The following is a 215,705-nucleotide window of genomic DNA, read 5'->3' as shown; positions in this document are numbered from 1 at the left end:
AATTTAATTTTCAAAAATCATAGGATTCGTCAGTGAAGTTAGGGGGTGAAGTTTAGGGGGCAGAAAATTTAAATATCACAAAGGAAACTTGTAGGATTCGTCAGTGAAGCTTGGAGACCGAACAAATGGAGAAAATATCACAAAGGAAACTTGTTGGATTCGTCAGTGAAGCTAGGGCAGAAATATAGTGTAAACATCGTATAATAAACTTCTAAGATCCTCAGTGAAGCTGGGGACAGAATGATAGTAAATATCGTTAAATGAGCCAGTGAACCTATGGGCAGTCGGTGGAAATCCATAAAGGAACTTACAAAATTCAAAATTGGTCTCATCAGATGTCTTATACCGTAGAGGTGTATTAACCCCCTGATTTTATCATCCTGAACAGCTGAGATTTTGGGTGCTTTTTTAGTATGAATTACGCCTGTATATTCGGAACAGGTATCGCTATTCATGTTCTGGATTCATGTCTGAAACCTTTTGTTTGTGGAATTTGATGTCTTCATTATAATATGTCTTGGTCTGTGTTTTTCCTCTAATCGTCATTGGTATTTGACACATGTCACCAAGACAAAAGTTTCGTCTAGTAAAGTGCTAAAAGTTGTGAAGTAAAAGAGCAAACAACTTCAAAAAAGATACACAACAGAAAATGATACCAAAGCTCGGACATTCGAAAAGACGTGAGCTGAGACCGCGGAATAAAAAATGAAAAGAATACTAACCCGATAACGAAACCGATACATCTATGGCAGAATATTAACAAAAAACCTACCCTAACAAGCAGGACAAGACCAGGTGTTCCGAAACCTAAACGTCTTTTGCTTCATCGACGACACCTGCCATACAAGTCTACTCTAAATCGGGGTTAAGTCACACTCCCAAACTGAGAACTGGAGTGGTGACAATTGTCACAGAACCACTAGGAATATCAGTAATAAAAGAATGATGTCATGACCTCCCGTAATTAATCAAGTTCCCGAAAAATTCCCATCTTCCACATAACTCGCTCATTTTCATGCGTAAAAAGATCAGCTTGTTTCCTTTGCCTGATATAAAATAAAATCATCTTCGTCCCAAAACGATGTTTCCTTCTCAGAGTTCATTTTAAAACGTTTAAAACATTCAGCCAGTCAGACTGCATCTTATCAACAATTAAGATTGAAACTCATCGTGGCACATTGAGTATATTTTCAGCGCTTTTCACAAGCCACGGTTCACAATATCAATCATTAAGATGTTTAGATTATTGCATGACTTTCGAGTAATAAGTCCCGAGTGACAAGAAATCATGCAATAACTGACGTAATGCATACTTCTCACCTCGAACAAACAAAAAGAGTGAATGAAAACAACTTTGTCGGTCCCCATACCTCACCTTTTCATTGTTTTCTGTTAAATTTACCTGTACAAGCATTTTACTGTCCAGGAAATCTTTGATCAATACTAACAATAGTCAGTCATTAGGCATCCTAATGGACACCTGGATATTGTCATATTGCTTGTTACTTGTCATCGAGCTCTACTGATAGGCTTGGGAGCCTCTCTGAGTCATTTGGTTGTCTTCTCTATTACTTTCCAGTTCCGTATAGCAGAGAAGCAGTATGGAGTGATTTTCTGGCTTTAGTTATATTTCAAAATAAAATATAACGAGAAGTTTGGGGAAAATCTACAGTTTTACTATTCAGATACGTTGCCAGGGAAAGTAAGAAGTGTCTGTTGAACAATGTATACATAACGAATTATCAGCCCCTAAGGAATTCTAGTAATTTCCATCTGTATCTTTTAAGAAATGGTATATTTGAATGTGTATTTTTGTATAAGGAAACGGCGCCTGAAGATTTTAAACCTTTCCAGGATTTTTCGAAATCAAAGAATTATAATTTCAAATTTCATTTTGTTATTTTTCTAAACTTTGAATGTATCATTGAAGTTAATCCTTTCATCATCATTGACTTCACCAGTGCCTAACGTGTGTGCAGTCACCTCGTAGGTGTTTCAAAATATCTATAGTGTATTAACTGTATTTGATGCCAATCAGTGGGAGCCTATAGGATAACTAACACTTACAGAAATCTGAATTCATAAAAACTAGTATTCATAACGAATTTTACCTGTTTGTTTTCTGGCTTAATATAGACCTAGAAATATATGCATTCATTGTTAGTTTTAACAACTGTATGTAGGTCTGTTAGTCTTTGGGAATTCCAAGTAACATCTATAAGATATATTTAAGGAAAGTTATTTTTTCAACATTCATGAGGATATTTGCCATAAATCGCATTAGTAGCGAATCATGGAATATGTACAGAAAGCAATGTTGTTATGACCTCATGAATGTTGAAAAAATGAATTTCATTCTTTATTTTTACATTATAAGTACAAAATAATAAAAGGGGGCATTTTTAAATGTTTTTACCTGGGAGTGACGTCGGAGAGGACAGCCGTTTTTCACGAGAAAGTGTCAGGACAGTTCCTGGTACAGTCTTAGCAACCGTCATAACAACAACACAAACAAAATGTAGTTTCATCTACATTTATTCAGAGATTTTTGGAGTGATTTTCATCTTTCGAACATTAAGGAGACACTAACATCATTCGATTTTTTTTACATATTACATTGATTGTGCTTATTTAAAAGAACTCGTGAAAATAAAATCCGACGGCTTGACGGCGGAGAGTACTACCCGTGGTAACGCAGTGCCCAACATTACTAAACACTGTGATGAATCTAATGTTAAATTGTTATGAAAAATTCATTCATTTTTTTGCCCATGCTTTCAAGCATACTGAATGTATATATATAACGATATAATCATATATTGGCAATTATCATTTCATGAAAGAAATAAGAATATATTAATCGTTTGTGACGTTTTATACCGTAACTAGTGATTGGTTATCTATTTCGAGACAAGGTCAGAAGAGACCCCTGGAAAGGTGGCAAATATTCTGGAAGTCATTGACCACTGACCAAGAAGATAAGATAACTGCCCGCGATATATACCTATTTACTATACTGTATGTAGGTCGTTTGGGAACTTGCGACATGTACATGTATTTGTACGTGGTTGTCGTCTGTTTGGTTGTGGGAAGAGGTGTGGCCAACATCACCGGCCAACACCCCGTTTCTGGAACCTGCTTCTGTCTAACCACCTCCAATGTCAACGCTCACTCGGGCCGTAAGTAGTAGTCCTGTCATATGTTCCACGTTTCCTTCATTTTTGTAATCTCACTTTTATAAGCATGTTGTATTCTATTCACTTTCAGGGTGAATTTAATCCATTACCTCGATCTTCTTAAAATGAAAACAAACTCTACATATGTTTTATCCCGACGCCAAAACCACACGCAATCTTGATTGTGTCTGCAGATAAGCCATCTAACCCCATTGGTCCTTGTATCTGTTTAATATCAGTTATATGATAAAATTTCAGTGTGGCAAATAATTACAATTCCAGTATAACTATGCATTTAAGTTTATACAGTTATTTGGTAATAATTCCCAATAAAACTGCATTATTTGGATGAATTGGAATTTACAGCTGAACACATTGTATTTTCTTTCCACAGTTGCAATTTCGTTGTTTTTGTCAAAGACTCTGGATTGTTCTGCATTTCCTTCCCTTGACTTGCCTTGATCTCGCCCCCTCTAATTCACTGTAGTATTATATGGCAAGCCAAGTTGTTATTCATTCACGGAGCAACGTTGATACAGGATTTGTTCAAATTATATAAGATCTTATATAATTAAATATATCTTATTAACTTCATAAGATATCTTATATATTATGTAAGATATAATACTTAATACATTTTATATCATATCTTTTATGTGATATCTTATATATTACATAAGATATCTCGTTAATTTTAGATAAGATAATCTTATATAATCTATATCTTATATAATTTGGTAAAATACTGAATCAGCATTGCTCCACGAATAAATGACAACTTGACTTTACATGGTATTACCTATTTCTTTTCCCCACCCCGAAAAGACACGCATACCCACTCTCAAACGAAATCGTAATTATAAACCAAAATTGATTAAATGATTGAATATACGAACAAATAAAAAAGATTTTCATGATGACCTTCGAAATATTTCAGGGAAACACTAAAACAAAGAGGTCCCAAAAGTTGTCTTCATTGACGACACCCGGCATAAAAAAATTAAAAACTAGGTCAAATCCGGTAAAGTAACATTCTCAAAATAAGAGCTAGGATTGTAACAACGGAATCACTAGGAATCTCAACAAACATCAAACATGTCGGACATCATATCACACAAGGAAGTAGAACATTTCGTAATGATATATCAATATGTCGGCAATTAAATTCTTCCATGAGTTTTATCTTCAGTTTATCCGTCAATCATGATGATACGAAGTCCTTGAATATCATGTATAAACGATACACGTTTCCGTTCCACAGCTTACACATTTCTTAAGTCATCTAACATTTACTGGTATATTATTTCCTTCCCCAGCATTGCCCTCCTCATCTACCTTCACTGTTGTAGGCCTATGTTTTCTTTCCCGGATAACATTATCCTCGTCATCTACCTTCACTGTTGTAGGCCTATGTTTTCTTTCCCGGATAACATTATCCTCCTCATCTACCTTCACTGTTGTAGGCCTATGTTTTCTTTCCCGGGTAACATTGCCCTCCTCATCTACCTTCACTGTTGTATAATTCCTTTCCCCAACAACATTGTTTTCCTCATCTATCCACCATGGTTGAATAATTCCATTACCCACCAACATTGTCCTCGTTATCTATACCCTCACTATTGCAAAATTCTGTTTTCCTGCTAACAATTGCATTGTTGTATGTTTCATTTCCCCAGCTGGCCTCCACGAGCCGGTGCACGCGTCATTGTCTGTTAACCAGTGCTACAAGTTCCACGGTGGGATCCTTACCAAAGATGGCTACACATGGTACCAGCTTCAAAACGTCAACGGAGAGGTGAACTGTTCATGTTAAAGCGGCACGTAGGCATGTGTCAACAAGATTTATTTATTGTTTTACAACTATTCTAGTTATGAGTTATTAAAAAAAAACATTCAATCAATGAAAGCATATTAATGGCATTTTTCAACCATGATATGTCTTGTTTGGGTATATTTGTTGTGTAACAACTACAATCATATTTCATACTGGCATAATGTTTAATACAGTATATTAAACTACAATACATGTCGATGGAATTAATAATAATTATTTATGACATAACGTCTTTAAACATTGATCATGTACTAGTTTTTTACTTCCGTATTGCTAGACCATATATGCTGTATACTATGAAATGTTCATCGCTAAAGAGCTACGGAGGTATATATATATATGATTTGAAATGTAGGAGTACTACTATTAAGTTTTATACAAATCATCAAAAAAAGCATCGTCGGTATACCGCGGTCCTGACGCTCACGGACAGAGACGGTAATCCACGGTCATGCCGCTCACGGACATAGTCCGACGCTCACGGACATAGTCCGACGCTCACGGACAGAGGCGGTATCTGTCCGTGAGCGTTAAGACCATGGCCATGGGTTACCGGCGATGCAGAGAAACGGGTCCACGAATATGTTATACAGTGTTATGTGGCAGAAGCTTTTAGAATTAAAACCTTAGTCACCTAGCACAATCACAAACGTCGTTGCCTAAAGCTCTTCATTCATCCCATAGCATTTTCTCAACTGATTAAGTTTTGCGATTTTCGGTTCTCTTGTTGTTGAAAAAAACCACTAATGTTAATTTTCTAACGTTTCTTTGCAGAACCTTTGGGTAGCAGGGAATTTCTTGAACATAGCCTCTGATGTAGCCCTATGTACTGGTGAGTTTCTGTTACGGTTTTGTCCGACATTTATTGTTTGTTTTTATTAGAGTGTTAAACGACTTTAGAAGATGTGCCCTTTTTTTTTTTTTTTTGTCAGGTTTTGAAGTACCTGTATGTGTAGTGACTTTATAGAACTACCTCCATTTAGTGAAAATATTTAGTTGCATAGTGTAATGCAAAAGGTTTAAAGCTTAAGAAACATAAAGATAAGAAACTGTATTAAAGAGCAAACCTCTGGAAATCTGGTATATCTAACGTTAACAACTTGAAATTATATTGCCATAGAGAAAATATTAAGTAGCAACATTATATAATGTTTAAAATATGTTTTTGCAGCCGGAGTTTCAGCATGTACAGACACCACAGCTAAAAATCTAGGCTTGCGAAATTCTACAGTTACATAACTCGGGTCGGATCACTTTATGGGATCGTCATCCTTCTGGTAACCATGACAACGCCTATGCCTATAACAACATCCGGGATACCTGTAGGGGACTAGGGGCCTCCAGATCAAGGTATTCCATCGAAAGATCGTATATCCAATCATGCATATATGTAATGTATTTCACGTTTTAAAAGTATGTGGCTATACTTAAAGAAATACGCCATACTTTACTATAAGGCTGCTGTTTTCACGTGCTTCTATGCTATTTCGAGTGTATGTTAAAATTTAAACAAGACAGATGCATTCCAAAAAATAATATTAATAGAGAAAATAAAAACAATTTTCATAATTTCCGCAAAGACAAATTCCTCTTTGCCTAAAACAAAATAAAACAGCGGATTTGTGCCTATAGATTGTGACGTTTACACTCAATTGTTGATAGGACATGTCTGATTAGTTTGATTGACATTTGCGTGTCTATTATTATCACTATGTTCGTTGTTTGGATATGTATGCTATTTTCAGTTATTACTGCGACCTATGTGGTAACAACACGCCCGGAGGTCACGTTTGTCTCAGCAGGACGCTGTTACAATTCATATACGACTTGGGTAAAGCAGGTAACATGCATGTAAGTGCTAACCTCTATAATTATATTAACTTTTAATAAGGAAACGACCATACACTATCTGTTTTTTTACCTTTTTAAACGATTTAATGATGTACCACATCAAAAACATTTAAAAGCATGCGACTGTTATGGATTTTAAAGCAAATCTTGTCTGTAGTGAATTCGTTTTAAATATTCAGTTATTCAAAGACATAAGTAACAATAGTGGTATTGGTAATATCCAATATTAAAATACAAGAATAATATTGCAAGACACAGAATGAGGTAATGGAAACATATCACAAACATAGCCCACCGCATTACCAATATGGCTTCCATTGCTGTCGTTTTTTCTCAATAATTATATTGGTTCATGAATACTTATGTACACTATAATTTCACAATGGCATAATTAAATAGCTTACATATAAGATAATTAAATCAAAGATTTGTTACTACACAAGGGATTTTCATATTTTCCCTATTGATCAGACATGGTTCTCTATAAAAGTTTCGATGCCCTTATCAAATCTTCGACTTATTTTCAAAATACTAAACTATGCTTGTATAATGTTGGCACTTGTAGTCACATGATCTAATACCTGTTTATCTATCTCGTACGATGTTCCAGTTACGATCACAAACTTACTGTGTTTTATTATGGTACAGGTAAATGAGATAGCGGGGGCCTGCCACCACTGTCACTCATCTCACTACAAAGGGACGGCTGTAGACATTCAGGCCAGCTCTAGGAACACCGAGATCATGACCAAGTGCAGGTCCATGGGTGGATTCGCCCTCGATGAGACTAGCCATATCCATTGTAACTTCTGATGAAGTAGAATAACATTATTGTCTTATATATTGTCGCGATATCCGTATTTCATAGAAAGAAATCTGAATAAAGTCCTGATTTGTACTGACAATACATTGTAGAAACCAGGTCAAATTTATTTATATGCATGACAAAGCACATGTCAATTAAAACGTATATTTTAGAAAACCAAGCGTCCCCAGCCTCATTAATGACACTAGCTATATACAAAAGGTCAAATAGAAGACAGTTACCGGCATATTAGCACTCTAAGCCATTCCTGACTTAACGATCCAATTAAATTGGATATGTTAAACTAATTTTTTCCTATTCAATCAGTCAATTACAAAACTGGTTGGTTGATAACTGTATGTTTAGTAGACAGTATTGATATTGACGTTATTCACAATAATACCGTAGATTAACATAAAATTTCGTGGTGTATAACAAACAAATTAAGAATCATCTATCGTGAATTATTTATATCACAATGTAAGTTGGTGTCATTCAAAACTAGCATACTCGTGTCAACTGTCGGTACTAGAATAGCTCGTCACGGTATTGGCCTACATTGACTAACCGTCGAGATATTCCAGGTCAAATCCAAGTACGATTAGGAAATTTCGTAGACAGAAACTAGGCCATGATGATCTATTTGAGATTTGGTCGCTCATCAATTATACTCGCTAGTTTTCTATCATGTAGCATTACGTGTCTGCTAATCACTTTATTTATTGAACGCGCATACAGCGAAATTAAATACCGCGCGAAAAATTACAAACTATACAGTATGCAGAATATTTGAACATTGTAATTTAAGGTGCAGATTTGTTTCTTTTGAAAATAAAGTTATTTCACTATATACGATGTCGAAAAGGTGAATATTGCAGGTGAATGTAATACTATTTAATGTCGGTAAATATACAATATTTTGGTAATTCATCAAAATGTGAAGTTTAATATCATATCACCAATCTATCTATACCTATATATATAATCATCAGAATGAGAATCCGTACTTGTGTTGAACTTACTGTCAAAAGTCCCAAAATGCATTGTTCCGATCTGACAGGAGAACATAATAAAGACAAGCAGGGCTTAGTTAGAATTGATAATATCCCACACAATGTATCATAATGTATTACATTGTGCAAACCTAATTGCAACAACATTCATGGCACTGTGTCGTTATCCCGCCCGCTCCATTTCAGTAAATTGGAGTGTCAGTAGAAAGATTTTCGGCTGTTACCTATGACCTTGCCGCAGTCATCCAGTACATTGTGTCCTCGAGCTCCGACAGATAGTGATGGACGATGATTGAAAGTAGCTATACAGAATTGGACGGTGTATGGTTCGTAGCGTTCTTCTTTTAGGTGTTTTGTTACTGTCAGCACTCGCATACTTACTGGTGTGCTATTTAGTAGGTAAATGAAAAATTATTCCTCATCATAGTTTTATGTATTGAACTGATGAAAAAAATCAACAATTCAAGAAGTTATCAATGCTCTAGATAAAACATGAACAATGCGCTTAATGTATTGAGATTTAATCAACATACATAATATTATACGTGTAACAAATAAATTATCCATTATAAAAATATCATAAATACAAAAAAATGTAATCACAATTCAGAAATCAATTCATAAAGAGTTATACTCAACATAATTATACCTAACCCATGCATTTTAAAATATTTAAAAAATTCAAAATATATTTATATATATATATATACATTTTTTTATATATATTTTATGTACATCATACATTTATATACAATAACAATGCGTTATTAAAGATCCAATCACCATGCGGATACGTAAATAAAATAACGAATGCATGTTGGACATAAATACAAGCAAACATACCGGACAACATACGTCGGTGATAATAATCTTCCTATTGACGTATACGCCAACTATACAGGCTATAGATAACACGTCAAAATTGTACTGAACTTCACCAAATTATACAAATAAACAGTCAGCACCAAATATCCAAGAAAATAGCACAGATTTAGATATATACAAAATCTGTGATTATAGTTAGAATACAAAAGCACATGTTATGACATTAAAACCGGTTGATTCGATAATTATTATACAAGCAATATTATATTATCATTATTATCCATGTATCTAACTTCTGATAGGGATACTAAATGTTTATATAGCTTTATCATTTACATCTCGAATGTTTCAGTTAACATCTTGTTTCTCTTTCGAAGGCTGTGGATTCTGTGGGAGAAAATAAACAAAAAACAAAATAGCTTCACATACAACTTTCTAAAGAAACAAATGTTTTGATGTAATATACTTTTTGAAAAAAGAGCTTGTATTAATGTGTATTTTACCTGCATTAAAGTGCATAATTCAAAATAGAACTGGACAGAAGTTAGCTCTCTGTATCCAATGTTTATTACAATTGAAAAAAACAGGTCTTTTCTTCACTTCCTTTCTTCATTTTTCCTATATTAATTACCAATAGAACTAACAGATTCTGTGTGCCTTTTCTAATATTGATATTTACCACACATAAAATGATATTAATGCATTTTCTTTCATCTTTATACTTTCCATTTTTACATTTCAGACATATTAAAGCTTCCAGTTATGAAATAATTGCCACTAAAAGTGGTCTTTTTGTATTGTTGGATCTTTATATTTACCTTCTATAAAGTTTAAGATTTTGTATAATTTTCGTTTTTTTTTTTTTTTTTTTTTTTTTAATATTGCCACTGACATTGACAGGTTCCGTATAGTGGGAATTTCTATCTTTTTTAGTATTTACCATATATAAAATAGCCCTTATGAGCCAAAAGTTCTACAGCCATTTACACGGATTCTCTTCCTGTGGTTGTCACCAGTTGGTCTACCGGAAGTTTCACGGCTGGAGGGATCCGCCCCGTTGCTGTTACTAGTTGGTCTTCCGGAAGTTTCACGGCGGGAGAAATGCGCCTTGTGGTAATCACCAGTTGGTCTTCCGGAAGTTTCACTGCTTGACGGATCCTCCGTCGATCTTAGAGCATTCTGGTTTGTTGTACCAACGTTAAGGTCACCTGAAGAATGGTACAGATGATGCTTTATTTTATTTACAACCGGGTGGTCATTTTAAAATCGCTTTCAGCAGCTATCTAATTCTTATTTCTTTTAAGTATTTTTCACGCCATAAGAACCTATTTAATTCCTTAATCCTGCAGCAATAACGGATGTCCTCCTGTTATTTAATTACAATGTCATCATTTAAATGACCAACATAATTATGCCTTTACTAGCATATAAATCCTAGCTTCATGTTTCTATATATAATCATGAGACATCAATTCAAAAGACATTGAAAACTAGAAACCGAACATTAATCACCTTTGTCTTGACGCGTTGTCAAATACTTTGCTGTAAAATATCTGTTTCTAGCATTAATACTACGCTTAGGCTGTTCTTCGATGTGGTGTGAAATGTGATCATTGTTGTTTGGTTGCATCAAGTTTTCCTCCTGTAGGTATTCGGATTGATCTGAGTGTTCTATATAAGGGAAGAAGTCATAAGTATATCAGTTGTATAGATATATTATTATATTCACATTTAAATGTGCTATTAGTTAATGTAACATTTGAACATACATACTCTGATCTCGCTGTTTGGAGAGGTATTTGGCGGTGAACTGGCGACTCCTGTATCCCTTTGATTTGGAATCTTCAGGAGCTGTTTCTCTTCCAGTCCCAACTTTTACTATACCATTGGAGCTCGATAAACACGGACCACCAAGGGAAACTGTGGGTGACACGTAGATATACCGTAAGCTTAAATAATATTAACTGTGATGTGATGAATATTGCACACTCTTGTATCATCTTAAAGGCTGTATCATAACTATCTCTCCACTGTCGATACCAACATGTACTGTTCACCATTTACATGTTTTTGTTACCGAAGTGAATTTCGGTTGAAAAGATGAATTCACATTAGAATTTTAAAATTCTTACAACATAATTAAATCGTCTACGTTACATTGTCATCAGCGATTTGGATGTTAATTCGGATTATCACTATAATATAATTGGTAAATAATCAACAACACAAAAACAATTGTAAATATTTTTGAAAACATGTTAGAAAAAACAAAAAAGATGTGTAAATTGCACAAAATAGATGTTAAGTCGATTTCAAATTGGACTTGGTCACATGTGAGATTTTTAGATTAATTTTCGCTAAATTCATAAAAAGCACCCTCTAATTATATTACAAAAATTGGTACCCGGTACACTTGTATACATAAATTATACACTTAAACCTCATACCTGTGGTTTGGCGTCCGTTAAGGTAATTTGCTCTACATTGTCTCTCCCTCCTCAGTGGTCCTTCTTCGCATCTCTGAATTTTCTTCATATCACGGCTAGACTGGGGTTCTTCTTTTATCCTCTGAATTATCTTAACATCACCGTTAGAGGTCATATCTTCAGCTGTTCGGACATTTGAACCAGCTACATCTGAAAATATGAAACGGTTTGTAATTAACACATTCATGTAATCTCTCTTTACAAAAAAAAAATGTTTAAATCATATGAACACATATCTACAATATATATAATTAATGATTGATAATCCTTCCACATATATGGCGTTACAAATACATTTACACAGTTACCATCACCTTGATCACTGAAGTAATTCAGGAGACCTGGAAGCAATATCAGACAATTTATTTGGAAAATGAATTACGATATATCACTGAAAATGTATATATTTTAGCGGTAATCATAAAATAGCGATTTTTGTGCTGAAATCATTCCACTAAATCGCCATTGAAGTTATTTATTGTAGTTTCTCTACATTGTTGTCAATTGTAGACGCGCTAACTTATCATTCCGCAAATCTGGTCCAATTCGGTTTTGCGCTAAGATTTGAGTACGCAAAAATATGTATATTTACAGTTTGCTATGATATGTACACGTGGCGTTACAGTGATAAACGGTTACTTACTTTTACCTTCCTTTTTTGATTGGTACTTGGCTGTAAAATGTTTATTTGTTGTATTTCGTTGCTTGTTTTCAACACAGATTTTTTTCTTTATGTCTGCAGGAGTATTACAATCTTTTTTCTTGTCTCCATATGGCTGCTGAAAACCTGATATATTAAAACAAAACCAAAACGAAATGATTCACAAAACACAACTAATACAAAACTCAAAGTTTACAGATATCGGCCATTTATTGAATAAGACTAAGTGAAAGTTACTGAACTAACCGGATGTCCCGAGATGCTCATTCAGTTCGGTGACCGCTGGGAACGAATTCAACAGGTCTTATGAAATGATCGAAAGTATACCTTAACATACGATCTGGACAGGTAGAAACACTTAATAGATTGGTGAACTTCAAAGACTTAAGATGTCTGTGCATTAATGCGGCGAAAGCAGACTTAAATATTTCTAATATGGCTGTACTCTAATATTGCACTAACCGATTCCCACCAACTATATGTATCACATGTTACATTCATTATGGTGTATCATTAGGATTTATTTCGTAAACTTTAATTTAAGAGTACTAACTATTTTCATATACATAATAAGACAATTAGTAACTAGAATATTCAGTTAAAGAGAAAAAATACCTTTTGTGTACACTTTTTGTACGAGTTGCACACCACTAAGACTGCAACAGTGACATCCTTGTTCAGGCGGTGGGATAATCTGGGCATTGTCAATCACATCCCCTCCCTTCGTACAATGGGATTCTGTAATGTTTATCGGTAAACGAGAAGAATCGTGCGAACTGCCACTTGGTGGATAGTTATCCTGTTCTACGCTATCCTGGCTCGGGGATCTCTCACAGCCTCTGCTGTTATTACTTTCGTTGAGATGAGTGTATAAATCATGACGGTTCTCTTCTTTTTCCATTAAAATATTCATAAAGTTTGACATCATTGCTGTTCTCATACTAGTTTCTGGAGATTTTGGACATTCCGCTTCTCCGTGATCAGACATCAGAGTGGGCTGGCAGAGAACATCTAAAACGAAATAGCATTATGCGAGACATTATGTTTGACTAGTTAGTTTTCATACTTGGTTTGTACGATATAAACTACCCGTCTGTGATCACATGGCAGTTGAAATTTTGTGAAATAGAAGATTGTTTTTTGTTTTTTTTTAATTTCAATTTAGTTTTCATCAGTACTATTTATGCAACCATTTTTGTTTCCGTGGGATGGCCTATAAATCAGAACTAAAATGAATAGATTTTGCTATAAATTAGAACTAAAATGAATAGATTTTAGGGTATATTGTTCACACATATCATTCAGATCGACTTCACTATTTATTTGCTACATTACGTAAATCAGGACAGTGGGATATGATTATGTTTAAATTTCCTTTGCTTACGATTGTCTGTTTTTACACGAATATATTAAATTTAGAATATAAACAAAAAACAATCTCACCTTTAATGCTCCTGTATGTACTGTTACAATGGGTTGGCCCTGTATAAAATTCGGGATCCAAACGTAAATCTTGGTCCATTTTTGGATCTGTGCTCGAGTATTCCTCACTCAATAACTCTCCAATAGAAGCCATTTCCATTTTATTTTGGACATTTGGTATATCTTCATCTTCAGAAATCTCATAACTGTAATCCTGAACATCTGTAAATAAAAAGTAAATGATGCTATGACGTCGAAGCGGTTAAGACTTATACGGTACAATCTAATCCGTTTGCTCAGATTTTGTGAGTGCGCATGTGTTTCAACTAATAAAGACTATTCTCGCCTTCTCAAATTTTGGTACCTGCATTAGAGGAAATGCAGTTGTCATTCCTTAATCCAGAAATATCGTCACTTAGATTGATACAGCGGATACTGAAATCCTCCTAGTGTGATAACTCTTTAATATGTTCAGCTTATGTTGATTTACTGTTATCTTACCGGTTCGTTTCATTTCCGCTTTTAGTTGACTGTGTGCATTTTCATCATCGTCGGATGACGTCTCGTACGTGTAACCATGGGAATCTGAATAAAAAAGAAACATTATTAGAAGATTGAAACGCAAGATTTGCTGGAGAAATATTTTTACTTCCTGTTGTAAAACCGGGGGACTATATGTTTCCTCCCCGTCCGTCCGTCCGTCCGTCCGTCCGTCTGACGCTTTCAACTTTACCAATGACCACCGTAGAATGATCAGGTAGATATAGAAGTTGATTTTATCATACTATGCCATCTATTGTGGAAATATGAACAAAGTGTATTGAGGGGTCTCGAAATATGCAATTGATTCCGTACTGGACGGGACGGGGCGGACACTGGTAATACAAAGATGATTAAATTTAACTTAAAACATAAAACCCATGTCTACATGGATCGCATTCTTTCTTTATGGTATTTAAATTAGTAATTAGATTATTATATTACATTTCATACTTTCGGAAAGGTTGTTGGAGTCAACTGGCCCTTTATACATTTGGGTATCCGAAGCTATTTGAAGGTCCGTTTTCGAAAGGCATTTGTTCGCTTTTGATGGCCTTCTTCTGGACATTACGCCAATGTCTATCTTGGAATTCTGTATATCTTCGTCTGTAGAACTTTCATAACTGTAATCCTGGAAGTCTATGGATTAAAAGCATATAAACGCAGTGGTATAGCAGACAATTATTTAATATATGCTTATGTCAATGACAGTATCTTATAACTTAATTTGGGTCAATATACATATGTATGTAACAGTTTTTGCGTTTAACCGTAAATATCCTCTTATTATTTTACCTCCATTTGATGAAATGCTGTTGTCATTCCGTAATCTACAAGCATCCTCACTCAGATGGATACAAGGTATTGTGAAATCCTCTTCATCTGATCCTCTATTCTTTTCATGTGATTCCAACGTAGTTGATTTCGAATCCAAGGCTGGAGCTGCATTACTGGTGATTCCTGTTTGGACGTCTTTGCTAGTGGCACAGATGTTAGAAGACATAACTTCGGCAATACTATCCGATTCTTCATCACCATACGTGACTTTGTGGTACCCAGCACTTGGAACATAGTCGGATATTGAATCCTTAGTCATCCCAACGAGGCCAGATACCTTGTTGTCGTGAACACCAGTTTTGCTATCAAATTCCTCTTTTTTCACTTTATGTTTACTGAGTGCATGTTCATCTTCATCTGATGACGTTTCGTATGTGTAACCACGGCATTCTGTCGAATCTGAAGGTAATATGTTAATTAAATTCAAAAATATTTATTTTGTCAAAAATTATGTGTTCGATATACCAGGTAGCTTTTCTTTTAAAATGTGATGATGATTAGCGAAGGCCACATCAGTAATAGTGAAAAAAGAAATGCTAAAAAATACCTATGTGGATATTTCATTTTGAAAACGGTAACGATCAATGTGTTATTTGGGGGAAAAAAACTCCATAGAAAATTAAATGGTTATATAACATATCATGGAGGGGTGTCAATCCGCTAGTGAAAATTACACTACATGGGGATCATGATATATATTTGGCAAATTTGGGGGGATTCTATATTCTTGCCTGTCTGTTGACTAAGCCCAATAGGGGCTTTTGAACAAATATGGTGGGGATATTATTATCAATTATATGCATACGTGTATAATGATATAGTAGAAACCTTTTCAACATATCGTTTGCTATATGAAACAATCCAGTAATTCAATATCGTGTCCATATATATTTCAAGTTTTATGTCTAAGTGGACAATCACATTCTATCATTATTTTTACCTCCGTCGGATGACATGCCGTTGTCATTCCTTATTCTACGAGCAGCCTCACTCAGATGAATATGGGGGATGGTAAAGTCCTTTTCATCTGATGCTCTAACTTCTTCATGGCGTCCAACCTTCGTTGACTCCAAATCCAATGAAGATACTTCTCTTACTGGGGTTAGATCATGCTTGGTTCTCGTTTGGGAGCCTGCACCACAGCCGTTTGAGGATATTACATCAGCAATAATATCCAACTCATCGTTGTCATACACCACCCCGCTGTTGCAATCATCAAGTATAATATCTGAGACTGTAATCTTCTTTACCTCACTGCAACCAGAAAAGTCGCGAAGCGTCTTGTTGACGTGGACATCCGTTTTACTAGAGAATTCTTCTTTTTCCACTTCATGTTTACTGTAAGCATGGTTCTCTTCGTCGGATGACGTCTCATACGTGTAACCATGGAAATCTGTAAAATATGAAGAAAATTATTTTGATAAGATTGCAAAAACATCTATTTTGTCAGAAAATATTGGTTGTAGAGAGTTTTTTCTTTTAAAATGTTATTATTATCAGCAAAATCATCAAATACCACATCACCAACCAACGCTACAATGATCATTGATAAGTTCAGTATCAGTACCATACCTACGTAGATATTCCTTCACCAAAATATTCAACATGGAAGTGTGATCTGAGATAAAAATTATCCTCAAATAAAATGAAAATGATAATACAATCGAGGGGTGTTATTTTTGTCATTCCGCAAGTCCTCAGTCATCAACATGTGTTTGCTGAGTATCATCTTGAGGTAACGGGCCCCAAAAGGGAACATGGTGTATTTTCAGATTTCATAAACTACTAACAAGAAACATCAATCTTGTTTCGATCAAACTCGGGAGCAATCTATCCAGCTGGCGGGAATATATTAATAATCATCAAATGTCGGAAGAATGTTAGAGAAGGAGGATTTGGTTGTTTTTGTTTAACGTCCTATTAACAGCCATGGTCATTTAAGGACGTGCCAGGTTTTGGAGGTGGAGGAAAGCCGGAGTACCCGGAGAAAAACCACCGGCCTACGGTCAGTACCTGGCAACTGCCCCACGAAGGTTTCGAACTCGCAACCCAGTGGTGGAGGGCTAGTGATAAAGTGTCGGTACACCTTAACCACTCGGCCACCGCGGCCCCGTTCAGAGAAGGAGGAACGATGTTGTTAATTAATTTGGGTCAATATCTATGTTACTCTTCGTGTCTAAGTGGACAATCATATTATCTCGTTATTGTTACCTTCGTCGGATGACATGCCGTTGTCATTCCTTATTCTACGAGCAGCCTCACTCAGACGAATACAGGGGATGGTAAAGTCCTCTTCATCTGATGTTCTGACTTCTTCATGTCGTCCAACCTTTGTTGACTCCAAATCCAATGAAGAGATTTCTCTTACTGGAGCTAGATCATGCTTGGTTCTCGTTTCGGATTCTGCAACACAGCCGTTTGAGGATATTACATCAGCAATAATATCCAACTCATCGTTGTCATACACCACACCGCTGTTGCAATCATCAAGTACAATATCTGAGACAGTAATGTTCTTTAATTCACTACAACCAGAAAAGTCGCCAAGCGTCTTGTTGACGTGGACATCCATTATATCAGGCAATATCTCTTTTGCCATTTCATGTTTACTGTAGTACATGGTTCTCTTCGTCGGATGACGTCTCATACGTGTAACCGTGGAAATCTGTAAAATTTTAAGGAAACTGTTTTGATGAGATTGAGAAAACATTGTTTTTGTCAGAAAGTATGGTATGCAGAGAGTTTTCTTTTAAAATGTTATGTTGATAAGCAAAATCATCAAATACCATATCACCAACCAACGCTACAATGACCATTGATAAGTTCAGGATCAGTACCATACCTGTGCAGATATCCCTTCACCAAAATATTCAACATCTACATGTTATCTGAGAGAAACATATTCTCTTCAAATAAATGGGAAAAGATTAAACAAATTGGCGTGTGCTATTTTTGTGATTAGTGGTTCCTCGGTGATGAACATATTTTTGCTGAGAAATACCTTCAGGTGTTGGGGCCCAGAAGGACACATTGTGCATTTTCATATTTCATAAACTACTACAAGGAAACAACAATCTGGATTTCGATCAAACCATGGTAGTAATCAGTCCAACTGGTCGGGATATATTACTAATCACACAAAAACTGTATGGTAGAAAAAGATCTAATAATTTAAAAATTCGCTATATGGTAGAGAAGGACAAACGATCTTGTTAATTAATTCGGGTAAATATCTATTATACTCGATCTCGTTTTTCTTACCTCCGTCGGATGACATGCCGTTGTCATTCCTTATTCTACGAGCAGCCTCACTCAGACGAATACAGGGGATGGTAAAGTCCTCTTCATCTGATGTTCTGACTTCTTCATGTCGTCCAACCTTTGTTGACTCCAAATCCAATGAAGAGATTTCTCTTACTGGAGCTAGATCATGCTTGGTTCTCGTTTCGGGGTCTGTACCACAGCCGTCGGATGACATGCCGTTGTCATTCCTTATTTTACGAGCAGCCTCACTCAGACGAATACAGGGGATGGTAAAGTCCTTTTCATCTGATGCTCTAACTTCTTCATGGCGTCCAACCTTTGTTGACTCCAAATCCAATGAAGATACTTCTCTTACGGGTGTTAGATCATGCTTGGTTCTCGTTTGGGAGCCTGCACCACAGCCGTTTGAGGATATTACATCAGCAATAATATCCAACTCATCGTTGTCATACACCACACCGCTGTTGCAATCATCAAGTATAATATCTGAGACTGTAATCTTCTTTACCTCACTGCAACCAGAAAAGTCGAGAAGCGTCTTGTTGACGTGCACATCCGTTTTACTAGAGAATTCCTCTTTTTCCACTTCACGTTTACTGTGTGCATGGTTCTCTTCGTCGGATGACGTCTCGTACGTGTAACCATGGAAATCTGTAAAATTATGAAGGAAATTATTTTGATAAGATTGAGAAAACATCTATTTTGTCAGAAAATATTGGTTGTAGAGAGTTTTTTTCTTTAAAGATGTTATGATTATCAGCAAAATCATCAAATACCACACCACCAACCAACGCTACAATGATCATTAATTTGTTCAGTATCAGTATCATACCTACGTATATATTCCTTCACCAAAATATTCAATATCGAAGTGTCATCTGAGATAAAAATTACCCTCAAATAAAATGAAGATGATAATACAATCGAGGGGTGTTATTTTTGTCATTCCGCAGTTCCTCAGTCATCAACATATGTTTGCTGAGTATCATCTTGAGGTAACGGGCCCCAAAAGGGAACATGGTGTATTTTCAGATTTCATAAGCTACTAACAAGAAACATCAATCTTGATTTCGATCAAACTCGGTAGCAATCTATCCAGCTGGCGGGAATATATTAATTATCATCAAATGTCGGAAGAATGTTAAAGAAGGAGGATTTGGTTTGTTTTTGTTTAATGTCCTATTAACAGCCATGGTCATTTAAGGACGTGCCAGGTTTTGGAAGTGGCGGAAAGCCGGAGTACCCGGAGAAACACCACCGGCCTACGGTCAGTACCTGGCAACTGCCCCACGAAGGTTTCGAACTCGCATCCCAGTGGTGGAGGGCTAGTGATAAAGTGTCGGTACACCTTAACCACTCGGCCACCGCGGCCCCGTTTAGAGAAGGAGGAACGATGTTGTTAATTAATTTGGGTCAATATCTATGTTACTCTTTGTGTCTAAGTGGACAATCATATTATCTCGTTATTGTTACCTTCGTCGGATGACATGCCGTTGTCATTCCTTATTCTACGAGCAGCCTCACTCAGATGAATATGGGGGATGTTAAAGTCCTCTTCGTCTGATGTTCTGACTTCTTCATGTCGTCCGACCTTTGTTGACTCCAAATCCAATGAAGAGATTTCTCTTACTGGAACTAGATCATGCTTGGTTCTCGTTTCGGATTCTGCAACACAGCCGTTTGAGGATATTACATCAGCAATAATATCCAACTCATCGTTGTCATACACCACACCGCTGTTGCAATCATCAAGTACAATATCTGAGACAGTAATGTTCTTTAATTCACTACAACCAGAAAAGTCACCAAGCGTCTTGTTGACGTGGACATCCATTATATCAGGCAATATCTCTTTTGCCATTTCATGTTTACTTAGTGCATGGTTCTCTTCGTCGGATGAAGTTTCGTACGTGTAACCGTGGAAACCTGTAAAATCTGAAGGAAACTATCTTGATAAGATTGAGAAAACATTTCTTTTTTCAGAAAGTATGGATTATAGAATATAGACTTTTCTTTTTAAATGTTATGTTTATCAGCAAAATCATCAAATACCATATCACCAACCAACGATACAATGATCATTGATAAGTTCATTATCAGTACCATACCTATTTAGATATTCCTTCACCAACTTATTCAACATCTACGTGTTATCTGAGAGAGGAAAACATATTCCTCTTCAAATAGATTGAAAAAGATCAAAAAAATTGACGTCTGCTATTTTTGTGATTTTGTGGTTCCTCGGTGATGAACATATGTTTGCTGAGAAATACCTTAAGGTGTTAGGGCCCAGAAGGACACATTGTGCATTTTCATATTTCATAAGCTACGACAAGGAAACAACAATCTGAATTTCGATCAAACCATGGTAGTAATCAGTCCAACTGGTCGGGATATATTACTAAGCATACAAAAAATGTATGGTAGAAAAAGATCTAATAATTTCAAAATTCGCTATATGGTAGAGATGGACAAACGATCTCGTTAATTAATTCGGGTAAATATCTATTATACTCGATCTCGTTTTTCTTACCTCCGTCGGATGACATACCGTTGTCATTCCTTATTCTACGAGCAGCGTCACTCAGATGAATACAGGGGATGGTAAAGTCCTCCTCATCTGATGTGCTGACTTCTTCATGTCGTCCGACCTTTGTTGACTCCAAATCCAATGAAGAGATTTCTCTTACTGGAGCTAGATCATGCTTGGCTTTCGTTTCGGAGCCTGTACCACAGCCGTTTGAGGATATTACATCAGCAATAATATCCAACTCATCTTTGTCATACACCACACCGCTGTTGCAATCATCAAGTTCAATATCTGAGACAGTATCTTCTTTACTTTACTGCAACCAGAAAAGTCGCGAAGCGTCTTGTTGACGTGGACATCCGTTTTACTAGAGAATTCCTCTTTATCCACTTCATCTTTGCTGTGTGCATGGTTCTCTTCGTCGGATGAAGTTTCGTACGTGTAACCATGGAAATCTGTAAAATCTGAAGGAAATTGTTTTGATAAGATTGAGAAAACATCTATTTTGTCAGAAAATATTGGTTGTAGAGAGTTTTTTCTTTTAAAATGTTATGATTATCAGCAAAATCATCAAATACCACATCACCAACCAACGCTACAATGATTATTGATTAGCTCAGTATCAGTACTATACCTACGTAGATATTCCTTCACCAAAATATTCAATATCGAAGTGTCATCTGAGATAAAAAATTACCCTCAAATAAAATGAAGATGATAAATCGAGGTGTGTTATTTTTGTCATTCCGCAGTTCCTTAGTCAACATATGTTTGCTGAGTATCCTCTTAAGGTGACGGTCCCCAAAAGGGAACATAGTGTATTTTCAGATTTCATAAACTACTAACAAGAAACATCAATCTTGTTTCGATCAAATTCGGTAGCAATCTATCCAGCTGGCGGGAATATATTAATAATCATCAAATGTCGGAAGGATGTTAGAGAAGGAGGAACGATGTTGTTAATTAATTTGGGTCAATATCTATGTTACTCTTCGTGTCTAAGTGGACAATCATATTATCTCGTTATTGTTACCTTCTTCAGATGACATGGCGTTGTCATTCCTTATCCTACGAGCAGCCTCACTCAGATGAATATGGGGGATGGTAAAGTCCTTTTCATCTGATGCTCTAACTTCTTCATGGCGTCCAACCTTTGTTGACTCCAAATCCAATGAAGAGATTTCTCTTACTGGAGCTAGATCATGCTTGGTTCTCGTTTGGGCGTCTGCACCACAGCCGTTTGAGGATATTACATCAGCAATAATATCCAACTCTTCGTTGTCATACACCACACCGCTGTTGCAATCATCAAGTACAATATCTGAGACAGTAATGTTCTTTACTTCACTACAACCAGAAATGTCGCGAAGCGTCTTGTTGACGTGCACATCCGTTTTACTAGATAATTCCTTTGTTTCCACTTCATGTTTACTGTATGCATGGTTCTCTTCGTCGGATGACGTCTCATACGTATAACCATGGAAATCTGTAAAATTTTAAGGAAACCGTTTTGATGAGATTGAGAAAACATTGTTTTTGTCAGAAAATATTGGTTGTAGAGAGTTTTTTTCTTTTAAAATGTTATGTTTATCAGCAAAATCATCAAATACCACATCACCAACCAACGCTACAATGAACATTGATAAGTTCAATATCAGTACTATACCTACGTAGATATTCCTTCACCAAGATATTCAATATCGAAGTGTCATCTGAGATAAAAATTATCCTCAAATAAAATGAAGATGATCAATCGACGGGTGTTATTTTTGTCATTCCGCAGTTCCTCAGTCAACATATGTTTGCTGAGTATCATCTTAAGGTGACGGGCCCCAAAAGGGAACATGGTGTATTTTCAGATTTCATAAACTACTAACAAGAAACATCAATCTTGTTTCGATCAAACTCGGTAGCAATCTATCCAGCTGGCGGGAATATATTAATAATCATCAAATGTCGGAAGAATGTTAGAGAAGGAGGAACGATGTTGTTAATTAATTTGGGTCAATATCTATGTTACTCTTCGTGTCTAAGTGGACAATCATATTATCTCGTTATTGTTACCTTCTTCAGATGACATGGCGTTGTCATTCCTTATTCTACGAGCAGCCTCACTCAGATGAATATGGGGGATGGTAAAGTCCTTTTCATCTGATGTTCTAACTTCCTCATGGCGTCCAACCTTTGTTGACTCCAAATCCAATGAAGATACTTCTCTTAATGGAGTTAGATCATGCTTGGTTCTCGTTTGGGAGCCTGCACCACAGCCGTTTGAGGATATTACATCAGCAATAATATCCAACTCTTCGTTGTCATACACCACACCGCTGTTGCAATCATCAAGTACAATATCTGAGACTGTAATCTTCTTTACTTCACTGCAACCAGAAAAGTCGCGAAGCGTCTTGTTGACGTGGACATCCGTTTTACTAGAGAATTCTTCTTTTTCCACTTCATGTTTACTGTGTGCATGGTTCTCTTCGTCGGATGACGTCTCATACGTGTAACCATGGAAATCTGTAAAATATGAAGAAAATTGTTTTGATAACATTGCAAAAACATCTATTTTGTCAGAAAATATTGGTTGTAGAGAGTTTTTTCTTTTAAAATGTTATTATTATCAGCAAAATCATCAAATACCACATCACCAACCAACGCCACAATGATCATTGATAAGTTCATTATCAACCATACCTACGTAGATATTCCTTCACCAAAATATTCAACATGGAAGTGTCATCTGAGATAAAAATTATCCTCAAGTAAAATGAAGATGATAATACAATCGAGGGGTGTTATTTTTGTCATTCCGCAGTTCCTCAGTCATCAACATGTGTTTGCTGAGTATCATCTTGAGGTAACGGGCCTCAAAACGGAACATGGTGTATTTTCAGATTTCATAAACTACTAACAAGAAATTATCAATCTTGTTTCGATAAAACTCGGGAGCAATCTATCCAGATGGCGGGAATATATTAATAATCATCAAATGTCGGAAGAATGTTAGAGAAGGAGGATTTGGTTTGTTTTTGTTTAACGTCCTATTAACAGCCAGGGTCATTTAAGGACGTGCCAGGTTTTGGAGGTGGAGGAAAGCCGGAGTACCCGGAGAAAAACCACCGGCCTACGGTCAGTACCTGGCAACTGCCCCACGAAGGTTTCGAGCTCGCAACCCAGTGGTGGAGGGCTAGTGATAAAGTGTCGGTACACCTTAACCACTCGGCCACCGCGGCCCCGTTTAGAGAAGGAGGAACGATGTTGTTAATTAATTTGGGTCAATATCTATGTTACTCTTTGTGTCTAAGTGGACAATCATATTATCTCGTTATTGTTACCTTCGTCGGATGGCATGCCGTTGTCATTCCTTATTCTACGAGCAGCCTCATTCAGATGAATATGGGGGATGGTAAAGTCCTCTTCATCTGATGTTCTGACTTCTTCATGTCGTCCAACCTTTGTTGACTCCAAATCCAATGAAGAGATTTCTCTTACTGGAGCTAGATCATGCTTGGTTTTCGCTTCGGAGCCTGTACCACAGCCGTTTGAGGATATTACATCAGCAATAATATCCAACTCATCTTTGTCATACACCACACCGCTGTTGCAATCATCAAGTTCAATATCTGAGACAGTTATCTTCTTTACTTCACTGCAACCAGAAAAGTCGCGAAGCGTCTTGTTGACGTGGACAACCGTTTTACTAGATAATTCCTCTGTTTCCACTTCATGTTTACTGTGTGCATGGTTCTCTTCGTCGGATGACGTCTCATACGTATAACCGTGGAAATCTGTAAAATTTTAAGGAAACTATATTGATAAGATTGAGAAAACATTTCTTTTGTCAGAAAGTATTGGTTGTAGAGAGTTTTCTTTTAAAATGTTATGTTTATCAGCATAATCATCAAATACCACATCGACAACCAATGATGCAATGATCATTGATAAGATCAGTATCAGTACCATACCTACGTAGATATTCCTTCACCAAAATATTCAACATCGAAGTGTCATCTGATATAAAAATTACACTCAAATCGATTGAAAATGATAATACAATTGAGGGATGTTATTTTTGTCATTCAGTGGTTCCTCTGATCAACATATTTTTGAGTATTATCTTAAGGTAACAGGCCCCAAAAGGAAACATGGTGTATTTCTGGATTTCATAAACTACTAAGAAGAAGCATCAATCCTGATTTCGATCAAACTCGATAGTAATCAATCCAGCTGGCGGGAATATATTACTGATCATCAAATGTCGGAAGTATGGTAGAGAAGGAGGAACGATCTTGTTGATTAATTCGGGTAACTATCTTTGTTATTCTTTGTGTCTAAGTGGACAATCATTATTGTTACCTCCGTCGGATGACATGCCGTTGTCATTCCTTAATCTACTAGCAGCCTCACTAAGTTGAATACAAGGGATGGTTAAATCCTCCTCAGCTGATGATCCAACTTTCTTATTGTGTTCAACCTTTGCTGACTCCAAATTCAGAGAAGAAATTTCTGTTCCTGCATCTGGATCATTAATGCGTCTTGTTTTGGCCTCTTTGTCAGTGCTACAGATATCGGAGGACATGACATCGGCAATTATATCCAAATATTCATCATCATACGCAATATCGTCGCATCCAGCATTTGGTACAAAGTCTGAAACGGAATTTTTACTGATCTCACAGAGACCGGATCGCTCTTTTTCTGTTTTGTGTGGACTGCACATAACTTCCTTATCATCTGTTGACGTCTCGTATGTGTAACCACGGGAATCTGCAAAATGTATCAAAATATTGCTTAAGATACAGGACACCACTTTTGTTAAAATAACAATTATTTCTCACTAACATTTTACTTTTTTGATTCGAAGTTCATGAAGCGGATATCCCCATATCTGACTTAGATACACGCAATATTTGTAGAATGCAGATTGAAAAACCTTTCAAGATATGAGTTCCTGCAAAAAGTTCTTCCTTAAACAAGGATCGTTTATCATATTCCATTAGCAATTCTAGTACATTTTGTTTCTCACCATCAAAGGTATTTGGCCTTGTATCAAATGGGACATCCAAAACAGGATATTCGTCTATATTTGTGGGATCTTTGTTTGCATTAGATACATTTCTCCTTGGTGTCATTTCCACATCATTTGCGAAATTAGATATACTTTCATCTGAAGAACTTCCGTAGCTGTCATTCTGGAAATCTGAATAAACACGAATGCAATGATATGACAGAAAACTTGATACATCACAGTTTCTTAATCAATTATTCTATACACTTGATTTTGGTCAATATATATAAATGATAGAAAAATACTGTTATACAATTATGAGAGATTGTTACCTCCGCTGGACGAAATTCTGTTGTCATTCCTTAATCGAGGAACATTATTACTGAGATTGATGTAAGGGATGCTGAAATCCTCTTCGTCCGATACTTTTTCAACATACTTGTCCTTTGTTAGTTTGCCGTTATCTTCTTTCAGATCAGAAACATGAATCTCTGTTGGAGCTGGATTATGCTTGATTCTTGTTTGGGCGTCTTCATCAGTAAGGGAGGTGTTTGCTGACGTTACATAAGCAATTATATCCAGTTCTTTATCATCATTCACCACATCACTGCATCCAACATCGAGTACAGCATCAGAAACGGAGTCTTTATTCATTCCCGACAGGATCACAAGATCCAATAGCCAACACATTGTTTCTTTCAACATCTCTCCCGCCAACCAATTGCTGTTTATCAGAATAGATGATGGTTGTTCCCCTCTTCATCTGATGACGTGTCGTATGTGTAACCTCGAAAATCTGCAATTAATTTCGGTAGGTAAGATACATCAATAATGCAAGAGTTTCCTCCATATTCTAATATTCGAAATTGCGATTGCTACAAATGAAATGTACAAATCTTAGCATAATAAGATATCAACAATGCTCTTCTGATAAAAAATTGATGTTCTTATCACTATTAATATCACTATCGGTTGAACTGACTCGCTATCTTATAATAAATAATAATAAATTATGTGACAAAGGCAAGATTACCGTCTATTGATGGAGTTTTTTGGTCCGATCGCAGCATCATATTGGTGACAGTTGTTATATCTTCTTTAGAAGAATTATCAAAGTGAGCATCTTCAATGTCTGCAGAATAAAATGAAATCATGTATATATTTGGTTATATCGATTGATCATTCATTGCAACAAGACATTTTATATACTAAATTAAACAAAAGGAAAGCTAAATCTAATTGAAGTTTAGAATTCCTTTAATAATGACACTGATTAAGAACATACACGCGTAAAATTGATGTTGACACTAAAGTTTCAAATATCCAAATTCTATTAAATTGAATAAATGACTAAAGAATCTCGCTAAGACAGAACAACTCTGAAAGATAGTTTTATATTAGCTATGTTGCATTTATCATAATTCATTTTAAAGTGTCCATTCAGTTAAATGTGATATTAACTCGTGTGTAAATGTTTACCATATCATTAGATAGTGTTACCTTCTATTGGTGACACACTCCCAGACTCCAATCCACATACATTGTCGCTAAGTTCTATGCAAGTTATATCTTCGACATCCGACATTTCACTTCCACTGTTGCAACGGATTTTTGTAGGTATTCCCCTTTGATCCCCACCTGACGTCTTCCTTGTCTCAGGATTCGGATAGTTTACATCAGTAATGTGTTCCTCCTGTTCTGGCATCAAACTGATAACTTCAACCATATCCGCCATATGATCGTTATCAGTGTGTTTGTCAGAATTCTGGTGGTTTTCCATTATATTAGTTTCTTCGATACCGACTACATTAGTAATTTCTTTGCTTTCCTCCAACAGATCTTCATTGTTGGAAGATTTATTATAATCGACAAAGCCTTTGAGTGCAGATGTAATCAGACCGGTTTCGTTTCCCGCTTCAATTAAATCGCTATCTGCACTGTCACTGTCCCATTCTGAGCCATCAGGCTCGGAACACAGATAACGCGTTTCGTTCGTTTCTTTGGAAGATCCATCAACTACATCTTGTACACCTGCATCTGACTTATCATCAACCCCAAGAAGGGATACGTGTTTCAAAGCTGTTATCTCATGTTTGATTTCTGCTCGTACGAGATTTGATTCTGGTGAATTGTTTGCTCGGTTTTCAAGACTTCTTTCTGAGATTTCTGTGATAATTTCTACAAAACACATTGCAGTATCAGTGGCATATTTGCAAGTAGAAATGCTTCAATACAGTGATAAAGTTTTGCTCAGTGGACCAAATGTGAACTGCAATGAACTTTTCCTTACATTTGTCGAAGTGTATTTTGCAATCCTGCGTTGCAGCTTTCTAGATATTGGGAAAAGCACGAGCCTAACATGAAATGTTTATGTTCATACAATATAGAATTATTTTGTTTGCATCATGTTAACTCATATATAGATATATACATATAATAGTACATTCATGTTTCAATATACCGTATAGCGGGAAATTTTAGCGGGGCTTTAATTTGGCGATTTGGCGGGTCCGTTTATAGATCGCCAAAATTTAACCCGTCAAATTTTAACACCGCCAATTAAAAAGACGCGAAAATTTCAATTTTGCCATTTGTTTCCGTTCCGATCGCCATTTACCTTTGATAACTCCCGAGAGTAACGACTGGTGCGTAACGTTGGTTGTTGCCTTGCACCTGTCGGCCAAAATGCCGATAGGTATGAATAGCTATAGCTAGTGAACAACTACTCACGATACATGTATAGCAATACAAGTATGACATATATAGCATCATAATTATTTTTTGTGAAAACAAAGCCATCTACCCTTACCATTCAATGGACTGATGTTAACACTTTACCTGTATACTCATTGTTTAACATACCTGTACGTATACACATCATACAATAGATGACCACGTCGATAGCATACGGTTGATTAAATTCTCTTTGTCTGTTGCTTGTACACATACTCATATAAACACTAATTTTACAACACACTTCATCAGCATGGATAGAATGTATGGGCATAACATAATTATCTATGTATACCGGTAGGTAATATATATGCTCAACGCCAAATTAAAACCCTAGATTTAATGGAAATCGCTAAATTTTAACTCGCCAAAATTTAACTTTCAGTTTTCATGACCAAATCGCCAAATTTTATGACCGCTAAAATTTCCCGCTATACGGTATTTAAGGATTGAATCTTGCTTTTGTCGATTTCATAGGGTGATGAGTGACGAATTGGGTTCCTGCGATGAAGCAAGATTCAATTAGTATATCTAAGTTGATACCCCAATATCAGTTTTGTATATACAATAATAAGTTCAATATTATGTTTTGATGTAAACTTTCACCAATGTAGATATAAATGAAATAAGTCTTTAGATTATCAAGACACATTTTCTTTATGATAGAATATTACCAATATCAAAAGTTAACATACTTTATTGTCGCTTCCTTACCATTTGGCAGAGGTCTGTTTCCTTTTCCTTCATTTGAATCACCATTGTCAATCCCTAAGGCTGATCGTGATGCGGGGTTCTGACGTTCTACAGCTACTGTTGGTCCTGTTTCAGGTACCCTTACCTGCCCCGGTGAGCGTCGATCAGATTTGTATTTATTCAATGCTGAACTCTGCTTCTTACCATATATCTCGTGATCGTCTACAGATGGTTCACGTGTTTCCTTGAGCGATGTTTCTCCATTGCCATCACCAGGAGATATCTGATCAGCTACCAAAAGCAAAACATCTGAAAATATAAGTTTAAGCAATGAATATTATCTTAGATCAAATTAATACATCATATAATTTAAGATAGGATCCCCATACATTGTTTTTGAAAAGTTCTATTAATATCCATATCTATATTTGAGAAGAAATTGCTTAAGAATCTCATTAAAATGTTTTTAGCATTAATGAATTTCTCCCTAAAAACAGGTAAGTGAATTCCCAGTATCGCAATATTTTAATCATAAGATATGATTATAGGTACATGCTTATTGCTATTCGAAGATGAGGTATAAGGAGGACTTACCGTGGTTTAACGGTGAATCTTTTTCATCGAAAATACTGCATTTCTTTCCTTCTTCAGAATCAGTTTCTCCCTCGCTGTCCCATTCAGAATCAGAATCCATATTTTGTATCATATCTAGTAAATCATCTTTTGCAGTGGCGTTGTCCTTACCAGGCTGACGACCCGTACGCATTCCACCAGTATTATAAACAGATGATCCGTTTTCAAGAACCGTAATAGCCAGCGGAACATCGCGAGATGTTTTCTCCACAATATCTGACACAACAATGTCTGCTAACTGTTTTCTCTGATCACCGAGATACGTCGAAGTCACTACAAGATATATAAAACAAAAAATTATATCATTAATACATCTGTTCCTAATTGGTCCTGATGAAGGCACCCTTGTATCGGTTATTATCAGAAAGCAGATCAATCAACGACAATGAACCGAATGTACAGGTTTAATCGATTAATTAGTTAACACTATTGTCAAAGTCTTGTTAAGACATCATCCATGTGCTCTTTTCGATTTAAATTGAGGGAATGTAACATTGGTAAAGCGCTGTCCAGTTGTATTTTTTTCCATTCCTATTGAGATGATTCATATGCAATACTTCCGCACAAAAAAAAGGAAAGAAAAAAAAACTTAAACCATTCGCAATAGTAACAAAGTTAATGTCATATTTGATCTTGTCCTTGTCAATAAGCCATGTTGGAATAAGTTATCGTTAGTTCAACGGCAAGAAAAATATATGTTCTTAGTTGAGTAAGTGATAATATGTTGATGAGTGACTGATCGCTTACCTTCATCCTCCTTTTTCTTTGACAACTCGCATTCAATTGATATATCAGAAAGGGATCCTGTGATGTTTCCGTGGTCGAGTGTATTGTGTGTCAGAGCAGTGGTTTTGTCCTCGACGATGTCTAAGGTATCAGCTGACTCCTTCATTTTGGGATCTGGTGAAAGACATTTTTCCATATCGATCTTAACTTATAATAATACGAATTTTTAAAATCCAATTAAAACAAATCCGGTTTACTCAGCTTCAAATTATTATCCGTAATATACAAAAAATTGCTTTACTACAAACTAATATGAAATCAGTACATGTACATCATAATCGCCTCTTAAATTCTAGCCCATGTGAAAGAATTACTTTGTAATGCTACCATGTAAACAAAACCGTAACATTTATTCAAAATCAATCAACAAAAGGTGACAAAAGGTTTACATAAATCTTCAACAATAAGATTACAGTTTTTTTTGTAAGGATAAGCGGCCTTTGTTCCATCGATGACGATACTCAACATGTAAATTTATGTCATATTCAAGTAATGTAACATTGTTAAAACGAGATCTGACCAAGTAAGACGACAAAATTACCTGGTATCGTACACGATGGCACTTTATCTTTTAATGCACACTGTTATATGTAGCTACACAAAGATTTGTTGTATTAACATTGATTTACAATCTAGTATTGCAAATGAATGTTTTGTTCATGCTTTTTAAATATGTTGTATAAAGTGACTTACCCTGTGGCGGTGGACTACTGTGCTTCTTTTTTGCTCCTGTTCCACTTTCTCCATCACTATCCCAGTCAGAATCAGAAGTAATATTTTGTACCATATCCAGTAGTTCATCGTTTTTAGTTGAGTTTCCCTCAGCAGATCCACGAACGTCATGTATACAACCAGTATTCTTGACAGCTAACCCACTGCCAGAAATCGTATTATTCGGCAGGAATGTTTTCTCCTTGATATCGGCCTTCTCTCTGGCGAATGGTCTTTTGTCATTTTCCAGTGACATTGGGATATCTAAAAAGGGACAAAACAAACGGAATAATTATAGTCTCACTAACATGGAAGCATCGTGAGTAAGTTATTAGACATAATAAATGGAAAAGTAAAGAGAACAGCAATAGTTAATTTAGTTAGTTTCTCCAGGAGTTCACTCTGGATGTGTTGTTAACTTTAAATATCCTCCTTATATATAGAATATGATCACTTAAATAAGTTAATATGGGTTACCATCTTATTTAGCTCCTTGTTGATGTAAGCGTATCTAACATATCTATTCGTCCAAAGGTGTTGCTTAAACGATATTTCTCAACTAACATTGAAAGACCTATTACCTGATTTTAAGTTTAAATCATCTGCAAATGGAAATTAGTCTTTTGATTTGATCTTTTCCGTCATCATTTTATATTTAACTACAATTTAATCAGTAATCTTAATTCATTTAAGACTAATCTCAGCCAATTGAATTGCTTTGATTATTATGTATCATGAGCAAATTTAATATCCTATGTCATATGTGTTAACGTTACGACCTATAAAGTGCACACTAATCGATTATGATACACTGGTAAAGAGGACTTACTGTGTGGTGGTGAACTACTGCACTTCTTTGTTTCTTCTGTTTTACTTTCTCCATCACTATCCCAGTCAGAATCAGAATTGACATTTTGTAAAATGTCTTGCAATTCATTGTTTCTAGTAGGGTTTTCGTCGGCAACAGGACGGACCGCATCTGTACAGTCAATATCCTTGAGAGTAGACCCATTGTCAGAAATCGCAAGATCAAGCATAAATGTTTTTTCCTCGATATCGGTATCAGCGACACTTACCAACTGACTTTTCTGATTTTCGTTTGGTGTCGGTATATCTAAAATAATAATAATAATAATGAATCATTACATAAAGAAGGGGTCAGTGAATTATTAGTTTAACAATTTACATAAAAAGAAAATCATCAATGTCACTATTACAGTCTACCCCATGTGCGGATTTCGGCTATTCTACCGGTAGAGCCACATGTTTATCATCACGACCCAAAGTTCTCTGATCAGACTTGTATGCATTTGATGCTGCCGTCAACTAACATACGGTTGAGGTAGGACTTACTGTGAAGCGTTGAACTACTGTGCTTCTTTTTTTCTTCTGTTTCACTTTCTCCATCACTTTCCCAGTCACAATCAGAGTTAATACTTTGTACCATATCCAGTAATTCACCATTTGTCGTCGGAATTTCCTCAATAGCCTGACCGACCGATTGTATACAGTAAGTATTATTGACAGCTGACCACTTGTCAGAAATCGCAATATCCGGTTCCGGCGGAAATCTTCCCTCTTCGATATTGGTCTCAATCACCGTTTCGAACTGCATTTTCTGATTTTCCTGTGGTATCGGCATATCTAAAAAGGAAGACAAAAATAATGGAATAATGTTGATATCCCTAACATGAAACTGTGCTCAATATGTTATAAATTATGTATTTATTATTGGATTTTTTTAAAGAGAAAAAATCAGTAATATTCACGAAGATCTTCACTTCCGAGATGTTGTTGACCTCGAGAGCAGTCTCTTTTAAACCTACCTTGTGTTGGCAAATATTTTCCTACAGTACTATCAGTTCTCTGTTTTTCCGATTCGTCGCTATCCCAGTCGGAATCAGAACTCAAATTCTGTACAATATCTGATCCATCTTCTTTTTCGGATGGGTTGTCTTTTGAAGATGTGATATTGAGTACAAGTCCAGGCTCTCCATGATCAGAATTCTCGGTCACCATAGGAACGATAGTGATTGGCTTTCCTTTAGTGATATCATGGCTGAGAGTTAGTCCCGATTTTGTGTGGTTTTCACTTGCTAATGATAGATCCAATTTAAATGGTGTCTTACTCTCTTCATCAAGTAGAGATCCGATGTCACTATCCCAATCCGAATCAGACCCTTGAATTCGTCCCTCTCCTAAACTTTTATCGGGAACGGCGGGCGACTCTTGTTCATTACCAACGTTATCTGCAGTCAACGTTAACTGTGGATTTCCTTCGTGTAAAGCAAGCTCCAATACAATATCTTTTTGGGCATTCCGAAAGCTTTCCTGATCCCCAACAAAACCATTTGGTGTCTTTTTTAAAGTACACATCTCCACACTTGGTCGATCATTTTCGGAAACCATGCCAGCATCAGTTTTATTTCTTCCCGAAGACAACTTTGAAGAGTTTCCTTCTTTCATCTCCAATTTACAAACCTTGTTTTCTGGATGGTTTCCCTGTTCATCTTAAATAAATGTGATTAAAAACATAAAACTCATAAACAGGAACTCTAAAGTCGATATAAATGCAGGAACAACAAAGATTAAGGCTTCACTGGAACATGAATTACTATTATCGCCTCTATTTCAAACTTATATTCATGTACACATTCAATTTACTGCATTGGTGGATATGATATTTGTCCCGCAACAACATGATCTGCGTGTATTTTTTTCATTTTTTTTTTTTTTTTTTAACGTTTGGTATATTACCATCGTTGCTAAAAGTGTCGGTATATATCATAGCAAAATTGGCAAAGTAATATAGTATAGTTATTGAATTGCAATAAGATACCGGAATTATAAACCTGTAGCTTCAAACATGTATACCTACCTTGCACGGGCGAACAGTTTACTTCGGGAACATCAGTTTTCTGTCTTTCCGATTCGTCGCTATCCCATTCGGAATCAGGACTCAGATTGTGTACAATATCTAACTCATCTTTTTTCTTGGCTGGGTTGTCTTGTGAAGATGTGGTGTTTTGTACGTGCCTAGACTCTCCAGTGACAGAATTCTCGGTTACCATAGGAACGATAGATGTTTGTATTCCTTTTGTGATATCTGGGCAGGCGATTGGTCCCGATTTTGTGTGGTTTTCACTTGCTACTGATAGATCCAGTTTAAATGGTGTCTTACTCTTTTCATCATGTAGAGATTCGCTTGTCACTATCCCAATCCGAATCAGATCCTTGAATATGTCCCTTTTCTAAACTTTCATCGGGAACAGCAGGCGACTCTTGATAATTACCGAGGTTATCTGCAGTCAACGTTAACTGTGGATTTCCTTCGTCTACAGCGAGTTCCGATACAATGTCTTTTTGGGGATTCTGATAGCTTTTCTGATCCTCATCAAAACCACATGATGCTTTTTTTGAAGTAGACATCTCCTCAATTGGTCGATCATATTTGCAAACCGTGCCATAGTTCATATTATTTCTTCGCGAAGACACCTCTGAAGAGTTTCTTTCTTCCATCTTCGATTTGAAAACCGTTGTTTTCTGGATGGTTTATTTTGTCATCTTAAATAAATTTGATTAAATACGTAATACTCATAAACAGGAACTCTAAAGTCGATATAAATGCACGAAACAACACAGGTTAAGCCTTCACTGGGTCATGCATTACTATTATCGCCTCTATCATAAACTTATAAAATATTCATGTATACATTCAACTTAATGTATTGGTGGAAATGATATTTGTCCCGCAACACCATTATCTGGGATTATATTTTTTCATTTTGTAATATTGAAATGTCCCGGAATTGTTATTGTATATCATAGCAAAAATAACAAAATAACATGACGTAGTTAATAGTTATTGTATTGCATTAATGAGTTAATGGTATTTTGATCCTGCAGCTTCAAACATTTATACCTACCTTGTATTGGAGAATATCTCACTTCGGAAACATCAATTTTCTGTTTTTCCGACACGTCGCTATCCCAGTCGGAATCAGAACTGAGATTGTGTACAATATCTAACTCATCTTCTTTCTTGGCTGGGTTGTCTTGTGAAGATGTGATATTTTGAACATCCCCAGACTCTCCAGGGACAGAATTCTCGGTCAGCATAGGAACGAGAGAGGTTTGTTTTCCTTTTGTGATATCGGGGCTTGCAATTGGCCCTGATTCTTTGTGGTTTTCACTTGCTACTGATAGATCCAGTTTAAATGGTGTCTTACTCTTTTCATCAAGTAGAGATTCGCTGTCACTATCCCAATCTGAATCAGATCCTTGAATATGTCCCTTTCCTAAACTTTTATCGGGAACGGCGGGCGACTCTTGATCATTACCGATGTTATCTGAAGTCAACGGTAACTGTGGATTTCCTTCGTGTAAAGCAAGCTCCAATACAATATCTTTTTGGGCATTCCGAAAGCTTTCCTGATCCCCAACAAAACCATTTGGTGTCTTTTTTAAAGTACACATCTCCACACTTGGTCGATCATTTTCGGAAACCATGCCAGCATCAGTTTTATTTCTTCCCGAAGACAACTTTGAAGAGTTTCCTTCTTTCATCTCCAATTTGAAAACGTTGTTTTCTGGATGGTTTCCCTGTTCATCTTAAATAAATGTGATTAAAAACGTTATACTCATAAACAGGAACTCTAAAGTCGATATAAATGCACGAAACAACAAAGATTAAGGCTTCACTGGGTAATGCATTACTATTTTCGCCTTTATTATAAACGTATAAAACATTCATGTATATGTTCAACTTAATGTATTGGTGGAAATGATATTTGTCCCGCAACACAATTATCTGGGACTCTGTTTTTCTATTTTGGAATATTGAAATGTCCCGGAATTGTTATTGTATGTCATAGCGAAATTAACAAAATAATATAACGTAGTTAATAGTTATTGTATTGCATTAATGAGTTAATGGTATTTTGATCCCGAAGCTTCAAATATTTATACCTACCTTGCACAGGCGAACATTTTACTTCGGAAACATCAGTTTTCTGTCTTTCCGATTCGTCGCTATCCCAGTTGGAATCAGAACTCAGATTCTGTACAACATTTAACTCATCTTCTTTCTTGGCTGGGTTGTCTTGTGAAGATGTGATATTTTGTACGTGTCCAGACACTCCAGGGACAGAATTCTCGGTTAGCATAGGAACCAGAGAGGTTTGTCTTCCTTTTGCGATATCTGGGCAGGCGATTGGTCCTGATTGTGTGTGCTTTTCAGTTACCAATGATGTATCAAATTCAAATGTTTTCTTACTCTTTTCATCAAGTAATGATCCGCATTCACATTCACTATCCCAATCTGACTCAGGACCTGAAATATGTGCCTTTTCTAAACTCTCATCGGGGATGACACGTGTCGCCTCTTCTCTTTTGCCGAGGTTATCCTCAGTCAATGCTAACTGCGGATTTCCTTCCTTTTCCAAGAGTTCCGACGCAAAGTTCATTTTGAGATTCCGAGGGCTGTGCTGTTTTCCTATAAAACCAGGTATATCGACTAAATATACATATTAATCATGGATTGACATGAAACAATAATATATCTGAGAGATATATATAATGATAAAAAGGTGGGTGTTTATCATAAACCATCTAATACAGCGAGATTTACTTTCTTACTTTCACTCTCACCCTGCACTGCCATTGACAGGACATTTGTTCTGTACCTGATTGGGTTTGTATATATGCAGATTTCACAACACCAAGCTCGAAATGTGAAAACATTTTTTTTTTTTTTTTTTTTAGACTTTCTTAGATTTTTATGACATTCATAGATTTTCACATTCATGAGTCATTGTAGTTATGAATTGTTCAGAATTTACATCATTGGGATAATCGAATCTGTATCATCATAATGATTAGGTATTGTTATTTAAATATCAAAACGTATCCATGTGGCTCTATATGAATAATGTACCATCATAGGTCGTAAAATGCGATACCTTGTGTTTTGGAAACTTCATTTTTCAGTTTCTCAGAGTCATCACTATCCCAGTCAGAACCAGATGTCAGACTTCGTACTATATCTAACACATCGTCATCATCATCAGTTGGTTTCTGTTTTGATAGTGTGATATAATGTTCTTTGTCAAGTCGTCCACGATCGGAGATCTCCGTGACCGACGGAACTACTGATGTTGGTATTTCTTTGGTGACGTCAGGGTTTGAGACTGACGCCCATTTTTTATGATTTTCATGTAGCTGTAGGATATCTTTAAAAATATAGAAAAAATTAAACATGTTTTATAGTTTCTGCTAGAAAATTAATATTTTAATAAGCTTCCAATGAAGACACCTTTACTGTAATAAGAAGGAAGTTAACGTTCAAATTATAACGATATATAATCCAAGCAGTTTGGTTTGTTTTGTCTATTAACAGCCAGGGTCATTTAAGGACGTGACAGGTTTTGGAGTTGGAGGAAAGCCGGAGTACCCGAATAAAAACCACCGGACTACTGTCAGTACCTGGCAACTGCCCCACGTAGGTTTCGAACTCGCAACGAAGAGGTTGAGGGCTAGTGATAAAGTGTCGGGACACCTTAACCACTCGGCCACCGCGGCCCAAGCAGAGCGATGCAAACATACTCATGACGTCATGAATATACATATCAAATTTTACCTTGCACATCCTTCGGAAGAGTAATCTTCCCCTCTGGGTCTACATAGCCATCACTGTCTTTATCCCAGTCTGAATAGAGTCTCAAATTCTCTACTTCTGCTTTACTCTTTGTGGCAGGCCCGCTTTGCCGCTGATGAAGGCTGTTTGCCTTCACGACTTGATGATTTCCCTTGGGATCTGGTTCCTCAGTCACTCTTGTCTTGGTACAAGATTTCTCTTTGTGATCAAAATGTATCTTCGGATTATCTACAAAATTCAAAACGTTAACCTTGATAGATTTGATGTCGTCTTTTGATGATTTGAATAATATCGGGGTTTTTTTTAATTTAAAGCTGTTGAAAAAATAAGACTCACAAATCAATTTTTTAATGATCTCATGTGAATAATGGAAATACCGACATTCTCACAACGTATACACCTTCTGACACTATCGGGATTTGGTTTGTTTTTGTTTAACGTCCTTTTAACAGCCAATGTCATTTAAGGACGTACCAGGTGTTGGAGGTGGAGGAAACCCGGAGTACCCGGAGAAAAAAACCACCGGCCTACAGTCAGTACCCTGCAACTGCCCCAAGTAGGTTTCGAACTCGCAACCAAGAGGTGGAGGGCTAGTGATAAACTGTCGAGACACCTTAACCACTCGGCCACCGCGACCCCAACACTATCGGGAACTACGTTATTTTCATATATTCGGATATTGCAGTAAATAGTTAATTTCATACGCTGAAATTGTATCCTCAAGATAGTCTTTTCCTTATTCAAAACTAGATAAACCCTCGCTCGTACCAAATATTTGTGATGCATTTCGTTTGCATTATTTACATATATTATGTTCTAAAGAGTATTACATAAAACCCTTTTCATTTCCAAATTAAACTGACTAGATATGATAACTGACTGGATATTGTTGATTCTGAGTTACATACCCGGGAAGAGGCGTTTTTCAGTGGTGGAAGGGCGTTTCTCGCCATCACTCCAATCAATACATGAACTGTCAGAATCCGAGACATAAAATTTGGACACTGGAGTGATCTCGACTGGATTGGCTGGGAAACTGTCACCGTTGTCTGTCTCCGGGAACCCAAAGTTAGCTCCATTGCCTTGATCAGTAGATGAAAGTACGATTGGTCCTGAATTATGAATGTCATATTAGTTTGCGAGTTCTACAATAAATGCTACTGTAAATTTGAATATAGTCTTCATTTATTGTGGAAGAAGCTCTTATTCAAATAAAAGTCCTTGCAAAATACTAGTACTCATTTTCGTGAGAGATGAACTATAGAGTAATGGGACTAAAATATTATATTTTATATATTAATATATGTCTGTGTCTGAAATGTCTTATGCTGTTCGCAAGTCAGTGTTCGGCGTTAATTAAAATGTGAGCTTAAAGTCATGGGCATAAATCTGTAACAAGCTTTTATTTTCAAGAGATAGTTATACCTTTCATAGAGAATTCCCTTTTCGCAATGATTAAACCTTTATCGTTGGCCTTTTCCTCTTCATAATTTCCCCAGCATACAGACTTGCCTTTTGCTGTAGTAATAGAAATCATGATATTATACTTTACAATTTAATTAGTAAGACTTTTAGGTTTTGTTGTTTTGTGCGATTTCTGGCAGTATTCTGTTTCCTCGTTTCAAAAAATTTGACCATTTTATAGCCTGGTGTATAGTAATGTTACGGTTTCGAATATGATATCAGGAGAAGTGACATCAAGTTCGTCTTCGTTAATTTGTATTTTGTATAAAAAAAAAAAATTGCATACAATAAAAACAAAAATTAAACGATTATTCGACAAAACGACTAATCCGTAAAATAACGTACCTTCAACAGAGATGTCAGTATCGCATACTTTTGTGGTTTGTACATGGCAATCTGTCTCCTCGTCTGTCATAGAAAAGATGGCCAACTCACATACGGGAGTGCCTGATGGACGGTCCTCCGACTCTTCGTCTGTTACAGAAACGATGGCCAAATCACAAACTGGAGTCACTGTTGGACGGCCGTCTCTCTCTTCGTCTGTTACAGAAACGATGGCCAAATCACATACGGGAGTGACTGACGGACGATCCTCCGACTCCTCGTCTGTTACAGAAACGATGGCCAAATCACAAACTGGAGTGACTGACGGACGGTCCTCCGACTCCTCGTCTGTTACAGAAACGATGGCCAAATCACATACGGGAGTGACTGACGGACGGTCCTCCGATTCCTCGTCTGTTACAGAAACGTTGGCCAAATCGCGAACTGGGGTGACTGACGGACGGTCCTCCGACTCCTCGTCTGTTACAGAAACGATGGCTAAATCACAAACTGGAGTGACTGACGGACGGTCCTCCGACTCCTCGTCTGTTACAGAAACGATGGCCAAATCACAAACTGGAGTGACTGACGGACGGTCCTCCGACTCCTCGTCTGTTACAGAAACGATGGCCAAATCACATACGGGAGTGACTGACGGACGGTCCTCCGATTCCTCGTCTGTTACAGAAACGTTGGCCAAATCACGAACTGGGGTGACTGACGGACGGTCCTCCGACTCCTCGTCTGTTACAGAAACGATGGCTAAATCACAAACTGGAGTGACTGACGGACGGTCCTCCGACTCCTCGTCTGTTACAGAAACGATGGCCAAATCACAAACTGGAGTGACTGACGGACGGTCGTCTGTCTCTTCGTCTGTTACAGAAACGATGGCCAAATCACATACAGGAGTGACTGGTGGACGGTCCTCTGACTCTTCGTCTGTTTCAGAAACGATGGCCAAATCACAAACTGGGGTGACTGGTGGACGGTCGTCTGTATCCTTGTCTCCTACAGAATTGATACCAGCTTTACGAACTTGAATAGATGGTGCATTGTCATCTCTTTTCTCGTCTGATACACTTTCGATGTTCCCGTTTCGTACCCGAGTACATATCGTGTAATCGGCCTTATCTTCGTCTTTTAGATTTGCCATGTTTCCACTACCTACTTGAACACACTTAGCTTCAGGTTTGAGTACAGTGACGACGTTGACGGTGCTTTCGTCGGTGAACAGTGTATGGCATTCTTGTCCATCATCCGTCACGTGCTTGGTGTCCTCATCGCATATACTGGTGTGCTGCGCTAAACGTTCCCGATTTACCTCTGGGAAAGATGTGGACAAAGCGTGGCTGTCTGATTTAGCATATGCCACAGAGACAGTGTCACTCTCATATACATGTGGGTATGGTACACGGTAGGATGGGCTTCCCTCGTCGGTGTCAGGTACGTCCACTTCAGCTGCCGGTTTTCGTTCAGACGTTGGTAACATACATTTGAAAGATGCGCCTATCTTCAATGTGATTTCTTGTTTTGTTTGTTGCTGGGTATCGTCCAATCCATGTTGTACATCTGGAAAAAAATACAGGAAATGTTTTGTATACTCTACATTGATGTATGTATTTGCAGATTATGTATTGGTCATTCTGTTTCCATATAGATGTAATCTAAGTTGATTTGAAATCAGCATAATTTCTTAAGATATTTCTCGTTAGCTATGATTATAATTAATATGACGGATCGAAAAGGATATAGCGTACTCATGAGAATCATTAGCCTCATCTTGTCCTTTTTACTAAAAATAATCCTTTTCGATGTCTCTTTGAAATTATTTGCAATCCTTGTTTACTCGATACCCCTTAACATTCACGTGCTGCTATGGTAAACTCATTCAATCACTGTGCGTTATATCTGAATAAATACCATTGGTTGGATTAATTGTCTTTTATGTACAATGTATAAGATACATGGGTATTCTAGCTGATATTATACACATGTATTTAAGTAATGCCAAAACCATACCTCTCATTAGGAAATCTTTTGCTGGAACGGTACTTGTGTCAGCAGGCGAGTTTGACGTAGGGTTTAACGCCTTCACGTGTCGAGGTTCATAGTACATCACATCTACAGGGTTCCACCTTGGCTGATGGTCTGTGTTAAATTCATGGGAGACAGCGTTTTCCATCGCTTGTCGTGTTTGTAATTCATCTTCAGTCGCCTTTGTTTTTGTTGGCACATCTTCAGCGACATCATAGCCAACAACGGTACCTGACAGACTGTGTGTTGGGCGGACTATGAGCAGCAAACAGTTGCGATCAGCTGAATCCCGGGAAGAGTTCGTGTTGGTGTCCTCAGAATCTGTTCGCCGTGACCTTTCTTCGTGTAACCGTACTTGGGGGCTTCTGATTGGCTCATCAATGTGTTGAAAGTTCCTAGATGCGTAATTTCCCAATTGTCCATTCTCCATAGTATGCTGGTCTGTATAATCCGAGCGATAAGTGCTGGTTGAGCTGATCTTACTATGGTGATGTTTTGACTCACTTTCTAGACGTCTTGGCACAGTATCCATCAATCCCTTTGTGGAGTCCTGCTGATTTGGTAGGTTGGTATGTGGTTGTTGTGTATCCCTGGCCATGGTGGTGGTACCGCCGATCTCTGACCTCTGACCTTCTGGGTGACCCAGTGGCAATTGTCGTTCCGCTTTATGTCGGATAGAGACATGATTGTCAACAGAGGAATGTCTGTGACTTCCCTTTGTGCTTTCATTTCTGAGTCGTTGTTTAGATTTGTGATATTCAGCAATGATCCTCTTCGCTTCTGCCTCAAAATTATTCATGTGTCCCCTACTGGCTGTAGTTTTTCTACTATGTCTGATGGCAGTTTTGTCAGCAGAGAGTTTGTGGCTTGTTTTCCCGGTTTCTTTGATAGCATTGTAGAAATCTGTACTCACAGCATCTCTACCGGAAGTGTGTGAAAGGCCGTCATGGTGAAATTGTGCCCCATTGTCTTTATACTGATGATGTGTGGGTTGACAGTATTTCCTTATGACTTTCTTTACTTCCGATTCCAGTTTGTCTACTCGATCAAATATGTCCTGAGTTGATATCGAGTCTTTCCAGTCTTCACGTTTCCCACGATGACGAGATTCTGAATATCTCTGCTGTGGTCGTGTTCTGTTATATTCTCTAGCAGTGGTGTTGGCTGGAATGGTACATGTGTTCTCGTGTGCTGGATTCGTTTTCACTGCAACAGCAGTATTTTTCCAGTTTTGTTTGGTCTGGGAAAGTTTGAGTCTGATGTTCATCAATCGAAGTCTATTCACTTCCTCGAGAATATCAGCGTGGCCGGTAAAATCTTCCTTTACATCGAGTGTCAAGGCAAGATCGGCATTTTCTTCTCTCAATTGGTAGATCTCGTGAATGATATCATCCACTTTGTTATATTCAAATCCCTGCGAACATAAATTATATCGTGCATGTTCAATAATCAATGTATAGACATAACTGTTTTACACTGTGTACGAGAAAACACTATCATATCTGTTTGCAAATGGAACATTGGAAAAAAATATGAATGTACTGAAAATTAATGAATTAATAGCCATATAATATATAGCTATTGATTCCTTTGGGTACAGATACCTTTACTTTATACTTTTGTAAATGGGCGGGAAGGTGAAAAAGGTGTGGCGCGAGTGTCTGTGTGAGTGGTAGTAGTGGAGTTGGGATGTATTCTATAAATGTCGGTTAATATATAGTTTGTAAACTACGCCATTACCAACTTTGTGAAATGCGGAACTCTTTATTTCAGGTTTCTATTTCATCAAATAGTGCATAAATTGAATGATGGAACATTCTTATTTAGTATTCCAACACTTGTATTTGGTATACTGGAACATTCTTTTTTAGTATTCTAACACTTGTATTTGGTATACTGGAACATTCTTTTATAGTATTCTAACACTTGTATTTGGTATACTGGAACATTCTTATTTAGTATTCTAATACTTGTATTTGGTATACTGGAACATTCTTATTTAGTATTCTAATACTGACAATTTGCATGCTGTAACATTCTTATCTGGTATTCCATTAATGACATTTGGTATACAGGAACATTCTTATTTGGTATTCCTATACTGACAATTGGCATGCTGTAACATTCTTATTTAGTATGCTAACACTTGTATTTGGTATACTGGAACATTCTTATTTGGTATTCTAATACTGACATTTGGTATACTGGGACATTCTTATTTAGTATTCCAACACTTGTATTTGGTATACTGGAACATTCTTATTTAGTATTCCAACACTTGTATTTGGTATACTGGAACATTCTTATTTGGTATTCCTATACTGACATTTGGTATGCTGTAACATTCTTATTTGGTATTCCATTAATGACATTTGGTATGCTGGTCAATTTAAAAAGTCTCGGACACCAATTTAAACTGTTGCATACACATATGCATGTGGACTTTTCTGCCAATGAAAGGTCAACACGACAGGTCCCTCTTGTGGGATTATAGGTCTTATAAACAATCGTTATTAGGACACTATCGTCTTTTTTTTCGCTTGATGGAGTTGATTACAGAGCTTTAAACAGTGAGTGAAATTTTATGTTGTTTTATTTTATTTCATTTTTTTTTTTTTTTGTGACGGCAGCGTATTGTCAGTCAGTTTAGTAGCACACCTTTAAAATGACAATATGTGAAAAAACATATCATTAAAAACCCGTAATTTTGAATTCATTGTGAGCGACGGCGAAAGTATTGTTAGCATATATAAGCACACAACAAATAGATAGAAAATATCTCGCCTGGTTTACCTCCGTATAGGTTACCGGCTCTGTATCTCGGTATCCTCCTGGTCCTGACCGGTACACCCAAGGAGACGCATAGTCACTTGAGTAGTAACCTGCATGGACATCTTAAAAAAAAACGTAACAATACACTTAAATATAATACCACTCTAAATGGAGTGTGAAAAAAAAATGATTCCCACCTTATTTTGCTTTGTTATCTTTAAAAAAAAAAACCAACAAAATAGTTCAACCTTCAATGGTGTCAGATTAAATTGCAAGCCCGAGGAGGGAATTATTATAAGGTCTAAACTTTTTTAATCCCAATGAAAATGTCCTTTTTACGCAAAACTATTGAACAAAATACAAATCATTTCAAAAGTGAAACTGCATGAGTAGCAGGCTCAAACATTTCCGTATGGTATGTTCTGTTGAAAATCTAACCAATGCACGCATATTTGCTCTGAATGTCAATTCATTAAAGAAATATGACCGTATATATATGTAAAGAACACCTACCCATGCCGCTTGATTGTGTAGTTTAAGAAAATATGAAAACTGTTGTTGTCTTTTACGTGAAAAGCTCTCGTTGAAAACTCCCGCTCGATAAAGTCGCCAGAAGTTATCGTCATGACGTTGTCATGTGATCACGTGGTAAACTATTGTTCCATTATTACCCAGATCACGTGACTCGTGCTTAAAAAGAATGCTGGGAATCACATACACTGATGTCCGAAATGGTCTCAAACTAAAAATTTAAAGATAGCGATCTATATGCGTTTCGTTGGATAGCCATGGACGATGGGCCCTCTTCCTGCTAGAAATCCCAAAATGAACACTTTTAAAAGAAGCATTGATTTTATTAATAACATCGTCTAAAATCATATGATGTTTTAAGGCAAATTAATCATATTTAACATGTTAAAACATCTATCATATCTGGTTAGAAAAAAAACTGTCTTTGGACATTTGGACTATACAGGTGTGCGTGGGGAGGGGGCAGTCAGGTAATTCTTTGGGAAAACGGTAAACATGATATATAGATTGATATCATAAATGGGTGTGTCGGATACATTAAGATAAGAAGTTCAATATGGCGCGGGAAGGATGTCATAATTAAATATTTTTGCCTAGGCAAAATTCGATTTTTGCCTAGGCAGAAATAATTTTGCCTAAGCATAAATCGAATATTGCCTAGGCAAAATTATTTCTGCCTAGGCAAAAATCGAATATTGCTTAGGCAAAAATATTTCAGCCTAGGCAATACTGAAGTTCGATTTATGCTTAGGCAAAATTATTTCTGCCTAGGCAGAAATCGAATTTTGCCTAGGCAAAAATAGAATATTGCCTAGGCAGAAATCGAATTTTGCCTAGGCAAAATTATTTAAGTGGATTCGCAATATATCAAATCTTTGTCTTTCATATTGAAAGAATTAATTTTTCTTACTGGTGTAAAAATTGCGCATATCCATAGTTCATAAGTTTTTTGGTACTTTAATTGGAAATAAACTTCAATTTCTGGAAGTATTTAAACCGAGATCAATATTGGTATGTAACAACCCATGCCCTGTAAAATAAAGGCTACTCATTGGGTAATCTCATTACCATGTTTGATGTCGTTTCTTCATTTTCGTAACGAAGAATTCAATATGATGAATGCAGATGTCGATATGGATCGTACAAAAACACACTATATAAACAGTAATATATTATGTTAACCTTCAGTTCAAGATATCAATCAAGATGATATTATGATATAGTGTAATGTAAAACGCGATTTTACATCCTTTGATATGAATAATGACTCTGTTCTACATAAACTTTAGGTTATACATAATGATAGGCTCTGTGTTCTACATAAACTTTAGGTTTAGATAATGATAGGCTGTGTGTTCTACATGAACTTTAGGTTTAGATAATGATAGGCTGTGTGTTCTACATAAACTTTAGGTTATACATAATGATAGGCTGTGTGTTCTACATGAACGTTAGGTTATACATAATGATAGGCTGTGTGTTCTACATGAACTTTAGGTTATACATAATGATAGGCTCTGTGTTCTACATGAACTTTAGGTTTAGATAATGATAGGCTCTGTGTTCTACATAAACTTTAGGTTATACATAATGATAGGCTGTGTGTTCTACATAAACTTTAGGTTATACATAATGATAGGCTCTGTGTTCTACATAAACTTTAGGTTTAGATAATGATAGGCTGTGTGTTCTACATAAACTTTAGGTTATACATAATGATAGGCTGTGTGTTCTACATAAACTTTAGGTTTAGATAATGATAGGCTGTGTGTTCTACATAAACTTTAGGTTTAGATAATGATAGGCTGTGTGTTCTACATAAAGTTTAGGTTTAGATAATGATAGGCTGTGTGTTCTACATAAACTTTAGGTTTAGATAATGATAGGCTGTGTGTTCTACATAAACTTTAGGTTTAGATAATGATAGGCTGTGTGTTCTACATGAACTTTAGGTTTAGATAATGATAGGCTGTGTGTTCTACATGAACTTTAGGTTATACATAATGATAGGCTCTGTGTTCTACATGAACTTTAGGTTTAGATAATGATAGGCTCTGTGTTCTACATAAACTTTAGGTTATACATAATGATAGGCTGTGTGTTCTACATAAACTTTAGGTTATAAATAATGATAGGCTCTGTGTTCTACATAAACTTTAGGTTTAGATAATGATAGGCTCTGTGTTCTACATAAACTTTAGGTTATACATAATGACAGGCTCTGTGTTCTACATAAACTTTAGGTTTAGATAATGATAGGCTCTGTGTTCTACATAAACTTTAGGTTATACATAATGAACTGGGTTTTTTTAATTACAGGCTGCCGAGCAAGGATTCCAGAAACTTACAGACGTTGCAAAGAGGGAACGATTGTTTTTTACCCAAAATCGTTTGTCAATTACGCCTAATATCCCCCATCAATTGCCGGTAGATTGTGTCTCAAATGCGATGGTTGCACAATTCACAACTGAACCCTCATTCAAGTCAGCAAAATCATCTGCTGACGGTGATTGTTTATTCAACGCTGTGTCAATCTCATTAGTCGGAAACGAACATTTGTCAACACAATTACGGTATAGAACTTGTTTAGAGATGGTCACCAATAGGGAGGTAGTGTTAAACCATCCGCAGCGTAGTAGCTTTGCATTACTGTCGCCTGACTATGAGGAAGCATGCTTGAGTTGTGCCGGTGACGGAAATGCATATTCCAGTATTTGGACAATGGTAGCATTGACTAACATTATACAAGTGCCAATACAGTCAATATACCCGTTTGTTAACGGCGCCAAAGACCTTGCAGCGGTAAAGCTAAATACTACTTTTGAGCCCAACATTTGTAAGCCATCAAAACAGAATCCTTCCACCAGTACTCCCGTAATCAAAGTTATGTGGACCAGTTTACAACCACCCGTAAAAGGGCGTCTTTGGACCCCAAATCATTTTGTCCCGTTAGTCCCCCAAACCATGATTTCGCCCCAAGCACAAGAACAGATTACGCACATTCGAAAACCTACAGAATCAGACAATTTGCCAACACCAACTCCAGGAAAAAAACCAAAACCAGCAAAACCGACAAAACGTCAATCTGACAGTTTTCGAACATCAACTCCAGATCATTCTCCTGAAACTAAACTTAATGACACATTTGACCGTCCCAGAAAGAAAACTAAAATTCAAAGTCCAATAGCTATTAATTCAGACTCTTTTGAATCCACCAACATCTATGGCGTATTGTCTTCCTTGTCAAGTGACAATGACAGTGATGAAAATGACGGACATTTTGATGACGGTGACATATATTTTGCATCAAAACCGAATAGAACATTCTCACTTCCACCAAAAAAGCAACGACTTTCTGACAGCTCTTTATCAGATTTTTTCGAACCTAGGAACGATTTAGAAACCTCTTCTGAAATACACAATCATAGCATATCAGATCAAAATCAAAATAGCAAATTAAAGACGGCCCCACTTTCAGGTAAATTCATGAATAGCGAGGAAACTTTAGATGTGTTAAGGGAAACAACAGATGTAGCTACAAGAATACCGCTAGGGAATAAAAACAATACATACATTGTCATCGACAACTCAAATAATTCAGGGAAGGGTAGATCCGATTACCCGGATGACTGTGGAGCATGGTGTTCAAAAAGTGGAACAACAGCCAATTCATACTATTCTCTGACAGCAGACAACAAACTGTGTACAATATTCAAAAAAGATGAAGTATTCAAAGTTAAAAAACAAATCAAAGGAAAAACAGTCTACGAACCCTGTGCTCCACAGCCAGACCAATATCTATGCTTTCATAGATACTACACAACATTGAAAGACAATGCAAACTTTAGGAAAAGGGTTACAACAATAACGGCAGCCCCAACTTCACTACATCATATTAAAGACCTAGCACTGATTGAATACTCGGGAGAAAGGGAATCGGGGGAATCCAAACCACATGGAAATTCTAAGTCTAAAAGCAATTACATAAGAACTGACCCTCGTATTTTGGAAGATTGTGCTTTCCTAGCTCAAAACAAACCGGCCACAGAAGTGTGCTATCTTTTGGCAAAGGACAACAGTATCGACGGTCCAAAATCAAGCAGACAAATTAGGGATAAAGTATACAGAGACAAAAAAAGAAAAAACGTTGAAAAAGTAACAACAAACAACATAGCAGATGAGGTTTTGGCTGTTATTTCACAAATTCATTCGAATCCGTCAATACAAAAGGTTGAGCTAGGAAAAAACAAACTTCCAAACATCTTAGTTTATACGGAAGAACAATTAATAGACATGAAAGCAAATTGCATTGGGGATGGGGGGAGTGTCATGGGCGTTGATAGGACATTTAATTTAGGCAAATGTTTCGTCACTACCATTACATATAAGAACAAAGGGGTGGTGCACCGATCTTCAAACGAGTATCCAATCATGCTAGGTCCAATTTTTCTACATTGGGACGCAGATTACAAAACGTACCATTCATTCTTTTCACATGTACGCGCCCAGTTAGGAACCAGTAAGGTTACCATAGGTAGCGATGAGGAGCGTGCCATGACAAATGCACTACATGATGCCTTCCCAAATGGGAATTTTTTGTTGTGTACCAGACACATTAAAGAAAACTTGAATAGATTTTTAGAGAAAAAAGGTACATCCATTAAAGATAGACAGACAATTTCCAGTATCCTCTTTGCTGAAGATGGCATTGTCTTCAGCAAAAATGACCTGGAATATGCAAACAGAAAGGACAATTTAGAACCATATCGTAACATTCATTTTGATCAATATTGGCAAAATTTTCTGGAACCAAAATTAAAGTCATTTGTCATTGCACCCCTTCAGAACAAAATCATATCAGAGTTATGGACCAACAACAACTCAGAATCTATGAACAACAGGCTAAAACAGGCGGCAGATTTCAAACAACACAAGCTGCCAGAACTTATAGACAAAATGTCTTTAGTGTCGAGCATACAAATTTTAGACCTCCGTAGGGCCTTACATGGAAGTGGCAACTTCAAGATTGACACACCATTCATATCATTCCGAGTCGATACAGATGTATGGGCTGAAAAAAACAATCGGGAAAAAAACACTCACTTTCGATCCTTTTTAGAGAAAAAGAAAACATCAAGAAAAATAGATCCAAAATTTATCAAATCTTCTTCTACCAACTTTTCTTGTCCACACCCAAAATCTACTAGTGGCAAGAAACCTGGTCAAAGAAGACGTTGCAAGTCCGAGAAAACCAGGAAATAAGCCACTTCCATGATGGGCCACAAAATCAGTTATCAAATCTACAGAATGAATGGTACGTTTTGCAGAAGCCTATCCAGAAAGTTATATTAAACTTATCATGCTACTTTGTAAATATTTTGTCCTTTTCTAATCATTACACCGTGCATATTTCAGTCTCAGTTTCCGCGCGTCGGAGCCATATTTGTTATATGGTGATCTAGACTGTTATGTATACACGTTGTTTTTTTGTATCCCTTAAATGCCCTTTTATCAAAGTGTATATACTAATTAGTTTAATTTTAATTGTCTTGTTTCATAAATGTATGCAGTATATATGTGTAAATATTGCTGTTTCCACAATTTGGAACTAAACTTGATAAAGTTTTTTAGTGTATATATACATAAATTGGAAGATATTTTTATTATCATTTTAAACTTGCGTATAATTATGCATTCATATACTTTTATGTTGCAATTATTAACTACTGTCTTGTTTCATAAATGTATGCAGTAATTTATGTGTAAATATTGCTGTTTCCACAATTTGGAACTAAACTTGATGAACTTGATAAAGTTTTTTAGTGTATATACATAAATTTGAAGATATTTTTATTATCATTTTAACCTTGCGTATGTTGCATTTATTAACTAGTATCTTATTACATAAATGTATGCCGTTATTCATGTGTAAATATTGCTTATTCCACAATTTGGAACGAAACTTATGTTTATCAAAGTTTTTAAGTGTATATACATAAATTTGAAGATATTTTTATTATCGTTTTATCCTTGCGTATATTTATGCATACATATACTTGTATGTTGCATTTATTTGTACATATATTTATGGTCTGTTTCTATGGCTACAACTTGATCGGATATATAGTAGAGATTTTTAATATCAATGTTTGTATAAATTGAAGCCTATAATATATATTCCATAACTAAAACTTGATTCAACAGATTCTTTTAACTAAGTACAAATGTATGTGTATATACGATATTGTATATTATTTTACCCTGGTGTTTACTATCATTTGTATATTTCAGTCTGATACTTTTGATATGGTGATCTAGACTGAAAAACAATTTTGTTAGCATCAGATATTGTAATAATTTGTTTCGTGATAATTCATGTACATACATTTTTCGCATAAACTAAGTTAGCTACATATTATTGGTTTCCACGTGTCTAAGCCATACGTTATCGTCGTCTATAGACCAATTAGATAAATAGAGGTTACACAACGAGTGGTTGTTGGATATGGAATTTATTTCACACGAGTAAGTTATTTTTTAAAAGTTACAAAAAACACGAGCTTTAGCGAGTGTTTTTTGCAACTTTTAAAAAATAACTTACGAGTGTGAAATAAATTCCATATCCAACAATTTCGAGTCGTGTGACCTGTTTCTACCACAATAATATCGGCTTGAATCAAAGGGAAACGTGGCCAAGTATAATTTCGCGTATGCAAATAAAGTGTACCGGTGACGTCCGGAACCCGGTGATGTGACGTCATTAGATTATTGATGACGTCAATAACAATTGCAGCTTGGGTCAAAGTTCACCGTGTTAGCCTATCGAAATGCGTACAGAGTTTATACCACGTGTGGTATAAACAGATTGTTAATCAACAGCTGTAATGATTAACTGATGGTCTGAGAGTTGAATAACACGGGGTATTGTGGTAGAAGTAATATTTCAGACTTTTGTTTGAATACCTTTATATATGTAGAATTTCTATATCAAATATACTGCAGTATAAATGCATAATCTTATGTATAGTTCCAGTGTCAAAATGGTGATCTATGTTATTGTCAATTAGCATTATATTGCCAGTTTTTAATTCATATTATGATAATTGATAATAATTACTCTTTGTAATCACATTTATGTACGTGTATCGTTGTCATATTTCCGATGCAGATATGTGATAATCTTGTATTATTTTAGCTATAAACAGTGTTCTCTTCATAAATTAAATGTATCGGTCCATATGATTTCAATAAGTTCGGATGTAATTCAGACTTTATTGACACATTCTTTATAGGTTGCATATATTATTGTTTAAATGTATATTTGTAAACGCTATATTATCATTATTGTTGTGGTGATATATTTAATTGTATTCTGAATAAATGTCAAGAACTGGATCCTTAGTTTTTCTTTCTTATTCTTCCATGAGGTAATTCGAAGTCTTTGCTAGTTACCTCCCTTCGAATATACTTCGTTTCAATTTCAGAACTGGGAACCGAAATCAGCACTAATCAAGTTGGCTAAGAATCTTTTAAATGTCATAATTAATCTTGCCATGCATTTAGCTCGACATTAAAGGGTGTTTTTGGGTAGGTTTAATGTGTTTTTGGGTGGTTTTGGGGTGTTTTTGGGTAAATCGTCGCGTCAAATATAGTCTTTGCTTGTTGAGTTACCTCCCTTCGAATATACATTTTACAATTTCAGAACGGAGAACGTAAATCAGCACTAATCAGGTTGGCGAAGGACCTTTTAAATGTCATAATTAATGTTGCCATGCATTTATCTCGACATTTAAAGGTGTTTTTGGGTAGATTTAAGGTGTTTTTGGGTGGTTTTGGGGTGTTTTTGGGTGTTTTTGGGTAAATCGTCGCGTTTTTGGGTGTTTTTGGGTAAATCGTCGCGCCCCGTGAGAATGCGAGCGAGCTAATGAGCGGATGTGATGTAACGTGTATGTAAACCTGTTTGTAGTGTACGTATTGTCTATTTATGGAATGCGAGTGTTGAATGTTGGGTAGTTTTACCTGGCGCACTGGTCACTTATGAACAGAGCGGTCAGAGGGACAACATCGTATATTGGTAATCATAGCCAGCATAGAGACGAAAAGATGTAGCGAACACTAGAGTCATTAAACGTAAGTACCTGTGTAAAAATATATATAAGCGTAATGTAATATAGTATCTTTTATATAATATATTTGATTAAAGGTAGTATTTTTGTTAAAAGTAAAGTTGATATTCTGGAAATTAATTCAGATTTCGGGCGTGGTCGTATTACGCGAGTGATTTCAATGAAGCATGGTTTTAATGTGTGCATTATTTTATTCATATAGCTTATTAACTGAACGTTAAGACGAGTACAGAGGACTCGGCGGACATAGTCCGGGAAAACCCTCTTCATACTGAAGAGGTGGGTATTTTAATGTAATTAAGATAAATGAATGATAATTGTATAAATAATGTAAGAGCTGCTATTTCTATATAATGTATAGATTGATTAAAACAGTTTTAATGTAGATATTCGCCAATTGTAATTAATGTAACTGACTACGGTCAGGGAGATACTTTGTCTCATTGTATAATTGCGTGAATTATCATTATGTATAAATATATGGTAATATGATGTATTTCATGTTACAGGGTTATTTGTATAATAATAAATATTGGAAACAAGAACCCGGAGTTGTATTATTGAAGAAATAAGACGACTATTACATAACTCATGTGTGACACAGAATACAAGGTAATGATACATTTTACACGATAGTCATTTGATGTAAATGTCGGTATTTTTAATCTGTGTTTGTAAATTGTTGAACATTGCGTCAGTTACTAAGTAAGAAACAGAAAGCAGTGGCCCTGAACTCTTGACAGTAATACGCTTTATTGTAACTTAGGCTAGGCCTAAATTGTTGATATCTGCTGAATTGCATGGAAGGTTCCAGATAGTTAAACCTGGGTTAATATATAAATTAATATTGCTGGTGTAATCCCGGCATCAGGATTAGCACGGCTAGATGACTGCTGGTCGTACCGATGGAGCTGCAATGGGGATGAGTTTAACATCACCAGACCTATTAGAACATAACGTCGTTATTTTTGTTAATCTTAAGAAGTTGTATTTGCCATCAATAAGATTCAGCTATTTTATTGGTTCTGATAGGCACCTACTTTCACTTTGGCTCAATTTCTTGGTCGACCATTCACATTTCATTTCCATACATAGACCAGTTTGGGTTGTCATATTGCAGTCATTTGTATAAAGCTTGTGACCAGCAGGCCTACTCGGTGATTATTTTATGTTGTTCCACGAAATGTTCTAGTCTATATATACTACAGTATATGTACAGTTTCTTTCAGCCATGGATTTATTTAATGCTTTATTACCTATAAGTGGTATACTGTTGTATTTCAATTAGACTGAAGAGATACATGTATATAGCTGTATATTTTGTAATTTGGGGAATTGTAATGACTGATTGCCATATTTACAATCAGAACTGCTTTTGTATTATTATTATTATTGAAAACATTTTTCATCAGGAAAATGTAATTTACATTTCAGAATGGAAAAAAGAAAGAACAAAAAAAATGACATCTTGTGGATTTGAATGAATATGACATGGCTAATGGAAGGAAACACATTCGACCGCTCATCTTTGGCACTCAGTCAGAATTTAAGTTCCGAGGTGGAAAACCAAAGCCAATCCGTGTCTTTGATGGTAATTATATAATTTCACAGAACAATGCCTTGAAAATACAGATTTTGGTATTCACCAGGTATACGAGTCTATGAAAGAGGTCAGAAATAATGTTACAACAGAGTCCTGAAATATAATAGATTTCAGAGATAAAAAAAATACTCTTACATATCCTTTTTTATTGCATAGCTCATTTTTTTTTTTTTTTTTTTGTCTTTTTTTAATTGATGTACTGATGTACATTGTATTATTTATTAGTGTAAAAGGAATGGGTCAATGTGACTTAATTGTACATATTGTTAAATATGGTCTCTGTCACTCGGCTAACTCAGCATGTTTCTTTGGCTCAGGAGGTAGAGCTATAGCTATCACACTAGAGACCCAGATTCTATTCCTCTTGGGGCACTCAGCAGAAATCCGTTTTTCCCTGTTCTTTCACACAATAAATTAGTAAATTTTGATAGGTACATCTGTCCTTTGTATAGCTAATATAAATCAATGTAAGTGGTCGATGGTTGACAATATGTTTACTGAGGTTAGGGACTGTGAACTCTCCCTTTGAATTATCAGGATTCAGATTTGCCAATTTTGGGAAAATAACATTCTGCCAATTCTACTTTGAAATTGAAGTATTTATAGATAATGTAAACTTGACTTTTAAATTTGATGCTGCATGCGTTATAGCATTATACATTTGACCTACAGATTCTGACCTTGAGGTTGATGGACCACCACAAGAGTCCCCAAGGGCTGAGGGACCTGGTAAGGAGGAGGCGGCCTTGGTGCCACGGTCTGTACCATCACATCTACTCATGATATCCATCCTGGAACAGCTGTGTGTGGCTTATGCCAAGGATGAAGTTAAGGGGAGAGAACTCTTTAAGAGTAAGTACATTGTTAGTTGAGTAATCTAGAGAAGGGAATTTGCCTGGTATGTAATGCCTTATGATTGAATGAGACAGTTCTTTTCTACATTTTCTGCTAAATTAGACAATGAGAAAACTATTGCGCCAATTACATTGTACATTATAATTACCAGGTACCTGTACTGGTAATCCTGATCTTTTCAAACTTTTTTTTCACGTTTTACTTGCTTTTGGAGACCATGTTTTACTTGCTTTTGGAGACCATCTGACTCATTTTGCACTGCAGACCAGGAGATATACTAGTTCTAAGATTAACACGCTGTATTTTGACTTCTTTGTTGTAGTGATCAGTGATAGATTAACATGCTGTATTTTGACTTTTTGTTGTAGTGATCAGTGATCACCTGATTGAGATGAATGTTGTCTCCCCTAAGACTGTGCTGGATGAGATGGGAAGCATCAGAACTCAATACAGATACTTCATGCACAATGTGCTCAAGGCGGCCATGTTGAAACTCACATCGGTAAAATCTTTATATTCTCTGAAATCCTCTCTCTAGTGATCAAAGATTCATCAGAAATCATTACAAGGCAGAGATAGTATCAATAGTAATAGGGAAAATATAAACTATGAATACAAAAGCAATACAGTTAAGTTTATGGTATTTATTTATGTTATTCTATTTTTGTCGTACAATGAACTCAGGCAGCCAGCATGTATTAAACTCTGTCTCAATGTAGCAAGTGTTCAAACTTGTAATGTTAAAAAAAAAATTTGCTCTTAATTGTTTTATTTTTAACCTTTAACAAATAGAGAAACTTATAACTTTTAAAAACACTTTGATTGCAAGTCTAGACACATTTATTTAAAAGCCCAGAGGAAGAAAATTATATGGGTGTTAATTAAATATAAGTATGTCTTAACTAAGGATTTATGATTAGAATTTATTCCGACATTCTTATGGAGATCATATAGTGTCTCAGGTCTGATTCTGTTGGAAATGTACACATTCTCATATCTGACTGTTTATGCATCCAATGGCATTTAAATGCCTTGAGTCTGATCATGTACAGAGGTATTATAAACTTCTGAAGTCCTGCATACCCCACATGTATATCTGACTCTGTGGCCTTTAATTCAGAGGTTTATGATGCTTTCAGCAAAGGACAGTTAAGGCATTACCATCAGCGGGACAAGTGAGCGGTGACATCATTAGGTAGGTTGATACAGCACAGGGTTTATAAGAAGATGGATGATTATAGAATAGTCTGTAATCACAAAAATTCAATAAAATAACAAGAGAAATAATATATAAAGTGATTATCTGGTATTATTTTTTTCACCTTGCAAAACTCTTTTTGAACAGTGTGAATATATCCCCTGTGGAGATCATTCAGTGACTGGTAATGCTGACTTTATTTTTTATTTTTTATTTTTTTGTAAAATTTCACGAGGTCATGTATACATGTTTTGCAAAGCTCAGGAGTTTATTAGAAGTAAAAAATAAACACCTTTCATAGACACTGAAATTGAATAGTTATGCGATGCATTATTTCTTCGTCCTCCCATTAATTCGGATTCAATGTTCTGTGTTGCTTTTCTGTGTTTCAGTTAATTAGAAACAACCTGTAGCTGTGCATTATGTCTCCCTTTCATTATAACATGTGTATGTTAATGCGTTATATTGTTTTTGATAGGTTAGAAACTCAGCAATATTCTTTGCTGTCATCTGATGAACTGACACAGATGCAGACATCCCGGTATAAGTCAGAATTCACAGAGACCTCTCGTATAGGAAAAGGTGGATTCGGGACTGTATATAAGGTAAACAAACTAGTTGAAATGAAAAAAAAATGATTGAAGATGTTGTGAGTGTATTAATACAATGGATGATCAATTTTCAGCATTGAAAGGTTCAATTTTGTATTTTGGAAATGTTAGCTGCATTGATATTTATATATATTCATAATATTGTATTAATTGTTGGCAGATATAAAGTTAAAGGTATGTATGGGTATATAAACTTTGATGTGTGTTTTGTCAGTATTATTTTTGATTGATTAACCAGTAATTCTATCTATTATAGGCCACACACAAATTGGATCGGACTTCCTATGCCATTAAGAAAATACGGTTCAAACATTCAAAACCAGAAATATGGCTGAAGGTTTGTATTGTCAAATATGAAATTAAGTAAAGACACATATATCTAGATTTTTTATCCACATTCTACATTTTGTTTCAACTTCCCAGAAATCCAATTAGGAGCAAATCTGCCTCATAAAGCCATAATCTGTGTATGTTTTAAGTGGATAATGAAAGTTGATAGAACTTCATTTTGTGCATGTATCAATTAATCAATTATGGAATTTGATTGGAATTGATTGTGTAACCAATTATATTTTAATCAACATTAGTCATTGAGACAATTAACACTGGTTCAAATTACCATAAAATCTCTGCAGTGAAAAAATTGATAGAATCTACTGAGCATTACAGTATATCCCCTCTGTACAGCAGGATGCCATTCATATAGAACTCTATTGATATTCTGGAATAGTAGATGCTTTATTTTAGACTCATTATTTTGATCAGGTTTTAAGAGAAGTGAAAGCTCTGGCGACTTTGCGTCACTCCAATATTGTGGGGTACAATGCTGCCTGGCTGGAACAACAAACCAGAGATTCTGATGGTGAGTTTACACAGGGTATGGACAAAGGAGAGAGAAGTAGAGTAAAAAATTGATGCAAGAAGATGAATATGGCGCAGGTTTAATGAAGAATTTATACTGAGTATGGAGAGAGAGCATATATGAAGGGTTCATGTTTTGAAGTTATATGTACTTCTGCTAGAAACCATGAACCAAGAGAGCCTTGTAGCCTTCAGATCCCAAGTCAGATATGGTGTGAATTCAAAGGAGAATTTTGAGGTTCAGATACAAAAATGTACAATTGGTATCAAGAACTCAAAACTTTGCAGGAACACATTCACAATAAGCCAATCAAATCTAGACAGGAAGATACACTAATTACCAAAGTACATGTGAATTTTCAGGGAGAGCTCTATAGGAAGTAACACAATAAGACTAATGTATTGGGTATTGTTTTTTATGTCCTTTTTGTTAAAAGAAACTTATACAATGACATTTTCTTGAAGGAAAATATTAAATGATATATGTATGTAATAGCAATGCTTGTAATAATGGATAAATACCATTCGATTGCAGGTTACACCAATGTAAAAGACCAACAAGGGGGTAACGAAGAAAGGTAAAAAAGTACTTATAATTTAATATGTTATCTATGTAATATGTTATCTATGTGTGACTTTTGTCTATCACGTCTCGGTTTACACCGTGTACTAGCTCAGTCGGTTAAAGTGTTGGCCTGCGTAACTTCAGGTGAAGATCTAAAGTGGATGATATGACACTTAATTCCTACCCCTAGTGGTTTGTGTTTCCCGGGAAGCTGAGAAACAAACCGGTCTGTGCTGTCATGAAAGTGTCCATGGGCAAGACATTTTTAATACCCTAATTACTCTGGATGGCATGCGACAGGTCTCTATTATGTTGTTCATTGAGGTAGCCACCAGCTACTACGGGACCCTCAAAACAACCCTGGCTGTTTGCAGGGAGAGAAGCCCAACAAACAAACACTTACCTGTACATGTACGGGAGAGAATGGTTCCAAACAATAGAGGATATATGCAAAGTTTTCCTATATAAATGTTCCTCAGAAGTATTAGTAATGGCTAATTGTAGATGTCTCTGTTGATTGAGAGGCCACCGGCCATGTAAGTGCAGGTTAGGGGGCCCCGATAGCTCAGTTGGTTAGAGCACCAACCACATAAACGCAGGTGAGGGGGCCACAATAGCTCACTTGGTTAGAGCACCGGCCACGATAGCTCACTTGGTTACAGAGCCAGTCACTTAAACGCAGGTGAAGGTCCTTGATGCATGGTTCGACGCCCCCTGCATGTGTCGGTTTGTGTTTCTCAGGAAGCTGAGAAATGGACCAGTCTGAGTTGTCATGGTTGTGTCCTTGGGCAAGACACTTCACCCTAATTGCTCTGGGTGGCATACGACAGGCCTTATGTATGTTGTTCAGTGAGATAGTCACCAACTACTACTAGGAGACCCTGCCTCAAAATGACCCTGGCTGTTCATGGGGCGATAAACCCAGCAAACAAACTTTTGATGATTCAATTTTTAATGTAATCAATATATATGTACATGTATTAACAAAGACATATCAGTAATTGTACATCATCAAAATCAGAAGAATATTTATATATTTTTCAATTTTCAGTGGCAGTGATTCTGAAGATGGCATAGTGTTCATGTCTCATTCCAAAAAATCAGTTGTGACTTCTAGCAGGATCCAATTTGGTTCCCCTGGGAAAATTACAGAGCTTTCTGACAGCAGTGGTACAGACAATAGCACTACAGAGGATTCTTGTCAATCTTGTGACAGACAATCTAGCAAAGAAGGAGCAGGACACTTTAATTTATTTTCTCTTCAAAGGCAAGAGGCATTTTCTGGAAATTCAATCAAACAGGTTTCCAAGAGAAAGATAGTGGAATCGTACATTGATGGTGTCCCCAATAATATTTCTTTTTCTCAAAAAGAAGTTGCTATAAGAAATAAGTTTTCACTAGATACAAGTGCCAAATTTGACAAGACTGATGTGAGCATGTTCTGGAGTCAAGGTTTTGTGACCAGGAGGAGTCTAAGCTGTGATCCAGTTATCAATGGGGAAAGAGTAACCACACACTCACAAGAAGATAACTGTCAATACTCAGAAGACATCATTAATTCCAAGGTAATACAGACATTTAAATAGTGGACCATAAAGCAGTATTAATCTGTACAGGTGTCAGATGTTTATTAATTTATTCAAAAGTCAATCTAACTCCATGAAAGTTTAACTGTAAGCCATAGAATATAGCCTATTTCCAGGCTGGTATAATTAAACCCTCCCTGTTCCCTTTCATCTTTTGCTTTCTCTGTTCTTTATAAAATCGCTAGCCTCTAATCTATTTTGTGTGAAGCATACTTGTTGAACTTTTCCATTTCTTTCTCCATTTCTGTGCCTGATCCATTCACTCCTTCTGTCGTGGGATATATCCTTCCTCTTTATGGTCTCATGGCTGTCATAATTTGCTGTGGAGTCATTGACCCATTTTTATGTGAATGACAACTTCCCCTTCTCTGTCAATAGAATATATTGTACATGAGCATATTAAGTCTATTACTACAATGATAATACAACTCATATTTTAGATGCATGTCTGCCTGTTCATACAAATGGAGCTGTGTAGCGTGACCCTGGACCAATGGATCAGGAAAAGAAATAACATGTGTAGCTGTTTACGAGGTTAGTGCTCGGCTATCTAGAGATACTCAAATAATAGAATCTTCATACATTAAGTGATGTAAAAGTATACTGTATATGATTGAAGACTATAAATGAATAATACAATTGCACCATACAGCAGTTTTATCATTAAGTGATGCTAGGGGCCAAAGATGGGATATATAGAGGTTAGGTAAAATGAAAATAGTCCTAACCAGGTATTAATATATAGAAGGGGACACTACTGCATACCAATTCAATTAGATATTGCTGGATTTTAAAATCCTTTATCATGTACATTTTAAGGAATTTTAATTGGTTTTATTCACATATTTATATAAATGCAATAAATTAATAGAATTCATGAAATTTTCATTAAAACAATGGGGTTTTGAGGATATTTTAATGGGCATGCAAAAGTGGGAAATGCATTAACCTCTTTATCTTAGCAATGTAGGATATCAGATAATTTTTACAAGAACAGGAAACAAGTGTGTATACCGAACCAGTGTCACTATTCTTACTTCATTACACACAGAATGAATTATCTTTATTACCTCCATATATGAACATGAATTTTACAAAAATGAACATAAGATTTATGCATATGATGGCTATCACTGGTGCCTGTATCATTATTTATAAGAATTTAGATGTGGACTGCAGGGACTAAAATCCACAGCAGAACTTACCATCCAATAGTCTCCAGGGATTTTACAAAAGACATTCATGTTAATATAGTGCCTTCAAGTGTATTGGGTGTTATGTTTTTGGCCCATGAGAAAGTAAATTGATGGATTGTCTTATTTTTCAGATTTCAGAAATGAGTACTCTACACTGAACCTAAAGATATTTAAACAAATTTTGAAAGGTGTGGATTTCATACATTCACAGGGTCTCATCCACAGAGATCTCAAGGTAAATCAAATTGATGTTCTTGTTAATGGAAAAGTGAAGGATAAAATGAAGCATAGTACTTTTACAGCTGATATTATGTCTTCTTTTCAGAACCATGTAACTCTGTAAATTGATATCTTAGTTGCAAAGTTTATATTAATTTGGATAATCATGTCTTTTTTTGTTGTGCTTTAAATACTGTTTGTTTTACTTTTTAGCCAAAAAACATCTTCATTAATGAACCCGAGAACCATGTGAAAATTGGTGATTTTGGTCTGGCAAAGGACGATCTGTTGTCTTCATCAGATGATAGCTTTTTGCTCACTCCAACACCAGACTCTACAGGTAATCTTTGTTCACTCACTTCCAGACTCTACAGGTAATCTTTGTTCACTCACTTCCAGACTCTACAGGTAATCTTTGTTCACTCCAACACCAGACTCTACAGGTAATCTTTGTTCACTCACTACCAGACTCTACAGGTAATCTTTGTTCACTCACTACCCGACTCTACAGGTAATCTTTCTGTTCACTCACTACCCGACTCTACAGGTAATCTTTGTTCACTCACTACCAGACTCTACAGGTAATCTTTGTTCACTCACTACTCGACTCTACAGGTAATCTTTCTGTCACTACCTGACTCTACAGGTAATCTTTGTTCACTCACTACCTGACTCTACAGGTAATCTTTGTTCACTCACTACCCGACTCTACAGGTAATCTTTGTTCACTCACTACCCGACTCTACAGGTAATCTTTGTTCACTCACTACCCGACTCTACAGGTAATCTTTCTGTTCACTCACTACCCGACTCTACAGGTAATCTTTGTTCACTCACTACCAGACTCTACAGGTAATCTTTGTTCACTCACTACTCGACTCTTCAGGTAATCTTTCTGTCACTACCTGACTCTACAGGTAATCTTTGTTCACTCACTACCTGACTCTACAGGTAATCTTTGTTCACTCACTACCCGACTCTACAGGTAATCTTTGTTCACTCACTACCCGACTCTACAGGTAATCTTTGTTCACTCACTACCTGACTCTACAGGTAATCTTTGTTCACTCACTAACCGACTCTACAGGTAATCTTTGTTCACTCACTACCCGACTCTACAGGTAATCTTTGTTCACTCACTACCCAACTCTACAGGTAATCTTTCTGTCACTACCTGACTCTACAGGTAATCTTTCTGTTCACTCACTACCCAACTCTACAGGTAATCTTTCTGTCACTACCTGACTCTACAGGTAATCTTTCTGTTCCTCACTACCTGACACTACAGGTAATCTTTCTGTCAGTGGACATCATTGTGATGTATATTTCCAGATTTTAATTTTGCACTTAAAATACTGACCATTGGGCTCTTTTAGTTTATCGTGGTCCAAAGATTTTACCATTAGATCGGAGTGGTTATTTTTTTTGATAAGGATGGACCTTGTGATGCTGCTTTTTAAGCAAAATCTTTCAAGCCCTATAACATCTGTAAATCCATCAGAATTCATGTCTTTGAAATGTGAATTCAAAATTCAAACGATCAGCTCTTGATAAATGGTGAAAATAATAAAACTTGTGTTTGACAGTTCTTGAAATGGTTATGCATAATGTAAATGTTTGTTTTTTTTCATTGACAGATGATATTTCATGGACTGACCATACGTCCGGTGTTGGTACAAGAACATATGCCTCACCAGAACAGCTAAAAGGCCACACGTATAACAACAAGGTAAGTAATACATAGTCTCCTGTTGTGAAGGACAACATTAGTAAATCTTTATATCAGGTAAGGACAATCTTTGTAACCAGGTAAGGACAATCTTTGTAACCAGGTAAGGACAATCTTTTTAACCAGGTAAGGACAATCTTTGTAACCAGGTAAGGGCGATCTCTGTAACCAGGTAAGTTCCATCTTTGTAACCAGGTAAGGACAATCTTTGTAACCAGGTAAGGGCAATCTTTTTAACCAGATAAGGACGATCGTTGTAACCAGGTAAGGACAATCGTTGTAACCAGGTAAGGACAATCTTTGTAACCAGGTAAGGACAATCTTTGTAACGGTAAGGACAATCTTTGTAACCAGGTAAGGACAATCTTTATAACCAGGTAAGGACGATCTTTGTAACCATGTATGGACAATGGATAACCAGGAACATGTATATATAGAGGTTACACAACGAGTGGTTGTTGGATATGGAATTTATTTTTTTTACTTTCACGCGACCCTCTGTATAGCGACCACCTATCTAATGTGACTATAACAACCACTGATTTTGGAACGGCGGTTGCTCATTTGTTTTCTATAGCAACATGTAAATTTTTGGATATTGTTTTATTCTACTAAACAGTAATCCACCTTACTTTCCAGTGTGATATGTACAGCCTTGGAGTACTGTTGTATGAGATATGTAACAAGTTTGATACAGATATGGAGAAATCTCGGCACCTTGTCAGTTTACGGGATGGCCATTTGGACGAGGATTTTATGGACAACTGTCCTTCTCAGGTAACATTAGATTTGAATTTTTAAAATATCGCTTTTAACAGATAAAAATGAGCTTCCATAGATCTGTGTCCAAATATGATATTTAACTTTTTATATTTTTTTTTATTAGAATTTTGCCAAAATCATGTTCAGATAAGTATTCTTATCTTTATTTTGAGAATTTTATTTTTAAAATGAAAAAGAAAAGTTACTTTAGTTGTTTTTATTTTTGTGAGGCTTTTGAAATACTGTTATGTATGTTCATCAGAACATTTTGAAATATTTAAATCCTGAACCATATTTAGTTTATAGCCTGTAGATATAGTTATTTGTAAGACTTACATTTGCATGGTGACCAGTTTTACACAGTATTATATATACACACCTAATGTTTGTTGATAGGCTAGTGCTGTGAGGAAACTGACATCTGCCATCCCCCACCACCGCCCAACAGCTAAGGAGCTTCTACAGAGCGAACTCTTCCTAACTAAAGACCAGGTAAGATGATCTTTACAAGTGAACCTATAATGTTTTGATGTCTTTAGGTAAAGATGACTATATATATAGACATAAAGTTAAAATACATAACTAACAGTATAAGATAACGTGTAATATTTTACTTTACTCTCATGCTGGTTTCACCATCAACTATCCTGGTGTGATTCAAAACTGCCTCGAGAACATTGCCTTGAAGAGTAGTCTAATTTTAGCACTACGTTGGAAGCATACCGAATTATTAGTTATTTTCCAATGAGTTCTGAATGTTTTGGCAGGTATCTTCATCGCAATACACTGTCAATGTCAGACTGGCTGATTGACTGACCAGAAAACGAAACTGCTGATACATTTGACAGTACAAATGTGCTATTGAAACAACCAAAAAAGTGAAACTAAGTAAACTTTTTTCTGTTGCTCTTGCAATTTTGTTTTTAATAATCTTATAGCACCCATATTTAGATAATTCATTTCTTTTAACAATTTTTCCTGGAAACTTAAGACTTCGGTATACAGCTTAACAATTGGTGGTTTTGCACCAATGTCTATAGTTTTGCCATTCATTTAGTCCATAATATAATTCCTTACCAGCAAGTTTTGTTTCGTGAGGTAGTAATCAACCATGCAAGGTAATACACGATCAGAATCCTCAATGATGAGACCAGCACCAGAGTATTATAATTCATCTACAGAACTGTTCCATTTATTAGTCCCCTACTGGTTAGGTTTTCCTCCTCGTCTATCTGTCTCTCCGTCCGTCTGTCAGTCCATCCACTCAGTTTTCCGTACTTTTCTCAGCCATGCTTCAAGTTATATTGGTGAAAGTTGGTACATGCTTGTTTAACAAAACATTTGTTGTTGAAAAGTTGAGTGTTGGAAATAAATTAGAAGACAGAAATTACAAACGGCAAACATTTTTTTACATACATATCAGGAAATGATGAAATGAAAAAAAATTACCTTGACAAGGGAAGTAACTATATAATGACAATGTCACATCTACAAAATGTTCATACAAAGGATCGAGCCTCATCATGGAAAGTTGCTCTTCTTTGCAGCTAGGACTTATTCAGTGGCTTGATACATTGGACATTGCCTTTACAGGTTCAAAAGACAGTAAATGGAAAGGATAGATAGTTTAATTTTTAGCTCACCTGGACCAAAGGTCCAGTGAGCTTATGTCATGGCGCGGCGTCCATCGTCCGTTCGTCTGTCAACATTTGCTTCAAATCGCTACTTGTCAAAAAGTTCTTATTGGATTTTGACCAAATTTGGTCAGAAACATCCTTGGCAGAAAGGGATCAGATTTTGCATAAATGGTGACTCTGACCCCCAAGGGGCCGGAGAGGCAGGGGCCCTATAGGGGAAATAGAGGTAATGCCTTTAAATCGCGCTACTAGTCATAAAGTTATGAATGGATTTGAACCCAATTTGGTCTGAAGCATCCTTGGGGGAAGGGGAACAGATTTTGCATAGCTGGTAGCTCTGACCCCGAGGTTCCGAAGGGGTGTGGCCCCATAGGGGAAATAGAGGTAATTCCTTTAAATCACTACTTGTCATAAAGTTATGAATGGATTTGAACCCAATTTAGTCAGAAACATCCTTGGGGGAAGGGGAACAGATTTTGCATAAATGGTGACACTGACCCCCAAAGGGACAAAGGGGTGGGCCCCACAGGGGAAATAAACGTAATTCATCTAAATCTCTACTAGTCATAAAGTGATGAATGCATGTTCTAATAACAATTCTTGAGATCTTTCAGACCTTAGAGAGTCTGGACTTCATTATTTCTTTTGTTGGGATCCCCACACTATAACCATATATAGCATTGTTTGAGATTTACAAATAAAAACGAATTGAACTAATCCAACCAGGTGAGCGATACAGGCCCCATGGGCCTCTTTAATTTATCAGTAGATAATATAATGTAATAATATTGGTCTGCAATATTATGAAAAACATGTTCCTCCAAGTGATATCATTATATGTTTTATTAATATTATTTTAGGTTATTGCTCAAATGAAGAAAATAATGGATCAGAAAGATGCAGAAATCCAGCGACTAAAACATCTGCTTGAGCAGAAGGACCGTCAACTAAGCCGACTACAGGACGAGGCAGACAAACCTCTGCCTAACCTCAGCCTCCCTTCTGGACTTACATTCACACCACACAAACCCAAGTTCTGATAGAGGGCTTTGTCCAACCTCACATATGTAACTATCAGATACAAAATTGTGCAATTTCTTAGAATAAAACATCTGTGTGAAACCATTACCATGGATACTTTGTATGCACCATGTGCCTTCAGCTTTTAGATATTCTGTGATTCTATATGTTTGGTGCAAAATAAAAAAATAAATTATTTTTCTTGTACAGTTCTTAGAATCTCGGTTACTGTGTTATATACTCGTGTATGATTGTGTCTTAGATAGTTGGTGATGATGAAATTGTATACATGCCTGGAATGTAAACACCAAATATATACACTATAACCTTATTAAGTGATAGTGAAGGTGACATTAACCTGTTTTCTGCGATTCCCTTGCCAGCAGTTAGAAATGTGTCTCAAGATATTTGTAAAATTCATGTCACTTTCGACTGGTTGAAAGTCTTGTCATTTTAGAATATATGAAAGTTGGTTGTAGGAAATCTGTATCATTGAGAAATCCAGGTCAGTTTGAGTTTTAATTCTTATCACTTTACTTCTATGTAACTTACACCATATCTACCAATTTCCTTACAAACCATGTACAGTAATAGTAAAATGTCTAGCTAACCATATCCATTCCAATTTTGAATGATTCCTCTGTTGATTTAGAGTAAGACATTAGATGTGTGGAAAGTTTGTGTTGCTTTCAAGTGCATGTACGTTTATTGTCATTTTAAGTACATGAAATTTGAACGGATGAAGTCTGCATCATTAAAAAATCTTAGTCATTGGAGTATATAATACCGGAGCCAATTTGAGTTTGAATGGTATCCTCAAAGACTTGCCGTGTGTTCCTTTATTTGGTTGGTACCAGTTGTACCAAATAGGTATGGAACCATTACATTTGTAATGGAACATAATTGAATGAGTGAGTTTCCAAGATGGCGACCGTCTCTACAAAGTTTATGGTTCAAACATAAAAAGCGATTATTTTTCTTTTTACAATGTAACAGAAGAAACAACATGATGCACATATAGCAGTCTCTAGTTATACAGGATGTAGAACTTCTGCTTCAACAGTGATCGTGATCATTTCTTTACCATATAATGGAAAACTTTAATGAAGTGACATTTTCTTTGGGAAGACGTGGTTTGGATTTATTGATGTGAAACCTTGGAAACATTAAGCTGGTAATGATGTATGATTTGTATCAACAGTAACATTATATAACTTTGACGTATACTGCATGTATCCGATTCCACTAGTGGTACACCAAGCTCTACCACTAATAAGCGCAGGTTCCTTTGTCCAGGATTATCAATACATTTAATTTCATATTGATAGCAATGTTTGTAAATGAGAATTATGTTAATCTAGTGTGATGTTGACCAAATTCATTTTCATGATACTGAGTGTATACATATACTGTACATGTATATACAAATTTGTATATCTTTTGTTCTTGTTATAAAAAATTGATAATAAATTTTATATAAAAAACTCACCATTTTCATTGTATTTATCCCCAAGAACTTATATTAGAAATTGAACCTATAGTTATACATTTTTGACAATGTTGAACATTCTTACTCCTCTCTACACTTCCGAATATATACATTTTGTTGTCTTGTCCTCAATATTGACCCCTGTACTACCACTATGTAGGTGGGCTTTCATCCATCAGTATGTGCATTATTTCCTTACATATAGTTGCCTAATTTTATATCTATAAGGGCAGTGTGTCTCATACTCTTATGACCCACTTACACAGTCATATACAGTTATGGCTCTTTGATTCTGTACACAAGGGCAGCGTGTCTCGTACTCTTGTGTTCCACATACACAACGCACAGTTATGACTCTTCGATGCTTTACACAAGGGCAGTCATACACTTATATTTACATTTGCTCCGCATTTCCCCATTGACACAATGCTAAGAGGCAGTCGCCACCATACGCCTATAACATCCAGTGCCTCGGGCTATAACACCCAGTGGGTCATGTGACATTAAAAAAGGCGGGGTTTTCTTACGTTGGTTTAGTTTTATTCAAAGTTGATGGAAATGGTCAGACAATGTAAAGATAAGTATTGAACAGTGGTTTTAATGTTGTTATAGTCGATATGGCAGCAAGATGTATGGTGGGCAAAGGTTCCCATGCCATTTGCCCACCATACATCTTGCAGCCATATCGACTATAACAACATTAAAACCACTGTTCATTGCTTAAGTGTCCCACATATACACAACACACAGTTATGGATCTTTGGTTCTACAAACAACATAAACACCAGAGGTAATTGTTTTCTTATATTTTATTTCATGTGGTGTTGGTATGTATTGATTTCAGATAAAAAAAAAAAAAGAGACCTACAATACACTACCTGTCTACACAATACAGGGTAAAACCAAGGGAGTGGCTGGTCACACACCCAAACAACATTATTTCATTTGCTAATTAGGATCATTTAAGGAGAAAGGAGCATAATATCACTAAGACCCGAGTCGGTCAAATATCTGACATCTTAGGACCTGTATGGGGTCCATCAAACATCAATTCTCTAAGTTTTAAGGTGTAAAGTGAAACGAAGAAAATACAAGTATCAACAGAATTATTTGACATAGATGTGGTAGGTACAGGAACAGGTATTGCTTTGTTTCTGTAACTGGTAACCTAGACAACACAGAAGGTGACAGGTAACAAGTGAGACTCATTATGCAGTCCATTTACCACAGGACATTATCAACTACAACAAACCTCAATATATATAATCAAATAAATAGCTATATCTTATTCACAATTCTAGTATGATTCAAAAATGATGGTGATGAAAGTACATGTATATATAGAGAGAGAGAAAATGAAATTTATGTTCAATTTAATTAGATTATGTTGGGTAAGAAATCTTGTGTTGAACATTCCAAAAAGAAAAAAGAAAAAAAACATTCTAATATGAAAATAAATAAATGACTATTTCTTAAACTTTGCTATGATATTGTGTTATCATCATGAAATGTGACTAAATCATGGTAAGTGAAACATTGACGATGGGACAGGTGGAATACTAATTGTATTTTTAAATTGTAATACCGGTAGTACTTATATCATAGTTTAGTATTTGCGATGGTACTTAAATCACTTCTAAACTTTAAATCATTATAAAATAGAACTTAAGCACCAAGAGTTGAGACTATTATGAAGTTTCAGTCTATAAACTTACAAAAAATTAACCAACCATATGACCAAAAATAACTGTGTATCCTTGCCTTGTTACCAGTTTGAATGACTGTTTCCTGTATTCGGAACAACACTAATACCAGTTATTAAGTGTGTAAAATCTAAAGATCATTTCTAAAAAATATTTGTATAACTTAGGAGAGTTCAGAATACTTTTAAACAGAAAATACTAGCATAAGGGTTGGTCTGAAAACAGAAACAGACTATTTGTTTTACCTTAAAATACTTTGATCTACCAGGCTTATAATTTGTTCATTATTAATTGTGATACAATGCATTTAAACCAAGTTTATACTATGGTATCCATCACTTCTAACGAAAGTTAGAAATATTTGATTTATAAGCTCTATACTGGTGAAAAAATGTACATACTATTTAGGACAAAAACCTTTTTTCTTGATAGCTTGTGAGATTCAAAATCAACTATAGTAACTGTTATAGATGTCAAAATACACAAATGTTATACAAAACAATCATCTTGTTTTAATAGATATCACAATCGACAAAAACACTGTCAACAAACAACTTGCATTACATGCACATTTTGTATTCCTATTGCTTCATCCTTTTGTCTTTATCAGACTGAGAACAACTTGATCTATAAATCTAAACTTGAAAATTGATGCAAAATTTAAAGAATGTGATTGCATTCAATTAAATAACAATGTTATCGCCCACCACTCTTTGAATAAAATCTCAAAATCACATGCAATTAGGTAGGTACAGTTCATTATTTTTAACATGATATAAACATCAATTCACTTTTCAAGATCTTCAATTAATTTGTGACCAAAAAATGAAAAGCACCTTGACTTATTGGATAATTTCAATTGCTGAATCGACATGTCTTTTAAGATAAATAAACTTTAAAACTTTCAACAGCCAGTGTAATGATCAGCACTACATTATATGGATAGTTATCAACAGTACAACAGATGTTTAACAGTAAAATATATCTACAATCAACAGTCTGCCCATCCATTCTCACTTTGTAATCACAGGTAGTCTTAATACACCAATAATATAATCTAGGACCTGTGATTTAGTTCATATAAAATTTGTGTGGATTCAATACAAGGATACTGCCACTGTTTGCGGTGGTTTTTACAATTATATAGTGCCATTTAATAATGTCCTTTCACTTTGCATATATATTACATTATCATTTAACAACTTGTCTAAATCACTGAAAATCAAGAATGCAAAAAGTCTATCTGTACAGGTGTTGGATATTGGGAATGTAAATACAAAAGCTCACAATAAACCCACATTCAACAGCATCTTAACAGTGAAAACAAATCACTGATATGTTGGGTTTTGGTAATACAGTAATATTGTAAAATCCGTGAACGCCTTGTTAAATAGCTGGCTATTAAACATAGCATACCTGCATATCTTAAATGCAACCTGGAGTTTAATCAACACTGGAAACTTGTCAAGGTAATGCTTACAGAAACCATCTACCAACAATTAAGTTATATATAGGTCACGTATAGCTAGGTCCCAAGACTTCACAACCTCAATAGTCCAGCCCTTCTATGTGGAGTTAAATAGTACACTGGGTATGTTGTGGGTAAAGATTGTGAGCCTTCTGTCTCTGAGTTGACACTACAACGTGTCAATCACGGTTCAATTCCTAACTTTTTAGCAAAGCAAGTATAAAACAACTGGGTTGTGGTACAATTTCACATCACGGCATGCGTTGTGTGTTATAATATCACATTGGTATACAAAATGTTCTCAGAAACAAGCTAAACAATGACTGACTACACATCAACTGCATCTCTTTCATCAGATGAACATAGTTTAATGAAATCTACACAAAATAATTACGGAATCACAGAATATCTCATACAGCACCACAATGGTAAAACAAGGGAATAGTTCTGACTATACATATATATATATATATATACATACACAAAGAGAAATTCAAATGAGAAAATCAATGATAAAAACACTTCTACATCTCTTACGTCTAGCATCCTCTTCCAATCCTTTATACTGTACATACATCTATCAAACCCCTACTTCATACCTCTCTTCCGCAGCCCCAATTTTCTATACCAATTCACCTCTTTCAGCTTTACTTCTGTCCTCTACCCAAATTTAAATCCACATACTCCTCCCCCCCACACATTACATATTTTCTGGTATACCTCAATTCTATACACACAAGACTTTCCAGTGAATATTTGAAAACTTTTAGTCAGATATTGTCCCAAATCTCCAAACACTAGAATTGCTAGCTGGACATATTAATGAGCCTTAATCTTCCTAGAACAAACTTTCTTGTGTTATATCACATATATTCCCCCTTGAATTTCTAATCTGATGGACTCACTTCCATTAAGCCTTCAGACACATAGGACTATGCACACGCAACTAAACCTCTTTAAACTTCTAGTTTCACACTCTCCAACCTCTCTACACACAAAATTCAACCATTTCCTCATCCACTAACCCTTCAGAAACATAAATTTCTAGTCCAATAAATTCACACTTCATAAACATTTCAACACATATCTTGATTCCAGGCATAAACATCTCTTTACTTAAATCATTATCAGCTGAACACAATTCATGTTTATACATATAATTATTTCTATAAAAATAAACCCCTTTCTAGTTCACACTGAGCTCGATAACAAAACCATCGAATTTTCTAGTTGGAAATTATCATTTATAATAAACATTTAGAAAGAGGAAAAAAATCTTGCAAATTGTGTTGAAATTTAAATTTGGATATGGCACTCAGTTGTATATCTGAACCTGTATTATCTATTACTCAAATGAATGATATCAACATATTATCAGAAATGTCCAGTGTTGTACAGTTGATCATGGTAAGTTATAAGTGGAAAAACTATTGGACACGTGAGTGATATTCAAGATTGCCCACAAGTTCCAATGATTTTTATTCAAATTTACAAAATTATAAATTAAATAAAAAAGAATTATATCTGTAATATTGAAATTATAGATGTTTCATTACCTGTTGATTATGCATGCAGATGGCTCAATGACTAACTCATTACTTTGTACGCAATTTATTATGCAATCTATGTCATGAATTTTGAGTGAATTTTAATACTTTGGAGTTGATGTTTCTGATTGTATTGTGATAATAATGACAGACATTATCTAAACTTGCCGAGATGTTCAGTACACATTGTTTATTGAAAAAATATTAATAGCGGAGAGCAAAAACACCATATATATATTTACATTACATCATAAAACAAAATGTTTAAAAGTAAAAAAAAAATAGAGAATTCATTTCTCAATTCCTGAAAAATTTAAGTAAAAATCTGAATGTACTAAAATATAAAAAATTAATGTAGAGAAAACCTGGATCTACAGTGATGAAGTCAAATTCAGATCTATGACAACAGGAGATTATGGTGGTCAATAACTACTATCAACGTCATCGGTGGGAACAACACGGACACATCGATACAAACCATACAAGGCGTTACACAGGCCTTTCATATTCATTTGATAATCATCAACATTTTATCAATAATTCAGTTCAAACTTTGTTCTCAAATGAAAATTTATGCAACCATTTTTATAATGTTTTAATCAATAATGTGACACAACATAATAACACTTTTAAATTGCTGTCTCTGTCATCAGAACTAACAGTGTTGGTATTTTTACATTTCAATATAAGACTCGTTTAACTATAACATAGCTAAAACACTAGATAACATGGTGCTGGTATTTTTTGTTCTATGTTACCATGACAACTAATTTCATAAAAAAATCAACAACATTGAGAAATAGTAGTGTAAAAGTGGATAGTGTTTTTCAGCTGTGTCCATTGGTATTGTTTCATCAGAACTCAAGGGAATGTCTGTCCATTTTCTCCATCTAGAATATTGCATCAATGGCGAAAGAGCAAGGCGTTTCAGAAAACATCTTACCCCAGTAACACACAACAGTAAATACAAGATGACCCACATGTCAATCTTTTGTTGGCGTGAAGAAATGTTTTACATTTAGAGACAGTGAGGAGAGATTCATTCCACTTCTTTCATCTTCAGAACTTGAACTCTCCGATTTTTTAGGGAGTTCCTTCCCCTGATTGATAAGTGCAATCGAAGTTCGACTTGTCCTTATGATCTCCATAATCATTCCCTTACAATCACGACATATGTTCATCTGGGGGCCCTTCAGGAGATTCTTGTTGGGTAGCATGGCTGGACCCTGGTTTGCAGTAAATGTGTTGGCACGTTGAAGTGTTTTTGGTTTTACAGATTTCGTCTCCAGCTTTTGCTGCTGTTTGCGTTGCAAAGTTGGAGAGTGAGGAACAGACCCCGTACTGAAAGATAATACAATATTTCATAGACTAAGCAATGGGCACACATCCCTATGAAAAATTTTTCTGATCATTTATGGAAATATAAACTCTTTGGCTTATAGTTTATCATACAAAACAATAACTTCGGTCTTATACAGACAATCCAGGATCCTATTTAGAGAACTGAAATCAGAACAAAACTTAAACTACTGTTCCATCAATGGTAAGCAATGACAATAAAATTGACACTATTGTTACTTTCATTTTCCATATAACTTACCTTTCATATGCCCTGATGATGTCCAGGGTTTCTGGACTGAGAGGTATGGGACTGAGAGTATGTACAGGGATGTTCTCAAAGTGTTCAGTTGGCACATTCATCTGTAAAATAGTGTTTCATGAATTATCAATGACAGTATCACATTATCTATCATTCCAATCAGTTATCATGTTTAGAATTGTAATAGACAATTGCTTAATCTGTTATATCTTATTGAGATTCAATTACCTAAGAATTGCATTAGTCAATATGAATTTTCACTTACATTCACTTCACAGAAAATCAAAACCAATTGCAAACTTAAACCAATCAGATTTGCTCTCTCACCAATAGATAATTAATGCTACTGGTCTCAATTATATAAAACTAAGATGATCTGTGAGGGGGTTATCAGTCTATAGGGATCTAGGAGGGACTGTGAGAGGGTTATCAGTCTATAGGGATCTAGGAGGGACTGTGAGGGGTTGTCAGTCTGTAGGGATCTAGGAGGGACTGTGAGGGGTTGTCAGTCTATAGGGATCTAGGAGGGACTGTGAGGGGTTGTCAGTCTATAGGGACTAAGATTATTTGTGAGGGGTTGTCAGTCGATAGGGATCTAGGAGGGAATATAAGGGGGTTATCACTATAGGGACTAAGATTATTTGTGAGGGGTTATTACTATAGGGACCTAAGAGGGACTGTGAGGGGGTTATCACTATAGGGACCTAGTTGGATCTGTGAGGGGCTGTCACTTTATATATGGACCTGGGGGGATCTGTGAGGGGCTGTCACTATATATATGGACCTGGGGGATCTGTGAGGGGCTGTCACTATATATATGGACCTGGGGGGATCTGTGAGGGGCTGTCACTATATATATGGACCTGGGGGGATCTGTGAGGGGCTGTCACTATATATAGGGACCTGGGGGGATCTGTGAGGGGCTGTCACTATATATAGGGACCTGGGGGGATCTGTGAGGGGGTTATCACTGTAGGGACTTACTTTGCGGAGACAGTTATTGCAGACGTTTCTCTTACATATCTTACACCGAGTTCCCCACTGTCCAAACATGGAGAACTTCACTTCTTTACATGTAAAACAAATCTGAAAGAAGAAACAGTCACAATTAATACATGTATACAGGAAGTTAATATCTGAAAAATATGTATAGGAAAGTAGCTAACTTGGAATAAAGACAACTATGTGATCTGCTGGACATCCATGTAGCAGACATGTACTTAACATCTCCAATCATTTTGACCTTGTTTTAACCTTTACACATGTACTCAATTTGTTGTTGAAACAAAGAGCACTTTGTCTTTGTGTAACTTCACTCATATACAAACTTTGAACATGAACATGATCTTGACCTAGCTGTGTACTTAGTTTTTCCTTGTGTGACCTTTACACATGTACTCAATTTGTTATTGTGTGACTTTAAAAAGAGTACTTTGTCCTTGTGCAAGCTTCACCCATATTCAAACTTTGACCTTGGACATGATCTTGACCTGTATACTTAGTTTGTCCTTTTGTGACCTTGACACATGTACTCACATTTTATGATATGATCTGCAGTCACATTGTACTTTTGTGTGACCTTGGGACTATGCGACCTTATTCAATTCTCTTACTTTGTCCCTGATCAACCTTAGAGAGGACACTGTGGATGCGGGTAACCTTGTTAAAGTACTTACTTTGCCCTTAGCCAGTAATGTATAAAGGTCCTTCTGTGTAATGGCCGACTCCAGTTCAGCCTTCGTCAGGACTGTGCGGATATGAGTGACCTCCTCCAGGGTTAAAGACAGACATTCAATAGGATGTGACCATTTCTGAAAATGCGGACATCTTTGTTTAAAACAATGGTAAGAATTCAGCTTTTGTGTCTTCTGCCATAAACCTTATGACTGACTGTGATCCAGTAATAATGTCAATAAGTCTCCAATAAGGTCAATCAATGTGACATATCACCATACAAAATGTAGGTTTGTAGCTCTACAGGTAAGCTCTACAGGTAAATGCTGTGATAAACTTAATCACTGTCTAATAAAAAAAATCAGCATGTAGTAAATAAATCTAACTTAATACATCATTACTATATCATCATATTTACACTGTATGTTTACACTGTACCAATACATCATTGCTATATTATCATATTTACATGTACAGTACTTCAAAAACCAATCCCTGATAATTTGTCACTAAACTTGTTTAAAGACTATCTTTAAATACATTTCAAGAAAATAAAAATTATTTTTGATAAAATCTTCATTCCATAATATGATACCAAATTTTATCTTTAGTTATTTGATAAATAAAGCATTAAAGAGAAGTATGTCTTTGGTCAAAAATAGAAACCAGTGTTAAATAAAAAGAATGAAAAATTACATTGGCCGTTATCCAAAACTGAATTAAATATTTTGATGAAGTTAAAGAATTATTGATGAAGAAAAAATTCAAGATATAAATGGTTTATAGGTTAACATAATGCAAATTATCTATGTAAATTGTTAAGAAAAATCAGCCATGCCAAGACCAGAAAAGAACCACACATGAAGAAAAGTATAAAATGTTCTATAATATTGATCACTGAAGGTTAGTATAGCATACATCCTTAAATCACTACGGAATGTTTCTCACACCATGCCAGATATCGTAACCAAATCATATGAAAACAGAGGAAAAGATTGAAAACTAAAATAAAACATACAAATGTAGCGGTAATAGTATTATATGTTCAGCACTCTAATAAAAAATAAACTGAACTAATACAACAAAGCATGTTTACACTATTACATAGATGACTACTTACTAAAATGAAATCTGCCTAAAATGTGTACATGTCACTAAACAATAAGTGGGTGTGCCAATCAAATCACTAATTCCACACTTGTTTATACAGGGTTAAAGAGAGTGGCTATGTAATTCAAATCGATGAAGCCCGGAACAAGTACCGTCTAAGATATATAACTTTCTGTGTACAGCTAAATGTGACAATCATTCCAGCATAATCTTTAAAATCAATTATCTTATTCTGAAATAAACGGGCAGTTTTGTTTTCTCAGCACGTACTACAAATATTTTGTATGTTAAGACAAAAACACATGCAAGTTTACTATTATGATAACATTCAAACATGCCAATGAGAAGCTTTATGTTACTGCCATTTTAAAGTATTTTTTATGAAAAAAAAAATGAATTCTGTGATTACATGCTTGTCACACTGAGCAAAACACACCATGAATTTTTAATGAGAAAAGTCCCCAGACTGATGAAGGTTTTATACTTTAAACCATAATACCTTAAGACTGCTAGGGAAACTCCAGTGAACAAAATTAACAGCTAAACTTTAAATCATTCTAATTCTGTAATGGGTAATTTAAACTTATGGCTAACTTTCAGGACTCAAATAATGTAAAAAGACTTCGATATACTTCAATTTGTATGACTTAATTAGAATTGATTAAAATTTGGAAATATAATTCAGTTTATATCATTCAAGACTTGATAGCACTGAACTGTTTTACTAAATGGTTAAACTTCAATGAAGCCTTTGATAAATCAATCATAATTTTTCAAGTAATGTGAAATTGTGTTGACTTTTAGAATAATTCATCTATGAGAACCTGAAGCAGGTCTGGGTTTTGATGCTACAGTTAAATGTTGAGCAGAGGTTAGAGGTCAGTGAACAGCAGTAGAGGCTATGAGTCAAATCAGATGTAGCACTTTGTCCTCCACCGTTCTAACAGTAGCAGACATCCTCTCATGTATCCTGGTATCCTAAGTTATAAGGAGAGCAACATGCTGACTGGTGTATCCTGGTAGCTCAAGGCTATCAGGAGAACAACATGTTAACTTAACAGAAGAGGATGTCACATTAATTCTTGTTAGAATAAAGGAAGACAAGGTGGTATATCTGTCAATTTGTTGTGTCACCTTGATCAAAACTTGGGGCATCTGACAAAGGAAGACATTATACATTCATTTCCAGATCTATGTATCAGCTGATTTCTTTTTATTATATAACAAGAGGCCCAGGGGCCTTAACGGTCATCTGACTCTAAATTAAAACCCTTATATTATTGTAGAATGTATTCTCTGTAGCAAGTATATAGTGGCACTGTTGGCCATGGTGGCCATCTTGGATTTCTGACTGACCCAATAAATAACAACACTTGGTCTGGACCATCTAAGGATAATTTCTGGTAAGTTAGAGCTGAATCCCACTGGTGGAATTTGAGAAGAAGTTTGAAATAGGCATTGTTCAGGAAAACCATGATTGCACAATCATGTAACAAAATGGCCGCCATGGCTGCCAAGTCAATGATTTTACTAGGCCGAAAAATAACAACACTTTGTTGGCCCTCCTTCCTTAACATCCTCACCCATTTCGAGCTCAATGGCACCAATGGAACTGGAGAAGAAGTTTAAAATGTGTTTTTCAAGATGGCGGCCATCTTGGATTTCAGACCAATCAAAAAATAACAACACTTGGTCAGGATCCTCTCAGGAACATGTCAGGCAAGTTTCAGCTCAATAGCACTGGTGGAACTTGAGAAGAAGTTTAAAATGTGTTTTTCAAGATGGCGGCTATGGCGGCCATCTTGGATTTCGGACCGACCTGAAAAATAACAACACTTGGTGGGGATCATCTCAGGATCATTTCTGGCAAGTTTCAGCCCAACATCACTGGTGGAACTTGAGAAGAAGTTTAAAATGTGTTTTTCAAGATGGCGGCTATGGCGGCCATCTTGGATTTCGGACCGACCCGAAAAGTAACAACACTTGGTCGGGATCATACCAGGATCATTTCAGGCAAGTTTCAGCTCAATTCCACTGTTGGAACTTGAGAAGAAGTTTAAAATGTGTTTTTCAAGATGGCGGCTTTGGCAGCCATCTTGGATTTCGGACCGACCCAAAAAATAACAACACTTGGTAGGGGATCATCTCAGGATCATTTCAGGCAAGTTTCAGCTCAATAGCACTGGTGGAACTTGAGAAGAAGTTTAAAATGTGTTTTTCAAGATGGCGGCTATGGCGGCCATCTTGGATTTCGGACCGACCCGAAAAGTAACAACACTTGGTAGGGATCATATCAGGATCATTTCAGGCAAGTTTCAGCTCAATAGCACTGGTGGAACTTGAGAAGAAGTTTAAAATGTTTTTCAAGATGGTGGCTATGGCGGCCATCTTGGATTTCGGACCGACCCGAAAAGTAACAACACTTGGTCGGGATCATGTCAGGATCATTTCAGGCAAGTTTAAGCTCAATAGCACTGGTGGAACTTGAGAAGAAGTTTAAAATGTGTTTTTCAAGATGGCGGCTATGGCGGCCATCTTGGATTTCGGACCGACCCGAAAAATAACAACACTTGGTGGGGATCATCTCAGGATCATTTCTGGCAAGTTTCAGCCCAACAGCACTGGTGGAACTTGAGAAGAAGTTTAAAATGTGTTTTCAAAATGGCGGCTGTGGCGGCCATCTTGGATTTCAGACCGACCCGAAAAATAACAACACTTGGTCAGGACCATCCCAGCATCATTTCAGCTCAATCCCACTGGTGGAACTTGTGAAGAAGTTTGAAATGTGAAAAGTTTACGCACGGCGGACGGCGGACGGCGCACGACGACGGACGAAGCATGATGACTATAGGTCATCCTGACCCTTCGGGTCAGATGACCTAAAAAGGCAAGTAATTTGAACTCGAACAATCTTTTATTTCTGTAAGTTTGGCATCCCTTATCTATAGCTAGAGTTACACTATTGATTATTATGACTATTATATAAAGAGACCAGGCAGCTTTTGGGACTAAGTAGTACTACATGTATTTGTTCATGATTGGAATGGAAAGGATTCACATTACAAAGAAGATTCTTAAAACAAAGAGGATATACACACATGTACCTTACACTATTATAATGATTTTTTGTAAAAAATTTGAAAAATTCTGAAAATAAATGAAACTCACAATTCACAGGAATGAGCGACAATCAAAACAAACTTGGTGGGACAAACAATGTCTGGGTGTGAAAGCAAAATTCTGGGATGTTTGGGGAGGTGATTCTACAAAACAGTTACTGACTAGCCAGGATGTTAGAATACTCACAGAGCCAGCAGCAGCAGGCACAGCAGAAGATGGATGGGAGCTAGGTGCAGGACTACCGTTACAGTTAGTAGTAGTAGAAGCATGGTCCTCACCAGCACCGGAGGACCTCATCCTCAAACTTACATTCAGCAGGTCTCGCACATCAAGAGATGAGAAACTGGATGCACCATTAGTTTGGAGACTTGATTCTCCTGCCTCTTGTATAATAGCCCGGCGGTCATCTGCCTCCATCAGGCTCATCGGTCGTGGGGTACGTGACGAATCTGATCTGCGAGGAACCCTCGGATTCACCTCAGCAGATTCCGTCGTAGATGCAAGTCTTTTATATTCTGAAGAAGATTCCTTCCGAATAGATATCTTTCTACTATCCTTAGTAGAAACACTTGCTTGTGGAATTGCTTGGTCAGTGTCTGCGGTGGGCACTGGACCACCAGATATAGTCATTTGACGTTTAACAACGTGACTGGCAGAGCGCTGGATACGAGGTCGGGGAGTGGGGCTGGGTTTGGGGGAGGGTTCGGGTGAGAGATGAGATGGGGATGACACAGCAGAGGAAGAGGTGGAGGTAGAACTCATTTCCGAGGTCATGTCAACAGGGGTTCGGCGCTCAGATGTACGCTGTTTACGCACTATATATTTAGGATCTGCGATTTGATTCTTTTCTGAAGAACGTTGTCTACGCTCTGAAGAACGTCTACGTTCTGATGAACGCTGTGTCTGTTCTGATGAACGCTGTGTCTGTTCTGATGAACGCTGCCTTCGTTCGGATGACCTATGCCTTTGTTCTGAAGCCTTATCAGAGGTTTGTTCATCCTCAGAGGAATTCAGTCTATGTCTGTGATGCTCTTTCTGAGTTGATGACCTATGTACAGAAGATCTGTGGCGCTTCACAGGTTTGGGGGAAGTGTCTCGTCTAGCTGGAGTTGGAGAAGCGTCTCGTCTAGCTGGAGTTGGGGACGTGTCTCGCCTAGCTGGAGTTGGGGAAGAGTCTCGCTGTGACACTGAAGGGGATAGGGAGTTTTTCACACCATTGGTGAGAACAAGATCAGGAGAGGGTGTCTTCTGAACAGTTTTAGGAGATGAGCTACGGCTTATTCTTGGGGCGGGAACTGGGCGGGGTCGAGGGACAGGTCTTGTAGTCTCGTTGGACACAGCTGATTTTTCACTTGTCTCTGATTCACTTCCAAATTTAGGCATTGTTCTTGACCTTGTCATTGGCTGAGGCCTATTGCCAGATATATCACTCACACTTACAGACCTTTGTACTTTTTGTGGGTATGTCCGTAGTAACGGTTCACTAATTTTTCTCATCCGTGGTGATGACTGAGATGATGATTCAGACAGCAGGTCTTCAGAACTTCCAGAGGACTGTGAAGAAAGAATCGCCCTAGCATGCACCCTGTCATGGGACGACATGCACGTTGCTGGAGTGTTACCATGCAGTTTTAAACTCAGTCTTTGTCGAACGTCATTGGCAGACACATGCGATTTACAAACTGCCGACTGACGCCGAATTTTTTTCACAGCATTATTATCATGCAAATTTGTTGGAGGCTTAATGGAGGTGTCTTTTTGTGAAACTACATTCTCTTCATCAGTTTCTTCCAAGATCGGGGTTTGTGGGGTGCTGGTTGGATATACCTGTACAGGCGACTCACACACCGTTATGGTATTCCTACGCTGCAGTATCACAGGCCTGCTCTGGGTTGTAGCCAGATCTCGAACCACTGTAGTGAGATATAATTTTGTGTAAGTGAAAATACATAGTGAAATATATATGTACTAATATGGATCAGTAGGATAAATGGTGGTTTAGACAGAGTTTAATGACTATTTACTGTGAAATTTAATAAATCTGCACTCTATACTAATAACCACAATTCTACCACAATTGGTTAGGTTAAACTCCAAAGGCATGAAATAATCATTACAGCTTACATCACACGTGGTATAAACTCTATATGCATTCTGATCGGTTGTCATGTTGACCTGGACTAGGATTATTTTTTAGTCATGTTGTTCTATGCAATTTGATTGGCTAACCCTTCAAGGCTGCTTCAGGGGCCGCACAAATGACGACGCACAAAAAATAGTTCGCAATTGTATCTGTGATCTTTCATTTTTATATAGATTTCCATCAATTTATTCCTGTAAAGACAGTAAACTTGCTGATTATTTGTTGTGATTTGTAATGAATTGAGGCCAACCTTAAATGACCTAAGCTGTTAATAGGACATTAAACAAAATAAACCAAACCTAAACCAATTACAATAATTAATTAGTTGGATTTCACTTTATGTCCTATCCTTACAACTCAACTGATATTGTGAAAAGAAAACCTGTGACGCAAAACAGGTCAATTCATCCTTAGAATAGCTTTTCCCTCTAAAGTTTGCTTTTTGTAACTTTTGAAAAATAACTTGAGTGAAGGATATACCAATGGCTGTGTAAGTATTTCCTTTCAGAAATTTTTATGTCATTTTCATTTGCCATATGATAATCAAATTCCAAAGTTAATGAGATCTATCATTAAACAGAAAATGCAGTTATTACAGCCTTGACCTACCAGCTCGTTGCCATGGACGAATTTCTTTTTCTGGTGATGGGGATGCCACACTGGATCGCCGTGACGACTGTAAACTACATTCAGACTCATCTGTGTCATCCTAATAGTGTAGGAATCAAAGAAAAACGGAATTTTAAATGTATATATAGTATATATAGTATTAGTTTTGACAATGTCACCTCATATGTTCTATTTTTTTTTATCTATTCTGTCTTATAGAAAAGAACATACAATGAAAACGGTTTCAGTATACTGTAAAATCTATACTGCCCAATGGCAGACAAAAACCTCAAATCAAGGGGTTCTCTTATTGCACGACAATGAAAAAGTTGATGTTATTAGAGTTTTAATGAACTTTTGTGGGGTCATCACTGGATAAATACAATATTTCAAAGTTACGAAAAAGCGTTTTAACACATTAAACCAATTTCGTATATCCCACCAATGCTTACAAGTGTAATACATTACCTCAAAATTACGTAGAAGATTGAAGTCTGGCTTGATGACCTTTCTGACAGGAAGAGGGCTTTCTGATTCATCATCATTATTGAGTTTTGTTCTTGATGTTTCAACTTAAAATAAAACCACAATTTTCAAATATACTTTAAGTTATAGAATGAATTCAGTAACTAACAATTTCTGTTATATTTGTAAGAATTAAATGTAAGAAATTTTTATCAAACATAAATTCAAGACTAAAAACATTTTCTGCTCCAAGACATAACATCAAATGACCACTCACCTAAAAGCTTGCCATCCTTGACCGGTCGTAATTTGGGCTGTTGACGAATGTCCCGAAGTAAGAGTTCGACAGGATCCAGCTCCCTTTTAGGGGGTGATTTTAATATCCTATCTTTTACCTGTAAAGACAGAAGGAGTTGAGGAAAGGTTATTTATTTGGTATATAAAATATGGTCTATCATGATTAACTCACATTTATTTAAAGTATGAATTCATGTGACCTTCTAATATGCTCTTTTATTGACCTATCCTGTGATCATGCCTGTAAGTTGTAACTGTTGATATCATGACCTTGTACTTGGACTACAGGTGCCTGAATGAAGTAACCTTTGACATCATGACCTTGAACCTGGACTACAAGTGACTGAATGAAGTAACTTTTGACATCATGACCTTGTACCTGGACTATAAGTGCCTGAATTAAGTAACCTTTGACATCATGACCTTGAACCTGGACTACAGGTGCCTGAATGAAGTAACCTTTGACATCATGACCTTGTACCTGGACTACAGGTGCCTGAATGAAGTAACCTTTGACATCATGACCTTGTACCTGGACTACAGGTGCCTGAATGAAGTAACCTTTGACATCATGACCTTGAACCTGGACTACAAGTGCCTGAATGAAGTAACCTTTGACATCATTGCCTTTAAAATGGGAAGATTACAGGTGCATGGAAAATGTAACCTTTGTCATCACAACCTTTGACATGCAAGAACTAGGTGCTTGAACCATGTCAATTTTGACATCATGACCTTTGACACATGAGGATTGCAGGTGCCTGGACCAAGTAACCTTTGAAATCATGACCTTGTACAGGTGCCTGTTTAACATCAGGAATGAGAAAGAGAGTTAGGCTGACAGTGAAGCATTGCTATTGATGTTGAGATAGATATACTGGTCTTATCTTGGTAACACTTACAAAAATTTATCTGTGGAATACAACAGAGATTAGCTGGTGTCTTACAGTGAACAAGAGGATTGAGGGTAATGGAAATATAAAGGCAGCTCTACCTCATCAGCTCCCATTCTACCAAACAACTGATTCTGTCCCACAAATCAGCACCCACTCTTGAACCGGGGCTTTTCTGTTCCACAAATCAGTTTTTATTCACAATTCAACAGTCTCCGTGTTAATCAGATTATGTATACAGCCATCTATATAAATTTCAGCTTGTATGCTGCTACTTTTACATCCTTACATTAATTACAGTGGCTAATTAGGGCCTGACATTCAAACTCAGCACGTTTTATGTATTAACAGTTGCCACATACATTGAAGGTTCTGACTCACACGTAGGTAGTTATGAATGTTAATGATACAGAATTCTGTAGATTACCAGTACATTTTGACATGTGTACTTTGCTACCATGGTACTTAGAGCAAAGGCAGTACAGCATATCCTCTCCTATACCTCTTGTCCCTTATAAACTAACCAAGTATGAATGCCATTCCTTTATAAAGCTACCAAATAAAAACACTGTCTATAAAGAACGTACACCTTTATATTTTAGACATTTTTCTCTGCTTCAACTGGTCTTTACTGAAAGGCTTGTCACAACATGTATATGTATTAATATATAAAAAAAAAACATTCTGAATCTAAATCCATTTTTGATATTCTGTTGTTTTTTGTTTTAACTTTAGAATGAACTTGCCTTTGATTATCTTAAGCAAACTATGTATACATGGCTATAGATTTCTACAGAAATTCAATTCCTAACAGCTATCTGAAATTCTTACTTTTAAAGATTGAAAATCTATATGACTTAAAACAGACACCAAAGAAAGCTAATTACACATTATGACTTCAGGCAGAATCTGCAGTGTACGTAATGGTTTTAGTAAGGCCATCTGGCTTTTGTTACATATTCCACAATTAGAACTGGAATCTTCGACTGTTTCAGGAATATATACCTCCAAAATGATACAACCAAGGAGGAATGTCACTTAAGTTGAAAGTTTAACTCAGAAAAAGTTCATATCTGCCAAAAAATGATTCAGATAGAAACATTTTCCATGATCTTTATAAGACAAGTTGTATACTTTTCCAAGGTACATGACCCTCAGAAGGATCAATGGGACAGCTAGGCTTTGATCATCACTCCCAACATCACAGCAATGTACTGTACGAATAACACATTCTCCATACCGTGGAATAAATTAATTTATTGAATTACATTCACCTAACCTAATTCACCTGAAGATTACTTTGATCATGATGAAATCAGAACAACTGATCAAAAATAGCAGCCATCATCATTCAAGCTCTTCCTCGACCAAACGTTCTCAATGTTACAACACTCATGAGATCCCAGACACTTTGGTTTCATGGTTAAATAGACAGCTGGCTGTTATGAATCTCAACTTCGGACATTTATACCCTAACCTACTATTACAATATAGTACAGGTAATTTACACCCTAACCTACTATCACAACATAGTACAGGTAATGTACAACCTAACCTACTATTACAACATAGTACAGGTAATGTACAACCTAACCTACTATTACAACATAGTACAGGTAATTTACACCCTAACCTACTATTACAACACGGTACAGGTAATTTACACCCTAACCTACTATTACAACATAGTACAGGTAATTTACACCCTAACCTACTATTACAACACAGTACAGGTAATTTACACCCTAACCTACTATTACAACACAGTACAGGTAATTTACACCCTAACCTACTATTACAACACAGTACAGGTAATTTACACCCTAACCCACTATTACAACACAGTACAGGTAATTTACACCCTAACCTACTATTACAACACAGTACAAGTAATTTACACCCTAACCTACAATTACAACACAGTACAGGTAAAGTTATATACCCAAGGGAAATCAATCACATTTCTGTCAGCTACAGCTGAAACTATTTGTTTTTTCCTGTGAAAACTTTTGCTCTTAATGACGGTAATATCCTACACCCTAACCTACTATTACAACACGGTACAGGTAATTTACACTCTAACCTACTATTACAACATAGAACAGGTAATTCACACCCTAACCTACTATTACAACACAGTACAGGTAATTTACACCCTAACCCACTATTACAACACGGTACAGGTAATTTACACCCTAACTTACTATTACAACACAGTACAGGTAATTTACACCCTAACCTACTATTACAACACAGTACAGGTAATTTACACCCTAACCCACTATTACAACACAGTACAGGTAATTTACACCCTAACCTACTATTACAACACAGTACAAGTAATTTACACCCTAACCTACAATTACAACACAGTACAGGTAATTTACACCCTAACCTACTATTACAACACAGTACAGGTAAAGTTATATACCCAAGGGAAATCAATCACATTTCTGTCAGCTACAGCTGAAACTATTTGTTTTTTCCTGTGAAAACTTTTGCTCTTAATGACGGTAATATCCTGATGTTTTGGGGTTTGTTTTGTGTAATCAGACCATGTTTACCTCAAGCTTGTAGAGTTCCTTCTGAAATATTTTGTAAACAACCTACAAGTTTCCCTGTAAAACAGTTTTCTCTTGCTGTCTAGTAAGTCTTGTTTTACAAAACTGCGTGCATAAACACTTACTACCATATTTATAAATATTGATAAACTAGGGCGGGTAAGTAGAACAAGATTAGTAGTAAAACCAACACATGGTATACTGGTCCTATAATAACCCCACCCCTTACATCCCCTGGGCTTGCTGCAGGATAAATACGGTAAGTTGACTGGATTAACTTGGGGGAACCAAAGTGTACACCTGAGCTCCTTCTGTCTGGACTAAAGAACTTGCTGACCTGAAGACTGAAGATGATTTTTACATGGTAAATTAATGTTATATATACACTGGCCATATATCCTGTGTGGCTAATGTTCTCCCTATATCCCCCCCCCCCCCCCCCCCCCCCCCCCTCCCCCCCCCAACTGACTGTTCCCTGGAAATGTGTACCACAGGGTATTTAGTACAGTACCATTATGCTTCTAAATACTTTGTATCATAGCATCTAGAATCACTTAATGTTGTAGAACTTATTTCACATGATAACCTTGACATACAAATTGACCAACCAATTAACACTATATAGTACAGTGATTGCAGCAAAGAAAGAACAGTCATTTCATTTTCAATTTCCCAACGATGATTTATTACATTTGATAATGCCACTATGATGGCCACCTCAAAAGTTTGTTAAAGAGTGTATACTGCCATGACTATATGGACACCTCAACATAATGCCATGATGATGGCCACTGGAAGTCTTTTCAAACCATGTATAATGCTGTGACGATGGCCACCTACTGCCCTAGTGTTGTAAAAGCCATGACAACGGCCACAAAATGTCTTCCATATATGGTATAAAGCCATGATAATGGCCATTGGAAGTTTTGTCAAATATTGTACAATGACATGATAGCCCTCGAATATTTCATAATGCTGTGACGATGGCCACCTAGTGTTGTAAAATAACATGACAATGCATGGCCACAAAATTTCTGCCATACATGGTACTTAGCCATTATTCGATGGCCACTTGAAGTTGGAGTCTTGTCAAACAAAGCATAATGTTGTGACAATGGTCACCTAACACTGTATAATGACACAATGATGACATAGTTTAAAGCCATGACAATGGCCACTGGAAGACTTGTCAAACATAATGTATATTGCCATGACGATGGCCACCTAAATATCATATAATGTCATTATGATGGCAACCTAACATTGTTAAATGCTGTGACGAAAATGCTGCAAGGATATCCACCAGACGTCTGCGACAATATGCTGTGAAGAACTCCACCAGATGTCTTCTCTACATCAATAACACAGTGTGAATATTCTGAGATGAGGAAAAAAACCTGCACGTCTTTTTCTCCTTTAACAGAATGTACACCAATTTTCTAAGTTCAAAGTTGTGTTTTATTGCCCAGCTGTAGATAAGCACATCCGTTTAAACAGCTGAGGATAGGTGGGCCTATAGGAACCAATTATGTTCTGAAACCTAATATAACTGTTCAGACAGCTCTGGGTTATATCTAAGTATTTTAACAAGCTTTATCTCCCTGTTAAATATAGAATATCTTTAATTGTTTCAACATTTTTTGCCTATTTTGTTCTGAAGAAAAGAAAAGTTTTCTTTCAAAAATGATTTCGAAAAAAAATCAAGAATTGGATATTACGGTAGGTTGCCTCGCATTCCTATAGATGCTCTAGATCTGTACTGATGATCTGGGAGTAATGATGTGTTTAAGTGTAGGTATACTGATTCTAAAAGATAAACAACATGGTGTATCTTCCTATAGCAGCAATTGTACGACTTCCTCCTCAAATATCAACATGTACATCTAACATCTATGTAAACCATTACACATGTTACACACCTACAAACCATACAAATTCATTTGGTTATTTCATCATATCAATCTAATGAACATTCAGCAGTTTATCAGTCCTCCAACCTAAAGCAACCATCCCCTGCATGTGATCATTATTAAGGGCAACAATATTATAGTTTGACAAAAGAGCAACAGCTACGTTTACTTTGAAAAAAGGGCGACAATTCTGTATGTAGTACGACACAAGGGCAACGACTCTGTATAAAGTTTAACAATAGGTCACCAATTCTGTATATAGTGTAACAAAAGGGCAACAACTCTGTATATTGTGTGACAAATGGACAATGACTCTGTATATAGTGTAACAAAAGGGCAACAACTCTGTATATTGTGTGACAAATGGACAATGACTCTGTATATAGTGTAACAAAAGGGCAACAACTCTGTATATAGTGTAACAAAAGGGCAACAACTCTGTATATAGTGTAACAAAAGGGCAACAACTCTGTATCTAGTTTAACAATAGGGCACCAACTCTGCATATAGTTTGAAAAAAAGGGCAATAACTCTGTATACAATGTGACAAAAGATACAGTCTCACGATGCAACACTCTGCCATCCAATTAAGTGTTAACATAAAATTTAGAAATTGAAGGTGACAGATCATGCACACTAGATAGTACCCCCCATACAGCGACACATTCATGGAATAATTAACTGAAAGTTGAGAAAATTTCACATTATCATATGTTTATGAAGGCACAAAAGTTTCCATCTCCATCAGAATGCTCTTAGTGCATCAGTACCAGGTACTTAAGGCAACAGGAATTTAATTACAACTGGTTAGCCATTTGGAACAGATTACATTACTGCACTCTACACTAATATATATCCACTATTTTATGTCTGGGATCTTACTCTGCCAAAACAATTTGGCATCAAAAAGACCACTTCTCTTTAACTTTTTAATTTGGATAAGCCCATATCATTTGCTACAACATCTTTATCAGCACTCTCTTTAGTTTCCTATGTCAAACAATACTGCAGATTTTTAGTGATCCTTGTAATCATGAAAACAACTTTTGTCTTGATTAAGATAACAGAAAAAAAAACAGTTGAAAAAACAGAAAAAAACAGTTGAAAACAAATTAACAGCAACCTTTCATATTTTGACAAAATTATTTGCAGAGATCTTAACTTTTTAATGATTTGCATGTTTTGGATGTGGCTGTCAACTGGCAGTCCCGTGTTCTCAAAGAGCTGCATGTACTTAGACAACAAGTTATATACCAGAACACTGACGATAGTGTCACCGAAGTGTAACGTCAGACCTACCTCCTTCAGCAGAGCATCTGTGTCCATCTCCTCCCGAAGTTGACCCAGACCAGTCAAACTGAGCGGACGTTGACAAAACATTCTCAAAGCTCAAAATATAGCTCAAGTGTTTCAGAATATCACAGTATTTGTAACTTCTCACAAAATTAAAATCTCACTGATCCAATACTACATTATTAGAGTAACTTCTCACAAATGAAATCACAGCATCAACAAAATATGACTTTTCACAGAGAATATATCCAGAAAATCATTAAGATATACAGCTACCAGGTCTTAATCATGTAACAGAGTCAGCTGTACGCAGGTATATAGTTCCAACTTGTCCAAAACAGTTCCTTTATCTTTGAATCAATGAGTGGCTCTTTCAATGGTAATGATGTGTAACTCTACTGTACCATATGTCGAGATCCTTAAGAGAAATGATTGATGTCTCCCTACCAACTCTATCCTCCCTAGAATGTCCACACATTTGTAATACAGTTATATCATATAATATCATTATAATATCAGGCTCTAATTCAATAGACTTCAATATGAAGTAGCTGTCTGGAGACTAAAGCAAGCCGGCCCCAGATGTTAGAGGCAAAGCCTTGCATGTGTAGAGGCATGGGTGTGTCAGCAACAGAAACTGGCCTCTGATAACTCCAGTTCAGAAATACATGTGTTTTTAATTTTGCTCTTTCCAGAAAATATTTTACAACTGCTTTAAAATTTTTAAATGTCACTTGACAAAAAAATACGCCCACTTCAAACAGCCGTTTACCCTAACTGTAGATTACTGCTCAGAACAATAATGTTAAAACTCTGCTATTACTGTTATTCAGTTGGTCTATGTGAGATTTTTTTCAACTTGTAATCAATTGAGAAACAGACCATGTAAAAGTTAACACCCATTAAAAATACGTCCAAAAGTAATTGTCTGTTTCAATAAATTTAAAAAAAAAATTGACTTTGATATACACCACATAGGTTAAATCTAGCTGTTTAAAAAATCTTATCTGATCAGGTCAACTCAGGACTTCCCAAATATTTTTTTTGTGTGCAAAACAATGACTTGGTATCAGAAGCATTTCCTGCACAGTATATATATTTCCAGGTTTAGGGGTTTGTTCTTGTGAACTCTACTACTACACATCACAGCCAATCACCATCATCACCTTGTCAGCCTGGCCAGCACAGTAGGATCCTGCACCGACCCACACTTTAGTGATATAAACAATGGAGTGGGGGAGAAAAATATGTCTGGGCTGTCAGAGCCTGATGAGAGGGGGAGAAGGAGGGGGGGTATGAGAGGGGAGAAGGAGGGGGCACACTTCCTCTGTTTGGTAGCCGCTCTCCTCTTCTTATACAGACCAACAATCAGTCATGGAGACTGGAATCCACAGATCTTACAGCTATACATGGCCAAGGTAATGGTCAGGTTTCATTTTTTAGCTAAAAATACTGCGAATACTGATGTAATTATTCCGCTTTCCTAACAGAAATCTGAATCGGAATATGAATAAATAACTAACTGACCACTGTCAACATTCACGAAGACACTCAACTACAGGATAAGCATGAACAAATAAATCAGTTTCAAACTAATTCTGGCCAAATTAATTATGGTAGTTGATATTAAGATCATACAGCTGTTCCAAGTCTTTAAAAAATCCCCAGATTCAACAGTTACTATAGGATTTTTCCACAGGATAAGCTTCACAATGATCCTGGTCGAAGGTGATATTCCAAAGGTCAGACTCATAAATAGCACATTAATCCCAGAATATTCAGCAGACTACTAGATATAAGTCCACAGGAGTGTAACATGTACATCTACATTCCAAATCCTTGTCTCCTCCTCAATTCATCTCTACTACACCAAATACACAGTAATTTATAATGTGATGCGGTAATCAGGCATTAGAAGGTTTGATCTGAAAATCAATTATAGGTCCAATGACACTGCAGATTTAACTAAACATCTTCAAGGAAAATTTTCTTATCAATGCCTGGGTCCATGATGCAGTTAACTGTAGTATACCTATATAGCTTTAACTACCAATGAAATGTGAATAAAAAAACTCCACCAAATGGGTCAGGTAATACTGGCTACAGACAACAGATGGAGAAGATAGCTGTCTGGTCATCCTATGTAATGCCAACATCAGCAGCTCAGCCAGGGTGATGTAAATCTGTCAGCTGACTGGCCCCCCTGCTAACTATGGACCAGCTGAGATTGAATAATTTAAAGTGTTAACCACCTATGGACCATTACAACCAATCCCAGCAATAATTGGGCTGATTTTCTCCATCAAATGTTATCCCCCTCATCAGTATAGATATATATATATATATATATATACACAGTACAGCATGATGGACATGCAAGTAAATATAGATACAAAAAAACAAATAGCCTTTGGCTAGGAAGGCATGATTTCCCTGGAAACTAAACATGGTAAGAAATTAATGAGGCACTTAGGTAAAATCGTAGCATTCAAGCTGATCTGTTATTACGTCATTCTTCCTTATACGGCAGAAATCAATAGTAATCTTCCACCAACGCCTTGCTCGGTAGAATTGCTAGATTACTGTTGCCGACAGTTTACTTTTCATCATTAAGAATGCTGCCTGTATTTTGGTAGTGATAAAGTGCCATTAATTTCTATCTATTTTCTAATCAATGAAGGTCCTAACCTCATCCAAGGCCTATCCTAGAATTCCCAACCAACGATTGAGAACTAACTACAGATCGTTTTAATCTTTCTTGTAAGAGTTATCTCCCTTCTCCCAATTCTCTTCAAGCACAATACTCTCCCAAACTAACTCTTCAAGCACAATGCTGTACTCTGTATCCCTTCTCCGAAAATAACACTTTTTTTTTTTAAAGAGCAATGCTGTACATGTACAAATTCTTTTCTCTGTGCATTACTGGGAATAATAAATCTGAGTAAATATTAGCCAAAACCTGTTTCTCATGGGGGGCATCTTAATGATGAATAGGATAAAATAAATACACAGGGTTCAATCCCAACTTCCCCTTGTAATTGTATCAATTATAAATGACTGTCAAGGCCCATTGATTAGGTCACCCTCAATTAGTTATCCAACTTGAAACTCTGATAGAAGCCATGTATCAGGATCAACAGAGAGAGTTAAATGGGCCAGGCTGTAGCTATTCCTGGTGACTCTTGGATCACTGAGTACACAGTAACTCATTACTGATAGGGGACATTCCATTCTGCCGAGGCCTTAATTTCAAAATCTTTTTTTCTCTCATATACTGTTTAGTATATTCAATATTAGTGATAATAATAACATATTTATATTGTCGGACTCCAATTTCAATGCATGTTAGCGTAATGATGAATATTAGTGCACCTGTCATAGAAAACAACATACAGAAACTACAACCAGTAAAATCATTATTTATCAGAATGCTTTTAATTAGCACAAATATCTCTAAAACTGATCACCTCTAAAATAATTTTTTTACCTTACAGTAAGACTCATAAATACCTGTTTACATTTTATGATGATGTGATTATTATACCTAGATCAGGACCTAGCTCAATAGCACAACTAAGCTGAATCTGTTAAAATGTATTGAAGAGGGGATTTCAAGGTCAAATATATACCACCAAGGTCATATTCAGGTACAAGATCAATGCCCACGTCTATGGATTTAAGCATATAGGGTTAAAACTGAAAGTCATGTAATAACTTCAGAAAACGAAACCATCATAACAATGACTAAGCCGGGTCAGTGTGATGAACCACTACAATGTGGACCTTATTTACACTGATGGTTTTTATAACCACTCATTCTAATAGCTAAATTGCTCCAATTAAACTACTTTTAAAAGGATCTCTGATCCAGAAATGACATAAATTGACCAATAAGTCATAGTATTTGTCCTTTCTATAACATCTATGATTTCACCATCCTTATAACACCCCAACCCCAACCTCTCCAAATCATTGGACAACTACACAGGGTAATCATCTTGAAGGTTGATTTTTTGTACATGGAAACTTTGTATGTCAACCAATTTCATTGCTTTTGATCTTATATACTGTATTGGTGTAATTATAACAATGATTGTTATTATTGCAATGTTTAAATTTTCTTCACTTCCAACCACAGGAGAAATTGATGTAGTGATACTACCTATAGTCAAGATATATATAAACTTCACTGGGTGTATCAGGTTCAAGGAAATCCTGTCATGTAATTTGGTACCAACTCTGACACCGTGTGTAGGTTGGCAGGGGCATGTCTATATAGTGACGAGCAGACTGTTGGCAGTCCTTGGAATGTAGACCTATAGTTCTATACTATATAATGACTAGCAGACTGTCGACACTACCTGTAGACCTAGTTCTATATTATATAATGACTAACAGACTGTCGACACTACCTGTAGACCTAGTTCTATACTATATAATGACTAACAGACTGTCGACACTACCTGTAGACCTAGTTCTATACTATATAATGACTAACAGACTGTCGACTACCTGTAGACCTAGTTCTATAATACTATATAATCAACACTACCTGTAGACCTAGTTCTATACTATATAATGACTAACAGACTGTCGACTACCTGTAGACCTAGTTCTATAATACTATATAATGACTAACAGAATGTCGACACTACCTGTAGACCTAGTTCTATAATACTATATAATGACTAACAGACTGTCAACACTACCTATAGACCTAGTTCTATATTATATAATGACTAACAGACAGTCAACACTACCTGTATAGACCTAGTTCTATAATACTATATAATCAACACTACCTGTAGACCTAGTTCTATACTATATAATGACTAACAGACTGTCGACTACCTGTAGACCTAGTTCTATAATACTATATAATGACTAACAGAATGTTGACACTACCTGTAGACCTAGTTCTATAATACTATATAATAAACACTACCTTTATATGCAGACCTAGTTCTATATATATAATACTATATAATCAACACTACCTGTATAGACCTAGTACTATAATACTATATAATCAACACTACCTGTATAGACCTGGTACTATAATACTATATAATCAACACTACCTGTAGACCTAGTTCTATAATACTATATAACCAACACTACCTGTATAGACCTAGTTCTATAATACTATATAACCAACACTACCTGTAGACCTAGTTCTATAATACTATATAATCAACACTACCTTTATAGACCTAGTTCTATAATACTATATAACCAACACTACCTGTATAGACCTAGTTCTATAATACTATATAATCAACACTACCTGTAGACCTAGTTCTATAATACTATATAATCAACACTACCTTTATAGACCTAGTTCTATAATACTATATAACCAACACTACCTGTATAGACCTAGTTCTATAATACTATATAACCAACACTACCTGTATAGACCTAGTTCTATAATACTATATAATCAAAACTACCTGTAGACCTAGTTCTATACTATATACTGACTAGCAGACTGTCAACACTACCTGTATAGACCTAGTTCTATAATACTATATAATCAACACTACCTGTATAGACCTGGTACTATAATACTATATAATCAACACTACCTGTATAGACCTAGTTCTATAATACTATATAACCAACACTACCTGTATAGACCTAGTTCTATAATACTATATAACCAACACTACCTGTATAGACCTAGTTCTATAATACTATATAACCAACACTACCTGTATAGACCTAGTTCTATAATACTATATAATCAACACTACCTTTATAGACCTAGTTCTATAATACTATATAATCAACACTACCTGTAGACCTAGTTCTATAATACTATATAATCAACACTACCTGTAGACCTAGTTCTATAATACTATATAATCAACACTACCTGTACAGACCTAGTTCTATAATACTATATAATCATCACTACCTGATATAGACCTAGTTCTATAATACTATATAATCAACACTACCTGTAGACCTAGTTCTATAATACTATATAATCAACACTACCTTTAGACCTAGTTCTATAATACTATATAATCAACACTACCTTTAGACCTATCAGGTATCCTATATATACCTATGTGAACCTTCCATTTCTAGCTGTTGGTGACTTATCTGATATTAACAAACACTTAGCTTCGACAGAATTCTGGGTGTTCTTCAGAGACCTGAAGTATTTACACAGTGAAACAATTATCTATGGTTTTGTAAAAGTTCTCAAACACTGTGAATATATATTGAACCCTTGTTCCACGTATGTTCAATTTTACGATACAGCAGTCTTCCGTTTTGACTCATGCAAACAAAAACACCACTTCATACTGAAGATAAAACATGTTATGACGGATTCACAGAACGTAGATCGGTCAAGTGTACCAGAAAGGGAATACCTAGTAAGGTCAAAACTGATTGGCCATCCCACTGTCTATTGATTCTAAATGAAGTACAGACTTGTACAATATTATAGCTTAGCCCTGGTCAATATTTACCTAGGGGTTTTACGGTAATCTGCCATTTCAATATACATCATTTACCCTTACAATTGTGATGTTTCAATAGGGTGAGCAATACTTGACCAAATGGACACACCTTAATCTAAACGTTCAATGGCTAATTCAGGCTATCACTATTCTGACCAAGGGAGGCAACTCCAAATATTTCTTTTTAACTTTCATCCATTATCACAAAAGTAAGATTATATATTATCATACAATAACATTCTTCAGTAAATAATACCCACAATAGAGTATTTCTAAATGAAATCATTTGAAAAAAAAATGTTTAATCATATTTGAAATGAAAAAGACAAATGATGTGATATTGAAAAACCTGTTCTGTGTGTTTTGTTTTATTTTGACTTGAGAAACAAATAAGGCTTACATGATATGAAAAACTTATTTTGGTGTTTTTGTTGCCCAGTTTTGTTTGTATATGATAAGGGACTAAAAGAAATCAGGATATGTAAGGGTAGATAATTCATCCTCAATGTCTGTGAATATCACCTGGACAGTTCAGAATCTATTGTTAAAGTACCCCAGAAGTCTTAGACTTGTTTGTCACCTTTCCGAACGGGAGATCAGAGAATGCTGGCAAAGTTCTAGGCAAGTTAGCCACTAATAAGATAAGCTAAACCCTGGAGGAGATTGTCTATCTATACTTACACCTGTGTGTGCCAGCCATGTAAACATGGCCCAATATTTACCTGTCGATATTAATTCCAGCTTACTGACCAGTGTTGGACTGACACCAAAGGGGCTCCACAAAGTAGCACCAGGAATTTAGACATGTATACCCTACATACTACTTAAAGTTTTGGTTGTCTCACACTATGTGTGGTCACATGCGAGACAAACATGTCTACCATCCCACTACATACTACTTCCAAGTTTTGGTCGCCTCTCACGATGTGTGGTCACATGCGAGACAAACATGCATGAACATTGCGGCTAGTGTACATTAGCATAAAGAGCATTCATTTATTCAATTACTCCATCTAAGTAGGATTAATAGCAGCAGACCACTTTAAAACATGCCAACAAGTATGTCAACAGTCTGGACTGTGCACATCTTACATTAATAATCAACTTAAAAAGTTATTTTGAAGTTCCTCAGATGTTAAAATTGATCGGCAGTACATGAACGGTGCCAAATTGACTGAACCATGGCATATACATGTTCCTTACATTATACATGTACATCAATTCACAATGATCGACATGTTTTGTAAGTAAGTTAACATATGCAGGTTATTTGAAGCAGTTTATTTCCTTAATTATTTTTCTAGAATATTTAATTATTATACTGATCGTTCAGCAAAGATGTGACCAATATTTTGTGTAGGTGTATAGATAAAATTCTTCCTTCCTTTAATTTCAGCTTGGATAATTAATATATCACAAAGATATTCTTCAAAATTATTTCTAAAGTAAACATCTTAAGACTTTTTCTCTATTGCTTCCATAAAAATGATCTGAAGGAACTGTTTACCAAGATCATCTGAAACTCTGTAAAGTCATAATTTATCACCATGTTGACCTGCAACTCAGGAAAGTCATATCAATTTGATCACCACTGTCGACTTGAAAAGGCTGAACTTTGGACGATTGTCCATGAATAGAGTGACCACTGATCGGTTGAATATTCCTATTGTAACCCATTATACCCGACCTTTGTAACAGGCAGGCCCAGTTGTCCATGAATTCATTCTGATTCTATGTTAATTTGATGTCCCAGCCTACATCTATATTCAGGTTCTCTCATACCCTATAATCAGTTTCACTTTGTATTAATTACGATGCAACAGTCAATGAATCTTCTGTATATTTTCTCAACAAAAAAAAAGAAATAAAAACAGTAATATAGTTATTCGGTATGTTGATACAAATGTTTGAATACTTTGTCATAATAATGATTTTGTACATATTTTGGTGAGAATTTATCAGAGGAAATCTTGATAGCTAAACAATTACAAAATCCTTCAGACATTAGCGTTGTTAATCCATAAATCATTAACTGTCGTGCCTACATTAAAATTACTTAAAATGCTAGCGTGAAATTTGAGTCTTAAAGTGTGTTGTCCTAATCAGGCTTCAAAGGAAGGAATAGATTCCTGTCAAGTGACAAATGTCCTCAACTTTTGATAGCTACATAAGTCCGGAAAGTCTGGCTTTATTTAATTAAATATCCATCAATACACATATTAATTGATAACATTCATTATGAAAGTTTTAAAATTTAAGATAAATATATTCATCCACAAATTTTATTTAGATATATGCCTAGAATATAAAGATTTATTAGAATATGTGGACATTTGTCGCTAAAGTGACCACTGGTCAAGAGATCCTATCTGTCATTGTGACAACAACCCACGGCCATAGGGCCCTTATCACAATGGTGGTCAATGACAGTCTAACAGGATTTCACTAAGCACCCCAAGCTGTAACAATAATACGTGATAATCTGCCCTTGTCCTGGCTGTCCCAAACTGACCACTGGACACAGCTTAAATATGGAGGTACAATGTATCTCACACCGACAAGCTCACATACAAATCAAAATGAATAGGTTCGTTCTGAAAGGGCAGGCAGGCATGAATCTCACGATGCTTTGAATAGGATATGTACGGTTTATCAATTCAAATAAGCCCTTATTAATCCATTTTATTTCAAAATCTGTGAAGTAAATGAAAAATCTGTTGAGCAAATCAAAAAGGACATCAGATGAAGAATTATTATATATACTTTTCATCATCTTCTACAAATTTTTCAAAAAATTTTCACTGTGAGATACTGTGATATTTTTTTTCATTTGTAGTGGAAATGTGTAATTCTAAGACTATACCTTGTTGAGATACTCACTAAAAGCTAGGGTGGACAGGTTTTCCTGTTCTGACCAGTAGTAGTTTGTGGGGACACACCTCAGAGCTTGTTCTGTGGACTTTAACATTATGGGAGACATACATCAGCCTGTCCACTTTACGACCAGACATGATCACTAGAACATGATGACAACCTTCTATAACCTTTTGACAGCTTTGTACTAAGCCATTTCCTACTGTAAGACATCACCCTGGGCCCATTATTTATTTTTTATAGACCGATTACATCCTGGCCCCTACTTATTGGTATGTAACAGATTTTCACCCTCCACTGAGATTCCTTTCATCTCACCCTCTTCTGACACACGAAGCCAACATCAAGCCACTCCAAGATTTTTATGTATACCTGGTATATTTTCTTTTTTAATCATGTTTTTAAACTATTTTCAAAATGCACCTTTCTCCACAAGAAATTCTTGACTGAGGAAGATTTCCAACCATCAGACAGGTGAAATCAATGTTTTTTTGATATTACACTATTTTATACATATTTCCTGTTTTTTGGGTTTTGAGTGATAATCTGAAATCTAAATATGATCCTTTTAGAATTAATTTGACAGCCTTCAGCTGTGCAGAAGTTATCAAATAAATGATCCTTTTAGAATTAATTTGACAGCCTTCAGCTGTGCAGAAGTTATCAAATACTGTATTTTATGATGATGTATCACAATAAGTGAATTACGAGTCTCTAAAAGACATAAAAGGACAAAATTCTCCAATCACTTGCTCAATTTCAAGATAAAATCTTATTTGGTTTTTTGTGCAATTCAATATTAGATCCTGGACATTATGGCATAACATGTTAGAAACAAAAACTTACGGAATGTAGAGGGGGACGAGATCGAATGAATTCAAGAATCACAGCATGCGCATCACTTTTCACCTTGGGTGGAATGTCACCATTAACCTGGAAATGAAGGTCAAGATACCAGGTAAAAAACACACATAGGTAAAAAAACAATAGCATAAGGAAATCATGCAGTCAAACCTCAGAAACAGAAAACAAAGTTTAACTTGGCACAGGATGGGAAAGAATTCCTAGCTAGATATCTTATCACTTAGTTTCACATGAAAAGTTTTTGATACATTGATCACCAATCTTCAAATACATTGACATCCTTATAAATTCCTCTTGTACCAATTCAAGGCAATAATTAATAACATCTATTTGACAAAACATACTTATTAACAGGCCATGATACAGGTCTTTATTTTACAACTCGTTACAGGTATAGGCCACTTTTGTTTCATTTTTATTTATTCAAAGAAAACTGATGAACTTGGAAGGAAATTCAGCAGTGAACTTTACATCTGGGGAATCAAGCTTTAACAGTGAATAATTTCAATTTGGATTGGAACCCATTTTCAGCCTCAATGTGAAAAGGGTCTCCGTGTTTGAAAACTTCTGATAATTTATGTTAAGAATTCTTATCAATACTGTCTGGATTATTGAAAGACTATTATAAATCAATTGATGAGTTAAACATATCCAGAATATTAATTTTAAGTTTTACACTTTAGATTTGATAACAGTCGAGGCAAACAAAATTTCAATTGAAAAGTCTTTGGAATGGCTGTATATCGCAAGAGGTTATTTCAATGTAGAAGAAATGCAAATCGAAAATCTGAAACCTCATGCACAAACTAGGAAAGTTATTCAAATAATCAGAATTAATCATATACATTCCTCAAAAGGTCAGTATAAAACAGAATCATTCTAAAGGTTTGATAACCACAAGCAGAAAACCAGATTTCACACTCGGACCATTACATGCAGTAACACATTCAATAATATCTCTCATCCACAGATGTTTTAAATAATAAGGAGAGTTAGTATTATTATAAGGAAATAACAAGATAATCTGATAAGAACGGAAAAGGCCATTACATGATCTCACACAACCAATCTATCTGCTCTGTTTTAGATTTAATAGCTCGACAGCAATTAGGCACATCTCGGAGGCATTAACGTGTGTTTACAATGTAATGTTCCATGTATTTGATGTGTTACGAATCAAACGTATGTTAAAAGGGTAAAAAGTCCAATAAAGCGGACAGGTAACTTCTCTGTGGAGACCAATAAAACATTGTTGGTATACAGCATTACTTTGCTAACACGACACCTATGTTCCCGTAATCAATATGTACAACGTTGGTATGGTTCACCGAGGAGCTTGTATTACACCATAATAAGGGTCAATCAGAAAGTGTGGTAAAAGGTCATCACTAATTGGTGTGATAACAACTAATACATGGTATGTTGAATGTTAACAGAGCATATGTGAAATGTTTTAATCAGGAATCTATTAACAGGCTTGGTTTTAATAGGCTGTACTTGCTTTACATTTCTCAGGTCATATATCAAATGATTATAACAATGGCCTCCTCCAGTTCTGGAGCAACTTCTCTCTATTTATTGTCTTTGTTTTACCTATATTAAGTATACTATGTATTGTACAAGGACTTAGCCCACACATATTTTACTGGACATACTGTGTATTGTACCAGGACTTGGCCCACACATTTTTTACTGGACATACTGTGTATTGTAAGAGGACTTAGCCCACACATATTTTACTGGACATACTATGTATTGTACGAGGACTTGGCCCACACATATTTTACTGGACATACTGTGTATTGTAAGAGGAATAAGCCCACACATATTTTACTGGACATACTGTGTATTGTACGAGGACTTGGCTCACACATATTTTACTGGACATACTGTATATTGTACGAGGACTTGGCCCACATATATTTTACTGGACATACTGTGTATTGTACAAGGACTTGGCCCACACATATTTTACTGGACATACTGTGTATTGTACAAGGACTTGGCCCACACATATTTTACTGGACATACTGTGTATTGTACAAGGACTTAGCCCACACATATATTACTGGACATACTGTGTATTGTACAAGGACTTGGCTCACACATATTTTACTGGACATACTGTGTATTGTACAAGGACTTGGCCCACACATATCGATTGTTTAGAGGAACAAGGACGTATCTCCAACATGGAGTGCTTAGAAGTAAAGGGCTGTATCTCAAATCAATATTTTACTGGACATACTGTGTATTGTACGAGGACTTGGCCCACACATATTTTACTGGACATACTGTGTATTGTACAAGGACTTAGCCCACACATATTTTACTGGACATACTGTGTATTGTACAAGGACTTAGCCCACACATATTTTACTGGACATACTGTGTATTGTACAAGGACTTAGCCCACACATATTTTCCTGGACATACTGTGTATTGTACGAGGACTTGGCCCAAACATATTTTACTGGACATACTGTGTATTGTACGAGGACTTAGCCCACACATATATTTTACTGGACATACTGTGTATTGTACGAGGACTTGGCCCACACATATTTTACTGGACATACTGTGTATTGTACAAGGACTTAGCCCACACATATTTTACTGGACATACTGTGTATTGTACAAGGACTTAGCCCACACATATTTTCCTGGACATACTGTGTATTGTACGAGGACTTGGCCCACACATATTTTACTGGACATACTGTGTATTGTACAAGGACTTAGCCCACACATATTTTACTGGACATACTGTGTATTGTACAAGGACTTGGCCCACACATATTTTTGGGAATACGTACCAGAGTCTTTTTGAGGTTGTATCTTCTCGTACGTATATCCTCCAATAAAACCTCGAACGGCGTCAGCTCATATTCTCGTGGGGTGAGGTTAGTGTGTTGAACACTTTTTAACCTCACCCCGTGGCGTAGTTGTTTCATTATCTGTACCCATAGCCGCGCCTATATAACAGACAAGTAGGTTATGTTTAAACATACATTCATTATAACCATTCATTAACACAAAGAAACATGTATGTCTTCACTTCAATACTGATGGAACTGGTCAGAGCTACACAGAATTTTACTGCTGATGTACATTGTATATAAATAGATGGCAACGTATTTATGTTTCAGAGAACATCATTTTATAAGAACATGGTATGTGATTGGACAGAATATGTGTTGGTGCTCTGTATAACGTAACTTTGTCACATGACTAAAAGTTTTTCAGTTAGTGTAAATCACTTACGTTTCACAAATACTTCATTTTGCAAATTTACCTTTCCAGACATATTCGCCAATACACGATTTCACAAGTGGTGATCGAGTAATGACTTTAAATTCGGAATGATGAGCTATTAGTTATGGACCCCTAAGACTCTTATCTGATAACCTATAGCTTGGTCGCCATCCAAATGTCCTATTTTCTTACAAATAATCGCAAAGGATTTGAATTTGGGATGGACTCGATCTCCTTGCGTATTAACACGAAAATAAATCCCACACAAAACATAAGTGATTTAAAAACAGTAATTTTCAGAAACATTCTTGGCAATATGGGAAAATGATCTCGAATTTGGTTTTGATTTCAAACAAGATTATGAATTTGTCTCAATGGTTTCGTTTTTAGCTTGCAGGGTCTCATATCTATGAAATGGTACTGGTAATTCATTAAGCATTAATAGCTAGTTTGATTTTGCCTCTCTGTGTAAAGTATATTGACAAGGCCTCCATAAGATACCTACCCAGTCGTTTCTCTGTAAATCCTCTAACAATGTCAGATCATCATCTTCCTTTGCCAGACTCTGTAACAAAGAAGAACATCATTGAAATCAGACAACCACCGAATTCTGTGTAAGAAATCATAATATGCAAATCCATGAGTATTACAACAAACACCAAACAATTACCATAAAGAGTTAAGGTATCAAATTTATAACGATTCCGTGATTTTTTTTGTATATCAAATGATCATATTACCCTGTATTTACATAAGTATGGTTCAAGAAACACAACCTTACAGTATTACGACTCTCCTGGTCTGTTTGTGTCACCCTGGCCCTCCGTAGCATTAACATGTAATAACATTGTGTTTTATGTAAATGTTAAACAGATCAATTCCCTGAAAATGAGAGCATGCCTAGCAATTTCTTTCCCCCAAATAGTCAGTGTAGTTCCTGATCCTGTGACCTTATGACCTTCTCATCCCCAGTCTGTTGGGAAGGGCCCAGTCACAATATACATACATGTATATATATTTACTTGTAATAACATCTCAAATATAAATTGCTTACTCTGTATTCATGCTCACACTCAAATTTCCATTATAACTACCACATTATACCATTTCTTCAAATACTGATACAGTGTCAAGAGTTTTTGAAAATGTCATGATATAGTTTCAACCTACATTCATTTATATGTTTTTAGATCCCAGAACTACTACTAGGAGGCAATACACAGGAGGAAGTCAAATGTGGGCAGTGAGTTTATTACAGGGTAATGGCTTGATACAGGATAAAAACAGTATTTCTGCAATATTTTACATTTCCCTGGAATATTGCAATACCAATTAAACATACTATGCATTGATCAAGATAAACTTTAAAATTAGTTCACTTTTGAATATCATAAAGGGATACTGACAATCAATGGGGACAAGTTTTCCTGCTTGCTGTCAATTCAGGAAGAGTTAAAAGCTTCCAACACACCTCTTTACCAGTGGAGATTTGTTCTAAGAAGGAGCAGAGTTCCTGAGCCTCTGCAACAATGGCCCTACACACAGCACGGTAATGGTTCCCTGGGTTAAGCTCATTGGATAGGTGCTGCTCACAGATCTGTAACAGACAAGAGTGGTAAGGTCAGCATACTGGAATGTCAAGGTCAGCATATACATAGAATGTCAAGGTCAGCATAAATAGAATGTCAAGGTCAGCATAAATAGAATGTCATGGTCAGCATAAATAGAATGTCAAGGTCAGCATACATAGAATGCCAAGGTCAGCATAAATAGAATTTAAAGGTCAGCATAAATAGAATTTAAAGGTCAGCAAACAAATAATCATAAGGTCACTAAACAAAGAATGTCAAGGTCATCAAAGATACATGAATGGTAATGTAGTATAGAATGGCAAGGTCAGTATGGATTACCATGGATGATTGGATACATTATGTAAATTTTTGTACAGAAAATTGAAAAGGACACCAGGACATCATAAAAATCAACAGGGTTTAAAATCACAATGTTCTTACAAAGGCCACAGGTTCACTGATTTGGTCACCACTACAGGTATCATTGCAAGTCACTCTACCCAACAATAACTTTTAGATGGCATTCATATCAGCTATGAATGTCATGTTAATATTGATGACAACATCACTGTGATGTCAATCATATGTCATACTTGTATTGTTGACCTGACTTTAATCCTTAAAGGATTAAGTTGTCATTAAATTGTCACATCTTTTTAAATAGGAATTAGTAATTTAATACTAATACATATATTTGATTTGAACAAAATAATTGATATAAAAATTAGGAGTTAATTTAAAGAACATTACTAATTTCTCGTGTAATGTGAATCAATCTATAACTGGGTAGTCTGTGTAGGTGAGCAGAGCTAAAATCGAAACTCATTTATTATTAAAATCAGTACTATAAGGAAGGATTTGGACTTGCATGATTCTCATCTGCCAATTATTAGACAACCTTTTCCCACTTGCAAGATACATACCCAGCATGTCCCATATAAACTACTGTAAACATACACTTAAAGAGTAGAAGACTTAAACTACCTAAATTCTGTTTTCTCATGCACATGTACACGTCATTGGATCCATTCGACACCCAATCTAAATACATTTCAATACAGATATACAAGCTCTGAAAGAAACCATTGTTCCTAGGCCCAGATTCAAATCGACATTTTACAATAGTATTCCCATATCTGTATTGACTGTCGAGGTCATAAGTCACATATCACTGTACAGGTCACAAGGTCAAAGTTCACCAACACAAATAGTTCTGTAGAGGTGCTGACTGTCAATGTGTTTTGATATGTAGGTGTAGTGTACCTGTACATAGCTGGAGTAAATAAGGGTAGCTTTCATACCGGGATGTTCAATCAAATACCTACGTCTAAATCATGCATGTATTTCAATTGGTCATTTTACGACGTTCGGGTTGGCTGGGTATAAAACAGTGAGGAAATGATCTAAGAAGTTCTGTAGGGGAACATTTAAATATTAACAAAACCAAAATGTACTTAAAATGTTTTATTACACCGTTACGACCAAGCACCTGTTAAACACAAATACTGCCTCCCAATACTACAGGCCTGGAAGCTCACAAAGGTTTGATCCAGTACACTAACTATAGGACATTAATATTGACAGATCTCTCTATACAAAACACAGATGTGTGTACTATTTAAGCTCCCTATATTTATTAATCCCAAACAGAATGGTTTCCTGCTTATAATATGCAATGCTGCTTTTACAACTGAACATCGAACGTTTGTAAGACTAGATTTGTAGGTAGGCTTTTAAACACCTAGCCGAGACATACAGTTACTACAGCATTATATTAGATACATCAATCATATTATGCTATATGCTGTTCCCCAATATACAAGCCTTCCGATGAGAAAATTCTCCCAAGATTTGACTTAAAATGATCAATAAAAGGTTCTGGTATTATTGGAATACCAGGCTGGTTATAGAGGCATTACAGCCAATTACATGTGTATAGGTGATATACAAGTGTACATAGCACCTCCATTACAGCCGTCCAGACTGCATGGCATAACTATGCTATTAAATACCTAGGAAGGACATTTACCTTCATGTAAAATTGTTATGAATGAGATAGCGTAGCCATTTTACTATTAATGTTTTTAAATTTTGTTTACTGTAAATGTTAGTAACATTTGATTGTTAAAATACACTGTATATCTCTCTCTATCACTCTCTCTATGATACTGACCTGTATAGTAAAAAATAACTAACAAACATACAATGCTAGAGAATCTGTATTAAATGCATAAATTCTGTATGAAGTTTTTAATATACTGTCAGCAATATATAGAATTCATTTAATAGAGCTGAACATCAGAGTACAAAATGAATAAATAAAAACCAACAAAAAAATAAGTGAAAGAATATTTGAATGTTATTCGAGACCTGATCTAATCTAAAGTTTTTGCTACAAGTTTATAAATAGGTCATTACATACAATTATTTGTGTACGTTTAAGATCCAAGAGACTTGTACTTAAACTGTTCTAACAAATTCTTCCAGTATTTTTACATATGTCTGCTAAAAAAGTGAATCAAGGAGATCAGTTTTCATTCCACCAAGGGCGGTGGATATATATCACACCCTAAATACATTGTGTAGTGAACAGCTTTGACATAAGGTGATCATCATTTCAATGAATGTGTTAATATAATCTAAGAAAATCTCATAGATTAAACCAATGTGTTTTATAAGTCTAACAAGTTTTCTGGGTCAACGATATCACAAGAGATATATCCAAGAGGAGTTCAATAAGATTGTCATCTTCTAACGTTAAAGTGATCATCTGTGTGATGTGCTGGCTTCAGGATGAACATTATTGTATATCCAGGGAGTATAAGCAGAACACAGCCAAGAGCTCTTTATCCTTAGATGTCACCAATTTCTGAACTTTGTGTTTTTATCCTTTGTACTGCTATTAAAACACACTCAAATCCAAAAGTACTTTGAAATGATAACCATATATTCTTTAGTGCTTATTCAATTTGATATTACACAACAATTTTAAGGTTCAATAAATTTCAATTTTAATATAATAATTTCAACTATAGTCAACGTTACTGTGTTTCTACTCAACCACACTGTGTGGAACAAGAGGTTAACATTGCCTTCTCAAATCATCTTTTTTTTCTACAGTATCATAAAACCAAATACAAACTAAATTTGATAATACTCCACACATGTGGAGCTTTGTACACAAATCGTACATCATCAGTTAAGGAAATTGACATTACAGGTAAATGATTACCTATTTGTCATTAACTGCCAGATCGATCCATTTGAATTTAAAAATAGACAGGGGTACTTTCAATTTTCCTTCAACTAAGTGAAATTCAATTATTTTGAGTGACACCAAATGTTTTATTTAAATTGTTGCTTGTATGGAATGTGTATGGATAATACCTGGTAACTGTTTGTGTTGACGTCAGAGAATAACTAGATCATAGGGCACAAACCCAGCCAAACTATTTCTAGCTTTAATGAACATGATGACTAAATTTTCCTGAAAATTGTGTTCTACTCCACAAAGGTTGGCACAAGTTTATGCATATTTTATGGACAACAAGAGAAATAATGTTTGAAAGTTAATTACAGATGAAAGATGACCACACCTGTTTGGATAATGAATCACGTTTAAAACGTCTCCCATGAATAGATACAGGTGCACCATACATGTCCAGCCATCCATTGACCTGTTTGTGACCAGTCTTAAGGACCTGGTGTTAATTTTATACAGACATTGCTTTAGTCGGTCAGCTCAACATTGAAGTCCTGATACATATATATATATGTCTATAGTAATGCTTCAGGTAAATGTCCAAATTCATACAGATAGCAAATAAATGGCAGATTGATATATAAAACATGAAATATATAAAAAATATTTCCATGAAAAATATAGAAATATTTCCATGAAATGTTTCTATTATGATAATGGGAAAAGGCACCCAATCTTATATTTACAATTTTATAATTTTTAAAATGACAGCAAAAAAGTCAGGCTGTGGTCATGAAAGCCCTTTGTAACATTCTGGTATCAGTGATGGTTCCATATTTAATTATAATGCTTATATTTTATCATAGTTTCCTACTTAAAGTCTGTATATACTAGTATAGCTTAGGATCCTTACAGATCTGGACCGATGTCTACCACAGGAACTTCTTCTTCTGTAGAAGACAATCCTTGGCAAGCTCCACAAATCAATCAAACTTTTATAAGCTAAACAATGGGACAGGAAATGTATCTGTTTCATTTATTCATTAGCTTCTGTCTGTAACTAGGATTTCTTCACACCAGGGGACTATTGTTTACAGAATATAAAACAAAATATCAGCTGATTAAGAGATTCCCATGATGATTGTAACAGGTTTCCTCAGTCCTGGTAGATTGGGACATGAAAATCAATAGACAGATTACTGAGTAGCATTGTCATTTCACCTAATAGTTAGAGATAAATGTTTTACAATGAGGATGGAATGCCATTAACAACTATGTGATAAGAAACTAACCAATCCAGTGTGTCAGAAGATGTTTATACAAAGACCTTCACCTTTCAATTATAACTATGGCGACAGAGCTTCAGTGACCTTCACCTCTAAGTGGTTTTACTTTGTGTCGACCAGAAGAGTGATCCGACAGTGACCTTCACCTTTCAACAGATATAATATCGTGTTATCTAAGACAGATTGTCAGTGACCTTCACCTCTAAGTGGTTTTACCTTGTGTCAGTAGTGTAATCTGACAGTGACCTTCACCTTTTAATAAATATAACTAGTATTGTTTTATCTAAGAATACAGATCTTCAGTGACCTCCACCTCAAAGTGGTTTTGCAGCATGTCAGATGAGGGATCCAGCAGTTACCTTCACTTTTTAGTCTATTTTTAATTTTAAACTTTTAACTAAGTCAGCTGTACCAGGAACAATGAAACCTGATTATTGTTCACCTGATATTGAGTATGTCCAGTGCATCATGATTTCATCATGGCCCCATTATTTTATCTCTAATGAGGTTTACCCACATATTGTACCTTGCCTATTTGTCTTAATAACACTGGTTAGGTTAAGGTTTTATTGATTTCAAGTCAAACTGAGCAAGAAAACTTTCCACAATCAACAGACTCAATCTGCAAGTTTGAGCATGGTGTATAGAACTTGGATCAATCAACAGAACAATGCTTCCAACAGCAAGAAAGTACAGTGTACATTGTACAATCTAGGAAAGCCTTTTTGCAGATCAATCCAGCTCTATGATAATGCTCCATGTTTCCTATAAGTAAAAGGTTATCAATGTGAATTAGCCATCAAAAGCCTGTTTACTGTGTAAATGTGACTTGCGGTTTCATAATGATACCAGCATTTCTCTACCTGAAGGGTAATTGAACGGTAAACTATCGGACATGTCGATCAATGCACACTTGTTAATGTTGACCTTGAACTAAAATTATGTACAAAACTATTGATCCTAAAACAAAATTGAAAGCAATGTGCAAATAATATAAAGTTTTCATCTCAATTATTGTATCACAACTTCAATTTTTTAAAATTAATTTTGCAATATTTTAATTTTCAGTTTAATTCCTCACAAAAAATGATAAGACAAATAAAACAGGAATTTGTTTAAGTCCATGAACAGACATAGATTAAGAAGGACGTTATAAATGGAGAAAGCTTACAATGGTCTACTTACACTGTAATACAACAGACTTACATGTTTGTAAGAGCCCCCTTTGATCTTCATCGATCAGTATTGATCCTAGTCACTGTGAGGCTTATCAATCACATAGAGACTACTACATACTGTGAAACCTTTAATATGGACCAATATACATATACAGAGATAAAGTGTTGTAGTGTCTCTTCTTAGATCTTCATGTCATAGTTACAAAAGTAGCATATTAAATATCCATGTCACAGTAAGGCAGCATATATCCTAAAATCTTCATGTTATAGTAACAAAAGTAGCATATATATAAGCATATACATTTAAATAACCATGTCATAGTAAGGTTACACATATGCACTTAAATCTCTTGTTTTTGTAAGGTAGCATATATCCTTAAGTCTCTATGTTTTGTAAGGTAGTATATATCCCGAAGTCTCTATGTTTTTGTAAGGTAGCATATATCCTTAAGTCTCTATGTTTTGTAAGGTAGTATATATCCCTAAGTCTCTATGTTTTTGTAAGGTAGCATATATCCCTAAGTCTCTATGTTTTTGTAAGGTAGCATATATTCTTAAGTCTCTATGTTTTGTAAGGTAGCATATATCCCTAAGTCTCTATGTTTTTGTAAGGTAGCATATATTCTTAAGTCTCTATGTTTTGTAAGGTAGTATATATCCCTAAGTCTCTATGTTTTTGTAAGGTAGCATATATCCCTAAGTCTCTATGTTTTTGTAAGGTAGCATATATCCCTAAGTCTCAATGTTTTTGTAAGGTAGCTAGCATATATCCTTAAGTCTCTATGTTTTGTAAGGTAGTATATATCCCTAAGTCTCTATGTTTTTGTAAGGTACATATATCCTTAAGTCTCAATGGTTTTTGTAAGGTAGCATATATCCTTAAGTCTCAATGTTTTTTGTAAGGTAGCCTAGGATATCCTTAAATCTCCATGTTTTTGTCAGGAAGCATATTTATTATATCCTTTAAATCTCCATGTTTTGTAAGGTAGTATATATCCCGAAGTCTCCACGTTTTTGTAAGGTAGCATATATCCTTAAATCTCCACGTTTTTGTAAGGTAGCATATATCCTTAAGTCTCTATGTTTTGTAAGGTAGCATATTTATTATATCCTTTAAATCTCCATTTTTGTAAGGTAGCAATATATATCCTTCAGTCTCCCTATTTTTGTAAGGTAGCATGTATTCATGTATCCTTAAATCTATACATCATTGCAAGGTACATGTAGCTGACATCCTAAAATCTTCAGGTCACAATATGATGTATGCATTTAAATCCCTAACCCTACATTTGTCATTAAAGTTAATTTTACTGCACCCAGACACATGAATCAGTGCCTACATTTCTGACACACCTGTACATGTTTTAATTTATTTCAAAAACTTAAAAGGTGCAGCAAAATATGCAAATATTCAAATACATATGACAATTGAGATTTTGTATAGCCGAGCTTGCACAATGATTCCGGATCTGATAAACTTATTATGCTTAGTTGTGTTTACAATAATATTACCGAACAAGGAAATTCATAATACTGGTAAACAAACAACCCTAGGGAACCCTATAGAGATGTTTACTACCGTGGCGTATAATACATTATGACTCAGATGAATGTGATGAGTTTTAATACAATACCTGTTTATATAATGGAAGTGTTACTCGCCCCTATAATACATATTACCCACTATCTGATGTAAAGGATGCTGGGTTCTGTACCACCCAAACTGACCCAGTTATTGATAGGTATAGATGTAAGCATTTGTGCCCATACCAAGTGCATTATGACATGCAATATTTTATGCACATAAAGTGCACATTTAATCTGTCAGCTAATTTATGTCTTTTTGTAATTTGAGATTAAAAATCTATTACCTTTGAAATAATTGACCTTCTTTTTTTTCTTTTTTTTACTAAAAACATTGACATTTCAGATTGTTATGAATGCTCAAAAGATTGATTTTGAAACCCATTAGCAAGACATATATCTGAATGTTGAATTTGAGAACTATTGCCGGACAAAAGGGAACCAGTAAGGGTTGACAAGGGAAAACCAGTATGGTCCGACAAAAGGAAACAAGTATATTTGGATGGTATCTGACACCTGGCCTCCCATATGTTGTTCTGTTATTGCAAGGAGATTCCATCTCAAAATGACCCTGGCTGTTCACGGGTCAATAAATCAAACAAACAAACAATAGCATGGTTGGACATGCTCGAATGAGAATTATTGGACACAAGAAGTGGTATGATTGGACATCATTATTAACTTGAAGGGGAAATGTCCAACAGATGAACCAGTATGGGCTGACACAGGAACCAGTATCTGGTCCACCAGGGGACTGGTATGGTTGAAAAGTAGAACCAGTAAAGTCAGACAGAGAAATCATAACCTCCTTTCAAAGATTTGGTGTGACTTTACTGGAGATTTTATAGGAAGAAGCTATTTACTTACTGACTGCAGATGTAAAATACCTTTAATGACACTTCTTTTAACAATCTTACAACTCTGTGGTTTCCATCTAAGCAACATCCCACCATAAAAGCCGGATGTTTAACACTTGTTGTCTCTAAAACCACAATTATACCATGTAAACATTTCATTACCCAGACTGCATTGTCACTACAATGACACTTTTACTGCACATATTCGTCAACTTCAAGGATAAAAAATTATGATTCCTGTTGATGTATATTTGTATATACTGGGTACGTGTACTTATAAGTGTACAGCCAACATAGTCAAAACTTGTGGTTTCCAAAACAGTATATATCATAAATATGAAGACAAATTAATTTAATATCTCGGAACTTTACACCTTGCAATTAAACTCGATAAAAATGTTGGTAACCTGATACAGGAGGGGCATATCACATTCTCCGCATGACCTTCTTAGTGGCAGTCCTCAACTCACACAAAGAAACCAGTATAACCCCGAGTCATTACCAGGCATCATATTCAGATACCAAACCCCACTCTCATGATCTACAGCAATATAAAGCTGGAATTCCAATTTCATTTTCTAAATAGTCAACAAAGCTGTTCCTGTGACATAGTATGATAACCTGTGTCCTAATGATACAGCTAATTTTATTACTGGTGTACTATACCAGCTCGTGATCCTATAATGGCTAATGTGTATCACCTTTATACATGGTTATAACCTGTGTCTTGGCACTATATAATAATTGTAGCACCAGCTGGCTGTAAGCAAAGAAAATTAAGTGAATGACTAACCTATCACTGGTGTACCAGTTAGTCAATGACTAAAAAGCCTATACCACTGGTGTACCAGTTGGTCAATGACTAACCTACCACTGGCGACCAGTTAGTCAATGACTAACAAGTCTATACCACTGGTGTACCAGTTAGTCAATGACTAACAAGCCTACACCACTGGTGTACCAGTAAGTCAATGACTACCAAGCCTATACCACTGGTGTACCAGTTAGTCAATGACCAACAAACCTACACCACTGGTGTACCAGTTAGTCAATGACTACCAAGCCTACACCACTGGTGTACCAGTTAGTCTATGACTTACCTATCACTGGTGTACCAGTTAGTCAATGACTAACCTACCACTGGTGTACCAGTTAGTCAATGACTAAAAAGCCTATACCACTGGTGTACCAGTTAGTCAATGACTAAAAAGCCTATACCACTGGTGTACCAGTTATTCAATGACTAAAAAGCCTATACCACTTGACTTGTGTACCAGTAATTAGTCAATGACTAACAAACCTGCACCACAGGTGTACTAGTTATTCAATGACTAACAAACCTGCACCACTGGTGTACCAGTTAGTCAATTATTAACCACCCACTGGTGTTCCAGTTAGTCAATGACTAAAACAAGCCTGCACCACCGGTGTACCAGTTAGTCAAAGACTAACAAGTCTATACCACTGGTGCACCAGTTAGTCAATGACTAACAAGCCTTATACACCACTGGTGTACCAGTCAGTCAATGGCCAACAAGCCTATACCATTGGTGTACTAGGTAGTCAATTACGAACAAGCCTACCACTGGTGTACAAGTTAGTCAATGACTAACAAGCCTTCCACTGGTGTACCAGTTAGTGAATGACTAACAAGCCTATACCACTGGTGTACCAGTTAGTCAATGACTAAAAAGCCTACCACTGGTGTACCAGTTAGTCAATGACTAACCTACCACTGGTATACCAGTTAGTTAATGACTAACCTACCACTGGTGTACCAGTTAGTCAATGACTAACCTACCACTGGTATACCAGTTAGTCAATGACTAACCTACCACTGGTGTACCAGTCAGTCAATGGCTAACAAGCCCATACCACTGGTGTACCACTTAGTCAATGATTAACAAGCCTACCACTGGTGTACCATTTAGTCAATGACTAACCTATCACTGGTGTACCAGTAAGTCAATGACTAACAAGCCTACCACTGGTGTACCAGTTAGTTAATGACTAGCAAGCCTACCACTGGTGTACCAGTTAGTCAATGACTAACAAGCCTATACCACTGGTGTACCAGTTAGTCAATGACTAACAAGTCTACACCACTGGTGTACCAGTCAGTCAATGACTAACAAGCCTTCCACTGGTGTACCTGTTAGTCAATGACTAACAAGCCTACCACTGGTGTACCAGTCAGTCAATGACTAACAAGTCTACCACTTGTGTACCAGTCAGTCAATGACTAACAAGCCTACCACTGGTGTACCAGGTAGTCAATGACTAACAAGCCTACCACTGATGTACCAGTTAGTTAATGACTAGCAAGCCTACCACTGGTGTACCAGTTAGTCAATGACTAACAAGCCTACCACTGGTGTACCAGTCAGTCAATGACTAACAAGCCTTCCACTGGTGTACCAGGTAGTCAATGACTAACAAGCCTACCACTGGTGTACCAGTTAGTCAATGACTAACCTACCACTGGTGTACCAGTCAGTCAATGACTAACAAGCCTATACCACTGTTGTACCAGTCAGTCAATGACTAACAAGCCTACCACTGGTGTACCAGTCAGTCAATGACTAACAAGCTTACCACTGGTATACCACTTAGTCAATGACTAACAAGCCTATACCACTGTTGTACCAGTCAGTCAATGACTAACAAGCCTACCACTGGTGTACCAGTCAGTCAATGACTAACAAGCCTACCACTGGTGTACCAGTCAGTCAATGACTAACAAGTCTATACCACTGGTGTACCAGTCAGTCAATGACTAACAAGCCCATACCACTGGTGTACCACTTAGTCAATGACTACCAAGCCTATACCACTGTTGTACCAGGTAGTCAATGACTAACAAGCCTACCACTTGTGTACCAGTCAGTCAATGACTAACAAGCCTACCACTGGTGTACCAGTCAGTCAATGACTAACAAGCCTACCACTTGTGTACAAGTCAGTCAATGACTAACAAGCCTACCACTGGTGTACCAGTTAGTCAATGACTATAACCTACCACAGGTGTACCAGTTAGTCAATGACTACCAAGCCTATACCACTGTTGTACCAGGTAGTCAATGACTAACAAGCCTACCACTTGTGTACCAGTCAGTCAATGACTAACAAGCCTACCACTGGTGTACCAGTTAGTCAATGACTAACAAGCCTATACCACTGGTGTACCAGTCAGTCAATGACTAACAAGCCTACCACTTGTGTACCAGTCAGTCAATGACTAACAAGCCTATACCACTGGTGTACCAGTTAGTCAATGACTAACAAGCCTATACCACTGGTGTACCAGTCAGTCAATGACTAACAAGCCTACCACTGGTGTACCAGTCAGTCAATGACTAACAAGCCTATACCACTGGTGTACCAGTTAGTCAATGACTAACAAGTCTATACCACTGGTGTACCAGTCAGTCAATGACTAACAAGCCTACCACTTGTGTACCAGTCAGTCAATGGCCAACAAGCCTATACCACTGGTGTACCAGTCAGTCAATGACTAACAAGCCTACCACTGGTGTACCAGTCAGTCAATGACTAACAAGCCTACCACTGGTGTACCAGTCAGTCAATGACTAACAAGCCTACCACTGGTGTACCAGTCAGTCAATGACTAACAAGCCTACCACTGGTGTACCAGTCAGTCAATGACTAACAAGCCTACCACTGGTGTACCAGTCAGTCAATGACTAACAAGCCTAACTGATGTACCAGTTAGTGAACAATTAATGTACAACTGGTGAATCTAACCAGATTGTTCATCACTAATTTGTTTCAGTCTGAAACTTTTATGCATCAAGTTTTGTAGAAGTCATCAAGCAAAAACATGCCTACAACATTATGCTTTTCTGATTGATGACCTAAATCTGAACAAATACATGTATGAGTATATATACCATTATCTAACACAATATACATTATCAGGGTCCAAGTTAGACTTTTGAAGCATATAGGAGTTTCACATCGGGTAATATTACCTCTATCAGATAATTCTTACCCTTGGTTTAAACACACATACCTCATGATACATTTCACTGAGTATACAGACATTTATGGGGGTTCAAACAGAACAGCTCAGCACATAACAGGTTTTGTCCTTTGGAACATGACAGGAAAATCAATTTTGATATCAAAATTTTATAAATGGCTGCTTCAAAGCTTATATATTCAAATACAGTTTTTCTGGTGTAAGCTATTTGTTGCTGAACATCAACTGGTGAATGTAGTGATATTAAATAAAAATTCAAGGATGAGTTCTAATTCCTACATATATATGTTAAAAGGTTTCTTATGTCGTGTGCATGTACCTGTGGTGATTACATCAGATAAAGTATGGTGTCAAACTGATCTGGATTGTCAAGATGTAAAGAATTATTGACACTGAATACAAAACTTCTGCAGCTCATGTGATTTTAAGTTTAATATCTGAACGAAAATGACTTCTTCCTGCCCTCCGGGAGAGTGTACCCGAGACTTTTCTAGGACTGTACCAATTTATATGAATGGTAAGGATATTATGTCTGTCAACTGGCATTAATGTCACCAATTTAAATCCTAATTGATCTTACCCTTCGGTAATAAAAACACAAAATGAAAAGACAGTCACCTTGTTTTTAAATAAACGACAGGTAGATTGGGCACTTGAGTCCGATAACAGGTGAATGCTTCTAAAGTTTTGTCTTTTTAGAATAAAAAACATGGCTGACCTTGGTAGATAAATCTAGCTAAGGGCACATATTGGTTACACTGTAACAGTAAATGTACAGGTTTTAGTCATAAATCCCTACCCTTGTTGTCACACACGACAACTAAATGAAATGTAACACACCAAGCTTGTTAGCACGGGGCCTGTTCAATATTTAAAGTCAAATAAAAACACCCTTCAGTTATAATTATATTTGTAAAACCAGGAAAACAACACTGATGTTTTTAACGTGTCTTAATTCTATTATTTACAACATAAGTATTCATATATCAACTTTTGTACCATTTTTAGTTTCTTTTGGACAATTCTTTAATACTGTCAACAAACTTATTTTGGTGCACTCAAATTCTAGCGCTTAAGCAAATTTAAACAGATTCACACAATGATGGACACCGACACTCACAATACTAATGTCATATAGAAATGATAAACAAAACCATAATTATCAAGTTCATACTTTAGTGAAGTACTTTCAGCACGAAAACAGACCTAAATTAAGATTATCACTAAAGAACGTATGTTTACAGTAACAAAACTAAAGAACGTATGTTTACAGTAACAAAACTAAAGAACGTATGTTTACAGTAACAAAACTAAAGAACGTATGTTTACAGTAACAAAACTAAAGAACGTATGTTTACAGTAACAAAACTAAAGAACGTATGTTTACAGTAACAAAACTAAAGGACGTATGTTTACAGTAACAAAACTAAAGGACGTATGTTTACAGTAACAAAACTAAAGGACGTATGTTTACAGTAACAAAACTAAAGAACGTATGTTTATAGTAACAAAACTAAAGAACGTATGTTTACAGTAACAAAACTAAAGAACGTATGTTTACAGTAACAAAATTAAAGAACGTATGCACAGTAACAAAACTAAAGAACGTATGTTTATAGTAACAAAACTAAAGAACGTATGTTTACAGTAACAAAACTTTATGATTGATTTGTGCCTCATTATAGATAATGTTGAAATGCTAGCTGACAAACCTACTAAGGATTTGATGGCCACACAAGCTAAGAGGTCTCACTAAAAAAATCCAGGTAAGCTCTCAGCTTTAAAATTTGGTATCTAAGAACCACCATGTTGGGCTCACTCTTTTTTAATATATTGACGATTGATTAATACATTTATGCTCACTACACTTAGTTTTCAACACATATTTTTACAGAATGAAAATGTTTTGGGAGACACAGGCCATGTTGTTCAGGGCAAGTCATGGCTGCTAACTTCTAAGAGTCTGGGTAGAGGTTTGTATGAAACATAAGTTTAGAGGGGTCTACGGAGGTAAAATTTAACAGCACATACCTACACACATAGCACTTAGGTCAAGGTTTGTATGAAACATAAGCTAAGAGGGGTCTACGGACCACTTCTGAAACCACTGAGGTTAATTTGTGTATCAATGTTGTAAGTCTGAGAGCCCACCAATGCAAGGACCTCTGAATTTAACTGTACACTACTCGAGACTGCATGATCAAGTCTATCGACGACCCTAATGTAACTGTACACTAACCGAGACCATTGAGGTCTGTATATGGTAAGAGTTATGCCCCCCTTACTATACAATAGAAGCCAGAAGATAAAAGTTGTCTGACTTGTCCACCTACCAATAAAGTTGTTAGGAGCTTACATAAAAACATAACTACTGACATTAATGGGAAGTCTACTGATCCATGGATGGAGGGACATAAAAAACATGATTACTATATTAAATTTTTGTACTGATAAATGTGGTCTAGACAGTATATAGGTCTGTTCCTGAGGTGTATATATAATATACGCAGGTAATATAGATCAGTAATAAGCTTCAGGAGATCTATCTTCATCTCTAGGTATACTGTTTACCATACTTTTGTCTTCAGGTAAAAAAATTTAGTTTTTATTTACTAAATTAACAACAACATTTTGGAGACATCAACATTTTTATAATATCATTACGCATCACCCTTAATTGGTGGGAACTGGTGAAAATATTAGCTTCAGGAAAGTTTACCCTACATTTGTCATCAAGTTATATTCACCAAGACATTTTGGCGTCATCAATATTTCACTAAGACTTTTAGGCGTCATCGATATTTATGATAAAACATTCATTACACTTGATGGGTACTGGTCGAAATATTGGTTTCAGAAAAACTCCTTACTTTCAGAGAAATATTGGGTATGACTTGCATGGATCAAGTTGTTGTTTTTTATCTATCTCAGAAAAGCACAACTGGATATTACAGTCACCTTGGTTCTCAGTAAAATCGAAAAGTGACTCAATTCTGAAGCATCCGGGTTATAGCTGGGATCAGTTAGCATGAAAATACACAAGATGGATATATAGTGGGGAACTTGATACACAGGTAGATAGACTGACACCAGACTCGTCTGTACATGGGAATGTTTCATATATAACATAATAAGAACCCTATGCTATGGCAATGAGTCTTACCGCGAGGACGTCCGGGAACAGACCATTTTCCTTGGCATCCTTTTCGATACCCTCGTCATCAGCTGTTGATGCATCTTCCTCATCCTCATCAGGATTTGTCATAAACTCCACCAGATTTTCCAACTCATGGCTAAGGTGCCGTTCTTCAGTGGCCCCCATTCCATAGTCGAGGGCCTGGTATATAACGAGTCCGAGTCCCTGTACCGCCTGCAATAGAACCAATACACAGAGTGAACAATTGCATTCAAATGGTACTGATTCTTAGTATTTCTTACAAGAAATACTAAGGTTACTATGGTACTGATTCTTAGTATTTCTTACAAAAATAAAATACATTATACTAGTTAAGTTTGAGAATATTGAATTAAGCACCGTACATACCCTGTAATAAGCCTATTGGGCCAATACACAATCTTCAACTCAAAGTATCTGAAGTCAAGGGTCTTTTTTTTGAGGACAATGAAATGACAATTCTTAGCATTTTTACTGAACTGCTATAGACATGGATGGCCATATTACTATGCATGTACTAATAGCCAGATAAATAGGGGTGGTATATTATGTTACACATAATGTACAATACATTTCCATTGTAACAACTTAAGGTATACACTGGAAGAGCTAGAGGGACAGTAAAAATGTAAGAGTAAAACCTCTATGTCTTCCTTAATTAACCATCAACTGTATAAATACATGTATATGTATAATTTACTAACATTTCCCTCATTTCTACATTACAAGGAGTGACAGAATTATAAAGTTACATGTACTGCTAACTGAAGATGAGAAATGGGCCGGTCTGTTCTGTAGTGGTTGTGTCCTTGGGCAAGACATGATACCATAATTGCTCAGGATGGCATGCCTGCCACATGTTGTTCATGTGTGGTAGCAACCAGCTACTACAAGAGACCCTCTCAAAATGACTCTGGCTGTTCACAAGGCAATAAATTTTAAACCCAGCAAACAAACTGCTAATTTATTATGTCATTAACAGGGCAGTCGTTACATACCGTATATGTATACTGTTCGAACATTTAAACATTATCTTAGTACAAACATAGGTATATCATGCACTGTTGACCTATATATACCATTTAATGATTGGACTTCCAGGTTGGGTAGATTTTCTGAACTAATATCAGCTATCTTGTCCTGGCTCATTTTCCCACACTATGCATTGTGTGTATATTGGCTGGTGCCGTGTAATGTACAACAACATTGACAAAGTAATGTACAACAGCATTAACAAAGCCCTGTAATTGTTTCTCAGCACATCACTTTGACTTAAAATACTATACGCATATGCACAAATTTTTTTTTATTTAATTTGCTTTTAAATTGATATTAGTAAATCTGCTTTTAACATGAAGATGTCATTTGTTGTCAGACTGGTATATTTACAGGTGTTTGGTTGCTGGTATAACCACTACAAACGCAGCCTGCCTGTCATATGAATAACTTGACCCGTTTTATCATAACATAATGTACATGTCTTCATTTGAATAAGAGCATTTAAAATTTCACCTGAGGCCATATGAAATTTCCATAAAGCATGATGCATGACACCTTTTTTTTCACTGTTTTGTATATGATATATTGCATCATGCGAGGACAAGATTTTTTCTTTCACATTTACACAATTTCACACGACATACATAACATCTTGTAATTGTTTATCAATTACAGTTTGAATAATATTTCAAGTAAGCTATTTATATTGTTTCATATTTTTACTGTAGAATCACATATAAGGTGTATTTTAAATAAAAGACAACTTGGCACCAGAATGGTGTTAATCATGTATTTGATAGCTATCCAGACTGTAATGTGATATCTATTATCTTCCATGTTGTTTTTCCCGGTGCCTCAATGTTAAATTGGTATAATGATGGCTCTACAGGTAATACACATACCTGTGTACCTACGTGATCCTAATCCATCTTTCATTATAATCACAATAAGTTTACCAATTTGCACGCATTGTACAGTCATTTCTTCATAAGTTTTTGACTTTCTTGTAAAAAATAATCCATTTTGGCTTCCTTTTTATAGATATCTAGTTAAAATTATTCTTATTTTCTGCAAAATCAATCAACACCAGGCCATGTTTTAAGTCATAAATCATAACCTTTGTACAACAAATCCAGTTCTATGACATACTTTTAAGTTATAACAACACTGACAAAAGATTTTAACATTATAGCCAATATAATCATTGATATAAATCATGCCAAGTGTCCTTGATGATCCAATTAAATTTCCAATAGACCTGACCTACTTCGGTAATAACATTATTCATGTAAATATCATTTATACAAAATATACTGTAGGGGTGTATAAACTACACACTGTAACCACAATTACTCTTGGTAGAACTGAAGTAATGCATACAAAATGTTCTAGCATTATAATTATCTGGTAGAGTATATAGTGGTATTATGAATAAGCATTTTTTTGACATTAGCCTACATTCCCCCCACTACCACCACCATAGAGACTATGTGTTCAGGCAATAACAGTTTTCAAATTAATCCTTATATTAATATTTAAAGACAGCAATTACCATCAGGGTTCTTATTAACATCAGTAACCTTCAGAAACACTTTCCATTTAACCAATCAGTATTCCGAATCACCAGAGACGGTACCTATAACTATGACATCCTCAGATCAAAAGATTTATGATTGACACAGATAGGACTGAATGATACATGGACAATCATCCTATAAAAGAGACCTTTAACGGTTGGTAATCACAACATGCCTTCCAATCACGTTAAAATCAAGACGGAGGCAAGTCTCCATGCGACACCACTGATTAAATAGTTAGAATTCACAACTATACCCTTTTGATATAATTCCTGAATATTTAAATCTAAACAATTACCTGTACATTCACAGGTGTTGTGCCCAAGGGCCTATACCTTTGTTGGTTTTGTCTTACTTTAAAAACATCTATTCAAACTATCTCAGATAGTCTTCTTTTTTTTTTAAATCCAGACCCATCTATCTGAATCTGAGATCAAATCCTTCGTGATCATGATAACAATAATCAGATACTCTCCTTAAAAACAAATACCATCACAATAAAAGCCAAAAAACCAAGTTAATGCTTTATAAATCTTGTATCAGAAAGAAAAACATTCCGTTCCGTCGAGTTTGGCTTGTATTTTAAGACTTCAAAGGCCTAGGCCAATGGGCCTTATTATAATCACTTGCCATTTGAGCAGTTAAGTTAATTATTACACAATTGCAATAAAGAATTGTATTCTGTAACAGCAACTGCCCTTATTTTACAATATAACTGGTCTGTTCGTACATGGACCAGTTTGTAGTTCTCAGAGATGACTACAATAGTTTGACCCTAACATGAGGACATGTATCTATGGTAACAATGATCATATCAGCATGTCAGATGTCATGGTCACCGTGACCTATATTTGATCTTACAAAGGATGTTACTTACATCACTCTCCGTGACAACCTTGATGTCCTTCCCCGTTACAGAATTCCTCCGTCGTACTGTAAAAGATCAATTTAACATAATTATTACACCGCTACTATATATATATAGCTAGATCGTCATGAATCTGTCAGCATAAAATACATACATGTACATTCATTTCAACTCTTTATTTTGCAACACCTACAAAATTGTTCTTTACAGGATCTGAAGGGGGAGGAGTGACAAACTCAATCAATGTTCGTAATTATGCAGAACCTAAAGATTTGATCAGTGGTAACTATCATATAACTCTGTAAATAATCAATAAATCCTTGTGATAATATATAGCTTAAATAACATTGTGTTACTATGTTAAAGTAGTGTTACAGCGGGGATAATCCCTACCATGTATTCCATTATCTTATCACTATAATCTGTGTGATTTTAGTATATATTTTCTCCTCATCCTTCCCCTTATCTAGAGTCTATAAATCAGGTAATTATATATAATGTCTATGGAATAGATATCAACCTGTGATACAAAGGTTAGATGAGGTGATGGATCAGTCCCTTAGAATACTAATACCATATATCATTACATTCCCTGGGTCAAATTACACAAGATCTGTTAAACAGGAAACCTCAAAACTACTTAGAGTTGTATGTAGCTGATATATGGAATCAGAAAACTTGACGATCAGTTTATGTCCTTGAGCAAAGCTTTAATTATTATAACTTTAATGAACACCAGTGACCCAGAAATAACTTTCATATAAATATATCCAGTCCGTATTTCTAAATATTATAATTTGTGACCCAGTTAAACAGCTTACACAACTTAACGATGAATGTATTGTGATAAACAATACCCCAATGTGAGTTATCCACAGAGATATAATCTTGTTTCATGCTGACTATACAGCATTGGAATGAAGAATTTTTTACCTTTGGTTTGATTATTACTATCGACAGCATTGATAGAGAAATTGAATGATATTGTAAAGCTAGGTTTGCGGGCATACTTATAGTATAGGTGTCTACCACTAGTTAACGTTCATCTCGATACTGCGGTTCAGTCGTCTCGACTGCCTCAGGTAATTTACATACCTGTTCACTCGACCGCTTAATCGCATCAGAGGATATTTTCTAATACACAATGGTAATGCGTTGGTCAGAAAGTTATATATAAACCTGCGACACTATTATTGTATATATAGAGAACACGAATTGGAGTAATGTGTTGGTCCGGATATGTATGTAAACAGGACATAGTAAACGTGACAGTAGATCAGTCATAGTAAACAGCTAGACATCCTGAATAATTTGAATGAATCCATCATAGTAATTAAAGAAAATATTTCCCAATGATAAAGAAATTAACACCTATAAAATATAATTTTGACATGATTCAATCATTAATGCTTAAGATCTGTGTTCATGCATTAAAACTGGTGACGTCCCCATGGCCCAGCTGTGTGGAGCGTAGGCTACAAGTATACTGTCTAAAAGACTTGTCAAATCGTGTGATCCAAGATATCAAAGTGTTTAAAAAATCTGACATGACACTTGCTTTAGGTGTCAAGCCTAACTGTCATGCATTATAAGATTGTGTGTGTTGGGAGAGGACACAGGAGATGGGATCACAATTTCTGTAGGTACAAAAATGTTTTAAATTGAAGCAATACCATAATGTGTAGGCTACAAGGACATGCTGGTTCAAATCATTAATTTCTTGAAGTGTCCCAAAATTCATATCTAATACTGAACATTTGTTTCACATTTATACACAAACAATGTGAATCCTTTAATCTGTTATTTTCAGAAAATACATGTATTATATCATATGAAACATGTTCTTCAAGTTGGTAAGTTCAAATGTGAAAAGACTTTAAAAATATATAATTCTATAGGTCTCAGTTCAGAGACTGACCATCTTATCATATAATCATATACATATATCTGCTCAGGTGACAGAAATTGCTGGTTCAGAATAACCCATTGATGTGGGTGGAAAAAAGGAATCTGCAACTGCCAACAATCTACATCAGGAGTATATAATAACTGGCACACCACCAGAACACAACCAGGAAAACTCTTCCTTCATTCCTATGTAAACACATACTGTACTTACATGTATACCATAGTCATCATGTAATAAGCCCATGCCTGGTAATAAGTTCATGCCTAGTAATAAGTCCATACCTAGTAATAAGCCCATGCCTAGTAATAAGTTCATGCCTAGTAATAAGTCAATACTCAGTAATAAGCTCGTGCCTGGTAATAAGTTCATGCCTAGTAATAAGTCTATGCCTAGTAATAAGTCCATGCCTAGTAATAAGTCCATGCCTAGTAATAAGTCCATGCCTGGTGTAATAAGTCAATACCCATTATTAAGTCCATGGCCTGGTAATAAGCCCAGATCTGGTAATAAGTCAATACCGGTAATAAGCCATGGGCCTGGTAATAAGCCCATACCTAGTAATAAGTCAATACCCAGTAATAACTTCCTGTCTTGAAATAAGTCCATGCCTGGTAATAAGGTCATGCCTTAAGTAATAAGCCATGGTCTAGTAATAAGCCCATGTCTGGTAATAAGTCAATACCCGGTAATATGTCCATATCTGGTAATAACCCCGGGCGATGATGCCTGGTAATAAGTCCATGCCATGTCTGGTGATATGTCCATGCCTGTTAATAAGCTCCTGTCTGGTAATAAGTCCATTCCATGCATGTCTGATAATAAGTCCATGCCATGCATGTCTGATAATAAGTCCATGCCACATGTCTGGAAATATGTCCAGGCCTGGTAATAAGTGCATGTGTGGCAATAAGTCCATGTCTGGTAATAATTGCATGTGTGGTAGTAAGTCCATGTCTGGTAATAAGTCCATGTCTGGTAATAAGTCCATGCCTGGTAATAAGTCCATGTCTGGTAATAAGTCCATGCCTAGCAATAGACACATGCCTAGTAATAAGTTCATATCTGGTAATAAGCCCGGATGATGATGCCTGGTAATAAGTCCATTCTGGTATTAAAGCTCATGTCTGGTAATAAGCCCACTTATGTCTGCTGTAGTGACAACTGCCTTTTTATTGTCCTATAAGAGTACACATATAGTCTTCCTTGACTTATTATAATTATAGGATAAATAAGGTAATGTTATTGCATATACCAAATCTTCATGTTTGTCTAGAACACCCTTCTACCTGACGGGACATTTTATGTAAATGCTCAGGAAGAGGGTTATACGTCTGTTCAGTAAATTGAAACACAAATGTAAAGATCGCTACACTGAAATCGTTTTTATTTGTACCTCGTTTGATTTGACAGATATGTTAACGAATGATTCTGTTGTTCTAGCAATTGTTAACTTTCTGGTTATAATATGATTTACTTAGGATAGAAAATTGAACGCTTTCAATAATAGATCACTAGAATGTGAAGTTTTAATTTAAGCTTTGTCGGCAATTTAAAAAGGAGCTTACCTTTGGCAAAGATTCAAACACCAACAAGAGCGAATCTTACCCATTACATTGTACAAGGACATATCAAGGTTGTGTGGTACGGACATGTTTACATTTGTAAGCATGTGAATATTTATAATTATATTAAACTATACCTGACAGGTATGTTTGTATAAAAAGTTCACACCACAGTACCATTGTTATAATGGATTATAACTTAACACCAGGCTATATCAATCATTATATTTCTAACTCTTACTGTCAAATTTACCTTATATACATTGGCATCAGATATGATGTGTTGTATTCCATCGCCCATTTAATATTAAAAAGTCCTTTTTCCTGTTAACATATTAAATTGCAATGTCACCATATCGTTTGAAAACATTTTATAACTGATGACCATTATTTGGTGTGTAACACTGATTAGATAGATATATGTCATAATAACTTAGTAATCTCCACTACAAGGACATCTCAAGATTGTAAAACACAGGCTTGTTTACTTTTGTAAGCATGCTAACGTTTATAAGTTACTTTTAAATACACATATCTTATAGGAATGAAAATGTGCCTATTTTAAACCTCTGTTACATGTTTACAGAAATATGCCTTCTGATATGTTGACAAGTAACAGTATAGAATTTTGAATACAATTTTGTTATTTTTGGACAATACAACAGAATATGGTCCAATATCAAATTCGTGACGCCAATGAAAATGACAGAAAGAAAAATATTTATATTCAAGATTGATGAATGCATTTAAAACTTTTTAAAAATAAATTTAAATCTGTAAATTAATGTGGCGACTTAATCAAACTAGAATAACCATTCGTAAGTCGTAACGAAACAGGATACAGGTTTTTCCATTTGGACAGATTATTTATGATTAATATTAACATCCACTAGTTATTACAACCTTTCAGTCTAAGTGGACCAGTAAGTAAGATTCTGATTAGACAGGTGTAATGATTCCTGTAGTGTACACAGGTGAAGCTACCTAGCTGTACACAGGTGTTATCATTCCTGTAAAGGTGTATTCAGGTGTACTAATACCATACATGGGTTAAAACCCAGTCACAAATGACATCATATCTTTTTCCTGACTAACAGGACACAATAATCCACACACAAGTAGTCACAAACAATGGAGATCCAACCCACAAGTTTTTTCTCCCGGTCCAATATTTTTATATTTATAACATCTGTTTACCTTAAACTTTTAATCGATTCAAAGATCAGAATATTTTACTGTATGACACATGATGTATTACACCATTGGAAATAATTAAATCATACCGCCCACACCTACAGTTCTAAAACCGCACATGTACAAGTCCCATTATATTTCAGTCCGTCGGCTCAGTTAATATGTTTTAAATCTGTCTCTTACATTATACCTATATATGTGTGTTCAATGAGACCTCTGATTCACTGAATATTCTAGACACTAGCTACCAGAACCAAAGAGTAGGAAACAAATAATTTTTTTCACGAGAATCTTCTTCTTTCAGTAACATGCAGTGATACTCTATATGTGTTTAAATGTGATATACATGTTCAATCACTTTTCATCAATAATCATACATTGGCATACAAAAGAATATATCCTTCTTTACCATATCTGTTCATGGTTTATCGTCTGAACCTTTTATATACATTATTTTAGGCAGCAAGGCCTATCCCCTGTCTAAACAGCCTACAATTGCTGTGTTAGGTCACAGATTCATGTAACCAAAATCTCTCTTTTCTACATTTAAATATCATAAAACCGTCAATTTACAAAAAATTGTAATGACTATACAAAGTGGGATGAAGAACATCTTTACAAACAGATCAGGTTGTTATTGTGAATTATTTCCCAATCATGTAGATATAAAAAGTAAAACTGGAGTGTATTATTCTTAGGGTTGTCGAGGTTCATCCTCAGGTGAATCACAGAAAATTTCACACAGAAATGTAAGAACAATTACATATAGATAGACAGAAATTATAGGTGCACTTCCTAAAATTTTGATTTACCACTGTTTTTATACATGTATATAAAACATAGGTGTGTAATGAACGCCATAAGGGTTCATACAAAATGTACTTCAAGGTCAACAAAGGTACAATACAATCAAAAGTCAATATAACCGGTCGTGTCATACAGAATCAGGATATCAGCTCAAGATTTTCTCACCATAAACCATGATAATAGTCCTTCGTGCATTATAAAGCCCACCTTGTTTTAGTATGTTATACAAAAGAGAATTTCATGTAAAAAATATGTATAACCTCAGGCATTAAAATTTTATCTCAACAAATCAATTAAGATATTTAGAATATTGTAAGAAAATACAAATTATCAATATTGCCAAAAAAAATCTTAAAATATATGGATAAATACCAATGTGTGTACAAGTTCAGGGATAACTCTGGAGGGGGCCATAGGGGCCAGGCCATTTGCCCCATATTTTCCAAAATGGCCCACCAAAACTCACAAATTTCTTCAATTGTCTATGCTTTGGCCCATACGATTTCTGAAATCTTGTCAAAATGGCCCATGATTTTTGGGTCCAGGGTGAACCCTGCACGTTGTTATGCACGTGCACCTGCATCATCAATACATTTCCTTAATGATTCCAGGCCAGAATTAATGTTTGGTATCTAAATCATGGTATCATAAAATACAAGGGAGAAAACTGAAGTGCTATATATAATTACAATAGCTCTAGATTTATATGAATGATAGACTATTATAAACCATCTACATCCTAACTTATAATTTATCTATAATTTCCTTATCATGAACAATTCCATGGCTTGCTTCGAATGCTTTCCTCACCATCACAAACAAGGTCTCTTGATAGCCCCTCTCAAATATATTGCAAGGAAAAAACTTCTCGAGGGCCACGCCTAGCAAATTGTATAGGGGTGGGGAGGGGAGAGGGGAGGACTCACGAGGGCCCATCCAAACAAATTATAAAGTTGGAATGCCCCAGGGCCATTTACAAACGTATGGGGGTGATTCCTCCCCAGGGTGACTCACAAACAATTTGTATGGAGGGCCTCGCCAGGGCAACCCTAACCAAACTCAAACTCTGGGATGAAAAATTATCTCTCATGTACACCAGTAAATGATTAACCTTCGGCTTTGGCTAATCATGTCAGTAGAAAGTTCATTCACTGGTAATACAAACATCTATTTGATGGTGGACATAACACCTTACTCTGCAAATAATACCTTTTTACTAAATTAAACAACCCTTTTATCAAAATCAAACATTAACTTTTCTATCAAACTCTGGGCAAACAATTATCAATATAACAGTAAATGGCAGTGAATCTGTGATGTTAGCTTACAGCTTTCAAACAGAAATTGGGTTCCATTCATAAAACATGATGGCCCGGTGTACGTTTATCTATGTGAAATACATGTACAGAGATGTACTTCTGTTTGTCTATCAGTCTTTGGAAATTGTCTCACTATTAATCAGAGATTTCTTCATTTCCATCTATTCAGTACTCCACTAGCTTACCTGAAAGCAGTCAACTTACATACAAATATTTTACCAAATTGATTCAACTTGATCGAGGTAAATCGACTAAAACAACCACAATCCAAATGATTGCTTCAATTAAATCCAGTTCAAATTTTAAGCTGATATAATGTAATAAGTAGGTATTACCATGTATTAACTTAATAAACCTAAACAAAACACATGTAATAACATGATTTTATTAATCCATCCTACAGTTTACTATCACAAGCCATGTTCACATGATGAAAGTTAAGCTTTCACTTTTCAAAAGTATGTTTCCACTTTGCAAAACTTTAGGGGTGAAAAAAAACTCTACAATGTAAAGGTAGGGGTGACATTCAATCAGATAAGAAAACCAAAACCAAAATCAATACACAATCACCTAAACTTGCAGGTCAAAGTGTGCACTGTGAATATATGACTTATTATATTTTTCAGGAAAACTTTCCACTCTGACACCCTCACAAAAGAACTGAGATTTTGCCAAATCTCTGACATAATTATTGTCATTTATCTTCAATTAGCTATACCAACACTCAGGCTACCGAATGAACATCGAATGAATATTGGGAGTTTAATATGTTAGTACCCAAGCATGACAAAGCTTAAATCCATGAAACCTTTGTAAATCAACACAAAAATCCAATGACAACAAATGAAAATTTAATACCAAAATAAAACAACCTATCACTGTTATTTGTAATATTTTCTCACATGAATTCCTTTTTCACCTATGCCACAAAATCCAAGCACAAGTAACTGGTATTCTCAATACAAATATCAACCATCGAAGGTATAGATTTATCTGGGATAAATCTTATAATAATTACCTGAGTCAATAAGGCAGGTTTTGATCTAACTTGAAAAGTTTGTAAGTCAAGATATTTGAGGAATGTTCACCCCATTAAATATAAACATGATATACAGGTAGGTTCAGGGGGTATACACACCCAGTAAATATTGAACGGCTTCCAAAATTTAACTGTAAATTACACTTCTACAGTATCCATTACTCTGTTGAAAGTTCATGCTTCAATGAACTTAAATTTGTGTGATCTGTACTGCTGGTTATTTTGCCAATTAGCAAAGTAAATACATCCAAGTACTGCCACTATGTATATGTTTTATCTTATATACACCGTCCTTCTGTAATTATAACAGATACACAAGTATCAATAATACACAACCTTGTATTTATATGTCGGTACAGGTTCACGCTATTGGTTAATTATATCATTACAAAATATGACAACATTGCTACCAAGTATACATATATATAATCATGATGATTACAGATGAAATTAACACCTTTCATATCCCTGCATACATTTAATGGATGTTATTTCTCTTGCATGTAAATTCTTTGTAACTGAACTGTAACTAATTACACGATCAACCTTAATTACTGATTCTGTACGACAGGCCCGATATGTGATCACTTATATATAATTATTTGATGTTCATTGATCATATACCAGTTAGTTCTGTTGTCACCAATCTGGTTCTTATTTTGAGGATTTGACCAATTAACCCAGGCTTTACCTAGATTTGTATGGCAATGCTGTCAATTAAGTCGTAGATATATGCTCATTCTTCTGGAACACCTGGTCTTAATCTGAATAGACCAATCCAGCTTAATTACTGGTTATACATTTTCAAGGCTCTCCATGAAAATAATTAATTATCAATTTTTCGTTAATTATGACTTTGTTTAGATTTTAGTATTCTGGGTTTGTTTCTAAACACTGTCACCTTTGGACTGTTCTAATCACTAATGTGCGAGCTAAACATTTCCCATGAAGAAGTATACTTGTTCTGTGCCTTTTGAAAGTCATGTAGTGCCATATTTCTTCGCTACAAATTTATTGTCTTTTAGTGTCCTGTCCTTACAGATAGGATCTATATATAATATATGTCTGTATCATATTTTAGGCCCATTTCTAGCTATAGCTATATAAAGCTGTATATTTTTCTCAATGAAGTCCTAAAAACTTCCAAAATCTTTAAAACTGCAGGTATGTGTATGTGACGACATATAATTCCCTATCATCGCTAGGTGACAGTTTCCCACAATGGCCAGAAAAATTTTGTTTTTTTATTTCTTTTTTCACATCAATTAATTTGTTTCAATATTTTTTATCGGCCTATCACTAGGTCTGACCATCCTGTGCTCCATACTTTGTCCTGTTGTTTACCCCTTAATATGGTCTGCGTAGAGATTGTTTTTTAGCTCCGCAAGATGCTATTTACCTTCATCATCTGCATTTCTATTGATTACATAAAATCTTCCTAGTAATTATGTACTTGTGTTGTTAACCTCTGAGCCTCTGTAACCACCTTATAATAACTGATGCTGGTGGTTACAGATAACAATGTACTTTTATTTCGAGTAGGGGTTCTTAATCCTAAGTGTGTTTAAGTGCTTGAAGTGTGATTAATATGATAGGGCGCAATTCTGACCCGTAGTTCATACTGAACAACTCTTTTTATTTATATCTGATATATACATGGTAGGTAGAAATGTTTGTTTTCGGCATAGCCGTATAATATTCTTCTGGCCCCGGATATGACGCGACAGGTGGCGTTACTGGTCAAGATAAAGTATATGATCGGTCAATGTAGCGGTAAATGCAAAATGCAGATATGCAGTTAAAAACGAAACAAAGTTAAGATTGAATACAAGCTGAATAAGTGGATGTATAATTAATTCAAATGACACATCAATAAAATTATATTCCTGATTCAAATGCAGTCTTATTATCGCCAAAAATGATTCTAACTGATATAATTCTGTTATCTGTGCTGAAATGCCCTAGTTCGTAAATTTATTTCACCGGCAGTTTTACATTAACCACCAGCATTAAAACTATGCCATTTATTTTTTTTAAAGATATTTCTTGTTTTAATTTCCCATCAATGACACAACATGTGCTTTCCTGATGTAGATTATTTGAGCCAGCTATTCCCAAACAGTTGTCAATTGACCAAATATGGTATGGGGCCGCGGTGGCCAAGTGGTTAAGGTGTACCGACACTTTAACACTAGCCCTCCACCACTGGGCTGCGAGTTCGAAACCTACGTGGGGCAGTTGCCAGGTACTGACCGCAGGCCGGTGGTTTTTCTCCGGGTACTCCGGCTTTCCTCCACCTCCAAAACCTGGCACGTCCTTAAATGACCCTGGCTGTTAATAGGACGTTAAACAAAAACAAACCAATTTTAAAGGTTTGAAAAAATCAGTTATATCAGGGTAAAAACAAAAGGCTTCGATTCCTATATAGTTCAGCTTTTCTTGAGTGATATATGCTTCTCCTATACTTCTCAGATACTGAGTACATTATAGGACATATTTATAATGTAAGGATGGTTTGTCAAATGAGGATTGTTTCGTAAAACTTGTGCAACACTGGTAAATACTAGATGCAATATAATGCTAAGCATGCTACAGAGATTCAGAGTGGTCAAGGGAAGACTTTAGCCAGAGGTCCCAGTGAGATCCCTTCTGACATTTACTCATACAGAAAAAAAATGTGATTTCAAAAAAACAGATAAAAGTTTTAGAAATTATGTTGTCATTTTACAAAAAATACAGCTCAGCATTTGGCAAGTTAATATATATCTGTCAGTACAACATATTCAATGCCGCATCACATACACAGAGAAACTGCTAATAAAGCGAAAACCTGAATTTTGAAGAGAAATCCATCGATTAATTCTGACATTTTCTAAACAGTATACGTATAACAACTTGCAGTCGTTGGCCTTTAGCATTAACAGACATTCTACCGGCCAAATGTTAATCAAATGCTCAGATTGAAGCAGGACATACTTTAGCCTCCTATGTAGTATATGTCTGCATGAAAACCAGCCTTTTCTGTCTGAGTAAAGTGCCAGTAGTAGTTGGTGTTGTCCTTCCTAAATCAATAGCCCTCCTACACTGTTGAATACATCTTCTGTGAGAGTCGGCCATGTCCCCCAATAGATTCACTTACAGTCATTATATACACTGGCTGTATTGTTGCATGGTTTTATCTGGTACTGCTTTGATACAAGCAGAATCTCCAAAAAGAAACAATAGACCCAACGCAATTAGAAATTATTATTTTATCATCATTGAAAGAGAAAAATGTTTTACAGAAGGGGCAGTGTCCATCCAAATTAGGAATTCAATTAGAAACAGACTGTTTCCATTGACAGAATACATATCCTTTAGTTTGCCACAAATTCTTGTGACTGGTGTTCAATTCTTCAATTAATTCTAGAACTAACCCTGGATAATGAACTTATTGGAGGTATTAAGTTTGATTGAAATCCGTTTAAGAATGAAGTTGCTAATTTAAACACTAGAAAAGGCGAACATAAGACCCTACATACAACATTTCCCTATCATCCATTAGGGTGTAATTCTTCTTGTCAACCCCTTAGGTATGGCAAATAGCAAATACTGGTAACAATTCATTGACATCACAGCAACAATACAATGACGTCATGACAAATATTCCATTATGTCACATCAATATATTTGAACAATAGGACGCTGTGTAAATAAAATAGGATGATGGGAGAAAAATAATCATTCCCTGTGACAGAAAAAGAATTTACAACCGTCTGAGTGAAATCTTTATAGTCTAGAACCACTGGTTAAACTAAGAATACCCTCCCAACCCAACCAATCCCCACCCTCAGGTTGGAGATATTCTCTGTCGATCACACCCCAAGGTTCGGGGATTTCTATATTGATCTGATGAGAACAGTGTATCCAATATGACATCCGAAAACGTCTAGAGGGAACTGTTGATAACATTGTATAGCAGTAACTGTGGTTCTATTGATTTTAGTACAGAGACTAGTACTGTTTACACTTATGTATTATACCATGTTAATTATTTATTACTAAATGGGCTTTTTTATTTGAAATGGTTCAAATATAGACTGAATTAATTGATTGTATAGCCACCTGTACATGTTCCTAGTATATAAATATCTTGCAAGTAACTAATTATAAACTGAAACTTTCTTATGCATAATTAATTGTTAGTATATTGCTATATATATCTCTCTTAATTTGTAGATTCCAAATTCCACAATTGTTGTGGAATGAACAATTCAAAGATATTGCTTTTTGCAATTGTTTTGATGGACATGCAGTTATTTTAAATGAATGTAAAGTGATCACTTCTTTATACATGGATTAATTTCAAGGCCAAAGCTTTTGCTATAATGAACTTATATGCACATGTACTGTTATGCATACAAATGTACATATGGTAGAGTACACAAACTACAGATACAATCTAGATCTAGCACCACACCTAAAAAAAAAGTAACAAGAACATTTACAGGTAACTGGGATGACTAAGGTATTTACCTGTTTGTAATTTGCATGAAGCTGTCAGTTTGTATACATACCGGGGTACAAGAGCTCGAGGACACCCATATAGGCATCATGACAACACCTAACTTATTAGATAATAATTTGCTGAAGATGTCTTCAAATCATATCCAGGATGGTTTTGGAATGCAATTACTGCTTTGAATTGCTTTGCTTTCACAGATGCAGTACATGAATACAAAATTTGATATGTATACCGTATGTATACCAAATGTGTATGTGTTGGATTGGTGAAGGTTTCTGGAGAAACATTTCTGTGACATACCAGAGTTGTTAGGGTCGGAGGACTTACTGAGAGATTTATCAGTTGAGCTGATGGTGGGGGGACATTTACCTGGTATATAATTACCTGTAACTGATTGGTGCAATTATCCACTTGTCACCTGGAATATTGACAGGTGACAGTTTCTGGCTGATTAAACATCCACAGAGACACCCCACGGTGACACCATGGGTCACCAGAAAAACACATAGAAAAGGCTACTGTAACAAGGCCACAGAAAAGTTTACAAAAAAAAGTTAAAAGTTTCAGCAAGATGTATCATTCATCAGCTGCACATGTACTTTTCATTATAATACATGTACAGTTAGGTACATTTTCCAAAATATATATGTGAGTGACTTATTCCTAAGATGTCGGATCATTCTGCATGCATATTGCTTTGAAATATTACACTTTTGTACAGGTAGCAGTGGCTTTAAAGCTGACAAACTTACAAAATTTGTTGGAATTTCTAAAAGGGAGACTTATATATATGCATGTCCAATTTTTAAATCCAAGAAAAGTACATTGAAAGCCCTCCTTTTGACAAAAAAAACACCAGAAAACTACATGTTTAAATCTGCTTTTTGTGTGGACATTAATTTCTAAAATACTGAAACAATAAAGAAGTATATCTGAAAATGGATATCCAAAGTTATAGGGTCCAAAATCAGGAGTCATAAATCTCCCTCACAAACATCAAATGTTTATTTTTGCATGCCCATAGTTATGTCTTTCATGACTCTATAAATGAAGGAAATAACTTTAAAATCTACATAGATAGAGGTATTCTCTATGGATTTATGTCTAGTGGTTTCTTTACCCACAAGTAGGTATCTTGAAATTTTATTGCCTAGACATATATAGTAATGCTGTCAACATGGGTTTTAGTGATCATATATTCCCGACAATAAAGGGGTATAATAATTATCTAGTAAAGATTTTGTCTGTGCGTCTGTATCTCGATTTGTCTGTGTAACGTCTGTAAATCTGTCTGTCTATTGCATGCATGCGAACATAATATCTCATGCAGATTTAGATCTTCATATTCATACCAGACTTAAGACTAGAACAGTGGATATAAAAAATGAAGTTAAATGTCCAATAAAGTAACTGTCATCTGTGTGTGTATGACATTTAAAAAAAACGTACCACTGAATCAGATTTAACCAAGATGGCCAGTGCCTACCCCGTACAGTACATTCAGGTGTAAAATCACAGGTTGGGATGACACTAAAGTAGCCAGGTATATCTGTTAGTCAAAATTCATTGGCTCTTTCAAGCGAACAAGTGTGTGAACAACAATTGAAGACATCTCATTACCCGACTTTGCTTGGGATACGATTCTCAGTCCATGAGGGTTGTACCCATACAGTCATCCCTATTATTGAAATTGAATTCCTCCAACTGTGAATCATGATTCAGAGATCTATATATGTTACTTCAGTCAGTTGGGGGAGTTACCTACGGTATACCTGTATCAGAACCCTATTGTGTAGGAAGGTAACAAGGTCAATGTGACTTTGTAAGGTCAACTGTAAGGCTATTGGAATAGCTAGCTATAGCTAGTTCACGTCTAAATACAAAAGTAAAGGGAAAATGTTTGGTGGGTAAATTGAACCAAATATTAAAGGTATACATATGCATGTTAGAGTGATAAAATCGTCAACTCCCCTTTCCTTATCTGCATAGAGTATAATGACCTTTGACCTATGTGTAACTATAGTAGGTGAGTGATTTTGATCTTTTTGTAAGCCCTTAAATTCTTCCAAGTAATGGTATACAGTGCATTCCACTTAATCGGGTAACGCTTAATCGGGTATTTCGTTTAATTGGGTAAAATTTCAAAAACCAAAACCATTTTCTCTTAAATCATGTTAAAAAAATTCGTTTAATTGGGTTGGAAAAGTCGTATTTTTCGGTTATTCGAATAGAACAATCGGGACAAAAAATAGAAATGCTCCGATTTTCACGAAAGTCATCGCGTATTTCTTTAAGTTTTAGACATTTATCAACAAATAGTGTAATTTTGATGGTTCAAATGTCAAAAAACAGTTAAATATTACCTTAAACGGTAATGTTATGTCGGGGTTTTGTCATGTTCAGAACTGTGTTGTTGTTGATTCTGCCTCGTGTGGTTTTTCCCCAACAGGAAGTCGACTAAGAATTGTGGGTAAAATTAAATGTTATTTTTAGAGTCAGCAGCAGGCAAAACGTAATGGGGTTTTAAAAGCATAATTAAGCGACTAGACAATTAAACTTTTACGTCTGGGATGTAAAATCTTCGAAGCAAAAACCAAAACAATAGGTTTTTACCTGGGTCTGATATTGCTACAGATCGATTGATATCACCGCTTACTGTATGTGGCGAATCCAAAGTGAGGGGTTCGCCACGGGGAAATGTGACGACACCGATACACAGGTGAGTTAAAAATCAGTAGCGAGCAGTAAAAGGACAGACGCCCGACGTTAGCTCATAATTCCTATTCAGGTTAGGATTAGAACTGGTTAATAAAAACATTACATTGGATTTCGTGTTGTTTTATCAGTGACTGCCAGTGTCAAGTTCGTATAAATTTATACCACAGGAAACGACCTAAATAAACTCGGTTTCTCCGATCTCTGTGCTTTGGTAATTGGAAATAATATGGAATATTTTAAACTTCAAAGCGAACATAAGAATGTCTCTATGATAAACATAAATGATTTTAGATGTAATTGTCGGCGAGTCCTTAGATCGTATGTCAAATTAGGAACACACGGATGAAACAGGGATGTATGACCCCCCGATTTGAGGTGCTACGATTGTACTGTGCCGCGAATAAGAAAATCATTAAGGTTTTGTTATTTTAATACACACATTTTTATACAATTAGTAATAGTAATCTGACAATTTGACATCAGTAAAAGCACAAACAAAAACACCGTTTATTAACAATAATAACGCAAATATTTTCATCCAAAATCGACCCAAGTCTGACTACCATTACGGACCAAATCCAAGATGGCGACGTGCATTTCGGCTTATCGGGTAAGTCGGTTAATCGGGTAAAAAGTCCCCGCAAATAGGCAACCCGATTAAGCGGAATGCACTGTATATGGCTATTTTACATATATATTTTTCCTGAGAAATGTGGAAAACTATCAAATTAGTAAAAAGTGTTATCTTTCACTTATGAAAAATAAAACTTTCTCAGTAAAACACCAATCAACATATACAGAACACATTACTCTATACAACTGACCAAAAACTTCAGACAAAATACCCTGGATCATTCAAAGATTTTAGACAAGAATACCTTTTTCAAAGATTTTAGACAATTTTCATCTTTACAAGATTTTCCGTAAAAATGAAAATGTCTATAAAAAGAATATTAATACCGGTTTTACAATATATTTCACAATTTAGTTCGGCAAAATAGTTGGTATCTTTCACAACTTTGCTTTTAAAGACACTACAGATTTAAATGTTATATAAATTTGTCTGTCAAGATTTCTGACCTCATGTATGTGGAACAAAATAAAGACGATGGCCGAGTCTCTTTATATAATTCCACCTATATAGCTACATTTCACAGCCAAATTAATCCTTTACCGTACTATTGCACTTTATTCTACTTTTTGCTTTCTTAGGTATTCCTTTTAATAATACAACTTCTTAAAACACTTTAAATACGATTAGGACACGTACCCAACAACTTATATTTACTACAGTATAGCTAGCATACCCGGTATTGGTGAAAAGGTTTACACCCTACGGTTACCTGTAAGCCATTTATACAAGAGCTTACAAAATTTCCATTAGGATATTTAGAATATTTTATGAACTGATCAAAGGGAAAGATTCTAAACTTAACTTATTGAAAATATTTTTCTTTTCTTTTCAAAAACCAATGAAATAAACATATATGCATTCAGATAAAACATTTTGCATAACCTGTTAATATCTTCTCACTTCTGGCCAAAAATAAACGCTTTTGCATCTCCTTCCTTTACTGCCTCTCCAGAAAGTTTAGTAGGTAAGCAAGAGCTCTATAAGCAATATTAGTTTTCATAAAAAGTTTATGATTACATAACAATACCATGTACTCCATACTAAAGGTATTTAGTTTTTATAGGGTCTGAAAAGCAATAAATGATGTCTTTTTTCGTCTTATCCTTGTCAATATTGTTCTAAAGGGATGTTTTATCAGGCCAAAGTACGGATTTACTGGACATATTGACAGACATGACAGACCAAACAGATTTTGTTCAGTTGGAAGTCAATTGGTTTCAATCAAGAAAACTATTACTGGCTCAACCTAGGTTTACTTTTGTCACTATATCTAACTGAAGGCTGAGTGTAACTTATTCAACAGAAGGCTGAATGTAACTTAATTATTCAACAGAAGGCTGAATGTAATTTTAATTATTCAACAGAAGGCTGAATGTAACTTATTCAACAGAAGGCTGAATGTAACTAATTCAACAGAAGGCTGAATGTAACTTATTCAACAGAAGGCTGAATGTAACTAATTCAACAGAAGGCTGAATGCTACTTATTCCACTGAAGACTGAATGTTACCAATTCAACAGAGGGCTGAATACTACTTATAGTATACAACAGAAGGCCGAATGTTACTAATTCAACTGAAAACTGAATGTTACCAATTCAAAAGAAGGCTGAATGCAACCAATTCAACAGAAGGCTGAATGTTACTAATTCAAGTGAAAACTGAATGTTACTAATTCAACTGAAAACTGAATGTTACTAATTCAACTGAAGGCTGAATGTTACCAATTCAACAGAAGGCTGAATGTAACCAATTCAACAGAGGGCTGAATGTAACCAATTCAACAGAGGGCTGAATGCTACTTATACAACTGAAAACTGAATGTTACCAATTCAACAGAAGGCTGAATGCAACCAATTCAACAGAAGGCTGAATGTTACTAATTCAAGTGAAAACTGAATGTTACTAATTCAACTGAAAACTGAATGTTACCAATTCAACTGAAGGCTGAATGTTACCAATTCAACAGAAGGCTGAATGTAACCAATTCAACAGAGGGCTGAATGTAACCAATTCAACAGAGGGCTGAATGCTACTTATACAACTGAAGGCTGAATGTTACCAATTCAACAGAGGGATGAATGCTACTTATACAACAGAGGGCCGAATGTTACTAAAAAAATGAAAAACATATATAAATGACAGTTAATTTTTAAATCAGTTTGAAAAGTTAAATTGTCAATAGAATTTTAGCTCTGTAAACATGCCATTATCATGATCAAATAAATGTTACATATTGTTTGCATTTGTTCCAAAACACTTCCTTATACTGAAAGCAGCACAGGTACACCTAATAACAAACTTGAGTCTGTGCAGGTACTCAAACAACACTATGCTAAATACAGAAACAATAGAGCTAGTTTCTTTCATCTTTCCCCTTATAGTAAAACACAAACCACATGAATTTTTTTAAGACATAAAATGGAAATATTTTTTTTTACAAAACTCTAAAATATCAAAACGAAGATCTGAATTTGGATATATTTTTCACAAAACTCTGAGGATTCAAGAAGTGTACATAACATATAAAAATATCTGAAACACATACACAACACACACACATGTATTTGAATATCTTCATAACAATCTATGGTTACCTGTAATTCATAAATTCTCTGTATTCAGGTGTATTCTTTTTAACAAAAATTCTATAAATTACTTATTGATTGCATTTTTCACATTTTCATTGCAATTTGCCAAATCCGATAAGCATTCCAATCAATCCTAGGTGATTGACACTTTACAAAAACCACCTGCGTGACTGTCAACAAAAGCTTACTATTCCCAGTAATACTGTTGTGGTGCCGTAAATGTCCTAACTGTGTACATATTGACAAGTGGCACTTGAAGCCTCAGAACCTTGTGAAGTATACGTATATATATATGATTCTTCTGTGTCACCAGTCCACCACCAGGTCATGTGTTGTATACATCTACCCACTGCTCAAATAAAACCAGCCCCTGATCATGATAGCTTTATTGTCTTCAGGCAAGTATCAATTCACATAGGCATGAAGTGTGAAATATGTACCAGTAGTATCCAACTCTACCACAACTCATAATCAGGAAACACAAGTTTACAATTGTTGTTTTGTGTTGGTAAATATTTCAATGCAAATTCTATTAGATAGATTTTGATGTTGTGAATGTACTTTAAGTTGCAATTGGTTGCCGCATTTCATATACCTGACTGAGCTGTGAGGCACCAGTTTGTACTCTGTCGTTAGCTGGTGTGTTGTCCCAAAGATATTGTCACCAGAGTTTGCATTGAAGCAATCCCTATAGCCTTTTTAAGCCTATATTAAGAAAATAAATGGGACTAGGAAGGCCGTTTAATTACATTTGAGTAGCTCGACTAAGTACATGAGTAGTGAAAATGGAACAACCAAGTTGAAGCATATATATAATATTTGCATTTTGACCAAACGGAATTACTTCGATGGGTTTGACAAAACCTCATGTTTCAAATAAATTGAGTGCTTGATAAGAGGATACACATCAGAACCTGGATTCGAAGCTGAAATATCAAGCTCTCTTTTGGGCGGAGAAAGCATACAGCAGAATGAGTTAGCTATAAAGGTAGCTAGGCAGGCTATGGGCCATCTAAAAAAGTTTCATGGGTTCCACTTTTAAATTTCAGGTCAGAGTACCAGAGACTAGAGTAAATATCCATTTTACATCCCAGGCCAAGTCAAAACCAAATTTCCTTTTCAGATGCATGTGTGCAAGAACAGAAAAATACTTTTGAGATGCATTTGTGCAAGAACACTTGCTGAGGGCCCCTACAGAAATCGAACCCTTGACTCTGGCGCAATTATCAGGAATCGAACCCTGTATTTTAGCAGTCAATAACAAAGACCAGCTAACAGCAACACTGCATGCCCCCCTCCCTGTACCCTCCCAAAAGTCAATACTATATATAATTCCACATACTACCACTGTGGGATTTTGGTGTGTGTCAATTATGAAAACACAAAACAGAAACACATATTACTGGCAAGTGTCCCAATACTCAATAGGAATCAAAATTGAATCTGCAGTATCACCGGTATGATAATCTATTGTAAAGAATGCCCTGTCAGCTATGCTTTGTATGAACAAGTCCCACCAACCCTTTCCTTTTACACATGTTTAAGTTCCCAGGATGTGTAAAAGACTTTAGCGGAGTTGATATTGGCATTATAATCAAATACACAACCATGGCCAGTGGACTATGGCCAAAACTGATCTTTGACATAGTACGTAACCAATTAAGATATTTACATGTTAACTGTTCTGGTTATCTTGTGGGTTTGGGATTTTGTATTCATTCTTATCTGGATATATTTGCCATATGCATACATATTTGTAATATCAATAATCAATGCACACATTTTACCACAAAATGTCAAAAAAAAATACATAGCTCTTCATTTTAATCACTCAGTCAGTAAATTTAACATCAACATAATACACCAATATAATCAAGAATATATTAGGCAATTATGAAAAATGCCCCCTCCACCTCACTATACCAGAATCGTTTCTTACACTGTCATACATGTGGGCTAACGTTAAGCTTGTGCATTTTAATAGACCTTAGTATGTGGAACATGGCTGAAAGCATGACTAGACCTACACACAACAAAACTTGGATCAAATTACTACAAAAACATTCGTTCGGTTTGATATTAGATAATGTCACAGAACGTAGGTAACAAGCGTGACAATAGCACATACCATGAGACAGGTAATTACCGTTATGCCCCACATAGGTGAACTATACGCCAGGTGACCCCTACCTCAAACAAAACATGGGGGACAGTCACTCCACTGAACATTCGTGTGAGGGAAAATTATAATAAATTATAAACTAGAAATATCACTACTTACAAGGTGGACCTTTCCCTGATCCGAAACTTATGTCATATTCAGAGACTTCTATCACAATTTCTCCATCGGGTCGTATACGTATGGCCCGGGCTCCATTCTTATAAAATTCCCGGTATTTTGAACGATCCGATGTTGATTGGAAGAACTGGGCACACTGATGGCACACAGCCCATGCTTGATCCTCATTTATAGGATTGTTAAACAATGTCAGTATATCCTTTAGTGACAAGAGTTCCCTTTTCGAGCTTTTAGATCCTGTGGGACTCGTCTGCGCCATGGTTTCGGATAGGACATGGCTCTAGCTTGCCTTACCAACTGAGTGTCAAAAAATGCTTTGCACTGCCGAGGTATTTACAAGGGGCATAACTCCGTACGGAAATGTTCTGGTTGATTGGACATGTGTACAATACACAAGGTAACATACCAGCAAATACCACGCATTTCCCTATACAAAGTACCAGGAAACATGTTTTAGTATATTATATTGGCAACTCGATAGAGTTTGTGTGGAAAACGCTTAATCTTCAGTAGAATACATCAAATACCATTAATTAATAAGTTTAACAGTTAGGCCTCCAATAGTAATCAATTAATTAAAGTCAAGAAACCTAGCTAGCTACAGTACAGTATCAAGTGAGATTCTTTCTAGATAATCATGAGACGTATTAACTTTGAATATATATATATCACACGCCCCTGTAGATTGACTAAAGTCATGTTTGTCCAAATTATGACGCGGAAAGCATTTAGGCCAGATTACTAAATAAAAATTGTGTTTATTTCATATGTAGTATGCTGCAAGCTTAAAGTATGCTTGTGAGTTTGGGTTTTTAACACCATCATAGACTGTATTTGTCACTGATTTTATTATTGTTATATTTCCTTTAATTAATATCTGTTGTCTAGATTATGTTGATTGAGATGTACTAAATTCGACTAGACACGGACGAGTTATTTCCCTTGCCCATTGGTATTATCTAAAAATCAGTTACTGCCTTTTGAAAGAGGCCTGGCCTATACCAGAGACATATACCTATTGTTATTTTGACAAAAGTTGAGAAAATTTTAACTGAAAAAAGTAATGACGACGTTTTTTAAAATGATATTGATAAGCTCAAACGAAACCCAGAATTCATTTTAGCTTAACATACAAATATCAAGCGATTTTTCAAGAAAATAATGTAACATTTGTTCCTGGAAATGGGAGCGCTGGAAATGAAGTATCAGTAGATCAGATTTTCATATCTAGCCGGACTAATCTTGGAAGTCTTTTCTTGTTCGGATTTTAATTACATTCGGCATTGATGGGGGACGGTGGGGGTGTAACAAAAACAGAACGTTTCACTGCAAATCCTGATCGAGGTTTGGGTTCTGGGGGAGAGGTTGGAGACGACGGTGAAATAACCCTAAACATTTCGTTTGAAGTATTGGCATTCTTCTTCTTCTTTAAAAAAATAAAAACCTATATTTGTCAGCACAATTAAACATAATGCTACAAAGATTCTTCTGTTTCGTGGTGTGCAAGTTTTTTTGTTGTATTAGAACACTGTAAGGTAAACTAAAACAATGTAAAAATTTACCAACACAGTACTACGTGGCGAATATATACATTTGAGGATACTTCTGGGTTTATTAGATGGTGGAGAATATTTCCACCAGAAGATATACGTCCCTGGCTAGACTGATGGAAACAGACGATATACGTCCCTGGCTAGACTGATGGAAACAGAGGATATACGTCCCTGGCTAGACTGTTAGAAACAGAGGATACACGTCCCTGGCTAGACTGATGGGAATAGAGGATATACGTCCCTGGCTAGACTGATGGGAATAGAGGATACACGTCCCTGGCTAGACTGTTAGAAACGGAGGACATACGTCCCTGGCTAGACTGTTAGAAACAGAGGATACACGTCCCTGGCTAGACTGTTAGAAACAGAGGACATACGTCCCTGGCTAGACTGTTAGAAACAGAGGACATAAGTCCCTGGCTAGACTGTTAGAAACAGAGGATATACGTCCCTGGCTAGACTGATGGGAATAGAGGATATACGTCCCTGGCTAGACTGTTAGAAACAGAGGATATACGTCCCTGGCTAGACTGGTGGTAACAGAGGATATACGTCCCTGGCTAGACTGTTAGAAACAGAGGATATACGTCCCTGGCTAGACTGATGGAAACAGAGGATATACGTCCCTGGCTAGACTGTTAGAAACAGACGATATACGTCCCTGGCTAGACTGATGGGAATAGAGGATATACGTCCCTGGCTAGACTGATGGGAATAGAGGATACACGTCCCTGGCTAGACTGATGGTAACAGAGGATATACGTCCCTGTCTAGACTGTTAGAAACAGAGGATATACGTCCCTGTCTAGACTGTTAGAAACAGAGGATAACGTCCCTGGCTAGACTGTTAGAAACAGAGGATATACGTCCCTGGCTAGACTGTTAGAAACAGAGTTAACGTCCCTGGCTAGACTGTTAGAAACAGAGGATATACGTCCCTGGCTAGACTGTTAGAAACAGAGTTAACGTCCCTGGCTAGACTGTTAGAAACAGAGGATATACGTCCCTGGCTAGACTGTTAGAAACAGAGGATATACGTCCCTGGCTAGACTGTTAGAAACAGACGATATACGTCCCTGGCTAGACTGATGGAAACAGACGATATACGTCCCTGGCTAGACTGTTAGAAACAGAGTTAACGTCCCTGGCTAGACTGTTAGAAACAGAGGACATACGTCCCTGGCTAGACTGGTGGAAACAGAGGATATACGTCCCTGGCTTGACTGTTTTCCAGATAATTTGACTTTAACCATATTCACAACCTCCTTCATAAAACATCGTGAGACTATCCATGGATAAATCTCGGACCTGTTTGGTTCAGCGAACCTAGGTTCTTCAGATATCCTCATTTTAAGCACCGCGCTTATTTAATTAATTAGACTTGCTATACTTTACAATACAAACAGTTTGATTTAAACATGTGTTAATTTTCTTGTTTTTATTACAAGCGGGCGACAAATCCTCGATTTTACTGTTGACGTTCTTTCTTTCTGTCTTATCTCTGGATGCATGATATTTTCTTCCTTTGATATTACAACAATTACATTTATATCATAATATGTTTCGTGACCTTTTGACTTCTCTGAAATTTTCCAATAAAACTCGTTTTATAATTCTGTGTAATACTGTAAACGTGCCTATTTTAGCAGCCACGTTATTTCAGCGATTTTCGCGCTCAGGGCATTGCGCTAGATTATGATAATGCCAATTGCACAGTCTATACTATTTCTATAGGAAATAGTTTGCGCTAATCTGCTTTAATATTGAAATGCACTAACTTGAGTGCGCCAAATAATTACGTTTACAGTATTAGCTATCCATAAAAATAATAATAATAGATTTGAAGTGTAGTTTGGGCACCGTACCATTGACATGTGGGTGGAGGGGTGAGTTAATTTGGGAATGGGTTATATGCATCACGACTCTAAGGGCCTGTTCGTTTATGCGGACAAGCCGGTTCATTGGTTTTTAATAAATGTATTATTTCAAGCATATATCTTGACGGACCTTTAGATGTTAATACAGGCCTTGGAAGTCTTTGTCAAGACTCGTCTGAAAACAATATAAATTCATCAGGTCAGTCTTTATTTCATAAACGAATAACTGTGGTCCAACTGGTCAAACCGTTTGGACCGCAAAAACGAAAACGACCGCCGAAATGTCTCTTTTCGAAATAAAATCCACATGCTTACCCTAAGGAAATTCCTTCACGTAAAATTTCCATAGGAAAACATGACAGAAACTAATGGAAAATCTTAGCTAAGAAACCTTCATTAAAACATGTAGATCTAATGTTTTCCTATTCCGTTTTAAAGTTAAGAAATATATAAGTTTAGCTAGGTAAAATAATATATTTACCATTTTGTTTGTTTATAGCCAGTTACAATAGTTACTAGTTTATATTGCCACACATGCACGATTCATTTCATCTATTGAAGTCAGTGTCATCCTCCTTCGTCTATTTTTATTTATTTTCAATAATTTTATTCATTTTGTCTGTCTGTCTGTCTGTCTGTACATTTGCATGATGCTTTCAAATTACAGTGCAACAGACCGACGGACGAACGAACGAAAAATGAAAATTGCAAGACATCTCAAATCTACTTGGTAATTCGATACTTTATGTGTTCCGTTTCAGATAAAGAGGAGATCACAGGGGCACGTTACAATAATAATGTATACTGTACATGAAATTATTAAAAATGTATGTGGGTCAGTATAAACAACTATGTTTATACTGACCCACATGTATACATTAACATTGTAACGTGCCCCTGTTAGTAGATCGTCGAACAAGGGAGAGAACATCCAACGTGATTCCGTATATTTTTATTCCGTAAATTGTATGTACCATAATATGACTACGCATAAATTGATGACGTAGACCTCCTCTTGCACAACACGGTGTCCTAAAGCATGACATCGTCTCTGTGAAATCAAAAAACGATTTCACAATCACTCGCACATTAGGAGCTCTCTTTTTCAAGTTACGATTTCATTTTGGAATTATGGCTATCCGCGCACAGTTCGAGGGAAATAATGAAGTTGGAGTTTTCTCCAAACTCACAAACAGTTATTGTCTGGTTGCAATAGGAGGGTCTGAGAACTTTTACAGGTAATATATCGATGTTCTTGTTAGACAACGTGCTCTCAGTCAAAACGAAAGTCAAGAAGTACACAGTAGTCATGGACTTGTTTTGATTTATTAAATTGATTGGGGTACCGTTTATAATCATAAAGTGATGTCAACGTCCGAATAAATGTAGAATTTACATTCTGTTTGGAAATATTTCATATTTAAAACTGCTGTTATGTGCAAGGAAAGTGATATGATGTACACACAAAAGAAATTATTTTGCTAAGCTGAAGTATCTTGTCCAGGTCATCAGATGTTCCATATTAAAACCCAAACACCATTCATATGTAAGAGGAATGGGAAAATGCACGGACAGACCAGGGTTCGAACCTGGCACTTCCATACACTAGCCAGATGTTCTACAAATTGAGCTACCTGATCGCTGATGATCGACCCGATCCAGTTCTGCTACACTCTTCCCTCTCTTTTAAAGTCTTTGACCCCGAAGACCTAATAACTCAGAACCCATGTTCAAGTATCCCCTTGTCAATTGCAAGTATGCACCTCTCTTGAAACAAGGATTGGTCACGGCACCAAAAGTAATAGGAGTGGAAAAATGGACGGCCATACCGGGGCTCCAACCTGGGACCTCCAAACACTAGCCGGATGCTCCACCAATTGAGCTACCTGGTTGCCGATCGATGATGACCAGGTCCAGTTCTGCTACACATATACATTGTAGCATATCCATGTGTATTTGAAAGGTTTCCGATGTTTAATGGACCTTATAAAATATGATATTGGCCTGTTAATCGGCTAGTATCCTATTTTTAAAAGGTTCACAAAACATCAGAATTTGCTATATAAACACAAATTATCTGACACCATTCGATGATGTAGACAAAATAAATTTGCCTTGAAGTTGACATGTATAATACCTACCCGGTGTCTGTAAAGGTTGTTATTTTCAAGTTTTTTTCTTATTTTTCAAGGATATTGTTAAATCACGAAAACATATCATGAAAATTAAAATGTATAGAGGAAATTATACTAAGTCTGTTAAACAATTCTGAGAAAAATTTACCTGATTTGCATGACAATAGCAAATTTGAATCATAAAAAAGTTTCAGTATTTATTTATCAAACACATTACCAAGCCCCTAGTCTGTGTTCTTTTATATTCCATAAAATTCTGCTGTTCCAAATTTTCTTAAAGTTAATGATATGTGGCATATTATGATTTATTATGCATTTTTACCATTATTTTTTTACAGTGTATTTGAAGGAGAGTTGTCAGAAGCTATCCCAGTTGTCCATGTCTCTTTAGCAGGATGTAGAATAATTGGAAGAATGTGTGTTGGTAAGTTTGAACATACACTAGCACTGTTCTTTTGATTATATACTGGTAGGCATAATAAACATTCCTTTATATTTAAAATTTGTGTCCTTATTCCAAGAGGCCTAGGGATATTTTTTCACTCTCTGAAACTTTAATATATCTGATCCCAATCTATGTCTGTGTGCATGCCCATATACTGAAGAGAAATTACACATTTTTATAATGCTATGTGGTACTGATATTGGATACAAATTGTGGAGTATGGCCATCTTGTATATTTAACAATCATACACTGACTTTATTGTAATATGATATAAGCCTTTCAAAAAAGGATGTGTATGATGAAGTCTCCGTACGCTAGATAACAACATTTGTACCTGTTTTCAGTATTTTGTTACAGCAATCTGGCCATCTTTGTGCAGGAACTATTTATGTAATTCACCTATTTATAAATGCCTATTAAGAATTTTACATGTATTCCTCACTGTTGCAGGAAACAGGCACGGTTTGTTGGTACCAAGTACAACTACAGATCAGGAACTTCAGCACATACGTAATTCTCTCCCAGACAGTGTTTCTGTCCAGCGTGTTGAGGAGAGATTATCTGCTCTTGGTAATGTTGTAACGTGTAATGACTATGTTGCACTTGTACATCCAGATCTGGACAGAGTGAGTTGAACTTTTTTTTGCTAGCTGTTTCTTCTTTACATCCAATTTGGAACTTTTTCGCTAGCTGTTTCTTCTTTACATCCAATTTGATTCGAGCTTATTAATATAACGTGTATATACACAAGCTTAAAAATGTTGAAGGGAAAAAAAGTATTTTGGTTTGTTTCTTAAAAATTATTTCTCTGATACCAAATCAATTTTTTTCCTTGGGTGTCATTTTAGCTAACTATGAATATATACTATGACTGCAATTGTTAATTTAATGTATTTACATACTCCCAACATCAGGCTAGTACTGTGATAGTATACTTAGATATACTAATGTTATAGTTTCAAAATTTACCTTTCCAGTATGTCTTTATACATTATACTCTTGTATAATTGTTTGCGTTTTATAGCGTCATGATATGTTTGATCATTGATGATATCTAGCTTTTGTGTTTGTAAATCAGATAACAATTCTATGTCAGAAAACAATGCACTATTTAACTAATTATTTGGATATGATTTTCTTAGGAAACAGAAGAAATCATCGCAGACACACTGAAGACAGAAGTATTCAGACAGACAGTGGCAGAGAATGTCCTGGTTGGGAGTTACTGTGCTATCAGTAATCAAGGAGGCCTGGTGAGTCATCAATACAGGATTCATAGGTTTTGTTTATTTTTTTAATATGAAATGTAAAACTATCAAATGTACAATATTATTTGCATGTAATTTTGAAAGATTTTGTGTCACAAGAAGTCATTGTTTGTTTTTGTGGTTTCATTTGGGACATAAGTTAAAACTGCATTAAGGTTAAAAACAAGCATTACTTTCAAATGAAAAGAACATTAATAATTTTCAAGTAATTCACATATACAGTTACATACACAGATACATACAGAGCCAAGCCTCATTAATCCAGACACCACCATTCACAGCATAAGAAGAAGCTAGGATTGATTCCCTAACATATCTAAATTAATATAACTTCTGTTGCCCAGACAACTAGTTTGATATGTAGTAATACAACAGTCAGGTTATTGGTGAATATATTATCAAGGATGGACTGCACACATGAATAAGTACTTATATTCTGATAAGCAGTTACTGGATTTAATGATTATATGACTTTGAATTGATACAATATGACACTTTTATTACTAGTCTGGCTCACAAATTACTGGTTAGGTTCACAGCAAAGGTGGTAGATCATAGTAGATTTGAGTATGACCATTTCATAATTGGTGAAAAGATAGTCGAGGGTTCTCTGATTGACTACATCACATGTTATATAACCGAGAATTAATACTGATAGTGTATGTCATTAACATAGCTCTTCTGTATATCCTGTGTGTGGTGAAGTACTTGGGTTAGTGGTTTCAGGACTAATGACTAGTGGTTTCAGGATTAACGAAAATTTACTGTGTATCACAGGTGTGGTACAGTACTCAGAATAGTGGTCTCAGAATTAACGAAGATCTCCATATCACAGGTGTGATATGTATATTACAGGTGTGATATGTATATCACAGGTGCATACTTGCCAACTTTCCCGATTTAGTCGGGAAGTTCCCGATTCCAGACTCCCTGCCCCGTCTCCCGATCGTGTAGATAAAACATAGTGTATTCTCCCGATTTTGGAGAATATGTCTTGATAACCCCGTATGGAGGGGGTGTTCTCTGAACGCCAACATTTTTTTAAACAATAGATAGGTGTTGTTTCAGGAAACAATGGGGATGCAATTATATACTGTTTCATATAAGTTGTCCTTTTTTACCTGTACAGTCAACTGAGATTTACATGTGTTTCACTAGGAATATATCATAAATATATTTTCCCCCAGCTTTTTGTACATGCCCACATTCAATAAATGGTAACAAATATATGATACAATGTACCATGTAATAACATCATGTTTTTATATATATGTACTTATACAGATCACATTTACTAGAAATGTTCAAAGAGTTAAATATAGTTTACTTAGCTTGATCCTCTAAACGTTGTTTGATCAAAGGTAATAAACTGAGGAGCAAGTCGTATCCATATAAAACCCAATCCAAGTTCAAAAAGTTCCTGTTTTACAAACTCTGGCTAATTAGATTTTGGATAAGCTTTTTCAATTTCTTGAGACAAAAATCTGTAAATTTCATTCAAAATACAATATGTACAATTATCATGATTTAACAACAAACTAATATTTTATGTGATTAAAAAACGTGGTTATTTCTTAATCTTAAAAACGGAGATAGATTACCGCCTAGTCGGACCCCGGAAGAACTCAAAAATACAGTTGAGAATACACCATCTTTACTTACTTGGGCCTTGATACAATTGTACAAATTTTTAATAATTCGAAAACATTTGCATCGATGTTATTGATATTATTGATCAAAGATTTATTCCAAAAAAGACCAATTCGCCATACACTATCAAACGCCTTTTCAAAATCTATAAAGGCGCAAAACAATTCTTCGAAACCCTTCCTGATTTTCGAGAATGAGTTCAATTTTATTAGCATATTCATTTAAACGGGGATCGAACAAACTACCATTATTTTTAAAAACAGGAATAATAGATAAAAAAAATAATTTAAGTAATGGGTATACCTTTGATATTAGTATTGTCACATCAGAGAAGATTACTGAGGCTGACATCAATTCTGTGAAAGGAACAGAGCTCATCGAGAGCGAAGATGACGATGATGATGGAACTGACCCGGAAGTTTACATGCGTCACAGATCGCGAGGCCCTCGAATGCCTTGACAACATGAAACGTGTGCACATGTGCTGTGCGTGCATACATGGTGTTGCACATTGGAAATACGACCCCCACATAATACGAAACCCGTATAGTACGAAAACATTTGAGGGGTCCCCTGAAATTCGTCATAGCCGGGTTGGACTGTATACATAATCACGTTTTGAAAAGTAGGAAATTTAAAAGTAGGAAAACATCTTCTCTTAATATTTATTTTCAAAAATTCCAAAGAAACTGTTAATGTTACATATCTAAATGGAGTTCATTTGAAAATCGTACGCTTTGCATAAGCATCTAGTATTTGTAAACTACAAGACAAAAACACATTACGTTATAAAGATGGCAAATATAAATGATATATTAGCTATTTAAAAGTGATTTTCTCCTAAGCTTAGCATGAATCAATATCTTCCAAAATTCCGTTACTTTGTAAACCGATGGTCGGTAATAAAAGTATGAGTAGATATATTGTAACTCTTGATTCTGAATAAATTGACACAACAATATAAGATGATTTTCATCTACATCTTAATAACTTTCACATGGCGTATCTACCAGTATTAAAATTCAATGAATGTGCACTCAACTTATATGTACAGAGTGTATAATTATATGTATATTGCTGTTTGGATATACTTTTCTATATAAAGCTGTATATATTTCACTATTTCATTTATCGCATTAAACATTTTTTGGGGAAAATAAACAGTTATAATTAAAGACTTTAATTTTAAGACTGTGATAAATTCAAATAATAATTTTTGACATAAAAATCATATTCAGAAATATAATATTGTATTGCATTTTTTTTAGAAATGATATATTAAACTTTAGAAAAAAATACACATATAAGTATATGATGTTTAATTTAAAATCCTTCAATTTACCTACAAGTGAGTATCAACAGTAAACATTTACAGGTAAATTTACCTGTTGGCATTGAGACTCCTTTTTGGAAAAAGACTATAATCACTATCAAAACAAACTGCCCTACAGGTGAATTCAAAATGTTGGCGTTCAGAGATACACCCGTATGGAGCCCCTATTCATCTTGTTAGATTCACTTAGGCCTATGACAGGTAACGCTGGCTGGTGAAAGACATCTGTGTGGGGCATTGGTCAGTTAACTGACCTGCTCACAGACCGTAACGAAATTCTGACACTTCACTGACTGCAAGGGTGACAATACCCCGATAAATAAACAATTAATTAAAACCAATTAAGCTGAGGACGCGTGGTGATGGTTGTGTAGCAGGTCAGTCATGGTTATTTAAACGCTTGTAAATGGCTTCGTATACTGCCTTTGATGTCAAGCGCATAAACGACCTCTACTTGACCGGGCCACCTAATGAGTGACCTGTGGGGAATGAGTGTCCTGTGAGAGTTTTTTCACGCCCCGCAATTCGTTAAGTAATATTTTTAAATAATTTTTTCTGTATCATACAGATGAACGTCGAACCCATTGCCATGCCAAATTTCACTTTGATTGGACGTGTGCATATTATGCATTTTTTACGACAAAGTTACGGTGCAGCGCACATGCGAGTGTCCTGTGAGGTTTTTTCACGCCCCGCAATTCTTTAAGTGACATTTTCGAATATTTTTTTCTGTATCATACAGATGAACATCTAACCGATTAATTTGCCAAATTTGACTTTGATTGAACGAGTGCATATTATGCTAATGTACCGGCAAAGTTACGATGCATTACACATGTGAGCGTCCTGTGAGGAATGAGTGTCCTGTGAGAGTTTTTTCACGCCCCGCGATTCATTAATAGACATTTTAAAATTATTTTTTCTCTAGCATACAGATGAACATAGAACATATATGCACGCAAAATTTGACTATGATTGGACAAGGGCATATAATGCAAATATATGCAAATCTATCGGCGAAGTTACGGTGCACTACACACGCGAGTGTCCTGTGAGGAATGAGTGTCCTGTCAGTGATTTTACACGCCCCGCAATTCGTTAAGTGATATTTTTAAAAAAAAAATTCTGTTTCATACAGATGAGCATCTAACCCATAACCATGCCAAATTTGACTTCGATTGGACGTGTGCATATGATGCATTTTTTACGACAAAGTTACGGTGCTGATCGATTTGGTCGCACCCCCCATTTACCGATGGTTATACACATGTACCACCTGTGTCCTGTGGCGCCGTGCCAACCTCGGGTACCTTGACGTGTTAGTTATATATCCTTGCCGCAGGCATGGATCACTGTTAATTAAACTGCTGAAACCTTTTTTTCTTAAATGTGCGGGCCGGTTTGTGCTGCTCCTTTTACATGTAATTTACGCACATATGATAACTTAATGCATTGTTTAAGCTACTTGAGTTAGACGTATTAATATAGAATTGAACAATATAACTTATACATAATATATAACCAAATATAATGGTAAACTGTTATTAATACATAGAATTTGTTAATCTCAGTCTGAAAACTTGTAATGTACACTCACAAACAGGTCGACAGGTGATATATTGTCATATTAATAAAATTTGAGCGTTTTTGTTCACGCCCCGCAATTCATTTTTTGATGTTTTAAAATTATGTTTGCTGTATAATAAAGATGGACATCTAATCGATTGATCTGCCCCGCAATTCGTTAAGTGATATTTAAAAAAAAAAAATTCTGTATCATACAGAAAAACATCTAACCGATTAATATGCCAAATTTAACTTAGATGGGACGTGTGCATATTATGCTAATGTACCGCCAAAGTTACGATGTGAGCGTCCTGAGAGGAATGAGTGTCCCGTGAGGAATGAGTGTCCTGTGAAAATTTTTTCACGCCCCGCAATTCGTTAAGTGATATTTTTAAATATTTTTTTCTGTATCATAGAGATGAACATCTAACCGATTAATGTGCCAAATTTAACTAAGATGGGACGTGTGCATATCATGCTAATGTACCGCCAAAGTTACGATGCATTACACATGTGAGCGTCCTGAGAGGAATGAGTGTCCCGTGAGGAATGAGTGTCCTGTGAAAGTTTTTTCACGCCCCGCAATTCGTTAAGTGATATTTTTAAATATTTTTTTCTGTATCATACAGATGAACATCTAACCGATTAATCTGCCAAATTTGACATGGATTGGACGTCTGCATATGATGCATTTTTTACGACAAAGTTACGGTGCAGTGCACATGCGAGTGTCCTGTGAGGTTTTTGCACGCCCCGCGATTCGTTAAGTGACATTTTAATATATTTTGTTATGTATCATATAGATGAACATCTAACCGATTAATATGCCAAATTTGACTTTGATTGGACGAGTGTATATTATGCTAATATACCGGCAAAGTTACGATGCATTACACATGTGAGCGTCCTGAGAGGAATGAGTGTCCCGTGAGGAATGAGTGTCCTGTGAGAGTTTTTTCACGCCCCGCAATTCGTTAAGTGACATTTTCGAATATTTTTTTCTGTATCATACAGATAAACATCTAACCGATTAATATGCCAAATTTAACTTTAATGGGACGTGTGCATATTATGCTAATGTACCGCCAAAGTTACGATGCATTACACATGTGAGCGTCCTGAGAAGAATGAGTGTCCTGTGAGGAATGAGTGTCCCGTGAGGAATGAGTGTCCTGTGAGAGTTTTTTCACGCCCCGCGATTCATTAAAAGATATTTTAAAATTATTTTGTCTGTACCATACAGATGAACATATAAACTATTAGCATGCAAAATTTGACTCTGATTGGACGAGTGCATAATATGCAAATATACCGACGAAGTTACGGTGCAATACATATATGTGAGTGTCCTGTGAGGAATGAGTGTCCTGTGAGAGTTTTTGTACGCCCCACAATTCGATAAGTAGTACTTTTTGTTAACTCCTTCTGTACCATACAGATGAACATCGAAAATTTATTCATTTTCGGTGCAGTGTCCAGTGCGGTTTTTGCACACCCCACAATTCGTACATATACGCGATGTCTATTACTATCAACAAGTACATTTTAGCAAATGCTACGAAAAACAAGTAATAGATTTTAAAATACATGATATTTGTTTGTTCTGTACTTCCTGCCGCTTGACAAATCGGAGAGCAATGTTACAAAGATATTACAAAAATATTGAATTGGTGACCTTTAGTCTTTATTTTGTCAAATATTGTAATTTTGGAGAAAATACGTATATTGTAGGCGTAATAAAGTTAATTCTTGTAGAATTCTTATAAACGGACTTTGGGAGAAAATACGTATATTGTAGGCGTAATAAAGATAATTCTTATAGAATTCTTATAAACGGACTTAGGGAGAAAATACGTATATTGTAGGCGTAATAAAGTTAATTCTTGTAGAATTCTTATAAACGGACTTTGGGAGAAAATACGTATATTTCGAGCATGATAAAGTTAATTTTTGTATAATTATTATATACGGACTTGGGGATAAAATACGTATATTTCAGGCGTAATAAAGTTATTTATTGTATAATTCTTATAAACGGACTTTGGGAGAAAATACATAAATGTACGTATATTTCGAGCATGATAAAGTTAATTTTTTGAATAAGTATTATATACGGACTTGGGGATAAAATACGTATATTTCAGGCGTAATAAAGTTATTTATTGTATAATTCTTATAAACGGACTTTGGGAGAAAATAGGTGTATTTGTATTTCTTATATAACGGACATAGTTTTGAAGTTTGAGCAGTTCAATCACCAGTGACCATGCCTGCGGCAAGGTACCCGAGGTTGGCACGGCGCCACAGGACACTCACTAGTTAGCCTAGTACACACTGTATTCGAAAGGTAAACAAAATCACGGGGCGTGCGAACACCTCGCGGGACACCCTGCAATGTAACTTTGACGGTGCATTTATATAATATGCACTCGTGCAATCAAGGTCAACTTTTGCATGGTAATAGGCTCAATGTGCATTTGTATGCTACAGAAAAAATAATTCTAAAATATCATTTTATGAGTTGCGGGGCGTGCAAAAACAATCACAGTACACTCATTCCTCACAGGACACTCGTATGTTTATGGCACCGTAACTTCGTGTTCGCCGGTACATTTGTATAGTATGCACTCGTTGTATCACAGTCAAATCTTACATTTTAATAGGTTAGATATTCATCTGTATGATACAGAAAAAATAATTCTAAAATATCATTTAATGAATTGCGGGGCGTGCAAAAACACTCGCAGGACACTCATTCCTCACAGGTCACATTCCTCGCAGGACACTCGCAGTTTTATGGCACCGTTACTTCGTCTTCGCCGTTACATTTGCATGTTATGCACCCGTCCAATCAAAGTCAAATTTTGCATGTTATTAGGTTTAATATTCATCTGTATGATACAGAAAAAATAATTTTAAAATATCGTCTAATGAACTGCGGGGCGTGCGAAAACCTCACAGGACACTCGCATGTGCACTGCACCGTAACTATGTCGTTAAAAATGCATAATATGCACACGTCCAATCAAAGTCAAATTTTGCATGTTAATGGGTTCGATGTTCATCTGTATGATACAGAAAAAAATATTTAAAAATATCACTTAACGAATTGCGGGGCGTGAAAAAACTCTCACAGGACACTCATTCCTCACAGGTCACTCATTAGGCACACCCCTACTTGACAGTATATCTCGGGACAGAAAAAGTGAAAACAACACTGCCAATGTTATCAACGGAGTATCAAATTTGACAGATTACTTATTGAAATGTTAACTACATTTAAACATTGGCTGATCTTTAGATAATTAGCACAAGGAAATAAATTCACAATAACGACCATAGACCGAAGGCCTGGTTGCCGGTAGGTAACATCGTTTCAATCACCGTATCATCAGCATACTTAGTGTCAATTAGCAGAGACTTATTTTGGCAGAAACTTTCCCAATTCACATTTTGAAAGACAAAAAACATGTCCACAAATACTCACTTTCTTAAACTAAATACTGTCATGTTAAAACTTTGAATTTAAGTATCAGTCCCCACCTACAAAGTAATGAGTTGTAAGCCTATAGTGATTACAACTGCTGGTACAGCCCTTAAAAAAAAAATTGTATTAGTTGTAATCCAAAGGAAACATTTGAAATTTCATTCAGATATTATATTGTACTCTAGATATTTATCGTGACATTTTAGGTATTTTCTTTTGAAGTTTACTGCTGGAGAGAAAGCTTGATAGAAAGTGATATCATTGTGATAATTTGCATTTAATTGACTGACATCTATCTTACAACATAATTTTCATAACATATCTAAGTAAAAACTTTTATTTAGAGTGAACAGTCAGTTAAATCATTTCCAGAAATAATTAAAAATGATGTAATTTTGCAGCTATTTTTTTGCTTATATAATTATCTTTCCAAACTTGAATAAAAAAGATCATTGGCCAAGCTTGAAATAAGTTTTCCTCCCTTTTCTTCAGTGAGGGAAGGAAGCTTTAGTGTTCATGCAAGGAATTTATTTGCCAATAGCAAATTATCTCCCCTTAGTTTTTGTTTGCTAAGTATGTCGCACGTGAAATGTGTTTTCCGGTCAAAAATGTCGCTCACGCACTTTCTCCCCCATGAGAATTTTAAAAAGTTGGCAAGTATGCAGGTGTGATATGGTACTCAGCCTAGTAGTTTCCATCTTCACTAGCCACGGCTTCTGATTACATTACACTCCACGAACCCTTGGCAGATATATTCATCAGTTCTTGCCCTCTAGCGGAGATTCGAAATTATCACCCTTTATGCATGAAATTTTCGACCAATCAAAACGAGCGTAACCGATGTACTTCATCAGTGATGTTTACAGACACACATGGAGGCCTGTGTCATTTTGATGAGATATGTGATCAATGACTTATATAAATTGATCAAACACTGCGAATGTTTCCCCAAAGATTGTACGTTTCTGTATTTAGGTAAAATGTCATGACATAGTCATCAAGGTAGCTCTGTACTTGGCGCCGCAATTTTTGTTTTCCTGCGGAACCAAGCCTGAATGTAAAATGCGATTTGATTGAATGCCCTGGGATTCCAGGGCGCGACGGTTTAAACACGACTGTAATATCTGCCAAGGGTTCGTGGAGTGAAACATAATCAGAAGCCTTGGCTATCAAAGATGAGTAGTTTCAGGATTAATGTAGATCTACTGTTTATCATAGGTGTGGTACGGGTTAGAATTAATGAGGATCTGCTGTATACAGTGTGTGGTATGGTACTTGGGAGATGTGGTTTCCAGATTAATAGAATCTTCTGTATATCAAATGTTTGAGGTGTTTGCTCACTCTATATTTTTGAACAGATGGGCCCAACTCAAATATGCACTCGAGTGTATAATAATTTGAAATTAAATGATTTGTTTTTCATTTTCAGGTTCATCCAAAAACAACAGTAGAAGATCAGGATGAACTGTCATCACTTTTACAAGTTCCTTTAGTGGTAAATAACTATAAATGTATTATAAATGGTTATACTTTATCAAGTGTGAATATTCAAGTTAAACATTACCACCATATAAACTAATTGCATCTTGGGTACACTAATTCATTCCTGCACTGATCAGTTTAAATTTGAGAAAGAGCTAAAACATGAGTGCACTAAAATAAGTTTGTTTAAAGTACATGTACATGTATATCATTTGACCTTGTAGGCTGGTACAGTAAACAGAGGCAGTGATGTTATAGGGGCTGGACTGGTAGTTAACGACTGGATAGCTTTCTGTGGACTGGATACAACAAGTACAGAACTCTCTGTCGTAGAAAGTGTATTTAAACTTGGTGACAGACAACCTAGCAATATCACAACAGAAATGAGGGAAAGTTTGATCGACAGGTCAGTATTCCTTCAACACATTTCACATTTACATCATTTTTTTTCTTGACGATTAATTTGAACTTTAATTGTTTCTACAACAATTTAAAAATAAGTTATATCTATTTATATAAATCACTCTTGTTGCTCAGATGGTAGTGTGTGAGGAGACGAGTATTTAGAGAAAACTCACTATTTCTATATACAGTAAAATTCAGGACATGCAAATATTTATATACCATGATTGTCACTCTAGAATTCTAAATACAGGAGTTATTTGCTCGTTATATCAAAGTCAGTGAGGTCATGAAAAACTTTGAAATATACTAAATATCTGAGGTAGCTGTACATCTTATATAAATATTTTTATTGTTAGAACTGAATATTAAGCAAGGTCTTTAATTATCAGAGTTCGAGTTAATGAAGTTGGATAGTAATGTATATTGAATGGTGTTGCTTTTGTTTTGAATGCTTTTCTCTAAATTCAAGGTAATGCATATATTCCTCTTTCCTCCTCTTAAGATTTTACTTTCTTTATCTTCACACTTTAGATTTCTATTGTTAATATGGTAAAAATCATTTAAAACCTACATTATTATTCTGACTATATAATAATTCCTTTTTCAGTATGACGTAAAGCAGAACTACTCGGCATACGTTTATACGACATGCAGACAGCAGGCTGTTAAATGATTGGTGTTTAATCTTACCAATATTTAAAGCAAACTTTGTACATATCGATGACATCAACCTAGGTTGATATGTATAAACATCATGTCATTCAGGAAACACAAGAAACCTGTTATCAGAATGGATGGACACTGTGTCGGAAGGGAAACGTTAAGTTAGCCAAGTATTTGAAAGTTTCATGTACATAAACAATTTACTGAAATGTTGATACGAGTCAGGTTGCCTTTCTTGTTACTCATGGTATCGCTAGTTGTAACATGTATGATGCCAAGTACTATGGATCTGATTCATTGATATTGATGAATACATCATTGTATAAATACTAAAATCTTTGGTTACCCATCATCTAAATGTATCACCTGTTTCATATGAAGTACCAAACATGGATTTGAAGATTTGTTGTTACACATATTCTGCAAGGGACAAATCATGATAAAAACAAACCAATAAATATTCAAAATAATGAATTTGTTTGGTGATTATATTTTCATTTAATGTTACGAATTAAATGTATTAATTCTAATTCCATCTGTAGAGGTGGCTTTTTTTTTAGATCACATGCTCAAGGGGAAGTGAGCTTTGTATACTATGATGCATCATTCAACAGTTCTCCTTCCATCTGTCCATCGTCTTCTGCCATGCTTCAACTTTTTTCAATTAGATAACTTCTTAATTACCAAGAGGTCATGAGTCATGATATTGGGAAAGTGACATGCTTGGAAGAAGTATTATCAGTACCTAATGCTCCCCAATCCACCCTGTTCCCACTCTCATAACTGTAGACATAAGAAAGGGTATACTTGCCATAAAAATATGCCGATCAACACAGAACAAATTCAGTGTAGATGTGTGCTGACAACAGTTTGAAAAGAATTTTAATAAAATTGTACAAAGAGCTGTCTGAACAAGATTTTGTCAACATACACAGGGAAGGGACATAACTGCCATAAGATTATGCTGACAAAAACGTAAGCTCAGGTGCACAACTTCATTGTGTGATAACTACATGTACATCAGTGAAGCATTAAAACATTCGGATGAATACTGTAGGAGTTGTCTGGATAAAATTCAGTCTAAAATTGTAGTAAAAGGGGTGAAAACTTAATTAGAATAAGCAGATCATAAAGATATTAGTGCAGGTCACAACTTCCGTGTTTATTTTCATAAAATTGGAAAACTATTGCCAGGTAAAACAACATGGTACTCAGTGCTGTACTGGCTTTCTCCAATTCTAAAAAGTACTTCCAACTGATCATATCTTTTCAAACATCTTTTCAAACATGTTCAATTAACAAACAAAAAAGTACAATACTTCAAAGTGATTAAATCTTTTCAAACATGTTCAATTAACAAACAAAAATACAATACTTCAAAGTGATTAAATCTTTTCAAACATGTTCAATTAACAAACAAAAAAGTACAATACTTCAAAGTGATTAAATCTTTTCAAACATGTTCAATTAACAAACAAAAATACAATACTTCAAAGTGATTAAATCTTTTCAAACATGTTCAATTATCAAACAATAAAGTACAATACTTCCAACTGATCATATCTTTTCAAACAGGTGTTCAATTAACAAACAACAAAAAAGTACAAAACTTCCAACTGATCATATCTATTCAAACATATTCAGTTCATTCTAAAAAAAAAGTACAATACTTCAAACTGATTACAGGTTTGTTTTTTTCAAACATGCTCAATTAACAAACAAAAAAGTACAATACATGAACTTCCAACTGATTATATTTTTTCAAACATATTCAATTAACTAACAAAAAAGTACAATATTTCCAATACTTCTAACCTTTCATATCATCATCATCAATTTTCATTTCCTCCATGAAGAGATAATTATCTGGGTAGGTACAGAAGAAATCGCCAATAGAAAATATAATTCTGGACCATGACAATCAACAAAGTTATTAAATTCAACTTTCCACATGTCACTGTAATCCTGGTTAATGTTAGAAGACTTTGGATCTAGAGTGGAGATGTACCTATAATGGTTATATCGTCTGCAAGTGTCAATGTTTGGTGTTTTAGGTATGGACTTGCGCCATGATTACAACTTTCAAGCAGGGCAAGCAGATTGTCAATGAATGTTTCATACAGAAATGTAGACAACACCTGGGGGCCCGCCTAAGATATCTCCCAAAAACCTCGCTTTGTGCATTGACTGAACCGTTTGGTTCCCTGGTCAGAAGTGTGATTTACCTTATTATATTTTCCCAAAGTTAAATTTCATGGGTCTTTTACTGTTATAATACAGATAACTACTACCCTTCAAAAAGAAATAAATACCCGAATCTCGGGGTGAAACTTGAAAAGAAGTTTGATATTTGAAAAGTTGACTCATGTTTATGCGAGTCGTTCTAACCCATCAGATGCCCTAAAACGCTTTTATATGAATTTGAACGCAAACATATCTATTGACTTTTGACACCGATCTTCTCAACAATGACCTGTCTTTACGATTTTAAATACTTTTATATTATATGAACATGGACTGACGGTACTTAAACTTAGTAGTTATATTTATTTATAGTCTTATGTATGTATCAATATGAGATTGAATAAAACATTTGAATACTCCATATGTATATGTAACTAACATAAATGCCGGTAATAACAATAACTGATTATGAAAATACCATTTTATCACAACAATATAGCCGCCTCAACACGGTTCACAAATTTATATTCGTGATTATCTGCCCTTTATCTACCAGCTATCGTCTTTCACAACTCTGGGGAGCATACACAGCAGGAGCTGCCATTCGGTGCTAAAAGCTTGCACACAACAGCCGAGTCGACAGGAACACAACGGTATTGATAATGAATTTTTGAGTATGTCAGGACTATATACAGCCTATTTTGTATGTGTAAATCATGCACATAAATAATTGTTTACACATACACAATTTTAAGGAGAACGTTACATGTATGTGTACAGTCCATTATCATGCATAACCATACAAATTTATCATAGGTCCAGGTTAAACGGCGAAACAAAACACTTGATTAAAAGCATACAGAGATAAAGTTGATATCATATGTTCTATTAGGATGTGATATAACATGTATTTACATCGAGGTATAAATTGGCCCACTTCAAATGTCTCGAGTGTCTACCCAATTTATTCTCCGGCGTGTAGCACAATACTAAAAACACAAAACATCCAATTGATTCAAAAGGTAAAATCATCGAGTAAAAGGCGCAAACATGCATTCATTTGTAGTTGATTAGAATAGTATCTCGACCTGTTCATCAATATCAAATCAAAGTAAGAAAAATATTGAAATCTTTGTGAATATACTTTTGCTATTATATATAATGATATACATGTAATATATATATATATGTAATAACATTTTTATCTATGTGCTTAATACGGAGCAACTGTATATATTCATTATATTTTATTTAAAAGTTCATGAGTTTGGATTTCATGATACATATAGAAAGAGAGATAACAAAAAATAATAAAATAGAAAAAAATGCATATCACTGGAAAAATAAAGCTGCAGAAATGAATTTGCAATGACTGTTGAAGATAAAGTATCACATTATTTTTTATTATTATTATTATTTTCATCACGACCATCATAACTCATGGTTTTATAAGAAACCTATATGCTTTAACAGTCATCTGACTATAAAGATGCTACATGTACTAGTGTACTCACTAGCAGTATAAAGGTACTAAGAACAATTTGAAAATGGCCTACCAGTAAAATAACAACACTTGATCAGGACTATCTATGGCATCTTGGGATTCTTTAAGGCACGGCGCACGACCTCGGACGAAGCACGATGGTTTCGGGTTAGATGATCTAAACTGCTTGTTAAGATAGATAAACGGCGATGACTAGATAAAATAAAATGCCAATCAACACTTCCAGTTAATGTTGTGAATCATGAATTGTTAATCTGAAAATATATTATACAGCCGCGATGACAAAGATACTATCCGTTCTCTACGTTTGGTTTGCCAAGTGATGTATTGTCTCAATCCATCCTTGAATGTAACACCTGCGAAAACGAAATGTACATGCGTTATACATATATGTTATATGTATATATATATATATATATAGAGAGAGAGAGAGAGAGAGAGAGAGAGAGAGAGAGAGAGAGAGAGAGAGAGAGAGAGAGAGAAAACGAAATGTACATGCGTTATATATATGGAGAGAGAGAGAGAGAAAACGAAATGTACATGCGTTATATATATGGAGAGAGAGAGAGAGAGAGAGAGAGAGAGAGAGAGAGAGAGAAAACGAAATGTACATGCGTTATATATATGGAGAGAGAGAGAGAGAGAGAAAACGAAATGTACATGCGTTATATATATGGAGAGAGAGAGAGAGAGAGAGAGAGAGAGAGAGAGAGAGAGAGAGAGAGAGAGAAAACGAAATGTACATGCGTTATATATATGGAGAGAGAGAGAGAGAGAGAGAGAGAGAGAGAGAGAGAGAGAGAGAGAGAGGGGGTATACAGGTTCATACACTATCCTTACACTTTATGAATTTACAAATAATTAGGCCGACCGTGTACGTACCAAATCACTTGGCACGCTTCATTTTGTTAATTTCCTCCAAACATGTCCTCAACAGCAGGAAGGAGTTTCTGTAACTCCGATCGAAGAGCTTTTTCCTGGCCCAATTCATTCTCCTAGAATTCAAAATGACCCATCAATTAGAGGAATTGCAAACAAAATCAGCCATATTTTGGAAAATGAAATAATCTTCTGAACAAAACGAACAGAGCATGATCATCAAGATTGAAAGAATTGATAATGGTAGTGGTCAAAATATACTTCATAGTTTCTGTTTCGATTTCCTTAGCGGGGTATAAACATCGTCTATTTGCCTAATACAAAATATTTGGACAATAGAAAACATCGATGAAAACATTTACCTCTCTTTTACTATGATTCTTCATTTTCTTCAGCTGTTCTATCTTTCTTAAACGTCGGCCTATTTCCTCAATTCTCTGAGTTGGATCGAGAAGAATTGGCTGTGATTTAAGACGAGTCACCCCTACTCGACCGTGGCTCTGTGTTGTTTTGGGAATCAGACTTTGACGATCGTCTGATGACACATCGTATGCCTTCGGACCGGCCCAAGAGAATCCAAGGTAGAAAAAAACTTTCTTTTGCCAAAGTGACCTTTGACCTATTGGCAACGCTGTTGGTACAGTCAAAGCTTCTTTGTTACCGGATTCTGTCTCTATCCTTATCAGAACCTCCAAACCATCTCCAACTAAAGTTCCTTCCAGGCGCTGAAGCTTATGTACGACATTTGGATCTTGCCATATCTCGTCACCCTTGAAGTACACACTACCATGGCGATTGTGAAGTTCCTCATAATAGACAATTTCGTCACTTTCATGGTCCTTTCCGAGAAAGAAATATGTTGTTTCTTTTTTCCTGTGAGGGTTACCTTCATCTCTTTGTCGTGGGTGATTTGTTTGAAAAGCTAGCTTCCACCTTTTAATGGCTTCGCGAATCGTGCCAACTGGACATATGTTTTTCCCTCTTCTGTTTGGCGTTGGCCAATGGAACATCACAAGGTATAAGAAAACCTCTAGATAAGGAAACGTATTCTTGGACCTACATTCAGTGTCATACATGCGTTTTGTCAGGTCCAGGATATGGGGAACTTTGGTCGCTATGCTCTCGTTTTTGTTGTGGATCCTCATTGCTAAAGCAACGCTGATGAGCATAACGGTGTCAAATGTTTCCGTACAATCCGATACTACATTTTTTTTCAAGTGGGTAAACATGATCTCCATTTGCCGTAAACAACTTCGATTGTCTTGTCGCAAGCATCTCAACAACGTGGACAATGATCGCCCACCAAGTCGTTTTACTCTTCTTCTTCTGAAGTCTGCACTTTCCATAGGAGAAAGATGTGGCGGTACAACGTCTGTGCATTCTCCAAAAAGCATATCTACATTCTCCCGCAAAATTGCCAAACCTTCATCGGGTAAACCTTTTTTGTCCCGGAAAATTGAAGTGGTGACATTTTCCTTCAGTTGTGATGGTCTTTCTTCAATTTTTCTCATTGCTCTTTCAGTGAATCCTTGCAGCTTTTTTAGAACATCTCTGCTTTCATCATCTAAACCTGAGAGTGCAGCTGATTCGAAAGTCCTTTCAACCACAAATCGGTGCAATACGTCTTTATCAAAAGGTGAATAATTCAAAACCTTCATCAGTAAGATGATGAGCTTTACTTCTCCAAAATAACCAGGGTCATTTGGGGCTGCTTGACTGTCGTGCTCACTTTGATTCTGCTCTTTGTGAAATTTCTCGATTCCTTTCATCGCAACTTGGATGATGTGGCATGTGTCCTCAATTGACAATGCCTCGTTTAGTATGCACGATTCATATCTATCTAATACTTGTGCCTTGAATACTTGACCATATGTATCCCAGAGATATGAGTTATTTGGTCGGAGTTGCGTAGCTTTAATTGCATACTTGGTTGCCATTCCCCAATTTTTGCTGTGTATGTACAATCGCGCGATTTGTTGAGCAATCATGGGATCCTCTGTCATCTCAAAGCCTTTCCTCAGGACACTTACGGCTCTCTCAGTATCTTCTTCGCTCATGATTTCTGTCAAAATCCTTGAAAACTTCTGTCTCCTTCCATTTTCTAGTGGCTCTCTTTTCTTCAATACATCTTTTACTACCCGCACGGCCTGGTTAACAGATCTATTTTTTCGTTTGAAAACTGCAGACTGTAAGAACTGTAGCATGACACAGCTAGTACTTGCTTCCTGTTTAAGATATTGGAATATCTCTTTGGCAAACAAAGGGTTGATGATTGATAGAGCTTTCAAGTTACTGCCTTGTCCACTTCTTGATGAAACATTCAGCAGTACTTTCAACTCTGAGCTGAGATTTCTTTCCCATTTACTTTCTATTTTCTGTTGTCGATGTGATAGCGCTAGACCGTATCTGAAAGGTACGTTAATTTCATATTTCTCTTTCATTAACGCATCAAATGCACTGATTGGTAAAGGTTGAAAATCCATATCGTAGGTGTTTATTAATGCCAGATACAGCAACAAGTCTTTTTCTTCTTGTGTCTCGATGCCATCGACGTATTGCTTCACTATGTCTTTGATATATTCAAAATTGAAATTTTCTTTCAAAATGTTGAATGAGATAAGAAGCTTGGGATTTACGCCTTCTTTATCTTGAAATCGTCGTTCCAATACGCTTGCTTTTCTCTGAAACCATGTCAATTCCTTTTGTTCCAGCTCCTGACGGATAAGAACAGTGTGCTCTTTCACCGACTTAGGTAAATTGGTTCTTCTGGTACATACTAAAAGGACGCAGTAGGTTCCAATGCTTTGCTCAGATCGGATGGAGGCTTCTCGAGCTCGTCTTTCTAAAACGGCATGAAGATGAATTACTCCTTCTTCGTCGCAGTTATCTAGTAAAACCAGTGGCGGTTTTGCAGAATTAGATTCTTCGTAATTTCGCAGGGCAATGATTTGATCACAAGTCTGGTCTGTGACTTTTTTCACGACGCAACATCGGAACTCCTTCTTTAAATCCCACAAAATCTGTCTTGCTGCTGTCGTGCCTCCAGATCCAGGTTGGTGTATCAAGGTTACAACAACCACTTTGTCATCTTCAAAGCTTCGCCTATGCAATGCTTCCATCACATATCGTTTCAGAGTGTCGTGCTTTGATCGACGGCATATTTGATCTTCTCCAAACCAGTAGTTCCACCAACTTGGTTGCTCTCCGTGGTAGAATGCCTCCTGAACTGATGTGTATAGCTGGTGCTTTTTCACTTCATCTTCCAGTACCTCGCTGTCATCACATTCCTGTTGACTGAGTATGTCTAAATCACAAAGTTCATTTCGAACTTTGTTTTTTACTGGACAATATGCTCCATTTGAATGTGGTATTTGACAAATGGTACTTTGCACTGGAGCAACAACTTGACGAACCATTTCGTTTACTTGTTCCCATGACATTCCTATGATGCATCTCTCACGGATCGTTTCTTTGTCAACACTATTTCTATGAAGTAATTCTACTATCCAGTTGGTAGCAATATCTTGCGTTGGCGCCAGTAAAACCCAGTGTCCGTGTGATTTAGAAAGAACCTCTTCAGCTGCTTCTAACATGATGTCATAGTTTTTTGATAGCAAAAGAAACATTGCTAATGACCGTCCCTTTGGGATGTCATTATAGCAATAGCGCAAAGCCTCCTTGAAACCCTCGCTTCTTTTCTGCTTCCAGTCATAGGTACCCATTTCATTTTTCTGCATCCTGTCATATCCATTAGCAAATACCCATGTTTGCATGGTCGAACTTCTAAGATCTTCCAGGAGGTCAAAGTGCTTTTCGGAGTCAACCTTGTTTTCATCACTTTCTTTATCAAAATTGTCAGTTGTCATAACTTTTAAAGCTACTCCTTTCTCTTCTATGTAATTGTACATCGAATCGGGCTCTGTGGAAGAACTGAAATCAAATACAGCATATGGATCAAGGACTTGTATAAATTCCATATTATTTTCCGTTATTTCGCTCTCCAAACTTTCATCACCGGGGCTGGTTATAAGTATGTTGTATGTTTCGTCAGCAAGGAAAGAGTCTCCACCAGAAAATACATTAAGGAATTTTTGTCTCAAATCTTCATTCATTTTGACAGACTTTGGCTTTTGTTCCCGATCTTTGCGTTGTTCGTGAAGTTTGTGTTTGATTTTCATGTACATGCGTATTTGTTCGTCATTTTGAATCTCTGGTAATGTAGTCCCCTCTTTGAACCTCAGTAGAGTTGGCTTGTTGTAAGCAGGTTTTGAGTCTCGTATAAAAACCGCCTCATCTTCTAATAGAGCAGCATGAGGTACCACATCAATTTCGACCACAAAGCAAACAGGACTTTTTTCTGATTTAACCACAGGAATGAATTGAGGTGGTCGAATACATTTCCATGCCATTTCTATCTGATCATCGAAAAAATGCTTTCGCAAACACATTTTGAGTGCTGTGTTACATTTATCTTTGTCGATCGATGTGCCAACAATTTCTCCATTCCTTTGGTCATCATCTGTCAAAGCTTTTATACCAAAATGAATTGTCCCATTTGTTCTTTCATTCATACATGCTGCTGCAAAGTGCACGGCTTTGCTTGCAAGCCATGTCTCAGTGTTTCCTGAATCACTGTCAGTGTGCTCAGCGAACATATGGACAGGTTGAATTAGATCGTGAATCCAGGTAACGTCAGTGGACACTACAGCAAATTTCTTGTAAGATCCTAGCACCTCAGTTGGTGTATCAAACTTTCGAAGAGATTCTCGTACAATGGTTTTGATATCTTTCTCTTCGGGGTTGATTGTAAGACATGTTTCACTTTGCTGTATGACATCTTCCTCTGTGATTAGCTCCTTTTTTATTATCATAATGGCCTTTTTCTTTCCGTATGGCAGGTCTGTCATGTTGTTTAAATCAGCAATTTCGAAGTGTTTAAAGATATGTCCATTTATTTTTTGTTCTTTAAATATCTTCAAGACGTCAAATGGTATTTCTGACTGCTGAAATCTTGGCTCTAAAACACGACACAGATCGTCTTCGCTAAGTTGAAGCAGAGGCTTGCTTTGTTGATGCATTTGTTCTTGATTAGCACATTCGTTATCTGTGAAAAAAATTATACCCTGACTCAAATCAATATATTTTATGTTTGACCGATCGCTGTTTATAGAAACAAATAGCGCGTGGTCTGAAATACGTATACCCCACCTCTTCAACTGGAAGGATCGGATATCTGTTAACATCGTTTAAAGCACATAATTTGTTAAAGAGGCTTACCCGCAGACGGACCGGTAAACGGCACATCTCCGATCACTAAATAAACTTCAGTACACGTTTCTATGTGACAAAATTAGAGGCTTTCCGACTTTATTTCTTGAAAACAATTACAGAATATGTATTTAAAAGACGTTTTAAAACTCAACCTGAGAGGGAAATGTATGGAATATATCTTCTTTGTAAATCGCCGCTGCCTTTGAAGTTATCACTGTGCGGCACTGTGCACGTGCTTGTTTCTTTGATGTGTCAATCAAATTAGACTCCACTTTATAGCGGGGACTTATTGCGGGTTGCGATTAAATAAATAATATTTAAAAAATGAGATTTTAATATCACTTTTCAGCGTTTTATAAGGAAAATAAAATGAAAAACTCAACAATTCCAACAATCTGTCATGTGTAAAAAATCTTTTTCTATTAGCCAATTTTTCTGATCTCTCTGCGGGCAAGCCTCTTTAAAAAAAATACCTTGGATACTTTATTCTTGAAAGATGATAGTCAAACTCTACTTACGTCAAGAACTTGTGTCCAAGGATCATAAAACGCTCCAATTTTTTTTAACCTAACTTTAAGGTTTTGGACAAGTCTAGGAACAGACTTCATTTGGGATCATAAAATCAAAATTAAGTCTAATTTTCAGTCTTGAATATTATATACCACACATTTGGGTACTCGCCTCAGTAGAGAAATCGGACATTTTATCGGTGAAATAATAATTTATATTGCTATTAAAATAGCATAATTGTGTTATTCTAAAAAACTTTTTGTATGTTCCCCACTGTTTCATAGACGCTATATACAAATGTTATTTCACAAACGATGGTCCTGTGATCATGACATCTTTTCTCGTGTTCGAAACTCGAAAGAAGGTTTCTAAATCCGTCGGGAAGGATTTTCCGTACTACCGGACATAAAAATCCCCAGCAGAATAGTAGGCTCAAACCTGTCTATCGGAGACACAAAAACGATTATAAGCTTAAAGTTTCGTTTGTAATCGACTTAAAATCGCGGCCTTAGCGAAGTAAAATCTTAAAACTTGTGCAAATTTAGTTTAAGACTGCTTTATGATCCTGTGGTCAGATTAAATAAAATCAATCTAATACATTTTAAACGATCGGTAATTGAAAAAATTGTGTACCTCTGCTGTCATCTTGATTTGCGCATGCGCCATCCAAATCGTCTGAAGTTCTCGATATGTTTTTGAATACATGTCTATTTGTTGTCAAGGATTAACAAGTAGTTTCGTAGTAATTTATCTAATTTTTATGATTCCTCACAGCTCTCTCACAATCCATCACAGTGTGAGTATATCTTTTTTATTATTATTTTTTATATTTCTATCTATACTTTTTGAATTAGTCTTATGAACTCTAAAACTACCAAAAGACTGGGAAACCTTGAGTGCTTATACCGCAATAATCATTTTGTAATTCCTCAACCATTCCAAGTAGCTGACATCAGCATATACATGTACTTGGATATTTCAGTAATCATAGCGAAGCACCCCGTGTCTATATTACAAATGCTTTTCCTGTTTGATCTGCCTCTCAGTATCATGTATTTCAGTCAAATTTTCCCTTTAACTAAATTTAGCGTTTTGGTCGGCAAGGGCCCGTTATGTGACTATGTATTCCTTATAATCACCAAGTAGCCATCTGCCCATATCGCTGAGGTCCAGGTTGACATTTGACATTTGGACTTCAAAAGCGATTGCAAGTAGGAAACAAAATATATATTATACATGTACTACGATGTGATTTTTGTTTCCTCCACCTCCATCTACCGTTATAATACACTTCCAAAGATGTTTCATCTACCCAGGGTCATTGTCATAGATCAAATTTGTCCTAGACCTTTTAACCCATATGACCTTGAACTTTGAAAAAGTGACCTTGATGATGATATCTTGTTTTATCCCAACCAAGTTTTCTTCATACTGTCATCACAAAATGTTCAGTAAAAAAATAGTCCATTTGACCTTGGTCTTTAACCTTTGGACCTAGGAATCTTTAATCTTTATCCTGTCCATTTAGTCAATTGACTCATCGATTAATTCTACTTTTTTTGTAATGTCATAATAAATGTTTATTAATGAACAGATACAAAAATTGACCATACAGAAGAAAATGATTTTATAGTATTTGATATATTTCCTTTACTGAGCCCTGTCCCTCAGGCCCTTGGGCTAGACGCACCGTTTATGAAAAAAATGGTTCTCCTTTACCCGAGCATACCTCAGACCAAATTTGGACCAAATCGTTTCATTCCTACAGAAGAAGAAGGATTTTTATATTCCCTGACACCGCCCCTCGGACCTGGAGATCTGGAGGTCAGATCCGCCATTTATATAAAAATGGATCCCCTTTCTCTCAAGGATGAGAAATATCCTTCAAGAACTTAGCAAGTTATTGTGATAACAAAATTCAGCTATCAAAATCCAAGACGACTACTTGTCGGCTATTTCGTTTTCCCAATCAGGCTCAAATTGAATGTCAAAGCATAATTTGCACAACTAGGGACCAGTAGGAATCCACATTTCCTCATGTTTTTTACGCACATATTTTATTAAATTTTGATACAGATTTCGCTTTTATTTCCGTTCATTCCACCGATAAAAAACACGTGGCAGTGGGGTCTAATGATTCATTGGGCGAACACAAATATCGTCCCGGACGACCCACGGACGTAGGGCGATGTGAACATTCCACCACCTTAAAAGCTGAAAATACCAAAATAACGAGCAATACTTGTAATAGGGAACCATTTCCGAAGTCCCCTACCCAGTAACCCAGTAAATGGCGACCATTTTAAAATATGAATTTAAGGTTACAAAAATGACCGGTGTCCCCGGGAAACTTATTTATACCAAATTCCATCAAAAATCGGAAGATATTCAAATGCTGACCATTCAGAGGCCAGGAAACTGAGGTTGCCTACAAACCGAATTTCATCAAAATCAGGCGATAAATAAATTTCTATCACAGTCTAGGAAATAGAAGCCATCTTGGTTGACCGATTCGAAAAAAGGTCCGTCAAATAGTTTTCGAGAAATGTATCTTGACAAAATATCAGAGTAACCACAATGCCCCCCCCCCCCTCCCCCTCCCTGTCGTATAATGGCATAATATGTACTTGAGTGTACAGCAAGATAATAATGCAGTCATTGAAGTCTTTTGAAGGATACGTGTGTCTTTTTTTCCTTTTTACTTTTTTGTACTCGACCTTTGGATATGCATTCTTAACAATATCTGTCAGAGGCAATTTCTTCAAGTTGATGTTTGTTCCTGGTAAAGACAGTTCTATATCGCGTTCCAGTGTAGTTACTGGTACTTCTTTACCAACAGATTCTCGGAACAGAAGCAATACTTGGCCTCTTACGATGTCCTCCATTGTTTTATGACCTAAATCAAACATAAAATTCAATTCTTTACTAGCAAAACTAAAAGCAAATTGTGATAAAAGACAATGGAAAAAAATTCAAAGTATCAAGTTATACTTATTTACTGACCTGATCAAAGACTATTAGCAAATTTATATTGATATTATTGTATTAAAATCATAATGCCATAACGTTTATCTTACTAGGTATTCCATATTGGTTTTACAATATAATATTTGCTTGTATCACACACACATGAATTAATAACATAATTATGTTCTTACCATCCATTTGGACAGATATTACACTCTTTTCGTTGTCGTCTGCCAATGATCTACGACGCAGATTTTTGAAATCCCATCTTTCAATGAGTTAAGAATGGATGATTTTAAAACATATGATATTTTTTTTACAATATACATTTATATATCATTCATTAAATGTGATAACGTTTCTGAGGAGCTCGAATTAGTGAAGACAACAGGGTTTTTTTTATTTAGATGTTTCCGAAGAACTAATCTAAGGCAAAGGATACACCGCTCTCTGTTTGCTATCACATGACTCGATGAATTTGGCTGTTGAAAAAACCTGTTCAACCAAGCGTACAAGAATATGTTTTTCTGTTGTTAAGTCTTTTCCTTCTAGGTAAATCAAACGTCGTATATCACTTTCAAGAGTATTATAACTGATACTTTCCCCATAGGACTCTTGATACAGGATTAAAAGCTGCTCCTTCAAAAAGTCTTCATCTGATTCCTGTTCTGTATATAAAGTGAGGTAAACAAAAATAAGAAAATATAGTTTGCATTGAGATCCTTTTTAATATCAGAAAAATAACTGAAAACTCGAAACATTTTGTAATATGTTCCAATTAAAAGAGTTTAGATTGGATAGTATCGTAAGAGCAATTACCCTTTTTGAGTACATCCTCGTCTATCTCAGTAGATTCAAGTTTTTCTCTGATAAAGTGAAGTCCCTCCACATCCAGAACCTCCAGTAGCTTACGATATACATCTTGCTTCCGTTTGATGATTCGAAGAAATTTAGTAATCTTGTCCCTGGTTGTGGCTTCCCTTTCAATTCGTTCTCGGTCGTCGTCAGAAATGACACTCTCTTGATACAAACGCGGAAGTATTTGCAGTATATCTAGATTCTCTCGCAGATATGTCTCATTATTTTTAAGGACCTCTTTATCTTTTTTATCCATCGGGCCAATCTTTTTAACCTGAAACAACATAATTTTTAATTTAAGTATTTAGAAATGAATTTTGTTTACAATTGTTTGCAAGCATGGAATAGGATGAATGAGCGGTATGATAAGCGTGATGATTTCAACTTACCAATTTTTAATGTTCCCTTTCTAGAGAGTAACATCTCTGCTTCTCATAAGTACGATGTTTACATACTTAATTCGGACACGAAACTAGAATATCATCAAGGATAAATCATTTGCCAAGTCAAATCCAAGGTCATGCAGTTATTCTTGTGTTTAAAATGAAATGTAGGTCACCATAGCCTGTATATTTTGATTCATTCTGGATGTATTTGGTTCTATTGCCTTCTAAATGACAGGACCCAGCCATGCAGCCCGTGTTTTACAAATGTTTTCGAGATAAGATAATTCTTCGGTCTGTATCGGTACAATAAAACGTTTAAAGTATGAGATTGGGGGATATATAACAAGTTGCTGGTTTCCCGAGACCAAGTCTATTTGGTAATATCCCTCAACCCCATTGAGTTAGTTACTCTTTTAAAATAGAAACTTCACATGAGTTCTAAGAATGCGGGGAATACACATCAACGTGGAAAGCGAAAGTGAAAGAAGGAATTACAGAAACAGATGTGAAATACAGGACAAGACTTGAAGTTTTAAAACCCGGATGTACAATGACAAAAACACTAAATTTATATAAGTGAACCATGGACCCGTTAACTATGGTAGGGCAAACACGTTTATAAATTTGTGGCATTTGTTACCAGCAATGACCTAGATATACCTGTTAAATAAAATGAACAAAGAGTGTTGTTCAATTTTACGCTATTAAGTCTATAAACGTAACGTCTTTATCAGATTGCTTTTGTGTACCTTGAAATAATCTCAATGAAACCGAAAGTCTTTGTAAGCAGAAAAAAAGGACTTTCAAAGAACAAATTATAGTACAGCCCTGCTATTTAACAGTAGAAGTAGTGCTTACCTTATCTATAATTCAAGATTAAGCTGCATCGATCTTTATCAATTATTTGTTTACGTAATGTTTCTATAAATAACTATGCAGTCATCAACCGACATCCTACCAGTACTACATACCCGAATAAGGAAATATAATGACACACTTGCTACGATCGTATAAAACAAATCATTAAAGATTAGTGAATTTGTAGGAATCAAAATGTCACCAAAAGGTATATAAATAACATTTTACATAAATCTGTATCGAGCTGCTTGACCATCAAAACAGACTAAAGTTATACTTATAGTCATATACCTAAACTCACTTACACGATTATATCAACAATTTACTCACCTATACTACAGCCATAATATTGCATGCGATCAAGGTATTGGTGTAACCCAACTTTTGTTAATATTCATGGTAACGGTAACAGTCCACTCAATGCACCAACATTATCTGCTTTCGGTTTGGCAAGTCTCGTAACGAACGGGATTAAATATATTATTTCCTCTTTCGTTTTTGTATAGCAAGTGATATTTAAGAGTCGAAACCACTCCATGGAAATAAAGTTTCAAAGTTCCTGTGATACCGGTTAAATGATTATGGTATGAACTATGCATATCCATGATTTCTATATACTGTATACATATTGTACATGTATGCTAAGGTGAAAGGTCACCCTAATCCATCCCACAGTGCAATGCAGTCCCCTATATGACCTCAATAAAGGGCAGTTTAACAGTTTTCACAGTTTATTAAATTCTCTTTACATAGAGAATTAACATAACAATGTATATTTACAACAAAGGTATTCACAGTTTAAAAAAACCCAGATACATTTATTAATTTCTTTATGCAGGACAAACAGTGGGAAATATGAATCGGATAAATTAACATCATTACAGATTGGAATTTAATCATATTTGTTCCGGTACAGGAGTAATCAACCATGTAAAACTTTCTTTTGCTGGTAATTTCAATTATTCTCGTGCAACATTATTCCACCTTCTTGTTTCAGTTGCAAATCTATGATTAAGTAGTTTTTTCTAAATTAACAGTAAATCATCAAAATGTTTAAGATAATCTATAAATTCTAAGGTTTCCTTCATTAGATATAACACAAAGAATTAAAAGAATTCACGTCGCTTTTCCACTTTTGAATCACACGAGCTAACATGATTGACCTTGAGGTCAAAACAGATGGTGGCGCCTGTGCAGAAAGCAGCACGGTAAAAGTAATTGCCGACAATATAATGCTTTTATTTCACAAACTACAAAATCTTATTACATTTACAACAATTTTAATAATTGTCTAGAAGGCACCCACCAATAAGAAATATATGCATTCCTATTTTGTATACAAAACTGCCTATCAGCTATCACAAAATGAATTAAACACTGTTTGCCTGGGTTATCTTTAATTATGTACCACACTACCCGGAAAGCTAAACGTAAATGAATCTGGTATGTTTTTGACGAAAATAATTCCATTGATGTTAGCTAATAAAACGCACAAATTAATAAGCGGATGTTTTGGCCAGAAGTGATAACAGTGTTGTCAAATTTAAGATGTTCGAACTCATTCTAGTGTCGTGATTGTGAGACCCAAAAATCAGAGAATACCGAAACGTAAACGTAGTCGTAATGCTAACTCAAGTTTAATAGAACTAGGGTAAATATGATATAGATTATTGATAAAGTTCTAGAAGAATATGACCAGGTGTTACGGAAGAGTAAGTGTCTTACTTAAAAACAAAAATGGTGACATAATACTTGTTTATTTTCATGTCGCACACGACGGAAAGAAAAATATTTCCCATTAAGCGTAAGAAATTTGTCTTCACCGACTAGTATCTCTCGACACTCATTATCATTATCATATCATTTTTTCCCATGTAAAGATATACCGTTGTGTAACATTTAGACTTACCCACAATATACAACATTGCAATATTTTAAATTCTGTTTGTTGTGATGGTTGTTCCATATCATACTTATTATTTACATTTACAAACGTGATTATAAAGACGTTGTTTCTTGATCCATAAAGATGGCGTTACTTCTGGTTCAAAGCTGTCGTTTCTGAGAAACCACCAGGAAATGTTTAAATCAAAGTATTCAAAGTCGTATACCTAAAAAATTGAAGTGTTACTTAGAATAGCATTTAATTGGGGGGAAAAACAACAACACATGCATACATATATGTGTGCTTTATGAGGGACGTAAATGAGATTGTACCCCGGTACGTCCCTGGCTTGATATATAAAATATTGATGTATTGGATTTGTTTTGGAAGCCTACTTATTTCTTTCCTTGACATTAGCTATGTCTACCTGCAAATTAATATCGCAACAGAAAGCTAAGAATAATTTTCCTACAAAAAACTTAATACACAAATATTTGTTACCTGCAACCTAGTCTTCGATATTCAGCTCACACTAAACAAGATATATTCATACATGTATCTGCAGTACATGAGTTGAATTTTAATCCCGTATGGGTGGTTATTTAGACCTCTGTGAACCACTTTTGTATTTTGTGTTCTAATACCTGTCGAGAATCAAAACATTCTTAATAAGCTACAGTGTAACAAGGTGAATTGTATATACTTTGTATTTACTATATATGTTATTGGTTTCCTAATGCTTAGTATAGTAGTCGTGGATCACATGATAATCACGTGATCTCGAATATTTTGTATACGCTATATTAGTGTCATTTTTACGAGTTAGTTTTATTAACATTTCTAATATAATTCAGATCATCATTGATATATACTAAAATTAAGGAAAATGTAAAACAGTAATTTCCGGAACCTTCCGAACTATTTTTGACCAATCGGGTTGGAGCGGTCAGTTTAAATACAAGGCTTTTGTTACTGGTCAGTACAATATCAGACAGCTGACAATCAACAGGTGGATCAAGTTGTCACGTTTCTTCAGTAATCTATTCCGGATCAAAATATATATAATTGTGAGTAATACATCTATTTATAATTCAGTATAAGTATTTGCAAAATAGTTAGTAGATATAGAGACCATTAGATCGTTTTGTAAATTCGTTTTAGCTATACATGTATTTGTGATGATTTCTATTTATATGTGGTGAATTATATTTATAGATATAAAGCTCATTGCAAGTGTCTATGAGTATATTAATTACCTGTATATGATAACACACGTGATGGTGTAATGGATAACACCGAAGCTTTATAATTGAATCCAAGTCTCGTATTAAATTTTATTTATGTTGTATTTTATAATATTGAAATGTACATTTACTCACATGTTAGTGAGATTGAACACTTGTATATTTGTTATCACAGGTTGTTGAAATCAATTCACAACAAGAAAATGTAACGGTGAACTCCCATCTTTACCTTACTTATAGGGTGGGTTATACTGTTGTATTAGATTACGTTAAATACTATTGTCGTATTATAACATACTGTCACTCACAGGGTATTTTATGACAGGTATATAAGTTCATATGTAATGTGAACGTACATGAAATGAATGAGTATATGTAAGTGTATGAATAACTTGATTAATGTAATTTAGTGAATGCAATTACATTATTATCAAAATGTTATCATTGACCATTCTTTTATTATTGTTATCATGAATAATTGATTTGTTAAATATATTGTCTGCGAGGAACTGAATGTTTTTCTAATATGTTTGCAGACAAATGCCAGAAAACACGTGATGGACAATAAATAACATGTAATGAAAGCATCTTGTGTATGTGATTTTTACATGTGACATAGGAAAAATTAAATGCCAAAAGGTGGGGCTTCAAAATGGCCCAAGAAGCAAATACAATAGCTTGTATGTGCTTTTGGTAGCAAAGGCTTATTGGTTTCCAAATGCATGTTGTACCCTAAATAGTATATGATACTTGCTACGTGGGCACAAACCTCATGGTTCACTGTTCAGTAGGACACTAGCAATAATAATTCTTTATGGGTTAATGGTGTCGGAGCTGCCATGCTGAATCCAAACATTGTACAATGTACTTTACACTTCTCATATGCCTTGAGTGGATTTGAAATCGTACAAAGTCCCGTGAGTGCCTACATATCCAGATCTCATAGTCATCATCATCGCTGAGGAGCTCACTGATGAAGCTAGCTGCCAGTGATATTTGGTTTATTCCATGTCTGACTTTGGAAAGTCACAATTATCCGCAGTCGCATCTAGTTTGACAAATTTTCACTCTCTGAGCTAAGGTGTTATGAACACTAAGGCTCGCTTTCATTTTGTCAGCTAGCGCCCTATCATTTGCGTCTCGCTGTGATATTCTGACATATATGGGTCCTCGGATTCCATTGAAGTTGCTGTCTCCTAGGCTCGGTTATAACCGGAACAAGGACGTTAAGCCCCATCAATCAATCAATCAATCAATCAATCAATCAATTGAAGTTGCTTGAATTGTCCGTGATACGTCTCCACCTCCCGTCTGAATTTAGCTATGGGCCTATGAAGGTTAGCTTGTAGGTCGTCATGTTGTGTCTGCCAAGGTTTTAAATAAGACGGCATCTTTGTTGTCAAACCACGTGATTCCAAATCTGGCAAACAACCCTCGATCAACGACATTACCACCTTTCTCCAGCCAGGAAAGACTAACTATGTTGGCCTTTGTAATATTCGCATTATTATCGCTTCCAGGAAGAGAGCCTACTGATCAAAGAATGAAAGATGTTCACGTCCAAAGAACAGTGGAACAAACGTTATTTCTAATGTTTTTACTGTGGAATGAAATGTTTCCGATATACCGGAAAATTAGTTAAAAAGAGTTTAATGTCCGTCTTCACTTTAACCCAGAACAACTGTATTGCATCCTCGTGGTTTGGTGGTTTGGAGTGTAAATACCAGTGTCATTAGAGGACGAACAATGTGAAAGAATTTCTAGAAACTGTTCCGGTATTTACAATATGTATCATCCAGAGAGAAGAAACATAAAGTAAAGAAAAACCCCAGCTTTGATAGCATATGTCATATCTCTAAAAGATCACTGATGATTTCCTTTGATCTGGAAGGTAGATGGGAAGTCAATATTTCTCTTTCATCAGTGCGAATTTCAACGTAAGTGTTAAGATCTTTCCCTATGAGATGCTAAACCAAGGACACCACAGTGTGATGAAAGATGAACTGGTGTTTTGCGCTCTTGGGCAAAATGGTCGAGATGTGATTGAAACTCTTCATATTAAGTGTGCATTTGGTGTGGGAAGACTTGACTGCTTTAAAAATATCAAGCAACTTATTGTACTGGGTAAGCTTCTAGCAGATTTTTTGGTTTTGATGTCTTTCCTAATAATATAGTATTTCAAATCATGGTCATAGAAACTATTTACACGAAGAAACTGTATAGATGTAATTTCAAAACAGCAATGAGTTTGGAGTATAGGGTTAATTGTTGCAAGACTTGTTAAGTCACTATCGGTCATGTAATTTAATTAATAACGACGGTAATTTAAGGACGTGACCTACACATGCGGCATTACTTTAATGCGTGCTACGGGTTGTTATATATATGAGGAAAGGCACATTTGTACCTTAAGGATTGGAGTGTAACAGGATTGGGTTTTATGTCCTCTATCGTTGAACAAGTCATTGGTGTGACACATATCAAAGACAAAACTCAACACTTTGAAAAAAATGGTTAAGCTTTGATCTTTGAGCAGGATTAGGGTATGTGATCAAGTTCTCTATACGCTAAATCATTTTATTGGACTGAATATGGAAGACATTCAGAATGTCATTTGTTCACAAAAAATGATTTTTTTTTCACAAAATGCTTAAACAATAAATGTCGGCGGTTAACAGCAATACCGCATATTATTTAGCAAAAGAATTAACAGTAAATACCCCTTTGATGTCCCACCCAGCTCGGCGACTTTCATCAGGCAAAACGCTGCTGATTGATTGACCAATCGGTGTACAAATGTACATTACCAGTTTGAATACAAACGTTTCCCATCTTACTTTCTTCAAACTTAAAAAAAAATGTTTTGTTACTGTTAGTTAAAGTTCAAGCTACGAGCTACGAGATTTTTAAAAATCATGTTGAAGATGCTGCAACAATATTTTCTATCTAGAGGGAATACGAGATGGGTACTATCAGCGACGTATCAATATCCCTGGCAATGCACATGCTCCTTTAATGTAGTAGTTGTGACGGATAGATCGCTGATAGCGGCCAACCTCTAATTTTTTTTACAAAGAACCTAAGTGATTTCAACTGAACGTTCGTTAAAACTTGTTGCAGAGACTTATGTATGGTATATATATATATCTGGTGATTGCATAAAAAAACAATTTTGGAAAAAGATTCGGAAATTTTGACGGATCCATTTTAGCCCCACCTACTTGCAAACTAATCGTACATCAAGCAAAAGTTTGTATTAAAACTTGAGATATACACTGATTGGTCAGCCAATCAGAAACGTTTTGCCTGGTGAGTGTCGCCGAGCTGTGTGGGATATCAAAGGGATTCAAAGTATAATATGCAGTATCGCTGAACTTACGGTTTAAGCATTAGTTTAGGATTCAAACTTCCCTCTTTTGTTGAAATAAGTAATCATTCATTATCTGTTTCGTGACAATCTGCGTTCTTAGTTTAGTATTTTGCTTTCATAATTAATTCAATTGGCAGGTGCATCATCGATTAATTAAATGTATAGCCAAGGGAACCAATTTCGATGGCACCAAGTAATGTATCGATGAGTGGTTTCTAAGTGTAACAAAAAACTTGAGACTGACCCCTATGGGAAATTAACATTGCTGGAAACTCCACCTTTAATCAGATGAATACAGTTGAATTCACAGCAACTGATAGATCATTGCAGTAAAGAGAGTCTTGAATGTCTTTAGATTGATATTAGGCAGCAAGCGACAAAGATTGTGATATAATATAATATAATGAATAAAACAAAAAGGAGCTATATCCGAATCATTTTTATTCAATATCTATTCCTTTACTGGCACTCAGTTAAAGATACACACAATTATCAAGTTGTATTTGATAATCAAGTCGTAACTGATAAAATACGTTTATACAAATATACATACGCCCGGATAATTGTTATTCTTATCATATAATTAGCATGTTTTGCCATGTTATTTGTCCATATTATAAATAACACAGATATTATCGTGATGTCATAAACATGAGGCCCAGATGTCTGTATCACTCAACTGGATATAACAATAAATATGGGGAAACAATTCTCGAAAGAAAGATTTTAAAGAATTTAAAGTAATTTATATATTACCCCTATTATGAGCCGCCCCTCAGGCCCCTTGGGGTCTAGACCTTCCATTCTTCAAAATTGGTTTCCCTTTACCTAATAATTCTTCCGACTAAATTCTTCCATTCATAAATCTGAAAAAAGGATTTTAACCAATTTAGTGCATATTTACCTTGTTTAGCCCCGCCCCTGGGGCCCTTTTGGGGCCAGGCTCAATAGGTTTTTCCTCACCTAACCCAAAGATGCTCCACATCAAATTTGATTGAAATCTGCCCAGTAGTTCATAGTGTTATTAGTGTTAAGTTGACGGACGCTGAGCCACGGCATAAGCTCGCCGGACCTTCGGACCAGGTGAACTAATGAAAGACACCACGTACACGATTGTCTTAGGGTATATAACAATCTATAAGAATTGAAGAAAGCCAGTCTCATAAAGAAATGAATGGCATAGTATCCGTTTTATTTGTTAGTTTTGTGAATTTGAGCTATGTGATGAAAGGAATATTACACTCGGGCCCATGCAGTACTTAATTTATTTATCAATTTGAAACTTGTCATATCACACTCACGCAATACCCTCCATGTATGTTATTACTCATAATGACATAAAGATGAATCTACTTAATCTCTTCCTATGAGTTTTCGGATTCTATCAATTTGATTGACACAATGTCACAATGTGACAAACATCAAGTGTGCCATTGTATAAAATGTCTTTATTATTGACCCATCAGAACAGAAGGCCCCATTCACTAGATACAAATAAATCGTCGGTAAAATAATGTATCGTTTTACTACATATTTTTAACAAAATAAGATAACTAGTAAAAGTATGTCAAACTTAAACATTGTAAACATTTTGTAACCAAATAAACCAGTTGCATTGGCATAGCATGAAATATGAAACAGAATTTTGTTGAGTAGTAAAATTACAAGGGAAAGTGCTTAGTATAAGTTGGCTAACTTGTACCCAATTCCCTTTGTATGTATAAAATACTAATGAAATATGTTTAAATGAAACATTGAGTAGCCATTTAAACTGGCGCACAACTTTGGCTAATTGAATGAAAACAAAATGTCCTAATTGACTGGTGAATGTTCTGTTGACATATAACAATAACTACTCAGTTTGATGGAAATTCCTTTGAATGCCAAATGCATTCAACCGATATTTTTTCACTGCTGTGAAAAAAATGCAAAACTGAATAATAAGGAAAAGTATACGATATATTCTAAGAATATTACAGAATACACTGTGCATGTACTTTTATTTTCCTTGCATCGAAAAAATAAAACGAGTACCAATGTTATCTAACTGCAAACTTTAGATTGTAAAAATTATGGATATAGATTTTGAAGCAAATCGCAAAAAAAAAAAAAAAATGAAATGTCTTTTTTTTTTTTTTTTTACAATATGCCTGTTATTCAACCTCCACCAGAACAGTAATGTTAATATATATCAAAGCATATATTTTCATTGATGTTACATGAATCTCATTTTGTTTCAAGTTTCAAATCTTCGGAATATCATTTCTTCGCGTTTCTTATTTGAAATTAACTATTAATACGTTTTATGGTAATTGGTTGTTTAGGTATGTTGATTATATATTCATAGGTTGAATTACTTAATAATATTCTGCAAGATACATATACATATATATTGTAATTACAAGGGGTCTCTGAGGGATCATGGCACCAACAATTATAATGCCATGTAAGTATTTTTTTGTATCTTTACTGTCTTTCCTCTAAATTGAATTATTATCAGATATGTGGAATAGTAAACGTAATAGTAACATGTTCAAAAAACAAAATGCGCCTTTTGAATTTTTTCAAAGTCAGTTAGTCGATAAAGACCTACTGACTAAACTGGTCATGTTTAAGGAAGACAATTTCTGAAATATTACTGCCTTATTTCTCTTCTTATATTTTGATGAATTTCAAATATTGATATACATAATAACAGACCAAGCACTGAGGAGCTAATTTGGACCGTTCTGTGCCCCATCGAATTCACAAAAAAATCAAAATAACGGTTATTGATTTCATTTTCTGATAAATCGTTTCAATAAAAATACTGATTTTAAATAGAAAAAAAATCCTATATCAATACAAAACCCCGTTTTCAAACAATCTGTTCACATACATATTCATTTATTACATATAGAAATGATACAATCCTAAGCAAGGTCTTTTACGGTCATCTGACTTAAAACACCCAAATGATATTGTAGTAGTCAAACTCATAGTAGTATTGACAACAATTGTGCAATACTGTATATTGGCCATGGCAGCCATCTTTGATATTGACGCACCCGAATTATAACATAACTTGATCAGTTCAAAGTTCAAAATGTTTTTTTCAAGTTGGCGGCCTTCTTGGATTTCAAACAGACTCGAAAAATAATATTTGGTCAGGACCAAATGTGAAGAGTTTACGCATGGCGCAATATGACGGACTAAACACGATGGCTAACATTCTGACCTTTCAAGTCAGATGACCTAAAACACAATATATTAGCAGTCAAATAGTATGATCCCACTGGCGACTATAAATAAGGATATTCAATTAACACTATTGTGTTTTATCAACGTTGGCACTAAGCTTAAGGATCACAACCACACTAATGTATTGATTATATTCATATATTCATGTACGAAAGCAAACACTGCCACCGTAAAAACGGCGAGGTAGAAAAACAAATTGTGGCTTATTTTACTTCCAAAGAAACACGTATACTATGACAAAAAGTTACATATCGAACACACACTCAGGCAATTTCAAAAATTCAAATCTCTCCCACATATTGTAATCATCATAACAATTAGTTAATTATTCCTTACGAAAAAGCATTGTTATGTATGATAATTCAGACAGAAGTCTATCATCAACAGTTTGAACTTCTTTATTATCGATTCGATGTACTTACTAAAAATTAGAAACTGTAAACGCACTATATCTTTCATAGATCAGCGCAATGATGAAATAGCGCACCTATAATATTTGCCATAGAATGTGTAATTATCGAAATCATAATTTAGCTTAAAGCTTCCAGCGCAAAAAACGCTATAATGATATTAAATATGCACGTTTACAGTAATTGAATTCAAAAACAAATTAATTTAATGACATAGATATACAAATATATACAATTTTCGCTGACATTCTTTCCCAAAACAGCGGTCTTATATATATGTCAAGTATCCGGTAAAATTGATATCAGCGCTGTTGACACGAACCATATTAATATTTCTAAGATAGATTTTTACATCACTATAGCAGCGATATCGGTAAGGTACAGCACAGTGAAAACATCATTAGAATAAATATAACATTGAAACACGAAGCAAATATAGAAATAGACATGATCATGGTATTGTTTTTAATATCGCTACAAGTACCATGTTCATTCATTTTAAGAACTGACATGCAATACGACTCCCAACTAATTCCAGGGATGTGTTCACTTATGATCTCTGAACCATATAATCAAACGAGATCGTAGCAATTGGTTTTATACACGATAGTGTGAACAGCCACCTTTAAGACATGTGTTTCCTATATTAACTTTCTGAAAATGTCAGATATGTCTACATATCAACAAATAGGTAATGGACGAAACATAACATATATCAATATTTTACACTAAATATTTGCATTTGTCTGGCATTGTCTCTATATAGTCTGTTTCAGAGCTCTGGCATTGATGTACGTTTAACTGCCATCATTCACGCGCTACACTTATCAGCGAATTAATACAACACATACCGGAACTACAATATCCAGGATAATTAAGTTTAACGACTAATTATTTTGTCCAAATTATTTGTTATAAAAATTATGCCATTTGCGCGTTACGTTGATAATAAAATGATTAACAAAATTGAGGTTTTTAAAAAAAAAAATCCTGTACTATTTTGTTTGCCAAAAAGCACGCGACCATGTTCCGGTTGTTCCAACGACTGACAAAAAATCTGCTGACTGTCGGTAAGGCGGGAATTTTGAATTTTAAATATGAATTATAGCATTTAAAAAATAAAAAAAAAAGTAAAAGGAATGTTAATATAAGCGTTGGACTGTTTTTGTATGGTATTTATGATCTATTTGAATGGCAGAGCTTTGCAAGCAAACAACATACATAATGTGCGTTAACAGTTCAATGCTTAAATATACTAATACAAAAATTCTATCAAATATCTTTCATGCTGAATGTAACAAAAATAATTAAATGATTATATTACATGTTCATTCTATTTACATTTTCAATCAACGTCCAATTTATGTGAATTTTAAAATTCAGGAAATTCATCAGTTGTGATAACTGTCTTAGTACACTAAAGGTACACATTTCAAGTTCAATAAATGAGGGGAAAACATATAATAAGCAAGAGATAGGTGTACATCTTTCAAATGTATCTTCAACAAGTATTGCGACACAACATGAAAAATCGTGAAATAATGCATTCGACTATATACACAGAAATAACACTCAATGATACACCTTGACTTCCCCGTTTCGTCGGTATAATAATTTTAAGCCATCTCAAACATTCATTATAATTTCTGTGCTTTCCAAAAAGAACAAAACAAACACCCGCCTTCATAAAGTGATAGTATCGAAGCACCCAGTATACGTTATACACATGAGCAAATATTGATTAATTTCAAAGAAAATAGGAAACCACCGATTCTCAGAAATAATGTACAATGTCTATTTATCACATTTTTACTCTCAAGAACATTCCTCTAGGCAAATGAGGAAAACAATATCTGACATATTACAGAACTTGTTCCAATTTGACTAAAAGCTTTTGAGAAGCAATAAAGATCTTATATCAATTTTTTAAAACATGTTTCTAATTCCAAAATACACACACACACACACAAAATGAAATGTATATAATTCTGAAGTAATATAGGGTATTTTGAGATTCACACAATATAATGCAACTACAAGTATATCACATATCTGGTTGTAACAACATCGATATTTTTTGAGAAACTGAGCTAAACACAAAGCATTTAAATTAAGATTTCCAGTATCCGCATTTTACGGAGTCATTGGACCATATATCTGGATGATATTCCATAAATGAATGTTGCATTGAGATGTTCATTATACATGAATGATTATGCGATCAAACTTTAAAATAAGTTGGGTTAAAGTTGACCTTATAATGTTTGAGAAACGTATCTAAACGCAAAACTTCAAAGAGAATCATGTTGACGCTGCCGTCGTCGGAAAAAAAACTTTGCAGTCTCGCAGTCACGACACTTCGCCGAATGAGACAAATAATGTTTGATTTACAATTAATGCTAATCAAGGTTTTGCCAGTTCACCACCGAACAATACACAACAGATAATGTCCAGTCCATCCTGTAAAGAAATATTACATCATAAGTCTTTATTAGGCCTAGTCACTTTAACACTTTGATAATTCGTTTCACACTTAACATGTTTTTTTCTAATTGAATAAGTCAGATATATGTCTGGACTTCCATACTTAACTGTGTAGTTATTTTATATTTTATGTATATCGCAAATTATCAGACGCGTATGTGTGACGATTTGGTAATTAACACCTCACACTTCAACTTATGTCTGCGCTAAACGAAACTACATATCTAATTAAGTCTTATTAAGTAATATCTAATCTGTTTCATAAATTAACATATTAATTGTTAGCTTAATTAAACTGTGTGTAAACTATATCATCACTCTTCATGCATCATGTTACATCAACTATTAATGTTTTATCTTAGTATCTGTAAAAGCAGCCGTTATTTTTCAACGAATCTATGATGACTAATAAACATACTTGCATTATCAGTTTTCTCCCATCGTTTACCAAACGTCCTGCATCTGCTGAAAGAGATCGTTCAATTCGGTTTTCAATTCCTCTTCATGGCTAATCTCTTGATCCTGCAATAGAATGTTTCATCACAAATGTATTCAGTTTGTAATAAGTACACACCAGTATGCAGAAGCAGGTAAATATTTAAGACATTTGACCTTATAAGTAAGAAGTCAGTATTATTAATTGAAACAATTTGATATATATTACTATGCTATTTACCAACTACCCTGACACTTAGCCTCTGGTTTACTAAAAACAATTCCAGCAAAGATTAAGATTTCACATTTGATCCCTGCGACGTTAGAGAAAATCAGTCTTCCAAAGTTTGAACGTATAGAAAAACCTTCTGTTCCAAAATGCTACACTTTTATAACTCATGCGCTATGAAAGAAATAATTGCATTCTGGACGCCGATTCACGTTATTTTTTAATATACGCAAATCAAATATATAATTGTCCAATATAGGACTTGAAATGCACTATATTTTTCAAGCCACTTTACATCTTAATACTTCCGGGTATATATTTATGTGAGACAAAAATTCATACTGCTCATCCTTCACATCTACATACAAAATGCGTCTACCTGTTTTGGATTTCTCCCTTTCTTTGCCTTGAGTTTCTCAATCCTTTTCAACTGATGCCGTATTTCATCTATTCGTGTTGTAGGTTCGAGAAGAGGTTGTCGAGGTCGAGAATGTCGTATGGCCTCACCATGTGTGTCCAGTTTCCCGAGGAGATTCCGTCGATCATCTGACGACACGTCAAATGCTTTTGGTCCAGCCCATGTAAATCCAAGGTAGAAATATACCCTCTTCTGCCACAAAGATCTCCGCCCGATTGGCATGGACGTTGGAACCGCTAATGTTTCAATATTCCCTGACCTCGTTTCAATATTGATCAGGACTTCCAATCCATCATCAACCAGAGTGCCTTCCAGTCGCTGTAGTTTATTAACGACATTACGACCCTCCCAGATTTGATCTCGGTTGAAATAAACAGCATTATGTCGACTGTGTAGTTCTTCGTAATACACAATTTCATCACTGGCTATATCTTTGCCAAGGAAAAACAGAGTTGCTTCCTTTTGTCTATGTGGATTTCTGTCGTCTCTTTGACGGGGATGCTTCTTCAGAAAAGCCAATTTCCATCTTCCCATGGCATCACGAAGAGTTCCAATAGGACAAAGATCTTTATCTTTCCTGTTTTCAGTTGGCCAATGAAACATCATTAAGAACAGGAATACCTCCATGTAGACATGGCCGCTCTTTGAGTTACATTCGACATCATACAGTCGCTTTGTAAGTCCCAATATCTGAGGAAGTTTGGACGTGACACTTTCTTTCTGGTAGATGATCCTTCTAACAATAGAGACGCTGATCAAAATTATAATGTCGAATGGTTCAGGGCATGAAGAGGCATTCTTCATTAAGTGATCAAACATGATATCCAAAACTCGCACATTGTCACCGATCTTTCTCCTTATCCTCAAAAGTGTTGTAAGTGATCTTCCTCCAAGCCTGCGGACTCGTCTTCTTCTGAAATCAGCGCTTTCTATTTGAGAAAGATGTGCTGGTACTTCATCACTTTTTTCGCCGAAAATGTTATCGACACTTTCCTGTAAACTAGCCAATTCCTCTAAGTAGACATGTTTATCCCCGACAATATTTATTGAGCTGGTACCTCTCAGCTGGGCTGATTTTTCTTCCATCTTTCGCATCGCTATTTCGGTATAGCCATGTAAACGTTTGAGAACTTCTCGGCTTTCATGGTTTATACTGGCAAACTCTGGAGGCTGAAATTTGCCGTCAACAATGTATGTATGCAACATACTGTCTTCAAATGGTGAACATTGCAATATTTTGACTAACAAAATTATTAGCCTCACCTCGCCAAAATAGCCTGCATCATTTTGTGAAGCATGCTTGTCATGTTCACTTTCTATCTGTTCTCTGTGGAACTTTTCAATGCCTTTCATTGCTACCTTTATGATGTCGCATGTATCATCTACTGACAATGTATCATCAGCTAGCATACATGTTTTGTATTTTTCAAACAGTTGGGTTTTGAAAATTTGACCATATGTATCCCAAAAATAGGAATTGTTGGGTTTGATTTGTGTTGCCTTGATGGCAAATTCTGTAGCTTTTTCCCAGTTTTCACAATGAATGTAAAGCCTTGCAATATGTTGAATGATTCTAGGGTCATCTGTTATGGTAAAGCCTTTCTGCAAAGTTTGAACAGCCTTTTCTGAATCTTCTTTTTGGAGTACTTCAGTGATTAGTCGCAGTAAATCGTTGACAACGCGGATAACTTGATCAACTGATCTGTTCTGGCGATTGAAGACTCGTGACTCCAAAAACTGCAAGAGTGTTGAGCTAATACTTCTATGCGAGTTTTCCTGTAGATATTTAAATATCTCGCTGGCAAATAATGGGCTTACTATGGACAAAGCCTTCAGGTTGCTACCTTGACCGCTCCTTCCAGATATGTTCAAGAGAACCATTAGTTCATTGCTGAGTTGTGTCTGCCATTGTCTCTCACTTTCCTGAAAACGGTGTTGTAGTGCTAATCCATAACTCAGGACTTTGCTTTTACCCCCTTAAAACTTCATGAGAGCATCGAATGCACTGATTGGAAGCGGTTGAAAGTCTATATCGAAGGTGTTTATCAGTGACAGATAAAGCAGTAGATCTTTTTCTTCTTTTGAATCAATACCATCAACGAACTGCTTTACAGTACTTTGGATGTAGGAAAAGTTGAAATTTTCTTTGAGAATATTGAAAGATATGAGCAGCTTCGGGTCAATGCCTTCGTCTTTCTCAAATCGGTTTTTCAAAACACCGGCCTTCTTCTTGAACCAGTCAAGCTCCTGTGTATCCAATTCCTGTCGAATCAGAACGGGTTGTTCTTTAATGTAGTTTCGAGGGAGACGTGTTCTGCGTGAACAAACTAAAAGGACACAGAATGTGTCAATTGGTTCATCAGATCGTATCGATGCTTCTCTTGCCCTTCGTTGCAGATATGACTGCAAATTAACCAAGATCTCTTCGTCACAATTGTCGAGTAGGACCAATGGAGGACGAGGAGAACCAGACTCTTCGTAATTCCGTAGCTCTACTATTTGGTCGCATGTTTGATCTGTGATTCTTCTTGCGACGCAGCACCGATATTCTCTTCGTAAGTCCCACAAAATCTGTCGAGCTGTCGTTGTGCCTCCAGATCCGGGTTGGTGTATCAGTGTAACCACAGGAACTTTGTCTTCGTCACTCTTTTGTCCTTGTAGCGCATTTCTGACACATTTCATCAAGCTGTCATGTTGCGATCTCCGACAAACGTGATCCTCTTTATACCAGTAGTTCCACCAGTTTGGCTCATCACCATGATAGAACTTCTCCTGTACTTCTCTGTAGTGCTTCTCTGTCAGAATTTTGCCCTTCAATATGTCACTGTTGTCGCATTCTTGATGACTTAAGATATCCAAGTCACAAAGTTCATTCCTTACTCTATTTCTCAGCGAGCAATATCCTCCATTTCCAAGTGGTATTTGACAGGCGGAATCTTGGAGTGGTCCAACAACTTGTTGAATCATCTCATTTACTTGTTTCCATGGCATTCCTATGATGCATCTCTCGTTGATTATATTTTCGTCAACGCTATTTCTGCGAATCAGTTCGGATACCCAGTTGTTTGCAATATCCTCAGAAGGTGCAAACAAAATCCATTGTCCATGGAATTTTGAGAGGACATCTTCGGCAGCCTCAAGCATGACATCATAGTTTTTGGAAAGCAGCAGAAAAAAGGCTATAGCTCGTCCAGTGGGAATGTCGATGTAACAATATCGTAATGCTTCCTTGAAGCCCTGGCTTCTTTTCTGTTTCCAATCTAAAGGACCCATATGATCCCGTCTCATTCGGTCATATCCATTTGCAAATACCCATGTCTGCATATAAGAATTCCGTAGATCATCCATCAGGCGACCATGTTTTTCAACATCTTTTTTATTTTCTTCACTTTCCTTATCAAAATTATCTGTTGTCACTATTTTTAACGCCTGTTCTTTTGTTTCCTCCATATAGTGGTGTAAGGATCCTGGTTTGGTTGAAGAATTGAAATCAAACACTGCATAAGGTTGTAAAAGTTGTACAAATTCGAAGCAGTTTTCGGTTATTTCCTTCTTCGCGTTCTCGTCACATTCACCAATAAAGATAACTGGGTACGTTTCTGCTCTAAGTTTTGATTCCCCACATGAAAAGATGTTCAAAAACATTTGCCTCAAATTTTGTTGAGCCTTTTGATGCTTGGGTTTATCTTCTTGTTTTTTGCGGTGGTCATGAAGCTTTCTTTTGATACGCATGTATTGACGTTGTTGTTCTTCGTTTTGTTTCTCTGGTATGACACTGCCCTCTTTGAAGCGATACAGGATAGGTTTGATGGTTCCTGCTACATTTGTTTTAACGAAAATGGCGTCATCTTCCAAAAGAGCAGCGTGAGGTATGACGTCAATTTCAACTACACAGCGTGCAATGTTTTTACCTGATTCAGCAACATGAATGAATTCAGGAGGCCGAATGCATTTCCAAGCAATTTCTATCTGATCTTCAAACATCTTCTCTCTCAGGAATCTTTTAATTGTTTCATTGCATATGTTCCTGTCAGTTGAAATGCCAACAATTTCTCCTTTCAATTGATTGTTGTCACTCACATCCTTAACTCCAAAATGGACCGTACCATTAGTTCTGTCATTCATGCACGCTACAGCAAAAGCAATAGTTTCATTAGCAAGCCAACATGCAATTGTTTGTGATCCATCTTCAGGCAAGTTCACAAACCTGTGAACAGGTTCGATCAAGTTATGGACTCTATTGACATCAGTGGAGAGGATAGCACCTTTTCTGTATGACCCTAACACACCAGCAGATGTATCAAACTTCCTAAATGATTCTCGTATCTTTGGAGTGGTTTTATCCCTTATATCGGGACCCGGGGTCCTGGTCGGCAATGCTTCTTCCTCGACAAGGAGTTTTTCTTTTAGAATCAATATGGATTTCTTTTGACCGTATGACAAATCAGTAATGGCGGTCAAATCTTCCATCTGAAAGTGTTTAAAGACATGTCCGCTGATGTCGTTTTTTGCAAACATTTCAAGTGCAAGGAGATCTATATTATCCTGTCGAAACCTCGGCTCCAAAAACTGACATAGTTCATTCACATTAAGAAGATGAAGACGAGTTTTTTCTGGTTGTGGACTCTTTTCCATAGCTCCTGTTTCAGATAAAAAAAAAAACACATTATATTGGTAATCTCAATACAGTAATTTAAAAACGAATGTAAAATGATAATTCATGGTATAAAACAATATGAATTAGAGATGCAACAGCGTTAACAAAGTGTAATTATGAATGATTTAAAACAAGAATAAACTGTTATTAACGGCATTACGACCCTCCCAGGTACAATACCGAATGTTAGATACTTTATGTCATTACCTGCAAAAGTTTGAGTTAATCATATTATTTGAATTTAAAGCGGAAAAATAAGTTGAATCCCGAAGTAGTTCTATCGGGCTCCGCCTCTACCAGCCTGTCGCGTTGACTTTTTCGTGAGATATGCAAAGTAGGCGTTTTTATTTGTGCCCAGGCATACATATATTTCGAGTACATAATGTACATGTACACGTTATTGAAAAATTGCGATATTCAACATACATGCGATTTGGGAAGAGAACAGCTAACATTGATGGGTTTTCAAAAGATCGTTGAATTAAAGTTGTATTTTACAATCATACAGTACTGAACACAAACCCGGTGTAACACACTAAATAATTCAGTCATTGAAAAAAACAGTCGTTGATATGTGAACAAGTATGGTTCAATTGCGTATTTTTAAAATATTAATTAGTTATGGTTAGAAAACATATGTACGTATTTCAATTGTCATTTAAACAACCGAATATTGGTCGTTGGAGTATCTCGTTAAAATTCAATTTGGCAGCAAGGATGATGGCAATAACAGCATGTAAATTTGAGGGGAACAAAAGGAAGAGAAGGGGAAAAGAGGAAGAAAACCAGATACAACAAATATCAACAAACAAATTAACCAATCGGCCCTCACGAGAGATTCCCAAGTGTAAAACGTCTCGGGCGTCATTTTAAATTGTTGCATCCCTTCATGAATATCGACTCGTCTGCCAATCAAAGGTCAACATGACAGGTCACTCTGGTGGGATTGTAACATTAGGTCGTATATAAACAATCATTATTAGGACACTATCATCTTTTTTTTTCATTGGTTGGTGTTAATTAGATAGTGTTCATTTTTTGGATTGGTATTGTATGGACAACCGGCACTGTAGCGTCTTTAACAATCATACTTGGTTTCAGTGTCCGGGATGATATAACATCAAAATGTAAGTAACGTCGTTCATAATCTTCAATAGTAAGTAAATGTTCTAAAATTTACGGTAATAAATGTCCGCTCTATATTCATAAAAAGTAACTGCATTGTTGTGCAGAAAACAAATTTTTTTCCCCCTTTTTAAAAAAACCCCCCCCTTTTTTTTTTTTCCCCCTTTTCTTTTTTTTAAAAATTTTTGGGGGGAAAAAATTTTGGGGGGCCCCCCAAAAAAAAAAAAAAAAAAAAAGGAAAAATTTTTAAAAAATTTTTTTAATTTTTAAAAATTTTTTTAAAAATTTTTTTTTTTCCCGGGGGGTTTTAAAAAAATTTTTTGGGGGGTTTTTTTTTTTTTTTTTGGTTTTTTAACAAATTTTAAAAGGGGAAAACCCCTTTAAAAAATTTTTTTTTTAAAAAAAAAAAAAAAAGGGGGAAAAATTTTTTTTGGGAAAAAAACTTTTAAAAAAAAAATTTTTTTTTTTTCCCCCTTTTTTTTTGGGGGGGAAAAAAAAAAAGGGGGGGGGGAAAAGGGGGGGGGTTTTTAAAATTTTTTTTCCCCCAAAAGGGTTTTTTTTTTTTAAAAAAAAAAAATTTTTTTAAAAAGAAAAAAAAAATTTTAAAATTAAAAAAAAAAATTAAAAGGGGCCCCCAAAAATTTTTTTTTTTTGGGGAAAAAAAAAACCAAAACCAAAAAATTTTTTTTGGGGGGGGGGTTTTTTAAAAAAAAAAAAACAAAAAAAAAGGGGGGGGAAAAAGGGGGAAAAGGGGGGGGGGGGCCCCCAAAAAAAAAGGGGGGGGGGGGGGGGGGGAAAAAAAAGGGGGGGGGGGGGGGGGGGGAAAAAAAAAGGGGGGGGGGGGGGGGAAAAAAAAAAGGGGGAAAAATTTTTTTTTGGGGGGGGGGGGGGGGGGGGGGAAAAAGGGGGGGGGGGGGGGGGAAGGGGGGGGGGAAAAAGGGGGGGGGGGGGGGGAAAAAAAAAAGAAAAAAAAAAATTTGGGGGAAGGGGAAAAAGGGGGGGGGGGGGGGGGGGGTTTTAAAAAAAGGGGGGGGGGGGGAAGGGGGGGGGGGGGGAAAAAAAAGGGGGGGGGGGGGGGGGGGGGGGGGAAAAAAAAATTTTTTTTTTTTTTAAAAAAAAATTTTGGGGGGGGGGGGGTTTTTTAAAAAAAAAAAAAAAAAAAGGGGGGGGGGGGGGGGGGGGGGGGGGGGGGGGAAAGGGGGGGGGGGGGGGGGGGGGGGGGAAAAGGGGGGGGGGGGAAAAGGGGGGGGAAAAGGGGGGGGGGGGGGGGGGGTTTTTTGGGGGTTAAAAAAGGGGGGAAAGGGGTTTTTGGGGGGGGGGGGGGGGGGGGGGGGGGAAAAAAGGGGGGGGGGGGGGGGGGGAAAAAGGGGGGGGGGGGGGGGGGGGGGGGGGGGGAAAGGGGGGGGGGGGGGAGGGGGGGGGGGGGGGAAATTTTTGGGGGGGGGGGGGGGGGGTTTGGGGGGGGGGGGGGGGGGGGGGGGGGAAGGGGGGGGGGGGGTTTTTAAAAAAGGGGGGTTTTTAAAAAAAAGGGGGGGTTTGGGGGGGGGTTTTGGGGGGTTTGGGGGGGGGGGGGGGGGGGGGGGGGAAAAGGGGGGGGGGCGGGGGGGGGGGGGGGGTTGGGGGGGGGGGGGGGGGGGGGGGGGGGGGGGGGGGGGGGGGGGGGGGGGGGGGGGGGGGGGGGGGGGGGGAAAGGGGGGGGGGGGGGGGGGGGGGGGGGGGGGGGGAAAAGGGGGGGGGGGGGGGGGGGGGGGGGGGGGAAAAGGGGGGGGGGGGGGGGGGGGGGGGGGGGGGGGGGGGGGAAAGGGGGGGGGGGGAAAAAAAGGGGGGCATTTTGGGGGGGGGGTTTTCCCGGGGGGGAAAAAAAGGGGAAAAAAATTTTTTTTAAAAAAGGGGGGGTTTTTTTTTTTTTTTTTTTTTTGAAAAATTTTTTTGGGGGGGGCCCCCGGGGGAAAAAAAAACCCCCGGGGGAACCGGCAAAGGCCCCTTTGGGAAAAAAAAAACCCCCCCTTTTTTCCCCCCCCCGGGAAAATTTTTTTTCCCAAATTTTTTTCCCGGGTTTTTTTTTTTTCCCCTTTTTTTTAAAAAACCCCCCCCCTTTTTTAAAAAAAATTTCCCTTTTTTTAAAAAAAAAAAATTTTTCCCCCCGGGGGGGAAAAAAAACCCCCCCCCTTTTTTTTTCCCCCCGGGGGCCCCTTTTTAAAAATTTGGGTAAAATTTTTTGGGGAAAATTTTTTCCCCTGGGTTTTTTTTCCCCTTTTTTAAAATTTTTGGACAAAAACCCCCCTTTTTTTTTTTTCCCCAAAAGCTTTGAAAAATTTTTTAAAAAAAAAATTGGGGGGAAAAAAAAACCCAAAAATTTCCCCCCTTTTTTTTTTTTTTAAAAAAATTTAAAAAAAAGGGACTTTGTTGGTTTTTCCCCTTTTTTTTTTTTTTTAAACCCCCCCCCCCTTTTTTTTACTTCCCCCCCGAAAATTTTTTTCAAAAAAATTCTAAACCCCCCCCCAAAAAAAAAAAAATTTTTTTAAAAAAAGGGGGGGGAACAGAAAGGCAATGCATCGTCAGTCATGTTGACTGTGTGGTTACGACATCACCTCTGTATAACGCCATTCATTTGTCTGAAATTATGTCAAAGTTATATATGGATAGGGAGATATCATTTATTATAGTTGTATCAATAAAATAGTCTCAGACGGTTCCCTAGTCTTACAGACTAAATCATTAACCACATATCTTTGTACTAATGTAGTGGTCTCAGTTTGTTTTGGTTTGTTTTGTTTAACGTCCTATTAACAGCCAGGGTCATTTAAGGACGTGCCAGGTTTTGGAGGTGGAGGAAAGCCGGAGTACCCGGAGAAAAACCACCGGCCTACGGTCAGTACCTGGCAACTGCCCCACGTAGGTTTCAAACTCGCAACCCAGAGGTGGAGGGCACCTTAACCACTCGGCCACCGCGGCCCCAGTGGTCTCAGACTGTTCCCAAGTCTTACATACTAAATAATTAACCACATAGCTTTGTACTAATGTAGTGGTCACACACTGTTCCTGGTCTTACAGACTAAATAATTAACCACTTAGCTTTGTACTAATGTAATAGTCTCAGACTGTTCCTAGTCTTACAGACTAAATCATTAACCACATAGCTTTGTACTAATGTAGTGGTCTCAGACTGTTCCCTGGTCTTACAGACTAAATCATTAACCACATAACTTTGTACTAATGTAATGGTATCAGACTGTTCCTAGTCTTACAGACTAAATCATTAACCACATAGCTTTGTACTAATGTAGTGGTCACTGTTCCTGGTCTTACAGACTAAATCATTAACCACATAGCTTTGTACTAATGTAGTGGTATCAGCCTGTTCCTGGTCTTACATACTAAATCATTAACCACATAGCTTTGTACTAATGTAGTGGTATCAGACTGTACTCTGGTCCTACAGACTAAATCATTAACCACATAGGTTTGTACTAATGTAGTGGTCACTGTTCCCTGGTCTTACAGACTAAATAATTAACCACATAGCTTTGTACTAATGTAGTGGTCACTGTTCCCTGGTCTTACAGACTAAATAATTAACCACATAGCTTTGTACTAATGTAGTGGTATCAGTGGTACCTTGTTGATAAATCTACTAATCCTAGGAAATGGTGGCAAATAGCTAAAACTATGGGTAAACTTTCTAATAACAGCACTCAATCCTATCCTCTGAAACATAACAATGAAATTCTTATTCATCCACAAGATAAAGCCGAAGCATTAAACAATTACTTTACTAATATTGCCTCTGATATTGTAGACACTAATAACCTACTAGAATTACCTCCCTTGTCCCATTTTGAACTGTCTGATATTAATATAACTGATCAAGATATAATTGACCAATTCCACATTCTTAATAAAAATAAACCAGCTGGACCTGATGGTATCCTACCAATTATTGTTAAACATATCTCGCCGTCTTTAGTATATCCACTCAAATTGTTGTTTAATAAAACAATATCTATTGGTGAAATCCCAGATATTTTAAAAGTTGCTAATGTTACTGCACTCTATAAAGGAAAGGGTGAAGTTAGTGATCTAAATGATTATCGGCCTATTGCAGTTACATCTATCTTTATTAAAATGTTAGAAAAGATTATTTTTAAATACACATACAATTATATTTCAAGTCACCATATGCTAAGTGAACATCAGTCAGGTTTCCGACCCACTGACTCAACAGTAAATTAACTAACGGATATATACAATACTATAAGTAGTAATTTAGACCAAGGTAAGGATTTACGCTTTGTTTTCTGTGACATAAGTAAAGCTTTTGATCGAGTATGGCATTTAGGTCTGTTACAAAAATTAAAAACTTATGGAATTAAAGGTAGACTATATGATTGGTTCAAGGCTTACTTATCTGACAGAAAACAAAGGGTTGTCATTGAAGGATATAAATCTAGCACTAAACCTATATCAGCAGGAGTCCCTCAGGGATCTGTCCTTGGTCCCTTTCTATTTCTTCTTTTCATTAATGACATCACCAATAATATAACCTCTAATATAAAACTCTTTGCTGACGACACCTCCCTCTATGTTATAGTACACAATAATAATGACCTAGATACACCTACTAAAATGCTTAATGATGATTTAGTTTCAATATCTGAATGGGCTGATAAATGGCAAATTCTCTTCAATCCTAATAAAACAATATCTATGAATTTCAGTCGTAGGTTGAACATTGACCACCCTCATCTTTTTTTTAACAATAACCCAATTGTACAAAATGATAATCACAACCACTTAGGTCTAACCTTTAATAGTAAAGGTACGTGGGCGGATCATATTTCTAATATTTATCATAAAGCTAACTCTAGGCTAAGTATACTTCGTGTTCTAAAAAATTTAGTTGATAGGAAACATTTAAAAACTTTATATACTTCATATATACGACCAGTTTTAGAATACTCTGATGTTGTGTGGGACAATTGTTCTCAAACTGAATCTGACCTTCTTGAATCTGTCCAACTTGAAGCTATGCGCATTATAACGGGTCTCAGAAGAGGTACTTCTCATCACATTCTATACAATGAAACGCATCTCGTGTCTTTAAGTACAAGAAGACGAAACCATAAACTAATGCTTATGTTTAAAATTATTAATAATTACACTCCATCATATCTTTTCAATATAATACAACCATTTCTAAATGTAAACAATATATATACCTTCAGAAATAACAGTCTTTAATGTACCTCAAGCACGAACTAATAGCTATATGAAAAGCTTCTTTCCAGCAACTATGATTATGTGGAATGCACTTGATAGTTCCCTAAGGGACTCTGTTTCAATTTCTTCCTTTAAACGTAAACTAAAGACAACTATTGATATTACTGTATCTGATTTTTTTTATTTATTCCGTTCCGAGAAAACTTAATATAATCTTATGCCAGCTTAGAAACTTTAAAAGTGATCTTAATTATGATAGGTTCCAAGATCACCTGATTGATAATGCTTCCTGTCCATGTGGTGCTCCTTAAAAAGGATACAGTGCATTTTTTCTTTCAATGTTCTTTATATTCCAATTCAAGACATCATATTACATCCATTTATAATTTGTTAAGTTATGTAAATCTTCACTGTTTAGTATCTGGTATCATCAATGCACCTGATCATTTGAATAATTCTATTCTTTATCATGTTAATCTATATATTAAATCTTCAAAGCGTTTTTCTATGTATACATAATAAACTACATGTAGTAAAAATTCTGTCATTATGCATATAAAATTTGCAGCAAGTTTCTTATCCTTATATTTTAATACTGTAACATTATACCATTCTAGTACAAATGTGTGAATGAATGTGTGAGTGAGTTCTTAGTGTGTACAAATATGTATCTATGTATTACATACTAGTTTTCATTTTTGGGTCTGGCATTGATATGTTATGGTTCCACTTAACTATTGACCAATTCTATTTTGGAGAATTATTCCATTAATTGTAATTATTTCTATTTTGATATAACTAATACTATATTACCGTCTATTCAGTAACCAATAGTGCTTTTTCTAGCAATATATCATTAATTTTAGTATCTAAATATGGAACATAACATCTTTCTGCCAGGTCCAACCGGAATATCTTCAGAAGAAGACTTATATAGGCCTAGCCTGTTGTCTTATTCTTTTGACAATACTGTATTTTATATGTGTATTGTTAATAAAATATTTTGAAATAAATAGTGGTATCAGACTGTACTCTGGTCTTACAGACTAAATCATTAACCACATAGCTTTGTACTAATGTAGTGGTCACAGAATGTTCCCTAGTCTTACACACTAAATCATTAACCACATAGCTTTGTAATAATGTAGTGGTCACAGACTGTTCCCTGGTCTTACATACTAAATCATTAACCACATATCTTTGTACTAATGTAGTGGTATCAGACTGTTTCCTGGTCTTACAGACTAAATCATTAACCACATAGCTTTGTACTAATGTAGTGGTCACAGACTGTTCCCTGGTCCTACAGACTAAATCATTAACCACATAGCTTTGTACTAATGTAGTGGTATCAGACTGTTCCTGGTCTTACAGACTAAATCATTAACCACATAGCTTTGTACTAATGTAGTGGTCACAGACTGTACTCTGGTCGTACAGACTAAATCATTAACCACATAGCTTTGTACTAATGTAGTGGTCACAGACTGTTCCTGGTCTTACAGACTAAATCATTAACCACATAGATGTGTACTAATGTAGTGGTCACAGACTGTACTCTGGTCTTACAGACTAAATCATTAACCACATAGCTTTGTACTAATGTAGTGGTATCAGACTGTACTCTGGTCTTACAGACTAAATCATTAACCACATAGCTTTGTACTAATGTAGTGGTATCAGACTGTTCCCTGGTCTTACAGACTAAATAATTAACCACTTAGCTTTGTACTAATGTAGTGGTATCACACTGTTCCTGGTCTTACAGACTAAATCATTAACCACATAGCTTTGTACTAATGTAGTGGTATCAGACTGTTCCTGGTCCTACATACTAAATCATTAACCACATAGCTTTGTACTAATGTAGTGGTATCAGACTGTTCCTTGGTCTTACAGACTAAATCATTAACCACATAGCTTTGTACTAATGTAGTGGTCACAGACTGTTCCCTGGTCCTACAGACTAAATCATTAACCACATAGCTTTGTACTAATGTAGTGGTATCAGACTGTTCCTGGTCTTACAGACTAAATCATTAACCACATAGCTTTGTACTAATGTAGTGGTCACAGACTGTTCCTGGTCTTACAGACTAAATCATTAACCACATAGCTTTGTACTAATGTAGTGGTCACAGACTGTTCCCTGGTCCTACAGACTAAATCATTAACCACATAGCTTTGTACTAATGTAGTGGTATCAGACTGTTCCCTGGTCTTACAGACTAAATCATTAACCACATAGCTTTGTACTAATGTAGTGGTCACAGACTGTTCCCTGGTCTTACATACTAAATCATTAACCACATAGCTTTGTACTAATGTAGTGGTATCAGACTGTTCTCTGGTCCTAAAGACTAAATCATTAACCACATAGCTTTGTACTAATGTAGTGGTATCAGAGTGTACTCTGGTCCTAAAGACTAAATCATTAACCACATAGCTTTGTACTAATGTAGTGGTCTCACACTGTTCCTGGTCTTACAGACTAAATCATTAACCACATAGCTTTGTACTAATGTAGTGGTCTCAGACTGTTCCCTGGTCTTACAGACTAAATCATTAACCACATAGCTTTGTACTAATGTAGTGGTCACTGTTCCTGGTCTTACATACTAAATCATTAACTACATAGCTTTGTACTAATGTAGTGGTATCAGACTGTTCTCTGGTCTTACAGACTAAATCATTAACCACATAGCTTTGTACTAATGTAGTGGTCACAGACTGTTCCCTGGTCTTACAGACTAAATCATTAACCACATAGCTTTGTACTAATGTAGTGGTATCAGACTGTTCTCTAGGTCTTACAGACTAAATCATTAACCACATAGCTTTGTACTAATGTAGTGGTATCAGACTATTCCTTGGTCTTACAGACTAAATCATTAACCACATAGCTTTGTACTAATGTAGTGGTCTCAGACTGTTCCTTGGTCTTACAGACTAAATCATTAACCACATAGCTTTGTACTAATGTAGTGGTCACAAACTGTTTCCTGGTCTTACAGACTAAATCATTAACCACATAGCTTTGTACTAATGTAGTGGTATCAGACTGTTCTCTGGTCCTACAGACTAAATCATTAACCACATAGCTTTGTACTAATGTAGTGGTATCAGACTGTTCCTCTGGTCCTACAGACTAAATCATTAACCACATAGCTTTGTACTAATGTAGTGGTCACACACTGTTCCTGGTCTTACAGACTAAATCATTAACCACTTAGCTTTGTACTAATGTAATAGTCTCAGACTGTTCCTGGTCCTACAGACTAAATCATTAACTACATAGCTTTGTACTAATGTAGTGGTATCAGACTGTTCCCTGGTCTTACAGACTAAATCATTAACCACATAGCTTTGTACTAATGTAGTGGTATCAGACTGTTCCTTGGTCTTACAGACTAAATCATTAACCACATAGCTTTGTACTAATGTAGTGGTATCAGACTGTTCCTTGGTCTTACAGACTAAATCATTAACCACATAGCTTTGTACTAATGTAGTGGTATCATACTGTTCCTTGGTCTTACAGACTAAATCATTAACCACATAGCTTTGTACTAATGTAGTGGTATCAGACTGTTCCTGGTCCTACAGACTAAATCATTAACCACATAGCTTTGTACTAATGTAGTGGTATCAGACTGTTCCTGGTCTTACAGACTAAATCATTAACCACATAGCTTTGTACTAATGTAGTGGTCACAGACTGTTCCTGGTCTTACATACTAAATCATTAACCACATAGCTTTGTACTAATGTAGTGGTCACAGACTGTTCCTGGTCTTACATACTAAATCATTAACCACATAGCTTTGTACTAATGTAGTGGTATCAGACTGTTCCTGGTCTTACATACTAAATCATTAACCACATAGCTTTGTACTAATGTAGTGGTATCAGACTGTTCCCTGGTCTTACAGACTAAATCATTAACCACATAGCTTTGTACTAATGTAATAGTTTCAGACTGTTCCTGGTCTTACATACTAAATCATTAACCACATAGCTGTGTACTAATGTAATAGTCTCAAACTGTTCCTGGTCTTACATACTAAATCATTAACCACATAGCTGTGTACTAGTGTAGTGGTCACAGACTGTTCCTGGTTTTAAATACTAAATCATTAACCACATAGCTTTGTACTAATGTAGTGGTATCAGACTGTTCCCTAGTCTTACATACTAAATCATTAACCACATAGCTTTGTACTAATGGAGTGGTATCAGACTGTTCTCTGGTCTTACAGACTAAATCATTAACAACATAGCTTTGTACTAATGTAGTGGTCACAGACTGTTCCTGGTCTTACAGACTAAATCATTAACCACATAGCTTTGTACTAATGGAGTGGTATCAGACTGTTCTCTGGTCTTACAGACTAAATCATTAACCACATAGCTTTGTACTAATGGAGTGGTATCAGACTGTTCCCTAGTCTTACAGACTAAATAATTAACCACAAAGCTTTGTACTAATGTAGTGGTCACAGACTGTACTCTGGTCTTACAGACTAAATCATTAACCACATAGCTTTGTACTAATGTAGTGGTATCAGACTGTACTCTGGTCCTACAGACTAAATAATTAACCACAAAGCTTTGTACTAATGTAGTGGTCACAGACTGTACTCTGGTCTTACAGACTAAATCATTAACCACATAGCTTTGTACTAATGTAGTGGTATCAGACTGTACTCTGGTCCTACAGACTAAATAATTAACCTCAAAGCTTTGTACTAAGTTAGTGGTCACAGACTGTACTCTGGTCTTACAGACTAAATCATTAACCACATAGCTTTGTACTAATGTAGTGGTATCAGACTGTACTCTGGTCCTACAGACTAAATCATTAACCACATAGCTTTGTACTAATGTAGTGGTCACAGACTGTACTCTGGTCTTACAGACTAAATCATTAACCACATAGCTTTGTACTAATGTAGTGGTCACAGACTGTTCCTAGGTCTTACAGACTAAATCATTAACCACATAGCTTTGTACTAATGTAGTGGTCTCAGACTGTTCCTTGGTCTTACAGACTAAATCATTAACCACATAGCTTTGTACTAATGTAGTGGTCTCAGACTGTTCCTTGGTCTTACAGACTAAATCATTAACCACATAGCTTTGTACTAATGTAGTGGTCTCAGACTGTTCTCTGGTCTTACAGACTAAATCATTAACCACATAGCTTTGTACTAATGTAGTGGTCACAGACTGTTCCCTGGTCTTACAGACTAAATCATTAACCACATAGCTTTGTACTAATGTAGTGGTCACAGACTGTTCCTGGTCTTACATACTAAATCATTAACCACATAGCTTTGTACTAATGTAGTGGTCACAGACTGTACTCTGGTCTTACAGACTAAATCATTAACCACATAGCTTTGTACTAATGTAGTGGTATCAGACTGTTCCTGGTCCTACAGACTAAATCATTAACCACATAGCTTTGTACTAATGTAGTGGTCACAGACTGTTCCTGGTCTTACAGACTAAATCATTAACCACATAGCTTTGTACTAATGTAGTGGTCACAGACTGTTCCTGGTCTTACAGACTAAATCATTAACCACATAGCTTTGTACTAATGTAGTGGTCACAGACTGTTCCTGGTCTTACAGACTAAATCATTAACCACATAGCTTTGTACTAATGTAGTGGTATCAGACTGTTCCTGGTCCTACAGACTAAATCATTAACCACATAGCTTTGTACTAATGTAGTGGTCACAGACTGTTCCTGGTCTTACAGACTAAATCATTAACCACATAGCATTGTACTAATGTAGTGGTCACAGACTGTCTCCTGGTCTTACAGACTAAATCATTAACCACATAGCTTTGTACTAATGTAGTGGTCTCAGACTGTTCCTGGTCTTACAGACTAAATCATTAACCACATAGCTTTGTACTAATGTAGTGGTCACAGACTGTTCTCTGGTCTTACAGACTAAATCATTAACCACATAGCTTTGTACTAATGTAGTGGTCACAGACTGTTCCTGGTCTTACATACTAAATCATTAACCACATAGCTTTGTACTAATGTAGTTGTATCAGACTGTTCCTTGGTCTTACAGACTAAATCATTAACCACATAGCTTTGTACTAATGTAGTGGTATCAGACTGTTCCTTGGTCTTACAGACTAAATCATTAACCACATAGCTTTGTACTAATGTAGTGGTCACAGACTGTTCTCTGGTCCTACAGACTAAATCATTAACCACATAGCTTTGTACTAATGTAGTGGTATCAGACTGTTCCTTGGTCTTACAGACTAAATCATTAACCACATAGCTTTGTACTAATGTAGTGGTCACAGACTGTTCCTTGGTCTTACAGACTAAACCATTAACCACATAGCATTGTACTAATGTAGTGGTCACAGACTGTTCCTTGGTCTTACAGACTAAGTCATTAACCACATAGCTTTGTACTAATGTAGTGGTCTCAGACTGTTCCTGGTCGTACATACTAAATCATTAACCACATAGCTTTGTACTAATGTAGTGGTATCAGACTGTTCCTGGTCCTACATACTAAATCATTAACCACATAGCTTTGTACTAATGTAGTGGTATCAGACTGTTCCTGGTCCTACAGACTAAATCATTAACCACATAGCTTTTGTACTAATGTAGTGGTATCAGACTGTTCCCTGGTCTTACAGACTAAATCATTAACTACATAGCTTTGTAATAATGTAGTGGTATCAGACTGTTCCTGGTCTTACATACTAAATCATTAACCACATAGCTTTGTACTAATGTAGTGGTCACACACTGTACTCTGGTCTTACATACTAAATCATTAACCACATAGCTTTGTACTAATGTAGTGGTCACTGTTTCCTGGTCTTACAGACTAAATCATTAACCACATAGCTTTGTACTAATGTAGTGGTATCAGACTGTACTCTGGTCTTACAGACTAAATCATTAACCACATAGCTTTGTACTAATGTAGTGGTCACACACTGTTCTCTGGTCTTACATACTAAATCATTAACCACATAGCTTTGTACTAATGTAGTGGTCACAGACTGTACTCTGGTCTTACATACTAAATCATTAACCACATAGCTTTGTACTAATGTAGTGGTCACTGTTTCCTGGTCTTACAGACTAAATCATTAACCACATAGCTTTGTACTAATGTAGTGGTCACTGTTTCCTGGTCTTACATACTAAATCATTAACCACATAGCTTTGTACTAATGTAGTGGTATCAGACTGTTCCTGGTCTGACGGACTAAATCATTAACCACATAGCTTTGTACTTATGTAGTGGTCACAGACTGTTCCTGGTCTTACAGACTAAATAATTAACCACATAGCTTTGTACTAATGTAGTGGTATCATACTGTTTCCTGGTCCTACAGACTAAATCATTAACCACATAGCTTTGTACTAATGTAGTGGTATCAGCCTGTTCCTGGTCTTACATACTAAATCATTAACCACATAGCTTTGTACTAATGTAGTGGTCACAGACTCTTCTCTGGTCTTACAGACTAAATCATTAACCACATAGCTTTGTACTAATGTAGTGGTATCAGACTGTTCTCTGGTCTTACAGACTAAATCATTAACCACATAGCTTTGTACTAATGTAGTGGTCACAGACTGTACTCTGGTCTTACAGACTAAATCATTAACCACATAGCTTTGTACTAATGTAGTGGTCACTATTCCCTGGTCTTACATACTAAATCATTAACCACATAGCTTTGTACTAATGTAGTGGTCACAGACTGTACTCTGGTCTTACATACTAAATCATTAACCACATAGCTTTGTACTAATGTAGTGGTCACAGACTGTACTTGGTCTTACAGACGAAATCATTAACTACATAGCTTTGTACTAATGTAGTGGTATCAGACTGTTCCTGGTCTTACTGAGTAATCATTAACCACATAGCTTTGTACTAATGTAGTGGTCTCAGACTGTTCCCTGGTCCTACAGACTAAATCATTAACCACATAGCTTTGTACTAATGTAGTGGTCTCAGACTGTTCCCTGGTCCTACAGACTAAATCATTAACCACATAGCTTTGTACTAATGTAGTGATCACAGACTGTACTCTGGTCCTACAGACTAAATCATTAACCACATAGCTTTGTACTAATGTAGTGGTATCAGACTGTTCCCTGGTCTTACATACTAAATCATTAACCACATAGCTTTGTACTAATGTAGTGGTCACAGACTGTTCCTGGTCTTACAGACTAAATCATTAACCACATAGATTTGTACTAATGTAGTGGTCACAGACTGTTCCTGGTCCTACAGACTAAATCATTAACCACATAGCTTTGTACTAATGTAGTGGTATCAGACTGTACTCTGGTCCTACAGACTAAATCATTAACCACATAGCTTTGTACTAATGTAGTGGTCACACACTGTTCCCTGGTCTTACATACTAAATCATTAACCACATAGCTTTGTACTAATGTAGTGGTATCAGACTGTACTCTGGTCTTACAGACTAAATCATTAACCACATAGCTTTGTACTAATGTAGTGGTATCAGACTGTTCCCTGGTCTTACAGACTAAATCATTAACCACATAGCTTTGTACTAATGTAGTGGTCACAGACTGTACTCTGGTCTTACATACTAAATAATTAACTATATAGCTTTGTACTAATGTAGTGGTCAATGTTCCCTGGTCCTACATACTAAATCATTAACCGCATAGCTTTGTACTAATGTAGTGGTCTCAGACTGTTCCTTGGTCCTACATACTAAATCATTGACCACATAGCTTTGTACTAATGTAGTGGTCACAGACTGTTCCTGGTCTTACATACTAAATCATTAACCACATAGCTTTGTACTAATGTAGTGGTCACAGACTGTTCCTGGTCTTTCAGACTAAATCATTAACCACATAGCTTTGTACTAATGTAGTGGTCACTGTTCCCTGGTCCTACATACTAAATCATTAACCACATAGCTTTGTACTAATGTAGTGGTCACATACTGTTCTCTGGTCCTACATACTAAATCATTGACCACATAGCTTTGTACTAATGTAGTGGTCACAGACTGTTCCTGGTCTTACATACTAAATCATTAACCACATAACTTTGTACTAATGTAGTGGTATCAGACTGTTCCTTGGTCTTACAGACTAAATAATTAACCACATAGCTTTGTACTAATGTAGTGGTATCACACTGTTCCTGGTCTTACATACTAAATCATTAACCACATAACTTTGTACTAATGTAGTGGTATCAGACTGTTCCTGGTCTTACATACTAAATCATTAACCACATAGCTTTGTACTAATGTAGTGGTCTCTGACTGTACTCTGGTCCTACAGACTAAATCATTAACCACATAGCTTTGTACTAATGTAGTGGTCACAGACTGTTCCTGGTCCTACAGACTAAATCATTAACCACATAGCTTTGTACTAATGTAGTGGTCTCAGACTGTACTCTGGTCCTACAGACTAAATCATTAACCACATAGCTTTGTACTAATGTAGTGGTCACAGACTGTTCCTGGTCCTACATACTAAATCATTAACCACATAGCTTTGTACTAATGTAGTGGTCTCAGACTGTTCCTGGTCTTACAGACTAAATCATTAACCACATAGCTGTGTACTAGTGTAGTGGTCACACACTGTTCCTGGTCTTACAGACTAAATAATTAACCACTTAGCTTTGTACTAATGTAATAGTCTCAGACTGTTCCTGGTCTTACAGACTAAATAATTAACCACATAGCTTTGTACTAATGTAGTGGTATCAGACTGTACTCTGGTCCTAAAGACTAAATCATTAACCACATAGCTTTGTACTAATGTAGTGGTATCAGACTGTACTCTGGTCCTACAGACTAAATCATTAACCACATAGCTGTGTACTAGTACAGTGGTCACAGACTGTTCCCTAGTCTTACATACTAAATAATTAACCACATAGCTTTGTACTAATGAAGTGGTATCAGACTGTACTCTGGTCTTACAGACTAAATCATTAACCACATAGCTTTGTACTAATGTAGTGGTATCAGACTGTTCCTGGTCCTACATACTAAATCATTAACCACATAGCTTTGTACTAATGTAGTGGTATCAGACTGTACTCTGGTCTTACAGACTAAATCATTAACCACATAGCTTTGTACTAATGTAGTGGTATCAGACTGTTCCCTGGTCGTACAGACTAAATCATTAACCACATAGCTTTGTACTAATGTAGTGGTCACAGACTGTTCCTGGTCTTACATACTAAATAATTAACCACATAGCTTTGTACTAATGTAGTGGTCTCTGACTGTACTCTGGTCTTACATACTAAATAATTAACCACATAGCTTTGTACTTATGTAGTGGTCAATGTTCCCTGGTCCTACATGCTAAATCATTAACCACATAGCTTTGTACTAATGTAGTGGTCACATACTGTTCTCTGGTCCTACATACTAAATCATTGACCACATAGCTTTGTACTAATGTAGTGGTCACAGACTGTTCCTGGTCTTACATACTAAATCATTAACCACATAGCTTTGTACTAATGTAGTGGTCACAGACTGTTCCTGGTCTTACAGACTAAATCATTAACCACATAGCTTTGTACTAATGTAGTGGTATCAGACTGTTCCTTGGTCTTTCAGACTAAATCATTAACCACATAGCTTTGTACTGATGTAGTGGTATCAGACTGTTCCTTGGTCTTTCAGACTAAATCATTAACCACATAGCTTTGTACTAATGTAGTGGTCACAGACTGTTCCCTGGTCTTACCTACTAAATCATTAACCACATAGCTTTGTACTAATGTAGTGGTCACAGACTGTTCCCTGGTCTTACATACTAAATCATTAATCACATAGCTTTGTACTAATGTAGTGGTATCAGACTACTCTGGTCCTACAGACTAAATCATTAACCACATAGCTTTGTACTAATGTAGTGGTATCAGACTGTTCCTGGTCTTACAGACTAAATCATTAACCACATAGCTTTGTACTAATGTAGTGGTATCAGACTGTACTTTGGTCTTACAGACTAAATCATTAACCACATAGATGTGTACTTATGTAGTGGTATCAGACTGCTCCCTGGTCTTACTGAGTAATCATTAACCACATAGCTTTGTACTAATGTAATGTTCTCAGACTAGTTCCTGGTATATTTATTTATTGGTCATTTCTTTGAATGAATCAAATATCATCAACTAATGAAAGTAACAATGCAAGGGACTGAGATGTCCAATCATTTAGAGAAAAACTCTATCAAGTCCAAGTAATTGGCATGCTTTTTCAGTGAATTTTGTTATTTCATGTAATATAATGTTAGCTCAGTAAGAAAAATCTCTATAGTAGACAGACAGCAAATACTTCAGGATTGTTGTACACCAGTCAAAAAGATAATAAACAACATAGCCTACAGCCTATCTTGTAACTTTCAAACAGTTTAGAGTAAGCTGTACTTGATGTGCTATTTATACATGTATATCTGTAACTATAAACTGTGCAATGTTATACTGACATGCATTTTAAAGGCGTTTACTGATATTAGGTTACAGAATCTATGTACAGTTATAAATAGTCACATTACGTATGCAGACAGGTTGCGCAAGCGTGCTGTACATATTTTCATTATTGGGGATTTTCAATTCCAAACAATGCTTTATGTTACTAATTCCAGATAATAATTTACGTTGTTGTTTTATATGTTTTATATTTTTGATTCGCTGAATCAAACAGTGATTAAATAAACCTGATGGGATTCCTTGCATAAAAAGCACTGCCGTGGCATGCAGACATAGTGGTATATATATGCACGCATGCAGTAGGCTATCATATAGATTTTGTGTATTCAGCATTGTTACTCAACGTGCCATTTGTCCATAAAACATCTACAAAGATC

At 35.9% G+C, this 215,705-nt stretch overlaps 9 protein-coding genes across 13 annotated transcripts; 3 read left to right on the top strand and 6 right to left on the bottom strand.

Annotated features, from left to right (window-relative positions):
• Nucleotides 1-2,974: 2,974 nt before the first annotated feature.
• LOC117338318 lies at nucleotides 2,975-7,838 on the top strand. The gene is given in 7 exon segments (XM_033899614.1): nucleotides 2,975-3,179; nucleotides 4,853-4,971; nucleotides 5,785-5,842; nucleotides 6,182-6,222; nucleotides 6,224-6,360; nucleotides 6,756-6,861; nucleotides 7,510-7,838. Coding segments are annotated over 7 exon segments (759 nt in total). The 5' UTR covers nucleotides 2,975-3,046; the 3' UTR covers nucleotides 7,675-7,838.
• A 1,517-nt stretch (nucleotides 7,839-9,355) lies between these two features.
• LOC117337184 lies at nucleotides 9,356-12,136 on the bottom strand. The gene is made up of 5 exons (XM_033898033.1): nucleotides 11,952-12,136; nucleotides 11,278-11,424; nucleotides 11,017-11,175; nucleotides 10,445-10,712; nucleotides 9,356-9,891 (listed from the first exon to the last, which is right to left on the bottom strand). Exons 1-4 carry the CDS (start codon nucleotides 12,103-12,105, stop codon nucleotides 10,462-10,464), a joined length of 711 nt encoding a protein of 236 aa, XP_033753924.1. The 5' UTR covers nucleotides 12,106-12,136; the 3' UTR covers nucleotides 9,356-9,891; nucleotides 10,445-10,461.
• Nucleotides 12,137-12,625: 489 nt separating this feature from the next.
• On the bottom strand, nucleotides 12,626-18,049 carry LOC117338542. Its single transcript, XM_033899899.1, has 8 exons — nucleotides 17,662-18,049; nucleotides 16,391-16,843; nucleotides 15,409-15,849; nucleotides 15,067-15,252; nucleotides 14,575-14,658; nucleotides 14,095-14,295; nucleotides 13,267-13,662; nucleotides 12,626-12,777 (listed from the first exon to the last, which is right to left on the bottom strand). Exons 1-8 carry the CDS (start codon nucleotides 18,047-18,049, stop codon nucleotides 12,626-12,628), a joined length of 2,301 nt encoding a protein of 766 aa, XP_033755790.1.
• Nucleotides 18,050-53,479: 35,430 nt separating this feature from the next.
• Nucleotides 53,480-67,936, top strand: LOC117337549 (eukaryotic translation initiation factor 2-alpha kinase 1-like). Of its 3 annotated transcripts, XM_033898578.1 has the most exons (19): nucleotides 53,480-53,721; nucleotides 53,920-53,996; nucleotides 54,227-54,329; nucleotides 55,152-55,308; nucleotides 55,993-56,172; nucleotides 56,544-56,677; nucleotides 57,315-57,370; nucleotides 57,852-57,978; nucleotides 58,241-58,321; nucleotides 58,750-58,846; nucleotides 59,381-59,423; nucleotides 60,462-60,975; nucleotides 61,437-61,530; nucleotides 62,324-62,427; nucleotides 62,625-62,751; nucleotides 64,049-64,140; nucleotides 64,780-64,917; nucleotides 65,299-65,394; nucleotides 67,400-67,936. In XM_033898578.1, exons 4-19 carry the CDS (start codon nucleotides 55,209-55,211, stop codon nucleotides 67,577-67,579), a joined length of 2,163 nt encoding a protein of 720 aa, XP_033754469.1. In that variant the 5' UTR covers nucleotides 53,480-53,721; nucleotides 53,920-53,996; nucleotides 54,227-54,329; nucleotides 55,152-55,208; the 3' UTR covers nucleotides 67,580-67,936. The 3 variants fall into 3 exon arrangements, with proteins under 3 accessions (XP_033754469.1, XP_033754468.1, XP_033754470.1); XM_033898577.1 differs by having other exon boundaries at nucleotides 53,480-53,996; XM_033898579.1 differs by lacking the exons at nucleotides 53,480-53,721; nucleotides 53,920-53,996; nucleotides 54,227-54,329 and adding an exon at nucleotides 54,573-54,874.
• A 1,902-nt stretch (nucleotides 67,937-69,838) lies between these two features.
• On the bottom strand, nucleotides 69,839-146,108 carry LOC117337923 (protein spire homolog 1-like). Of its 3 annotated transcripts, XM_033899067.1 has the most exons (16): nucleotides 145,767-146,108; nucleotides 125,220-125,275; nucleotides 121,755-121,961; nucleotides 106,382-106,507; nucleotides 105,416-105,475; nucleotides 104,472-104,630; nucleotides 101,638-101,724; nucleotides 84,765-84,882; nucleotides 84,491-84,594; nucleotides 84,023-84,122; nucleotides 81,457-83,183; nucleotides 79,285-79,305; nucleotides 77,043-77,177; nucleotides 76,351-76,452; nucleotides 75,367-75,467; nucleotides 69,839-75,107 (listed from the first exon to the last, which is right to left on the bottom strand). In XM_033899067.1, the coding sequence occupies exons 1-16, from the start codon at nucleotides 146,041-146,043 to the stop codon at nucleotides 74,750-74,752; spliced, it is 3,738 nt and encodes a 1,245-aa protein (XP_033754958.1). In that variant the 5' UTR covers nucleotides 146,044-146,108; the 3' UTR covers nucleotides 69,839-74,749. The 3 variants fall into 3 exon arrangements, with proteins under 3 accessions (XP_033754958.1, XP_033754959.1, XP_033754960.1); XM_033899068.1 differs by lacking the exon at nucleotides 79,285-79,305; XM_033899069.1 differs by lacking the exon at nucleotides 79,285-79,305 and having other exon boundaries at nucleotides 81,580-83,183.
• Nucleotides 146,109-150,228: 4,120 nt separating this feature from the next.
• Nucleotides 150,229-163,862, top strand: LOC117337921 (eukaryotic translation initiation factor 6). The gene is made up of 7 exons (XM_033899066.1): nucleotides 150,229-150,452; nucleotides 151,688-151,773; nucleotides 152,246-152,421; nucleotides 152,938-153,048; nucleotides 162,529-162,594; nucleotides 162,806-162,987; nucleotides 163,594-163,862. Exons 1-7 carry the CDS (start codon nucleotides 150,346-150,348, stop codon nucleotides 163,601-163,603), a joined length of 738 nt encoding a protein of 245 aa, XP_033754957.1. The 5' UTR covers nucleotides 150,229-150,345; the 3' UTR covers nucleotides 163,604-163,862.
• A 3,186-nt stretch (nucleotides 163,863-167,048) lies between these two features.
• Nucleotides 167,049-172,669, bottom strand: LOC117337920 (sterile alpha motif domain-containing protein 9-like). Its single transcript, XM_033899065.1, has 3 exons — nucleotides 168,579-172,669; nucleotides 168,220-168,332; nucleotides 167,049-167,693 (listed from the first exon to the last, which is right to left on the bottom strand). The coding sequence occupies exons 1-2, from the start codon at nucleotides 172,662-172,664 to the stop codon at nucleotides 168,246-168,248; spliced, it is 4,173 nt and encodes a 1,390-aa protein (XP_033754956.1). The 5' UTR covers nucleotides 172,665-172,669; the 3' UTR covers nucleotides 167,049-167,693; nucleotides 168,220-168,245.
• A 3,731-nt stretch (nucleotides 172,670-176,400) lies between these two features.
• Nucleotides 176,401-179,503, bottom strand: LOC117338541. The gene is made up of 6 exons (XM_033899898.1): nucleotides 179,397-179,503; nucleotides 177,784-178,096; nucleotides 177,407-177,632; nucleotides 177,156-177,232; nucleotides 176,677-176,893; nucleotides 176,401-176,425 (listed from the first exon to the last, which is right to left on the bottom strand). The coding sequence occupies exons 2-6, from the start codon at nucleotides 178,076-178,078 to the stop codon at nucleotides 176,401-176,403; spliced, it is 840 nt and encodes a 279-aa protein (XP_033755789.1). The 5' UTR covers nucleotides 178,079-178,096; nucleotides 179,397-179,503.
• Nucleotides 179,504-190,394: 10,891 nt separating this feature from the next.
• On the bottom strand, nucleotides 190,395-197,415 carry LOC117338540 (sterile alpha motif domain-containing protein 9-like). Its single transcript, XM_033899897.1, has 4 exons — nucleotides 194,766-197,415; nucleotides 192,743-194,636; nucleotides 192,118-192,221; nucleotides 190,395-191,675 (listed from the first exon to the last, which is right to left on the bottom strand). The coding sequence occupies exons 1-3, from the start codon at nucleotides 197,297-197,299 to the stop codon at nucleotides 192,144-192,146; spliced, it is 4,506 nt and encodes a 1,501-aa protein (XP_033755788.1). The 5' UTR covers nucleotides 197,300-197,415; the 3' UTR covers nucleotides 190,395-191,675; nucleotides 192,118-192,143.
• Nucleotides 197,416-215,705: the final 18,290 nt, after the last annotated feature.

The sequence above is a fragment of the Pecten maximus genome, chromosome 11 (assembly GCF_902652985.1).
Source record: "Pecten maximus chromosome 11, xPecMax1.1, whole genome shotgun sequence".
Taxonomy (NCBI): domain Eukaryota; kingdom Metazoa; phylum Mollusca; class Bivalvia; order Pectinida; family Pectinidae; genus Pecten; species Pecten maximus.
Note: the sequence above shows the minus strand (reverse complement) of the source record. Positions and strands in the feature narration are given on the sequence as shown.

Bases quoted from the DNA above. Each gene is read 5' to 3' on its own strand.
- LOC117337184 (XM_033898033.1), bottom strand. From the start codon at position 12,105: ATGACCTCTAACGGTGATGTTAAGATAATTCAGAGGATAAAAGAAGAA. The intron at 11,425-11,951 runs GTATGAGGTTTA...TGTCACCCACAG, and splicing joins TAACGGACGCCAAACCACAG to TTTCCCTTGGTGGTCCGTGT. The intron at 11,176-11,277 runs GTATGTATGTTC...TCCCTTATATAG, and splicing joins CTCCAAACAGCGAGATCAGA to AACACTCAGATCAATCCGAA.
- LOC117338542 (XM_033899899.1), bottom strand. From the start codon at position 18,049: ATGGCAAAAGAGATATTGCCTGATATAATGGATGTCCACGTCAACAAG. The intron at 15,850-16,390 runs GTAAAAATAATG...TATTACCTTCAG, and splicing joins CGGCATGTCATCCGACGGAG to ATTCGACAGAATGCCGTGGT. The intron at 12,778-13,266 runs GTATTTTTTCTC...TTAATATATCAG, and splicing joins ACAAAAAGTGTACACAAAAG to GTTTTCAGCAGCCATATGGA.
- LOC117337549 (XM_033898578.1), top strand. From the start codon at position 55,209: ATGGCTAATGGAAGGAAACACATTCGACCGCTCATCTTTGGCACTCAG. The intron at 58,847-59,380 runs GTGAGTTTACAC...ATTCGATTGCAG, and splicing joins ACAAACCAGAGATTCTGATG to GTTACACCAATGTAAAAGAC. The intron at 62,752-64,048 runs GTAATCTTTGTT...TTTCATTGACAG, and splicing joins TCCAACACCAGACTCTACAG to ATGATATTTCATGGACTGAC.
- LOC117337923 (XM_033899067.1), bottom strand. From the start codon at position 146,043: ATGGCGCAGACGAGTCCCACAGGATCTAAAAGCTCGAAAAGGGAACTC. The intron at 101,725-104,471 runs GTACGTATTCCC...CTTCATTTCCAG, and splicing joins ACAACCTCAAAAAGACTCTG to GTTAATGGTGACATTCCACC. The intron at 83,184-84,022 runs GTAGGTCAAGGC...ATCTCACTACAG, and splicing joins TCGTCCATGGCAACGAGCTG to TGGTTCGAGATCTGGCTACA.
- LOC117337921 (XM_033899066.1), top strand. From the start codon at position 150,346: ATGGCTATCCGCGCACAGTTCGAGGGAAATAATGAAGTTGGAGTTTTC. The intron at 150,453-151,687 runs GTAATATATCGA...ATTTTTTTACAG, and splicing joins GGGTCTGAGAACTTTTACAG to TGTATTTGAAGGAGAGTTGT. The intron at 152,422-152,937 runs GTGAGTTGAACT...TGATTTTCTTAG, and splicing joins TACATCCAGATCTGGACAGA to GAAACAGAAGAAATCATCGC.
- LOC117337920 (XM_033899065.1), bottom strand. From the start codon at position 172,664: ATGTGTTTGCGAAAGCATTTTTTCGATGATCAGATAGAAATGGCATGG. The intron at 168,333-168,578 runs GTAAATGTTTTC...TTTGAATTCTAG, and splicing joins AGAATCATAGTAAAAGAGAG to GAGAATGAATTGGGCCAGGA.
- LOC117338541 (XM_033899898.1), bottom strand. From the start codon at position 178,078: ATGGATAAAAAAGATAAAGAGGTCCTTAAAAATAATGAGACATATCTG. The intron at 177,233-177,406 runs GTATCCTTTGCC...ACTCATTGAAAG, and splicing joins GATAGCAAACAGAGAGCGGT to ATGGGATTTCAAAAATCTGC. The intron at 176,894-177,155 runs GTAAGAACATAA...TGTTTGATTTAG, and splicing joins AATATCTGTCCAAATGGATG to GTCATAAAACAATGGAGGAC.
- LOC117338540 (XM_033899897.1), bottom strand. From the start codon at position 197,299: ATGTTTGCAAAAAACGACATCAGCGGACATGTCTTTAAACACTTTCAG. The intron at 194,637-194,765 runs GTTTTAAGGGGG...CATATCTGGAAG, and splicing joins GCATTCGATGCTCTCATGAA to GAGCGGTCAAGGTAGCAACC. The intron at 192,222-192,742 runs GTAGACGCATTT...ATTCTATTGCAG, and splicing joins AAGGGAGAAATCCAAAACAG to GATCAAGAGATTAGCCATGA.